At 46.7% G+C, this 234,710-nt stretch overlaps 4 protein-coding genes across 11 annotated transcripts; 2 read left to right on the top strand and 2 right to left on the bottom strand.

The window, feature by feature from the left end:
• Positions 1-765: 765 nt before the first annotated feature.
• LOC109883161 (WD repeat-containing protein 93) lies at positions 766-52,724 on the top strand. 6 transcript variants are annotated; one of them, XM_031812463.1, is made up of 15 exons: positions 774-1,026; positions 1,477-1,741; positions 1,890-2,118; positions 2,584-2,648; positions 13,484-13,562; positions 15,873-16,022; positions 19,097-19,283; positions 20,391-20,461; positions 26,226-26,315; positions 26,857-26,988; positions 35,832-36,057; positions 38,592-38,652; positions 42,288-42,444; positions 45,422-45,620; positions 51,604-52,724. In XM_031812463.1, the coding sequence occupies exons 1-15, from the start codon at positions 938-940 to the stop codon at positions 51,692-51,694; spliced, it is 2,091 nt and encodes a 696-aa protein (XP_031668323.1). In that variant the 5' UTR covers positions 774-937; the 3' UTR covers positions 51,695-52,724. The 6 variants fall into 6 exon arrangements, with proteins under 6 accessions (XP_031668328.1, XP_031668329.1, XP_031668323.1 ...); XM_031812464.1 differs by having other exon boundaries at positions 995-1,140; XM_031812465.1 differs by having other exon boundaries at positions 1,010-1,140; positions 1,480-1,741.
• Positions 52,725-60,642: 7,918 nt separating this feature from the next.
• Positions 60,643-105,633, top strand: LOC116359599 (zinc finger protein 710). 3 transcript variants are annotated; one of them, XM_031812479.1, is made up of 5 exons: positions 60,643-61,067; positions 85,846-87,387; positions 91,853-92,044; positions 102,723-102,894; positions 105,095-105,633. In XM_031812479.1, exons 1-5 carry the CDS (start codon positions 60,810-60,812, stop codon positions 105,283-105,285), a joined length of 2,355 nt encoding a protein of 784 aa, XP_031668339.1. In that variant the 5' UTR covers positions 60,643-60,809; the 3' UTR covers positions 105,286-105,633. The 3 variants fall into 3 exon arrangements, with proteins under 3 accessions (XP_031668339.1, XP_031668340.1, XP_031668342.1); XM_031812482.1 differs by lacking the exon at positions 60,643-61,067 and adding an exon at positions 82,706-82,825; XM_031812480.1 differs by lacking the exon at positions 91,853-92,044.
• A 10,912-nt stretch (positions 105,634-116,545) lies between these two features.
• Positions 116,546-207,752, bottom strand: LOC109877235 (isocitrate dehydrogenase [NADP], mitochondrial). Its single transcript, XM_031812565.1, has 11 exons — positions 207,456-207,752; positions 205,780-205,871; positions 181,189-181,354; positions 178,672-178,832; positions 178,422-178,565; positions 176,872-177,008; positions 171,343-171,494; positions 167,183-167,295; positions 164,334-164,431; positions 161,171-161,263; positions 116,546-116,917 (listed from the first exon to the last, which is right to left on the bottom strand). The coding sequence occupies exons 1-11, from the start codon at positions 207,571-207,573 to the stop codon at positions 116,833-116,835; spliced, it is 1,359 nt and encodes a 452-aa protein (XP_031668425.1). The 5' UTR covers positions 207,574-207,752; the 3' UTR covers positions 116,546-116,832.
• Positions 207,753-211,441: 3,689 nt separating this feature from the next.
• LOC109877305 (transmembrane emp24 domain-containing protein 3) lies at positions 211,442-219,255 on the bottom strand. The gene is made up of 4 exons (XM_031812566.1): positions 218,920-219,255; positions 218,316-218,561; positions 212,615-212,848; positions 211,442-212,548 (listed from the first exon to the last, which is right to left on the bottom strand). Exons 1-3 carry the CDS (start codon positions 219,061-219,063, stop codon positions 212,615-212,617), a joined length of 624 nt encoding a protein of 207 aa, XP_031668426.1. The 5' UTR covers positions 219,064-219,255; the 3' UTR covers positions 211,442-212,548.
• Positions 219,256-234,710: the final 15,455 nt, after the last annotated feature.

Here is a 234,710-nt window from a genome sequence, read left to right as displayed (position 1 = left end):
GCATTAGTTTCGCTTCCCCACCCGCCATTTTTAAAAAGACCCGACAGGGCTCATTGCCTGCTTGAATTATGCAGAAACGGGCAGAGTTTAGGTCATGTAATTGATTTTGTTGGAAAGGGGAAAAATTGTGCTTTACAATGGTATTGACATTACAGTTGATCTGGAAGTATTACGTTTTGGGGCGCTAAAATAAGGGCAATTGTACGGACCAAGGCGATGTACGAGTTTACGTTACAACAATATAGAAGATACATGACAAGAGGTTATGCAATATGGGTACATTCCACTGCATGCTTCTTAGGTGTGCAATTGACAAGACCAAGGGGCTTTTGCAAATTTGAAACTATGAAAAATGTATGTTACACCTCGTGATTTTACAGTACACAAACAAGAGTGTGCAAAATAGAAGGGTAGTCAGCGGACATTAGGTCACATGACCAAGGAGCTATGCAATGCATGTAAACCCCTGTGAGATGAAAATGGACAAACTTAAGGGTGTGCAATGTGTGTCTATGCCATCGGGTTAGCTACAACCAGTTTTGAAAGTGTTTGGAGTAATGGTTAAAGAGCTATTGAAATTTGAAAAATGTGATTTGTCACTATGTTGACGGTCCCTAACTGCTGTTGGTGGACGTAAGGAAAACTACAGGCGAATATCCTTCGAATATCCAACCTGAAACTGTCTTTACCTCGGTCTCTCAACACCTGTTGAATAAGGCCGGTGTCAGTAAACGTTGGCAAAACATACATTGTTGCCAGCATCACAGTTGCAGTCACCTACGCTCTGGATAACATGAAACCAGCCTAACCAGCTCTGCTAGGGCGAGTAAAATGGTCAGTGAACGGTTGTCTCACGGTAGCCAGTTATCTCTCTCTGTAGCCAGTTATCTCTCTCGGTAGCCAGTTACCTCTCTCGGTAGCCAGTTCGCTTGAGCGCATGACGGTTGGTTCCAAGCAGCAGAGTAAAGGGAGGCGTTGTTGTCATGACGACGCTACACAACTCACCGGAAGGAAATGTGTTGCAAGGTCAGTGCTTTACGGGATCATTTTCAACTACAACTGGGGATGTCCCAAAGATCCAAATTAGCAAGGATCATATGTTAAGGACGGGCTTTGGTTAGCCAATTTCTGACGTAAAAGGTAATAGTAACTTCAAAGTGAACAATGAAGCCAAATGTAATTTTCTTTTGTGTCGACAGTATATTAACTAGCAAGTACTTCTGTGTCTCTTGTCAGAAGAGTTTTGAGAAAAGTCTGTGTGTAAAGCTTCACAATGTTTGTTTCCAATGCCACTGATGCTAACGTAACGTTAGCTAATAAGGAGACAAACGACACGAGCTAGCAACTCGGGTAAGAAAACTTTCCAATCAGTGTTAAGGCAGAACACTCTTGATTGGTTGATCGATCAAAAGGGGTATGATGACATCAGTATTTAACCTTCCCAGGTATTGACATTACGACATACCGCTTTCTCAGCAGGATGCCAGTATACATCAGAAAAGGGCCTGCAGATATCCCCGAGCCCCCCGACAGCGGCCACGGTGATGACGAGGAGGAGTTGTTCCTGAGTGACCCTGATCAACTCCAGGACCAGCTCCCCCAGCCGTTCAGAATGATAGACAAGGTCCTGGACAGACTTGTAGACAGGGCATGGGACTTCATCTCACAGAGAGAAACTGTCAGGGTCACAGAGCAAGCTATTCAAACTATACCCATTATGCAGGTCTCAGGGGACGTAAAGGTACAAACCCATATATTTTCTCATTTATCTTCTTTTAGCCTTATAAACTTCTGTTATGTTATTGACATGATGAAACTTGATGCATAAAACCCAGTCTAATTGTGTTCACCACATGATAGTCCAACACATATCCTGTGTTTGTTCCCAGCTCCCTGTGAGGACCAACTGCGTGGCCTGCTCTGAGGATGGCAGGTACATCTTCCTGGGTCACCCCCACGGCCTGTCTGTTATGGCTCAGCCCCAGGGTATCACCACCTCCTCCTCTTCCTCTCCCTACTGTGTGCCAGTATGGCAGGAGGACCATGTAGAGATCACCTCTCTTCACATCACCTGTCTGGGGGAGATGGTCTACCTGCTGGCATCCCTGGATGATATGGGTAACACCACACATTTAAACAGAACACTATTATATCATATGACTATGGTAACACCACACATTTAAACAGAACACTATTATATCATATGTCTATGGGTAACACCACAAAATTACACTATTATCATATGTCTATGGTAACACCACAAAATTACACTATTATATCATATGACTATGGTAACACCACAGAATTACACTATTATATCATATGACTATGGTAACACCACAGAATTACACTATTATATTGTATGTCTATGGATAACACCAAAACTATTCTAGTTGTTCTTTCTATCTCCTCACCCACCTCCTCCTCTCCCTCATCCACCTCCTCTCCCTCCTCTTTTACCAACTCCTCACCCACCTCCTCCTCTCCCTTATCCTCCTCCTCTCCCTCATCCACCTCCTCTTCCTCCAACTCCTTACCTCCTTCCTCTACTTCTTCCTCTTACACCTCCTCATCTGACTGTAGGTGTTGCCAGACTGTTTGCTTATTACTCAGAAACCAGCCACCTGATAAAAGTCATGAATGAAACAGTAAGTTTGGTCTTTATTTTTCCATTGGCTCATTCATCCCCCCCTCCCTCTATCCTCTCCCCTGTAAATGTTCCCCAGGTCGTTGCTGGAGTGTGTTCTCAGTCAACTGATCTGGTAAAATAAGGGTTAAGTGAAAAATAAATCATAATTTAATTACCATTTTGATTCAGTTTTGTTTTTATCACAATATGTTATTGTTAGGAATTCAGTTAGTCAGTTTTCCATTATAACATCCCACCATTAGGGGGCAGCATTCAGAAGGTACTTTGAGCACCAGCAAGGCTGGATAAAGGAGTATGTAGCTCATAGGTGTGAGTGAGGTTAGTGCTATCCGGAATCCTTGGGACTAGGGCTGTGGCAGTCATTACATTTTGTCAGCCGGTAACTGTCATGCAAATGACTGCCGGTCTTACGGTAATGAACCTTTAATTAACATAAACACATGTAGCATCTCCAGGCCGCTGATGTGCACCTTTTTTACGAAAAGTCTAAATCCATTTAATATACACCATCACAATACATCTCTAATTTATTTTAGACAGGTCTAAAGAAACATTATGATCTGAAGGAAATGTATTTTTTAAATGTAATATGCATCAGCTTGGGCTCATGTATAGGCCGAGGAGTACTCATCAGCTTGGGCTCATGTATAGGCCGAGGAGTACTCATCAGCTTGGGCTCATGTATAGGCCGAGGGGTACTCATCAGCTTGGGCTCATGTATAGGCCGAGGAGTACTCATCAGCTTGGGCTCATGTATAGGCCGAGGAGTACTCATCAGCTTGGGCTCATGTATAGGCCGAGGGGTACTCATCAGCTTGGGCTCATGTATAGGCCGAGGGGTACTCATCAGCTTGGGCTCATGTATAGGCGAGGGGTACTCATCAGCTTGGGCTCATGTATAGGCCGAGGGGTACTCATCAGCTTGGGCTCATGTATAGGCCGAGGGGTACTCATCAGCTTGGGCTCATGTATAGGCCGAGGAGTACTCATCAGCTTGGGCTCATGTATAGGCAGAGGAGTACGCATCAGCTTGGGCTCATGTATAGGCCGAGGAGTACTCATCAGCTTGGGCTCATGTATAGGCCGAGGAGTACTCATCAGCTTGGGCTCATGTATAGGCCGAGGAGTACTCATCAGCTTGGGCTCATGTATAGGCCGAGGGGTACTCATCAGCTTGGGCTCATGTATAGGCCGAGGGGTACTCATCAGCTTGGGCTCATGTATAGGCCGAGGGGTACTCATCAGCTTGGGCTCATGTATAGGCCGAGGAGTACTCATCAGCTTGGGCTCATGTATAGGCCGAGGAGTACGCATCAGCTTGGGCTCATGTATAGGCCGAGGAGTACTCATCAGCTTGGGCTCATGTATAGGCCGAGGGGTACTCATCAGCTTGGGCTCATGTATAGGCCGAGGGGTACTCATCAGCTTGGGCTCATGTATAGGCCGAGGGGTACTCATCAGCTTGGGCTCATGTATAGGCCGAGGGGTACTCATCAGCTTGGGCTCATGTATAGGCCGAGGGGTACTCATCAGCTTGGGCTCATGTATAGGCCGAGGGGTACTCATCAGCTTGGGCTCATGTATAGGCCGAGGGGTACTCATCAGCTTGGGCTCATGTATAGGCCGAGGGGTACTCATCAGCTTGGGCTCATGTATAGGCCGAGGAGTACTCATCAGCTTGGGCTCATGTATAGGCCGAGGAGTACGCATCAGCTTGGGCTCATGTATAGGCCGAGGAGTACGCATCAGCTTGGGCTCATGTATAGGCCGAGGAGTACGCATCAGCTTGGGCTCATGTATAGGCCGAGGAGTACGCATCAGCTTGGGCTCATGTATAGGCCGAGGGGTACTCATCAGCTTGGGCTCATGTATAGGCCGAGGGGTACTCATCAGCTTGGGCTCATGTATAGGCCGAGGGGTACTCATCAGCTTGGGCTCATGTATAGGCCGAGGGGTACTCATCAGCTTGGGCTCATGTATAGGCCGAGGGTACTCATCAGCTTGGGCTCATGTATAGGCCGAGGGGTACTCATCAGCTTGGGCTCATGTATAGGCCGAGGACTACTCATCAGCTTGGGCTCATGTATAGGCCGAGGAGTACTCATCAGCTTGGGCTCATGTATAGGCCGAGGAGTACTCATCAGCTTGGGCTCATGTATAGGCCGAGGAGTACTCATCAGCTTGGGCTCATGTATAGGCCGAGGAGTACTCATCAGCTTGGGCTCATGTATAGGCCGAGGAGTACTCATCAGCTTGGGCTCATGTATAGGCCGAGGAGTACTCATCAGCTTGGGCTCATGTATAGGCCGAGGAGTACTCATCAGCTTGGGCTCATGTATAGGCCGAGGAGTACTCATCAGCTTGGGCTCATGTATAGGCCGAGGAGTACTCATCAGCTTGGGCTCATGTATAGGCCGAGGAGTACTCATCAGCTTGGGCTCATGTATAGGCCGAGGAGTACTCATCAGCTTGGGCTCATGTATAGGCCGAGGAGTACTCATCAGCTTGGGCTCATGTATAGGCCGAGGAGTACTCATCAGCTTGGGCTCATGTATAGGCCGAGGAGTACTCATCAGCTTGGGCTCATGTATAGGCCGAGGAGTACTCATCAGCTTGGGCTCATGTATAGGCCGAGGAGTACTCATCAGCTTGGGCTCATGTATAGGCCGAGGAGTACTCATCAGCTTGGGCTCATGTATAGGCCGAGGAGTACTCATCAGCTTGGGCTCATGTATAGGCCGAGGAGTACTCATCAGCTTGGGCTCATGTATAGGCCGAGGAGTACTCATCAGCTTGGGCTCATGTATAGGCCGAGGAGTACTCATCAGCTTGGGCTCATGTATAGGCCGAGGAGTACTCATCAGCTTGGGCTCATGTATAGGCCGAGGAGTACTCATCAGCTTGGGCTCATGTATAGGCCGAGGAGTACTCATCAGCTTGGGCTCATGTATAGGCCGAGGAGTACTCATCAGCTTGGGCTCATGTATAGGCCGAGGAGTACTCATCAGCTTGGGCTCATGTATAGGCCGAGGAGTACTCATCAGCTTGGGCTCATGTATAGGCCGAGGAGTACTCATCAGCTTGGGCTCATGTATAGGCCGAGGAGTACTCATCAGCTTGGGCTCATGTATAGGCCGAGGAGTACTCATCAGCTTGGGCTCATGTATAGGCCGAGGAGTACTCATCAGCTTGGGCTCATGTATAGGCCGAGGAGTACTCATCAGCTTGGGCTCATGTATAGGCCGAGGAGTACTCATCAGCTTGGGCTCATGTATAGGCCGAGGAGTACTCATCAGCTTGGGCTCATGTATAGGCCGAGGAGTACTCATCAGCTTGGGCTCATGTATAGGCCGAGGAGTACTCATCAGCTTGGGCTCATGTATAGGCCGAGGAGTACTCATCAGCTTGGGCTCATGTATAGGCCGAGGAGTACTCATCAGCTTGGGCTCATGTATAGGCCGAGGAGTACTCATCAGCTTGGGCTCATGTATAGGCCGAGGAGTACTCATCAGCTTGGGCTCATGTATAGGCCGAGGAGTACTCATCAGCTTGGGCTCATGTATAGGCCGAGGAGTACTCATCAGCTTGGGCTCATGTATAGGCCGAGGAGTACTCATCAGCTTGGGCTCATGTATAGGCCGAGGAGTACTCATCAGCTTGGGCTCATGTATAGGCCGAGGAGTACTCATCAGCTTGGGCTCATGTATAGGCCGAGGAGTACTCATCAGCTTGGGCTCATGTATAGGCCGAGGAGTACTCATCAGCTTGGGCTCATGTATAGGCCGAGGAGTACTCATCAGCTTGGGCTCATGTATAGGCCGAGGAGTACTCATCAGCTTGGGCTCATGTATAGGCCGAGGAGTACTCATCAGCTTGGGCTCATGTATAGGCCGAGGAGTACTCATCAGCTTGGGCTCATGTATAGGCCGAGGAGTACTCATCAGCTTGGGCTCATGTATAGGCCGAGGAGTACTCATCAGCTTGGGCTCATGTATAGGCCGAGGAGTACTCATCAGCTTGGGCTCATGTATAGGCCGAGGAGTACTCATCAGCTTGGGCTCATGTATAGGCCGAGGAGTACTCATCAGCTTGGGCTCATGTATAGGCCGAGGAGTACTCATCAGCTTGGGCTCATGTATAGGCCGAGGAGTACTCATCAGCTTGGGCTCATGTATAGGCCGAGGAGTACTCATCAGCTTGGGCTCATGTATAGGCCGAGGAGTACTCATCAGCTTGGGCTCATGTATAGGCCGAGGAGTACGCATCAGCTTGGGCTCATGTATAGGCCGAGGAGTACGCATCAGCTTGGGCTCATGTATAGGCCGAGGGGTACTCATCAGCTTGGGCTCATGTATAGGCCGAGGGGTACTCATCAGCTTGGGCTCATGTATAGGCCGAGGGGTACTCATCAGCTTGGGCTCATGTATAGGCCGAGGGGTACTCATCAGCTTGGGCTCATGTATAGGCCGAGGGGTACTCATCAGCTTGGGCTCATGTATAGGCCGAGGGGTACTCATCAGCTTGGGCTCATGTATAGGCCGAGGGGTACTCATCAGCTTGGGCTCATGTATAGGCCGAGGGGTACTCATCAGCTTGGGCTCATGTATAGGCCGAGGGGTACTCATCAGCTTGGGCTCATGTATAGGCCGAGGGGTACTCATCAGCTTGGGCTCATGTATAGGCCGAGGACTACTCATCAGCTTGGGCTCATGTATAGGCCGAGGGGTACTCATCAGCTTGGGCTCATGTATAGGCCGAGGGGTACTCATCAGCTTGGGCTCATGTATAGGCCGAGGGGTACTCATCAGCTTGGGCTCATGTATAGGCCGAGGAGTACTCATCAGCTTGGGCTCATGTATAGGCCGAGGAGTACTCATCAGCTTGGGCTCATGTATAGGCCGAGGAGTACTCATCAGCTTGGGCTCATGTATAGGCCGAGGAGTACTCATCAGCTTGGGCTCATGTATAGGCCGAGGAGTACTCATCAGCTTGGGCTCATGTATAGGCCGAGGAGTACTCATCAGCTTGGGCTCATGTATAGGCCGAGGAGTACTCATCAGCTTGGGCTCATGTATAGGCCGAGGAGTACTCATCAGCTTGGGCTCATGTATAGGCCGAGGAGTACTCATCAGCTTGGGCTCATGTATAGGCCGAGGAGTACTCATCAGCTTGGGCTCATGTATAGGCCGAGGAGTACTCATCAGCTTGGGCTCATGTATAGGCCGAGGAGTACTCATCAGCTTGGGCTCATGTATAGGCCGAGGAGTACTCATCAGCTTGGGCTCATGTATAGGCCGAGGAGTACTCATCAGCTTGGGCTCATGTATAGGCCGAGGAGTACTCATCAGCTTGGGCTCATGTATAGGCCGAGGAGTACTCATCAGCTTGGGCTCATGTATAGGCCGAGGAGTACTCATCAGCTTGGGCTCATGTATAGGCCGAGGAGTACTCATCAGCTTGGGCTCATGTATAGGCCGAGGAGTACTCATCAGCTTGGGCTCATGTATAGGCCGAGGAGTACTCATCAGCTTGGGCTCATGTATAGGCCGAGGAGTACTCATCAGCTTGGGCTCATGTATAGGCCGAGGAGTACTCATCAGCTTGGGCTCATGTATAGGCCGAGGAGTACTCATCAGCTTGGGCTCATGTATAGGCCGAGGAGTACTCATCAGCTTGGGCTCATGTATAGGCCGAGGAGTACTCATCAGCTTGGGCTCATGTATAGGCCGAGGAGTACTCATCAGCTTGGGCTCATGTATAGGCCGAGGAGTACTCATCAGCTTGGGCTCATGTATAGGCCGAGGAGTACTCATCAGCTTGGGCTCATGTATAGGCCGAGGAGTACTCATCAGCTTGGGCTCATGTATAGGCCGAGGAGTACTCATCAGCTTGGGCTCATGTATAGGCCGAGGAGTACTCATCAGCTTGGGCTCATGTATAGGCCGAGGAGTACTCATCAGCTTGGGCTCATGTATAGGCCGAGGAGTACTCATCAGCTTGGGCTCATGTATAGGCCGAGGAGTACTCATCAGCTTGGGCTCATGTATAGGCCGAGGAGTACTCATCAGCTTGGGCTCATGTATAGGCCGAGGAGTACTCATCAGCTTGGGCTCATGTATAGGCCGAGGAGTACTCATCAGCTTGGGCTCATGTATAGGCCGAGGAGTACTCATCAGCTTGGGCTCATGTATAGGCCGAGGAGTACTCATCAGCTTGGGCTCATGTATAGGCCGAGGAGTACTCATCAGCTTGGGCTCATGTATAGGCCGAGGGTACTCATCAGCTTGGGCTCATGTATAGGCCGAGGGGTACTCATCAGCTTGGGCTCATGTATAGGCCGAGGGGTACTCATCAGCTTGGGCTCATGTATAGGCCGAGGGGTACTCATCAGCTTGGGCTCATGTATAGGCCGAGGGGTACTCATCAGCTTGGGCTCATGTATAGGCCGAGGGTACTCATCAGCTTGGGCTCATGTATAGGCCGAGGGGTACTCATCAGCTTGGGCTCATGTATAGGCCGAGGGGTACTCATCAGCTTGGGCTCATGTATAGGCCGAGGGTACTCATCAGCTTGGGCTCATGTATAGGCCGAGGGGTACTCATCAGCTTGGGCTCATGTATAGGCCGAGGGGTACTCATCAGCTTGGGCTCATGTATAGGCCGAGGGGTACTCATCAGCTTGGGCTCATGTATAGGCCGAGGGGTACTCATCAGCTTGGGCTCATGTATAGGCCGAGGGGTACTCATCAGCTTGGGCTCATGTATAGGCCGAGGGGTACTCATCAGCTTGGGCTCATGTATAGGCCGAGGGGTACTCATCAGCTTGGGCTCATGTATAGGCCGAGGGGTACTCATCAGCTTGGGCTCATGTATAGGCCGAGGGGTACTCATCAGCTTGGGCTCATGTATAGGCCGAGGGGTACTCATCAGCTTGGGCTCATGTATAGGCCGAGGGGTACTCATCAGCTTGGGCTCATGTATAGGCCGAGGGGTACTCATCAGCTTGGGCTCATGTATAGGCCGAGGGGTACTCATCAGCTTGGGCTCATGTATAGGCCGAGGGGTACTCATCAGCTTGGGCTCATGTATAGGCCGAGGGGTACTCATCAGCTTGGGCTCATGTATAGGCCGAGGGGTACTCATCAGCTTGGGCTCATGTATAGGCCGAGGGGTACTCATCAGCTTGGGCTCATGTATAGGCCGAGGGGTACTCATCAGCTTGGGCTCATGTATAGGCCGAGGGGTACTCATCAGCTTGGGCTCATGTATAGGCCGAGGGGTACTCATCAGCTTGGGCTCATGTATAGGCCGAGGGGTACTCATCAGCTTGGGCTCATGTATAGGCCGAGGGGTACTCATCAGCTTGGGCTCATGTATAGGCCGAGGGGTACTCATCAGCTTGGGCTCATGTATAGGCCGAGGGGTACTCATCAGCTTGGGCTCATGTATAGGCCGAGGGGTACTCATCAGCTTGGGCTCATGTATAGGCCGAGGGGTACTCATCAGCTTGGGCTCATGTATAGGCCGAGGGGTACTCATCAGCTTGGGCTCATGTATAGGCCGAGGGGTACTCATCAGCTTGGGCTCATGTATAGGCCGAGGGGTACTCATCAGCTTGGGCTCATGTATAGGCCGAGGGGTACTCATCAGCTTGGGCTCATGTATAGGCCGAGGGGTACTCATCAGCTTGGGCTCATGTATAGGCCGAGGGGTACTCATCAGCTTGGGCTCATGTATAGGCCGAGGGTACTCATCAGCTTGGGCTCATGTATAGGCCGAGGGGTACTCATCAGCTTGGGCTCATGTATAGGCGAGGGGTACTCATCAGCTTGGGCTCATGTATAGGCCGAGGGGTACTCATCAGCTTGGGCTCATGTATAGGCCGAGGGGTACTCATCAGCTTGGGCTCATGTATAGGCCGAGGGGTACTCATCAGCTTGGGCTCATGTATAGGCCGAGGGGTACTCATCAGCTTGGGCTCATGTATAGGCCGAGGGGTACTCATCAGCTTGGGCTCATGTATAGGCCGAGGGGTACTCATCAGCTTGGGCTCATGTATAGGCCGAGGGGTACTCATCAGCTTGGGCTCATGTATAGGCCGAGGGGTACTCATCAGCTTGGGCTCATGTATAGGCCGAGGGGTACTCATCAGCTTGGGCTCATGTATAGGCCGAGGGGTACTCATCACTTGGCTCGAAGTGGGCTCATGTATAGGCCGAGGGGTACTCATCAGCTTGGGCTCATGTATAGGCCGAGGGGTACTCATCAGCTTGGGCTCATGTATAGGCCGAGGGGTACTCATCAGCTTGGGCTCATGTATAGGCCGAGGGGTACTCATCAGCTTGGGCTCATGTATAGGCCGAGGGGTACTCATCAGCTTGGGCTCATGTATAGGCCGAGGGGTACTCATCAGCTTGGGCTCATGTATAGGCCGAGGGGTACTCATCAGCTTGGGCTCATGTATAGGCCGAGGGGTACTCATCAGCTTGGGCTCATGTATAGGCCGAGGGGTACTCATCAGCTTGGGCTCATGTATAGGCCGAGGGGTACTCATCAGCTTGGGCTCATGTATAGGCCGAGGGGTACTCATCAGCTTGGGCTCATGTATAGGCCGAGGGGTACTCATCAGCTTGGGCTCATGTATAGGCCGAGGGGTACTCATCAGCTTGGGCTCATGTATAGGCCGAGGGGTACTCATCAGCTTGGGCTCATGTATAGGCCGAGGGGTACTCATCAGCTTGGGCTCATGTATAGGCCGAGGGGTACTCATCAGCTTGGGCTCATGTATAGGCCGAGGGGTACTCATCAGCTTGGCTCATGTATAGGCCGAGGGGTACTCATCAGCTTGGGCTCATGTATAGGCCGAGGGGTACTCATCAGCTTGGGCTCATGTATAGGCCGAGGGGTACTCATCAGCTTGGGCTCATGTATAGGCCGAGGGGTACTCATCAGCTTGGGCTCATGTATAGGCCGAGGGGTACTCATCAGCTTGGGCTCATGTATAGGCCGAGGGGTACTCATCAGCTTGGGCTCATGTATAGGCCGAGGGGTACTCATCAGCTTGGGCTCATGTATAGGCCGAGGGGTACTCATCAGCTTGGGCTCATGTATAGGCCGAGGGGTACTCATCAGCTTGGGCTCATGTATAGGCCGAGGGGTACTCATCAGCTTGGGCTCATGTATAGGCCGAGGGGTACTCATCAGCTTGGGCTCATGTATAGGCCGAGGGGTACTCATCAGCTTGGGCTCATGTATAGGCCGAGGGGTACTCATCAGCTGGCATGATAGGCCGAGGGGTACTCATCAGCTTGGGCTCATGTATAGGCCGAGGGGTACTCATCAGCTTGGGCTCATGTATAGGCCGAGGGGTACTCATCAGCTTGGGCTCATGTATAGGCCGAGGGGTACTTATCAGGTCTAATATGCAGATTGGTGTTCTACATGCAGCATCTTACATGCTTTGAATGAATCATCACCTTAGAAAGGCTGTCCATTTAGTTGTTTGCCTTTGAAACAACATCCAATGACCATGTTTTCCACTCAGTTTCAACCTGTTGAAGTTATTTCATCAAATTGATCAATCACCTTTATCAATCACAGTGAGGTCAAACAATGTAGCCTAATTGAATTTGAAAAGTATGATACTGTTTTGATGACAAGGGTTTGATGCAATTTTTCGAATGCATTTGAATTGATGTCAGAGTGATTACTGGGACAATAGAGCCCTGAGTACCAGGCCATTAGGACCTGATGGAGGGACAATAGAGCCCTGAGTACCAGGCCATTAGCACCTGATGGAGGGACAATAGAGCCCTGAGTACCAGGCCATTAGGACCTGATGGAGGGACAATAGAGCCCTGAGTACCAGGCCATTAGGACCTGATGGAGGGACAATAGAGCCCTGGGTACCAGGCCGTTAGGACCTGATGGAGGGACAATAGAGCCCTGAGTACCAGGCCATTAGGACCTGATGGAGGGACAATAGAGCCCTGAGTACCAGGCCGTTAGGACCTGATGGAGGGATGATAGAGCCCTGAGTACCGGGCCATTAGGACCGGATGGAGGGACAATAGAGCCCTGAGTACCAGGCCATTAGCACCTGATGGAGGGACAATAGAGCCCTGGGTACCAGGCCGTTAGGACCTGTTGGAGGGACAATAGAGCTCTGAGTACCAGGCCATTAGGACCTGATGGAGGGACGAGAGAGCCCTGAGTACCAGACCATTAGGGACCTGATGGAGGGACAATATAGCCCTGAGTACCAGGCCATTAGGTCCTGTCATTAGCAAGTTGGGTACTACCAATGCATCAGCGCCATTCATTTACAGAGCGCGTAGGAGGAATTACGGTGACTCAGCAGTCATGTGAAATTTGACTGTGGTCCTGACTCATGACTGCCGGTGTGGCTGTAATAGTCACCACAACAGCCCAACTTGGGACGCCCCTACCCTAATCCCTAACCCTTACCTAACCCTAACCATGTTACATTTAAACGGGGGTGGCAGGTAGCCTAGAGGTTCAGAGCGTTGGGACAGTAACTGAAACGTTGCTGGTTGGAACTCCCAAGCTGACTAGTTGAAGAAAGAAAAGATGTCATTGACCCAAAATAATCTTGGAAGCAGCTCAGGATAAGAGCGTCTGCTAAATGGGGTAAATGTAAACTTCAATGGGGATGTCCCAAGAATCCCAGATAGCAAGATCCCTGTCAGTGATTGGTGGGTGATTGCAGAGTCTGAGGTGGAAGGCAATGGACATAGTTTGTCTAGTTGGTTTCATCCCAGTTATCATTAGATTATATCATTATATCTTACCATGCACCTTTTAATGTGACCAGGATGACCTCAACCAGAGAAGTGTCTGTGTGAAGTTTGAACTGTCCAGAGGAGGAGACTACGGAGCTGCTACCATCAGCTGTAAGGTTTATTACACAACACAGATCATGGTCACATCTCATCTGCATAATGATGAATACATCATCCTGAATATTAAATTACACAGATCATGGTCACATCTCATCTGTATAATGATGAATACATCATCCTGAATATTAAATTACACAGATCATGGTCACATCTCATCTGCATAATGATGAATACATCATCCTGAATATTAAATTACACAGATCATGGTCACATCTCATCTGTATAATGATGAATACATCATCCTGAATATTAAATTACACAACACAGATCATGGTCACATCTCATATGCATAATGATGAATACATCATCCTGAATATTAAATTACACAACACAGATCATGGTCACATCTCATCTGCATAATGAGGAATACATAATCCTGAATATTAAACTGACTTAAAATGTCAGTGGTTCACTATAACAATTAGACAACACAGTAATTTATTGATTATCTGTGGTATGTGTATAAACAATATTGTTTCTAGTGGAGGTTAGTTACATGTCAAGTGTCCTGGCACCTGGCTTCACAACAGAGTCCTGGCACCTGGCTTCACAACAGTGTCCTGGCACAACAGTGTCCTGGCACCTGGCTTCACAACAGTGTCCTGGCACCTGGTTTCACAACAGTGTCCTGGCACCTGGTTTCACAACAGTGTCCTGGCACAACAGTGTCCTGGCACCTGGCTTCACAACAGTGTCCTGGCACCTGGTTTCACAACAGTGTCCTGGCACAACAGTGTCCTGGCACCTGGTTTCACAACAGTGTCCTGGCACAACAGTGTCCTGGCACCTGGCTTCACAACAGTGTCCTGGCACAACAGTGTCCTGGCACCTGGCTTCACAACAGTGTCCTGGCACCTGGTTTCACAACAGTGTCCTGGCACAACAGTGTCCTGGCACCTGGCTTCACAACAGTGTCCTGGCACCTGGCTTCACAACAGTGTCCTGGCACAACAGTGTCCTGGCACCTGGCTTCACAACAGTGTCCTGGCACAACAGTGTCCTGGCACCTGGCTTCACAACAGTGTCCTGCCACAACAGTGTCCTGGCACCTGGCTTCACAACAGTGTCCTGGCACCTGGTTTCACAACAGTGTCCTGGCACAACAGTGTCCTGGCACCTGGCTTCACATCAGTGTTCTGGCACCTGGCTTCACAACAGTGTCCTGGCACAACAGTGTCCTGGCACCTGGCTTCACAACAGTGTCCTGGCACCTGGCTTCACAACAGTGTCCTGGCACCTGGCAGATCAGCTCAATCAGACCACCTAACTGAAATGAGAGGATTCCTAATGAGAGGATTGCAAAACAAAAGGACCCCTTTCATCTGTTTAGTCCAGTCCTATGTACAGTATGCAGGCCTTTTCATCTGTTTAGTCCAGTCCCATGTACAGTATGCAGGCCTTTTCATCTGTTTAGTCCAGTCCTATGTACAGTATGCAGGCCTTTTCATCTGTTTAGTCCAGTCCTAAGTACAGTATGCAGGCCTTTTCATCTGTTTAGTCCAGTCCTAAGTACAGTATGCAGGCCTTTTCATCTGTTTAGTCCAGTCCTAAGTATGCAGGCCTTTTCATCTGTTTAGTCCAGTCCTAAGTACAGTATGCAGGCCTTTTCATCTGTTTAGTCCAGTCCCATGTACAGTATGCAGGCCTTTCCATCTGTTTAGTCCAGTCCTAAGTACAGTATGCAGGCCTTTCCATCTGTTTAGTCCAGTCCTAAGTATGCAGGCCTTTCCATCTGTTTAGTCCAGTCCTAAGTACAGTATGCAGGCCTTTTCATCTGTTTAGTCCAGTCCTATGTACAGTATGCAGGCCTTTCCATCTGTTTAGTCCAGTCCTAAGTATGCAGGCCTTTTCATCTGTTTAGTCCAGTCCTAAGTACAGTATGCAGGCCTTTTCATCTGTTTAGTCCAGTCCTATGTACAGTATGCAGGCCTTTCCATCTGTTTAGTCCAGTCCTAAGTACAGTATGCAGGCCTTTTCATCTGTTTAGTCCAGTCCTAAGTACAGTATGCAGGCCTTTTCATCTGTTTAGTCCAGTCCTAAGTACAGTATGCAGGCCTTTTCATCTGTTTAGTCCAGTCCTATGTACAGTATGCAGGCCTTTTCATCTGTTTAGTCCAGTCCTAAGTACAGTATGCAGGCCTTTTCATCTGTTTAGTCCAGTCCTAAGTACAGTATGCAGGCCTTTTCATCTGTTTAGTCCAGTCCTAAGTATGCAGGCCTTTTCATCTGTTTAGTCCAGTCCTAAGTATGCATCTAGAATATTTCATTCAATCCTCATATTATTTTCATGTCTCCCACCAGGTAATGGTTGTCAGTGTTTAGAGGTGTACAGATTCCCTAAAGACTCCTGGCTGAAAGAGCTGTCCCAGCATGCACCTGGAGTAGGAGATACAGGCAAACTGTCTCCTGTCGCCATGCTGATGAAGATCAAACCACCTAAACCTCACACAGGTACTTCCCATGACATACTGTCCTACCAAACTTTAACAGATCACGGTAGTGTCGTTCCATGTCATTTCAGCAAGAGTTTCTGTTGTAGAAACAGATAAGTTCAGCATTCCTGAATCATTATTTTGTTTAAATATAATTTAATCTCTAAGAAATTAAACTTATTGATTTTATTTTCATTTATAGGATTCATATAATATTCAATAAATATATTACCTAACATCCAATTTGGACCCAACTTTATTTCGAACAATGAGTCCGACATGAGAAATCTAAATAAATGGTCAAAATCCATCCACGGACCGCCCCCCACGACGGCCCCCCACGACGGCCCCCCATGACGGCCCCCATGACCGCCCCCCATTACCGACTGCCCCCCACACCAATCCCACCCCAACAACGAGTATATAGCATCAGTTGTTGGTGGTCCAGGGAGGTGGTGGTCCAGGGAGAGGAGGAGGAGGGGGTCCAGGGAGAGGAGGAGGAGGAGGTCCAGGGAGAGGAGGAGGAGGGGGTCAAGGGAGAAGAGGAGGTCCAGGGAGAGGAGGAGGAGGTCCAGGGGGAGGAGGAGGAGGAGGTCCAGGGAAAGGAGGAGGTCTAGGGAGAGGAGGAAGAGGAGGTCCAGGGAGAGGAGGAGGTCCAGTTGGAGGAGGAGGGACAGGGAGGAGGAGGAGGTCCAGGGAGAGGAGGAGGAGGTCCAGGGAGAGGAGGAGGAGGTCCAGGGAGAGGAGGAGGAGGTGCAGGGAGAGGAGGAGGTCCAGGGAGAGGAGGAGGTCCAGGGAGAGGTGGAGGAGGTCTAGGGAGAGGAGGAGGAGGTCCAGGGAGAGGAGGAGGAGGTCTAGGGAGAGGAGGAGGAGGTCCAGGGAGAGGAGGCGGAGGAGGTGGTCCAGGGAGAGGAAGGATGAGGAGGTGGAGGTGGTCCAGGTCCAGGGAGGAGGAGGAGGAGGTCCAGGGAGGAGGAGGTCCAGGGAGAGGAGAAGGAGGTCCAGGGAGAGGAGGAGGAGTTCTAGGGAGAGGAGGAGGAGGAGGAGGTCCAGGGAGGAGGAGGAGGTCCAGGGAGAGGAGGAGGAGGAGGTTCAGGGAGAGGAGGAGGAGGTCCAGGGAGGAGGAGGAGGTCCAGGGAGAGGAGGAGGAGGTCCAGGGAGAGGAGGAGGAGGAGGAGGAGGAGGAGGTCTAGGGAGAGGAGGCGGTCCAGGGAGAGGAGGAGGTCCAGTGAGGAGGAGGAGGAGGTCCAGGGAGAGGAGGAGGAGGTGGTCCAGGGAGAGGAGTAGGAGGAGGTCCAGGGAGAGGAGGAGGAAGTCCAGGGAGAGGTGGGGGAGGTCCAGGTAGAGGAGGAGGTCCAGGGAGGAGCAGGAGGTCCAGGGAGAGGAAGAGGAGGAGGAGGAGGAGGAGGTCCAGGGAGAGGAGGAGGAGGAGGTCCAGGGAGAGGAGGAGGAGGTCTAGGGAGAGGAGGAGGAGGTCTAGGGAGAGGAGTAGGAGGAGGTCCAGGGAGAGGAGGAGGAAGTCCAGGGAGAGGTGGGGGAGGTCCAGGGAGAGGAGTAGGAGGAGGTCCAGGGGGGGGGAGGAAGTCCAGGGAGAGGTGGGGGAGGTCCAGGTAGAGGTGGAGGTCCAGGGAGGAGCAGGAGGTCCAGGGAGAGGAAGAGGTCCAGGAAGAGGAGGAGGAGGAGGGCCAGGGAGAGGAGGCGGAGGTCCAGGGAGAGGAGGAGGAGGAGGTCCAGGGAGAGGAGGGGGAGGTCTAGGGAGAGGAGGAGGTGGTCCAGGGAGAGGAGGATAGGTATGATGGCAACCCTTGCTTTGGTTTTGTTTACCTGGCCACTGTTTCAAATACTAGGGTTAAATCTGTTTAATCTTCGTTGAGAGAGACTTTCTGTTTTTTATTTGATATTGTTCTTGATTTAAGCTGCTGTGGTAGAACCTAAAATATTGTATTGCAAAACCCAGTTGTGAGTCTGGGTGTTTTAGCATTTGTGGCACAAATCCCATGCGAGTCAACGGTACATATATTAGCCTTTTTGTGCTTTGTATCTAAGTAAGATAATACAGTTACACAATCCATTTTTTGATACTTTAGGATGATTTGTATTTATTATGGATCCCCATTACTCTTCCTGGGGTCTGGCAAAATGAAGGTAGTTATAGAACTTTTAAAACATTACAATATTCATTACAGAATTCACAACACACTGTGTGTGCCCTCAGGCCCATACTCTACTAACACATATCGACAGTCCATAGTCTGTTCTGGACTTGGGGACTGTGAAGAGACCTCTTGTGGACCTCTTGTCTCACGGTTTGTAAAACATGGCTGCCTTCCAAATGGCACCCTATTACCTATATACTGTTCTGATGAACATGAAGCATGAAAATGCTACTATACGTACCATTGACTTGCATTGAATTTGTGCCACAAATGCTAAGAAGTTAGCACTTGAGACAGTGGCTGAAAAACCCAAGCATGGGTTGCTGTCACACCTTGCTGTCAGTAGACAACCAATGTCATTTTGCAATTTAGGTGAACAATCCCTTTAACATTGGGGGGGGTCTTCAAACTTTCCCACCTAATAGCATGAACAGCACCATCTAGTGGTCAGAACCTGTATTGTTGTTGTTGGGGTGTTGTGAGTCTGGGTGGCTACTGACCATTCCTTTGGATTCCTCATGTCGGACTCATTGGTAGAAAAAGTTTGGTCCAAATTGGATGTTAGGTACTATATTTATTGAATATTATTTGAATCCTATAAATTAAAAATGCCAATTTGGCTGCAATCAATTAGCTTAATTTCTCAGATGTCAAATTATATTTCAACAAAAAATTTTTGCAGGAATGCTAATCTCATCTGTTTCTGACAACAGAAATGATTTCAGATCAATCTGAGATGGTGGGTGTCAAAATCCTCTTTGTGCTTTTTGAGGTGGAATGACCTGGTAACCAAACAGTAGTTTAAAAAAATATATTGTAAAGACATTGTATCAAGATGAGAATAACAGGAAGACATTGTATCAACATGAGAATAACAGATATACATTGTATCAACATGAGAATTACAGGAAGGCAATATGTCTGTCATATTTGATAGGCTCTACCATGAAGAGTCCATTTGAGGTGTTGCAGAAGACCGAGGATGGCAATGTGATTGGCTCAGGACAGAACCACCTGATCAGCAGTCGCCAATGGGAGGACCAGGACGCTGTGTTTAAGTCTGTATACAGGAAGTACATGGTTACTAACCCCAGCAACACTACAGACCCAGAAGACAGACCCAGGTAAACACTACAGTTGAATGAGAGTGGTTAGTCTTAAAATCCTCAGATTGTAATGATAACAGAAAATAAGACCTGACAGGGCCCTGTGTCCTCAGTCTGAATCAGACTATACCCAGACAGCTACTGATGATCTGTTAGGGCCCTGTGTCCTCAGTTTGAATCAGACTATACCCAGACAGCTACTGATGATCTGTTAGGGCCCTGTGTCCTCAGTCTGAATCAGACTATACCCAGACAGCTACTGATCATCAGTTGAATCATCTAGTCTGTTGAATCATGATTTCCTAGTGAGCCTCTTGTTTTTCCAGCCTCTCGTATCAGTGAGGTATCCAGGGGGTTGGGAAAAAGGAAAGCTTCCGTTTCAAAATTGGACAATAAGGAAGTTGTTGATTGATAATGAGAGGATTCATCTGGCCTGGGCGGCCGTGTAAGGAAGTTGTTGATTGCTAATAAAAGGATTAATCTGGCCTGGGCGGCCCTGTCAGGAAGTTGTTGATTGATAATGAGAGGATTAATCTGGCCTGGGCGACCGTGTAAGGAAGTTGTTGATTGATAATGAGAGGATTAATCTGGCCTGGGCGACCGTGTAAGCGTGTTTTGTACCTGGTGAAGTTGATTCGTTTTGGAACCAGGCTGCCTCCCGGGTGGGAGCCAGGTGCCCTGCTCTGTCCCACAGCGGAGTCAGATCAAAACACAAGTGATGTAATTAACCACAGTAGTTATTAGTATGATTCTGTGTTTTCACATTACAAAAGTTATTTATTTTGATAAAAACACTTTATCTGCCTTCCCACTGAAAACTAGTTCTAAAATCCAAACATGTATTTTATGCAAAAGAGATGTATGTTTCTGGATGATGCACCATGCTGCCTTGTTGACAACATGACCGAGTGATGCAGATTACTGTTCCATTTGAGAAGGGCCACCGACCGGTGCGCCTCGGCTCAGCATAATGGAATCCGCCCATTGCTTGCCTTTGGACTTCAATCACTCCATCATGAGCTCATGTTGACATCGACTTTAGACTTGGAAATGAAAGGTGCACTAGTGTTGTAACCGTGGAGATGACATGTTAGTGTTGTAACCATGGAGATTCTGTGTTTGAAGCTGTGTGACCAGTCACTTCCTGCTTCCTGGAGGTCTGTTTCCTGTCCTGGGAGGAGTTAAGCCTCAGACAGGTGGGTTAAGACAATTTAACAAATGTTTTTTCATTACATTTTAATATCATGAATTTGTTTTTAAATATTTTATTGATGCCATCAGTTCTGTATTTAAATCTTGAATTGATGCCATGGGTTCTGTATTTAAATCTTGAATTGATGCCATGGGTTCTGTTGCAGATTGAGATCGACAACACATAAAATATCAATTTTATCCACTCTTAAATCAAATGTTTTTATCTTACTCTCTTCTTAGAAGCATCCCTTCTATTTGTAGTAAAATACATCCCCTTTATCAAATTAAAATCAAATGTATTTATAAATCACTTTTTACATCAGCAGATGTCACTAAGTGCTATACAGAAACCCTGCCTAAAACAACAAGTAATGCAGATGTAGAAGCACTGTGGCTAGGAAAAACTTCCTAGAAAGGCAGGAACCTAGGAAGAAACCTAGAGAGGAACCAGGCTCTGAGGTGTGGCCAGTCCTCTTCTGGCTGTGCCGGGTGGAGATTTTAAGAGTACATGGCCATTAAGGTCAGATTGTTCTTCAAGATGTTCAAACATTCATAGATGACCAGCAGGGTCAAATAATAATCGCAGTGGTTGTAGAGTGTTCAACATGTCAGTACCTCAGGAGTAAATGTGAGTTGGCTTTTCATAGCCGAACATTCAGAGGTTGAGACAGCAGGTCTGGAACAAGGTAACACACCTGGTGAACAGGTCAGGGTTCCATAGCCGCAGGCAGAACAGTTGAAACTGGAGCAGCAGCATGGCCAGATGGACTGGGGACAGCCAGGAGTCATCAGGCCAGGTAGTCCATGCTAGCACTAGCGTAATATGATCACATTTTCTGGTTCTAGTGAAGATTCTAGCAGCCGTGTTTAGCAATAACTGAAGTTTATTTAGTGATTTATCTGGGTAGCAGGAGAGTAGAGCATTGCAGTAGTCTAATCTAGAAATGACAAAAGCATGAATTAGCTGCATCATTTTTGGAGAAAAAAAATCTGAATTTTGCCCTCCCGGGTGGCGCAGTGGTCTAAGGCACTACATCGCAGTGCTAGCTGTGCCACCAGAGATTCTGGGTTCAAGCCCATTGGGCGGTGCACAATTGGCCCAGCGTTGTCTGAGTTAGGGAGGGTTTGGCTGGCAGGAATATCCTTGTCTCATCGCGCACTAGCGACTCCTGTGGCGGGCCGGGCGCAGTGCACGCTGACCAGGTCGCCAACTATTTTGTCCAAGTTTAAAAGTAAAACATTTGCCGCCATCCACTTCCTTATGTCTGAAACACAGGCTTCCAGGGTAGGCAATTTTGGTGCTTAACCATGTTTCATCGAAATGTCCAGCTGTGTGTCATCCGTATAGCAGTAAAAGTTGACATTGTGTTTCTGAATGACATCACCAAGAGGTAGAATATATAGTGAAAACAATAGTAGTCCTAAAATGTAACCTTGAGGAACACCGAAACTTACCATTGATTTGTCAGAGGACAAACCATCCACAGCGACGAACTGATAACATCTAAACCAGGCAAGAATTTGTCCCTGCAGATCAATTAGGCTTTCCAAAAGAATGTGGTGATCGATGGTGTCAAAAGCAGCACTGAGGTCTAGGAGCATGAGGACAGATGCAGAGCCTGGGTCTGACGGCATTTAAAAGTCAATTTACTCAGTACAGAGTTCAGTGTGTCAAATTGGAGGGCCTGTTGTCCGGACTTCTGGCAGTCTATATGGGGGTGCCACAGGTTTCAATTCTCGGGCCGACTCTTTTCTCTGTATACATCAATGATGTCGCTCTTGCTGCTGGTGATTCTCTGATCCACCTCTACGCAGACGATACCATTCTGTATACTTCTGTCCCTTCTTTGGACACTATGTTAACTAACCTCCAAATGAGCTTCAATGCCATACAACTCTCCTTCCGTGGCCTCCAACTGCTTTTAAATGCAAGTAAAACAAAATGCATGCTCTTCAACCGATCGCTACCAGCACCTGCCCGCCGGTCCAGCATCACTACTCTGGAGGGTTCTGACTTAGAATATGTGGACATCTACAAATACCTAGGTGTCTGGTTAGACTGTAAACTCTCCTTCCAGACTCACATTAAGCATCTCCAATCCAAAATTAAATCTAGGATCGGCATCCTATTTCGCAACAAAGCATCCTTCACTCATACTGCCACACACACCCTCGTAAAACGGGCTATCCACCGATCCTAGACTTCGGCGATGTCATTTACAAAATAGCCTCCAACACTCTACTCAGCAAATTGGATGCAGTCTATCACAGTGCCACCCGTTTTGTCACCAAGGCCCCATATACTACTGTTGTGTCTTTGGCTATGCCGGATTAAGTGATATGAAATGCTATTCTATAAGATATTTTCTCTGTAATTAATATTACCTGATTGAGCTAATCATGTAAATGTAATTAACTAGAAAGTCGGGGCACCACAAAATAATATTTATAGAGCTGTTATCTTCCGAATAAACTCTTAAAGACCTAGTAATATTTTACATCAATAGCAGTCAATATAAATCGTCACCTTATTTCAGTCTCATCTGAAAGTTCATGAACCCTGGCTAACAAGTTGAATCAGCAATACAAAATTGGGTTTATTTGTTAACTATTTACTAAATAGGGGTGGCAGGGTAGCCTAGTGGTTAGAGCGTTGGACTAGTAGAAGTACTCCAGATATAACAAACTGACCCTAGCCCCCCGACACATAAACTACTGCAGCATAAATACTGGAGGCTGAGACAGGACAACATGATGCTGCCATCCCCGTGCTTCACGGTTGGGATGGTGTTCTTCGGCTTGCAAGCCTCTCCCTTTTTCCTCCAAACATACCGATGGTCATTATGGCCAAACAGTTCTATTTTTGTTTCATCAGACCAGAGGACATTTCTCCAAAAAGTACAATCCTTTCGCGCCCAGGCTCTGTCGTAACCAGCCGCGACCGGGAGGTCCGTGGGGCGACGCACAATTGGCCTAGCGTCGTCCGGGTTAGGGAGGGCTTGGTCGGTAGGGATGTCCTTGTCTCATCGCGCACCAGCGACTCCTGTGTTTCCTCCGACACATTGGTGCGGCTGGCTTCCGGGTTGGATGCGCGCTGTGTTAAGAAGCAGTGCAGCTTGGTTGGGTTGTGTATTGGAGGATGCGTGACTTTCAACCTTCGTCTCTCCCGAGCCCGTACGGGAGTTGTAGCGATGAGACAAGATAGTAGCTACTAAAAACAATTGAATACAAAGAAATTGGGGAGGAAAAGGGGTAAAAAAAAAAAGAAAATGTGCAGTTGCTAACCGTAGTCTAGCTTTTTTTATGGCGGTTTTGAAGCAGCGGCTTCTTCCTTGCTGAGCAGCCTTTCAGGTTATGTCGATATAGGACTTGTTTTACTGTGGATATAGATACTTTTGTACTTTTGTACCTGTTTCCTCCAGCATCTTCACAAGGTCCTTTGCTGTTGTTCTGGGATTGATTTGCACTTTTTGCACAAAGTACGTTCATCTCTAGGAGACAGAACGCCTCTCCTTCCTGAGTGGTATGACGGCTGCGTGGTCCCATGGTGTTTATACTTGCGTACTATTGTTTGTACTTATGAACGTGGTACCTTCAGGCGTTTGGAAATTGCTCCCAAGGATGAACCAGACTTGTGGAGGTCTACAATAGTTTTTTCTGAGGTCTTGGCTGATTTATGATTTCTTTTGATTTTCCCATGATGTCAAGCAAAGAGGCACTGAGTTTGAAGGTAGGCCTTGAAATATATCCACAGGTACACCTCCAATTGACTCAAATTATGTCAATTAGCCTATCAGAAGCTTCTACAGCCATGACATCATTTTCTGGAATTTTCCAAGCTTTTTAAAGGCATAGTCAACTTAGTGTATGTAACTTCTGACCCACTGGAATTGTGATACAGTGAAATAATCTGTCTATAAACAATTGTTGTGTAACGATTCTCGTCCTCTTCTGAGGAGACGTAGTAAGAAGGATCGGAGGACCAATGAGCAGCGTGGTCAGTGTCCATATTGTATTTATTATATGAACACAAAACAAAAACGAGAACGAAACGAAACAGTCCTGAACGGTGAAATACAAAACACAGAGCAGAAAATAATCAAACACGAAACACAGGTGAAAAAAGGCTACCAAAGTATGATTCTCAATCAGAGACAACTAACGACACTAGAAACTAGAAAACCAAACATAGACAACCCACCCAACTCACGCCCTGACCATACTAAAACAAAGACATAATAAAAGAACTAAGGTCAGAACGTGACATGTTGGAAAAATTACTTGTGTCATACACAAGTAGATGTCCTAACCGACTTGCCAAAACTATAGTTTGTTAACAAGACATTTGTGGTGGATGAAAAACGAGTTTTAATGATTCCAACCTAAGTGTATGTAAACTTCCAACGTATTATTTGCCTCGAAGCGAGCAAGCGAGCATAGAAGTAGTTTTCCCTTTGTAGTCTGTAATGGTTTGCATGCCCTGCCACATCCGACGAGCGTCAGAGCCGGTGTCGTACGATTCAATCTTAGTCCTATATTGACGCTTTGCTGGTTGTCGGAGGGCATATTGGGATTTGTTATCAGCTTCCGGGTTAGAGTCCCGCTTCTTGAAAGCGGCAGCTCAAGCCTTTAGCTCAGTGCGGATGTTGCCTGTAATCTATGGCTTCTGGTTGGGGTATGTACGTACTGTCACTGTGGGGACGACGTCATCAATGCACTTATTGATAAAGCCAATGTCTGTGGTGGTATACTCCTCAATGCCATCGGAGGAATCCCGGAACATATTCCTGTCTGTACTAGCAAAACATTCCTGTAGCTTAGCATCTGCTTCATCTGACCACTTTTTTATAGACCGAGTCACTGGTGCTTCCTGCTTTAATTCTTATATTATTATGCGTAGGTCATCGATTTTATTTTTCTCTGCCTTCTCGTCATGCAAATGACGGATCTGGGCCTGTTCCCGGGAAAACAGTATGTCATTCACGTCAGGCTCGTTAAAGGAAAGGTATTCTGCCAGTTCGTGGTCAATAATCGCAGTTCTGATGTCCAGAAGTTATTTTTGGTTATAAGAAATGGTAGCAGCAACATTATGTACAAAATAAGTTTAAAAAATAAATGACAAACAACGCAAAGAAAGAAACAAAAAAACACAATTGGATAGGAACATGTAAAATGTGTCTTCACTATTATTGTTCAATGTAGTAAAAATAAAGGCAAACCTTGAATGAGTAGGTGTGTCAACCTTTGACTGGTACTGTAGGCCGATAGTTAAAACAAATCCAGGTAAAAGTTAGACTTTTTCAAGAGAGGCTTTATTACCGCCACTTTTTAGTGAGTTTGGTTCACATCCGACAGTTAGGGAGCCATTTATTATGTTCAACAGAGGAGGGCCAAGCACAGGAAGCAGCTCTTTCACTAGTTTAGTTTAGGGTCCACAATGCAGCTAGAAGGTATGACTATTTTCATGAATTGGTCAAGAGATACTATTGTTCCTTGGTCCAGGCAGTTTATTTTTATTTCACTAGGCAAGTCAGTTAAGATCACATTCTTATTTACAGTGACAGCCTAGGAGCAGTGGGTTAACTGCCTTGTTCAGGGGCAGAACGACAGAGTTTTACCTTTCGGTTACTGGCCCAATGCTCTAACCACTAGGCTACCTGCCACCCCAGTTCAGTGATACTATTAAACTATTGGTCCTAGGTCCTGGCAGTTCAGATCAGACTCAGGACAACTGATTCCATGTCGCCTGTCTGTCTCTCTCTCCAGGAGGAGTGGCTGTAGCTGTGTGTCTGTGGTGGAGCGGCAGACACAATCTGCTGCAGTACTTACTGTGTAAAGCTCCCAGAGACAAACCAGGTAGGTTGGGGGTCATTTAGTCACATGTACTATGCGATAACAATAGGATCTGTGATGTTAAAAAAGATCCTGAGTTTGTATTCAAGTGTCTGATCTAGGATCAGTTTTATCATTGAGATTATTACAAATATAATTACATGGACAGGGGGGAACTGATCCTAGACTCTGAAAGGCTTTATGAATACAGGCCCTTCTACTGTATGTCAGTATATTACCAGAATGTTCTGGGTGTAGTATATGTTCATGACCAGCAGGAGGCCAGCAGTGTTGCAGCTTTAAAAATGTTTATGAAAAAAAATGTTTTTACCTTTATTTAACTAGACAAGTCAGTTAATAAGAACACATTCTTATTTACAATGACGGCCTACCAGGGAACAGTGGGTTTATTGCCTTGTTCAGGGGCAGAACGACAGAACGATTTTTACCTTGTCAGCTCGGGGATTCAACCCAGCAACCTTTCAGTTACTGGCCCAACGCTCTAACCGCTAAGCTACCTGCCGCCCCAAAAGTAGCTTCTCATCATGTTGTCTCTTTGTTCCAGACCCGGAGCCCAAGCCTGATGCGTTGTGGCCTAATGCCCAGGAGATCCTGTGTTCTGCTGTTAGCAGCTGTACTAGACACATAACTCTGGGACTGGTTACTGGACTGGTCACTGTCTGGGACAGACACTTAGGTGAGTTCACTGTGCACACAGTTACCTAAATGTTACACTAAATATCTGTGTGGCCCTTTCTGAAAAGACTGCGCATGCACAATAATGTTGAGATTGATGAAGTGTCCAGTTCTAAATCAGACCTTTGGTAAACCTGTGTACGCGTGAACGAGCATTAAAACTCTGCTTGGAAAACAATAACACCCTCATTTGCTGTGTGCTTTGGAAGTATTGGAATTAGGCCAAGACAGTATCTAAGGAAATATCAATTGATGGTGAACTTGATCATGTCTTTGGAGGGGTTGGCATGTTTCCTTTTGCACTGACATTTATTTTGCACTGACATTTGCTGTAGCCTATCTGTCTGTTTCTGAAAGACTAAAATAATTGCACTGTCACGCCTTGGTCATTGTATTTTGTGTTTTCGTTATATATTTGGTCAGGCCAGGGTGTGACAGGGGTTTATGTTATTGTATTTCGTATTGGGGTTTGTAGTATTTGGGATCGCGGCTGATTAGGGGTGTTGTATAGGCTTGGCTGCCTGAGGCGGTTCTCAATCAGCAGTCAGGTGATTCTCGTTGCCTCTGATTGGGAACCGTATTTAGGTAGCCTGAGTTTCGCTTTGTATTTCGTGGGTGATTGTTCCTGTCTCTGTGTAGTGTTCACCAGATAGGCTGTATTAGGTTGGTGGGTGATTGTTCCTGTCTCTGTGTAGTGTTCACCAGATAGGCTGTATTAGGTTGGTGGGTGATTGTTCCTGTCTCTGTGTAGTATCACCAGATAGGCTGTATTAGGTTGGTGGGTGATTGTTCCTGTCTCTGTGTAGTGTTCACCAGATAGGCTGTATTAGGTTGGTGGGTGATTGTTCCTGTCTCTGTGTAGTGTTCACCAGATAGGCTGTATTAGGTTGGTGGGTGATTGTTCCTGTCTCTGTGTAGTGTTCACCAGATAGGCTGTATTAGGTTGGTGGGTGATTGTTCCTGTCTCTGTGTAGTGTTCACCAGATAGGCTGTATTAGGTTGGTGGGTGATTGTTCCTGTCTCTGTGTAGTGTTCACCAGATAGGCTGTATTAGGTTGGTGGGTGATTGTTCCTGTCTCTGTGTAGTGTTCACCAGATAGGCTGTATTAGGTTGGTGGGTGATTGTTCCTGTCTCTGTGTAGTGTTCACCAGATAGGCTGTATTAGGTTGGTGGGTGATTGTTCCTGTCTCTGTGTAGTGTTCACCAGATAGGCTGTATTAGGTTGGTGGGTGATTGTTCCTGTCTCTGTGTAGTATCACCAGATAGGCTGTATTAGGTTGGTGGGTGATTGTTCCTGTCTCTGTGTAGTGTTCACAAATACAGTTTGAATTCAAGAATGTTTTGTCTCGGCCTTAGGCCTATACATCACGGTGGCAAGGCATATGAACTAACAGGTTATAGAGCAAACAACGCAACACAGGTTGGAATATGGCTTTTATTTCTGTCTTGGCTTCCCCAGTGATTTTACCCAGGCATCGCTACTGGTTCCACCTGATGGCGAAACTGGAGTTGCATCGCATCTGCTTCATGCACAAATTCATGTTGTTTCCATGACCAGAGAAAGGGTAGTGGTGCATGGGTAAATTACAACCTATGTTTTGTGATGAATTTTGTTTGCTCTGTAATCTGTTTGTTCATATGCCACCGTGGTATATAGGCCTAAGGCGGAGACAATAAGAAGACATAGTGGCTGAATAAAGAGAGCAACCTCTGTCCGGTGGAGTCCACAAAGCATATTGCATGTAACAAACAGTTACATGACCTACAACACGGTCAAGCAAGTTAATGTTACCGCAAGTCACAAAGAAAACAGGAGCTGCCTCCGGCACCTACTGGTAGAGAAACGCCAACGCCAATCCTCCTCTCTTTCATGTTGACGAAACGGTCTATGACTCTGTCATACAGTACACACTTTTATTTTGTTGTCCAAGGTTACCTGGCTAAAATGCTTGCTCGCTAGCCTAACTTCCTTTCATGGGCAAGTTAGCTAGTTTAATGAAAAGCATGAACTGGTGCACACCCAGAGAAAATGATTTAGTGTAGAGGTGCTGATTAACGGAGAATAACCTGGAAGCTATGAAAACAAAGACAGTTGCACACTCCATATACAGTGGGGAGAACAAGTATTTGATACACTGCAGATTGCAGGTTTATAGGTAATGAGTGGAGAACAGGAGGGCTTCTTAAAGAAAAACTAACAGGTCTGTGAGAGCCGTAATTCTTACTGGTTGGTAGGTGATCAAATACTTATGTCATGCAATAAAATGCAAATGAATTACTTAAAAATCCTAATGTGATTTTCTGGATTTTTGTTTTAGATTCCATCTCTCACAGTTGAAGTGTACCTCTGATAAAAATTACAGACCTCTACATGCTTTGTAAGTAGGAAAACCTGCAAAATGGGCAGTGTATCAAATATTTGTTCTCCCCACTGTATATATAAAACCTCCCAGTAACTTTTTGGGTAAAAAACAACCAACGTAGGGCCTCCAGAGTGACGCAGTGCACGCTGTCACGGTTGCCAGGTGCACGGTGTTTCCTCCGACACATTGGTGCGGCTGGCTTCCGGGTTAAGTTGGCATTGTGTCAAGAAGCAGTGCGGCCTGGTTTGGTTGTATTTCGGAGGATGCACGGCTCTCGACCTTTGCCTCTCCTGAGCCGTATGGGAGTTGCAGCGATGAGACACGACTGTAACTTCCAATTGGGTACCATGAAAAAGGGGTTAAAATAAAATAGATGGGGCCTCCCGGGTGGTCTAGGGGACTGCATCACAGCGCTAGCTGTGCCACCAGAGAATCTGGGTTCAGCCCAGGCTCTGTCGCAGCCGGCCGCGACCGGGAGGTCCGTGGGGACTGCATCACAGCGCTAGCTGTGCCACCAGAGACTCTGGGTTCAGCCCAGGCTCTGTCGCAGCCGGCCGCGACACAATTGGCCTAGCATCGTCCGGGTTAGGGAGGGCTTGGCCGGTAGGGATATCCTTGTCTCATCGTGCACCAGTGACTCCTGTGGCGGGCCAGGCGCAGTGCATGCTAACTAAGGTCGCCAGGTGCACTGTGTTTCCTCTGACACATTGGTGTGGCTGGCTTCCAGGTTGGATGCGCGCTGTGTTAACCTCTAGCGTCGAGCAATCCCGTATCCGGGAGCGTAATCATAGCCTCAAGCTCATTACCATAACGCAACGTTTCCTATTCATGAAAATCGCAAATGAAATAAATATATTCAAACACAAGCTTAGCCTTTTGTTAACAACACTGTCATCTCAGATTTTCAAAATATGCTTTAACCAAAGCTACACAAGCATTTGTGTAAGAGTATTGATAGCCTAGCATAGCATTAAGCCTAGCATTCAGCAGGCAACATTTTCACAAAAACAAGAAAAGCATTCAAATAAAATCATTTACCTTTGAAGAACTTCGGATGTTTTCAATGACGAGACTCTCAGTTAGATAGCAAATGTTCAGTTTTTCCAAAAAGATTATTTGTGTGAGAGAAATAGCTCCGTTTTGTTCATCACGTTTGGCTAAGAAAAAAAATGAAAATGCAGTCACTTACAACGCCAAACTTTTTTTCCAAATGAGCTCCATAATATTGACAGAAACATGGCAAACGTTGTTTAGAATCAATCCTCAAGGTGTTTTTCACATATCTATTCGATAATCTATCAGTGGTGGCAGCTGGCTTCTCATCAGAAGACAACGGAAAAATACTGCAGCTGGAGATTACGCAATAATTGCGACGGAGGACACCAAGCGACCACCTGGTAAATGTAGTCTCTTATGGTCAATCTTCCAATGATATGCCTACAAATACGTTACAATGCTGCAGACACTTTGGGGAAAACGTGGAAAAGGTAAGCTGACTCCTAGCTCCTCCACAGCCATATAAGGAGTCATTGCCATGAGGCGGTTTGAAAAAATGCGGCACTTCCTGATTGTATTTTTATCTGTTTTTTTTCTGGAACATCAGTTCTGTGGCACTCACAGACAATATCTTTGCAGTTTTGGAAACGTCAGAGTGTTTTCTTTCCAAAGCTGTCAATTATATGCATAGTCGAGCATCTTTTCGTGACAAAATATCTTGTTTAAAACGGGAACGTTTTTCATCCAAAAATTAAAAGAGCGCCCCCTATATCGAAGAAGTTAAGAAGCAGTGCGGCTTGGTTGGGTTGTGTTTCGGAGGACGCATGGCTTTCGACCTTCGTCTCTCCCGAAGGTTTATTTAAAAATAAAAATGTTTCGGCATCACTGCTTTCTTCAGGGTCAGAAGAAGTCACAGTGATGCTGAAACAACATTGGTGTTTTTTTTACCCAATAAATTACTGGGAGGTTATATAGAGTGTGCAACTCTTTGTTTTGATAGCCAACGTTAGCTAGTTAACATTAGCCTTCTGCATATTCAACTTCCATCCTCTCAGTCCAGGGGCAAAAACAATGTATGAATTAATAGTTGGATCTGAATCGTCCTTATAATCATTGGCCAGTACGGAAAATTAAGTAAAACCACAAGTCCAAATCGCTATCGCCATCCATTGCTAATTTAGGAAAGGGACAATTTTTGCTAGCTAGTGTTGGATTCGAAATTTTTAACATTGAGCTATTAAAGACATGATAGATCAGACGCATAGTATATTAAGAAGTGAGATCTGTAGAAAAACAGAGTGGCTGTGGGAATGTACTGGGTGGACGGGAGGAGATCAAAGGATTGCTATAGGGGAGACAGAAGGAGGGGTTGAGGTCAGGAGGTGGGGTCAGATCCCCTGAAGGGAGTAATAAGGGTTTAGTATCCTGTTACCCTCTTCCTGTGGAACCATAAGGATTGGAGAGAAGGAGGAGTGTCTTAAGGGGAATATATATATATATATACCTGCGATGGGAGAAATGTTGGGTTGTCTGAATTACAGCTGTAAAGACACTCTGGGAAGAATTAAACTTGGTTAAGCTTCTCTAGTGTCCGTGAGTTATTTACTCTGAAAAATAAGAACCAAACACTAGCCACCGGAGGACAACAAGGCAACGAGATACAACAATTCAAGTTGTTTCTGTCAATGACGTATTGCTCTCGATGTGATGTAATTGGAGTGAAGCCAAAACCAAACTGGCTTCCCTTGAAACTTTTCTCTATATATTTTTTTGGTGTGCCAGGACCATTCACAGTTCAGCTCAACGCTGATTGGCTATTATTATTGTAATGGAGACGCAGGGAGTCAGGAAGCAGGTGCAGTTGGTGTGTTTAAAAGGAACGCATCTAAACATGAAAAAAGGAAACAATACTCCCTAATGGGTGATACAGCAGAGTACTAGATAAAGAGGAAGTAATCATTGTGTGATGAAGTCCAGGTATGCCTCATGATGGGTCGCAGTTGTGCGTAATGATTGTTGCCAGGGCCGGGGGTTAGGAGACAGGCAACGCCGAGCACTGGAGCAGAAGTATGTAAACTGCCGACCAACTGTACTCTGCCCAGGGAACTGGGCCACTACCCCTGTCGGTCCTGTCAGTGACTCCTCAGGAACCTCCCCAGCTCCTGATTGGTCCTCTCCACCTGCTCTTTGGACTGAAGCCAGTACGTTGACTGTGACCCCCAACTTCTCCATGAAGGCTCTCCATACGTACTCCTTATGTACTCCAGGTTCCAATGGTCAATGAGGATGAGAAACGGGTCCGTGGTTCCCTCCAGCCAGTGTCTCCACTCGTCTAATGCAACTTCCCCACCAGGAGCTCCCTGTCACCGACGTCATAGTTCCTTTCTGCAGGAGACAGTTTTTTAGAGTAGTATGCACATGGATAAAATTTTTGTGGATTACCTTGATGGTGTGACAGGACAGCCCCCACTCCCACTTCTGAGGTGTCCACCTCCACCACGAAGGGCAACGTAGGATCTGGGGGTTTCAGCAACGGGGCAGAGGTGAAACGCCCCTTCAGTAGGCGTAAGGCCTCATCAGCAGCAGAACTCCACACCAACTTCCGGAGGACCACCTTTAAGGAGAGAGTTGAGAGCAGAGGTGATGGAGCTTCCTGATGAAGCGGTGGTGGAAGTTGGCAAACCCCCAACATTTATGTAGTCCCTTTATGGTGGTTGGGACTGGCCATGACCTGACTGCATCGACCTTCCTCTCCTCCAGAACCACTCCCTGCGGGCTGATCCGATATCCCAAGAAGGAACTGGCACTTCTCCGCTTTGATATACTGATGGTTCTCCAGGAGGCGTTCCAGGACATCTTGGATGTGGGCGACGTGATCATCCAAGTTGGCTGAGTAGATCAGGATGTCATCGATATACACAACCACCTGATGCCCAGGCATGTCCCAGAACACCTCGTTAACAAATGCCTGGAACACCGACGGAGTGCCCAGACATCATGCTGAAGGCCGTCTTCCATTCATCCCCCTCCCGGATGAGGATGAAATTGTAGGCCTCCGCAGGTCCAACTTAATAAAAAAATGAGCCCCACGGAGCAGTTTGGTCGGCCGGCAAAAACAGGAGGGGCTAACGGTACTTGGTGGTGATGGCATTGAGACCTCTGTAGACAATACACAGAGAAAGACCCCCCTCCTTCTTGGCCACGAAGAAGAAATCTGCCGACACAGGGCAGGTGGATGGGCTGATGAAACCCTGTTGGAGGGCCTCCATAGCCTTGGTTTGAGCCCCTGACAGGGGGTTGATGCGGCTGCGCAGAGTCTGTAAGCAGGTTGATGGAACAGTCCCAGATGCGATGAGGAGGGAGACAGGTGGTGCGGGTCTTGGACAAAACCTCCCTGAGATCCTGGTAAACTGGTAAAACTCACATCTCAACTGACGTGGAACCACAAGGTCTTCTGTCATCCGGGTGCCCAGGCAGTGATCTCCTTTCTTGACCAGGAGATGGTGGGGTCGTGGTGTTAGAGCTACCGGAGGCCGTTGTGTGTAATGATGGGTTGCCTGGGACGATGGTTAGATCGGCGACGTTGAGCGCCAGAGTGGGAGTAGACGTGACAATTATATACTTTTTTTTTTTATCAATGGAGGCCAAGTGCTTGCTGGCTTCCTTTGCAATGCTATCGGCGGCAACAATGTCATACTTTTTGACCAGACCGCAACAGATAGTTGGCCTACACATAAAGAGACAGAAGGGCGCTGTTTCGCTCGCTTGGATGCTTTTTCCGGTGAGATACATTCAGCCTCATGCGAATTGAAGGAGAATTATGAAACAGAGAGAGAAAAAAGATCATTGTTTTTTTTTCTTGGTACATTTTTGGGGAAGCTTGGCTTCCCTTGGCTTCCATGAATACACACCACTGGTTGTAAATAATAGTACAAATGCAGGGTTATCGATACACTTTTGCTATTCATTCGTTGCAGCTGCAGCAAGAGTGGAAGTAGAGAAGCACATTTTATGTTTTGTAATAAAGTTGAATAAAAACAGTGTTGACAGTAATGAATAAAAACAGTGTTGACAGTGGTGAATAAAAACAGTGTTGACAGTGGTGAATAAAAACAGTGTTGACAGTGGTGAATAAAAACAGTGTTGACAGTGGTGAATAAAAACAGTGTTGACAGTAGTGAATTAAAACAGTGTTGACAGTGGTGAATAAAAACAGTGCTGACAGTGGAGAATAAAAACAGTGTTGACAGTAATGAAAAAAACTTAAACATGAATTCACTCATAAAAACAGCAGCACTTTACTGTAGTCTTTCTCTGATCATGGTTTAAAAGTTATGAGATCTTATGTAGGCTAGTATCAAACTTTGCTGTGGCAGGGATCGTGGAAGCTGTAGGCTAGTATCAAACCTTGCTGTGGCCGGGATCGTGGAAACTTTAGGCTAGTATCAAACCTTGCTGTGGCCGGGATCGTGGAAGCTGTAGGCTAGTATCAAACCTTGCTGTGGCCGGGATCGTGGAAGCTGTAGGCTAGTATCAAACCTTGCTGTGGCCGGGATCGTGGAAGCTTTAGGCTAGTATCAAACCTTGCTATGGCCGGGATCGTGGAAGCTGTAGGCTAGTATCAGACTTTGCTGTGGCCGGGATCGTGGAAGCTGTAGGCTAGTATCAAACCTTGCTGTGGCCGGGATCGTGGAAGCTGTAGGCACGGTGATTTGAGCTATCCGATTGGCCAGCGTCACTCAATTTAGCTACAGACCTTCCGGGTAGGCGGAGTTTGTCTTTTCAGACAAATTAAAGGGTTAAAATGGGAACACTGTCTACCCAGAGCGCAGGGCTTCTGAATCAAGTGCACCTACCGCCAACATGGCTTCTGAATCAAGTGCACCTATCGTCAACAGGGCTTTTGAATCAAGTGCACCTATCGTCAACAGGGCTTTTGAATCAAGTGCACCTACCGTCAACAGGGCTTCTGAATCAAGTGCACCTATAGGAATAAAAACAAAAAGGAGTGCAAGTCTTTATCGTTGGCTTTTCTACCGAAATGTTTGGTGGTCGACTAGGAATGAAGATCGGCCAGTCGATTGACCGGTTGGTGACCATTGGTCTAAAGTTTGCGTGAGGATAAGCACATTCTCATATTTTATATTTTATTTAACTGTTATTTAATATCAAGTTCAGTTTTTATGAATGCCAACTTCTGCCTGAACCAGTGCATGTTTTGGGATATATTTTGATGCATATGCAACGTTTCTAAATGAGGGCCTTGGTAAAAAGCACACAACCATAATATTTCAAAGTAATGTTTTCTTATTTCTTTGTTTGGTTTACCTCAGTTGTAAGTTTCCATTTCATATGTACAGACCCTGGAGCCTATTTCTTATCTGTGTAAGGACCTAGCTGGGCTGTAGGGATTTATTTCCTAATTGGATTAAGTGAATATGACTATGTGCAGTAAGTCTCTCATCTCTCTCCTCCATTATGTAGGTCTTCCTCTGTCTGTTGTCTCAGTGGAAGCAGACAGTGTGTTCAGCAGCATAATATTTGTGGATTACTGGTCTAGTACGGCTACTGAGGATGCCCTACACAGCCAGGGTCCGAACCACAGCAGCACACAGGTCCATCTACTGGTCACCTGTAAGAGTGGAGCATGTCATCGAGTCGACGCAGGAAGAGGACTGGACTCTCATAATGTCACACAACTATCAGAAAGGTTTACAGTATTCTGTTCTACACAAGGTTAACTTGAATAACCCATACCAAGTTACATTACATAAGCATTGATAGAAACATGATGCAGAGCTCTATAACTTCCTGTCTCCTATCTGTCAGACCATCAGATCCAGACTGTTTCCCCTCCCTCTATAACTTCCTGTCTACTATCTTTCAGACCATCAGATCCAGGGTGTTTCCCCTCCCTCTATAACTTCCTGTCTACTATCTTTCAGACCATCAGATCCAGGCTGTTTCCCCTCCCTCTATAACTTCCTGTCTCTCCTGTCAGACCATCAGATCCAGGCTGTTTCCCCTCCCTCTATAACTTCCTGTCTACTATCTTTCAGACCATCAGATCCAGGCTGTTTCCTCTCCCTCTATAACTTCCTGTCTACTATCTTTCAGACCATCAGATCCAGGCTGTTTCCCCTCCCTCTATAACTTCCTGTCTCTCCTGTCAGACCATCAGATCCAGGCTGTTTCCCCTCCCTCTATAACTTCCTGTCTCTCCTGTCAGACCATCACATCCAGGCTGTTTCCTCTCCCTCTATAACTTCCTGTCTACTATATTTCAGACCATCAGATCCAGGCTGTTTCCCCTCCCTCTATAACTTCCTGTATATTATCTTTCAGACCATCAGATCCAGGCTGTTTCCCCTCCCTCTATAACTTCCTGTCTACTATCTTTCAGACCATCAGATCCAGGCTGTTTCCCCTCCCTCTATAACTTCCTGTCTACTATCTTTCAGACCATCAGATCCAGGCTGTTTCCCCTCCCTCTATAACTTCCTGTCTACTATCTTTCAGACCATCAGATCCAGGCTGTTTCCCCTCCCTCTATAACTTCCTGTCTACTATCTTTCAGACCATCAGATCCAGGCTGTTTCCCCTCCCTCTATAACTTCCTGTCTACTATCTTTCAGACCATCAGATCCAGGCTGTTTCCTCTCCCTCTATAACTTCCTGTGTACTATCTGTCTACTATCTGTCAGACCATAAGATCCAGGCTGTTTCCCCTCCCTCTATAACTTCCTGTCTACTATCTTTCAGACCATCAGATCCAGGCTGTTTCCCCTCCCTCTATAACTTCCTGTCTCTCCTGTCAGACCATCAGATCCAGGCTGTTTCCCCTCCCTCTATAACTTCCTGTCTACTATCTTTCAGACCATCAGATCCAGGCTGTTTCTCCTCCCTCTATAACTTCCTGTCTCTCCTGTCAGACCATCAGATCCAGGCTGTTTCCCCTCCCTCTATAACTTCCTGTCTACTATCTTTCAGACCATCAGATCCAGGCTGTTTCCCCTCCCTCTATAACTTCCTGTCTACTATCATTCAGACCATCAGATCCAGGCTGTTTCCCCTCCCTCTATAACTTCCTGTCTCTCCTGTCAGACCATCAGATCCAGGCTGTTTCCCCTCCCTCTATAACTTCCTGTCTACTATCTGTCAGACCATCAGATCCAGGCTGATTCCCCTCCCTCTATAACTTCCTGTCTCTCCTGTCAGACCATCAGATCCAGGCTGTTTCCCCTCCCTCTATAACTTCCTGTCTACTATCTTTCAGACCATCAGATCCAGGGTGTTTCCCCTCCCTCTATAACTTCCTGTCTCTCCTGTCAGACCATCAGATCCAGGCTGTTTCCCCTCCCTCTATAACTTCCTGTCTACTATCTTTCAGACCATCAGATCCAGGCTGTTTCTCCTCCCTCTAACTTCCTGTCTCTCCTGTCAGACCATCAGATCCAGGCTGTTTCCCCTCCCTCTATAACTTCCTGTCTACTATCTTTCAGACCATCAGATCCAGGCTGTTTCTCCTCCCTCTAACTTCCTGTCTCTCCTGTCAGACCATCAGATCCAGGCTGTTTCCCCTCCCTCTATAACTTCCTGTCTACTATCTTTCAGACCATCAGATCCAGGCTGTTTCCCCTCCCTCTATAACTTCCTGTCTACTATCTTTCAGACCAGCAGATCCAGGCTGTTTCCCCTCCCTCTATAACTTCCTGTCTCTCCTGTCAGACCATCAGATCCAGGCTGTTTCCCCTCCCTCTATAACTTCCTGTCTACTATCTTTCAGACCATCAGATCCAGGCTGTTTCTCCTCCCTCTATAACTTCCTGTCTCTCCTGTCAGACCATCAGATCCAGGCTGTTTCCCCTCCCTCTATAACTTCCTGTCTACTATCTGTCAGACCATCAGATCCAGGCTGATTCCCCTCCCTCTATAACTTCCTGTCTCTCCTGTCAGACCATCAGATCCAGGCTGTTTCCCCTCCCTCTATAACTTCCTGTCTACTATCTTTCAGACCATCAGAACCAGGGTGTTTCCCCTCCCTCTATAACTTCCTGTCTCTCCTGTCAGACCATCAGATCCAGGCTGTTTCCCCTCCCTCTATAACTTCCTGTCTACTATGTTTCAGACCATCAGATCCAGGCTGTTTCCCCTCCCTCTATAACTTCCTGTCTACTATCTTTCAGACCATCAGATCCAGGCTGTTTCCCCTCCCTCTATAACTTCCTGTCTACTATGTTTCAGACCATCAGATCCAGGCTGTTTCCCTGTGGTGACTGCTGCTGTTCCGTTCCTCCAGCGCCTGGTAAACCAGCTTTATAATGTTGACTCTCTCTGGCCACCAGGTCCATCTCTCAGTCTCATTAGATGTTGTGATGCTGGACTAGTGTGTTTCTCTGTTTCACTGTCGTCTATCCATGACAGACCATCACTACTCCTATCTTCTCTTACTACTCCTATCTTAGTTATCTTATCGTACGACTCCTATCTTAGGAGAATTCAACCTTACAGTGACATGCTTACTTACAAGCCCTTAACCAACAATGCAGTTTTAAGAAATATACAAGAAAAAAGTATGAAATAAAAGTAACAAATTAAAGAGCAGCAGTAAAATAACAAAAGCGAGGCTATATACAGGGTGGGGGGGGGGGGGTTGGCAGTACAGAGTCAATGTGGAGGCTATATACAGGGGGTACCAGTACAGAGTCAATGTGGAGGCTATATACAGGGGGTACCGGTACAGAGTCAATGTGGAGGCTATATACAGGGTGGGGGGGGGGGGGGTTGGCAGTACAGAGTCAATGTGGAGGCTATATACAGGGGGTACCGGTACAGAGTCAATGTGGAGGCTATATACAGGGGGTACCGGTACAGAGTCAATGTGGAGGCTATATACAGGGTGGGGGGGGGGGGTTGGCAGTACAGAGTCAATGTGGAGGCTATATACAGGGTGGGGGGGGGGGGTTGGCAGTACAGAGTCAATGTGGAGGCTATATACAGGGGGTACCAGTACAGAGTCAATGTGGAGGCTATATACAGGGTGGGGGGGGGGGGGTTGGCAGTACAGAGTCAATGTGGAGGCTATATACAGGGGGTACCAGTACAGAGTCAATGTGGAGGCTATATACAGGGTGGGGGGGGGGGGGTTGGCAGTACAGAGTCAATGTGGAGGCTATATACAGGGGGTACCAGTACAGAGTCAATGTGGAGGCTATATACAGGGGGTACCGGTACAGAGTCAATGTGGAGGCTATATACAGGGTGGGGGGGGGGGGGTTGGCAGTACAGAGTCAATGTGGAGGCTATATACAGGGGGTACCGGTACAGAGTCAATGTGGAGGCTATATACAGGGGGTACCGGTACAGAGTCAATGTGGAGGCTATATACAGGGTGGGGGGGGGGGGTTGGCAGTACAGAGTCAATGTGGAGGCTATATACAGGGTGGGGGGGGGGGGTTGGCAGTACAGAGTCAATGTGGAGGCTATATACAGGGGGTACCAGTACAGAGTCAATGTGGAGGCTATATACAGGGGGTACCGGTACAGAGTCAATGTGGAGGCTATATACAGGGTGGGGGGGGGGGGGTTGGCAGTACAGAGTCAATGTGGAGGCTATATACAGGGGGTACCGGTACAGAGTCAATGTGGAGGCTATATACAGGGGGTACCGGTACAGAGTCAATGTGGAGGCTATATACAGGGTGGGGGGGGGGGGTTGGCAGTACAGAGTCAATGTGGAGGCTATATACAGGGGGTACCGGTACAGAGTCAATGTGGAGGCTATATACAGGGGGTACCGGTACAGAGTCATTGTGGATGCTATATACAGGGGGTACCGGTACAGAGTCAATGTGGAGGCTATATACAGGGGGTACCAGTACAGAGTCAATGTGGAGGCTATATACAGGGTGGGGGGGGGTTGGCAGTACAGAGTCAATGTGGAGGCTATATACAGGGTGGGGGGGGGGGGTGGCAGTACAGAGTCAATGTGGAGGCTATATACAGGGGGTACCAGTACAGAGTCAATGTGGAGGCTATATACAGGGTGGGGGGGGGGGGGTTGGCAGTACAGAGTCAATGTGGAGGCTATATACAGGGTGGGGGGGGGGTGGCAGTACAGAGTCAATGTGGAGGCTATATACAGGGGGTACCAGTACAGAGTCAATGTGGAGGCTATATACAGGGGGTACCGGTACAGAGTCAATGTGGAGGCTATATACAGGGGGTACCGGCGCAGAGTCATTGTGGATGCTATATACAGGGGGTACCGTTACGGAGTCAATGTGGAGACTATATACAGGGGGTACCAGTACAGAGTCAATGTGGAGGCTATATACAGGGGGTACCGGTACAGAGTCAATGTGGAGGCTATATACAGGGGGTACCGGTACAGAGTCAATGTGGAGGCTATATACAGGGGGTACCGGTACAGAGTCATTGTGGATGCTATATACAGGGGGTACCGTTACGGAGTCAATGTGGAGACTATATACAGGGGGTACCAGTACAGAGTCAATGTGGAGGCTATATACAGGGGGTACCGGTACAGAGTCAGTGTGGAGGCTATATACAGGGGGTCCCAGGACAGAGTCAATGTGGAGGCTATATACAGGGGGTCCCAGGACAGAGTCAATGTGGAGGCTATATACAGGGGGTACCGGTACAGAGTCAAGGTGGAGGCTATATACAGGGGGTACCGGTACAGAGTCAAGGTGGAGGCTATATACAAGGTGTACTGGTACAGAGTCAATGTGGAGGCTATATACAGGGTGTACCGGTACAGAGTCAATGTGGAGACTATATACAGGGGATACCGGTACAGAGTCAATGTGGAGGCTATATACAGGGGGTACTGTTACGGAGTCAATGTGGAGGCTATATACAGGGGGTACCGGTACAGAGTCAATGTGGAGGCTATATACAGGGTGTACCGGTACAGAGTCATTGTGGATGCTATATACAGGGGGTACCGTTACGGAGTCAATGTGGAGACTATATACAGGGGGTACCGGTACAGAGTCAATGTGGAGGCTATATACAGGGGGTACCGGTACAGAGTCAATGTGGAGGCTATATACAGGGGGTACCGTCACGGAGTCAATGTGGAGGCTATATACAGGGGGTACCGGTACAGAGTCAATGTGGAGGCTATATACAGGGGGTACCGGTACAGAGTCAATGTGGAGGCTATATACAGGGGGTACCGGTACAGAGTCAATGTGGAGGCTATATACAGGGGGTACCGTCACGGAGTCAATGTGGAGGCTATATACAGGGGGTACCGGTACAGAGTCAATGTGGAGGCTATATACAGGGGGTACCGGTACAGAGTCAATGTGGAGACTACAGTGGAGAGAACAAGTATTTGATACGCTGACGATTTTGCAGGTTTTCCTACTTACAAAGCATGTAGAGGTCTGTAATTTTTATCATAGGTACACTTCATCTGTCAGAGACGGAATCTAAAACAAAAATGCAGAAAATCACATTGTATGATTTTTAAGTAATTAAGTTGCATTTCCACAATGTGGATACAAAACATCTGGGGTTTGGATCATTGTGGAGTGACACTTAAATACATTTCTCTAACTCTCCTATTTTATCTGACATGATCTGACTCTGCTGTTGTTTCTGATGGTCCCTGGGAAACAGGCTCTGATCATGTTTCTGATGGTCCCTGGTAAACAGGCTCTGCTGATGTTTCTGATGGTCCCTGGTTAACAGGCTCTGATCATGTTTCTGATGGTCCCTGGTTAACAGGCTCTGATCATGTTTCTGATGGTCCCTGGTAAACAGGCTCTGCTGATGTTTCTGATGGTCCCTGGTTAACAGGCTCTGATCATGTTTCTGATGGTCCCTGGTTAACAGGCTCTGATCATGTTTCTGATGGTCCCTGGTTAACAGGCTCTGATCATGTTTCTGATGGTCCCTGGTTAACAGGCTCTGATCATGCAGAGGAATGGGAAGATCCTCCTCCAAGACATGGTAGACAGGAGAGTAGTGTGCTGCTTCTCCCTCCCAGACACTCATCTCCTGGCCAATCCCTGGAATCCTGTGTTTCTACTGGACCCCACACAGCAGTCTCTGCTCATACCAGGTACTGGAACAATATAGTGTATCTTGAAAGCATATTTTATACATATTTTAATCTAGATTATTTCTGGATTTAGTTTAGTGCTGAGTTGAGGATGACAACGTTTAAGACAACAGGATTCTAATATCCCAGAACTCTTTGCAACAATATGATCAGTTATGGTAGTAAGTAATGTTGCTGGTAGATAGTAATGTTGCTAGTAGATAGTAATGTTGCTGGTAGATAGTAATGTTGCTGGTAGTTAGTAATGTGGCTGGTAGTTAGTAATGTTCCTGGTTGTTAGTAATGTTGCTGGTAGATAGTAATGTTGCTGGTAGATAGTAATGTTGCTGGTAGATAGTAATGTGGCTGGTAGTTAGTAATGTTGCTGGTAGTTAGTAATGTCGCTGGTAGTTAGTAATGTTGCTGGTAGATAGTAATGTTGCTGGTAGATATAAATGTTGCTGGTAGTTAGTAATGTTGCTGGTAGTTAGTAGCGGCTCTGTAGTTAGTAATGTTGCTGGTAGTTAGTTGTGGCTCTGTAGTTAGTAATGTTGCTGGTAGTTAGTAGTGGCTCTGTAGTTAGTAATGTTGCTGCTAGTTAGTAATGTTGCTGGTAGTTAGTAGTGGCTCTGTAGATAGTAATGTTGCTGGTAGTTAGCAATGTTGGTGGTAGTTAGTATTGTTGCTGGTAGATAGTAATGTTGCTGGTAGTTAGTAATGTTGCTGGTAGATAGTACCGGCTCTGGTAGATAGTAATGTTGCAAGTAGTTAGTAAAGTTGCAGGTAGATAGTAACTGCTCTGGTAGTTAGTAATGTTGCTGGTAGATAGTAATGCTGCTGGGTGATAGTAATGTTGCTGGTAGTTAGCAATGTTGGTGGTAGATAGTACCGGCTCTGGTAGATAGTAATGTTGCAAGTAGTTAGTAAAGTTGCTGGTTGTTAGTAAAGTTGCTGGTACACCTGCATTGCTTGCTGTTTGGGGTTTTAGGCTGGGTTTCTGTACAGCACTTTGAGATATCAGCTGATGTACGAAGGGCTATATAAATAAATTTGATTTGATTTGATTTGGTACATAGTAATGTTGCTGGTAGATAGTAAAGGCTCTGGTAGATAGTAACGGCTCTGGTAGATAGTAATGTTGCTAGTAGTTAGTAAAGTTGCTGGTAGATAGTAAAGTTACTGGTAGTTAGTAATGTTGCTGGTAGTTAGTAATGTTGCTAGTAGTTAGTAATGTTGCAGGTAGTTAGTAATGTTGCTGGTAGTTAGTAATGTTGCTGGTACATAGTACTGTTGCTGGTAGATAGTAATGTTGCTGGTAGTTAGTAAAGCTACTGGTACATAGTAATGTTGCTGGTAGATAGTAAAGGCTCTGGTAGATAGTAACGGCTCTGGTAGATAGTAATGTTGCTAGTAGTTAGTAATGTTGCAGGTAGTTAGTAAAGTTGCTGGTAGATAGTGAAGTTGCTGGTAGTTAGTAATGTTGCTGGTAGTTAGTAATGTTGCTAGTAGTTAGTAATGTTGCAGGTAGTTAGTAATGTTGCTGGTACATAGTACTGTTGCTGGTAGATAGTAATGTTGCAGGTAGTTAGTAATGTTGCAGGTAGTTAGTAATGTTGCAGGTAGTTAGTAATGTTGCTGGTAGTTAGTAATGTTGCTGGTAGTTAGTAAAGTTGCTGGTACATAGTAATGTTGCTGGTAGTTAGTAAAGCTACTGGTACATAGTAATGTTGCTGGTAGATAGTAACAGCTCTGGTAGATAGTAATGTTGCTGGTAGTTAGTAAAGTTGCTGGTACATAGTAATGTTGCTGGTAGTTAGTAATGTTGCTAGTAGTTAGTAATGTTGCTGCTAGTTAGTCAAGTTGCTGGTACATAGTAATGTTGCTAGTAGTTAGTAATGTTGCAGGTAGTTAGTAATGTTGCTGGTAGTTAGTAATGTTGCTGGTAGTTAGTAATGTTGCAGGTAGTTAGTAATGTTGCTGGTAGTTAGTAATGTTGCTGGTAGTTAATAAAGTTGCTGGTACATAGTACTGTTGCTGGTAGATAGTAACGGCTCTGGTAGATAGTAATGTTTCTGGTAGTTAGTAAAGTTGCTGGTAGTTAGTAAAGTTGCTGGTAGTTAGTAATGTTGCTGGTAGATAGTAACGGCCCTGGTAGTTAGTAATGTTGCTGGTAGATAGTAATGTTGCTGGTAGATAGTAATGTTGCTGGTAGATAGTAACGGCTCTGGTAGATAGTAACGGCTCTGGTAGATAGTCATGTTGCTGGTAGATAGTAATGTTGCTGGTACATAGTAATGTTGCTGGTAGATAGTAACGGCTCTGGTAGATAGTAACGGCGCTGGCCCAGCTACTAGGAGTGCTTGGGTTTTGTTCTTACTTTACCTCACGTCTTCTTTACCTCATGGTTCTAAAGCAACACACCTGATGTCATGTCATGAAAAACCATCTGGCCTTAATGGTGTTATATGCTCTTAAATCTCCACCGGTACAGAAGAGGACTGGCCCTCTGAGCCCGGTTCCTCTCTACCAGGTACAGCCAAGAGAGGACTGGACCTCTGAGCCCGGTTCCTCTCTACCAGGTACAGCCAAGAGAGGACTGGCCCTCTGAGCCCGGTTACTCTCTACCAGGTACAGCCAGGAGAGGACTGGCCCTCTGAGCCTGGTTCCCCTTTGCCAGGTACAGCCAAGAGAGGACTGGCCCTCTGAGCCCGGTTCCTCTCTACCAGGTACAGCCAGGAGAGGACTGGCCCTCTGAGCCCGGTTCCTCTCTACCAGGTACAACCAGGAGAGGACTGGCCCTCTGAACGTGGTTCCAGGCTTTTCTACCTCCGGTGACCAGCAACTGATCCCCTCTTTATGGTCTAATATATTTTAAATGGAAAATATCGTTAGTTTACATTTACTGACCTACAGGATATCAACATAGCCTTTAACTATTATATAAAATAACTCAATTCAGTTTTAATGGTGAGATATTAAGCAATTCCTTCTCCCCCAGGTGATCAGCGTCCCGGTCCTGACAGTGGGGAGGAGGGGGAGGACAGAGGGAGTCGACTCTTTGTGTTCCGTCTCCGAGATGCTGCTGTCGTCAAGCCGTACAGACACGAATATGTCGGCAGAGCATCATCACCCCAGGGCCAATCAGGGACAGGCACCTCTAACTTGGAGGAAACATGCAACCTCTATTTCCAACAAAGGTTTGTTTACAGGCTCAGCTCTGTTTAAGAACTGATTTATTTAGCCTTTCTAGGTGCAGGAACAACTGTCAGTCCAACTGCTATTACTGTACCTACAGCTAAACGCCATTATCACAATAATATGTTGTCTTTCCAGATCAGTTTGGACTCATCCAGACACGCGTCAAAATGAATCTCTGATTGTTTGTTCCTGTTAAACACTGAAACAGAGTTGATGACATCAGAGTGTGAAACAACCGGTATTTAATACTGTGTTTGTTTATTTAGAACCTGAGTACAAACTAACGGTAGGAAAAGCTCAAACCAAATGTATTCACCCAATGGGTCAGACAGCTGAACAGACAAAAACGTATTTAAACAAGCACTGGAATTTACCCTTCCTCCTATGCTGAGTCTCCTCCTTGCACATCTGGACAGCCAAAACATCTCTGTTGCTGGACAGGACTTTAGTGATGCCTGTTCTTTCTCACTTCATCTGACCTCGGCCCAAATCCCTCACTCCTCCCCAACTCACGGCCGTCCTGTTGACTCGTCCCAGACTGAGGCCCTTCTCCTTTCCATAGGATACCTGGTGTCTAACAATAACATGTTATGTCAGAATGTAAATGTTCTGCATCCCCCCCTCTCTCTCCCCCAGTAACATGTGTTTTGAAGTCAGAACCCATCAACAGTATGTCAGTGGTCTAGTTATAACATGGTGACGTCATATGGCATGGAATTGGTCTGATATAACATGAAACTAGGAAAAGCTGTGGCACATCTGAATGGGCTTGTTGCAGGTGCCTGGGGGAATAATCAGAAACTCTAATGAAAAGAGAGCCACACACACTGCTTTTACCAGTATGACTTGGGTCAGTGTTTTTCAAAGCTCCTCGGGGACCCCCAGACATTTCACAATGTTGTTGTAGACCTGAACTAGCTCAATGATTGACCTAGTCAAGGGCTTGACGATTAGTTAACAAGTTAACTCAATGATTGACCTAGTCAAGGGCTTGATGATTAGTTGACAAGTTAACTCAATGATTGACCTAGTCAATGGCTTGATGATTAATTGACAAGTTAACTCAATGATTGACCTAGTCAAGGGCTTGATGATTAATTGACAAGTTAACTCAATGATTGACCTAGTCAAGGGCTTGATGATTAGTTGACAAGTTAACTCAATGATTGACCTAGTCAAGGGCTTGACGATTAGTTAACAAGTTAACTCAATGATTGACCTAGTCAAGGGCTTGATGATTAGTTGACAAGTTAACTCAATGATTGACCTAGTCAATGGCTTGATGATTAATTGACAAGTTAACTCAATGATTGACCTAGTCAAGGGCTTGATGATTAATTGACAAGTTAACTCAATGATTGACCTAGTCAAGGGCTTGATGATTAGTTGACAAGTTAACTCAATGATTGACCTAGTCAAGGGCTTGACGATTAGTTAACAAGTTAACTCAATGATTGACCTAGTCAATGGCTTGATGATTAATTGACAAGTTAACTCAATGATTGACCTAGTCAAGGGCTTGACGATTAGTTAACAAGTTAACTCAATGATTGACCTAGTCAAGGGCTTGACGATTAGTTAACAAGTTAACTCAATGATTGACCTAGTCAAGGGCTTGGTGATTAGTTGACAAGTTAACTCAATGATTGACCTAGTCAAGGGCTTGGTGATTAGTTGACAAGTTAACTCAATGATTGACCTAGTCAAGGGCTTGACGATTAGTTAACAAGTTAACTCAATGATTGACCTAGTCAAGGGCTTGATGATTAGTTGACAAGTTAACTCAATGATTGACCTAGTCAATGGCTTGATGATTAATTGACAAGTTAACTCAATGATTGACCTAGTCAAGGGCTTGATGATTAGTTGACAAGTTAACTCAATGATTGACCTAGTCAATGGCTTGATGATTAATTGACAAGTTAACTCAATTATTGACCTAGTCAAGGGCTTGATGATTAGTTGACAAGTTAACTCAATGATTGACCTAGTAAAGGGCTTGATGATTAGTTGGCAAGTTAACTCAATGATTGACCTAGTCAAGGGCTTGATGATTAGTTGGCAAGTTAACTCAATGATTGACCTAGTCAAGGGCTTGACGATTAGTTAACAAGTTAACTCAATGATTGACCTAGTCAAGGGCTTGACGATTAGTTAACAAGTTAACTCAATGATTGACCTAGTCAATGGCTTGATGATTAATTGACAAGTTAACTCAATGATTGACCTAGTCAAGGGCTTGACGATTAGTTAACAAGTTAACTCAATGATTGACCTAGTCAAGGGCTTGATGATTAGTTGACAAGTTAACTCAATGATTGACCTAGTCAATGGCTTGATGATTAATTGACAAGTTAACTCAATGATTGACCTAGTCAAGGGCTTGATGATTAGTTGACAAGTTAACTCAATGATTGACCTAGTCAAGGGCTTGATGATTAATTGACAAGTTAACTCAATGATTGACCTAGTCAAGGGCTTGATGATTAGTTGACAAGTTAACTCAATGATTGACCTAGTCAATGGCTTGATAATTAATTGACAAGTTAACTCAATGATTGACCTAGTCAAGGGCTTGATGATTAGTTGACAAGTTAACTCAATGATTGACCTAGTCAAGGGCTTGACGATTAGTTAACAAGTTAACTCAATGATTGACCTAGTCAAGGGCTTGACGATTAGTTAACAAGTTAACTCAATGATTGACCTAGTCAATGGCTTGATGATTAATTGACAAGTTACCTCAATGATAGACCTAGTCAAGGGCTTGACGATTAGTTAACAAGTTAACTCAATGATTGACCTAGTCAAGGGCTTGATGATTAGTTGACAAGTTAACTCAATGATTGACCTAGTCAATGGCTTGATGATTAATTGACAAGTTAACTCAATGATTGACCTAGTCAAGGGCTTGATGATTAGTTGACAAGTTAACTCAATGATTGACCTAGTCAAGGGCTTGATGATTAGTTGACAAGTTAACTCAATGATTGACCTAGTCAATGGCTTGATGATTAATTGACAAGTTAACTCAATGATTGACCTAGTCAAGGGCTTGATGATTAGTTGACAAGTTAACTCAATGATTGACCTAGTCAATGGCTTGATGATTAATTGACAAGTTAACTCAATGATTGACCTAGTCAAGGGCTTGACGATTAGTTGACAAGTTAACTCAATGATTGACCTAGTCAAGGCCTTGACGATTAGTTAACAAGTTAACTCAATGATTGACCTAGTCAAGGGCTTGACGATTAGTTAACAAGTTAACTCAATGATTGACCTAGACAAGGGCTTGATGATTAGTTGACAAGTTAACTCAATGATTGACCTAGTCAAGGGCTTGATGATTAGTTGACAAGTTAACTCAATGATTGACCTAGTCAATGGCTTGATGATTAATTGACAAGTTAACTCAATGATTGACCTAGTCAAGGGCTTGATGATTAGTTGACAAGTTAACTCAATGATTGACCTAGTCAATGGCTTGATGATTAATTGACAAGTTAACTCAATGATTGACCTAGTCAAGGGCTTGATGATTAATTGACACGTTAACTCAATAATTGACCTAGTCAAGGGCTTGATGATTAGTTGACAAGTTAACTCAATGATTGACCTAGTCAAGGGCTTGATGATTAGTTTACAAGTTAACTTATTGAGTCTCAAGGAGAGGTTTAAAACATGTTGGCCTGTTGTATTGGGTCCCAAGGAGAGGTTTAATACGTGTTGGCCTTGGCCTGTTGTATTGGGTCCCAAGGAGAGGTTTAATACGTGTTGGCCTGTTGTATTGGGTCCCAAGGAGAGGTTTAATACGTGTTGGCCTTGGCCTGTTGTATTGGGTCTCAAGGAGAGGTTTAATACGTGTTGGCCTGTTGTATTGGGTCCCAAGGAGAGGTTTAATACGTGTTGGCCTGTTGTATTGGGTCCCAAGGAGAGGTTTAATACGTGTTGGCCTTGGCCTGTTGTATTGGGTCTCAAGGAGAGGTTTAATACGTGTTGGCCTGTTGTATTGGGTCCCAAGGAGAGGTTTAATACGTGGTTTTAACACAGGGTTTTCTACAGTAGTCTGTTGTATTGTGTGTAATAGTCCTGGGGGTTTTTCTACAGTAGTCTGTTGTATTGTGTGTAATATTCCTGGGGGTTTTCTACCGTAGTCTGTTGTATTGTGTGTAATAGTCCTGGGGTTTTTTCTACAGTAGTCTGTTTTATTGTGTGTAATAGTCCTGGGGTTTTTTCTACAGTAGTCTGTTGTATTGTGTGTAATAGTCCTGGGGGTTTTCTACCGTAGTCTATTGTTGCCCTAACCCATCTGGACAAGAGGAATACCTATGTGAGAATGCTGTTCATCGACTACAGCTCGGCATTCAACACCATAGTACCCTCCAAGCTCGTCATCAAGCTCGAGACCCTGGGTCTCGACCCCGCCCTGTGCAACTGGGTACTGGACTTCCTGACGGGCCGCCCCCAGGTGGTGAGGGTAGGCAACAACATCTCCTCCCCGCTGATCCTCAACACTGGGGCCCCACAAGGGTGCGTTCTGAGCCCTCTCCTGTACTCCCTGTTCACCCACGACTGCGTGGCCACGCACGCCTCCAACTCAATCATCAAGTTTGCGGACGACACAACAGTGGTAGGCTTGATTACCAACAACGACGAGACGGCCTACAGGGAGGAGGTGAGGGCCCTCGGAGTGTGGTGTCAGGAAAATAACCTCACACTCAACGTCAACAAAACTAAGGAGATGATTGTGGACTTCAGGAAACAGCAGAGGGAACACCCCCCCATCCACATCGATGGAACAGTAGTGGAGAGGGTAGCAAGTTTTAAGTTCCTCGGCATACACATCACAGACAAACTGAATTGGTCCACTCACACAGACAGCATCGTGAAGAAGGCGCAGCAGCGCCTCTTCAACCTCAGGAGGCTGAAGAAATTCGGCTTGTCACCAAAAGCACTCACAAACTTCTACAGATGCACAATCGAGAGCATCCTGGCGGGCTGTATCACCGCCTGGTATGGCAACTGCACCGCCCTCAACCGTAAGGCTCTCCAGAGGGTAGTGAGGTCTGCACAACGCATCACCGGGGGCAAACTACCTGCCCTCCAGGACACCTACACCACCCGATGCTACAGGAAGGCCATAAAGATCATCAAGGACATCAACCACCCGAGCCACTGCCTGTTCACCCCGCTGTCATCCAGAAGGCGAGGTCAGTACAGGTGCATCAAAGCTGGGACCGAGAGACTGAAAAACAGCTTCTATCTCAAGGCCATCAGACTGTTAAACAGCCACCACTAACATTGAGTGGCTCCTGCCAACACACTGTCAATGCCACTGACTCTACTCCAGCCACTTTAATCATGGGAATTGATGGGAAATGATGTAAATATATCACTAGCCACTTTAAACAATGCTACCTTATATAATGTTACTTACCCTACATTATTCATCTCATATGCATACGTAGATACTGTACTCTATATCATCGACTGCATCCTTATGTAATACATGTATCACTAGCCACTTTAACTATGCCACTTTGTTTACATACTCATCTCATATGTATATACTGTACTCGATATCATCTACTGTATCTTGCCTATGCTGCTCTGTACCATCACTCATTTATATATCCTTATGTACATATTCTTTATCCCCTTACACTGTGTATAAGACAGTAGTTTTTTTTTGGAATTGTTAGTTAGATTACTTGTTCGTTATTACTGCATTGTCGGAACTAGAAGCACAAGCATTTCGCTACACTCACATTAACATCTGCTAACCATGTGTATGTGACAAATAAATTTGATTTGATTTGTTTTGTGTGTAATAGTCCTGGGGGTTTTCTACAGTAGTCTGTTGCGTACAACTGTCCTGGTTGTGTGTCTGTGTATTGTGTAATTGGTGATTTCTACAGTATTCTATTGTATATACTGTAATTGTTCTGGCTTTGTGTGTTTGTCTGTATTGTGTTTCAGAGTTCCATCTGTGGAGGAGAGAAACAAAGTCATGACTGAGACATGGAACCAGCTCCAAGAGCATGCCGCCATGGTGCTCTTACAGAACTGACAACAAGTTGTTACCATCTAACAGAACTGACAACAAGCTGTTACCATCTAACAGAACTGACAACAAGCTGTTAGCCTCTTACAGAACCAACACCCTGTTACCATTTTACAGAACCAACACCCTGTTACCCTCTTACAGAACCAACACCCTGTTTCCATTTTACAGAACCAACAGCCTGTTACCATCTAACAGAACCAACACCCTGTTACCCTCTTACTGAACCAACACCCTGTTACTATTTTACAGAACCAACACCCTGTTCCCCTCTTACAGAACCAACACCCTGTTCCCCTCTTACAGAACCAACACCCTGTTCCCGTCTTACAGAACCAACACCCTGTTACCATTTTACAGAACCAACACCCTGTTACTCTCTTACAGAACCAACAGCCTGTTACCATCTTACAGAACCAACACCCTGTTACCCTCTTACAGAACCAACACCCTGTTACCATCTTACAGAACCAACACCCTGTTCCCCTCTTACAGAACCAACACCCTGTTACCCTCTTACTGGACCAACACCCTCTTACTATTTTACAGAACCAACACCCTGTTCCCCTCTTACAGAACCAACACCCTGTTACCCTCTTACTGAACCAACACCCTTTTACTATTTTACAGAACCAACACCCTGTTCCCCTCTTACAGAACCAACACCCTGTTCCCCTCTTACAGAACCAACACCCTGTTCCCGTCTTACAGAACCAACACCCTGTTCCCCTCTTACAGAACCACCACAAGCAGGACATTACCACGTCCACATGTCTTCCGTCACTACATAGACTGACACATGAAAACCTACAGGATATATTGATTGAATACTACATCTCCCTCAGCGTAACCTGTGTTCTTCCAGGTTGGCATCTTGACTTTTAGGAAAAGCGGTAATGGAAGGTTTTACATTATTAGGTTTGATGTTAGCATATGTTACAGGCAATAATGTATGGGTTCTTACATCTGCTTTCTTAGATCCACTGAAGAATGGACCATGCTTTGATAGGGCTTTGAATAAATTGGGAGATTAAGACTAAATTGTAAATACACAACCAAGTGTCTCACACCAAACAAACGTTCCTTATATTGACAGGGTGTTCTGTCTTAGCCTAACATCTACATCCTTCTGAGGTATCATGCCTCAGAAGTCTCCAATATGACTATTTATTTATGAGAAAACCTAACCCTGTCTTCGCCCCTAATCGAAGGTAATGCCACAGTCCGCTCTGCTGAGCATGACACTTTGTGTCCAAGGAAAAAACAGATTTTCAGTTTATCCCTCTACTCTTCTCACATTCACTTAGCTATGGAACGTCATCTTTCTCTGACAACCATGTTTCTGTAAAATAATCCATTATATTGTGTCCTAAATGTGACCGACCGCCTTGAATCGGCCTAGGGGACACGCAGCCCGCGTACAGCAGTTGGGCAGAGGGAGATTCCAGCTCAAAGCACTCTACTTGTACGGCTCCGGTTACCTTGGATAAAGAAGGACTTGTGTTTTAAAGAACAGTTTTCTTTAATATTTCTTAGACAAGAAGATACAACAGAGATCCAGAGGAAACTAGAATTGCCCGTATATAGATGCCTTGTTCAAAACAACTGGGAACTCTGGAAAAAGTAGGAGTTGGATGACCAATGTTCCATTAGATTTTTCCCAGTTTGAGTTTTTTTGAGTTCCCAGTTGATTTGAACGCGGCAAGAGTTGCGATCTGGTCTCGAAACTCGATGATCAACTCTTCTTAGCCACACAGTTTATATTCTACACATACACGTAATTTACAGTCCAGCAAATGGTCACAGCTGTCTGCCATTCCTGGGTTGGCCATTAACTGCAGCTCAAACCAGCTCAGAATCAGTTACCCATTCTAACTTCAAAACCAGCTCAGAATCAGTTACCCATTCTAACTTCAAAACCAGCTCAGAATCAGTTATCCATTCTAACTTCAAAACCAGCTCAGAATCAGTTACCCATTCTAACTTCCAAGCTCAGTCCCCTCCCCCTCGCGCTTGCTATTGATGGAAACAGACTGAACTCTTGCTCTGCCCAATCAAACTGCCCCGTTTGTGCCATCTGCCTAGGCATTGACTGGTAGCGGTAAAGGGCCTGGGCTAAACCAATACAAATGTTCAGACTTTTGAACTCTGTATCGTTGGGAAAGGGCTCGTAAGGAAGCATTTCAAGTCTACACCTGTTGTATTCAGCTCATGTGACAAATAATATTAGATTGTTGATTAGACCAGATCTTTCATGCACATTGCTAGATATTTGACTCAAATTATTTCTGGCATGTTTCACAGGCTCTGACTGCTCTATGCTCTATATCAGCATTCATATTGGGCCAGAATAACACTGCTTATGCACGTAATTTGGACTTTTCAATCCCTAGATGGCCCTCATGTACAGTGGCAAGAAAAAGTACCTCTTGGAATGTACTGGATTTCTGCATAATTTGGTCATAAAATTAGATCTGATCTTCATCTAAGTCACAACAACAGACAAACAAACAGTCTGCTAAAACTAATAACACACAAATTGTATTTTTCTTGTCTATATTGAATACATCATTTAAACATTCAGTGTAGGTTGGAAAAAGTATGTGAACCCCTAGGCTAATGACTTCTACAAAAGATAATTGGAGTCAGCTAACCTAGAGTCCAATCATTGAGACGAGATTGGAGATGTTGGTTGGAGCTGCCTTGCCCTATAAAAAATAAAAAAAACATTTTAGTTTGCTATTTGCAAGAAGCATTGCCTGATGTGAACTATGTCTCGAACAAAAGAGATTTCAGAAGACCCAAGTTCAAGAATTGTTGACTTGCATAGAGCTGGAAAGGGTTACAAAAGTATCCCTAAAAGCCTTGATGTTCATCAGTCCACGGTAAGGCAAATTGTCTATAAATGGAGAAAGTTCAGCACTGTTGCTACTCTTCCTAGGACTGGCCATCCTGCAAAGAGGACTGCAAGAGCAAAGAGCAGAATGCTCAATGAGGTTAAGAAGAATCCTAGTGTCAGCTAAAGACTTAAAGAAGTCTCTGGAACATGCTAACAACTCTGTTGACGAGTCTACAATACGTAAAACACTAAACAAGAATGGTGTTCATGGGAGGACACCACGGAAGAAGCCACTGCAGTGCAAAAAACCATTGCTGTATGTCTGAAGTTCGCAAAAGAGCACCTGAATGTTCCACACCGCTTCTGGCAAAATATTCAGATGAAACAGTTTAGTTGTTTGGAAGGAACAAACAACACTATGTGTGGAGAAAAAAAGGCACAGCACACCAACATCAAAACCTCATCCCAACTGTAAAGTATGGTGGAGGGAACATCATGGTTTGGGTCTGATTTGCTGCCTCACGGCCTGGACAGCTTGCTATCGTCGCCGGAAAAATGAATTCCCAAGTTTATCAAGATATTTTGTAGGAGAATATTAGGCTATCTGTCTGCCAATTGAAACTCAACAGAAGTTGGGTGATGCAACAGGACAACGACCCAAAACACAGAAATACATCAACAACAAAATGGCTTCAACAGAAGAAAATACGCCTTCTGCGGAGACACAGTCCTGATCTCAACCCGATTGAGATGCTGTGGCATGACCACAAGAGAACAGTTCACACTAGACATCCCAAGAATATTGCTGAACTGAAACAGTTTTGTAAAGAGGAATGGTCCAAAATCCCTCCTGACCGTTGTGCAGGTCTGATCCGTTTAGTTGAGGTTATTTCTGCAGAAATCCAGGTCATTCCAAACGGTTCACATACGTTTTCTTGCCACAGTATTTTGATCAGCATGTTTTTATGTAACACACTTGGTATCAGAATTCTTGAACCTTAAACAGAATTCCATCAAGCAGATGGCTCATCCTGTATTGACCATAAGGGTATAGCTTGTACACACCACCCGCATGTTATGGCTTAAATCACCTTTTGCAAACACTCATATTTTGCAGTAGCAGGTGAAATAACTGCCCACATTTCATCTGAGACAGGGCAACTCTTTCTGATAAGGTTTCCATGTATGGTCTCGTCCTGCTCCTATATTTGGTTTGGTTCTGAGCTGTCAAAAGCTCTGGACAATGTGTCTGCCAAAACAATTCTTTCCCTAGCCTGTACTCGAGTTGCAAGTAATATTTCTGAAGTTTTAGAAACAGTCTCTGTACCCTTGGTGGTGTATATGTGAGACCCTTCTTTACAATATTAACCAAAGGTTTATGATGTGTTTCACCACATAAACACATGGGATTTCTCACATGCCTCTTTCACAATCTGAGCATAGTTACACTCAGAAGTTGTCAGAGCCCTGGAGGCATATGCAACTGGGCACCAACTATTGCCATACTGCTGTAACAACATTGCACCTTTTCTTAACTAGGTAAGTCAGTTATTAAGAACAAATTCTTATTTACAATGACGGCCATCCCGGCCAAACCCGGACGACGCTGGGCCAGTTGTGCCGTGCCCTATGGGACTCCCAATCACAGCCAGATGTGATACAGCCTGGATTTGTACCAGGGACTGTAGTGACACCTCTTGCACTGAGATGCAGTGCCTTAGACCGCTGCGCCACTCGGGAGATATAAAGTAACTTACCCTGGTATCATTAATACAGTATGTTCTATAGAATAACATAAAGTAACCTACCCTGGTATCATTAATACAGTATGGTCTATAGAATAACATAAAGTAACCTACCCTGGTATCATTAATACAGTATGGTCTATAGACTAACATAAAGTAACCTACCCTGGTATCATTAATACAGTATGGTCTATAGAATAACATAAAGTAACCTACCCTGGTATCATTAATACAGTATGGTCTATAGACTAACATAAAGTAACCTACCCTGGTATCATTAATACAGTATGGTCTATAGACTAACATAAAGTAACCTACCCTGGTATCATTAATACAGTATGGTCTATAGACTAACATAAAGTAACCTACCCTGGTATCATTAATACAGTATGGTCTATAGACTAACATAAAGTAACCTACCCTGGTATCATTAATACAGTATGGTCTATAGACTAACATAAAGTAACCTACCCTGGTATCATTAATACAGTATGGTCTATAGACTAACATAAAGTAACCTACCCTGGTATCATTAATACAGTATGGTCTATAGACTAACATAAAGTAACCTACCCTGGTATCATTAATACAGTATGGTCTATAGAATAACATAAAGTAACATAAACATAAAGTAACCTACCCTGTGCAACTGGGTACTGGACTTCCTGACGGGCCACCCCCAGGTGGTGAGGGTAGGTAACAACATCTCCACCCCGCTGATCCTCAACACTGGGGCCCCACAAGGGTGCGTTCTGAGCCCTCTCCTGTACTCCCTGTTCACCCACAACTGCGTGGCCACGCACGCCTCCAACTCAATCGTCAAGTTTGCGGACGATACAACAGTGGTAGGCTTGATTACCAACAACGACGAGACGGCCTACAGGGAGGAGGTGAGGGCCCTTGGAGTGTGGTGTCAGGAAAATAACCTCACACTCAACGTCAACAAAACTAAGGAGATGATTGTGGACTTCAGGAAACAGCAGAGGGAACACCCCCCTATCCACATCGGGACAGTAGTGGAGAGGGTAGTAAGTTTTAAGTTCCTCGGCGTACACATCACAGACAAACTGAATTGGTCCACCCACACAGACAGCATCGTGAAGAAGGCGCAGCAGCGCCTCTTCAACCTCAGGAGGCTGAAGAAATTCGGCTTGTCACCAAAAGCACTCACAAACTTCTACAGATGCACAATCGAGAGCATCCTGTCGGGCTGTATCACCGCCTGGTACGGCAACTGCTCCGCCCACAACCGTAAGGCGGGTAGTGGTGAGTGGGTAGTGAGGTCTGCACAACGCATCACCGGGGGCAAACTACCTGCCCTCCAGGACACCTACACCACCCGATGTCACAGGAAGGAAATAAAGATCATCAAGGACAACAACCACCCGAGCCACTGCCTTTTCACCCCGCTATCATCCAGAAGGCGAGGTCAGTACAGGTGCATCAAAGCTGGGACCGAGAGACTGAAAAAAAACTTCTATCTCAAGGCCATCAGACTGTTAAACAGCCACCACTAACATTGAGTGGCTGCTGCCAACACACTGACTCAACTCCAGCCACTTTAATAATGGGAATTGATGTAAAATATATCACTAGCCACAATGCTACTTAATATAATGTTTACATACCCTACATTATTCATCTCATATGTATACGTATATACTGTACTCTATATCACCTACTGCATCTTCATGTAATACATGTATCACTAGCCACTTTAACTATGCCACTTTGTTTACATACTCATCTCATATGTATATACTGTACTCGATACCATCTACTGCATCTTGCCTATGCCGCTCTGTACCATCACTCATTCATATATCTTTATGTACATATTCTTTATCCCTTTACACTTGTGTGTGTATAAGGTAGTAACTTTGGAATTGTTAGTTAGATTACTCGTTGGTTATTACTGCATTGTCGGAACTAGAAGCACAAGCATTTCGCTACCCTCGCATTAACATCTGCTAACCATGTGTATGTGACAAATACATTTGATTTGATTTGGATTTGAATACAGTATGGTCTATAGACTAACGTAAAGCAACCTACCCTGGTATCATTAATACAGTATGGTCTATAGACTAACATAAAGTAACCTACCCTGGTATCATTAATACAGTATGGTCTATAGAATAACATAATAACATATTTTAACCTGCATGTCATGATCGCATTTGGTGTAGGGGGACAAAGTAAATGTATGCATGATGGCGCACGCGCGCAGCCGGTTTGGGTTCCGTGTATGTGCTGTTATTGTGAAGTGGAAACGTCTATGAGCAACAACGGCTCTGCCGAGAAGTGGTAGGCCATACAAGCTCACAGAACGGGACCTCCAAGTGCTGAAGCGTGTACAGCATAAAAATCATCTGTCCTCGGTTGCAACACTCACTACCGAGTTCCAAACTGCCTCTGGAAGCAACGTCAGCACAATAACTGTTTGTCAGGGGATTTGTCAAATGCGTTTCAATGGCCAAGCAGCCACACACAAGCCTAAGATCACCATGCGCAATGCCAAGCGTCGGCTAGAGTGGTGTAAAGCGCGCCGCCATTGGACTCTGGAGCAGTGGAAGCAGCCACTACTCTTGTCCCATGAATTACCCCCCTTTTGTTAACCAAGGCCTACTACACAAGCTTCCAACTTACCTAACTTCATTGCTAATGTATAAAAGAATGAGCTACGAAACCTGCTCGCAGGATTGGTTAACTCTTGAGGTCCCTCTGGTCTCAACATAATTAGGTAATTCATCCATTAGTTTTAGTGCCGCCCTTAGTTGGAATAACCTACAAAATTCCTTGCATCTTGATTCAAATAAAATGTTATTGGTCACATAACGTGTTTAGCAGATGTTATTGTGGGTGTAGCGAAATGACTGGCTCGCAGTCGGCATTCCAATTCATCCCAAAGGTGTTCGATTCGGTTGAGGTCAAGGCTCTGTGCAGGCCAGTCAAGTTATTCCACACCGATTTCAACAAATGTTTCCCTGGTACCACAAGGGCAGTTTAGGACTCTGGTGTTTGTTCTCAGAGCACCATTGGGAATGAGACCCTGGTCTCAATTGGGCTACCTTGAATAAATAAATGTTTTTTAAAAATTAAATCAAGTTCATTATAGAATGGCCTTTAGACTACTGTATGCACATCAAGAGTTCAGTGTTCAGTCACACCAATCATAGCTGCTGAATATCTAAAGAATTCTAATAGATCTATCATAACTGAATCCAACTGAACCTTAAACATGAAGGAATTACTCTCCTTCAAAAATACAAGGCAGGTCTGGGCCTGCGCCATAGAGATAGATAGAGGACTCATCTTTATATCTGTTGCCATTATAGCATCAAATCAAATCAAATCTCTCCCATTATAGCATAACAGCATGGGCAGCGCCATTGAGGCAATCTCCATATTGAAGTAGTAATTTTTCTTCATGATTGGCTGATCCAGATAGGACATGACTCCAACAGGGTTATCGGGATGGATCAGCCAATAAAGTTGGAAGTCCCACCCAGTTAACTATATTAAATAGAACCTATATTAATAGAACCTTTTGGCGACTAGGGGCCTCTATTATTCTCTATGGTCTGCACCAAGCCTGTCTGCAGGGTATATTGTGCTAGAGCGCCCTCGGGTGGCTCAACGCCCAATAAGGACTTAATGAGATATTATTCATTATTAGTATCAGTTATAAATAGAGAGTAATGAGAAGAAAATGTTAATAATTAATGCCAATATTGGTTGCAGACCTTGCGGACCAAACTCCACTCCATGGTAATGGAAGTTTACGAAATTCACCAACAGAGTGGAGAAGAGACCAGGCTTTGCGGAATCTAGCCCCGACTACATCGATTATTATTATTATCAGTTATAAATAGAGAGTAATGAGAAGAACATTTGAATAATTATTGCCTCTATTGGTTGCATGTGGCAGACCTTGGGACCAAAGTCCACTCCATGGTTAGAGACCTTTGTAACAACAGTTGCTTTCCTTTCTTTGCTTGCTGAAATCCATACATTTTCAATAAACGTGAATACAACCACCGGTTTCCGTTTCTCGAAGGTGGCAACTCAGCACACGTGTCAATGTAAATCCGATGAAGTGTGTAAATGAAACCTATAATAAAATTATTGTAATATGTAAAAAAATAAATATATATATGATTTCTCTCTCTTATTTCTCAGTATCTCTAGAGTCTGGACAGAAATGTGCCAAGTCAATAAAGTTATGGAACAAATGTATTGTTTACTGGCGCCTGTAATGATGTACATTTGAATGGTTGTCACCAGCTGTTAGAGCGTGTGATTTGATTGGACACAAAGGCACACGTCATGTCATCCCTTTACTTATTGACCTTGAGCGAATCGATGAAGTCGGAGCGAGATTCCGCAAAGCCTGGTCTCTGCTCCACTCTGTTGGTGAAGTTCACCATAAACTTCCTTCACCATGGAATGAGTTTTAGTCCGCTAGGGGCAGACCTTGAGTTGGAGCCTATTGGCCTACCGTGTTCTATGACTAAAAAGAAAGTAAAGGTGATAAATGTATTATATCTTAGTAAAAATGGCAATACTAACGAGGTGTCTATTCTCTATGTCAGTTTATCAGCACTTCTCTCCTGTCTGCCAGCGAGGAGGAGGTCTCTGTTGTTTCTTCATTTACGTCACCCCTCTTTCAATCCCTTCCTCCTTCCGTCCTGCTCTACATACAACGTCAACGGGGGACACCACGTTCAAACTGGTTTCTCATATTAACACCCACCACAATCACTTCGCCACCATAAACCTCTTTTGGAACCAGGTGAGTTGAATATCTGTTAATTGGTGAAATAAAGGAAGGAAACAACAGAGCGAATAGAGTAGACCGGCCGGAGAGGCGACAGTGTTTCTAGTCTAGCGTCATTTATCTCATTCCTTTTCACTCGGTTTGGAAATGGCTCTCTGTGTATCGCGAGTGTGTAATGTGCTTGTTTACGCGGTTGTCTCTTTATGGCGGTTAACATCGGCTTGTAAACAAAAAGCACGTCTACGTCAGCCACTATGTAGCCAAAATGTCGTCTTTTATTTGACTTCCACATTCTATGACCCATGCCACAAACCGATGGCGTCGTGAGGGGGGGATGGAGGGAGTGTGAAAGAGACCCATAAACGAGTAGCGAGGCCACACTAGGTATTCCCATCTCAGAGCTGAGCGCTCCATGCCACTAGCGGGTCTGGCCGGACCTATCTTTAGTAGGCCCGTCCAGAACCTGTCTTTCTTCAACTTAGTTTTCCTGTTATCGGCCCATTTAAGTTATCGGCCCATTTAAAGATACAGCGCGTGTTCAGAGGCTAATAATGACCAACCAATTGAAACAAGTCCCGATGTTTTTTTTGTGCTGGTGGATACATTTGGTACGACCATGGAGGAATGGTTAGGCTACTTTGAAACTGATAATGTAGGTCTGCCAGGTCTGAGTTGGTGAAGATACGTTGTTGCAGACACTCCATTGCATCAACATGCAATAGACTCGAGGCTGATGCTTCTTGTTCCAAATGAATGGATTTCTGACCCAATCTCTAGTCTTTTGTGAAGCATCAGCATTAGCCTCAACTACAGTTATAATCTAGTCCAGGGGAACACAGATCTGGCCCTAGGAGGTCTGGAGTACTGCTGCTTTTCTGTTCTACCTGATAATGAATTGCACCCACAATACAGTCAGTGACAGATATTTAGGCAACACAGTGATATGGATTATTGTTCTGCATTACAGGTACGCCCAATGTAATAGATCATTAATAGTAGTCAGATCTTGGTGAATAAACACTGTCGCAGGTAGTGCACTGCATACCAGGTGCTACTGAACATCTGGTTTATGAGTTGATAGTCTGGTACTGGAGATTACAGTAATGTCATGGAGTTGGTACAGTAGATTATAGTAATGTCATGGAGGTGGTACAGTAGGTTATAGTAATAGTAATGTCATGGAGGTGGTACAGTAGGTTATAGTAATGTCATGGAGGTGGTATAGTAGGTTATAGTATTGTCATGGAGGTGGTACAGTAGATTATAGTAATGTCATGGAGGTGGTACAGTAGGTTATAGTAATAGTAATGTCATGGAGGTGGTACAGTAGGTTATAGTAATGTCATGGAGGTGGTATAGTAGGTTATAGTATTGTGATGGAGGTGGTACAGTAGATTATAGTAATGTCATGGAAGTGGTACAGTAGATTATAGTAATAGTATTGTCATGGAGGTGGTACAGTAGGTTATAGTAATAGTAATGTCATGGAGGTGGTACAGTAGATTATAGTAATGTCATGGAGGTGGTATAGTAGATTACAGTAATGTCATGGAGTTGGTACAGTAGATTATAGTATTGTCATGGAGGTGGTATAGTAGATTATAGTAATAGTATTGTCATGGAGGTGGTACAGTAGATTATAGTAATAGTAATGTCATGGAGGTGGTACAGTAGATTATAGTAATGTCATGGAGGTGGTACAGTAGGTTATAGTAATAGTAATGTCATGGAGGTGGTACAGTAGATTATAGTAATGTCATGGAGGTGGTACAGTAGATTATAGTATTGTCATGGAGGTGGTACAGTAGGTTATAGTAATAGTAATGTCATGGAGGTGGTACAGTAGGTTATAGTAATGTCATGGAGGTGGTACAGTAGATTATAGTATTGTCATGGAGGTGGTACAGTAGATTATAGTATTGTCATGGAGGTGGTACAGTAGATTATAGTAATGTCATGGAGGTGGTACAGTAGATTATAGTATTGTCATGGAGGTGGTACAGTAGATTATAGTAATAGTAATGTCATGGAGGTGGTACAGTAGATTATAGTAATGTCATGGAGGTGGTATAGTAGATTATAATAATGTCATGGAGGTGGTACAGTAGATTATAGTAATGTCATGGAGGTGGTACAGTAGATTATAGTAATGTCATGGAGGTGGTACAGTAGATTATAGTAATAGTAATGTCATGGAGGTGGTCATGTTGATTATAGTAACAGTAATGTCATGGAGGTGGTCATGTTGATTATAGTAACAGTAATGTCATGGAGGTGGTCATGTTGATTATAGTAACAGTAATGTCATGGAGCTGGTACAGTAGATTATAGTAATAGTAATGTCATGGTGGGACAGTAGATAATAGTAATGTCATGGAGGTAGTATAGTAGATTATAGTAATGTCATGGAGGTGGTACAGTAGATTATAATAATGTCATGGAGGTGGTATAGTAGATTATAGTAATGGCATGGAGCTGTGCATTATCATGCTGAAACATGAGGTGATGGATTGGACAGGACAAACAAGCTGTGCATTATCAAACTGAAACATGAGGTGATGGATTGGACAGGACAAACAAGCTGTGCATTATCAAACTGAAACATGAGGTGATGGATTGGACAGGACAAACAAGTTGTGCATTATCAAACTGAAACATGAGGTGATGGATTGGACAGGACAGACAGAACACTATACGAACCCTGTGATGGACAGGACAGACAGGCTGTGCATTATCATGCTGAACCATGAGGTGATGGACTGGACAGGACAAACAAGCTGTGCATTATCATGCTGAAACATGAGGTGATGGACTGGACTACAGGTCGACCGAATAATCGGAATGGCCGATTAATTAGGGCCTATTTCAAGTTTTCATAACAATCGGAAATCGGTATTTTTGGGTGCCGTTTTTTAGTTATTTTTACACCTTTTATTTAATCTTTATTTAACTTGGCAAGTCAGTTAAGAACACATTCATATTTTCAATGACGGCCTAGAAACGGTGGGTTAACTGCCTCGTTCAGGGGCAGAACAACAGATTTTCACCTTGTCAGCTCGGGGGATCCAATCTTGCAACCTTACAGTTAACTAGTCCAACGCAATAACGACCTCTCTCTCGTTGCACTCCACAAGGAGACTGACTGTTACACAAATGCAGTAAGCCAAGGTAAGTTGCTAGCTAGCATTAAACTTATCTTATAAAAAGCAATCCATCATAATCACTAGTTAACTACACATGGTTGATGATATTACTAGATATTATCTAGCGTGTCCTGTGTTGCATATAATCTGACGGAGCATACAAGCATCTATGTATCTGACTGAGCGGTGGTAGGCAGAAGCAGGTGCATAAACATTCATTCAAACAGCACTGTCGTGCGTTTTGCCAGCAGCTCTTCATTGTGCGTCAAGCATTGCGCTGTTTATGACTTCAAGCCTATCAACTCCCGAGATGAGACTGGTGTGACCGAAGTGAAATGGCTACCTAGTTAGCGCGCGCTAATAGCCTTTCAAACTTCACTCGCTCTGAGCCTTGGAGTGGTTGTTTCCTTTGCTCTGCATGGGTAACACTGCTTCGTTGTGTTGCTGATTCGAGCCCAGGGAGGAGCGAGGAGAGGGGCGGAAGCTATACTGTTACACTGGCAATACTAAAGTGACTATAAGAACATCCAATATTCAAAGGTTAATGAAATACAAATGGTACAGAGAGAAATAGTCCTATAATTCCTATAGTAACTACAGCCTAAAACTTCTTACCTGGGAATATTGAAGACTCATGTTAAAAGGAACCACCAGCTTTCATATGTTCTCATGTTCTGAGCAAGGAACTGAAACGTTAGTTTCTTAAATAGCACATATTGCACTTTTACTTTCTTCTCCAACACTTTGTTTTTGCATTATTTAAACCAAATTGAACATGTTTCATTATTTACTTGAGGCTAAATTGATTTTATTGATGCATTATATTAAGTAAAAATAAGTGTTCATTCAGTATTGTTGTAATTGTCATTAGTACAAATATATATATATATATATATATATATATATATATATATATATATATATATATATATATATATATATATATATATATATTTTTTAATCGGCCGATTAATCGGTATCGGCTTTTTTGGTCCTCCAATAATCGGTATCAGTATTGGCGTTGAAAAATCATAATCAGTCGACCTCTAGACTGGACAGGACAAACAAGCTGTACATTATCATACTGAAACATGAGGTGATGGACTGGACAGGACAAACAGGCTGTACATTATCATGCTGAAACATGAGGTGATGGACTGGACAGGACAAACAGGCTGTACATTATCATACTGAAACATGAGGTGATGGACTGGACAGGACAAACAGGCTGTACATTATCATACTGAAACATAAGGTGATCGTGGCGGATGAATATCACGACAATGGGCCTCAGGATCTCGTCACGGTATCTCTGTGCATTCAAATTGCCATCGATAAAATGCATACCATACCCATACCATAACCCCACCATGGGGCACTCTGTTCACAACGTTGACATCAGCAAACCGCTTGCCCACAAAAGCCATACACGTGGTCTGCGGTTGTGAGGCCAGGTGGATGTACTGCAAAATTAATTATCTAAAACAATGTAAAGAAATTAACATGAAATTCTCTGGCAACAGCTCTGGTGGAAATTTCTGCAGTCAGCATGCCAATTGCACGCTTCCTCAAAACTTGAGACATCTGTGGCATTGTGTTGTGTGACAAAACTGCACATTTTACAGTGGCCTTTTTATTGTCCCCAGCACAAGGTGCACCTGTGTAATGGTCAGGCTGTTTAATCAGCTTTTTGATAAAACACACCTGTGAGGTGGATAGAATATCTTGGCAAAGGAGAAATGCTCACTAACAGATATGTAAACAAATCCGTCCACAATATTTTTGAGAAATAAGCTTTTTGTGCGTATGGAACATTTCTGTGATATATATTTTTTCAGCTCATGAAACATGGGACCAACACTTGCATCATGTTGCATTTATATTTTTGTTCAGCATGGTTTAGGTCAGAGACTCTATAAAATGTTGGCAATGCGCTGCTTAGAATGGAGTTACTGTAGCATTCTGAATGCGATTTCACATGTACTTGTTAGTATTGCTAACCTTCGGATTACAGAGGCTCAGTGGGGTTCCAACATAGCGGCCCTGGTGTTCAGTGCTGGTATTACCGAATGTCCCTGGATGGCACAAGGTCGGTATGAAGGTATGATAATCTTTATATCACCCAAACCTACCAGGCTGTGATAGACTGACAGGATGCTCTCAATGGTGCATCTGTAGGCGGTCTTAGGGGGCCAACCTCCTGATATTGAAGAGATGCTGTTACACCATTTTCACTCAACTCTGTAACTGTTTTAAAGTTACAGTTGGCCTTGTGAAATCCCTGAACAGTTTCCTTTCTCTCTGACAACTGAGTTAGGAAGGACGTCTGTATCTTTGTAGTGACTGGGTATAATGATACGCCATCCAAATTGTAATGAATAACTTCACCATGTGCAAAGGGATATTCAATGTTCAATATCCATCTACCAATAGGTGCCCTTCTTTACGAGGCATTGGAAAACGTCCCTGGTCAAAATGTGGAAAAAGTCAAGAGGTGTGAATACTTTCTGAAGGTACTGTAGGTCCTTAGTGATGTGGACACCGAGGAGCCTAAAGCTCTCAACCCGCTCCACTACAGCCCTGTCGATGTGAATGGGGGCGTGCTTGGTTCTCCGTTTCCTGTAGTCCACCATCAACCAGTTTTCATAGTAAAGTGGAAAGTGCAAGAACAAAATTAAGTTTGGATTCTTGCGAGGGCATAGTGTACTGTCGTCTTGTTATAGTCTTGTGTTCAGCCCACTGACTCTCTCTTAATTAATGAACTCAACAGTTGTTATCATCACTCTAATCATAAAAATGAAATGTGAGGTGTTGGCTTTGGGGATGACCAGTGAGATATACCTGCTGGAGCGTGTGCTACGGGTGGGTGTTGTTATCGTGACCAGTGAGCTGAGATAAGGCGGAGCTTTACCTAGCATAGATTTATAGATGACCTGGAGCCAGTGGGTCTGGCGCCGAATATGTAGCGAGGGCCAGCCGACTAGAGCATACAGGTCGCAGTGGTGGGTAGTATAAGGGATTAGATCTCTACTGTCCATAATCTATTAGATCTCTACTGTCTATAATCTATTAGATCTCTACTGTCTATAGTCTATTAGATATCTACTGTCTATAGTCTATTAGATCTCTACTGTCTATAATCTATTAGATCTCTACTGTCTATAGTCTATTAGATCTCTACTGTCTATAGTCTATTAGATCTCTACTGTCTATAATCTATTAGATCTCTACTGTCTATAGTCTATTAGATCTCTACTGTCTATAGTCTGTCTATAGTCTATTAGATCTCTACTGTCTATAGTCTATTAGATCTCTACTGTCTATAGTCTATTAGATCTATACTGTATATAACCTATTAGATCTCTACTGTCAATAATCTATTAGATCTCTACTGTCCATAATCTATTAGATCTCTACTGTCTAATCTATTAGATCTATACTATCTATAGCCTATTAGATCTCTACTGTCTATAACCTATTGGATCTCTACTGTCTATACTCTATTAGATCTCTGCTGTCCATAATCTATTAGATCTCTACTGTCTATACTCTATTAGATCTCTACTGTCTATACTCTATTAGATCTCTACTGTCTATACTCTATTAATCTCTACTGTCTAATCTATTAGATCTCTACTATCCATAATTTATTAGATCTCTACTGTCTATAACCTATTAGATCTCTACTGTCTACAACCTATTGGATCTCTACGGTCTAGAACCTATTAGAGCTCTACTGTCTGTAATCTACTGTATTAGATTTCTGTCAATAACCTATTAGATCTCTACTGTCTATAATCTATTAGAGCTCTACTGTCTATAACCTATTAGATCTCTACTGTCTATAACCTATTATGTTACACTGTCATCATTAGAACCTGCTGGGCCCATTGGTGAGAGGAGGAAGGTGCAGTAGAACTGTAGTCTATGGAACCAATACATAGAACACATTTTAATGGTCCAGTAAAACTATGTTGAATGTTTAACCTGGTAGACTACCTCCTACCCTACAGCAGGTGAATGTTTAACCTGGTAGACTACCTCCTACCTTACAGCAGGTGAATGTTTAACCTAGTAGACTACCTCCTACCTTACAGCAGGTGAATGTTTAACCTGGTAGACTACTTCATACCTTATAGCAGGTGAATGTTTAACTTGGTAGAATACCTCCTACCTTACAGCAGGTGTGTTGAATGTTTAACCTGGTAATCTACCTCCTACCTTACAGCAGGTGAATGTTTAACCTGGTAGAATACCTCCTACCTTACAGCAGGTGTGTTGAATGTTTAACCTGGTAGTCTACCTCCTACATTACAGCAGGTGAATGTTTAACCTGGTAGTCTTCCTCCTACCTTACAGCAGGTGAATGTTTAACCTGGTAGTCTACCTTCTACCTTACAGCAGGTGTGTTGAATGTTTAACCTGGTAGTCTACCTCCTACCTTACAGCAGGTGTGTTGAATGTTTAACCTGGTAGTCTACCTCCTACCTTACAGCAGGTGTGTTGAATGTTTAACCTGGTAATCTACCTCCTACATTACAGCAGGTGAATGTTTAACCTGGTAGACTCCCTCCTACCTTTCAGCAGGTGAATGTTTAACCTGGTAGAATACCTCCTACCTTACAGCAGGTGTGTTGAATGTTTAACCTGGTAGTCTACCTCCTACATTACAGCAGGTGAATGTTTAACCTGGTAGTCTTCCTCCTACCTTACAGCAGGTGAATGTTTAACCTGGTAGTCTACCTTCTACCTTACAGCAGGTGTGTTGAATGTTTAACCTGGAAGTCTACCTCCTAGCTTACAGCAGGTGTGTTGAATGTTTAACCTGGTAGTCTACCTCCTACCTTACAGCAGGTGTGTTGAATGTTTAACCTGGTAATCTACCTCCTACATTACAGCAGGTGAATGTTTAACCTGGTAGACTCCCTCCTACCTTTCAGCGGGTGAATGTTTAACCTGGTAGTCTACCTCCTACCTTACAGCAGGTGAATGTTTAACCTGGTAGACTACCTCCTACCTTACAGCAGGTGAATGTTTAACCTGGTAGAATACCTCCTACCTTACAGCAGGTGAATGTTTAACCTGGTAGTCTACCTCCTACCTTACAGCAGGTGTGTTAAATGTTTAACCTGGTAGACTACTTCCTACCTTACAGCAGGTGAATGTTTAACCTGGTAGTCTACGTCCTACCTTACAGCAGGTGAATGTTTAACCTGGTAGTCTACCATCCTACCTTACAGCAGGTGTGTTGATTGTTTAACCTGGTAGACTACCTCATACCTTACAGCAGGTGAATGTTTAACCTGGTAGACTACCTCCTACCTTACAGCAGGTGTGTTGAATGTTCAACCTGGTAGTCTACCTCCTACCTTACAGCAGGTGTGTTGAATGTTTAACCTGGTAGTCTACTTCCTACCTTACAGCAGGTGAAGGTTTAACCTGGTAGAATACCTCCTACCTTACAGCAGGTGAATGTTTAACCTAGTAGACTACCTCCTACCTTACAGCAGGTGAATGTTTAACCTAGTAGACTACCTCCTACCTTACAGCAGGTGTGTTGAATGTTTATCCTAGTAGACTACCTCCTACCTTACAGCAGGTGAATGTTTAACCTGGTAGAATACCTCCTACCTTACAGCAGGTGTGTTGAATGTTTAACCTGGTAATCTACCTCCTACCTTACAGCAGGTGAATGTTTAACCTGGTAGAATACCTCCTACCTTACAGCAGGTGTGTTGAATGTTTAACCTGGTAGTCTACCTCCTACATTACAGCAGGTGAATGTTTAACCTGGTAGTCTTCCTCCTACCTTACAGCAGGTGAATGTTTAACCTGGTAGTCTACCTTCTACCTTACAGCAGGTGTGTTGAATGTTTAACCTGGTAGTCTACCTCCTACCTTACAGCAGGTGTGTTGAATGTTTAACCTGGTAGACTCCCTCCTACCTTTCAGCAGGTGAATGTTTAACCTGGTAGAATACCTCCTACCTTACAGCAGGTGTGTTGAATGTTTAACCTGGTAGAATACCTCCTACCTTACAGCAGGTGAATGTCTAACCTGGTATTCTATCCCCTACCCTACAGCAGGTGAATGTTTAACCTGGTAGACTACCTCCTACCTTACAGCAGGTGAATGTTTATCCTAGTAGACTACCTCCTACCTTACAGCAGGTGTGTTGAATGTTTATCCTAGTAGACTACCTCCTACCTTACAGCAGGTGAATGTTTAACCTGGTAGTCTACCTCCTACCTTACAGCAGGTGTGTTGAATGTTTAACCTGGTAGTTTACTTCCTACCTTACAGCAGGTGAATGTTTAACCTGGTAGAATACCTCCTACCTTACAGCAGGTGTGTTGAATGTTTAACCTGGTAATCTACCTCCTACCTTACAGCAGGTGAATGTTTAACCTGGTAGAATACCTCCTACCTTACAGCAGGTGTGTTGAATGTTTAACCTGGTAGTCTACCTCCTACATTACAGCAGGTGAATGTTTAACCTGGTAGTCTTCCTCCTACCTTACAGCAGGTGAATGTTTATCCTGGTAGACTACCTCCTACTTTACAGCAAGGGGGGGTTGATTGTTTAACCTGGTAGTCTACTTCCTGCCTTACAGCAGGTGAATGTTTAACCTGGTAGTCTACTTCCTACCTTACAGCAGGTGAATGTTTAACCTGGTAGTCTACTTCCTGCCTTACAGCAGGTGAATGTTTAACCTGGTATTCTACCTCCTACCTTACAGCAGGTGTGTTGAATGTTTACCCTGGTAGACTACCTCCTACCTTACAGCAGGTGAATGTTTAACCTGGTAGTCTACCTCCTACCTTACAGCAGGTGAATGTTTACCCTGGTAGACTACCTCCTACCTTACAGCAGGTGTGTTGATTGTTTAACCTGGTAGACTACCTCATACCTTACAGCAGGTGAATGTTTACCCTGGTAGACTACCTCCTACCTTACAACAGGTGTGTTGAATGTTTAACCTGGTAGTATACCCCGTACCTTACAGCAGGTGTGTTGAATGTTTAACCTGGTAGTCTACCTCCTACCTTACAGCAGGTGTGTTGAATGTTTAACCTGGTAGAATACCTCCTACCTTACAGCAGGTGAATGTTTCACCTGGTAGACTACCTCCTACCTTACAGCAGGTGAATGTTTATCCTAGTAGACTACCTCCTACCGTACAGCAGGTGAATGTTTATCCTAGTAGACTACCTCCTACCTTACAGCAGGTGAATGTCTAACCTGGTATTCTACCTCCTACCCTACAGCAGGTGAATGTTTAACCTGGTAGACTACCTCCTACCCTACAGCAGGTGAATGTTTAACCTGGTAGACTACCTCCTACCTTACAGCAGGTGAATGTTTATCCTAGTAGACTACCTCCTACCTTACAGCAGGTGTGTTGAATGTTTATCCTAGTAGACTACCTCCTACCTTACAGCAGGTGAATGTTTAACCTGGTAGACTCCGTCCTACCTTACAGCAGGTGTGTTGAATGTTTAACCTGGTAGACTACCTCCTACTTTGCAGCAGGTGAATGTTTAACCTGGTAGTCTACCTCCTACCTTACAGCAGGTAAATGTTTAACCTGGTAGTCTACTTCCTGCCTTACAGCAGGTGAATGTTTAACCTGGTCGCCTACTTCCTACCTTACAGCAGGTGAATGTTTATCCTGGTAGACTACCTCCTACCTTACAGCAGGTGTGTTGAATGTTTATCCTGGTAGACTACCTCCTACCTTACAGCAGGTGAATGTTTAACCTGGTAGTCTACCTCCTACCTTACAGCAGGTGTGTTGAATGTTTAACCTGGTAGTCTACCTCCTACCTTACAGCAGGTGAATGTTTAACCTGGTAGACTACTTCCTACCTTACAGCAGGTGAATGTTTAACCTGGTAGTCTACCTCCTACCTTACAGCAGGTGTGTTGAATGTTTAACCTGGTAGTCTACCTCCTACCTTACAGCAGGTGAATGTTTAACCTGGTAGTCTACCTCCTACCTTACAGCAGGTGAATGTTTAACCTGGTAGTCTACCTCCTACCTTACAGCAGGTGAATGTTTAACCTGGTAGTCTACCTCCTACCTTACAGCAGGTGTGTTGAATGTTTAACCTGGTAGTCTACCTCCTACCTTACAGCAGGTGAATGTTTAACCTGGTAGTCTACCTCCTACCTTACAGCAGGTGAATGTTTAACCTGATAGACTACCTCCTACCTTACAGCAGGTGAATGTTTAACCTGATAGACTACCTCCTACCTTACAGCAGGTGAATGTTTAACCTGGTAGAATACCTCCTACCTTACAGCAGGTGTGTTGAATGTTTAACCTGGTAATCTACCTCCTACCTTACAGCAGGTGAATGTTTAACCTGGTAGAATACCTCCTACCTTACAGCAGGTGTGTTGAATGTTTAACCTGGTAGTCTACCTCCTACATTACAGCAGGTGAATGTTTAACCTGGTAGTCTTCCTCCTACCTTACAGCAGGTGAATGTTTAACCTGGTAGTCTACCTTCTACCTTACAGCAGGTGTGTTGAATGTTTAACCTGGTAGTCTACCTCCTACCTTACAGCAGGTGTGTTGAATGTTTAACCTGGTAGACTCCCTCCTACCTTTCAGCAGGTGAATGTTTAACCTGGTAGAATACCTCCTACCTTACAGCAGGTGTGTTGAATGTTTAACCTGGTAGAATACCTCCTACCTTACAGCAGGTGAATGTCTAACCTGGTATTCTATCCCCTACCCTACAGCAGGTGAATGTTTAACCTGGTAGACTACCTCCTACCTTACAGCAGGTGAATGTTTATCCTAGTAGACTACCTCCTACCTTACAGCAGGTGTGTTGAATGTTTATCCTAGTAGACTACCTCCTACCTTACAGCAGGTGAATGTTTAACCTGGTAGTCTACCTCCTACCTTACAGCAGGTGTGTTGAATGTTTAACCTGGTAGTTTACTTCCTACCTTACAGCAGGTGAATGTTTAACCTGGTAGAATACCTCCTACCTTACAGCAGGTGTGTTGAATGTTTAACCTGGTAATCTACCTCCTACCTTACAGCAGGTGAATGTTTAACCTGGTAGAATACCTCCTACCTTACAGCAGGTGTGTTGAATGTTTAACCTGGTAGTCTACCTCCTACATTACAGCAGGTGAATGTTTAACCTGGTAGTCTTCCTCCTACCTTACAGCAGGTGAATGTTTATCCTGGTAGACTACCTCCTACTTTACAGCAAGGGGGGGTTGATTGTTTAACCTGGTAGTCTACTTCCTGCCTTACAGCAGGTGAATGTTTAACCTGGTAGTCTACTTCCTACCTTACAGCAGGTGAATGTTTAACCTGGTAGTCTACTTCCTGCCTTACAGCAGGTGAATGTTTAACCTGGTATTCTACCTCCTACCTTACAGCAGGTGTGTTGAATGTTTACCCTGGTAGACTACCTCCTACCTTACAGCAGGTGAATGTTTAACCTGGTAGTCTACCTCCTACCTTACAGCAGGTGAATGTTTACCCTGGTAGACTACCTCCTACCTTACAGCAGGTGTGTTGATTGTTTAACCTGGTAGACTACCTCATACCTTACAGCAGGTGAATGTTTACCCTGGTAGACTACCTCCTACCTTACAACAGGTGTGTTGAATGTTTAACCTGGTAGTATACCCCGTACCTTACAGCAGGTGTGTTGAATGTTTAACCTGGTAGTCTACCTCCTACCTTACAGCAGGTGTGTTGAATGTTTAACCTGGTAGAATACCTCCTACCTTACAGCAGGTGAATGTTTCACCTGGTAGACTACCTCCTACCTTACAGCAGGTGAATGTTTATCCTAGTAGACTACCTCCTACCGTACAGCAGGTGAATGTTTATCCTAGTAGACTACCTCCTACCTTACAGCAGGTGAATGTCTAACCTGGTATTCTACCTCCTACCCTACAGCAGGTGAATGTTTAACCTGGTAGACTACCTCCTACCCTACAGCAGGTGAATGTTTAACCTGGTAGACTACCTCCTACCTTACAGCAGGTGAATGTTTATCCTAGTAGACTACCTCCTACCTTACAGCAGGTGTGTTGAATGTTTATCCTAGTAGACTACCTCCTACCTTACAGCAGGTGAATGTTTAACCTGGTAGACTCCGTCCTACCTTACAGCAGGTGTGTTGAATGTTTAACCTGGTAGACTACCTCCTACTTTGCAGCAGGTGAATGTTTAACCTGGTAGTCTACCTCCTACCTTACAGCAGGTAAATGTTTAACCTGGTAGTCTACTTCCTGCCTTACAGCAGGTGAATGTTTAACCTGGTCGCCTACTTCCTACCTTACAGCAGGTGAATGTTTATCCTGGTAGACTACCTCCTACCTTACAGCAGGTGTGTTGAATGTTTATCCTGGTAGACTACCTCCTACCTTACAGCAGGTGAATGTTTAACCTGGTAGTCTACCTCCTACCTTACAGCAGGTGTGTTGAATGTTTAACCTGGTAGTCTACCTCCTACCTTACAGCAGGTGAATGTTTAACCTGGTAGACTACTTCCTACCTTACAGCAGGTGAATGTTTAACCTGGTAGTCTACCTCCTACCTTACAGCAGGTGTGTTGAATGTTTAACCTGGTAGTCTACCTCCTACCTTACAGCAGGTGAATGTTTAACCTGGTAGTCTACCTCCTACCTTACAGCAGGTGAATGTTTAACCTGGTAGTCTACCTCCTACCTTACAGCAGGTGAATGTTTAACCTGGTAGTCTACCTCCTACCTTACAGCAGGTGTGTTGAATGTTTAACCTGGTAGTCTACCTCCTACCTTACAGCAGGTGAATGTTTAACCTGGTAGTCTACCTCCTACCTTACAGCAGGTGAATGTTTAACCTGATAGACTACCTCCTACCTTACAGCAGGTGAATGTTTAACCTGATAGACTACCTCCTACCTTACAGCAGGTGAATGTTTAACCTGGTAGTCTACCTCCTACCTTACAGCAGGTGAATGTTTAACCTGATAGACTACCTCCTACCTTACAGCAGGTGAATGTTTAACCTGGTAGAATACCTCCTACCTTACAGCAGGTGTGTTGAATGTTTAACCTGGTAATCTACCTCCTACCTTACAGCAGGTGAATGTTTAACCTGGTAGAATACCTCCTACCTTACAGCAGGTGTGTTGAATGTTTAACCTGGTAGTCTACCTCCTACATTACAGCAGGTGAATGTTTAACCTGGTAGTCTTCCTCCTACCTTACAGCAGGTGAATGTTTATCCTGGTAGACTACCTCCTACTTTACAGCAAGGGGGGGTTGATTGTTTAACCTGGTAGTCTACTTCCTGCCTTACAGCAGGTGAATGTTTAACCTGGTAGTCTACTTCCTACCTTACAGCAGGTGAATGTTTAACCTGGTAGTCTACTTCCTGCCTTACAGCAGGTGAATGTTTAACCTGGTATTCTACCTCCTACCTTACAGCAGGTGTGTTGAATGTTTACCCTGGTAGACTACCTCCTACCTTACAGCAGGTGAATGTTTAACCTGGTAGTCTACCTCCTACCTTACAGCAGGTGAATGTTTAACCTGGTAGTCTATCTCCTACCTTACAGCAGGTGTGTTGAATGTTTAACCTGGTATTCTACTTCCTACCTTACAGCAGGTGAATGTTTACCCTGGTAGACTGCCTCCTACCTTACAGCAGGTGTGTAGAATGTTTAAACTGGTAGTCTACTTCCTACCTTACAGCAGGTGAATGTTTACCCTGGTAGACTACCTCCTACCTTACAACAGGTGTGTTGAATGTTTAACCTGGTAGTATACCCCGTACCTTACAGCAGGTGTGTTGAATGTTTAACCTGGTAGTCTACCTCCTACCTTACAGCAGGTGTGTTGAATGTTTAACCTGGTAGAATACCTCCTACCTTACAGCAGGTGAATGTTTCACCTGGTAGACTACCTCCTACCTTACAGCAGGTGAATGTTTATCCTAGTAGACTACCTCCTACCGTACAGCAGGTGAATGTTTATCCTAGTAGACTACCTCCTACCTTACAGCAGGTGAATGTCTAACCTGGTATTCTACCTCCTACCCTACAGCAGGTGAATGTTTAACCTGGTAGACTACCTCCTACCCTACAGCAGGTGAATGTTTAACCTGGTAGACTACCTCCTACCTTACAGCAGGTGAATGTTTATCCTAGTAGACTACCTCCTACCTTACAGCAGGTGTGTTGAATGTTTATCCTAGTAGACTACCTCCTACCTTACAGCAGGTGAATGTTTAACCTGGTAGACTCCGTCCTACCTTACAGCAGGTGTGTTGAATGTTTAACCTGGTAGACTACCTCCTACTTTGCAGCAGGTGAATGTTTAACCTGGTAGTCTACCTCCTACCTTACAGCAGGTAAATGTTTAACCTGGTAGTCTACTTCCTGCCTTACAGCAGGTGAATGTTTAACCTGGTCGCCTACTTCCTACCTTACAGCAGGTGAATGTTTATCCTGGTAGACTACCTCCTACCTTACAGCAGGTGTGTTGAATGTTTATCCTGGTAGACTACCTCCTACCTTACAGCAGGTGAATGTTTAACCTGGTAGTCTACCTCCTACCTTACAGCAGGTGTGTTGAATGTTTAACCTGGTAGTCTACCTCCTACCTTACAGCAGGTGAATGTTTAACCTGGTAGACTACTTCCTACCTTACAGCAGGTGAATGTTTAACCTGGTAGTCTACCTCCTACCTTACAGCAGGTGTGTTGAATGTTTAACCTGGTAGTCTACCTCCTACCTTACAGCAGGTGAATGTTTAACCTGGTAGTCTACCTCCTACCTTACAGCAGGTGAATGTTTAACCTGGTAGTCTACCTCCTACCTTACAGCAGGTGAATGTTTAACCTGGTAGTCTACCTCCTACCTTACAGCAGGTGTGTTGAATGTTTAACCTGGTAGTCTACCTCCTACCTTACAGCAGGTGAATGTTTAACCTGGTAGTCTACCTCCTACCTTACAGCAGGTGAATGTTTAACCTGATAGACTACCTCCTACCTTACAGCAGGTGAATGTTTAACCTGATAGACTACCTCCTACCTTACAGCAGGTGAATGTTTAACCTGGTAGTCTACCTCCTACCTTACAGCAGGTGAATGTTTAACCTGATAGACTACCTCCTACCTTACAGCAGGTGAATGTTTAACCTGGTAGTCTACCTCCTACCTTACAGCAGGTGAATGTTTAACCTGGTAGTCTACCTCCTACAGGGTCTGTGCCTGGCTAGGGTACAGGGTGTGTGCCTGGCTAGGGTACAGGGTCTGTGCCTGGCTAGGGTACAGGGTGTGTGCCTGGCTAGGGTACAGGGTGTGTGCCTGGCTAGGGTACAGGGTGTGTGCCTGGCTAGGGTACAGGGTCTGTGCCTGGCTAGGGTACAGGGTGTGTGCCTGGCTAGGGTACAGGGTGTGTGCCTGGCTAGGGTACAGGGTGTGTGCCTGGCTAGGGTACAGGGTGTGTGCCTGGCTAGGGTACAGGGTCTGTGCCTGGCTAGGGTACAGGGTGTGTGCCTGGCTAGGGTACAGGGTCTGTGCCTGGCTAGGGTACAGGGTCTGTGCCTGGCTAGGGTACAGGGTCTGTGCCTGGCTAGGGTACAGGGTCTGTGCCTGGCTAGGGTACAGGGTCTGTGCCTGGCTAGGGTACAGGGTCTATGCCTGGCTAGGGTACAGGGTGTGTGCCTGGCTAGGGTACAGGGTCTGTGCCTGGCTAGGGTACAGGGTCTGTGCCTGGCTAGGGTACAGGGTCTGTGCCTTACTAGATGACCATAGGCTAACGTGGTTCGGACTCCATAACGTTTCGGCTCCCATGGGTATGAAGATACAGGGAGTATAGCTCCATGAACCTGTGTTCTTGAATTCATTGATCAAACTAATATTGTCAAGCTGTCTGTGTATTAAACTGTTTTGTGGTCGCCATGTTTGTGTAACAACACATCGTGGAGCAAGACTTTATCTCTCCTCTCTCTATATGTTTCTCTCTCTCTTTCCCTTCCCCCTCTCTCCCTTTCTGTTCCTCTGTCCTTCTCTCATTCTCCCCCACTCTCTGTCTCTGCCTCTCTCTCGCTCTTGTTTCTCTCTCTCTTTCCCTTTCCCTTCCCCCTCTCTCTCTTTCTGTTCCTCTTTGCTCTGTCCTTCTCTCATTCTCCCCCACTCTCTCTGTCTCTGCCTCTCTCGCTCTTGTTTTCTCTCTCTTTTGCTCTCGGTTTCCATCTCACTCACTCACTCCCTTCCTCCTCCCTCCCTCCTTCCGCTCTCTATTGCGCCCTCCCTCCCTCCCTCCCTCCCTCCCTCCCTCCCTCCCTCCCTCCCTCCGCATTCTCCCTCTCCCTCTCTCTCTCTCTCTCTCTCTCTCTCTCTCTCTCTCTCTCTCTCTCTTTCTCTCTCTCTCTCTCTCTCTCTGCATTCCCTCCCTCCCTCTCACGTTGCACCCTGCCCCTCCCGTTCTCTTTCTCTCTCACATTGCTCCCTGCCCCCATCTCCTCTCTTTCTCTCTTTCTCTCTCTACTATTCTCCCTTCCCCCACTGCTGCTGCCTCTTATTTTCCTTCTCCCTCACTCCACCATTTCACTCCCTCCCTCCCCTGTTCTCTTTATCTCCTCCCTTCCCTCCCCCCTCAATCCCTCTTTCATTCCATGCAATCATCTGTTCTAGCTCTCTCTCTCTGCTCTCTTTCTCTCTGCTCACTCTCTCTCCCTCTCTCCCTGTGCTTCCTCCATTACGCCCCCATTTTGTCCTCTCCTCTGAAAGCGTATCCTCCCTCTTCCCTCTTTCCACCATGTTCTCTCCATCTGTTTTCTCTCTCTCTCCTTCATATTCTCTCCATCATATTGTTCCCCCTCTTCCAGACCATGTATTATACCAACTTTACTGACTGATATTTGATTCAGAAATATGCTTTAAACAAACCTCTGTGAATCTGATCTACTTAAAGCTAGTGTTAGTTATCTCTAGAAGTGTCCCAGTGTGTTGTTGTCTAACCATTACTCATTAGAATCATGGTGTCTCACATACTGTCTATTACAACACCAGACCAGGGGACAGTGTTGATCCCAGTTTCCCCCAGTACTAGTGTAGTGTTGACCAGGGGACAGTGTTGATCCCAGTTTCCCCCAGTACTAGTGTAGTGTTGACCAGGGGACAGTGTTGATCCCAGTTTCCCCCAGTACTAGTGTAGTGTTGACCAGGGGACAGTGTTGATCCCAGTTTCCCCAAGTACTAGTGTAGTATTGACCAGGGGACAGTGTTGATCCCAGTTTCCCCCAGTACTAGTGTAGTGTTGACCAGGGGACAGTGTTGATCCCAGTTTCCCCCAGTACTAGTGTAGTGTTGACCAGGGGACAGTGTTGATCCCAGTATCCCCCAGTACTAGTGTAGTGTTGACCAGGGGACAGTGTTGATCCCAGTTTCCCCCAGTACTAGTGTAGTGTTGACCAGGGGACAGTGTTGATCCCAGTTTCCCCCAGTACTAGTGTAGTGTTGACCAGGGGACAGACCAGGGGACAGTGTTGATCCCAGTTTCCCCCAGTACTAGTGTAGTGTTGACCAGGGGACAGACCAGGGGACAGTGTTGATCCCAGTTCCCCCAGTACTAGTGTAGTGTTGACCAGGGGACAGTGTTGATCCCAGTTCCCCAGTACTAGTGTAGTGTTGACCAGGGGACAGTGTTGATCCCAGTTTCCCCCAGTACTAGTGTAGTGTTGACCAGGGGACAGTGTTGATCCCAGTTTCCCCCAGTACTAGTGTAGTGTTGACCAGGGGACAGTGTTGATCCCAGTTCCCCCAGTACTAGTGTAGTGTTGACCAGGGGACAGTGTTGATCCCAGTTTCCCCCAGTACTAGTGTAGTGTTGACCAGGGGACAGACCAGGGGACAGTGTTGATCCCAGTTTCCCCCAGTACTAGTGTAGTGTTGACCAGGGGACAGTGTTGATCCCAGTTTCCCCCAGTACTAGTGTAGTGTTGACCAGGGGACAGTGTTGAGCCCAGTTCCCCCAGTACTAGTGTAGTGTTGACCAGGGGACAGTGTTGATCCCAGTTCCCCCAGTACTAGTGTAGTGTTGACCAGGGGACAGACCAGGGGACAGTGTTGAGCTCAGTTCCCCCAGTACTAGTGTAGTGTTGACTAGGGGACAGACCAGGGGACAGTGTTGATCCCAGTTCCCCCAGTACTAGTGTAGTGTTGACCAGGGGACAGTGTTGATCCCAGTTTCCCCAGTACTAGTCTAGTGTTGACCAGGGGACAGTGTTGATCCCAGTTTCCCCCAGTACTAGTGTAGTGTTGACCAGGGGACAGTGTTGAGCCCAGTTTCCCCCAGTACTAGTGTAGTGTTGACCAGGGGACAGTGTTGTTCCCAGTTCCCCCAGTACTAGTGTAGTGTTGACCAGGGGACAGTGTTGATCCCAGTTTCCCCCAGTACTAGTGTAGTGTTGACCAGGGGACAGTGTTGATCCCAGTTTCCCCCAGTACTAGTGTAGTGTTGACCAGGGGACAGTGTTGATCCCAGTTTCCCCCAGTACTAGTGTAGTGTTGACCAGGGGACAGTGTTGATCCCAGTTTCCCCCAGTACTAGTGTAGTGTTGACCAGGGGACAGTCTATTTACATGGTGAAAAGCCCTATCAGTTTTTACCTAGACACTAGACCTTATTGGTTTAAGTCTATCAGCATGCATGCAGTTCAACATTATTTAACCTTTACTTAACTAGGCAAGTCAGTTAAGAATAAATTCTTATTTACAATGACGGCATACCCCGGAGATGCTTTGCCAATTGTGCACCGCCATATGGGACTCCCAATCACAGCCGGATGTGATCCCACCTGGATTCGAACCAGGGACTGTAGTGTCTTTGACAGCTGCACCACTCGGGAGCCCAAAATTCATGATTATTTGATTCAGTCAGTATTCTGTAACTATCAACCTGGTTGGTTTCATAACAGAAGATCTGAGGAAACTATACCGAACAAATATATAAACACAACATGCCAGAATTTCAAATATTCTACTGAGTTACAGTTCATAAGGAAATCAGTGTAATAAATTCATTAGGTCCTAATCTATGGATTTCACGTGACTGGGAATACAGCTATGCATTTGTTGGTCAAAGATAACAGTTTTAAACAGATAGGGGTGTGGATCAGAAAACCTGTCAGTCTCTGGTGTGACCACCGTTTGCCTCGTGCAGCGCGACACATCTCCTTCGCATAGAGTTGCTCAGGCTGTTGATTGGGACCTGTGGAATGTTGTGCTGCGCCTCTTCAATCCCAAACATGCTCAATGGGTGACATGTCTGGAGAGTATGCAGGCCATGGAAGAACTGGGACATTTTCAGCTTCCAGGAATTGTGTACAGACCCTTGCGACATGGGACCGTGCATAATAATACTCAAATATGAGGTGATGGCTGCGGCTAAATGGCACGACAATGGGCCTCAGGATCTCATCACAGTATCTCAGTGCATTCAACTTTCCATCGATAAAATGGAATTGTGTTCGTTGTCCGTAGCTTATGCCTGCCCATACCATCTGCCCGGTACAGTTGAAACCGAGATTCATCTGTGAAGGGCACACTTCTCCAGCGTGCCAGTGGTCATCGAAGGTGAGCATTTTCCCACTGAAATCGGTTACGACGCCAAACTGCAGTCATGTCAAGACCCTGGTGAGGACGACGAGCAGATGAGCTTCCCTGAGATGGTTTCTAACAGTTTGTGTATAAATTCTTTGGTTGTGTAAACTCAGTTTCATCAGCTGCCTGGGTGGCTGGTCTCAGACCATCCCACAGGTGAAGAAGCCCAATGTGGATGTCCTGGGCTGCCGTGGTTACACGGTTGTGAGGCCGGTGGGGGACCATTCTTGATCCACATGGGGAAAGTGTTGAGTGTGAAAGACCCAGCAGCGTTGCAGTTCTTGACTCAAACCTACTACCATAACCGTTCAAAGGCACTTTGCCCGTTCATCCTCTGTTTGGCAACAGACACAATCCATGTTTCAATTGTCTTAAGGCTTAAACATCCTTCTTTAGCCTGTCTCCTCCCCTTCATCTACACTGATTTAAGTGGATTGATCGAGAGCATCCTGACCTGTTGCATCCCCGCCTGGTATGGCAACTGCTCGGCATCTGACCGTAAGGCGCTACAGTGGGTACATGTACAAATGACCCCCGCACACTGACTTGGCCTCGTTATGGTTATTTTGTGTTACTTTTTCACATTTTTTACTTTAGTTTATTTGGTAAATATTTTCTTAACTCTTTCTTGAACTGCACTGTTGGTTAAGGGCTTGTAAGTCAGCATTTCACTGTAAGGTCTACAGTTGTTGTATTCGGCGCATGTGACAAAGTTTGATTTAACAAGTGACATCGATAAGGGATCATAGTTTTCACCTGGTCAGTCTGTCATGGAAAGAGCTGGCGCTCATAATGTTTTGTACTTGTGTGGAGAGAGAGAGAGACACACACACACACACACTGGTAGGGGGAGGAGCCAGAAGGCCCGCCTCCTTCTTCCTGAGTATAAATAGGAGCAGAACACTTCCTCTCTTCTGTCTCTGAGACACTCTGTCTCTGTCTGGAGAATGAGGTCCTTGAAGCACCTGAAACATCACAACAGGAAGAATGTGGTGAGTTCTGGGCTGGTAACCACAGGATTAAGGTTAACATTTACCTTTTGTGTTTGGGTAGTTTGGTTTAGTGGTGATTAGTTGGAACAGTCACAGTTTGAGAGTTGAGAAGGAAAATGTGATAGTTGTTGTTTAAAATGTTCTCCCTCCTTTTAGGTGAAACCTTTCTCCATATTTTGTCCCAACAGCCTCAAATGTCTGTTTAAAGCTCTTTCAACTCGCTCTTTTTCTTCATGATTTAATCTTTCATTTTGTCATCTCTCGCTCTCTGTCTCTCGCTCTCTGTCTCGCTTTCTTCATGATCTAATCTTTCATTTTGTCATCTCTCTGTCTCTCGCTCTCTCTCTCGCTCTCTCTCTCTGTCTCTCGCTCTCTCTCTGTCTCTCGCTCTCTCTCTCTGTCTCTCTGTCTCTCTCTCTCTGTCTCTCGCTCTCTGTCTCTCGCTCTCTCTCTCTGTCTCTCGCTCTCTCTCTTAGTCTCCCTCTCTACACGATTTAATCTTTCATTTTGTCTGCCTTTCATTTAGTCATTTCTATCTCTCCCTCTTGCTTGCTCACTCCCTCTCCCCTCCCTTTTCTCTCCCTCTCCCCTCCCTTTCCTCTCTTTTTTGTTTGCTCACTGCCTCCCTCTCCCCCTCCCGCCTCTTTCACCCTCTCACTCTCATTCTCTGCCCTCCCTTCCTCTTTTCTCTCCAGTGCCTCTCTTTTCATTCTCTCTCCCTCCCCCTCTCTTTCATTCTTTCTCCTTTCTTTCCTTCTCTTTCTCCCTCCCCCTTCTTTCTCCCTCCCTCTTTCCTTCTCTCTCCCTCCCTCTTTCCTTCTCTCTCTTTATCCCTCCCTCTCTTTCTTTCTCCCTCTCTTTCTCCCTTCCTCTCTTTCTCCCTTCCTCTCTTTCTCCCTTCCTCTTTCTCCCTTCCTCTCTTTCTCCCTTCCTCTTTCTCCCTTCCTCTCTTTCTCCCTTCCTCTTTCTCCCTTCCTCTCTTTCTCCCTTCCTCTCTTTCTCCATCCCTCTCTTTCCTTCTCTCTCTATTTCTCCCCCCCTCTCTCTTTCTCCCTTCCCCTTTCTCCCTCCCTCTCTCTTTTTCCTTCTCTCGCTCTTTCTTCCTCCCCCTCTCTTCCTCCCCCACTTTCATTCATCCTATTTCTCCCCTCCCCCTCTCCTCCATCACCCGCTTTCATTTTCCTCGCTCTCTCTCTCTCTCGCTCTCTCTCCTTGTGTCTGTTCTCTGTGTCCTCTCTCTCTCTCTCTGTGTCTGTTCTCTGTGTCCTCTCTCTCTCTCTCTCTCTCTCTCTCTCTGTGTCTGTTCTCTGTGTCCTCTCTCTCTGTGTCCTCTCTCTCTCTCTGTGTCTGTTCTCTGTGTCCTCTCTCTCTCTGTGTCTGTTCTCTGTGTCCTCTCTCTCTCTGTCTGTTCTCTGTGTCCTCTCTCTCTCTCTCTGTGTCCTCTCTCTCTCTCTGTGTCTGTTCTCTGTCTCTCTCTCTCTCTCTCTCTCTCGCTCTTGCTCTCGCTCTCTCTCTAACTGTTCTCAGACCAGATCTGTCACCATATCATATTATCATGTAAGAACAACAGTATGTTACCATGAAAGTGTAGCTGTAGTCTTCTTACTGTGTGTGTTTTGCAGCTGTGTGGATTCATTCAGTTAGCTACATGTTCAGATTATATTATGGATCGGTATAGAATCTAGATTAATCTAAAGTAAAGGATTGTGAATGGGGATTTGATTTGGTTGGTCCTCAACACACAGCTCCAACACTTCATTCAGCATAAATGACAGCCCTGAGACAGTGTGCCCCGGAGCAGGGTAGTTCTGAAGGTTTCTTTGCCATAGAAATTGGCTGACTAAAAGGTGAGCCTCTCATGTCACCTGTTATCCCGAGTTCAACTCAGTTGACCAACGTTAGATAGTTAACTCCTCTATCAAGATTCCTAATCCGCCTCTCTGTCATTTTACAGTTTAGTCATTTAGCAGACGCTCTTATCCACAATTAATTACAGGAGCAATTAGAGTGAAGTGCATTGCTCAAGGGCACGTCGACAGATTCTTCACCTAGTTGCCTCTGGGATTCGAACCAACAACCTTTCAGTTGCTGGCCCAATGCTCTTAACCGATAGGCTACCTCACTCGAGTTGCTGTTATTGGTATTATTGATTATGGTTGACCAGGGGCTGATAGGTGATATTATTGATGATGGTTGACCAGGGGCTGATGGGTGATATTATTGATGATGGTTGACCACGGGCTGATGGGTGATATTATTGATGATGGTTGACCAGGGGCTGATGGGTGATATTATTGATGATGGTTGACCAGGGGCTGATGGGCGATATTATTGATGATGGGTGATATTATTGATGATGGTTGACCAGGGGCTGATGGGTGATATTATTGATGATGGTTGATCAGGGGCTGATGGGTGATATTATTGATGATGGTTGATCAGGGGCTGATGGGTGCTTCTACACCTGCATTGCTTGCTGTTTGGGGTTTTAGGCTGGGTTTCTGTACAGCACTTTGAGATATCAGCTGATGTACGAAGGGCTATATAAATAGATTTGATTTGATTTGATGATGGGTGACCAGGGGCTGATGGGTGATATTATTGATGATGGTTGATATTATTGATAATGGTTGACCAGGGGCTGATGGGTGATATTATTGATGATGGTTGATCAGGGGCTGATGGGTGATATTGATGATGGTTGATCAGGGGCTGATGGGTGATATTATTGATGATGGTTGATCAGGGGCTGATGGGTGATATTATTGATGATGGTTGATCAGGGGCTGATGGGTGATATTATCGATGATGGTTGACCAGGGGCTGATGGGTGATATTATCAATGATGGTTGACCAGGGGCAATGGGTGATATTATTAATGATGCTTGACCAGGGGCTGATGGGTGATATTATTGATGAATTCTCTCCTCACTGACTCTGCTGCTATCTCTGATCAACATCATAGATAGTAAAGATGTGTTGACTGCATTACTAACCTTGTCTCCCTGTTTGTGTCTCAGGAGGAAGCCAGCAGGCGCCTGGTTAGATGTGAGCCCAGGGAGATGGCCAGACAGGTTGATTCTGGCACTCAGACTGATCCTGTGGTGGTTCTGTCTCTAGCCCAGGCTGCTGTTCTGGGGCTCATCTCTCAGAATGAGGTGTTTGGTGCTACCATCGCTCCTAATGGCTTCTACACAGGAGAACCTAAAGAGTCCCCTGCCCTGCCTGTAGAGGGGGTGGATTACGAATACGCTGATCAGCTGATAGGAGCTAACGGAGATTACCTGGGAGAAAACCTGCCTGAAGACGGACACATGCAGCCCAGCTGTAGCCAGAGGAGGTGGCACGGACCATCCCCCGAGGGGAAGATGGTAGGGCCCGAGCGCCATGCTGGAGTGCCTGTGGACGGGTCATCCCAAGTGAAAGGAGAAGGGGTTATCACTGGCCTGACGTCCTGTGTTCACATGCTGAACAACCTGGCTACTACTAGAGGGGGATTGGTCCAGGTTGACCCCGCCTCTCTCCGTGCCGCCGCCCAAAAAGGCTGTGCCGAGTGTGACAGAGACATGTCCAGCCAGCAGGCTAACACACACCCTCACACACACTCCCAGGCAGGGCACAGCCATAAAGGGGAGCCGGGGCATCGAGGCCTGCAGGGGCAGAGGGGGCATCAGGAGAGAGCAAGGGAGGAGGAGGAAGAGGGAGAGCAGGGAAACAGCCTGATGAAAGGAGGACAGGAGGAGACTATCAGCAGCTACTTCCAGTCCAGCGAGGTGGGGGGGTACGAGGGGGGGGAGATCTACCATGAGAACAGCCAGGGTATGATGTGGGGCAACCAGCTGGAGCAGGGGGTAGGGGGAAGAGGAGGAGCAGGAGCAGGAAGAGGAGGGACCCATCGTCACCACGGCCGGAGGGTTGACCGTCTAGACATCAACATCCAGATAGATGAGTCGTACTGCGTGGACATGGGGGAGGGGCTGAAGAGATGGAAGTGCCGTATGTGTGAAAAGTCTTACACTTCCAAGTACAACCTGGTAACTCACATCCTGGGTCACCAGGGCATCAAGCCCCACGCCTGCCCCCACTGTGGGAAGCTGTTTAAACAACCCAGCCACCTGCAGACCCACCTGCTCACCCACCAGGGAACTAGGCCTCATAAATGCACCGTGTGTAAGAAGGGCTTCACCCAGACCTCCCACCTGAAGAGACACATGCTGCAGCACACCGACGTCAAACCTTACAGCTGCCGCTTCTGTCGCCGTGGCTTCGCCTACCCCAGCGAGCTCCGCGCCCACGAGACCAAACACGAGCGCGGGCGCTGCCACGTGTGTTCCCAGTGTGGCATGGAGTTCCCCACCTACGCCCATCTGAAGCGCCACCAGACCAGCCACCAGGGACCAACTAGTTACCAGTGTACAGAGTGCAACAAGTCCTTCACCTACCGCAGCCAGCTGCAGAACCATCTACTGAAACACCAGAGTCCTCGGCCATACTCCTGTTCCCACTGTGGGCTGGAGTTTGTCCAGCTACACCACCTCCGCCAGCACGCCCTCACACACAAGGTACCTATCTCTGACCCCTGACCCCTACCCATAACCCTCAGCCAGCACGCCCTCACACACAAGGTACCTAACTCTGACCCCTAACCATAACCCTCCGCCAGCACGCCCTCACACACAAGGTACCTAACTCTGACCCCTACCCATAACCCTCCGCCAGCACGCCCTCACACACAAGGTACCTAACTCTGACCCCTGACCCCTACCCATAACCCTACGCCAACACGCCCTCACACACAAGGTACCTAACTCTGACCCCTACCCATAACCCTCCGCCAGCACGCTCTCACACACAAGGTACCTAACTCTGAACCCTAACCATAACCCTCAGCCAGCACACCCTCACACACAAGGTACCTAACTCTGACCCCTAATCATAACCCTCAGCCAGCACGCCCTCACACACAAGGTACCTAACTCTGACCCCTAACCATAACCCTCAGCCAGCACGCTCTCACACACAAGGTACCTAACTCTGACCCCTAACCATAACCCTCCACCAGCACGCCCTCACACACAAGGTACCTAACTCTGACCCCTAACCATAACCCTCAGCCAGCACGCCCTCACACACAAGGTACCTAACTCTGACCCCTAATCATAACCCTCAGCCAGCACGCCCTCACACACAAGGTACCTAGCTCTGACCCCTAACCATAACCCTCCGCCAACATGCCCTCACACACAAGGTACCTAACTCTGACCCCTGACCCCCACCCATAACCCTCAGCCAGCACGCCCTCACACAGAATGTCCCTAACTCTGACCCCTAACCTTAACCCTCCGCTAGCACGCCCTCACACACAAGGTACCTAAACTTAACCCTCCGCTAGCACGCCCTCACACACAAGGTACCTAACTCTGACCCCTACCCATAACACTCCGCCAGCATGCCCTCACACACAAGGTACCTAACTCTGACCCCTACCCATAACCCTCAGCCAGCACGCCCTCACACACAGGGTGCCTAACTCTGACCCCTACCCATAATCCTCCGCCAGCACGCCCTCACACACAAGGTACCTAACTCTGACCCCTAACCATAACCCTACGCCAACACGCCCTCACACACAAGGTACCTAACTCTGACCCCTACCCATAACCCTCCGCCAGCACGCCCTCACACACAAGGTACCTAACTCTGACCCCTGACCATAACCCTCCGCTAGCACGCCCTCACACACAAGGTACCTAACTCTGACCCCAACCCATAACCCTCAGCCAGCACGCCCTCACACACAAGGTACCTAACTCTGACCCCTAACCCCTACCCATAATCCTCCGCCAGCACGCCCTCACACACAAGGTACCTAACTCTGACCCCTAACCATAACCCTCCACCAACACGCCCTCACACACAAGGTACCAAACTCTGACCCCTAACCATAACCCTCCGCCAGCACGCCCTCACACACACGGTACCTAACTCTGACCCCTGACCCCTAACCATGGCCAAACGTATGTGTACACCCTTTCAAATGATTGGAATCAGCTATTTCAGCCACACCAGTTGCTGACAGGTGTATATAATTGAGCGCACAGCCATGCAATCTCCATAGACACACATTTGAAATGGAATTTCCTTACCTAAGAGCTCAGTGACTTTCAACGTGGCACCGTCATAGGATCCCACCTTTCCAACATGTCAGTTCATGACATTTCTGCCCTTGTAGAGCTGCCCCGGTCAACTGTAAGTGCTGTTATTGTGAAGTGGAAATGTCTAGGAGCAACAACGGCTCAGCCGCGAAGTGGTAGGGCACACAATCTCACAGAACGGGACCGCCGAGTGCTGAAGCGCGAAGGTCTGTTCTCGGTTGCAACACTCGATACAGAGTCCCAAACTGCCATTCATTTTTCCCCATGGTGGATTTTTAAAGACATTTCAAATAAGAGCTGTGATTTGTGTGGGCTTTGATGGCTGTGATAATCTCTCTAAGGTGCCTTTTATAAATATATTCACCAACCAAAACATGTTGGCACAAGAACTGTTCGTCTGAAGCCTCATGAAATGGGTTTCCATGGCCGAGCAGCCACACACAAGCCTAAGATCACCATGCGCAATGCCAAGCGCCGGCTGGAGTGGTGTAAGGCTCGCCGCCATTGCATCCTGGAACAGTAGAAACGCGTTCTCTGGAGTGATGAATCACGCTTCACCATCTGGCAGTCAGTCAAATCTGGGTTTGGTGGATGCCAGGTAACTCTACCTGCCCAAATGAATAGTGCCAACTGTAATGTTTGGTGGATGAGGAATAATGACCTGGGGCTGTTTTTCATGGTCTGGCCTAAGCCCCTTAGTTCCAGTGAAGGGAGATCTTAACGCTACAGCATGCATTCTAGGCTATTCTGTGCTTCCAACTTTGCAGCAACAGTTTGGGGGAAGGCCCTTTCCTGTTTCAGCATGACAATGTCCCCATGCACAAAGTGAGGTCCATACAGAAATGGTTTGCCGAGATCGGTATGGAAGAACTTGACTGGCCTGCACACAGCCCTGACCTCAATCCCATTGAACACCTTTGGGATTAATTAGAACGCCGACTGTGTCCCGACCTCACTAATGCTCTTGTGGCTGAATGGAAGAAAGTCCCTGCAGCAATGTTCCAACATCTAGTGGAAAGCCTTCCCAGAAGAGTGGAGACTGTTAAAGCAGCAAAGGGGGGGCCAAGTCCATATTAATGCCCATGATTTTGGAATGAGATGTTGGACGAGCAGGTGTCCACATACCTTTGGCCATGTAGCTAATCCTGACCTTTAACCCTAGCCCTCCGCCAGCATCCCTCACCCACAATATACCTAAACCCTAACTATAACCCCTGACCTTCAACCCTAGCCTTCTGCCAGCATACCTCACCCACAATATACCTGAACCATAACTCTAACCCCTGACCTTTAACCCTAGCCCTCCGCCAGCATTTCTCACCCACAATATACCTTAACCCTAACTCTAACCCCTGACCTTTAACCCTAGCCCTCCTCCAGCATCCCTCAATCACAAGGTACTGACCATCTGAGACCACTGGAACCCCTAGCTCTAACCATAACCCAGAAGGTTTCAAAGGTCATGGTAGACTGACTATGCTCTCAGTGGTTCAGTTTAGTTAGTCTTTATTAAAAGTAGTTATTTCCAGGAACTGTATATAGTCCTTGGTTCTGATTAGATGACCAACCTGAGAGATGTAGTCAGTGGTGTTGGTATAGATTAGATGACCAACCTGAGAAGTGTAGTCAGTGGTGTTGGTATAGATTAGATGACCAACCTGAGAGATGGAGACGGGCGGACTGACGCGGGGGGGGAGACGGACACACAGACGGGGGGGAGACGGACACACAGACGGGGGGGAGACGGACGCACAGACGGGGGGGGGGGGGGAGACGGACGCACAGACATACGAGGTGGGTTGAAGTTGGACAGACGGGGGGTGGAGACAGACGGACAGACGGGGGGTGGAGACAGACAGACAGACGGGGGGTGGAGACGGACAGTGAGACACGGTGGGTTGAGCCAGACGGTCAGACACGGTGGGTTGAGCCAGACGGTCAGACACGGTGGGTTGAGCCAGACGGTCAGACACGGTGGGTTGAGACAGACGGTCAGACACGGTGGGTTGAGACAGACTGGATTGACTGTGGGAAAGGGGATACCTTGTCAGTTCCACAACTGAATGCATTCAACTGAAATGTGTCTTCCACATTTAACCCATCTCTCTGAATCAGAGAGGTGCGGGGGGCTGCCTTAATTGACATCTACGTCCGAGGAGAAGCCAGAGGAGAAGTTGTTTGGGGTAACTGCCTTGCCCAAGGGCAGAACGGCAGACTTTTCAACCTTGCCAACTCGGGGATTCGAACTAGCGACCTTTCGGTTACTGGGCCAAAGCTCTTAACCGCTGGGCTGCCTGTGTCTGTGTCTGCTATCTAGAACAAAGAATACATGATCTTTCATGGCCTGGCTCGGATGCATATGAATCATATCAGTACTAGTGCTTGATTTAGTGTGCAATGGAATGGAATAATCCCAAACAGGCCAACCAAGTTAAGTACCTTTAGAAGTATTTGACCAAGCTAGGTCTGATCCCAGTATAACAGACCAACCAAGTTAAGTACCACCCAGCCTTTAGAAGTATTTGACCAAGCTAGGTCTGATCCCAGTATAACAGACCAACCAAGTTAAGTACCACCCAGCCTTTAGAAGTATTTGACCAAGCTAGGTCTGATCCCAGTATAACAGACCAACCAAGTTAAGTACCACCCAGCCTTTAGAAGTATTTGACCAAGCTAGGTCTGATCCCAGTATAACAGACCAACCAAGTTAAGTACCACCCAGCCTTTAGAAGTATTTGACCAAGCTAGGTCTGATCCCAGTATAGTCATGCTTTTCCTTCAGCTTCTTTACAGAATTTCAACTAACTTCATGTTCATTCATTCGGCTGCAATGGTCCTCATCTAACTGTCCTCCTGTGTTCTTATTGGTCAGGGAATGAAGGGTCATAAGTGTGAGGTGTGTTCCCGTGAGTTCACCTTGTCAGCCAACCTGAAGAGACACATGTTGATCCACAACAGCATCAGACCCTTCCAGTGTCACATCTGCTTCAAGAGCTTCATCCAGAAACAGACGCTCAAAACGCACATGATCGTCCACCTGCCCGTCAAACCCTTCAAATGCAAGGTGAGTTTATATCCAGGGTTGGAACAAGTTCAGGGAACACAACCGGAAAATAACAGCAAGGGAACCTGGAAGGAACGTGATCCATAACATAACTGTTATTTTAAAAGCATGGGAACTGGTTAATAACCTTATTTTATGTTCCAGGCATTTGTTTCTGGTCCTACAACAAAACGCCTGTACAAAGCCCCCACGCTGTCACTCAAACGTATTCTGACTGCCTGCCAGGTGAAAATCTTTACCTGTCTGTGTTTAGGCTACCTGCCCCTCCCCCCTCCGAAGCATAGGCTACTGTACTGAGTACCAGCTTGATTCAGAAGATAGGGAGACAGGTTTTTATTAGCTAGAGGAGAATGGATTCACTTTTTCAGACAGGCCTGGTATCACGTTTCATGTTGGCTTTACACTACATTACTAAAAGTATGTGGACATCTTCTCGTCAAACATCTCATTCCAAAATTATGGACATTAATATGGAGTTGGTCCCCCCTTTGCTGCTATAACAGCCTCCACTCTTCTGGGAAGGCTTTCCACTAGATGGAACATTGCTGCAGGTACTTGCTTCCATTCAGCCACAAGAGCATTAGTGAGGTCGGGCACTAATATTGGACAATTAGGTCTGTCTCGCAGTTGGCGTTCCAATTCATTCCATGGGTGTTCGGTGGGGTTGAGGTCAGGGCTGTGTGCAGGCCAGTCAAGTTGTGTGCAGGCCAGTCATACCGACCTCGACAACATTTCTGTATAGACCTCACTTTGTGCACAGGGGCATTGTCATGCTGAAACAGGAAAGGGCTTTCCCCAAACTGTTGCAACACAGTTGGAAGAACCGTATCGTCTAGAATGTCGTAGCGTTAAGATCTCCCTTCACTGGAACTAAGGGGCCTAGCCCGAACCATGAACAGCCCCAAACATTCCTCCTCCACTAAACTTAACAGTTGGCACTATTTATTCAGGCACGTAGCATTCTACTGGCATCTGCCAAACCCAAATTTGTCCGTCTGACTGCCATTTCCACTGCTCCAGAGTCCAATGGCAGCGAGCTTTACACGACTCCAGCCGACGCTTGGCATTGCACATGGTGATCTTAGGCTTGTGTGCGGCTGCTCGGCCATGGAAACCCATTTTATTACAAATTAAAAACAGAAATACCTTATTGACATAAATATTCAGACCCTTTGCTATGAGACTCCAAATTGAGCTCCAGTGCATCCTGTTTCCATCGATCATCCTTGACGTTTCTACAACTTGATTGGAGTCCACCTGTGGTAAATTCAATTGATCTGACATGATTTGGAAAATCACACACCTGTCTATATAAGAGCAAAAACCAAGCCATGAGGTCAAAGGAATTGTCCGTAGAGCTCCGAGAGGCACAGATCTGGGGAAGGGTGCCAAAAGTTGTCTGCAGCATTGAAGGTCCCCAAGAACACAGTGGCCTCAATTATTCTTAAATGGAAGAATTTGGAACCACCATCTCTTCCTAGAGCTGGCCGCCCAGCCAAACTGAGCCATCAAGGGAGAAGGCCCTTGGTTAGGGAGGTGACCAAGAACCCGATGGTCACTCTGACAGAGGTCTAGAGATCCTCTGTGGAGTTGGGAGAACCTTCCAGAAGGACAACCATCTATGCAGCACTCCACCAATCAGGCCTTTATGGTAGTGGCCAGACGGAAGCCACTCCTCAGTCAAAGACACCTGACGGCACGCTTGGAGTTTGTCAAAAGGCAAAGACTCTCAGACCATGAGAAACAAGATTCTCTGGTTTGATGAAACTAAGATTATTTTATTTTAATTTCACCTTTATTTAACCAGGTAGGCCAGTTGAGAACAAGTTCTCATTTACAACTGTGACCTGGCCAAGATAAAGCAATGCAATAGGCCACAGAGGTGAAATAATTACAATTTAGCATTAACACTGGAGTGATAGATGTGCAGATGATGGCCTGAATGCCAAGAGTCACGTCTGTAGGAAACCTGGTACCATCCCTATGGTGAAGCATGGTGGTGGTGGCAGCATCATGCTGTGGGCTCTGGCCCAGCCAGAGCCCGGACTTGAACCCAATCGAACATTTCTGGAGAGACCTGAAAATAGCTGTGCAGAAACGCTCCCCATCAACTGACCGCTTGAGAGAATCTGCAGAGAATGGGAGAAACACCCCAAATATAATTGTGCCAAGCTTATAGCTTCATAACCAAGAAGACTCGAGGCTGTAATCTCTGCAAAGGTGTTTCAACAAAGTACTGAGTAAAGGGTATGAATACTTATGTAATTATTATATTTTTTATATATATATGTGTATTTAAATGAACAAACATTTCTAAAAACCTGTTTTTGCTTTGTTATTATGGGGTATTGAGGTTATTTGATCAAGGGGGGAAAACAATTTTAATTCATTTTAGAATAAAGCTGTAACATAACAAAATTCCGAAGGCACTGTATTACATTATATATGACCTGGTGAGTTTATATATATATATATAAACAGTATATCACAGAAGTGAGTACACCCCTCACATTTTTGTAAATATTTGAATATACCTTTTCATGTGACAACACTGAAGAAATTACACTTTGCTACAGTGAGTGTACAGCTTGTATAACTTTTTTCTAATTGAGGGGACAGTGAATTTACACTGTTATACAAGCTGTACACTATTTACTTTACACTGTTATACAAGCTGTACACTATTTACTTTACACTGTTATACAAGCTGTACACTATTTACTTTACACTGTTATACAAGCTGTACACTATTTACTTTACACTGTTATACAAGCTGTACACTATTTACTTTACACTGTTATACAAGCTGTACACTATTTACTTTACACTGTTATACAAGCTGTACACTATTTACTTTACACTGTTATACAAGCTGTACACTATTTACTTTACACTGTTATACAAGCTGTACACTATTTACTTTACACTGTTATACAAGCTGTACACTATTTACTTTACACTGTTATACAAGCTGTACACTATTTACTTTACACTGTTATACAAGCTGTACACTATTTACTTTACACTGTTATACAAGCTGTACACTATTTACTTTACACTGTTATACAAGCTGTACACTATTTACTTTACACTGTTATACAAGCTGTACACTATTTACTTTACACTGTTATACAAGCTGTACACTATTTACTTTACACTGTTATACAAGCTGTACACTATTTACTTTACACTGTTATACAAGCTGTACACTATTTACTTTACACTGTTATACAAGCTGTACACTATTTACTTTACACTGTTATACAAGCTGTACACTATTTACTTTACACTGTTATACAAGCTGTACACTATTTACTTTACACTGTTATACAAGCTGTACACTATTTACTTTACACTGTTATACAAGCTGTACACTATTTACTTTACACTGTTATACAAGCTGTACACTATTTACTTTACATTGTAGCAAAGTGTCAATTCTTCAGTGTTGTCACATGAAAAGGTATACTCAAATATTTACAAAAATGTGAAGGGTGTACTCACTTCTATGATATACTGTGTGTATATGTATATATATATATATGACCTGGTGAGTTTATATGGTATATATGACCTGGTGAGTTTATATGGTGTATATATGACCTGGTGAGTTTATATGGTGTATATATGACCTGGTGAGTTTATATGGTGTATATATGACCTGGTGAGTTTATATGGTGTGTATATATGACCTGGTGAGTTTATATGGTGTGTATATATGACCTGGTGAGTTTATATGGTGTGTATATATGACCTGGTGAGTTTATATGGTGTGTATATATGACCTGGTGAGTTTATATGGTGTGTATATATGACCTGGTGAGTTTATATGGTGTGTATATATGACCTGGTGAGTTTATATGGTGTGTATATATGACCTGGTGAGTTTATATGGTGTGTATATATGACCTGGTGAGTTTATATGGTGTGTATATATGACCTGGTGAGTTTATATGGTGTGTATATATGACCTGGTGAGTTTATATGGTGTATATATGACCTGGTGAGTTTATATGGTGTATATATGACCTGGTGAGTTTATATGGTGTATATATTTATTTATTTTTTATTTTATTTCACCTTAATTTAACCAGGTAGGCTAGTTGAGAACAAGTTCTCATTTACAACTGCGACCTGGCCAAGATAAAGCATAGCAGTGTGAACAGACAACACAGAGTTACACATGGAGTAAACAATTAACAAGTCAATTACACAGTAGAAAAAAAGGGGAGTCTATATACATTGTGTGCAAAAGGCATGAGGTAGACGAATAATTACAATTTTGCAGATTAACACTGGAGTGATAAATGATCAGATGGTCATGTACAGGTAGAGATATTGGTGTGCAAAAGAGCAGAAAAGTAAATAAATAAAAACAGTATGGGGATGAGGTAGGTGAAAATGGGTGGGCTATTTACCAATAGACTATGTACAGCTGCAGCGATCGGTTAGCTGCTCAGATAGCAGATGTTTGAAGTTGGTGAGGGAGATAAAAGTCTCCAACTTCAGTGATTTTTGCAATTCGTTCCAGTCACAGGCAGCAGAGAACTGGAACGAAAGGCGGCCAAATGAGGTGTTGGCTTTAGGGATGATCAGTGAGATACACCTGCTGGAGCGCGTGCTACGGATGGGTGTTGCCATCGTGACCAGTGAACTGAGATAAGGCGGAGCTTTACCTAGCATGGACTTGTAGATGACCTGGAGCCAGTGGGTCTGGCGACGAATATGTAGCGAGGGCCAGCCGACTAGAGCATACAAGTCGCAGTGGTGGGTGGTATAAGGTGCTTTAGTGACAAAACAGATGGCACTGTGATAAACTGCATCCAGTTTGCTGAGGAGTGTTGGAAGCAATTTTGTAGATGACATCGCCGAAGTCGAGGATCGGTAGGATAGTCAGTTTTACTAGGGTAAGTTTGGCGGCGTGAGTGAAGGAAGCTTTGTTGCGGAATAGAAAGCCGACTCTTGATTTGATTTTCGATTGGAGATGTTTGATATGAGTCAGGAAGGAGAGTTTACAGTCTAGCCAGACACCTAGGTACTTATAGATGTCCACATATTCAAGGTCGGAACCATCCAGGGTGGTGATGCTGGTCAGGCGTGCGGGTGCAGGCAGCGAACGGTTGAAAAGCATGCATTTGGTTTTACTAGCGTTTAAGAGCAGTTGGAGACCACGGAAGGAGTGTTTTATGGCATTGAAGCTCGTTTGGAGGTTAGATAACACAGTGTCCAAGGACGGGCCGGAAGTATATAGAATGGTGTCGTCTGCGTAGAGGTGGATCACGGAATCGCCCGCAGCAAGAGCAACATCATTGATATATACAGAGAAAAGAGTCGGCCCGAGACTTGAACCCTGTGGCACCCCCATAGAGACTGCCAGAGGACCGGACAGCATGCCCTCCGATTTGACACACTGAACTCTGTCTGCAAAGTAATTGGTGAACCAGGCAAGGCAGTCATCCGAAAAACCGAGGCTACTGAGTCTGCTGATAAGAATATGGTGATTGACAGAGTCGAAAGCCTTGGCAAGGTCGATGAAGACGGCTGCACAGTACTGTCTTTTATCGATGGCGGTTATGATATCGTTTAGTACCTTGAGTGTGGCTGAGGTGCACCCGTGACCGGCTCGGAAACCAGATTGCACAGCGGAGAAGGTACGGTGGGATTCGAGATGGTCAGTGACCTGTTTGTTGACTTGGCTTTCGAAGACCTTAGATAGGCAGGATGGATATAGGTCTGTAACAGTTTGGGTCCAGGGTGTCTCCCCCTTTGAAGAGGGGGATAACTACGGCAGCTTTCCAATCCTTGGATCTCAGACGATATGAAAGAGAGGTTAAACAGGCTGGTAATAGGGGTTGCGACAATGGCGGCGGATAGTTTCAGAAATAGAGGGTTCAGATTGTCAAGCCCAGCTGATTTGTACGGGTCCAGGTTTTGCAGCTCTTTCAGAACATCTGCTGTCTGGATTTGGGTAAAGGAGAGCCTGGAGAGGCTTGGGCGAGTAGCTGCGGGGGGGGGGGGGCGGAGCTGTTGGTCGAGGTTGGAGTAGCCAGGCGGAAGGCATGGCCAGCCGTTGAGAAATGCTTGTTGAAGTTTTCGATAATCATGGATTTATCGGTGGTGACCGTGTTACCTAGCCTCAGTGCAGTGGGCAGCTGGGAGGAGGTGCTCTTGTTCTCCATGGACTTCACAGTGTCCCAGAACTTTTTGGAGTTGGAGCTACAGGATGCAAACTTCTGCCTGAAGAAGCTGGCCTTAGCTTTCCTGACTTCCCTGAACAGTTGCATATCGCGGGGACTATTTGATGCTATTGCAGTCCGCCACAGGATGTTTTTGTGCTGGTCGAGGGCAGTCAGGTCTGGAGTGAACCAAGGGCTATATCTGTTCTTAGTTTTGCATTTTTTGAACGGAGCATGCTTATCTAAAATGATGAGGAAGTTACTTTTAAAGAATGACCAGGCATCCTCAACTGACGGGATGAGGTCAATGTCCTTCCAGGATACCCGGGCCAGGTCGATTAGAAAGGCCTGCTCACAGAAGTGTTTTAGGGAGCTTTTGACAGTGATGAGGGGTGGTCGTTTGACTGCGGCTCTGTAGCGGATACAGGCAATGAGGCAGTGATCGCTGAGATCCTGGTTGAAGACAGGGGAGGTGTATTTGGAGGGCCAGTTGGTCAGGATGACGTCTATGAGGGTGCCCTTGTTTACAGAGTTAGGGTTGTACCTGGTGGGTTCCTTGATGATTTGTGTGAGATTGAGGGCATCTAGCTTAGATTGTAGGACTGCCGGGGTGTTAAGCATATCCCAGTTTAGGTCACCTAACAGAACAAACTCTGAAGCTAGATGGGGGGCGATCAATTCACAAATGGTGTCCAGGGCACAGCTGGGAGCTGAGGGGGATCGGTAGCAGGCGGCAACAGTGAGAGACTTATTTCTGGAGAGAGTAATTTTCAAAATTAGTAGCTAAAGGCTATCAAAACTGGTCGCCTAGAGCGTTGGGGACAGAGAATAAGAGGAGCAGGTTTCTGGGCATGGTAGAATATATTCAGGGCATAATGCGCAGACAGGGGTATGGTGGGGTGCGGGTACAGCGGAGGTAAGCCCAGGCACTGGGTGATGATGAGAGAGGTTGTATCTCTGGACATGCTGGTTGTAATGAGTGAGGTCACCGCATGTGTGGGAGGTGGGACAAAGGAGGTATCAGGGGTATGAAGAGTGGAACTAGGGGCTCCATTGTAAACTAAAACAATGATAACTAACCTGAACAACATATACAAGGCATATTGACATTTGAGAGAGACATACAGCGAGGCATACAGTAATCACAGGTGTTGAATTGGGAGAGCTAGCTAAAACAGTAGGTGAGACAACAACAGCTAATCAGCTAGCACAACAACAGCAGGTAAAATGGCGTTGACTAGGCAGAGGGAGGGTCGGATTAACTACACACAGAGCCTGAGTGCGGCTGGGGCCGACAGATAAAACATAAACAAGCAGAATGGAGTACCGTGATTAATGGACAGTCCAGCATGCATCAGCTATGTAGCCAAGTGATCAGTGTCCAGGGGGCAGCGGTGGATGGGGCAGGGAAGCTGGACTGGCGAGTGTTATCCAGGTTTTAAAAAACTAACAATGACTAAATAGCTTGTAGCTAGTTAGCTGGTTAGCTTCTGGAGGTTCTTGAGTGTGTTTTAAAAATAATAGCGATTCCGTATCACATTGGGTGAGGCAGGTTACCGGAAGGTATAAACAAATTAAAAATCGAAAAGAGATTGAAGTAAAAGTAAATATGGGTCCAGTGAGTGTTTGGGACGCGGCGATTCAGACGGTTAGCAGGCCTGTGCTAACAAGCTAACAGTTAGTAGGCCGGGGCTAAACAAGGTTGCAGTTAGCGGGCCGGGGCTAAACAAGCTAGCAGTTAGCAGGCCCAATTAGCAAGCAAGGAGATAGCAAGGGCTAGAGAGTTAGCCTTTGGGGGACGTCGCGATGGGGTGAGTCTGTTTATTCCTCTTCATGCGGTGACATCGATAGACCGGTCGTGGGTCTGGATATTGTAGCCCAGGAGTATGCTACGGTGGTAGCCCAGGAGTATGCTACGGTGGTAGCACAGGAGCTCTGGCCGGGCTAGCTTCAAGCTAAGTGGGTGGAAACGCTAGCCAGGAGTAATCATCCGGGGTTGCGGTTAGCTAGATAGCTAGTTGTGAAGATCCAGCTGAAAATTTTCCGTTTGCGGTGGGAATCCGGTGGGAATCCGGGGATAAAAAATTATTTAAAAAAAATAGGTCCGTTATGCTCTGGTTAGTCGCGTTGTTCGAACTGGCGAAAGCTTTCCGAGCTAAAGGTTAGCTGATGACCGGTTAGCTGAAGACCGCTAGCAATGTTTTGCTGGTAGTTAGCTGGCTAGCTTCATTTGAGGGGTTCCGGATCCGAAGTAAATATAAATACTTTAGGAAAAATAGCTACATTGGGTGAGGCGGGTTGCAGGAGAGCATTTAGAAGTTGAGGTTTAGCAAAATGTTTTAAAAGATATGCGGGGAAAAAAAAGAAAAAAAACTATATACACAAGGGACACGACAAGACGTCTTACTGCTACGCCATCTTGGATCCGTATGATGACCTGGTGAGTTTATATGGTGTATATATGACCTGGTGAGTTTATATGGTGTATATATGACAAGAACAAGTATATGAACCCTTTGAATTACCTGGAATTCTGCATAAATTGGTCATAAAATCAGTCACAACAATAGACAAACACAGTCTGCTAAAACTAATGACACACACATTATTGTATTTTTATTGTCTGGTGAGTTTATATTTATATGATATAATACCTGGTGAGATTCTATATGTACGTTTTATATATGACCTGGTGAGATTCTATATGTACGTTTTATATATGACCTGGTGAGATTCTATATGTACGTTTTATATATGACCTGGTGAGATTATATATGTACGTTTTATATATGACCTGGTGAGATTATATATTTATATGATATATTACCTGGAGTTTTTGGCCTGCCTGTCAAACCCTTCAAATGCAAGGTGAGGAAAGGATGTACGGATTACCTTTACAAACATCTGCATTAAAGGATCCTCAATTTCTGATTCCATCCAGTGGACATAACATTGGTGTTTGTCTACAGGGGAGGGTTTCGGACACTTCTTTGAATTCTGAAATAACCAACTTTCGTGTTGCAGGTTGGTTGCTGCCTCAAATAGGGACTTGTAGCAGGGACTACAGTTAGGTCTTGGGGGTTGGTTAATAGGGACTGGTAGCAGCCAGGGCCTACAGTTAGGTCTTGGGGGTTGGTTAATAGGGACTGGTAGCAGCCAGGGCCTACAGTTAGGTCTTGGGGGTTGGTTAATAGGGACTGGTAGCAGCCAGGGACTACAGTTAGGTCTTGGGGGTTGGTTAATAGGGACTGGTAGCAGCCAGGGACTACAGTTAGGTCTTGGGGGTTGGTTAATAGGAACTGGTAGCAGCCAGGGACTACAGTTAGGTCTTGGGGGTTGGTTAATAGGGACTGGTAGCAGCCAGGGACTACAGTTAGGTCTTGGGGGTTGGTTAATAGGGACTGGTAGCAGCCAGGGACTACGGTTAGGTCTTGGGGGTTGGTTAATAGGGACTGGTAGCAGCCGGGGACTACGGTTAGGTCTTGGGGGTTGGTTAATAGGGACTGGTAGCAGCCGAGGACTACGGTTAGGTCTTGGGGGTTGGTTAATAGGGACTGGTAGCAGCCGGGGACTACGGTTAGGTCTTGGGGGTTGGTTAATAGGGACTGGTAGCAGCCGGGGACTACAGTTAGGTCTTGGGGGTTGGTTAATAGGGACTGGTAGCAGCCGGGGACTACAGTTAGGTCTTGGGGGTTGGTTAATAGGGACTGGTAGCAGCCAGGGCCTACAGTTAGGTCTTGGGGGTTGGTTAATAGGGACTGGTAGCAGCCAGGGACTACAGTTAGGTCTTGGGGGTTGGTTAATAGGGACTGGTAGCAGCCGGGGACTACAGTTAGGTCTTGGGGGTTGGTTAATAGGGACTGGTAGCAGCCGGGGACTACGGTTAGGTCTTGGGTTGGTTAATAGGGACTGGTAGCAGCCAGGGACTATGGTTAGGTCTTGGGGGTTGGTTAATAGGGACTGGTAGCAGGGACTACAGTTAGGTCTTGGGGGTTGGTTAATAGGGACTGGTAGCAGGGACTACAGTTAGGTCTTGGGTTGGTTAATAGGGACTGGTAGCAAGGACTACAGTTAGGTCTTGGGGGTTGGTTAATAGGGACTGGTAGCAGCCGGGGACTACAGTTAGGTCTTGGGGGTTGGTTAATAGGGACTGGTAGCAGCCGGGGACTACGGTTAGGTCTTGGGTTGGTTAATAGGGACTGGTAGCAGCCGGGGACTACGGTTAGGTCTTGGGTTGGTTAATAGGGACTGGTAGCAGCCAGGGACTACGGTTAGGTCTTGGGGTTGGTTAATAGGGACTGGTAGCAGGGACTACAGTTAGGTCTTGGGGGTTGGTTAATAGGGACTGGTAGCAGGGACTACAGTTAGGTCTTGGGGGTTGGTTACTCACTCAGATAGGGACTTGTAGCAGGGACTACAGTTAATAGCCATGTCCTGATGTTGTCAAGCCAAACGATAACGATTATGAACATATAATGTTACTCGTGCTTTGATTTTTCCAGGTGTGCGGGAAGTCGTTCAACAGAATGTACAATCTGTTGGGTCACATGCACCTCCACGCCGGCTCCAAACCCTTCAAGTGTCCTTACTGCTCCTCCAAGTTTAACCTGAAGGGGAACCTCAGCCGACACATGAAGGTCAAACACGGCATGGACATCTCACCTGACGGACAAGGTAGGGCTTGACACCTAACCCTTTACCCTAACCATTTACCTTAACCCAAACCCTTTACCCTGAGACCAACCCCCTAACGCTTTACCCCTAACGCTTTACCCCTAACGCTTTACCCTTTACCCCTAACGCTTTACCCCTAACGCTTTACCCCTAACGCTTTACCCCTAACACTTTACGCTTTACCCCTAACGCTTTACCCTTTACCCCTAACGCTTTACCCCTCCCCTGACGGACAAGGTAGGGCTTTATCCCTAACCCTTTACCCTAACCCAGCATGGACATCTCCCCTGATGGACAAGGTAGGGCTTTACCCGTTTACCATAACCCTAACCCAGCATGGACATCTCCCCTGACGGACAAGGTAGGGCTTTACCCGTTTACCATAACCCTAACCCAGCATGAACATCTCCCCTGATGGACAAGGTAGGGCTTTATCCCTAACCCTTTACCCTAATCCAGCATGAACATCTCCCCTGATGGACAAGGTAGGGCTTTATCCCTAACCCTTTACCCTAACCCTAACCCAGCATGAACATCTCCCCTGATGGACAAGGTAGGGCTTTACTCTCCTTCCTCTCATCTCACAATCCATCACTTATTTATTCAGCCACCTAACTACCATTCCTGTAGCCTTCTTATTGTAGGCTTAGTGTTAGTAACAGTCAATGAGCAGCCTGACTTGGTGGTTGTATATCCTGTTTGTTAAAACTTTGTTTGTGATCCTGTTGGTTCTACCACTGTGTTCTGGGTTGGGGTTAGGGTTTGTTCTTGCACTGTGTTCTGGTTTGGGGTTTGTTCTACCACTGTGTTCTGAGTTAGGGTTGGTTCAACCACTGGGTTCTGGGTTGATTCAACCACTGGGTTCTGGGTTTGTTCAACCACTGGGTTCTGGGTTTGTTCAACTTCTGGGTTGGGGTTAGGGTTGGTCCTACCACTGTGTTCTGGGTTTGTTCAACCACTGGGTTCTGGATTGGGGTTGGGGTTGGTTCTACCACTGGGTTGGGGTTGGTCCTACCACTGTGTTCTATGTTTGTTCAACCTCTGGGTTTGGGTTAGGGTTGGTTCTACCACTGTGTTCTGGGTTTGTTCAACCACTGTTCTGGGTTGGGGTTAGGGTTGGTTCTACCACTGTGTTCTGGGTTGGGGTTTGTTCTACCACTGTTATGGTTTGGGGTTGGTTTGATCACTGTGTTCTGGGTTGTGGTTAGGGTTTGTTCTACAACTGTTCTGGGTTGGAGTTGGTTCTACCACTGTGTGTTGGGGTTGGTTCAACCACTGTGTTTTGGGGTTGGTTCAACCACTGTGTTCTGGGTTGGTGTTGGTTCTACCACTGTGTTCTGGGTTGGGGTTGGTTCTACCACTGTGTTCTGGGTTGGGGTTGGTTCAACCACTGTGTTCTGGGTTGGGGTTGGTCCAACCACTGTTCTGGGTTGGTTCTACCACTGTGTTCTGGGTCGGGTTCAACCACTGTGTTCTGGGGTGGGTTCAACCACTGTGTTCTGGGTTGGGGTTGGTTTGATCACTGTGTTCTGGGTTGTGGTTAGGGTTTGTTCTACAACTGTTCTGGGTTGGGGTTGGTTCTACCACTGTGTGTTGGGGTTGGTTCAACCACTGTGTTTTGGGGTTGGTTCAACCACTGTGTTCTGGGTTGGGGTTGGTTCAACCACTGTGTTCTGGGTTGGGGTTGGTTCTACCACTGTGTTCTGGGTTGGGGTTGGTTCAACCACTGTGTTCTGGGTTGGGGTTGGTTCAACCACTGTGTTCTGGGTTGGGGTTGGTTCAACCACTGTGTTCTGGGTTGGGGTTGGTTCAACCACTGTGTTCTGGGTTGGGGTTGGTTCAACCACTGTGTTCTGGGTTGGGGTTGGTTCAACCACTGTGTTCTGGGTTGGGGTTGGTTCAACCACTGTGTTCTGGGTTGGGGTTGGTTCAACCACTGTGTTCTGGGTTGGGGTTGGTTCAACCACTGTGTTCTGGGTTGGGGTTGGTTCAACCACTGTGTTCTGGGTTGGGGTTGGTTCAACCACTGTGTTCTGGGTTGGGGTTGGTCCAACCACTGTTCTGGGTCGGGTTCAACCACTGTGTTTTGGGGTGGGTTCAACCACTGTGTTCTGGGTTGGGGTTGGTTCTACCACTGTGTTCTGGGTTGGTTCAACCACTGTACTCTCCCTAACAGCCCTGTTTCTCTGTGTGTTCCCAGATGCTCTTCCCGGGATGGAGGGCCAGGGCCACTATGAGGAGGACAACTTTGACTTTGGGACCTCAGGGGCAAACAACAACATGGATAATGGAGGCTCCCAGAACCTCACCAAGCTCACCACGGCCAACATGGACGACATGGACAACTATTACAACTTTGGGAAGGATACAGCTAACTACAACACGTCTTGAGCAGCAGGAGAATAGTGTTAATGGACTACAGACCATTAGACACCATGGATTAATGGAGAAGAGACCATGGGTTAATGGTGGACTAACTGCAGACCATGGGTTAATGAGGAAGAGTCCATGTGTTAATGTAGAGGAGACCGTGGGTTATTGGTGGACTAACTACAGACCATGGGTTATTGGTGGACTAACTACAGACCATGGGTTATTGGTGGACTAACTACAGACCATGGGTTATTGGTGGACTAACTACAGACCATGGCTTATTGGTGGACTAACTACAGACCATGGTTTATTGGTGGACTAACTACAGACCATGGTTTATTGGTGGACTAACTACAGACCATGGGAAAACAGAAAGGAAAATGCCACACTGCTGCTCATGCTCCCAGCTGATATTTATTTATAACGTTTCCACCCTTAGGTCTTCATCAGGTATCCAGGACCTAATGGTGGAAACATTGTTATAAATACATATCTGGGAGCACGAGCAGCAGTGTGGCGTTTTCCTTTCTGTTTTCCATGAGTTTACCTAGAACTCCAGCACCTGTGGAAAGTACCTGGATGTGTGTATGTTCTTCAGCTTTTGTTAATGGAGAGGAGACCATGGGTGGGGAACAGACAACATGGCTGCCGTGCTGTGGCAGTGAGAGAGACTGGGTTAGGGCGTGCTGTGGCAGTGAGAGAGACTGGGTTAGGGCGTGCTGTGGCAGTGAGACTAGGTTAGGGCGTGCTGTGGCAGTGAGCGAGACTAGGTTAGGGCGTGCTGTGGCAGTGAGACACAGGGAGGGGGTTCATGGACTCTTTAAGAACCAGAACTGACCTGTCCTGATGGAGGGGCAGGACATGCACTTCAACAGCCAATTCGCTCCACCCGTCTCTGATAGAAGTGACTCTGAGACTGACGATTGGGTCTAGAAGTCCTTTGGTATATTCTACCAGACATGATTGGTCTAAAGTCCTTTGGGATATTCTACCAGACATGATTGGTCTAAAGTCCTTTGGGATAATCTACCAGACATGATTGGTCTAGAAGTCTTTGGGATATTCTACCAGACATGATTGCTCTAGAAGTCTTTGGGATATTCTACCAGACATGATTGGTCTAGAAGTCTTTGGGATATTCTACCAGACATGATTGCTCTAGAAGTCTTTGGGATATTCTACCAGATATCATTGGTCTAGAAGTCCTTTGGGATATTCTACCAGACATGATTGGTCTAGAAGTCCTTGGGCTATTCTATCAGACATATAGTGACAGATCTAAACTCTGATAAGTTGTGGTATGGAACTGTATCAGCACTCAGAAATCAGTTTTACACAGAAACATCTTACCTGCTATGGAATCATTCACCAATCAGTATGTTTTGACAGAAGGCCGTGCCAGATGCAGTATAACTCTGATCTTAGATCCAAACAGACACACTGTATACAGCGCCTTCAGAAAGTCTTCACACCCCTGGACTTTTTACACATGTTGTGTTACAGCCTGGATTTAAAATGGATTCAATGTCACTGGCCTACACACAATAATACCCCATAATGTCTAGGTGAATTTATGTTTGTAGAATTGTTTATGAGAAGCTAAAATGTCTTGAGTCAGTAAGTATTCAACCCCTTTATTATGGCCAGCCTAAATAAGTTCAGGAATAAAAATTTGCTTACCAAGTTGCATGGACTCAGTCTGTGTGCAATAATACTGTTTAGCATGTTTCTTGAATGACTACCTTATCTCTGTACCCCACACATACAGATAATTGTAAGGTCCCTCAGTCGAGCAGTGAATTTCAAACACAGATACAACCACAAAGACCAGAGAGGTTTTCCAATGCCTTGCAAAGAAGGGCACCTATTGGTAGATGGGTAAAATAAAAAAGCAGACATTGATTAGCTCTTTGAGCAGGGTGAAGTTTTTAATTACACTTTGGATAGCATATCAATATACCAAGTCACTACAAAGATGCAGGTGTCCTTCCTAACTCAGTTGCAGGAGAGGAAGGAAATCGCTCAGGGATTTCACCATGTGGCCAATGGTGACTTTAAAACAGTTAGAGTTTAATGGCTGTGATAGTAAACTGAGGATGGATCAACAACATTGTAGTTACTCCACAATACTAACTTGAATGACAGAGTGAAAAGAAGGACGCCTCTACAGAATACAAATATTCTAAAACATGCATCCTTTTGTAAGGCACTAAAGTAATACTACAAAAAATATGTCAAAGAAATTAACACTTTGTATTCAGGACATAAAGTTATGTTTGGGGCAGATCCAATACAACACATCACTGAGTACCACTCTCCATATTTTCAAGCATGGTGGTGGCTGCATCATGTTATGGGTGTGCTTTTCATCATTAAGGACTGGGGATGTTTTCAGGATAAAAAAGAACCGAATGGAGCTAAGCACAGACAAAATCCTAGAGGAAGACCTGGTTCAGTCTGCTTTCCAACAGACACTGGGAGATTAATTCACCTTTCAGCAGGACATAAACTTAAAATACAAGGCCAAATATACACTGAACAAAAATATAAAAGCAACATGCTACAATTTCAAAGATTCTACTGAGTTACAGGTCATAAGGAAATCAGTCAATTGAAATAAATTCATTAGACCCTAATCTATGGATTTCACATGACTTGAAATACAGATATGCATCTGTTGGCCACAGATACCTTAACAAAAAGGTATGTGCATGGATCAGAAAACCAGTCAGTATCTTTTTTTTACCCTTATTTAACTAGGCAAGTCAGTTAAGGACAAATTCTTATTTTCAATGACGGCCTAGGAACAGTGGGTTAACTGCCTGTTCAGGGGCAGAACGACAGATTTGTACCTTGTCAGCTCGGCGATTTGAACTTGCAACCTTTCGGTAACTAGTCCAACACTCTAACCACTAGGCTACCCTGCCACCCATTTGGTGTGACCCCCATTTGCCTCAAGCACCGCAACACATCTCCATCGCATAGAGTTGATAAGGCTGTTAATTGTGACCTGTGGAATGTTGTGCCACTCCTCTTCAATGGCTGTGTGCAGTTGCTGGATATTGGCAGGAACTGGAACACACTGTCATACACGTTGATACAGAGCATCCCAAACATGCTCAATTAGTGACATGTCTGGTGAGTATGCAGGCCATGGAAGAACTGGGACATTTTCAGCTTCCAGGAATTGTGTTCAGATCCATGTGACATGGGCCCGTGCATTATCATACTGAAACATGAGGTGATGGCGGTGGATGAATGGCACGACAATGGGCCTGAGATCCTGAGGCCTCAGGATCTCATCACGGTATCTCTGTGCATTCAAATTGCCATTGATAAAATGCAGTTGTGTTCATTATCCATAGTTTATGCCTGCCCATACCATAACCCCGCCGCCACCATGGGGTACTCTGTTCATCAGCAAACCTCTCGTACACTCGACGCCATACACACTGTCTGCCATCTGCCCGGGACAGTTGAAACTGGGATTAATCCATGAAGAGCACACTTCTCCAGCGTGCCAGTGACAATTGAAGGTGAGCATTTTCCCACTGAAGATGGTTACGATGCCGAACACGCAGATGAGCTTCCCTGAGACAGTTTTTGACAGTTTGTGCAGAAATTCTTCGGTTGTGCAAACCCACAGTTTCATCAGCTGTCCAGCTGGCTGGTCTCAGACAATCCCGCAGGTGAAGAAGCTGGTTATGGAGGTCCTGGGCTACAGTGGTTACACGTGGTCTGCGGTTCTGAGGCTGGTTGGACGTACTGCCAAATTCTCTAAAACTACGTCGAAGGCGGCTTATGGTAGAAATTAACATTAAATTATCAGGCAACAGCTCTGGCGGACATTCTTGCACGCTCCCTTAAAACTTGAGACTTCTTGGCATTGTGCTGTGTGACAAAACTGCACATTTGTGTGGCCTTTTATTGTCCCCAGCACAAGGGGTACCTGTGTAATGGTCATGCTGTTTAATCAGCTTCTTGATTTGCCACACTTGTCTGTTGGATGGATTATCTTGGCAAAGGATAAATGCTCACTAATGGATGTCAACAAATTAGTGCACAGCATTTGAGTGAAATAAGCTTTTTGTGTGTGAAACATTTCTGGGATCTTTTATTTCAGCTCATTAAACATGGGATCAACACGTATCTATTTTTGTACAGTATACATTTGAGTTGCTTACCAAGATGACATTGAATGTTCCTGTGTGGCCTAGTTACAGTTTTTACTTAAAACTACTTGAAAATCTATGGCAAGACCTTAAAATGGCAGTCTAGCAATGATCAACAACCAACTTGACAGAGCTTGAAGAATTAAAAAGCTCTTAGAGACTTAACCAGAAAGACACAGGTGTAATCGTTGCCAAAGGTGATTCTAACATGACTCAGGGGGTTGAATACTAATCTAATCACAATATATGTGTTTTATTGTTCTTTCTTTTTTACAGATGCTAGAATTTTTCTATCACTGTGACGTAGTATTTTGTGTAGATCGTTGACAAAAAAATGACAATTAAATCCATTTTAATCCCACTTTGTAAAACAACCAAATCTGGAAAGAGTCGAGTGGTACTTTCTATTAGACATTGATACATATAACAGGTTTGAATGATCTTCACAACATGTCTGTTCTGCAGCATGGAGGAGCACAGGAACAGTCTTCTATGAGCTGATCTGGAGTCAGGTCTATACTTTCTAAAGTGACTGCTGTCTGCTGTTTCTGCTGGCTAATACTACAACATGTTGCTGATGTGTAACCACTTACAGTACTGTCTCCTTACTCTACAAACAAACCTTTTTCCCCCACCTTGTTTCACTTGGTTTAGCTTGACATTCAGACCAGATCTGGACCGGACTACCTGAGACGGTATGACCAGATCTGGACCGGGCTACCTGAGACGGTACGACCAGATCTGGACCGGGCTACCTGAGACGGTACGACCAGATCTGGACCGGGCTACCTGAGACGGTACGACCAGATCTGGACCGGGCTACCTGAGACGGTATGACCAGATCTGGACCGGGCTACCTGAGACGGTATGACCAGATCTGGACCGGGCTACCTGAGACGGTACGACCAGATCTGGACCGGGCTACCTGAGATGGTACGACCAGATCTGGACCAGGCTACCTAAGATGGTACAAGCAAGACTTTTAACTACACACAGTGGTCAATACAAGCAGGACTCTGTAACATCACACAGTGGTCAATAACTGGCCCGGGCACATTTTTTTTAGACCATTCCATTGGTCCTAAAGTGTCCCGGAGCACTGGGCGAGTTAAAACTAATTCTCCCTCTCTCTCTGGTTCTGTTTTGGGGAACACCTGCCCCCCCCATCCTACTATGCAGGGAGCCTTGATTCACACTAAAACTAAAACCCTGGTATAGTTGTTTTTTGGAATGAAGAAAATCTAACTGAAACCTCACATTACTATTTAATAAAGGTTCTTTGGTTTCTGTTTTTCAGTCTTGTTTTAATCTGTCTGCATTCTGTAATTCCTCAAAACGGAACTTTTTGTTGTAATGACTAGGACAGTATGTTTCAACCTTGTAAGTTAGTACAGTATATAACCCTATTGTGCTCCCATATCATACAGTCAAAGAGTCCAACTGCTTCTGTGGTCTAATCATGTCTTTCTAACCCTAATCCTAACCCTGGAATTGTTTAGCCCAGCCTGTGATGTCATGTTTCAGTTGGAATCTACTTGTGCCTCCATGTCACCACCTGCTGTACAGACAACACAGTAGACAACACAGTAGGAACAGTGTTCTGAATCTTGCCTGTGAAAGAATCTGTGGCCCTCCATTAGTGGTACAGTGACTCCCGGACGTCAGAGGAATTTCACCTTTACCTTCCCTGGGCTGGAAGATCAGCCGCCTCTGTCCATTTGATAAATAGTTCAATAAAAAACTTGAATAGCCACCAATAAATATTCAAATGAAACTTGGTGTAGTGTGAACACCACAGTGTGGAGTCCAAAGGTGTTAAGGAGCACTGCCATCCCTCCCTGAGATGCTCATTGCTGTCAGCGTCCTACAGCGTGGAGATGTCAGCGTCCTACAGCGTGGAGACGTCAGCGTCCTACAGCGTGGAGATGTCAGCGTCCTACAGCGTGGAGACGTCAGCGTCCTACAGCGTAAAGACGTCAGCACAGCGTAGAGACAGTGACCATACATACATACCCCAACCAGAAGCCATGGATTACAGGCAACATCCACACTGAGCTAAAGGCTATAGCTGCCACTTTCAAGTAGCAGGACTCTAATCCTGGAGCTTATAAGAAATTCCAAAATCCCTGACGAACCATCAAACAGGCAAAGTGTAAATACAGGACTAAGATCGAACCGTACTACACCGGCTCTGACGCTTGTCGGATGTGGCAGGGCTTGCAAACCATTACAGACTACAAAGGGAAGCACAGCAAAGAGCTGCCCAGTGACACGAGCCTACCAGATGAGCTAAACTACTTCTACGCTCTCTTCGAGACAAATAAAATCATTCTAAAATATTTGAAAGCCAGGTTAACAAACAGATCACCGTACCTTCTCCACTATGCAATCTGGTTTCCGAGCTGGTCAAGGGTGCACCTCAGCCACGCTCAAGGTCCTAAACGATATCATTATCACCAACGATAAAAGACAGTACAGTGCAGCCGTCTTCATCGACCTGGCCAAGGCATTTGATTCTGTCAATCACCGCATTCTTATCGGTAGACTCAATAGCCTTGGTTTCTCAAATGACTGCCTCGCCTGGTTCACCAACTACTTCTCAGATAGAGTTCAGTGTGTCAAATCGGAGGGCCTGTTGTCCGGACCTCTGGCAGTCTCTATGGGGGTGCCACAGGGTTCAGTTCTTGGGCCGACTCTTTTCTCTGTATATATCAATGATGTCGCTCTTGCTGCTGGTGTGACGACACCATTCTGTATACATCTGGCCCTTCTTTGGACACTGCTAACAAACCTCCAAACGAGCTTCAATGCCATACAACCCTCCTTCCAAGGCCTCCAACTGCTTTTAAATGCAAGTAAAACTAAGTGCATGCTCTTCAACCGATTGCTGCTCGCACCCTCCCGCCCGACTAGCATCACTACTCCGGACGGTTCTGACTTAGAATATGTGGACAACTACACATACCTAGGTGTCTGGTTAGACTGTAAACTCAAATCAAATTTATTTATATAGCCCTTCGTACATCAGCTGATATCTCAAAGTGCTGTACAGAAACCCAGCCTAAAACCCCAAACAGCAAGCAATGCAGGTGTAGAAGCACTAAACTCTCCTTCCAGACTCACATTAAGAATCTCCAATCTAAAATTAAATCTAGAATCGGCTTCCTATTTCACAACAAAGCCTCCTTAACTCATGCCGCCGAACGTACCCTCGTAAAACTGACTATCCTGCCGATCATTGACTCCGGTGATGTCATTTATAAAATAGCCTCCAAAACTCTACTCAGCAAACTGGATGCAGTCTATCACAGTGCCATCTGTTTGGTCACCAAATCCCCATTCACCACCCACCACTGCGACCTGTATGCTCTCGTTGGCTGGCCCTCACTACATATTCGTCGCCAAACCCACTGGCTCCAGGTCATCTATAAGTCTATGCTAGGTAAAGCTCCACCTTATCTCAGCTCACTGGTCACCATAGCCACACCCACCCGTAGCACGCGCTCCAGCAGGTATATTTCACTGGTCATCCCCAAAGCCTATTCCTCCTTTGGCCGCCTTTCCTTCCAGTTCTCTGCTGCCAGTGACTGGAGCGAATTTCAAAAATCACTGAAGCTGGAGTCTTACATCTCCCTCTCTAACTTTAAGCATCACCTGTCAGAGCAGCTTGACGATCACTGTCCCTGTACACAGCCAATCTGTAAATAGCACACCCAACTACCCCCATATTGTTATTTATCCTCTTGCTCTTTTGCACCCCAGTATCTACTTGCCCATCATCATCTGCACATCTATCACTCCAGTATTAATGCTAAATTGTTTTTATTTTGCCTCTATGGCCTATTTATTGCCTTACCTCCCTACTCTTCTACATTTGCACACACTGTACATAGATTTTTCTATTGTGTTATTGACTGTACATTTGTTTATGTGCAACTCTGTGTTGTTGTTTTTGTCGCACTGCTTTGCTTTATCTTGGCCAGGTCGCAGTTGTAAATGAGAACTTGTTCTCAACTAGCCTACCTGGTTAAATAAAGGTGGGAAAAAAATAACATGCATGAGTGCACCAGCTGTTCCAGACGACTGTGTGATCACGCTCTCCGTAGCTGATGTGAGTAAAATTTTTAAACAGGTCAACTTTCACAAGGCCGCAGGGCCAGATGGATTGTCAAGACGTGTACTGCGAGCATGCGCTGACCGGCAAGTGTCTTCACTGTCATTTTCAACCTCTCCCTGTCCGAGTCTGTAATACCAACATGTTTTAAGCAGACCACCATAGTCCCTGTGCCCAAGAACACTAAGGTAATCTGCCTAAATGACTACCGACCCGTAGCACTCACGTCTGTAGCCATGAAGTGCTTTTAAAGGCAACACCATTATCACTTCAACACCATTATCCCAGAAACCCTCGAGCCACTCCAATTTGAATACCGCCAACAGATCCACAGATGACGCAATCTCTATTGCACTCCACACTGCCCTTTCCCACCTGGACAAAAGGAACACCTATGTGAGAATGCTATTCATTGACTACAGCTCAGCGTTCAACACCATTGTGCCCTCAAAGCTCATCAATAAGCTAAGGACCCTGGGACTAAACACCTCCCTCTGCAACTGGATCCTGGACTTCCTGACGGGCCTGCCCCCAGGTGGTAAGGGTAGGTAACAATACATTTGCCATGCTGATCCTCAACACAGGGGCCCCTCATGGGTGCGTACTCAGTCCCCTCTTGTACTCCCTGTTCACTCATGACTGCATGGCCAGGCTTGACTCCAACACCATCATTAAGTTTGCCGATGACACAATAGTGGTAGGCCTGATATCCGACAACAACGAGACAGCCTATAGGGAGGAGGTCCGAGACCTGGCCGTGTGGTGGTAGGACAACAACCTCTCCCTCAACGTGATCAAGACAAGGCAGAAGGAGGACCGAGCACGCCCCCATTCTCATCGACGGGGCTGTCCACATTCCTTGGTGTCCACATCACCAACAAACTAACATGACAGCACACCAAGACAATTGTGAAGAGGGCACGACAAAATCTAGACTGAAAAGATTTGTCATGGGTCCTCCGATCCTCAAAAGGTTCTACAGCTGCAAAATCGAGTTCATCCTGACTGGTTGCATCACTGCCTGGTATGGCAACTGCTCGGCCTCCGACCGCAAGGCATTTCAGAGGGTTGTGCATACGGCCCAGTACATCACTGGGGCCAAGCTTCCTGCCATCCAGGACCTCTATATCAGGCAGTGTCAGAGGAAGGCCCTAACAATTGTCAAAGACTCCAGCCACCCCAGTCATAGACTGTTCTCTCTGCAACCGCACAGCAAGCGGTACCGGAGCGCCAAGTCTAGGTCCAAGAGGCTTCTTAAAAGCTTCTACCCCCAAGCCATAAGACTCCTGAACAGCTAATCAAATGGCTACCCAAACTATTTGCACTGCCCCCCCCCCTTTTTCACATTGCTGGTACTCTGATATTATCTATGCATAGTCACTCTACCTACATGAACATATTACCTCGACTAACCGGTGCCCCCGCACATTGACTCTTTACCGGTACCACCTGTATATAGTCTCGCTATTGTTGTTTTACTGATGCTCTTTAATTACTGGTTCCTGTTATTTCTTATTGTTATCCATATTTTTTAAACTGCGTTGTTGGTTAGGGGCTTGTAAGTAAGCATTTCACTAAGGTCTACACCTGTTGTATTCGGCGCATACAATTTGATTTGAGACGTCAGTACAGCGTAGCGACGTCAGTAGCCTACAGTGTAGAAGTCTTTGATTTGAGTAGTCGGCACAGCGTGGAGACGTGGGCACAGCGTGGAGACGTGGGCACAGCGTGGAGACGTGGGCACAGCGTGGAGACGTCGGTGTCGGTAGCCTACAGTGTAGAAGTCTTTGATTTGAGTAGTCGGCACAGCGTGGAGACGTGGGCACAGCGTGGAGACGTGGGCACAGCGTGGAGACGTGGGCACAGCGTGGAGACATGGGCACAGCGTGGAGACGTCGGTGTCGGTAGCCTACAGTGTAAAAGTCTTTGATTTGAGTAGTCGGCACAGCGTGGAGACGTGGGCACAGCGTGGAGACGTGGGCACAGCGTGGAGACGTGGGCACAGCGTGGAGACGTGGGCACAGCGTGGAGACGTGGGCACAGCGTGGAGACGTGGGCACAGCGTGGAGACGTGGGCACAGCGTGGAGACGTCGGTGTCGGTAGCCTACAGTGTAAAAGTCTTTGATTTGAGTAGTCGGCACAGCGTGGAGACGTGGGCACAGCGTGGAGACGTGGGCACAGCGTGGAGACGTGGGCACAGCGTGGAGACGTGGGCACAGCGTGGAGACGTGGGCACAGCGTGGAGACGTGGGCACAGCGTGGAGACGTGGGCACAGCGTGGAGACGTGGGCACAGCGTGGAGACGTCGGTGTCGGTAGCCTACAGTGTAAAAGTCTTTGATTTGAGTAGTCGGCACAGCGTGGAGACGTCGGCACAGCGTGGAGACGTGGGCACAGCGTGGAGACGTCGGTGTCGGTAGCCTACAGTGTAAAAGTCTTTACATGGAAACTGATGACTGTACATACTAACCCTAACCCTAACCCTAACCCTAAACCCTAACCCTAACCCTAAACCCTAACCCTAACCCTAACCCCTAACCCTAACCCCTAACCCTAACCCTAACCCTAAACCCTAAACCCTAAACCCTAACCCTAACCCTAACCCTAACCCTAACCCTACATACTGCATTTGAGAATTATTTAGATTTTTTTTATACATCATTCAAGAGTAATCTACGCTTAATTGAAATGGTTGTTTTAAATTGATCCCTGGTATTGATCTCATTATATGAATAACAGGTTATTAATCATATGAATCCAGAATGTATTGGACCACAGACAAGAAAATAAAATGATTTGACAAGTCTCCCCTGTCAATGGGAAGGCAGAGAAACACACTATTAGTAACACATCTGATTGGCACAAAAAGTCCATAGCACAAACTGTCAGGAAAATATCAAACGTGTTCCCTTCAAACAGGATACACAGCTAATTGAAATATTGGGGTCAAAACAAGTTAGGTTAACGCTACATAAACAAGGTCAAAAACTTGTACGGATGCAATTTTTTTATTATTTCAAAGTTGTCTGTTTTGTACTAGGGTTAAGGTCATTTAAAATATATATATTTAAAGGCAAGTCAATTAAGAACAAACATAGAGACACCACAACACTACATAGAGAGAGACACCACAACACTACATAGAGAGAGACACCACAACACTACATAGAGAGAGACACCACAACACTACATAAAGAGAGACACCACAACATGGCAGCAACACAGATCTAATCTAAGGTAGTGTTAGTTTGTTTTGTGGTGGTGGTGTTGTCCTCCTCTTCACTTGCCCAGAGCCTTGTCTAGGTTGGTCCTGATGGCGTCCAGAAAGTCGGATGTGTTGACGTAATGTTCATTCAGCTTGCAGCTGCAAAATCACATGACAGGTTGGATTAGACACTTTAATGAACTAGGCAGGTGTGCACGACAACACTAAGGGCTCTATTCAATCTGATTGCGGGTTATAGGCATTGCGGCTTTTCAAGGCAATTTCCGATTGAGCCAACATATGCAATGTTTACCATGAATGGGTTTTTGGCAAACCTGGGAACATTGCCTTTAAAGCTGCATAAGGGGAAACAGTGCCACTGTTCACCCCAGCACATAGTTATTGTTTTCGTTTAGTAGATGAAATAGAGGAGAGGAGAGACCAGCATTGTGGTAATGATGATGAAACTGAGGAGAGGAGAGACCAGCATAACCCTAACGGAGGAGAGGAGAGACCAGCATAACCCTAACGGAGGAGAGGAGAGACCAGCATAACCCTAACGGAGGAGAGGAGAGACCTAACCCTAACGGAGGAGAGGAGAGACCTAACCCTAACGGAGGAGAGGAGAGACCTAACCCTAACGGAGGAGAGGAGAGACCTAACCCTAACGGAGGAGAGGAGAGACCTGGCCCTAACGGAGGAGAGGAGAGACCTAACCCCAACGGAGGAGAGGAGTGACCTAACCCCAACGGAAGAGAGGAGCGACCTAACCTAACCCTAACGGAGGAGAGACCTAACCCTAACGGAGGAGAGGAGCGACCTAACCGTGATGGAGGAGCAACCTAACCCTGACGGAGGAGTGACCTAACCTAACCCTAACTGAGGAGAGGAGAGACATAACCCTAACGGAGGAGAGGAGAGACATAACCCTAACGGAGGAGAGGAGAGACATAACCCTAACGGAGGAGAGGAGAGACATAACCCTAACGGAGGAGAGGAGAGTCATAACCATACCGGAGGACAGGAGAGACATAACCCTAACGGAGGAGCGACCTAACCCTAACGGAGGAGCGACCTAACCCTAACGGAGGAGCGACCTAACCCTAACGGAGGAGAGGAGCGACCTAACCCCAACGGAGGAGAGGAGCGACCTAACCCCAACGGAGGAGAGGAGCGACCTAACCCCAACGGAGGAGAGGAGCGACCTAACCCCAACGGAGGAGAGGAGCGACCTAACCCCAACGGAGGAGAGGAGAGACCAGCATAACCCTAACGGAGGAGAGGAGAGACCTAACCCTAACGGAGGAGAGGAGAGACCTAACCCTAACGGAGGAGAGGAGAGACCTAACCCTAACGGAGGAGAGGAGAGACCTAACCCTAACGGAGGAGAGGAGAGACCTGGCCCTAACGGAGGAGAGGAGAGACCTAACCCCAACGGAGGAGAGGAGTGACCTAACCCCAACGGAGGAGAGGAGCGACCTAACCTAACCCTAACGGAGGAGAGACCTAACCCTAACGGAGGAGAGGAGCGACCTAACCGTGATGGAGGAGCAACCTAACCCTGACGGAGGAGTGACCTAACCTAACCCTAACTGAGGAGAGGAGAGACATAACCCTAACGGAGGAGAGGAGAGACATAACCCTAACGGAGGAGAGGAGAGACATAACCCTAACGGAGGAGAGGAGAGTCATAACCATACCGGAGGACAGGAGAGACATAACCCTAACGGAGGAGCGACCTAACCCTAACGGAGGAGCGACCTAACCCTAACGGAGGAGCGACCTAACCCTAACGGAGGAGAGACCTAACCCTAACGGAGGAGAGGAGCGACCTAACCCCAACGGAGGAGAGGAGCGACCTAACCCCAACGGAGGAGAGGAGCGACCTAACCCCAACGGAGGAGAGGAGCGACCTAACCCCAACGGAGGAGAGGAGCGACCTAACCCCAACGGAGGAGAGGAGCGACCTAACCCCAACGGAGGAGAGGAGCGACCTAACCCCAACGGAGGAGAGGAGCGACCTAACCCCAACGGAGGAGAGGAGCGACCTAACCCCAACGGAGGAGAGGAGCGACCTAACCCCAACGGAGGAGAGGAGCGACCTAACCCCAACGGAGGAGAGGAGCGACCTAACCCCAACGGAGGAGAGGAGCGACCTAACCCCAACGGAGGAGAGGAGCGACCTAACCCCAACGGAGGAGAGGAGCGACCTAACCCCAACGGAGGAGAGGAGCGACCTAACCCCAACGGAGGAGAGGAGCGACCTAACCCCAACGGAGGAGAGGAGCGACCTAACCCCAACGGAGGAGAGGAGCGACCTAACCCCAACGGAGGAGAGGAGCGACCTAACCCCAACGGAGGAGAGGAGCGACCTAACCCCAACGGAGGAGAGGAGCGACCTAACCCCAACGGAGGAGAGGAGCGACCTAACCCCAACGGAGGAGAGGAGCGACCTAACCCCAACGGAGGAGAGGAGCGACCTAACCCCAACGGAGGAGAGGAGCGACCTAACCCCAACGGAGGAGAGGAGCGACCTAACCCCAACGGAGGAGAGGAGCGACCTAACCCCAACGGAGGAGAGGAGCGACCTAACCCCAACGGAGGAGAGGAGCGACCTAACCCCAACGGAGGAGAGGAGCGACCTAACCCCAACGGAGGAGAGGAGCGACCTAACCCCAACGGAGGAGAGGAGCGACCTAACCCCAACGGAGGAGAGGAGCGACCTAACCCCAACGGAGGAGAGGAGCGACCTAACCCCAACGGAGGAGAGGAGCGACCTAACCCCAACGGAGGAGAGGAGCGACCTAACCCCAACGGAGGAGAGAGCGACCTAACCCCAACGGAGGAGAGGAGCGACCTAACCCCAACGGAGGAGAGGAGCGACCCTAACCCCAACGGAGGAGAGGAGCGACCTAACCCCAACGGAGGAGAGGAGCGACCTAACCCCAACGGAGGAGAGGAGAGACCTAACCCCAACGGAGGAGAGGAGAGACCTAACCCTACCGGAGGAGAGCCCTAACCCTACCGGAGGAGAGCCCTAACCCTACCGGAGGAGAGCCCTAACCCTACCGGAGGAGAGCCCTAACCCTACCGGAGGAGAGCCCTAACCCTACCGGAGGAGAGGAGAGAACTAACCCTAACGGAGGAGGAGAGACCTAAGCCTAACGGAGGAGGAGAGACCTAAGCCTAACGGAGGAGGAGAGACCTAAGCCTAACGGAGGAGGAGAGACCTAAGCCTAACGGAGGAGAGGAGAGACCTAACCCCAACGGAGGAGGAGAGACCTAAGCCTAACGGAGGAGGAGAGACCTAAGCCTAACGGAGGAGGAGAGACCTAAGCCTAACGGAGGAGGAGAGACCTAAGCCTAACGGAGGAGGAGAGACCTAAGCCTAACGGAGGAGAGGAGAGACCTAACCCCAACGGAGGAGAGGAGAGACCTAACCCCAACGGAGGAGAGGAGAGACCTAACCCCAACGGAGGAGAGGAGAGACCTAACCCTAACGGAGGAGAGACCTAACCCTAACGGAGGAGAGACCTAACCCTAACGGAGGAGAGACCTAACCCTAACGGAGGAGAGACCTTACCCTAACGGAGGAGAGACCTTACCCTAACGGAGGAGAGACCTAACCCTAACGGAGGAGAGACCTAACCCTAACGGAGGAGAGACCTAACCCTAACGGAGGAGCGACCTAACCCTAACGGAGGAGAGGAGAGACCTAACCCTAACGGAGGAGAGGAGAGACCTGGCCCTAACGGAGGAGAGGAGAGACCTAACCCCAACGGAGGAGAGGAGTGACCTAACCCCAATGGAGGAGAGGAGCGACCTAACCTAACCCTAACGGAGGAGAGACCTAACCCTAACGGAGGAGAGGAGCGACCTAACCGTGATGGAGGAGCAACCTAACCCTGACGGAGGAGCGACCTAACCTAACCCTAACGGAGGAGAGGAGAGACATAACCCTAACGGAGGAGAGGAGAGACATAACCCTAACGGAGGAGAGGAGAGACATAACCCTAACGGAGGAGAGGAGAGTCATAACCATACCGGAGGACAGGAGAGACATAACCCTAACGGAGGAGCGACCTAACCCTAACGGAGGAGCGACCTAACCCTAACGGAGGAGCGACCTAACCCTAACGGAGGAGCGACCTAACCCTAACGGAGGAGCGACCTAACCCTAACGGAGGAGAGACCTAACCCTAACGGAGGAGAGACCTAACCCTAACGGAGGAGAGGAGAGACCTAACCCTAACGGAGGAGAGGAGCGACCTAACCCTAACGGAGGAGAGGAGCGACCTAACCCTAACGGAGGAGAGGAGCGACCTAACCCTAACGGAGGAGAGGAGCGACCTAACCCTAACGGAGGAGAGGAGCGACCTAACCCCAACGGAGGAGAGGAGCGACCTAACCCCAACGGAGGAGAGGAGCGACCTAACCCCAACGGAGGAGAGGAGCGACCTAACCCCAACGGAGGAGAGGAGCGACCTAACCCCAACGGAGGAGAGGAGCGACCTAACCCCAACGGAGGAGAGGAGCGACCTAACCCCAACGGAGGAGAGGAGCGACCTAACCCCAACGGAGGAGAGGAGCGACCTAACCCCAACGGAGGAGAGGAGCGACCTAACCCCAACGGAGGAGAGGAGCGACCTAACCCCAACGGAGGAGAGGAGCGACCTAACCCCAATGGAGGAGAGGAGAGACCTAACCCCAACGGAGGAGAGGAGAGACCTAACCCCAACGGAGGAGAGGAGAGACCTAACCCCAACGGAGGAGAGGAGAGACCTAACCCCAACGGAGGAGAGGTGAGACCTAACCCCAACGGAGGAGAGGAGAGACCTAACCCCAACGGAGGAGAGGAGAGACCTAACCCCAACGGAGGAGAGGAGAGACCTAACCCCAACGGAGGAGAGGAGAGACCTAACCCCAACGGAGGAGAGGAGAGACCTAACCCCAACGGAGGAGAGGAGAGACCTAACCCTAACGGAGGAGAGACCTAACCCTAACGGAGGAGAGACCTAACCCTAACGGAGGAGAGACCTAACCCTAACGGAGGAGAGACTTAACCCTAACGGAGGAGAGACCTAACCCTAACGGAGGAGAGACCTAACCCTAACGGAGGAGAGACCTAACCCTAACGGAGGAGCGACCTAACCCTAACGGAGGAGAGGAGAGACCTAACCCTAACGGAGGAGAGGAGAGACCTGGCCCTAACGGAGGAGAGGAGAGACCTAACCCCAACGGAGGAGAGGAGTGACCTAACCCCAATGGAGGAGAGGAGCGACCTAACCTAACCCTAACGGAGGAGAGACCTAACCCTAACGGAGGAGAGGAGCGACCTAACCGTGATGGAGGAGCAACCTAACCCTGACGGAGGAGCGACCTAACCTAACCCTAACTGAGGAGAGGAGAGACATAACCCTAACGGAGGAGAGGAGAGACATAACCCTAACGGAGGAGAGGAGAGACATAACCCTAACGGAGGAGAGGAGAGTCATAACCATACCGGAGGACAGGAGAGACATAACCCTAACGGAGGAGCGACCTAACCCTAACGGAGGAGCGACCTAACCCTAACGGAGGAGCGACCTAACCCTAACGGAGGAGCGACCTAACCCTAACGGAGGAGAGACCTAACCCTAACGGAGGAGAGACCTAACCCTAACGGAGGAGAGGAGAGACCTAACCCTAACGGAGGAGAGGAGCGACCTAACCCTAACGGAGGAGAGGAGCGACCTAACCCTAACGGAGGAGAGGAGCGACCTAACCCTAACGGAGGAGAGGAGCGACCTAACCCTAACGGAGGAGAGGAGCGACCTAACCCAAACGGAGGAGAGGAGCGACCTAACCCCAACGGAGGAGAGGAGCGACCTAACCCCAACGGAGGAGAGGAGCGACCTAACCCCAACGGAGGAGAGGAGCGACCTAACCCCAACGGAGGAGAGGAGCGACCTAACCCCAACGGAGGAGAGGAGCGACCTAACCCCAACGGAGGAGAGGAGCGACCTAACCCCAACGGAGGAGAGGAGCGACCTAACCCCAACGGAGGAGAGGAGAGACCTAACCCCAACGGAGGAGAGGAGAGACCTAACCCCAACGGAGGAGAGGAGAGACCTAACCCCAACGGAGGAGAGGAGAGACCTAACCCCAACGGAGGAGAGGAGAGACCTAACCCCAACGGAGGAGAGGAGAGACCTAACCCCAACGGAGGAGAGGAGAGACCTAACCCCAACGAGGAGAGGAGAGACCTAACCCCAACGGAGGAGAGGAGAGACCTAACCCCAACGGAGGAGAGGAGAGACCTAACCCCAACGGAGGAGAGGAGAGACCTAACCCCAACGGAGGAGAGACCTAACCCCAACGGAGGAGAGACCTAACCCCAACGGAGGAGAGACCTAACCCTAACGGAGGAGCGACCTAACCCTAACGAGGAGAGGAGCGACCTTAACCCTAACGGAGGAGAGGAGCGACTTAACCCTACGAGAGGAGAGACCTAACCCTAACGGAGGAGCGACCTGACCTAACCCTAACGGCGAGACCTAACCCTACCGGAGGAGAGCCCTAACCCTACCGGAGGAGAGCCCTAACCCTACCGGAGGAGAGCCCTAACCCTACCGGAGGAGAGCCCTAACCCTACCGGAGGAGAGCCCTAACCCTACCGGAGGAGAGGAGAGACCTAAGCCTAACGGAGGAGGAGAGACCTAAGCCTAACGGAGGAGGAGAGACCTAAGCCTAACGGAGGAGGAGAGACCTAAGCCTAACGGAGGAGGAGAGACCTAAGCCTAACGGAGGAGGAGAGACCTAAGCCTAACGGAGGAGGAGAGACCTAAGCCTAACGGAGGAGGAGAGACCTAAGCCTAACGGAGGAGGAGAGACCTAAGCCTAACGGAGGAGGAGAGACCTAAGCCTAACGGAGGAGGAGAGACCTAAGCCTAACGGAGGAGGAGAGACCTAAGCCCAACGGAGGAGAGGAGAGACCTAACCCCAACGGAGGAGAGGAGAGACCTAACCCCAACGGAGGAGAGGAGAGACCTAACCCCAACGGAGGAGAGGAGAGACCTAACCCCAACGGAGGAGAGGAGAGACCTAACCCCAACGGAGGAGAGGGGAGACCTAACCCCAACGGAGGAGAGGAGAGACCTAACCCCAACGGAGGAGAGGAGAGACCTAACCCCAACGGAGGAGAGGAGAGACCTAACCCCAACGGAGGAGAGGAGAGACCTAACCCCAACGGAGGAGAGGAGAGACCTAACCCCAACGGAGGAGAGGAGAGACCTAACCCCAACGGAGGAGAGGAGAGACCTAACCCCAACGGAGGAGAGGAGAGACCTAACCCCAACGGAGGAGAGGAGAGACCTAACCCCAACGGAGGAGAGGAGAGACCTAACCCCAACGGAGGAGAGGAGAGACCTAACCCCAACGGAGGAGAGGAGAGACCTAACCCCAACGGAGGAGAGGAGAGACCTAACCCCAACGGAGGAGAGACCTAACCCTAACGGAGGAGAGACCTAACCCTAACGGAGGAGAGACCTAACCCTAACGGAGGAGAGGAGAGACCTAACCCCAACGGAGGAGAGGAGAGACCTAACCCCAACGGAGGAGAGGAGAGACCTAACCCCAACGGAGGAGAGGGGAGACCTAACCCCAACGGAGGAGAGGAGAGACCTAACCCCAACGGAGGAGAGGAGAGACCTAACCCCAACGGAGGAGAGGAGAGACCTAACCCCAACGGAGGAGAGGAGAGACCTAACCCCAACGGAGGAGAGGAGAGACCTAACCCCAACGGAGGAGAGGAGAGACCTAACCCCAACGGAGGAGAGGAGAGACCTAACCCCAACGGAGGAGAGGAGAGACCTAACCCCAACGGAGGAGAGGAGAGACCTAACCCCAACGGAGGAGAGGAGAGACCTAACCCCAACGGAGGAGAGGAGAGACCTAACCCCAACGGAGGAGAGACCTAACCCTAACGGAGGAGAGACCTAACCCTAACGGAGGAGAGACCTAACCCTAACGGAGGAGAGACCTAACCCTAACGGAGGAGAGACCTAACCCTAACGGAGGAGAGACCTAACCCTAACGGAGGAGCGATCTAACCCTAACGGAGGAGAGGAGAGACCTAACCCTAACGGAGGAGCGACCTGACCTAACCCTAACGGCGTGACCTAACCCTACCGGAGGAGAGCCCTAACCCTAACGGAGGAGAGGAGAGACCTAAGCCTAACGGAGGAGGAGAGACCTAAGCCTAACGGAGGAGGAGAGACCTAAGCCTAACGGAGGAGGAAGCTAAGACCTAAGCCTAACGGAGGAGGAGAGACCTAAGCCTAACGGAGGAGGAGAGACCTAAGCCTAACGGAGGAGGAGAGACCTAAGCCTAACGGAGGAGGAGAGACCTAAGCCTAACGGAGGAGGAGAGACCTAAGCCTAACGGAGGAGGAGAGACCTAAGCCTAACGGAGGAGGAGAGACCTAAGCCTAACGAGGAGGAGAGACTAGCCTAACGGAGGAGGAGAGACCTAAGCCTAACGGAGGAGGAGAGACCTAAGCCTAACGGAGGAGGAGAGACCTAAGCCTAACGGAGGAGGAGAGACCTAAGCCTAACGGAGGAGGAGAGACCTAAGCCTAACGGAGGAGGAGAGACCTAAGCCTAACGGAGGAGGAGAGACCTAAGCCTAACGGAGGAGGAGAGACCTAAGCCTAACGGAGGAGGAGAGACCTAAGCCTAACGGAGGAGGAGAGACCTAAGCCTAACGGAGGAGGAGAGACCTAAGCCTAACGGAGGAGGAGAGACCTAAGCCTAACGGAGGAGGAGAGACCTAAGCCTAACGGAGGAGGAGAGACCTAAGCCTAACGGAGGAGAGGAGAGACCTAAGCCTAACGGAGGAGAGGAGAGACCTAAGCCTAACGGAGGAGAGGAGAGACCTAAGCCTAACGGAGGAGGAGAGACCTAAGCCTAACGGAGGAGGAGAGACCTAAGCCTAACGGAGGAGGAGAGACCTAAGCCTAACGGAGGAGGAGAGACCTAAGCCTAACGGAGGAGGAGAGACCTAAGCCTAACGGAGGAGAGGAGAGACCTAAGCCTAACGGAGGAGAGGAGAGACCTAAGCCTAACGGAGGAGAGGAGAGACCTAAGCCTAACGGAGGAGAGGAGAGACCTAAGCCTAACGGAGGAGAGGAGAGACCTAACCCTAACGGAGGAGAGGAGAGACCTAACCCTAACGGAGGAGAGGAGAGACCTAACCCTAACGGAGGAGCGACCTGACCTAACCCTAACGGCGAGACCTAACCCTAACAGAGGAGAGGAGAGACCTAACCCTACCGGAGGAGAGACCTAACCCTAACCCTAAATGTCCAAGATGGCGTAGCAGTAGGTCGTCCTGTCCTGTCGTGTCCCTGTATATATCGTTTATTTTTCGTTTTTTACATATTTTCTCCACATATCTCTTTGAAAACATTTTGCTAAACCCTAAGCTTCCAAATACTCTCCTGCAACCCGACTCACCCAATGTAGCTATTTTTCCTAAAGTATTTATATTTACTTCGGGACCCCTCAACTGAAGCTAGCCAGCTAACCAGCGGGTATGCTAGCGGTCTCCAGCTAACCGGTCATCAGCTAACCTGTAGTTCGGAAAGCTCTCGCCTGTTCGTACAACGCGACTTTAACCAGAGCACAACGGACCTATTTATTTTTCATCCCCGGATTAGCTATCTAGCTATCTAGCTAAACCGCAACCTCGGATTACTCCTGGCTAGCGTTTCCACCCACTTAGCTTGAAGCTAGCCCGGCCGTAGCACCTGTGCTACCACCGTAGCATACTCCTGAGCTACAATACCCGGGCCCACGACCGGTCTACCGATGTCATCGCATGAAGAGGAATAAACAGACTCACCCCATCGCGACGTCCCCCAAAGGCTAACTCTCTAGCCCTCGCTATCTCCCTGCTTGCTAATTCGGCCTGCTAACTGCTAGCTTGTCCAGCTCCGGCCCGCTAACTGCTATCTTGTCTAGCCCGGGCCTACAAACTGTTAGCTTGTTAGCACAGGCCTGCTTACCGCCTGAATCGCCGCGTCTCAAACGCTCACCGGACCCATATTTACTTTCTATCTCTTTTGACTTTTAATTTGTTTATACCTTCCGGAAACCTGCCTCACCCAATGTGATACGGAATCGCTATTATTTTTTATTTATTTTTAGAATACACTCAAGAACCTCCAGAAGCTAACCAGCTAACTAGCTACAAGCTATTTAGTCATTGTTAGTTTTTTTTAAACCTGGATAACACTCGCCAGGCCAGCTTCCCTGCCCCATCCACCGCTGCCCCCTGGACACTGATCTCTTGGCTACATAGCTGATGCACGCTGGACTGTCCATTAATCACGGTACTCCATTCTGCTTGTTTGTTCTATCTGTTGGCCCCGTTGCCTAGTCTACGCCATTTTACCTGCTGTTGTTGTGCTAGCTGATTAGCTGTTGTCTCACCTACTGTTTTAGCTAGCTTTCCCAATTCAACACCTGTGATTACTGTATGCCTCGCTGTATGTCTCTCTCAAATGTCAATATGCCTTGTATACTGTTGTTCAGGTTAGTTATCATTGTTTTAGTTCACAATGGAGCCCCTAGTTCCACTCTTCACGCCCCTGATAACTCCTATGTCCCACCTCCCACACATGCGGTGACCTCACCCATTACTACCAGCATGTCCAGAGATACAACCTCCCTCATCATCACCCAGTGCCTGGGCTTACCTCCGCTGTACCCGCACCCCACCATACCCCTGTCTGCGCATTATGCCCTGAATATATTCTACCATGCCCAGAAACCTGCTCCTCTTATTCTCTGTCCCCAACGCTCTAGGCGACCAGTTTTGATAGCCTTTAGCCGCACCCTCATACTACTCCTTCTCTGTTCCGCGGGTGATGTGGAGGTAAACCCAGGCCCTGCATGTCCCCAGGCACCCTCATTTGTTGACTTCTGTGATCGAAAAAGCCTTGGTTTCATGCATGTCAACATCAGAAGCCTCCTCCCTAAGTTTGTTTTACTCACTGCTTTAGCACACTCTGCTAACCCTGATGTCCTTGCTGTGTCTGAATCCTGGCTCAGGAAGGCCACCAAAAATTCAGAGATTTCCATACCCAACTATAACATCTTCCGTCAAGATAGAACTGCCAAAGGGGGCGGAGTTGCAGTTTACTGCAGAGATAGCCTGCAAAGTAATGTCATACTTTCCAGGTCCATACCCAAACAGTTCGAACTACTAATTTTGAAAATTACTCTCTCCAGAAATAAGTCTCTCACGGTTGCCGCCTGCTACCGACCCCCCTCAGCTCCCAGCTGTGCCCTGGACACCATTTGTGAATTGATCGCCCCCCATCTAGCTTCAGAGTTTGTTCTGTTAGGTGACCTAAACTGGGATATGCTTAACACCTCGCCAGTCCTACAATCTAAGCTAGATGCCCTCAATCTCACACAAATCATCAAGGAACCCACCAGGTACAACCCTAACTCTGTAAACAAGGGCACCCTCATAGACGTCATCCTGACCAACTGGCCCTCCAAATACACCTCCGCTGTCTTCAACCAGGATCTCAGCGATCACTGCCTCATTGCCTGTATCCGCTACGGAGCCGCAGTCAAACGACCACCCCTCATCACTGTCAAACGCTCCCTAAAACACTTCTGTGAGCAGGCCTTTCTAATCGACCTGGCCCGGGTATCCTGGAAGGACATTGACCTCATCCCGTCAGTTGAGGATGCCTGGTCATTCTTTAAAAGTAACTTCCTCACCATTTTAGATAAGCATGCTCCGTTCAAAAAATGCAGAACTAAGAACAGATACAGCCCTTGGTTCACCCCAGACCTGACTGCCCTCGACCAGCACAAAAACATCCTGTGGCGGACTGCAATAGCATCGAATAGTCCCCGTGATATGCAACTGTTCAGGGAAGTCCGGAACCAATACACGCAGTCAGTCAGGAAAGCTAAGGCCAGCTTCTTTAGGCAGAAGTTTGCATCCTGTAGCTCCAACTCCAAAAAGTTCTGGGACACCGTGAAGTCCATGGAGAACAAGAGCACCTCCTCCCAGCTGCCCACTGCACTGAGGCTAGGTAACACGGTCACCACTGATAAATCCATGATTATCGAAAACTTCAATAAGCATTTCTCAACGGCTGGCCATGCCTTCCGCCTGACTACTTCAACCTCGGCCAACAGCTCCGCCCCCCCCGCAGCTCCTTGCCCAAGCCTCTCCAGGTTCTCCTTTAACCAAATCCAGATAGCAGATGTTCTGAAAGAGCTGCAAAACCTGGACCCGTACAAATCAGCTGGGCTTGACAATCTGGACCCTCTATTTCTGAAACTATCTGCCACCATTGTCGCAACCCCTATTACCAGCCTGTTCAACCTCTCTTTCATATCGTCTGAGATCCCCAAGGATTGGAAAGCTGCCGCAGTCATCCCCCTCTTCAAAGGGGGAGACACCCTGGACCCAAACTGTTACAGACCTATATCCATCCTGCCCTGCCTATCTAAGGTCTTCGAAAGCCAAGTCAACAAACAGGTCACTGACCATCTCGAATCCCACCGCACCTTCTCCGCTGTGCAATCTGGTTTCCGAGCCGGTCATGGGTGCACCTCAGCCACACTCAAGGTACTCAACGATATCATAACCGCCATCGATAAAAGACAGTACTGTGCATCCGTCTTCATCGACCTTGCCAAGGCTTTCGACTCTGTCAATCACCATATTCTTATCGGCAGACTCAGGAGCCTCGGTTTTTCGGATGACTGCCTTGCCTGGTTCACCAATTACTTTGCAGACAGAGTTCAGTGCGTCAAATCGGAGGGCATGCTGTCTGGTCCTCTGGCAGTCTCTATGGGGGTGCCACAGGGTTCAATTCTCGGGCCGACTCTTTTCTCTGTGTATATCAATGATGTTGCTCTTGCTGCGGGCGATTCCCTGATCCACCTCTACGCAGACGACACCATTCTATATACCTTCGGCCCGTCTTTGGACACTGTGCTATCTAACCTCCAAACAAGCTTCAATGCCATACAACACTCCTTCCGTGGCCTCCAACTGCTCTTAAACGCTAGTAAAACCAAATGCATGCTTTTCAACCGGTCGCTGCCTGCACCCGCATGCCCGACTAGCATCACCACCCTGGATGGTTCCGACCTAGAATATGTGGACGTCTATAAGTACCTAGGTGTCTGGCTAGACTGCAAACTCTCCTTCCAGACTCATATCAAACATCTCCAATCGAAAATCAAATCAAGAGTCGGCTTTCTATTCCGCAACAAAGCCTCCTTCACTCACGCCGCCAAGCTTACCCTAGTAAAACTGACTATCATACCGATCCTCGACTTCGGCGATGTCATCTACAAAATGGCTTCCAACACTCTACTCAGCAAACTGGATGCAGTCTATCACAGTGCCATCCGTTTCGTCACTAAAGCACCTTATACCACCCACCACTGCGACTTGTATGCTCTAGTCGGCTGGCCCTCGCTACATATGCGTCGCCAGACCCACTGGCTCCAGGTCATCTACAAGTCCATGCTAGGTAAAGCTCCGCCTTATCTCAGCTCACTGGTCACGATGGCAACACCCATCCGTAGCACGCGCTCCAGCAGGTGTATCTCACTGATCATCCCTAAAGCCAACACCTCATTTGGCCGCCTTTCGTTCCAGTACTCTGCTGCCTGTGACTGGAACGAATTGCAAAAATCGCTGAAGTTGGAGACTTATCTCCCTCACCAACTTCAAACATCAGCTATCTGAGCAGCTAACCGATCGCTGCAGCTGTACATAGTCTATTGGTAAATAGCCCACCCTTTTTCACCTACCTCATCCCCATACTGTTTTTATTTATTTACTTTTCTGCTCTTTTGCACACCAATATCTCTACCTGTACATTACCATCTGATCATTCATCACTCCAGTGTTAATCTGCAAAATTGTAATTATTTGCCTACCTCCTCATGCCTTTTGCACACATTGTATAGAGACTCCCCCTTTGGTTTCTACTGTGTTATTGACTTGTTAATTGTTTACTCCATGTGTAACTCTTTGTTGTCTGCTCACACTGCTATGCTTTATCTTGGCCAGGTCGCAGTTGCAAATGAGAACTTGTTCTCAACTAGCCTACCTGGTTAAATAAAGGTGTTCTCAACTAGCCTACCTGGTTAAATAAAGGTGTTCTCAACTAGCCTACCTGGTTAAATAAAGGTGTTCTCAACTAGCCTACCTGGTTAAATAAAGGTGTTCTCAACTAGCCTACCTGGTTAAATAAAGGTGTTCTCAACTAGCCTACCTGGTTAAATAAAGGTGTTCTCAACTAGCCTACCTGGTTAAATAAAGGTGTTCTCAACTAGCCTACCTGGTTAAATAAAGGTGTTCTCAACTAGCCTACCTGGTTAAATAAAGGTGTTCTCAACTAGCCTACCTGGTTAAATAAAGGTGTTCTCAACTAGCCTACCTGGTTAAATAAAGGTGTTCTCAACTAGCCTACCTGGTTAAATAAAGGTGTTCTCAACTAGCCTGCCTGGTTAAATAAAGGTGTTCTCAACTAGCCTACCTGGTTAAATAAAGGTGAAATAAAAAATAAATAAAAATACAAAAATAACCCTACCGGAGGAGAGACCTAACCCTACCGGAGGAGAGACCTAACCCTACCGGAGGAGAGACCTAACCCTACCGGAGGAGAGAACCTAACCCTACCGGAGGAGAGACTTAACCCTACCGGAGGAGAGACCTAACCCTACCGGAGGAGAGACCTAACCCTACCGGAGGAGAGACCTAACCCTACCGGAGGAGAGACCCAACCCTACCGGAGGAGAGACCCAACCCTACCGGAGGAGAGACCTAACCCTACCGGAGGAGAGACCCAACCCTACCGGAGGAGAGACCCAACCCTACCGGAGGAGAGGAGAGACCCAACCCTACCGGAGGAGAGACCCAACCCTACCGGAGGAAAGACCCAACCCTACCGGAGGAGAGACCCAACCCTACCCGGAGGAGAGACCTAACCCTACCGGAGGAGAGACCTAACCCCATACCGGAGGAGAGACCTAACCCTACCGGAGGAGAGGAGAGACCTAACCCTACCGGAGGAGAGGAGAGACCTAACCCTACCGGAGGAGAGGAGAAGACCTAACCCTACCAGGAGGAGAGGAGGACCTAACCCTACCGGAGGAGAGGAGGACCTAACCCTACCGGAGGAGAGGAGAGACCTAACCCTAACGGAGGAGGAGAGACCTAACCCTACCGGAGGAGGAGAGACCTAACCCTACCGGAGGAGAGACCTAACCCTACCGGAGGAGAGACCTAACCCCAACGGAGGAAGGGAGGACCTAACCCCAACGGAGAGAGGAGAGACCTAACCCTAACGGAGCGACCTAACCCTAACGGAGGAGAGGAGCGACCTAACCCTAACGGAGGAGAGGAGCGACCTAACCCTAACGGAGGAGAGGAGCGACCTAACCCTAACGGAGGAGAGGAGCGACCTAACCCTAACGGAGGAGAGGAGCGACCTAACCCCAACGGAGGAGAGGACAGACCTAACCCTAACGGAGCGATCTAACCCCAACGGAGGAGAGGAGCGACCTAACCCCAACGGAGGAGAGGAGAGACCTAACCCCAACGGAGGAGAGGAGAGACCTAACCCCAACGGAGGAGAGGAGCGACCTAACCCCAACGGAGGAGAGGACAGACCTAACCCTAACGGAGCGATCTAACCCCAACGGAGGAGAGGAGCGACCTAACCCCAACGGAGGAGAGGAGAGACCTAACCCCAACGGAGGAGAGGAGAGACCTAACCCCAACGGAGGAGAGGAGAGACCTAACCCCAACGGAGGAGAGGAGAGACCTAACCCCAACGGAGGAGAGGAGAGACCTAACCCCAACGGAGGAGAGGAGAGACCTAACCCCAACGGAGGAGAGGAGTGACCTAACCCCAACGGAGAAGAGCGACCTAACCTAACCCTAACGGAGGAGAGACCTAACCCTAACGGAGGAGAGGAGCGACCTAACCGTGATGGAGGAGTAACCTAACCCTGACGGAGGAGCAACCTAACCTAACCCTAACTGAGGAGAGGAGAGACATAACCCTAACGGAGGAGAGGAGAGACATAACCCTAACTGAGGAGAGGAGAGACATAACCCTAACGGAGGAGAGGAGCGACCTAACCCTAACGGAGGAGCGGACCTAACCCTAACGGAGGAGCGACCTAACCCTAACGGAGGAGCGACCTAACCCTAACGGAGGAGAGGAGCGACCTAACCCTAACGGAAGAGCGACCTAACCCTAACGGAGGAGCGACCTAACCCTAACGGAGGAGCGACCTAACCCTAACGGAGGAGCGACCTAACCCTAACGGAGGAGCGACCTAACCCTAACGGAAGGAGCGACCTAACCCTAACGGAGGAGCGACCTAACCCTAACGGAGGAGAGACATAACCCTAACGGAGGAGAGACCTAACCCTACCGGAGGAGAGACCTAACCCTACCGGAGGAGAGACCTAACCCTACCGGAGAGAGACCTAACCCTACCGGAGGAGACCTAACCCTACCGGAGGAGAGACCTAACCCTACCGGAGGAGAGACCTAACCCTACCGGAGGAGAGACCTAACCCTACCGGAGGAGAGACCTAACCCTACCGGAGGAGAGACCTAACCCTACCGGAGGAGAGACCTAACCCTACCGGAGGAGAGACCTAACCCTACCGGAGGAGAGACCCAACCCTACCGGAGGAGAGACCCAACCCTACCGAGGAGAGACCTAACCCTACCGGAGGAGAGACCTAACCCTACCGGAGGAGAGGACCCAACCCTACCGGAGGAGAGACCCAACCCTACCGGAGGAGAGGAGAGACCCAACCCTACCGGAGGAGAGACCCAACCCTACCGGAGGAAAGACCCAACCCTACCGGAGGAGAGACCCAACCCTACCGGAGGAGGAGACCTAAACCCTACCGGAGGAGAGACCTAACCCTACCGGAGGGAGAGACCTAACCCCTACCGGAGGAGAGGAGAGACCTAACCCTACCGGAGGAGAGGAGAGACCTAACCCTACCGGAGGAGAGGAGAGACCTAACCCTACCGGAGGAGAGGAGAGACCTAACCCTACCGGAGGAGAGGAGAGACCTAACCCTACCGGAGGAGAGGAGAGACCTAACCCTAACGGAGGGAGGAGAGACCTAACCCTACCGGAGGAGAGACCTAACCCTACCGGAGGAGAGACCTAACCCCAACGGAGGAGAGGAGTGACCTAACCCCAACGGAGGAGAGGAGAGACCTAACCCTAACGGAGCGACCTAACCCTAACGGAGGAGAGGAGCGACCTAACCCTAACGGAGGAGAGGAGCGACCTAACCCTAACGGAGGAGAGGAGCGACCTAACCCTAACGGAGGAGAGGAGCGACCTAACCCTAACGGAGGAGAGGAGCGACCTAACCCCAACGGAGGAGAGGACAGACCTAACCCTAACGGAGCGATCTAACCCCAACGGAGGAGAGGAGCGACCTAACCCCAACGGAGGAGAGGAGAGACCTAACCCCAACGGAGGAGAGGAGAGACCTAACCCCAACGGAGGAGAGGAGAGACCTAACCCCAACGGAGGAGAGGAGAGACCTAACCCCAACGGAGGAGAGGAGAGACCTAACCCCAACGGAGGAGAGGAGAGACCTAACCCCAACGGAGGAGAGGAGTGACCTAACCCCAACGGAGAAGAGCGACCCTAACCTAACCCTAACGGAGGAGAGACCTAACCCTAACGGAGGAGAGGAGCGACCTAACCGTGATGGAGGAGTAACCTAACCCTGACGGAGGAGCAACCTAACCTAACCCTAACTGAGGAGAGGAGAGACATAACCCTAACGGAGGAGAGGAGAGACATAACCCTAACTGAGGAGAGGAGAGACATAACCCTAACGGAGGAGAGGAGCGACCCTAACCCTAACGGAGGAGCGACCTAACCCTAACGGAGGAGCGACCTAACCCTAACGGAGGAGCGACCTAACCCTAACGGAGGAGAGGAGCGACCTAACCCTAACGGAAGAGCGACCTAACCCTAACGGAGGAGCAACCTAACCCTAACGGAGGAGCGACCTAACCCTAACGGAGGAGCGACCTAACCCTAACGGAGGAGCGACCTAACCCTAACGGAGGAGCGACCTAACCCTAACGGAGGAGCGACCTAACCCTAACGGAGGAGAGACATAACCCTAACGGAGGAGAGGAGAGGCATAACCCTAACGGAGGAGAGGAGAGACATAACCCTAACGGAGGAGAGGAGAGACATAACCCTAACGGAGGAGAGGAGCGACCTAACCCTAACGGAGGAGAGACCTAACCCTAACGGAGGAGAGACCTAAGCCTAACGGAGGAGAGGAGAGACCTAACCCTAACGGAGGAGAGGAGAGACCTAACCCTAACGGAGGAGCGACCTAACCCTAACGGAGGAGAGGAGCGACCTAACCGTGACGGAGGAGCGACCCAACCCTAACGGAGGAGCGACCTAACTGTGATGGAGGAGCAACCTAACCGTGACGGAGGAGCAACCTAACCCTAACGGAGAAGCGACCTAACCCTAACGGAGGAGAGGAGCGACCTAACCGTGACGGAGGAGCAACCTAACCCTGACGGAGGAGCGACCTAACCTAACCCTAACGGAGGGGAGGAGCGACCTAACCTAACCCTAACGGAGGAGAGGAGAGACATAACCCTAACGGAGGAGAGGAGAGACCTAACCCTAACGGAGGAGAGGAGAGACATAACCCTAACGGAGGAGAGGAGAGACATAGCCCTAACGGAGGAGAGGAGAGACATAACCCTAACGGAGGAGAGGAGATACATAACCCTAACAGAGGAGAGGAGAGACCTAACCCTAACGGAGGAGCGACCTAACCCCAACGGAGGAGCGACCTAACCCTAACGGAGGAGAGGAGCGACCTAACCCTAACGGAGGAGAGGAGCGACCTAACCCTAACGGAGGAGAGGAGCGACCTAACCCTAACGGAGGAGAGGAGCGACCTAACCCTAACGGAGGAGAGGAGCGACCTAACCCTAACGGAGGAGAGGAGCGACCTAACCCTAACGGAGGAGAGGAGCGACCTAACCCTAACGGAGGAGAGGAGAGACATAACCCTAACGGAGGAGAGGAGAGACATAACCCTAACGGAGGAGAGGAGAGACATAACCCTAACGGAGGAGAGGAGAGACATAACCCTAACGGAGGAGAGGAGAGACATAACCCTAACGGAGGAGAGGAGAGACATAACCCTAACGGAGGAGAGACCTAACCCTAACGGAGGAGAGACCTACCCTAACGGAGGAGGACCTAACCCTAACGGAGGAGCGACCTAACCCTAACGGAGGAGCGACCTAACCCTAACGGAGGAGCGACCTAACCCTAACGGGAGGAGCGACCTAACCCTAACGGAGGAGAGGAGCGACCTAACCCTAACGGAGGAGAGGAGCGACCTAACCCTAACGGAGGAGAGGAGCGACTAACCCTAACGGAGGAGAGGACCTAACCCTAACGGAGGAGCGACCTAACCCTAACGGAGGAGCGAACCTAACCCTAACGGAGGAGCGACCTAACCCTAACGGAGGAGCGACCTAACCCTAACGGAGGAGCGACCTAACCCTAACGGAGGAGCGACCTAACCCTAACGGAGGAGCGACCTAACCCTAACGGAGAGCGACCTAACCCTAACGGAGGAGCGACCTAACCCTAACGGAGGAGCGACCTAACCCTAACGAGGAGCGACCTACCCTAACGGAGGAGCGACCTAACCCTAACGGAGGAGCGACCTAACCCTAACGGAGGAGCGACCTAACCCTAACGGAGGAGCGACCTAACCTTAACGGAGGAGCGACCTAACCCTAACGGAGGAGCGACCTAACCTAACCCTAACGGAGGAGCGACCTAACCTAACCCTAACGGAGGAGCGACCTAACCTAACCCTAACGGAGGAGCGACCTAACCTAACCCCTAACGGAGGAGAGACCTAACCCTAACGGAGGAGCGACCTAACCCTAACGGAGCGATCTAACCCCAACGGAGGAGAGGAGCGACCTAACCCCAACGGAGGAGAGGAGGAGACCTAACCCTAACGGAGCGACCTAACCCCAACGGAGGAGAGGAGTGACCTAACCCAACGGAGGAGAGGAGTGACCTAACCCCAACGGAGGAGAGGAGCGACCTAACCCCAACGGAGGAGAGGAGCGACCTAACCCCAACGGAGGAGAGGAGCGACCTAACCCCAACGGAGGAGAGGAGCGACCTAACCCCAACGGAGGAGAGGAGCGACCTAACCCCAACGGAGGAGAGGAGCGACCTAACCCCAACGGAGGAGAGGAGCGACCTAACCCCAACGGAGGAGAGGAGCGACCTAACCCCAACGGAGGAGAGGAGCGACCTAACCCCAACGGAGGAGAGGAGAGACCTAACCCCAACGGAGGAGAGGAGAGCCCTAACCCCAACGGAGGAGAGGAGAGACATAACCCCAACGGAGGAGAGGAGAGACATAACCCTAACGGAGGAGAGACCGAACCCTAACGGAGGAGAGACCGAACCCTAACGGAGGAGAGACCGAACCCTAACGGAGGAGAGACCTAACCCTAACGGAGGAGAGACCTAACCCTAACGGAGGAGAGACCTAACCCTAACGGAGGAGCGACCTAACCCTAACGGAGGAGAGGAGCGACTTAACCCTAACGGAGGAGAGGAGAGACCTAACCCTAACGGAGGAGCGACCTGACCTAACCCTAACGGCGAGACCTAACCCTAACAGAGGAGAGGAGCGACCTAACCCTACCGGAGGAGAGACCTAACCCTACCAGAGGAGAGACCTAACCCTAACGGAGGAGAGACCTAACCCTACCGGAGGAGAGCCCTAACCCTACCGGAGGAGAGCCCTAACCCTACCGGAGGAGAGCCCTAACCCTACCGCCCTAACCCTACCGGAGGAGAGCCCTAACCCTACCGGAGGAGGAGAGACCTAAGCCTACCGGAGGAGGAGAGACCTAAGCCTAACGGAGGAGGAGAGACCTAAGCCTAACGGAGGAGGAGAGACCTAAGCCTAACGGAGGAGGAGAGACCTAAGCCTAACGGAGGAGGAGAGACCTAAGCCTAACGGAGGAGGAGAGACCTAAGCCTAACGGAGGAGGAGAGACCTAAGCCTAACGGAGGAGGAGAGACCTAAGCCTAACGGAGGAGGAGAGACCTAAGCCTAACGGAGGAGGAGAGACCTAAGCCTAACGGAGGAGGAGAGACCTAAGCCTAACGGAGGAGGAGAGACCTAAGCCTAACGGAGGAGGAGAGACCTAAGCCTAACGGAGGAGGAGAGACCTAAGCCTAACGGAGGAGGAGAGACCTAAGCCTGACGGAGGAGAGGAGAGACATAACCCTAACGGAGGAGAGGAGAGACATAACCCTAACGGAGGAGAGGAGAGACATAACCCTAACGGAGGAGAGGAGAGACATAACCCTAACGGAGGAGGAGAGACCTAACCCCAACGGAGGAGAGGAGTGACCTAACCCCAACGGAGGAGAGGAGAGACCTAACCCTAACGGAGCGACCTAACCCTAACGGAGGAGAGGAGCGACCTAACCCTAACGGAGGAGAGGAGCGACCTAACCCTAACGGAGGAGAGGAGCGACCTAACCCTAACGGAGGAGAGGAGCGACCTAACCCTAACGGAGGAGAGGAGCGACCTAACCCCAACGGAGGAGAGGACAGACCTAACCCTAACGGAGCGATCTAACCCCAACGGAGGAGAGGAGCGACCTAACCCCAACGGAGGAGAGGAGAGACCTAACCCCAACGGAGGAGAGGAGAGACCTAACCCCAACGGAGGAGAGGAGAGACCTAACCCCAACGGAGGAGAGGAGAGACCTAACCCCAACGGAGGAGAGGAGAGACCTAACCCCAACGGAGGAGAGGAGAGACCTAACCCCAACGGAGGAGAGGAGTGACCTAACCCCAACGGAGAAGAGCGACCTAACCTAACCCTAACGGAGGAGAGACCTAACCCTAACGGAGGAGAGGAGCGACCTAACCGTGATGGAGGAGTAACCTAACCCTGACGGAGGAGCAACCTAACCTAACCCTAACTGAGGAGAGGAGAGACATAACCCTAACGGAGGAGAGGAGAGACATAACCCTAACTGAGGAGAGGAGAGACATAACCCTAACGGAGGAGAGGAGCGACCTAACCCTAACGGAGGAGCGACCTAACCCTAACGGAGGAGCGACCTAACCCTAACGGAGGAGCGACCTAACCCTAACGGAGGAGAGGAGCGACCTAACCCTAACGGAAAGAGCGACCTAACCCTAACGGAGGAGCAACCTAACCCTAACGGAGGAGCGACCTAACCCTAACGGAGGAGCGACCTAACCCTAACGGAGGAGCGACCTAACCCTAACGGAGGAGCGACCTAACCCTAACGGAGGAGCGACCTAACCCTAACGGAGGAGAGACATAACCCTAACGGAGGAGAGGAGAGGCATAACCCTAACGGAGGAGAGGAGAGACATAACCCTAACGGAGGAGAGGAGAGACATAACCCTAACGGAGGAGAGGAGCGACCTAACCCTAACGGAGGAGAGACCTAACCCTAACGGAGGAGAGACCTAAGCCTAACGGAGGAGAGGAGAGACCTAACCCTAACGGAGGAGAGGAGAGACCTAACCCTAACGGAGGAGCGACCTAACCCTAACGGAGGAGAGGAGCGACCTAACCGTGACGGAGGAGCGACCCAACCCTAACGGAGGAGCGACCTAACTGTGATGGAGGAGCAACCTAACCGTGACGGAGGAGCAACCTAACCCTAACGGAGAAGCGACCTAACCCTAACGGAGGAGAGGAGCGACCTAACCGTGACGGAGGAGCAACCTAACCCTGACGGAGGAGCGACCTAACCTAACCCTAACGGAGGGGAGGAGCGACCTAACCTAACCCTAACGGAGGAGAGGAGAGACATAACCCTAACGGAGGAGAGGAGAGACCTAACCCTAACGGAGGAGAGGAGAGACATAACCCTAACGGAGGAGAGGAGAGACATAGCCCTAACGGAGGAGAGGAGAGACATAACCCTAACGGAGGAGAGGAGATACATAACCCTAACAGAGGAGAGGAGAGACCTAACCCTAACGGAGGAGCGACCTAACCCCAACGGAGGAGCGACCTAACCCTAACGGAGGAGAGGAGCGACCTAACCCTAACGGAGGAGAGGAGCGACCCTAACCCTAACGGAGGAGAGGAGCGACCTAACCCTAACGGAGGAGAGGAGCGACCTAACCCTAACGGAGGAGAGGAGCGACCTAACCCTAACGGAGGAGAGGAGCGACCTAACCCTAACGGAGGAGAGGAGCGACCTAACCCTAACGGAGGAGAGGAGAGACATAACCCTAACGGAGGAGAGGAGAGACATAACCCTAACGGAGGAGAGGAGAGACATAACCCTAACGGAGGAGAGGAGAGACATAACCCTAACGGAGGAGAGGAGAGACATAACCCTAACGGAGGAGAGGAGAGACATAACCCTAACGGAGGAGAGGAGAGACATAACCCTAACGGAGGAGAGACCTAACCCTAACGGAGGTGAGACCTAACCCTAACGGAGGAGAGACCTAACCCTAACGGAGGAGCGACCTAACCCTAACGGAGGAGCGACCTAACCCTAACGGAGGAGCGACCTAACCCTAACGGAGGAGCGACCTAACCCTAACGGAGGAGAGGAGCGACCTAACCCTAACGGAGGAGAGGAGCGACCTAACCCTAACGGAGGAGAGGAGCGACCTAACCCTAACGGAGGAGAGACCTAACCCTAACGGAGGAGCGACCTAACCCTAACGGAGGAGCGACCTAACCCTAACGGAGGAGCGACCTAACCCTAACGGAGGAGCGACCTAACCCTAACGGAGGAGCGACCTAACCCTAACGGAGGAGCGACCTAACCCTAACGGAGGAGCGACCTAACCCTAACGGAGGAGCGACCTAACCCTAACGGAGGAGCGACCTAACCCTAACGGAGGAGCGACCTAACCCTAACGGAGGAGCGACCTAACCCTAACGGAGGAGCGACCTAACCCTAACGGAGGAGCGACCTAACCCTAACGGAGGAGCGACCTAACCTTAACGGAGGAGCGACCTAACCCTAACGGAGGAGCGACCTAACCTAACCCTAACGGAGGAGCGACCTAACCTAACCCTAACGGAGGAGCGACCTAACCTAACCCTAACGGAGGAGCGACCTAACCTAACCCTAACGGAGGAGAGACCTAACCCTAACGGAGGAGCGACCTAACCCTAACGGAGCGATCTAACCCCAACGGAGGAGAGGAGCGACCTAACCCCAACGGAGGAGAGGAGAGACCTAACCCTAACGGAGCGACCTAACCCCAACGGAGGAGAGGAGTGACCTAACCCCAACGGAGGAGAGGAGTGACCTAACCCCAACGGAGGAGAGGAGCGACCTAACCCCAACGGAGGAGAGGAGCGACCTAACCCCAACGGAGGAGAGGAGCGACCTAACCCCAACGGAGGAGAGGAGCGACCTAACCCCAACGGAGGAGAGGAGCGACCTAACCCCAACGGAGGAGAGGAGCGACCTAACCCCAACGGAGGAGAGGAGCGACCTAACCCCAACGGAGGAGAGGAGCGACCTAACCCCAACGGAGGAGAGGAGCGACCTAACCCCAACGGAGGAGAGGAGAGACCTAACCCCAACGGAGGAGAGGAGAGCCCTAACCCCAACGGAGGAGAGGAGAGACATAACCCCAACGGAGGAGAGGAGAGACATAACCCTAACGGAGGAGAGACCGAACCCTAACGGAGGAGAGACCGAACCCTAACGGAGGAGAGACCGAACCCTAACGGAGGAGAGACCTAACCCTAACGGAGGAGAGACCTAACCCTAACGGAGGAGAGACCTAACCCTAACGGAGGAGCGACCTAACCCTAACGGAGGAGAGGAGCGACTTAACCCTAACGGAGGAGAGGAGAGACCTAACCCTAACGGAGGAGCGACCTGACCTAACCCTAACGGCGAGACCTAACCCTAACAGAGGAGAGGAGCGACCTAACCCTACCGGAGGAGAGACCTAACCCTACCAGAGGAGAGACCTAACCCTAACGGAGGAGAGACCTAACCCTACCGGAGGAGAGCCCTAACCCTACCGGAGGAGAGCCCTAACCCTACCGGAGGAGAGCCCTAACCCTACCGCCCTAACCCTACCGGAGGAGAGCCCTAACCCTACCGGAGGAGGAGAGACCTAAGCCTACCGGAGGAGGAGAGACCTAAGCCTACCGGAGGAGGAGAGACCTAAGCCTAACGGAGGAGGAGAGACCTAAGCCTAACGGAGGAGGAGAGACCTAAGCCTAACGGAGGAGGAGAGACCTAAGCCTAACGGAGGAGGAGAGACCTAAGCCTAACGGAGGAGGAGAGACCTAAGCCTAACGGAGGAGGAGAGACCTAAGCCTAACGGAGGAGGAGAGACCTAAGCCTAACGGAGGAGGAGAGACCTAAGCCTAACGGAGGAGGAGAGACCTAAGCCTAACGGAGGAGGAGAGACCTAAGCCTAACGGAGGAGGAGAGACCTAAGCCTAACGGAGGAGGAGAGACCTAAGCCTAACGGAGGAGGAGAGACCTAAGCCTGACGGAGGAGAGGAGAGACATAACCCTAACGGAGGAGAGGAGAGACATAACCCTAACGGAGGAGAGGAGAGACATAACCCTAACGGAGGAGAGGAGAGACATAACCCTAACGGAGGAGGAGAGACCTAAGCCTAACGGAGGAGAGACCTAAGCCTAACGGAGGAGAGGAGAGACCCAAACCCTAACGGAGGAGAGACCTAACCCTAACGGAGGAGAGACCTAACCCTAACGGAGGAGAGACCTAACCCTAACGGAGGAGAGACCTAACCCTAACGGAGGAGAGGAGAGACCTAACCCTAACGGGGGAGCGACCTGACTTAACCCTAACGGCGAGACCTAACACTAACAGAGGAGAGGAGCGACCTAACCCTACCGGAGGAGAGACCTAACCCTACCGGAGGAGAGACCTAACCCTACCGGAGGAGAGACCTAACCCTACCGGAGGAGAGACCTAACCCTAACGGAGGAGAGGAGAGACCTAACCCTAACGGAGGAGAGGAGAGACCTAACCTTAACGGAGGAGAGGAGAGACCTAACCCTACCGGAGGAGAGACCTAACCCTAACGGAGGAGAGGAGAGACCTAACCCTAACGGAGGAGAGGAGAGACCTAAGCCTAGCGGAGGAGAGACCTAAGCCTAGCGGAGGAGAGACCTAAGCCTAACGGAGGAGAGACCTAAGCCTAACGGAGGAGAGGAGAGACCTAACGCTAACGGAGGAGAGGAGAGACATAACCCTAACGGAGGAGAGGAGAGACATAACCCTAACGGAAGAGAGGAGAGACATAACCCTAACAGAGGAGAGGAGAGACATAACCCTAACGGAGGAGAGGAGAGACCTAACCCTAACGGAGCGATCTAACCCTAACGGAGGAGAGGAGCGACCTAACCCCAACGGAGGAGAGGAGCGACCTAACCCCAACGGAGGAGAGGAGCGACCTAACCCCAACGGAGGAGAGGAGAGACCTAACCCTAACGGAGCGATCTAACCCTAACAGAGGAGCAGAGCGACCTAACCCCAACGGAGGAGAGGAGCGACCTAACCCCAACGGAGGAGAGGAGCGACCTAACCCCAACGGAGGAGAGGAGCGACCTAACCCCAACGGAGGAGAGGAGCGACCTAACCCCAACGGAGGAGAGGAGCGACCTAACCCCAACGGAGGAGAGGAGCGACCTAACCCCAACGGAGGAGAGGAGAGACCTAACCGCAACGGAGGAGAGGAGAGACCTAACCCCAACGGAGGAGAGGAGAGACCTAACCCCAACGGAGGAGAGGAGAGACCTAACCCCAACGGAGGAGAGGAGAGACCTAACCCCAACGGAGGAGAGGAGAGACCTAACCCCAACGGAGGAGAGGAGAGACCTAACCCTAACGGAGGAGAGACCTAACCCTAACGGAGGAGAGACCTAACCCTAACGGAGGAGAGACCTAACCCTAACGGAGGAGAGACCTAACCCTAACGGAGGAGAGACCTAACCCTAACGGAGGAGCGACCTAACCCTAACGGAGGAGAGGAGCGACTTAACCCTAACGGAGGAGAGGAGAGACCTAACCCTAACGGAGGAGCGACCTGACCTAACCCTAACGGCGAGACCTAACCCTAACAGAGGAGAGGAGCGACCTAACCCTACCGGAGGAGAGACCTAACCCTAACGGAGGAGAGACCTAACCCTAACGGAGGAGAGACCTAACCCTAACGGAGGAGAGCCCTAACCCTACCGGAGGAGAGCCCTAACCCTACCGGAGGAGAGCCCTAACCCTACCGGAGGAGAGCCCTAACCCTACCGGAGGAGAGGAGAGAACTAACCCTAACGGAGGAGAGGAGAGACATAACCCTAACGGAGGAGAGGAGCGACCTAACCCCAACGGAGGAGAGGAGAGACCTAACCCTAACGGAGCGATCTAACCCTAACGGAGGAGAGGATCGACCTAACCCTAACGGAGGAGAGGAGCGACCTAACCCTAACGGAGGAGAGGAGCGACATAACCCTAACGGAGGAGAGGAGAGACCTAACCCTAACGGAGGAGAGGAGAGGCCTAACCCTAACGGAGGAGAGGAGAGACATAACCCTAACAGAGGAGAGGAGAGACATAACCCTAACAGAGGAGAGGAGAGACCTAACCCTAATGGAGGAGAGACCTAAACCTAATGGAGGAGAGACCTAACCCTAACGGAGGAGAGACCTAACCCTAACGGAGGAGAGGAGAGACCTAACCCTACCGGAGGAGCGACCTAACCCTACCGGAGGAGAGACCTAACCCTACCGGAGGAGAGACCTAACCCTACCGGAGGAGAGACCTAACCCTACCGGAGGAGAGACCTAACCCTAACGGAGGAGAGGAGAGACCTAACCCTAACGGAGGAGAGGAGAGACCTAACCCTAACGGAGGAGAGGAGAGACCTAACCCTAACGGAGGAGAGGAGAGACCTAACCCTAACGGAGGAGAGGAGAGACCTAACCCTAACGGAGGAGAGGAGAGACATAACCCTAACGGAAGAGAGGAGAGACATAACCCTAACAGAGGAGAGGAGTGACCTAACCCTAACGGAGGAGCGACCTAACCCTAACGGAGGAGAGGAGAGACCTAACCCTAACGGAAGAGAGGAGAGACATAACCCTAACAGAGGAGAGGAGTGACCTAACCCTAACGGAGGAGCGACCTAACCCTAACGGAGGAGAGGAGAGACCTAACCCTAACGGAGGAGAGGAGCGACCTAACCCCAACGGAGGAGAGGAGCGACCTAACCCCAACGGAGGAGAGGAGAGACCTAACCCCAACAGAGGAGAGGAGAGGAGAGACCTAACCCCAACAGAGGAGAGGAGAGGAGAGACCTAACCACAACAGAGGAGAGGAGAGACCTAACCCCAACGGAGGAGAGGAGAGACCTAACCCCAACGGAGGAGAGGAGAGACCTAACCCCAACGGAGGAGAGGAGAGACCTAACCCCAACGGAGGAGAGGAGAGACCTAACCACAACGGAGGAGAGGAGAGACCTAACCACAACGGAGGAGAGGAGAGACATAACCCTAACGGAGGAGAGGAGCAGCGACCTAACCCTAACGGAGGAGAGGAGCAGCGACCTAACCCTAACGGAGGAGAGGAGCAGCGACCTAACCCTAAGGGAGCAGCGACCTAACCCTAAGGGAGCAGCGACCTAACCCTAACGGAGGAGCGACCTAACCCTAACGGAGGAGCGACCTAACCCTAACGGAGGAGCGACCTAACCCTAACGGAGGAGAGGAGCGACCTAACCCTAACGGAGGAGAGGAGCGACCTAACCCTAACGGAGGAGAGGAGCGACCTAACCCTAACGGAGGAGAGGAGAGACCTAACCCTAACGGAGGAGCGACCTGACCTAACCCTAACGGAGGGGAGGAGAGACCTAATCCTAACGGAGGAGAGGAGAGACCTAAGCCTAACGGAGGAGAGGAGAGACCTAACCCTAACGGATGAGAGGAGAGGAGAGACCTAACCCTAACGGAGGAGAGGAGAGGAGAGACATAACCCTAATGGAGGAGTGGAGAGACATAACCCCAACGGAGGAGAGGAGAGACCTAACCCCAACGGAGGAGAGGAGAGACCTAACCCTAACGGAGGAGAGACCTAACCCTAACGGAGGAGAGACCTAACCCTAACGGAGGAGAGACCTAACCCTAACGGAGGAGAGACCTAACCCTAACGGAGGAGAGACCTAACCCTAACGGAGGAGCGGCCTAACCCTAACGGAGGAGAGGAGCGACTTAACCCTAACGGAGGAGAGGAGAGACCTAACCCTAACGGAGGAGCGACCTGACCTAACCCTAACGGCGAGAGCTAACCCTAACAGAGGAGAGGAGCGACCTAACCCTACCGGAGGAGAGACCTAACCCTACCGTAGGAGAGACCTAACCCTACCGGAGGAGAGACCTAACCCTACCGGAGGAGAGACCTAACCCTACCGGAGGAGAGACCTAACCCTACCGGAGGAGGAGAGACCTAACCCTAACGGAGGAGGAGAGACCTAACCCTAACGGAGGAGAGGAGCAGCGACCTAACCCTAACGGAGGAGAGGAGCAGCGACCTAACCCTAAGGGAGCAGCGACCTAACCCTAAGGGAGCAGCGACCTAACCCTAACGGAGGAGCGACCTAACCCTAACGGAGGAGGAGAGAACTAACCCTAACGGAGGAGAGGAGAGACCTAACCCTAACGGAGGAGGAGAGACCTAACCCTAACGGAGGAGGAGAGACCTAACCCTAACGGAGGAGGAGAGACCTAACCCTAACGGAGGAGAGGAGCAGCGACCTAACCCTAACGGAGGAGAGGAGCAGCGACCTAACCCTAAGGGAGCAGCGACCTAACCCTAAGGGAGCAGCGACCTAACCCTAACGGAGGAGCGACCTAACCCTAACGGAGGAGCGACCTAACCCTAACGGAGGAGCGACCTAACCCTAACGGAGGAGAGGAGCGACCTAACCCTAACGGAGGAGAGGAGCGACCTAACCCTAACGGAGGAGAGGAGCGACCTAACCCTAACGGAGGAGAGGAGAGACCTAACCCTAACGGAGGAGCGACCTGACCTAACCCTAACGGAGGGGAGGAGAGACCTAATCCTAACGGAGGAGAGGAGAGACCTAAGCCTAACGGAGGAGAGGAGAGACATAACCCTAACGGAGGAGAGGAGAGGAGAGACATAACCCTAATGGAGGAGTGGAGAGACATAACCCCAACGGAGGAGAGGAGAGACCTAACCCCAACGGAGGAGAGGAGAGACCTAACCCTAACGGAGGAGAGACCTAACCCTAACGGAGGAGAGACCTAACCCTAACGGAGGAGAGACCTAACCCTAACGGAGGAGAGACCTAACCCTAACGGAGGAGAGACCTAACCCTAACGGAGGAGAGACCTAACCCTAACGGAGGAGCGGCCTAACCCTAACGGAGGAGAGGAGCGACTTAACCCTAACGGAGGAGAGGAGAGACCTAACCCTAACGGAGGAGCGACCTGACCTAACCCTAACGGCGAGACCTAACCCTAACAGAGGAGAGGAGCGACCTAACCCTACCGGAGGAGAGACCTAACCCTACCGTAGGAGAGACCTAACCCTACCGGAGGAGAGACCTAACCCTACCGGAGGAGAGACCTAACCCTACCGGAGGAGAGACCTAACCCTACCGGAGGAGAGGAGAGAACTAACCCTAACGGAGGAGAGGAGAGACCTAACCCTAACGGAGGAGGAGAGACCTAACCCTAACGGAGGAGGAGAGACCTAACCCTAACGGAGGAGAGGAGAGACATAACCCTAACGGAGGAGAGGAGAGACATAACCCTAACGGAAGAGAGGAGAGACATAACCCTAACAGAGGAGAGGAGCGACCTAACCCTAACGGAGGAGCGACCTAACCCTAACGGAGGATCGACCTAACCTAACCCTAACGGAGGAGCGACCTAACCTAACCCTAACGGAGGAGCGACCTAACCTAACCCTAACGGAGGAGAGGAGAGACCTAACCCTAACGGAGGAGAGGAGCGACCTAACCCCAACGGAGGAGAGGAGAGACCTAACCCTAACGGAGCGATCTAACCCTAACGGAGGAGAGGATCGACCTAACCCTAACGGAGGAGAGGAGCGACCTAACCCTAACGGAGGAGAGGAGCGACATAACCCTAACGGAGGAGAGGAGAGACCTAACCCTAACGGAGGAGAGGAGAGACCTAACCCTAACGGAGGAGAGGAGAGACATAACCCTAACGGAGGAGAGGAGAGACATAACCCTAACAGAGGAGAGGAGAGACATAACCCTAACAGAGGAGAGGAGAGACCTAACCCTAATGGAGGAGAGACCTAAACCTAATGGAGGAGAGACCTAACCCTAACGGAGGAGAGACCTAACCCTAACGGAGGAGAGGAGAGACCTAACCCTACCGGAGGAGCGACCTAACCCTACCGGAGGAGAGACCTAACCCTACCGGAGGAGAGACCTAACCCTACCGGAGGAGAGACCTAACCCTACCGGAGGAGAGACCTAACCCTAACGAAGGAGAGGAGAGACCTAACCCTAACGGAGGAGAGGAGAGACCTAACCCTAACGGAGGAGAGGAGAGACCTAACCCTAACGGAGGAGAGGAGAGACCTAACCCTAACGGAGGAGAGGAGAGACCTAACCCTAACGGAGGAGAGGAGAGACCTAACCCTAACGGAGGAGAGGAGAGACATAACCCTAACGGAAGAGAGGAGAGACATAACCCTAACAGAGGAGAGGAGTGACCTAACCCTAACGGAGGAGCGACCTAACCCTAACGGAGGAGAGGAGAGACCTAACCCTAACGGAGGAGAGGAGCGACCTAACCCCAACGGAGGAGAGGAGCGACCTAACCCCAACGGAGGAGAGGAGCGACCTAACCCCAACGGAGGAGAGGAGCGACCTAACCCCAACGGAGGAGAGGAGAGACCTAACCCCAACAGAGGAGAGGAGAGGAGAGACCTAACCCCAACAGAGGAGAGGAGAGGAGAGACCTAACCACAACAGAGGAGAGGAGAGACCTAACCACAACGGAGGAGAGGAGAGACCTAACCACAACGGAGGAGAGGAGAGACATAACCCTAACGGAGGAGAGGAGCAGCGACCTAACCCTAACGGAGGAGAGGAGCAGCGACCTAACCCTAACGGAGGAGAGGAGCAGCGACCTAACCCTAACGGAGGAGAGGAGCAGCGACCTAACCCTAAGGGAGCAGCGACCTAACCCTAAGGGAGCAGCGACCTAACCCTAACGGAGGAGCGACCTAACCCTAACGGAGGAGCGACCTAACCCTAACGGAGGAGCGACCTAACCCTAACGGAGGAGCGACCTAACCCTAACGGAGGAGCGACCTAACCCTAACGGAGGAGAGGAGCGACCTAACCCTAACGGAGGAGAGGAGCGACCTAACCCTAACGGAGGAGAGGAGCGACCTAACCCTAACGGAGGAGAGGAGAGACCTAACCCTAACGGAGGAGCGACCTGACCTAACCCTAACGGAGGGGAGGAGAGACCTAATCCTAACGGAGGAGAGGAGAGACCTAAGCCTAACGGAGGAGAGGAGAGACCTAACCCTAACGGATGAGAGGAGAGGAGAGACCTAACCCTAACGGAGGAGAGGAGAGGAGAGACATAACCCTAATGGAGGAGTGGAGAGACATAACCCCAACGGAGGAGAGGAGAGACCTAACCCCAACGGAGGAGAGGAGAGACCTAACCCTAACGGAGGAGAGACCTAACCCTAACGGAGGAGAGACCTAACCCTAACGGAGGAGAGACCTAACCCTAACGGAGGAGAGACCTAACCCTAACGGAGGAGAGACCTAACCCTAACGGAGGAGCGGCCTAACCCTAACGGAGGAGAGGAGCGACTTAACCCTAACGGAGGAGAGGAGAGACCTAACCCTAACGGAGGAGCGACCTGACCTAACCCTAACGGCGAGACCTAACCCTAACAGAGGAGAGGAGCGACCTAACCCTACCGGAGGAGAGACCTAACCCTACCGTAGGAGAGACCTAACCCTACCGGAGGAGAGACCTAACCCTACCGGAGGAGAGACCTAACCCTACCGGAGGAGAGGAGAGAACTAACCCTAACGGAGGAGAGGAGAGACCTAACCCTAACGGAGGAGGAGAGACCTAACCCTAACGGAGGAGGAGAGACCTAACCCTAACGGAGGAGAGGAGCAGCGACCTAACCCTAACGGAGGAGAGGAGCAGCGACCTAACCCTAAGGGAGCAGCGACCTAACCCTAAGGGAGCAGCGACCTAACCCTAACGGAGGAGCGACCTAACCCTAACGGAGGAGCGACCTAACCCTAACGGAGGAGCGACCTAACCCTAACGGAGGAGCGACCTAACCCTAACGGAGGAGCGACCTAACCCTAACGGAGGAGAGGAGCGACCTAACCCTAACGGAGGAGAGGAGCGACCTAACCCTAACGGAGGAGAGGAGCGACCTAACCCTAACGGAGGAGAGGAGAGACCTAACCCTAACGGAGGAGCGACCTGACCTAACCCTAACGGAGGGGAGGAGAGACCTAATCCTAACGGAGGAGAGGAGAGACCTAAGCCTAACGGAGGAGAGGAGAGACCTAACCCTAACGGATGAGAGGAGAGGAGAGACCTAACCCTAACGGAGGAGAGGAGAGGAGAGACATAACCCTAATGGAGGAGTGGAGAGACATAACCCCAACGGAGGAGAGGAGAGACCTAACCCCAACGGAGGAGAGGAGAGACCTAACCCTAACGGAGGAGAGACCTAACCCTAACGGAGGAGAGACCTAACCCTAACGGAGGAGAGACCTAACCCTAACGGAGGAGAGACCTAACCCTAACGGAGGAGAGACCTAACCCTAACGGAGGAGCGGCCTAACCCTAACGGAGGAGAGGAGCGACTTAACCCTAACGGAGGAGAGGAGAGACCTAACCCTAACGGAGGAGCGACCTGACCTAACCCTAACGGCGAGACCTAACCCTAACAGAGGAGAGGAGCGACCTAACCCTACCGGAGGAGAGACCTAACCCTACCGTAGGAGAGACCTAACCCTACCGGAGGAGAGACCTAACCCTACCGGAGGAGAGACCTAACCCTACCGGAGGAGAGACCTAACCCTACCGGAGGAGAGGAGAGAACTAACCCTAACGGAGGAGAGGAGAGACCTAACCCTAACGGAGGAGGAGAGACCTAACCCTAACGGAGGAGGAGAGACCTAACCCTAACGGAGGAGAGGAGAGACATAACCCTAACGGAGGAGAGGAGAGACATGACCCTAACGGAAGAGAGGAGAGACATAACCCTAACAGAGGAGAGGAGCGACCTAACCCTAACGGAGGAGCGACCTAACCCTAACGGAGGATCGACCTAACCCTAACGGATGATAGGAGAGACCTAACCCTAACAGATGATAGGAGAGACCTAACCCTAACGGAGGAGAGGAGAGACCTAACCCTAACGGAGGAGCGACATAACCTAACCCTAACGGAGGAGAGACCTAACCTAACCATAACGGAGGAGAGGAGCGACCTAACCCTAACGGAGGAGAGGAGCGACCTAACCCTAACGGAGCGATCTAACCCTAACGGAGGAGAGGAGCGACCTAACCCCAACGGAGGAGAGGAGAGACCTAACCCTAAGGGAGCGATCTAACCCTAACGGAGGAGAGGAGCGACCTAACCCCAACGGAGGAGAGGAGCGACCTAACCCCAGCGGAGGAGAGGAGCAACCTAACCCCAACGGAGGAGAGGAGAGACCTAACCCCAACAGAGGAGAGGAGAGACCTAACCCCAACAGAGGAGAGGAGAGACCTAACCCCAACGGAGGAGAGGAGAGACCTAACGCCAACGGAGGAGAGGAGAGACCTAACCCCAACGGAGGAGAGGAGAGACCTAACCCCAACGGAGGAGAGGAGAGACCTAACCCCAACGGAGGAGAGGAGAGACCTAACCCCAACGGAGGAGAGGAGAGACCTAACCACAACGGAGGAGAGGAGAGACCTAACCACAACGGAGGAGAGGAGAGACCTAACCACAACGGAGGAGAGGAGAGACCTAACCCTAACTGAGGAGAGGAGCAGCGACCTAACCCTAACGGAGGAGCGACCTAACCCTAACGGAGGAGCGACCTAACCCTAACGGAGGAGCGACCTAACCCTAACGGAGGAGCGACCTAACCCTAACGGAGGAGCGACCTAACCCTAACGGAGGAGCGACCTAACCCTAACGGAGGAGCGACCTAACCCTAACGGAGGAGCAACCTAACCCTAACGGAGGAGCGACCTAACCCTAACGGAGGATAGAGACCTAACCCTAACGGAGGAGAGGAGCGACCTAACCCTAACGGAGGAGAGGAGCGACCTAACCCTAACGGAGGAGAGGAGAGACCTAAGCCTAACGGAGGAGAGGAGAGACCTAAGCCTAACGGAGGAGAGGAGAGACCTAAGCCTAACGGAGGAGAGGAGAGACCTAACCCTAACGGAGGAGAGGAGAGACCTAACCCCAACGGAGGAGAGGAGAGACCTAACCCCAACGGAGGAGAGGAGAGACCTAACCCCAACGGAGGAGAGGAGAGACCTAACCCTAACGGAGGAGAGACCTAACCTAACCCTAACGGAGGAGAGACCTAACCTAACCATAACGGAGGAGAGGAGCGACCTAACCCTAACGGAGGAGAGGAGCGACCTAACCCTAACGGAGCGATCTAACCCTAACGGAGGAGAGGAGCGACCTAACCCCAACGGAGGAGAGGAGAGACCTAACCCTAAGGGAGCGATCTAACCCTAACGGAGGAGAGGAGCGACCTAACCCCAACGGAGGAGAGGAGCGACCTAACCCCAGCGGAGGAGAGGAGCAACCTAACCCCAACGGAGGAGAGGAGAGACCTAACCCCAACAGAGGAGAGGAGAGACCTAACCCCAACAGAGGAGAGGAGAGACCTAACCCCAACGGAGGAGAGGAGAGACCTAACGCCAACGGAGGAGAGGAGAGACCTAACCCCAACGGAGGAGAGGAGAGACCTAACCCCAACGGAGGAGAGGAGAGACCTAACCCCAACGGAGGAGAGGAGAGACCTAACCACAACGGAGGAGAGGAGAGACCTAACCACAACGGAGGAGAGGAGAGACCTAACCCTAACTGAGGAGAGGAGCAGCGACCTAACCCTAACGGAGGAGAGGAGCAGCGACCTAACCCTAACGGAGGAGCGACCTAACCCTAACGGAGGAGCGACCTAACCCTAACGGAGGAGCGACCTAACCCTAACGGAGGAGCGACCTAACCCTAACGGAGGAGCGACCTAACCCTAACGGAGGAGCGACCTAACCCTAACGGAGGAGCGACCTAACCCTAACGGAGGAGCAACCTAACCCTAACGGAGGAGCGACCTAACCCTAACGGAGGATAGAGACCTAACCCTAACGGAGGAGAGGAGCGACCTAACCCTAACGGAGGAGAGGAGCGACCTAACCCTAACGGAGGAGAGGAGAGACCTAAGCCTAACGGAGGAGAGGAGAGACCTAAGCCTAACGGAGGAGAGGAGAGACCTAAGCCTAACGGAGGAGAGGAGAGACCTAACCCTAACGGAGGAGAGGAGAGACCTAACCCCAACGGAGGAGAGGAGAGACCTAACCCCAACGGAGGAGAGGAGAGACCTAACCCCAACGGAGGAGAGGAGAGACCTAACCCTAACGGAGGAGAGACCTAACCCTAACGGAGGAGAGACCTAACCCTAACGGAGGAGAGACCTAACCCTAACGGAGGAGCAGCCTAACCCTAACGGAGGAGAGGAGCGACTTAACCCTAACGGAGGAGAGGAGAGACCTAACCCTAACGGAGGAGGAGAGACCTAACCCTAACGGAGGAGGAGAGACCTAACCCTAACGGAGGAGGAGAGACCTAACCGTAACGGAGGAGAGGAGAGACCTAACCCTACCGGAGGAGAGACCTAACCCTACCGTAGGAGAGACCTAACCCTACCGTAGGAGAGACCTAACCCTACCGGAGGAGAGACCTGACCCTACCGTAGGAGAGACCTAACCCTACCGTAGGAGAGACCTAACCCTACCGGAGGAGAGACCTAACCCTACCGGAGGAGAGACCTAACCCTACCGGAGGAGAGACCTAACCCTACCGGAGGAGAGACCTAACCCTACCGGAGGAGAGACCTAACCCTACCGGAGGAGAGGAGAGACCTAACCCTAACGGAGGAGAGGAGAGACCTAACCGTAACGGAGGAGAGGAGAGACCTAACCCTAACGGAGGAGAGGAGAGACCTAACCCTAACGGAGGAGAGGAGAGACATAACCCTAACAGAGGAGAGACCTAACCCTAACGGAGGAGAGACCTAACCCTAACGGAGGAGAGGAGAGACCTAACCCTAACGGAGGAGAGGAGAGACCTAACCCTAACGGAGGAGAGGAGAGACATAACCCTAACGGAGGAGAGGAGAGACATAACCCTAACGGAAGAGAGGAGAGACATAACCCTAACAGAGGAGAGGAGCGACCTAACCCTAACGGAGGAGCGACCTAACCCTAACGGAGGAGCGACCTAACCCTAACGGAGGATAGGAGAGACCTAACCCTAACGGAGGAGAGGAGAGACCTAACCCTAACGGAGGAGCGACATAACCTAACCCTAACGGAGGAGAGACCTAACCTAACCCTAACGGAGGAGAGGAGAGACCTAACCCTAACGGAGGAGAGGAGCGACCTAACCCTAACGGAGGAGCGACCTAATCCCAACGGAGGAGAGGAGAGACCTAACCCCAACGGAGGAGAGGAGCGACCTAACCCCAACGGAGGAGAGGAGAGACCTAACCCTAACGGAGCGATCTAACCCTAACGGAGGAGAGGAGCGACCTAACCCCAGCGGAGGAGAGGAGCGACCTAACCCCAACGGAGGAGAGGAGAGACCTAACCCCAACAGAGGAGAGGAGAGACCTAACCCCAACGGAGGAGAGGAGAGACCTAACCCCAACGGAGGAGAGGAGAGACCTAACCCCAACGGAGGAGAGGAGAGACCTAACCCCAACGGAGGAGAGGAGAGACCTAAACCTAACGGAGGAGAGGAGAGACCTAACCCTAACGGGAGAGGAGAGACATAACCCTAACGGAGGAGAGGAGAGACCTAACCCTAACGGAGGAGCGACCTAACCCTAACGGAGGAGCGACCTAACCCCAACGGAGGAGAGGAGAGACCTAACCCCAACGGAGGAGAGGAGAGACCTAACCCCAACGGAGGAGAGGAGAGACCTAACCACAACGGAGGAGAGGAGAGACATAACCCTAACGGAGGAGAGGAGCAGCGACCTAACCCTAACGGAGGAGAGGAGCAGCGACCTAACCCTAACGGAGGAGAGGAGCAGCGACCTAACCCTAAGGGAGCAGCGACCTAACCCTAAGGGAGCAGCGACCTAACCCTAACGGAGGAGCGACCTAACCCTAACGGAGGAGCGACCTAACCCTAACGGAGGAGCGACCTAACCCTAACGGAGGAGCGACCTAACCCTAACGGAGGAGAGGAGCGACCTAACCCTAACGGAGGAGAGGAGCGACCTAACCCTAACGGAGGAGAGGAGCGACCTAACCCTAACGGAGGAGAGGAGAGACCTAACCCTAACGGAGGAGCGACCTGACCTAACCCTAACGGAGGGGAGGAGAGACCTAATCCTAACGGAGGAGAGGAGAGACCTAAGCCTAACGGAGGAGAGGAGAGACCTAACCCTAACGGATGAGAGGAGAGGAGAGACCTAACCCTAACGGAGGAGAGGAGAGGGAGAGACATAACCCTAATGGAGGAGTGGAGAGACATAACCCCAACGGAGGAGAGGAGAGACCTAACCCCAACGGAGGAGAGGAGAGACCTAACCCTAACGGAGGAGAGACCTAACCCTAACGGAGGAGAGACCTAACCCTAACGGAGGAGAGACCTAACCCTAACGGAGGAGAGACCTAACCCTAACGGAGGAGATACCTAACCCTAACGGAGGAGCGGCCTAACCCTAACGGAGGAGAGGAGCGACTTAACCCTAACGGAGGAGAGGAGAGACCTAACCCTAACGGAGGAGCGACCTGACCTAACCCTAACGGCGAGACCTAACCCTAACAGAGGAGAGGAGCGACCTAACCCTACCGGAGGAGAGACCTAACCCTACCGTAGGAGAGACCTAACCCTACCGGAGGAGAGACCTAACCCTACCGGAGGAGAGACCTAACCCTACCGGAGGAGAGACCTAACCCTACCGGAGGAGAGGAGAGACCTAACCCTACCGGAGGAGAGGAGAGACCTAACCCTAACGGAGGAGAGGAGAGACCTAACCCTAACGGAGGAGGAGAGACCTAACCCTAACGGAGGAGAGGAGAGACATAACCCTAACGGAGGAGAGGAGAGACAACCCTAACGGAAGAGAGGAGAGACATAACCCTAACAGAGGAGAGGAGCGACCTAACCCTAACGGAGGAGCGACCTAACCCTAACGGAGGATCGACCTAACCCTAACGGATGATAGGAGAGACCTAACCCTAACAGATGATAGGAGAGACCTAACCCTAACGGAGGAGAGGAGAGACCTAACCCTAACGGAGGAGCGACATAACCTAACCCTAACGGAGGAGAGACCTAACCTAACCATAACGGAGGAGAGGAGCGACCTAACCCTAACGGAGGAGAGGAGCGACCTAACCCTAACGGAGCGATCTAACCCTAACGGAGGAGAGGAGCGACCTAACCCCAACGGAGGAGAGGAGAGACCTAACCCTAAGGGAGCGATCTAACCCTAACGGAGGAGAGGAGCGACCTAACCCCAACGGAGGAGAGGAGCGACCTAACCCCAGCGGAGGAGAGGAGCAACCTAACCCCAACGGAGGAGAGGAGAGACCTAACCCCAACAGAGGAGAGGAGAGACCTAACCCCAACAGAGGAGAGGAGAGACCTAACCCCAACGGAGGAGAGGAGAGACCTAACGCCAACGGAGGAGAGGAGAGACCTAACCCCAACGGAGGAGAGGAGAGACCTAACCCCAACGGAGGAGAGGAGAGACCTAACCCCAACGGAGGAGAGGAGAGACCTAACCACAACGGAGGAGAGGAGAGACCTAACCACAACGGAGGAGAGGAGAGACCTAACCCTAACTGAGGAGAGGAGCAGCGACCTAACCCTAACGGAGGAGAGGAGCAGCGACCTAACCCTAACGGAGGAGCGACCTAACCCTAACGGAGGAGCGACCTAACCCTAACGGAGGAGCGACCTAACCCTAACGGAGGAGCGACCTAACCCTAACGGAGGAGCGACCTAACCCTAACGGAGGAGCGACCTAACCCTAACGGAGGAGAGACCTAACCCTAACGGAGGATAGAGACCTAACCCTAACGGAGGAGAGGAGCGACCTAACCCTAACGGAGGAGAGGAGCGACCTAACCCTAACGGAGGAGAGGAGAGACCTAAGCCTAACGGAGGAGAGGAGAGACCTAAGCCTAACGGAGGAGAGGAGAGACCTAACCCTAACGGAGGAGAGGAGAGACCTAACCCTAACGGAGGAGAGGAGAGACCTAACCCCAACGGAGGAGAGGAGAGACCTAACCCCAACGGAGGAGAGGAGAGACCTAACCCTAACGGAGGAGAGACCTAACCCTAACGGAGGAGAGACCTAACCCTAACGGAGGAGAGACCTAACCCTAACGGAGGAGCAGCCTAACCCTAACGGAGGAGAGGAGCGACTTAACCCTAACGGAGGAGAGGAGAGACCTAACCCCAACAGAGGAGAGGAGAGACCTAACCCCAACGGAGGAGAGGAGAGACCTAACGCCAACGGAGGAGAGGAGAGACCTAACCCCAACGGAGGAGAGGAGAGACCTAACCCCAACGGAGGAGAGGAGAGACCTAACCCCAACGGAGGAGAGGAGAGACCTAACCACAACGGAGGAGAGGAGAGACCTAACCACAACGGAGGAGAGGAGAGACCTAACCCTAACTGAGGAGAGGAGCAGCGACCTAACCCTAACGGAGGAGAGGAGCAGCGACCTAACCCTAACGGAGGAGCGACCTAACCCTAACGGAGGAGCGACCTAACCCTAACGGAGGAGCGACCTAACCCTAACGGAGGAGCGACCTAACCCTAACGGAGGAGCGACCTAACCCTAACGGAGGAGCGACCTAACCCTAACGGAGGAGCGACCTAACCCTAACGGAGGATAGAGACCTAACCCTAACGGAGGAGAGGAGCGACCTAACCCTAACGGAGGAGAGGAGCGACCTAACCCTAACGGAGGAGAGGAGAGACCTAAGCCTAACGGAGGAGAGGAGAGACCTAAGCCTAACGGAGGAGAGGAGAGACCTAAGCCTAACGGAGGAGAGGAGAGACCTAACCCTAACGGAGGAGAGGAGAGACCTAACCCCAACGGAGGAGAGGAGAGACCTAACCCCAACGGAGGAGAGGAGAGACCTAACCCTAACGGAGGAGAGACCTAACCCTAACGGAGGAGAGACCTAACCCTAACGGAGGAGAGACCTAACCCTAACGGAGGAGCAGCCTAACCCTAACGGAGGAGAGGAGAGACCTAAGCCTAACGGAGGAGAGGAGAGACCTAACCCTAACGGAGGAGGAGAGACCTAACCCTAACGGAGGAGGAGAGACCTAACCCTAACGGAGGAGGAGAGACCTAACCGTAACGGAGGAGAGGAGAGACCTAACCCTACCGGAGGAGAGACCTAACCCTACCGTAGGAGAGACCTAACCCTACCGTAGGAGAGACCTAACCCTACCGTAGGAGAGACCTAACCCTACCGGAGGAGAGACCTGACCCTACCGTAGGAGAGACCTAACCCTACCGTAGGAGAGACCTAACCCTACCGGAGGAGAGACCTAACCCTACCGGAGGAGAGACCTAACCCTACCGGAGGAGAGACCTAACCCTACCGGAGGAGAGGAGAGACCTAACCCTAACGGAGGAGAGGAGAGACCTAACCGTAACGGAGGAGAGGAGAGACCTAACCCTAACGGAGGAGAGGAGAGACATAACCCTAACAGAGGAGAGACCTAACCCTAACGGAGGAGAGACCTAACCCTAACGGAGGAGAGGAGAGACCTAACCCTAACGGAGGAGAGGAGAGACCTAACCCTAACGGAGGAGAGGAGAGACCTAACCCTAACGGAGGAGAGGAGAGACATAACCCTAACGGAGGAGAGGAGAGACATAACCCTAACGGAAGAGAGGAGAGACATAACCCTAACAGAGGAGAGGAGCGACCTAACCCTAACAGAGGAGAGGAGCGACCTAACCCTAACGGAGGAGCGACCTAACCCTAACGGAGGATAGGAGAGACCTAACCCTAACGGAGGAGAGGAGAGACCTAACCCTAACGGAGGAGCGACATAACCTAACCCTAACGGAGGAGAGACCTAACCTAACCCTAACGGAGGAGAGGAGAGACCTAACCCTAACGGAGGAGAGGAGCGACCTAACCCTAACGGAGGAGAGGAGCGACCTAACCCTAACGGAGGAGAGGAGCGACCTAACCCTAACGGAGGAGCGACCTAATCCCAATGGAGGAGAGGAGAGACCTAACCCCAACGGAGGAGAGGAGCGACCTAACCCCAACGGAGGAGAGGAGAGACCTAACCCTAACGGAGCGATCTAACCCTAACGGAGGAGAGGAGCGACCTAACCCCAGCGGAGGAGAGGAGCGACCTAACCCCAACGGAGGAGAGGAGAGACCTAACCCCAACAGAGGAGAGGAGAGACCTAACCCCAACGGAGGAGAGGAGAGACCTAACCCCAACGGAGGAGAGGAGAGACCTAACCCCAACGGAGGAGAGGAGAGACCTAACCCCAACGGAGGAGAGGAGAGACCTAAACCTAACGGAGGAGAGGAGAGACCTAACCCTAACGGGAGAGGAGAGACATAACCCTAACGGAGGAGAGGAGAGACCTAACCCTAACGGAGGAGAGGAGAGACATAACCCTAACAGAGGAGAGACCTAACGACCAACGGAGGAGAGGAGAGACCTAACGCCAACGGAGGAGAGGAGAGACCTAACCCTAATGGAGGAGAGGAGAGACCTAACCCTAACGGAGGAGAGGAGAGACATAACCCTAACGGAGGAGAGGAGAGACATAACCCTAACGGAGGAGAGGAGAGACATAACCCTAACGGAAGAGAGGAGAGACATAACCCTAACAGAGGAGAGGAGCGACCTAACCCTAACGGAGGAGCGACCTAACCCTAACGGAGGAGCGACCTAACCCTAACGGAGGATAGGAGAGACCTAACCCTAACGGAGGAGAGGAGAGACCTAACCCTAACGGAGGAGCGACATAACCTAACCCTAACGGAGGAGAGACCTAACCTAACCCTAACGGAGGAGAGGAGAGACCTAACCCTAACGGAGGAGAGGAGCGACCTAACCCTAACGGAGGAGAGGAGCGACCTAACCCTAACGGAGCGATCTAACCCTAACGGAGGAGAGGAGCGACCTAACCCCAACGGAGGAGAGGAGCGACCTAACCCCAACGGAGGAGAGGAGAGACCTAACCCTAACGGAGCGATCTAACCCTAACGGAGGAGAGGAGCGACCTAACCCCAACGGAGGAGAGGAGCGACCTAACCCCAGCGGAGGAGAGGAGCGACCTAACCCCAACGGAGGAGAGGAGAGACCTAACCCCAACAGAGGAGAGGAGAGACCTAACCCCAACAGAGGAGAGGAGAGACCTAACCCCAACGGAGGAGAGGAGAGACCTAACCCCAACGGAGGAGAGGAGAGACCTAACCCCAACGGAGGAGAGGAGAGACCTAACCCCAACGGAGGAGAGGAGAGACCTAACCCCAACGGAGGAGAGGAGAGACCTAAACCTAACGGAGGAGAGGAGAGACATAACCCTAACTGAGCTCCGAGACTAAAAAAACAGTATTGGTTGTTTGAAGTAACTTCTTTGCTGTTGTAATATCGCAAACAGAAAAAAAGTTTCACCATTATGGATTCCAGCTTTAAAACTGGTTTATAACCCGCAATCTGATTGAGTCATAGGTTTAAATTGGCCGGGGTTATACTGTGGACATGAATGGATTGTACTGTCTAGTGTAGTCACTTGGCCAGGGTTATACTAAGGACATGACTGTACTGTACATTCTAGTGTAGTCACTTGGCCAGGGTTATACTAAGGACATGACTGTACTGTACTGTCTAGTGTAGTCACTTGGCCAGGGTTATACTAAGGACATGACTGTACTGTATAGTGTGGTATATATGCATGTAGTCACTTGGCCAGGCCGTGGATGCAGCCGGCCAGGTCCTTGGTCATCACACCACTCTCCACGATCTCCACACACACCCTCTCTAGAGTCTGGGAGAACCTACAGGTCAACAGGGGTTAGGGTTAGTTACCTACAGGAGTCAATGAGACAACAGCATGTTAAGTATATTACAGGTTTTAGTAGTTATTGATCAAATCAAATGTTATTTGTCACATGCGCCAAATACAACAGGTGAAATGCTTACTTACAAGCCCTTAACCAACAATGCAGTTTTAAGAAAAATAAGTGTTAAGTAAAAAATAGATTAAAAAAATAACAAATTCTTAAAGAGCAGCAGTAAAATAACAGTAGTGAGGTTAAATACTGGGGGTCCCGGTACAGAGTCAATGTGCAGTGGCACCGGTTAGTCGAGCCGCGTGAAAGGGGGGGTGGGGGAAACAATGCAAATAGTCTGGGTAGCCATTTGATTAGATGTTCTGGAGTGTTATGGCTTGGGGGTAGAAGCTGCTAAGAAGTATTTTGGACCTAGACTTGGTGCTCCGGTACCGCTTGTCGTGCAGTAGCAGAGAGAACAGTCTATGACTAGGATGGCTGGAGTCTTTGGCAGTTGTTAGGGCCTTCCTCTGACACCGCCTGGTATAGAGGTCCTGGATGGCAGGAAGCTTGGCCCCAGTGATGTACACACTAACCACTGTAGTGCTTTGCGGCCGGAGGCCGAGCAGTTGCCATACAAGGCAGTGATACTCTCGATGGTGCAGCTGTAGAACTTTTTGAGGATCTGGGGACCCATGCCAAATCTTTTTAGTCTCCTGAGGGAGAATAGGCTTTTTGTCGTGCCCCCTTCACAACTGTCTTGGTGTGTTTGGACCATGATAGTTCATTGGTGATGTGGACACCAAGGAACTTGAAGCTCTCAACCTGCTCCACTACAGCCCCGTCGATGAGAATGGGGGTGTGCTCGGTCCTCCTTTTTCTCTAGTCCACAATCATCTCCTTTGCCTTGATCACGTTAAGGGAGAGGTTTTTATCCTGGCACCACACGGACAGGTCTCTGACCTCCCAATAGGCTGTGTCATCATTGTCGGTGATCAGGCCTACCATTGCTGTGTCATCAGCAAATTGAATGATGGTGTTGGAGTCATGCCTAGCCGTGCGGTCATGAGTGAACAGGGAGTACAGGAGGGGACTAAGTATACACCCCTGACGGGCCCCCGTGTTGAGGATCAGCGTGGCAGATGTGTTGTTACCTACCCTTACCACGTGGGGACAGCCTGTCAGGAAGTCCAGGATCCAGTTGCAGAGGGATGTGTTGAGTCCCAGGGTCCTTAGCTTAGTGATGAGCTGTGAGGGCACTATGGTATTGAACGCTGAGTTGTAGTCAATGAATAGCATTCTCACGTAGGTGTTCCTTTTGTCCAGGTGGGAAAGGGCAGTGTGGAGATGAAATAGAGATTGCATCATCTGTGGATCTGTTGGGGCGGTATGAAAATTGGAGTGGGTCTAGGGTGTCTGGGATAATGGTGTTGATGTGACCATGACCAGCCTTTCCAAGCTACAGACGGAGTGCTACGGGTCGGTAGTCATTTAGGCAGGTTACCTGAGTGTTCTTGGGCAAAGGGACTATGGCCGTCTGCTTGAAACATGTTGGTATTACAGACTCAGTCAGGGACAGGTGGAAAATGTCAGTGAAGACACTTGCCAGTTGGTCAGTGCATGCTCGGAATACATGTCCTGGTAATGTGAATGTACACGTCCTGGCCTTGTGAATGATGAGAGCGTAGCTGATGTGATGTACAGTCATCCGGAACAGCTGATGCTTTCATGCATGCTTCAGTGTTGCTATTCTCGAAGCAAGCATAGAAGTAATTTAGCTCGTATGTATGTACGGTCACAACATCATCAATGCACTTATTGATGAAACCAGTGACTGATGTGGTGTATTCCTCAATGCCATTGGAAGAATCCCGGAACATATTCCTGTCTGTGCTAGCAAAACAGTCCTGTAGCGTAGCATCTACATCATCTTACCACATCCTTATTGACCGAGTCACTGGTGCTTCCTGCTTTAGTTTTTGCATTCAAGTCCCCGGCCACTAGCTAGCGCCACTTCTGGATGAGCGTTTTCCTGTTTGCTTATGGCCGTATACAGCTCATTGAGTGCGGACTTAGTGCCAGCATCGGTTTGTGGTGGTAAATATACAGCTAAGAAAAATATAGATAAACTCTCTTGGTAAATAGTGTGGTCTACAGCTTATCGTGAGATACTCTACCTCAGGCGAGCAAAACCTTGAGACATCCTTAATATTAGATTTCGTGCACCAGCTGTTGTTTACAAATATACACAGGCCCGCCACCCATTGTCTTACTGGAGGCAGCTGTTCTATCTTGCCGATGCAGTGTAAAACACACCAGCTGTATCTTATCCATGTCATCGTTCAGCCACGATTTGGTGAAACATAAGATGTTACAGTTTTTAATGTCCTGTTGGTAGCATATTCGCGATCGTAGCTTGTTTATTTTGTTATCCAATGATTGTACGTTGGCTAATAGGACTGATGGTAGCGGCAGATTACCCACTCGCCGTCAGTTCCTTACAAGGCACCCCAATATGTCGGCTTTCTCATGTTAATGACGTGGATTTGGGCCTTGTCGGGTGTCTGAATTAAATCCTTTGTGTCCGACTCATTAAAGAAAAAACTTTACTACGAGGTGAGTAATCGATGTCCTCCTATCCAGACAGTGGCAGAAACATTGTGTCCAAAATAACTTACAAATAACGCGAAAAAACACACAATAGCACAATTGGTTAGGAGGCCGTAAAACGGCAGCCATCTCTTCTGGCGTCACTTTTTCCACGAACATCAATAACTAATATAACAATATATTACAGGTCAGGGTTTTAGTAGTTATTGAGATATTACGGGTTTTAGTAGTTATTGAGATATTACATGGTTTTAGTAGTTATTTAGATATTACATGGTTTTAGTAGTTATTTAGATATTACATGGTTTTAGTAGTTATTGAGATATTACAGGGTTTTAGTAGTTATTGAGATATTACATGGTTTTAGTAGTTATTGAGATATTACAGGGTTTTAGTAGTTATTGAGATATTACATGGTTTTAGTAGTTATTGAGATATTACAGGTAAGCGTTTTAGTAGTTATTACCTGATGAGGTCTGGGTTTCCATCCAGTTTCCCTCGGTGTTCCAGCCCTCTGGTCCAGGCAAAGATACTGGCGATGGGGTTGGTGCTGGTGGGTCGGCCCTACAGGACGAGAGAGGACAGTGCCCTGTTTATCTGCCGCTAACATGCATCCTTCGTCCTGTCATGACTGTCCTGTGAGGATCCGACTGGATCAGATCAGCTTGGCAATGGATGACAGAAATCAGACCCTCTCACCCACAGAGGGGGGTGGGGGGGCTGCTGGGATTTTGACACCTCACGCCCAATTGTAAATTAAAGGAGAGAACATCCCTCTCCAAATTCACACAGGAATGTTCAACACAGAGACTTTTCCCACTGAAACTTTAACAAAGAATGTGGAGAATGGTCAGAGGTGAGCTATAGAAAACTAATGTGATATGGGTTATTTTGTGATGTCATAAAAAATACTGTAACTTCAAAAGTATATACACTTCATTTACGAAATCTCCATCCTTTACATTGTGAACAATGATGAAAGTATTTATGTTAAGATATTAATGTGATTTTAGGAGCCATAAGAGATCATTTGTCTCCTATAAACTGCACAGTAAGTAGCCACGCCCGAGTGAGGTCAGCGAGTGTGTCAGTCTGACGGAACTGTCCCTTTTGACCAGAAAGTACATAAAATTATTGGTAATGAAATGAACATTTAGACCAGAGAGGCGTGTAGTTGCAGCTCACGTCCAAAGTGGTTCGAACTCTGAATATCAACGAGGTAGAGGCGAGAGGAGGCGAGAAGCTCACGGATAATGACTGGTACGGCTGATTAGCTGTAAAGTAAAGTATCTAGAGAAGCACATTTAAGTGGGACCATTCTACTTCTCTTCAAACTGTCGTATTCTACTACTCTCATCACCCTTGTGAACCATCAACAAGGCTGGCTAGCCTATCTTCAAAGAAGCAGCTTCCAGAGCGAATGGAAGGAGAATAAACTCTGTATTTGTTCAGGACGACACGACAAGTCACTGGGCAGAAAATAGCAACAGTGGAAGAGACGGGTGAACCCTCTTGGACAATCAGAGCCTTACAAGCATGCCGCGGAAAGGCTCAACAACCTTCTTATGAAGGACCTGGTTCCGACAGAGATCCATGGCAAACTAAGGAATTTACACATAAAAACATGAATGCTTTCTTACTCCAAATGGGCGGCGGTTCATGTGCAAAGTATATGATTACTGTGAGAGTAGTTCCTCCAATGTATCAACGGGTTAGGGTTACTCTAACCCAAAGTATATGATTACTGTGAGAGTAGTTCCTCCAATGTATCAACGGGTTAGGGTTACTCTAACCCAAAGTATATGATTACTGTGAGAGTAGATCCTCCAATGTATCAACGGGTTAGGGTTAGGGTTACCCTAACCCAAAGTATATGATTACTGTGAGAGTAGTTCCTCCAATGTATCAACGGGTTAGGGTTAGGGTTACTCTAACCCAAAGTATATGATTACTGTGAGAGTAGTTCCTCCAATGTATCAACGGGTTAGGGTTAGGGTTACTCTAACCCAAAGTATATGATTACTGTGAGAGTAGATCCTCCAATGTATCAACGGGTTAGGGTTAGGGTTACCCTAACCCAAAGTATATGATTACTGTGAGAGTAGATCCTCCAATGTATCAACGGGTTAGGGTTAGGGTTACTCTAACCCAAAGTATATGATTACTGTGAGAGTAGTTCCTCCAATGTATCAACGATAAGTGTCTCTCTCTCTCTCTCCCTCTCCATCTCCTTTGTATCAAGTTGTGTCAGTACGCTAGGGACCTGTTCCTAATGTATTAAGTGTGTGTGTTTATCCTGTGTTATCATTTAGTTAGCTAGTAAATAAATGATTAAACCAATTTGTGTAGTACTGAATCATAAGTAAGGCTGTGCTTTTTGCAGATGCAGGTTACGACTGTTCAGAATGATGATATGACACGAGGTGATGATTAATACGTTGGTTTATGATAGGTAAACCCTTCAGATTTTAATTCGGGAGATGGTAACTATTTAAACAACCGCTTTCATGGTGCCTCAAATTCCTAATGAGTTAATTGTTACATGTTTAATTTATTCGGGTAACAATTAAACATAGTTGATTAGATAAATAACAGGCAATAGAATAATGAAAGTAAAGTCACGACAATCCTGATCCTGCCCATTTTACAATATAATAGAATAATATAATAGAATAATATATACAGTACCAGTCAAACGTTTGGACATCGACCCATTCAAGGGTTTTTCTTTATTTGTACAATTTTCTACATTGTAGAATAATAGTGAAGACATCAACACTATGAAATAACACATGGAATCATGTAGTGACCAGAAAAGTGATGAAGAAATCAAAATATATTTTGTATTTCAGATTCTTCAAAGTAGTCAACCTGTGCCTTATGTGTTATTTCATAGTTGTGATGTCTTCACTATTATTCTACAATGTAGAAAATAGTACAAATAAAGAAAAGCCTTGAATGAGTAGGTGTGTCCAAACTTTTGACTGGTACTGTATATATTCTTTTATCATCTAAAAATGTGGGTACAATCAGAAGGAGGACAAGATCAGGACAAACAATTCATGTTAGAACCAGGTATAAACATGCCTAGTGAAATGGTTCTGGTAGCTCTACCATACAGGAGGATAGTTTTAACAGTGACATGGTGGTCTACCCTACAAGAGGAGAGGATATTTGTAACAGTTACTGGCTATGCAGCAGCATTAGCATTAGCAATTAGACTGAATTTCCCACCAGCGTGGAAAGGTCCTAATGCTCAGTTGCTGGTTACCGTGGCGTGAGTCAGGGATAGAATTAGGGTTAGAGGTTCCTTACCCTCTGGTGTTGGCGGTAGTGCCGTGTCACAGTGCCGTGGGCTGCCTCTGCCTCAATGGTCTTCCCATCAGGACACACCAACACTGACGTCATTAGACCCAGGGAGCCAAAACCTATGCAACAACAACAAGAGGGTGTCTATGAGGACTGGCCACCCTTCATAGCCTGGTTCTTCTCTAGGTTCTGGCCTTTCTAGGGAGTTTTTCCTTACCACCTTCTACACCTGCATTGCTTGCTGTTTGGGGTTTTAGGCTGGGTTTGTGACATCACTTTGTGACATCAGCTGATGTAAGAAGGGCTTTATAAATAAATTTGATTTGATTTGATATACTATTACAGGCACCCGACCAGGCCCAGATCCCAGTGATTCGCTGGAAAAGGAAATGGAGGTTTGCGGAAAGAGATCAGGGTGCCTTGTGAGGATCAGGCGACGAGTGGCTAATCTGCCCTTGCCTTCCATCCTGCTAGCTAACGTTCAATCGCTGGGAAAATAAATCTAACAAACTGAAAACACGTACATCTTACCTACAGGACATTTATAACTGTAATATCTTATGTTTCACTGAGTCGTGGCTGAACTGCGATATTAAGAACATACAACTGGCGGGTTATACACTATCGTCAGGACAGAACAGCAGCCTCTGGTAAGACATTTGTAATTTGTAAACAACAGCTGGTGCACAATATCTAAGGAAGTCTCAAGGTTTTGCTCGCCTGAGGTAGAGTATCTCATGCATGATAAACTGTAGACCGCACTATCTACCTCTAGAGTTTTCATCTGTATTTTTCATAGCTGTTTACATACCACCACAGACCGAGGCTGGCACTAAAACCACACTAAATTAGCTGTATTCCACCATAAGCAAACAGAAAAGCGCTCATCCAGAGGCGGCGCTCCTAGTGGCCGGGGACTTTAATGCAGGGAAAATTAATTCAGTTTCCCTCATTTCTATCAGCATGTTAAATGTGCAACCAGAGGGAAAAAAATTCTAGACCACCTTTACTCCACACACAGAGCCACGTAAAAAGCTAAATGAATACTGACTCGTAGCACTCACGTCTGTAGCCATGAAATGCTTTAAAAAGCTACCCTTTGGGCATCGGTGTAAAAATACTTTAAAGTATGACTTAAGTCGTTTTTTGTGGTATCTGTACATTACTTTACTATTTATATTTTTGTCAACTTTTACTTCACTACATTCGTAAAGAAATATAATGTACTTTTTACTCCATACATTTTCCTTGACACCCAAAAGTACTCGTTACATTTTGACAGGAAAATTGTCCAATTCACACACTTATCAAGAGAACATCCCTGGTCATCCCTACTGCCACTGATCTGGAGGACTCACTAAACAGAGAACATCCCTGGTCATCCCTCCTGCCTCGGATCTGTGGGACTCACTAAACAGAGAACATCCCTGGTCATCCCTACTGCCTCTGATCTGGAGGACTCACTAAACAGAGAACATCCCTGGTCATCCCTACTGCCTCGGATCTGTGGGACTCACTAAACAGAGAACATCCCTGGTCATCCCTACTGCCTCTGATCTGGAGGACTCACTAAACAGATAACATCCCTGGTCATCCCTACTGCCTCTGATCTGGAGGACTCACTAAACAGAGAACATCCCTGGTCATCCCTACTGCCACTAGTGTGGCAGACTCACTAAACACAAATGCCTTGTTTGTAAATCATGTCTGAGTGATGGAGTGTGCCCCTGGCTATCCGTCAATAAAAGTACAAAAAAATACAATTGTGCCATCTGGTTTGCTTAATATAAGGAATTTGAAATAGTCTATATTTTTACTTTTACTTTTTATACTTAAGTACATTGTTCCCCTGGCTATCCGTCAATAAAAAATAAACTACAATTGTGCCGTCTGGCTTAATATAAGGAATTTGAAATGATTTATACTTTTACTCAAGTATGACAATTTAGTACTTTTTCCACCACTGGATGTGGCTGGGGGTTGTAGCATTTCATTCACATGACCCATCAATTTAGACCAGTGTGTCTGGGTAAGTGTCATCTAATATTTATAACATGTTTTTATCTGGACACTTTCTTTTTAACTGGAATTGTTCCTTGATGTAGGCTACTACCACTTTTAGTCTTCATCTTTACTACACTACTCACTGTGAACAATGTTGAATGGGTGAAGACAAAGGAGAGCTCTCCAGTAGGTACCAAAACATTCAAAGGCCCTTTTCTCAAAAGTGAGTTTACAAGTTAATCAACATTCAAAGCAGATGAAGTGTATGAAATACCATTTTGTAGCTCTGAGTATCTACTTTTATCCAATGTAAAAATACAAAATAAAGTAAAATGATTTTTTTTATGCTACATAACCCAGATTTGAGCTGGTCAGTCACATTTAAACTTTTCATTTTTTATTATTTTTTTTATATCTCAAAAAACATAATTCCACTTTGAATTACTTTGGGTATTGTGTGTTGGCCAGTGATACCAAATCGAAATTGTATTAATTTTAAATTCAGGCTGTAACTCTACAAAATGTGTAAAAAGTCAAGGGGTGTGAACACTGTCTGAAGGAACTGTACATCCAGACTTTCTGATGTGATTATACTTTAAGAGGACTCCTGCTAGCTACAAGGTGGACCTTTCTCAGCAATAAAAACATGAAACCCTTAGAAGTTAAGAGAAAATATGAGATTATATTGGACGATGATTGGAACATATGTATGTACAGTTAGACTGTGGTTTCACCTTGAGCCAGTATGTCAGACTGAACGTTTTCATAATAATAATAACTATATTACTGTATGTATAAACAGTATATTATATATTAGTGTTGGTCTCACATTGGGACAGTATGTCAGACTGAACAATTCCATTATGGTTTTATTATCATTATATATTATTACTGTATGTACAGTACCTGTCAAAAGTTTGCACACACCTACTCATTCAAGGGTTTTTCTTTATTTGTAAAAAAAAAAAAAACATTGTAAAATATTAGTGAAGACATTAAAACTGTGAAATTAAACATATGGAATCATGTAGTAACCAAAAAAGTGTTAAACAAATCAAAATAGATTCTTCAAAGTATCCACCCTTTGCCTCGATGACAGCTTTGCACACTCTTGGCATTGTCTGAAACAGCATCATGAGGAATGCTTTTCCAAGGAGTTCCCACATATGCTGAGCACTTGTTGGCTGCTTTTCCATCACTCTGCGGTCCAACTTATCCCAAACCATCTCAATTGGGTTGAGGTCAGATGATTGTGGAGGCCAGGTCATCTGATGCAGCACTTCAATACTCTCCTTGGTCAAATAACCCTTACACAGTGTGGAGCTGTGTTGGGTCACTGTCCTGTTAAAAAACAAATGATAGTCCCACTAAGCACAAACAAGATGGGATGGCGTATTGCTGCAGAATGCTGAGGTAGTCATGCTGGTTAAGTGTGCCTTGAATTTTTAATAAATCACTGACAGTGTCACAAGCAAAGCACCATCACACCTCCTCCATGCTTCACGGTGTGAACCACACATGTGGAGATTCTACGTTCACCTACTCTGCGTCTCACAAACACACGGCGGTTGGAACCAAAAATCTCAGATTTTGACTCATGAGACCAAAGGACAGATTTCCACCGGTCTAATGTCCAAATCTGTCCAATGTCCATTGCTCATGTTTCTTGGCCCAAGCAAGTCTCTTATTGGTGTCCTTTAGTAGTGATTTCATTGCAGCAATTTGACCATGAAGGCCTGATTCAAGCAGTCTCCTCTGAACAGTTGATGTTGAGATGTGTCTGTTACTTGAACTCTGTGAAGCATTTATGAACATGTCCTCTGCAGCAGGGGTAACTTTGGGTCTTCCATTCCTGTGGCGGTCCACATGAGAGCCAGTTTCATCATAGCGCTTGATGGTTTTGAGAATGCCAAGAGTGTGCAAAGCTGTCGTCAGGTCGTTAACTTTAAAGAATTTTAAATATAAAATATATTTAGATTTGTTTAACACTTTTTTGGTTACTACATGATTTCATATGTGTTATTTTATAGTTTTTATGTCTTCACTATTATTTTACAATGTAGAAAATCGTAAAAATCAAGAAAAACCCTTGAATGAGTAGGCGTCCAAACTTTTGACTGGTACTGTATATACAGTATATTATATATTAGTGTTGGTCTCACCTTGAGCCAATATGTCAGACTGAACGTCTCCATCGTAGTTCTTGCAGGCCCAGACGAAGGCTCCGGAGGACTTGAGGACTTGTGCCACCATGTCATCAATGAGGCGGTGCTCGTACCAGATCTTCAGCCTGTCAAACTCTGGCTTGTAGTTCCTGTAGAGAACACAGGGGAGCTTTTAAAGCAGGCCTAGATTAACTGTTAACACTGGGGAAGAATCAGCAAGGAATGATACTGTCTACCGTGGCAAGCCACTTTGGCATGTCAATAACTTTATATGGTTTTTATGTGATCTTTTTTATGGTGAATAGACTGTGGCCTCTATTCAATCTGTATCATGGAATTTCAGCATGGTACAGAATGATAAGAAAATGGCGCAAAATGACTGTTTTGCTAGCACAAACTGGAATATGTTCCATGATTCATCCAATGGAATTTAGCAGTATATCAAATCAGTCACCAGCTTCATCAAAAAGTGCATCGACGACGTCATGCGTCCATATCCCAACCAGAAGCCATGGATTAGAGGCATCATCCGCACCGAGCAAAAGGCTAGAGCTGCCGCATTCAAGGAGAGGGACACTAATCTGAATGCTTATAAGAAATCCGGCTATGCCCTCAGACGAACCATCAAACAGGCAAAGCGTCAATACAGGACTAAGATTGAATCCTACTCCACCAGCTCTGATGCTCGTCAGTTGGGGCAGGGCTTGCAAGCTATTACAGACTACAAAGGGAAACCCATCCGCGAGCTGCCAAGTGACGCCTTCCAGATGGGCTAAATGCTTTTCATGCTCGCTTCGAGGCAAGCAACACTGAAGCATGCATGAGAGCATCAGCTGTTTCAGATGACTGTGTGATCAGCCGACGTGAGCAAAACCTTTAAAACAGGTCAACATTCACAAGGTAGCGGGGTCAGATGGATTACCAGGACGTGTACTCAGAGTATGTGCGGACTAACTGGCAAGTGTCTGTAGTACAAGTCTGTAGTACCTACATGTTTCAAGCAGACCACCATAGTCCCTGTGGCCAAGAAAGCAAAGGTAACCTGCTTAAATGACTACTGCTGCTCTGTAGCATTCATGTCGGTAGCCATGAAGTACTTTGAAAGGCTGGTCATGGCTAACATCACCTCCATCATCCCGGAAACGCTAGACCCACTCCAATTCGCATATCGCCCCAACAGATGATGCAATCTCAATCGCACTCAACACTGCCCTTTACCACCTGGACACAAGGAACACCTATGTGAGAATGCTGTTCATTGACGAAAGCTCAACGCTCAACACCATAGCGCCCACAAAGCTCACCAATAAGCTAAGGACCCTGGGACTAAACACCTCCCTCTGCAACTGGATCCTGGACTTCCTGATGGGCCGCCCCCAGGTGGTAAGGGTAGGCAACAACACATATGCCACGTTGATCCTCAACACAGTGGCCCCTCAGGGGTGCGTGCTTAGTCCCCTCCTTAGTCCCGTTCACAAACGACTGCATGGCCAGGCACGACTCCAACACCATCATTAAGTTTGCTGATGACACAACGGTGGTAGGCCTGATCACCGACAACAATGAGACAGTCGGTCAGAGGCCGTAAGAGACCTGGCTGTGTGGTGCCAAGACAAAAACCTCTCCCTCAACGTGATCAAGTCAAAGGAGATGATCGTGGACTACAGGAAAAGGAGGACCCAGCACGCCCCCATTCACATCGACAGGGCTATAGTGGAACAGGTTGAGAGCTTCAAGTTCCTTGGCGTCCACATCACCAACAAACTATCATGGTCCAAACACTCAAAAACAGTCATGAAGAGGGCACGACAATGCCTTTTCCCCCTCAGGAGCTTGAAAAGATTTGGCATGGGTCTCCAGATCTTCAAAAAGTTCAGCTGCACCATTGAGAGCATCCTGACCAGTTGCATCACTACCTGGTATGGCATCACTACCTGGTATGGCAACTGCTCTGCATCCAACCGTAAGGTCCTACAGAGGGTAGTGCGTCCGGCCCAGTACATCACTGGGGCCAAGCTTCATGCTATCCAGGGCCTCCATATTAGGCCGTGTCAGACGAAGGCCCAAAAATGTGTCAAAGACTACAGTAACCCAAGTCATAGACTGTTCTCTCTGCTACCGCACTGTCATGGTCCACCTGTCACCAGAGGGTGTTAGAGACCATCCTAGAGACATTGATGACACTCAGGTGTGTCCAATTTACCCATTATGATTTCCCTGTTAAACGAAGTGATTTCTGTTGTCCTTTGCAGAAGCTTGAATTATTTACCGTGTGCGTTCGTTTCCTGGGTGTTGTTTTTTCAAGTATACTGTGATCCTGTGGCCACCATTTCTCAGTAAAGTATTATGTTTATCCTGAACCACTGATTCCTTGTCTGGACTCTTCTCTGCACCTGTCTCAAACCTTATCACATTACAGCAAGCTTCTGCCAAAACATTGACCCAGCAGAGATCACCCAGATCAAGAATGTTGTTACCCACCTGGACTCCATCCCCTTCCTGATTACCACCCCTATATCTGTCACTCCCTTTGGTTCTTTCCCCAGGCGTTATTGTTTCTGTTCCTTTGTTTTATGTCTGTACGCTACTCGTGTTTCTTGTTTTGTTCCATGTTCTATTAAATTCACTCTCTGTACTTCCTGATTATTAGCATACACGTTACACAGCCACCATCCTGCAGCTCCATATTTGGGGCGGCAGGGTAGCCTAGTGGTTAGAGCGGTAACCCGGAAGGTTGCAAGTTCAAATCCCCAAGCTGACAATGAAGGCTAATATTAATTTTACCTTTATTGAACTAGGCAAGTCAGTTAAGAACAAATTATTATTTTCAATGACGGCCTAGGAACAGTGGGTTAACTGTTCCTGTTCAGGGGCAGAACGACAGTTTTGTACCATGTCAGCTCGGGGGTTTGAACCTGCAACCTTCCAGTTACTAGTCCAACGGTCTAACCACTAGGCTACCCTGCCGTTCTGCCCCTGAACAGACAGTTAATCCACTGTTCCTAGGCCGTCATTGAAAATAAGAATTTGTTCTTAACTGGCTTGCCTAGTTAAATAAAGGTCAAATTAAAAATAAATATTAGCCTTCATTGCCGAGCTGCGACGAGTCTTCAACCACCCATTCAGCGGACAAGAAGCAGCCAGCCGACTGTTCAACTCCATCAAGGATGAACTGGCCTCTCGGGAACTGGAAGAGGACCTTGAGTCCCTGATAATTCTGGCAATCAGAATCGACAACTGCCTCCGAGAACACGTGAAACAGCACCTTTTTGACACCACCCCATTATCCTGGTTTATTGAGCACCCCAAGCTCCCCGAACCCATTATTGAGGAGCCCATGCAGCTGGGACGCACATGTCTGAGCCCACAAGGTGCATGTGCGAAGGCTTCTGCCTTTACTGCGGAGGTCTCGATTTTGATTTCAGCCTATCGCCCGGGATCCAAGAATCAGAAAGCAGACACCCTGTCCCGCCAACAGGATGTCCCTAACGAGGAGAGGGACTCCGAGCTCATCATCCCCAGCTCCCGCATTGTGGCCGCTGTGATATGGAGTATTGAGACCACGGTCGGACAAGCCCAGACCCGAGAACCTGACCCCGGTTAATCGGACTCTGGAGTTCCTGAGGAAGATATTCTGGTGGCTCAACATGATTGAGGTGAGATCCTTTGTTGTGCCCTGTTCCACCTGTGCCCAAAGCAAGTCCTTACGCCAGCAACCGGCTGGGTTGCTACAACTTCTGCCCATCCCCAGCGGGCCCTGGTCCCACCTGTCTGTAGACTTTATCAGAGGGTTACCTCCATCCCAAGGGCTTACCACTACCCTGGTGGTCGTTGATCGGTTCTCCAAGGCAGCCAATTTCATTGTCTTAGACAAGTTGCCTTCAGCGAAGAAGACCGATGATTACCCATCTCTTTCAACTACACCTGTCGTATTCCACGCATGTGACAACTACAATTTCTTTGATGATTATGATTGAAATTTAAAGGCAATGTTCCCGCGTTAGCAGAGACTGCATTCACGGTAAACACTGCAGATGTCGTCTCAATAGGAAATGACCTTTACATTTCCAGTGCTCTATCAGGCGATACAGATTGAATAGAGTTGTATGTCTAGTTAGGTATAATATGGTGAATAGACTATATATATAGTTATAAATATGGTGAATAGACTATATATAGTTATAAATATGGTGAATAGACTATATCTAGTTATAGATATGGTGAATAGACTATATCTAGTTATAAATATGGTGAATAGACTATATCTAGTTAATTATACATATGGTGAATAGACTATATATAGTTATAAATATGGTGAATAGACTATATCTAGTTATAAATATGGTGAATAGACTATATCTAGTAAAAATATGGTGAATAGACTATATATATAGTTATAAATATGGTGAATAGACTATATATCTAGTTATAGATATGGTGAATAGACTATATATATAGTTATAAATATGGTGAATAGACTATATCTAGTTAGTTATAGATATGGTGAATAGACTATATCTAGTTATAAATATGGTGAATAGACTATATATAGTTATAAATATGGTGAATAGACTATATATCTAGTTATAAATATGGTGAATAGACTATATCTAGTTATAAATATGGTGAATAGACTATATCTAGTTATAAATATGGTGAATAGACTATATATAGTTATAAATATGGTGAATAGACTATATCTAGTTAGTTATAGATATGGTGAATAGACTATATCTAGTTATAAATATGGTGAATAGACTATATCTAGTTATAAATATGGTGAATAGACTATATATCTAGTTATAAATATGGTGAATAGACTATATCTAGTTATAAATATGGTGAATAGACTATATATAGTTATAAATATGGTGAATAGACTATATCTAGTTATAAATATGGTGAATAGACTATATCTAGTTATAAATATGGTGAATAGACTATATATAGTTATAAATATGGTGAATAGACTATATCTAGTTATAAATATGGTGAATAGACTATATCTAGTTATAAATATGGTGAATAGACTTTATCTAGTTATAAATATGGTGAATAGACTATATCTAGTTATAAATATGGTGAATAGACTATATCTAGTTATAAATATGGTGAATAGACTATATCTAGTTATAAATATGGTGAATAGACTATATATAGTTATAAATATGGTGAATAGACTATATCTAGTTAGTTATAGATATGGTGAATAGACTATATCTAGTTATAAATATGGTGAATAGACTATATCTAGTTATAAATATGGTGAACAGACTATATCTAGTTATAAATATGGTGAATAGACTATATCTAGTTATAAATATGGTGAATAGACTATATATAGTTATAAATATGGTGAACAGACTATATATAGTTATAACTATGGTGAATAGACTATATCTAGTTAGTTATAGATATGGTGAATAGACTATATCTACAGTAGTTAGGTATAGTCTATATCTAGAATAGTATAAATGTGGAATGCAGTGCAACTCTATACTGTAGGCTGCCAGTTGAATGTCTTACTCCTCAAAGATCTCCTGGAAGATATCCTTGAAGCGTCCGTCGTAGTACTTAAGGATGGTGTTCTTAGTGCTCATGTATAGAGGCCACCTCTTATTGATGGCATACTGGAAACAGCTGTGGGCAAACCCTGTGATGGACTGGACAGGACAGACAGAACACTATTAGAACCCTGTGATGGACAGGACAGGACAAACAGGCTGTACATTATCATACTGAAACATGAGGAGATGGACAGGACAAACAGGCTGTACATTATCATGCTGAAACATGAGGTGATGGACAGGACAGACAGGTTGTACATTATCATACTGAAACATGAGGTGATGGACTGGACAAACAGGCTGTACATTATCATACTGAAACATGAGGTGATGGACTGGACAGGACAAACAGGCTGTACATTATCATACTGAAACATGAGGTGATGGACTGGACAGGACAAACAGGCTGTACATTATCATACTGAAAAATGAGGTGATGGACTGGAGAGGAAAGACAGGCTGTACATTATCATACTGAAACATAAGGTGATCGTGGAGGATGAATAACAAGACAATGGACCTCAGGATCTCGTCACGGTATCTCTGTGCATTCAAATTTCCATTGATAAAATGCAATTGTGTTCATTGTCCATAGCTTATGCCTGCCCATACCATAACCCCACCGCCACCATGGGGCATTCTGTTCACAACATTGACATCAGCAAACCGCTGGCCCACAAAACACTACCAGTTGCCTGGTACAGTTCAAACCGGGAATCATCCCTGAAGAGCACACTTCTCCAGCGTGCCAGTGGCCATCGAAGATGAGCATTTACCCACTGAAGTCGGTTATGACGCCGACCTGCAGTCAGGTCAAAACCCTGGTGAGGACGACGAGCACAAGATAAGCTTCCCTGAGACGTTTCTAACAGTTTGTGCAGAAATTCTTCAGTGGTGCTGTCCGTCTGGCTGGTCTCAGATGATCCAGCTGGTGATGAAGCCGGATGTGAAGGTCCTGGGCTGCCGTGGTTACACGTGGCCTGCGGTTATGAGGCCGGTTGGATGTACTGCCATATTCTCTAAACCGATGTTGGAGGAGGCTTATGGTAGAGAAATTAACATTAAATTCCCTGGCAACATTCCTGCAGTCAGCATGCGAATTGCACGCTCTGTGGCATTGTGTTGTGTGACAAAAGTGCACATTTTAAAGTGGCCTTTTATTGTCTCCAGCACAAGGTGCACCTGTGTAATGATTATGCCGTTTAATCAGCTTCTTTATTTTCCACACCTGTCAGGTAGATGGATTATCTTGGCAAAGGAGAAGTGCTCACTAACAGGGATGTAAACACATTTGTCCACCAAATTTGAGAGAAATAAGCTTTTTGTGCATAGAGAACATTTCTGAGATATTTTATTTCAGCTCATAAAACATGGGACCAACACTTTACATGTTGTGTTTATATTTTTGCTCAGTTTATGTTCTTTAATGTCAAAGGCAAATTTCATTCCTTGGATGGAAAATAAAGTGTGTAACTTAAAAAAAAAAAGAACCTGCCCCAGCCTGCTCACCTCATCAGTATTGTACATGCCCAACCCACAGCCTCCTGAGACGAAGTCAAAGACCTCCCACTCACTCCCCTTGCTGCCGTCAGCTGGGGTGAACACCATCTTAAACTTCCCTGGCTTGGTGATCACAAAGTCTGTGGCTCTGTACTGTGGAACAACACAACAACAAACATCAACAACAGAACATTCCTCACATGCTCTGTGATTGAATACAAATCTAATCTAAAACACGTATTGTATGTTACTTATCTACCTGGTCACCAAAGGCGTGTCTGCCGATCGTTATTGGCTGCGTCCAACCAGGGACCAGACGGGGAATGTTCTTGCAGATGATCGGCTCTCGGAAGACGGTTCCGCCCAGAATGTTCCTGATGCTTCCGTTGGGACTCTTCCACATCTTCTTCAGCTTGAACTCTGTTAGGGTTAGAGATGGAGGCCTGAGTTAACCTATTAGACCTAACCATAACTCTAACCCTGACCTTACTACATCTAGCCCAGATAACTATATATCTAACCCAACTACACCTAGCCCAGGTAACTAACTATCTATCTAACCCAACTACACCTAGCCCAGGTAACTAACTAACTAACTAACTAACTAACTATCTAACCATGACCTTACTACATCTAGCCCAGGTAACTAACTATCTATCTAACCCTGACCATACTACATCTAGCCCAGGTAACTAACTATCTATCTAACCCTGACCATACTACATCTAGCCCAGGTAACTAACTATCTATCTAACCCTGACCTTACTACATCTAGCCCAGGTAACTATACACTACAACTATACACTTCTGAGAAATGAAGGCTATTCCATGCGATAAATTGCCAAGAAACTGAAGATTTCGTACAATGCTGTGTACTACTCCCTTTACAGAACAGTGCAAACTGGCCCTAACCAGAATAGAAAGAGGAGCGAGAGGCCCCGGTGCACGACTGAGCAAGAGGACAAGTATATTAGAGTGTCTAGTTTGAGAAACAGACGACACACAAGTCCTCAACTGGCAGCTACATTAAATAGTACCCGCAAAACACTAGTCTCAACGTCAACAGTGAGGCGGTGACTCCGGGATGCTGGCCTTCTAGGCACAGTTGCAAAGAAAATGCTATATCTTAGAGTGGTCAATAAAAAGAAAAGATTAAGATGTGCAAAAGAACACAGACACTGGACAGAGGAACTCTTCCTAGAAGTCCAGCATCCCGGAGTCACCTCTTCACTGTTGACGTAGAGACTGGTGTTTTGCGGATACTATTTAATGAAGCTGCCAGTTTAGGACTTGTGTGTGATCTGTTTCTCAAACTAGACACTCTAATGTACTTGTCCTCTTGCTCAGTTGTGCACCGGGGCCTCCCACTCCTCTTTCTATTCTGGTTAGGGCCAGTTTGCGCTGTTCTGTGAAGGGAATAGTACACAGCATTGTACAACATCTTCAGTTCTTGGCAATTTCTCGCATGGAATAGCCTTTATTTCTGAGATCAAGAATAGACTGACGAGTTTCAGAAGAAAGTGCTTTGTTTCTGGCCATTTTGAGCCAGTAATCGAACCCACAAATGCTGATGCTCCAGATACTTGTCACGGGATACTAGGAGTGGTGGGTGGAATCAGGCGCAGAGAGCAGGGTTCAGTAGATCGTCAATTTATTCTCCGGTGCACAAAACGGTCACGCCAACATACAGGGCGCATACAATAGACCAGCCCAAACACAGGACCAAATAGTCCAGAGAATACACATACGAAAACCACCATACGACAGAGTAACAAAAAACAATCCCACACAAAACAAGGGTGGGACAACCTACTATATATAAGGACGCTAACTAAACTAAAATACACACAGGTGAAACTAATAAGACAAAACCAACAGACAAACGAAAAAGAGATCGGTAGTGGCTAGTAGGACGGTGACGACGACCGCCGAGCACCGCCCGAACAGGCAGGGGAGCCAACTTCGGCGGAAGTCGTGACAATACTCAACTAGTCTAAAGAAGGCCAATTTTATTGCTTCTTTAATCAAAACAACAGTTTCAGCTGTGCTAATGTAATTGGAAAAGGGTTTTCTAATGATCAATTAGCCTTTTAAAAGGATAAACTTGGATTAGCTAACACAACGTGCCATTGGAACACAGGAGTGATGGTTGCTGATAATGGGCCTCTGTGCGCCTATGTAGATATTCCATAAATAATCTGCCGTTTCCAGCTACAATAGTCATTTACAACATTAACAATGTCTAGACTGAATTTCTGATTTATTTGATGTTATTTCAATAGATTAAAAAAAGTGCTTTTCTTTAAAAAAAAACAAGGACATTTCTAAGTGACCCCAAACTTTTGAACAGTAGTGTATATCTAACCCTACTACACCTAGCCCAGGTAACTATCTACCTAACCCTGACCTTACTACACCTAGCCCAGGTAACTATCTACCTAACCCTGACCTTACTACACCTAGCCCAGGTAACTATCTACCTAACCCTGACCTTACTACATCTAGCCCAGGTAACTAACTAACTATCTATCTAACCCTGACTCTTCCACATCTTCAACTCTGAGGAGTAAGGGTCATGGATGAAGGCCTGACAGGAGTTAAGCTGTTAACTGTCAAACTGCAGTACTGATCTACCTCCTGACACTGAAACCATGGTCAAACAAATATTTATAGAAACACTTGAATAAGTCTTATCCCCTGGGATTCAAATATCCATCTTGTGGATGTATGATTTATTTCTAACCAGATAATGTATTTCTGTGATTAAAGTAGATACCATCGACTCTGGCTTCATCCGGGGTGATTGTGGCACACTTGACAGCCACGTTGTACTTCATGGTGGCGATGGCCGAGTCAATGGTGACCTGGTCGTCTGTCTGGTCGCGGCACGGCAAACCAAGGTCATAATACTTCAGCTCCACGTCCACGTTAGACAGGACCAGCTGGAACAATACAACACATTTAATGAGGATGGAGGAGAGGAGAGGAGTGGGTATATGTGTTTGGTTGGGGTGCCTGCAAAGTAAAATTAAATACAGTTGCCAAAATTATATAATTACTCCGGTCTATACAGAAATAAATAAAATCACTAAAAATAACACTACATGACCAAAAGTAATATGGAGTTGGTCCCCCCTTTGCAGCTATAACAGCCTCTACTCTTCTGGGAAGGCTTTAATATGGAGTTTGTCCCCCCTTTGCAGCTATAACAGCCTCTACTCTTCTGGGAAGGCTTTAATATGGAGTTGGTCCCCCCTTTGCAGCTATAACAGCCTCCACTCTTCTGGGAAGGCTTTAATATGGAGTTGGTCCCCCCTTTGCAGCTATAACAGCCTCCATTCTTCTGGGAAGGCTTTCCACTAGATGTTGGAACAATGCTGCAAGGACTTGCCACAAGTGAGGTCGGGCACTGATGTCGGGCAGTTAGGTCTGGCTCGCAGTTGGCGTTCCAATTCATCCTAAAGGTTTTCGATTGGGTTGACGTCAGGGCTCTGTGCAGGCCAGTCAAGTTCATCCACACAGATCTCCATAAACAATTTCTGTATGGATCTCGCTTTGTGCACGGGGCATTGTCATGCTGAAACAGGAAATGGCCTTCCTCAAACTGTTGCCAAAAATGGAAGCACAGAATTGTCTAGAATGTCGTTGTATTCTGTAGCGTTAAGATTTCCCTTTACTGGGGCCTCCCGAGTGGCGCAGCTACAGACCTGAGGCGTTACTACAGACCTGGGTTCTTCCGGCCGTGGACGGGAGTCCCATAGGACGGCACACAATTGGCCTAGCATCATCCAGGTTAGGGGAGGGTTTGGCCAGGGGGCTTTACTTGGCTAATCACGCTATAATGACTCCTTGTGGCGGGCTAGGCGCTTGCAGGCTCACCTCAGTCACCAGTTGAACGGAACGCATGACTCCACCTTCACCTCTGACACAAGATTGAAAAGGGGGGTAAAAATAAAAATATATCTTCCCTGGAACTAAGTGGCATAGCCCGAACCATGAAAAACAGCCCCAGACCATTATTCCTCCTCCACCAAACTTTACAGTTGACACGTTGCATTCGGGCAGGCAGCGTTCTCCTGACATCCGCCAAATCCAGATTCGTCCGTCGGACTGCCAGATGGTGCAGCGTGATTCATCACTCCAGAAAAAGCGTTTCCACTGCTAAAGAATCCAATGGCAGCGAGCTTTACACCACTCCAGCCGACGCTTGGCATTGCGCATGGTGATCTTAGGCTTGTGTGCAGCTGCTCATGAAGCTCCCGATTAACAGTTAATGTGCTTGACGTTGCTTCCAGAGGCAGTTTGGAACTCGGTAGTGAGTGTTGCAACAGAGGACAGACAATTTTTATGCGCTTCAGCACTCGGCGATCCCATTCTGTGAGCTTGTGTGGCCTACCACTTAATGGCTGAGGTGTTGTTGCTCCCAGATGTTTCCACTTCACAATAACAGCCCTTACAGTTGACCGGGGCAGCTCTAGCAGGGCAGAAATTTGACAAACTGACTTGTTGGAAAGGTTGCATCCTATGATGGTGCTATGTTGAAAGTCACTGAGCTCTTCAGTAAGGCCATTCTACAGCCAATGTTTGTCTATGGAGATTGCATGACTGTGTGCTCGATTTTATAAACCTGTCAGCAGCAGGTGTGGCTGAAATAGCCGATTCCCCTCATTTGAAGAGGTGTCCACATACTTTTGTATATATAGTGTACTTCACCAGAGAGCATGATGTAGCCACAGAGGATCATCAGCTTCTTTTAAAGCTCAGAGCATGACATTTGTCTCTTTCACACCGAGGCCTGGTGATTATTTGAGGGGAGAGTGTTAGAACAATTTTTCAAATACTGCGAGGAACTATTATCATTCATAATGGATAAAAAATAAACAGACTTCATTGACTTTGTGAGGTAAATAAAAAATGCCTGAGAACCTCAGCATGTTCGTGGTGGTGAGTAAAGACAATCAAAAAGCAGACATCCAGTTAGCCTATGCATGCTAATGCGCGTGCTCTCTCAACAGAGCAGAGAAACCAGACACATGCTCATTGTTCACATGGAGTGCTCCTAGCAAAAAAACAAGGGAAAAATTGACCACATTCATAAACTATGGTATGAAATAAACCAAAACTTGTTTCTCACAAGTGTAGCAGGTTATGAACTCTGCAAACATCATTTCCACTCCAACTTCACAGTCAACATCACAGTAAATGACTGTAGGCCTAATTAATTCATGCATTAACAGAAATGTATGTAACCAAATTACAGGGATTAAGGGTACATTTACTACTGGTGACATATGTAATGGGGAATTGATCAAAATAAACAATCAAAGGGCAAACAATTAACACAATAAAACAATGAATGCGCAAGAATTAGGGGGAGACAGCTCAATGCATTCTGGTGATATGAGCACATTCTGGAGATATGAGCACATTCTGGAGATATGAATGCATTCTGGAGATATGAACACATTCTGGAGATATGAGCACATTCTGGAGATATGAACACATTCTGGAGATATGAATGCATTCTGGAGATATGAACACATTCTGGAGATATGAACACATTCTGGAGATATGAACACATTCTGGAGATATGAACACATTCTGGAGATATGAGCACATTCTGGAGATATGAACGCATTCTGGAGATATGAACACATTCTGGAGATATGAGCACATTCTGGAGATATGAACACATTCTGGAGATATGAGCACATTCTGGAGATATGAGCACATTCTGGAGATATGAGCACATTCTGGAGATATGAACACATTCTGGAGAGAGAAGCACCAATATGTTCGCTTACAACCCTCCTCTTCTTCTCATCTCAACATTTCAAATGATACTGAAGGCATATCATCTTCATTCATATTTTAGATGCATTGCTTTTCACAGACAGCTGCATCTCAATAATCAGCGAGGCCTATTGCCACGCACACTGCCCATGTCGCAGGCTTGGTATATGGACCTACAGGCTTGGTATATAGACCTACAGGCTTGGTATATAGACCTACAGGCTTGGTATATAGACCTACAGGCTTGGTATATAGACCTACAGGTTTGGTATATAGACCCTACGGGCTTGGTATATGGACCTACAGGCTTGGTATATGGACCTACAGGCTTGGTATATAGACCTACAGGCTTAGTATATAGACCTACAGGCTTGGTATATAGACCTACAGGCTTAGTATATAGACCTACAGGCTCGGTATATAGACCTACAGGCTTGGTATATAGACCCTACAGGCTTGGTATATGGACCTACAGGCTTGGTATATAGACCCTACGGGCTTGGTATATGGACCTACAGGCTTGGTATATAGACCTACAGGCTTGGTATATAGACCTACAGGCTTGGTATATAGACCTACAGGCTGGGTATATAGACCTACAGGCTTGGTATATAGACCTACAGGCTTGGTATATGGACCTACAGGCTTGGTATATAGACCTACAGGCTTGGTATATAGACCTACAGGCTTGGTATATGGACCTACAGGCTTGGTATATAGACATACAGGCTTGGTATATAGACCTACAGGCTTGTGATTTGAAACAATCCACAGTATCCAATATATCGAGTGGAACGTCATAAAATACCTCAACATTTCCTTTTGCACAAAAACAGCTGTCTGTCCAGAGCTCACTGGTGGGAAACTCTGAGGGCTCTGAATAGGCTAGTTGATACATTGTTGCAAGTTTGCAAGCAACATCTTTGGCCAGAGCTTCATATATACAGTCATTGGGCAAGACCCAGTTGATTGATTTGATAGGCTACCATGTTACACTTCACTAGTGATAGCTCAAGTCAAGACAGATAGAAAGGGAGGGAGGCAGACAGGCGGTGTAGAGATTAATGCAATTGAAAGAACCTGCATTTTCATCAGGATATTTTGTCGGATTTATGTATTTTTACTTAGTTGACAATGGGCCTACTGCTACATTGGCCATCTCTCATTTCTTTAGCCGCCAATGGCTCACGGTGAATCAATGTGTCCATAATATTTATTATGACAGAGGCTGTTGGTCTCGAATGGGTGGAATTTCCATTTTTAGATTTTTATCATTTTAATCCTGATTTGTATTATTAACCACATGAGAAATTAATACGTTATAATTTAAATTAAATTGTTTCACTGATATGTGCATATGAAAATCAAAACTGGCAAACAGATCGGTAGAAATGGTAGGATAACTTGTAGCTTCCCCCAACTTGAAATTCATGCATCCTAGGAATAGACTGTTGTTAAGAGAGCGCACGTTTCTGTATATTATGTTACAAATGTGCTAAATTTACACTATCTGACCAAAAGTATGTGGACACACCTTCAAATGAGTGGATTCAGCTATTTCAGCCACACCTGTTGCTAAAAGTCACTGAACACTTCAGTACGGGCCATTCTACTACCAATGAGTGTCTATGGAGATTGCATGGCTGTGTGCTCGATTTTATACACCTGTCAGCAAGTGTACGTTCACCAAATTCGGAACATATTGTACGAATTACAATTCGTAACATCCTGTATGATTTGAATTCCATTTAGGTGGCTAATTTTCACTAACTGGCTAACGTTAGCTGGGGTTAGGGGTTAAGGTTACATTTAGGAGTTAGGTTAAAAGGTTAAAAGTAGTTCAAAAATAGCTAAAAAAAAAAGTTTCTAATTAGCTAAAATGCTAAAGTTGTCCATGATGAGATTCCAACTCGTAACCTTTGGGTTGCTAGGAGTTCGCGTTATATGAGTTACAGTTCAAATAAGGAAATGGATTTAACATGACTGGGAATACAGATATGTATATGTTGGTCACAGATAGCTTTTTAATAAAAGTAGAGGCGTGGATCAGAAAACCAGTCAGTATCTGGTGTGACCACCATTTGCCTCATGCAGAAAGACACATCCCCTTGCATAGAGTTAATCCGGCTGTTGATTGTGGCCTGTGGAATGTTGTGCCACTCCTCTTCAATGGTTGTGCGAAGTTGCTGGATATTGGCGGGAACTGGAACACGCTGTCATACACGTCACTCGATTCACAACGTTGATATCTGCAAACCACTTGCCCACACGACGCCATACAGACCGTCTGCCATCTGCCCGGTACAGTTGAAAAAGTTGATTAAGTTAATTCATTTGTGAAGAGCACACTTCTCCAGCGTGCCAGTGGCCATCGAAGGTGAGCATTTCCCCACTGAAGTCGGTTACTACAGTCAGGTTAAGACACTGGTGAGGACAACGAGCACACAGATGAGCTTCCCTGAGACGTTTCTGACAGTTAGTGCAGAAATTCTTCAGTTGTCTAAACCCAGAGTTTATTCAGCTGTTCGGGTGGTTAGTCTCAGACGATCCAGCAGGTAAAGAAGCCGGATGTGGAGGTCTTGGACTGGCGTGGTTACACGTGGTCTGCGTTGTTTTTAGGCCGGTTAAATGTATTGCCAAATTGTCTAAAACAACGTTGGAGGCAGCTTATGGTAGAGAAATGGCCATTCAATTCTCTGACAACAGCTCTGGTGGACATTCCTGCAGTTAGCATGCCAATTGCACGCTACCTCAAAACTTGAGACATTTGTGGCATTGTGTTGTGTGAAAGAACTGCACATTTTAGAATGGCCTTTTATTGTCTCCAGCACAAGGTGCACCTGTGTAATGATCATGCTGTTTAATCAGCTTCTTGATATGCCACAGCTGTCATGTGGATGGATTATCTTGGCAAAGGTGAAATGCTCACTAACAGCAATGTAAGCAAATTTGAGAGAAATAAGCATTTTGTGAGTATGGAACATTTCTGGGATCTTTTATTTCAGCTCATAAAACATGGGAGTGAAGTGGAGTGGATACTTTCTGTCCATAATTAATCCATCGTTTCCTCAGACATTACAAGACCTGGTCAGGACAGTGGTCCATGGTGTACAGTACTGTTAGAGTGGTCAGGACAGTGGTCCATGGTATACAGTACTGTTAGTGGTCAGGACAGTGGTCCATGGTGTACAGTACTGTTAGAGTGGTCAGGACAGTGGTCCATGGTGTACAGTACTGTTAGTGGTCAGGACACTGGTACATGGTGTATATTACTGTTAGAGTGGTCAGGACAGTGGTCCATGGTGTACAGTACTGTTAGAGTGGTCAGGACAGTGGTCCACTGTAAACTCTCCTTCCAGACCCATATCAAACATCTCCAATCCAAAGTTAAATCTAGAATTGGCTTCCTATTTCGCAACAAAGCATCCTTCACTCATGCTGCCAAACATACCCTTGTAAAACTGACCATCCTACCAATCCTCGACTTTGGCGATGTCATTTACAAAATAGCCTCCAATACCCTACTCAACAAATTGGATGCAGTCTATCACAGTGCAATCCGTTTTATCACCAAAGCCCCATATACTACCCACCATTGCGACCTGTACGCTCTCGTTGGCTGGCCCTCGCTTCATACTCATCGCCAAACCCACTGTCTCCATGTCATCTACAAGACCCTGCTAGGTAAAGTCCCCCCTTATCTCAGCTCGCTGGTCACCATAGCATCTCCCACCTGTAGCACACGCTCCAGCAGGTATATCTCTCTAGTCACCCCCAAAACCAATTCTTTCTTTGGCCGCCTCTCCTTCCAGTTCTCTGCTGCCAATGACTGGAACGAACTACAAAAATCTCTGAAACTGGAAACACTTATCTCCCTCACTAGCTTTAAGCACCAACTGTCAGAGCAGCTCACAGATTACTGCACCTGTACATAGCCCACCTATAATTTAGCCCAAACAACTACCTCTTTCCCAACTGTATTTAATTTTAATTTATTTATTTTGCTCCTTTGCACCCCATTATTTTTATTTCTACTTTGCACATTCTTCCATTGCAAAACTACCATTCCAGTGTTTTACTTGCTATATTGTATTTACTTTGCCACCATGGCCTTTTTTGCCTTTACCTCCCTTCTCACCTCATTTGCTCACATTGTATATAGACTTGTTTATACTGTATTATTGACTGTATGTTTGTTTTACTCCATGTGTAACTCTGTGTCGTTGTATCTGTCGAACTGCTTTGCTTTATCTTGGCCAGGTCGCAATTGTAAATGAGAACTTGTTCTCAACTAGCCTACCTGGTTAAATAAAGGTGTTCTCAACTAGCCTACCTGGTTAAATAAAGGTGTTCTCAACTAGCCTACCTGGTTAAATAAAGGTAAAATAAAATAAAGGTAAAAAAAAGTGGTCAGGACAGTGGTCCATGGTGTACAGTACTGTTAGAGTGGTCAGGACAGTGGTCTATGGTGTACAGTACTGTTAGAGTGGTCAGGACAGTGGTCCATGGTGTACAGTACTGTTAGAGTGGTCAGGACAGTGGTCCATGGTGTACAGTACTGTTAAAGTGGTCAGGACAGTGGTCCATGGTGTACAGTACTGTTAGAGTGGTCAGGACAGTGGTCCATGGTGTACAGTACTGTTAGAGTGGTCAGGACAGTGGTCCATGGTGTACAGTACTGTTAAAGTGGTCAGGACAGTGGTCCATGGTATACAGTACTGTTAGTGGTCAGGACAGTGGTCTATGGTGTACAGTACTGTTAGAGTGGTCAGGACAGTGGTCCATGGTGTACAGTACTGTTAGTGGTCAGGACAGTGGTCCATGGTGTACAGTACTGTTAGAGTGGTCAGGACAGTGGTCCATGGTGTACAGTACTGTTAGAGTGGTCAGGACAGTGGTCCATGGTGTACAGTACTGTTAGAGTGGTCAGGACAGTGGTCCATGGTGTACAGTACTGTTAGAGTGGTCAGGACAGTGGTCCATGGTGTACAGTACTGTTAGAGTGGTCAGGACAGTGGTCCATGGTGTACAGTACTGTTAGTGGTCAGGACAGTGGTCCATGGTGTACAGTACTGTTAGAGTGGTCAGGACAGTGGTCCATGGTGTACAGTACTGTTAGAGTGGTCAGGACAGTGGTCCATGGTGTACAGTACTGTTAGAGTGGTCAGGACAGTGGTCTATGGTGTATAGTACTGTTAGTGGTCAGGACAGTGGTCCATGGTGTACAGTACTGTTAGTGGTCAGGACAGTGGTCCATGGTGTACAGTACTGTTAGAGTGGTCAGGACAGTGGTCCATGGTGTATAGTACTGTTAGAGTGGTCAGGACAGTGGTCTATGGTGTACAGTACTGTTAGTGGTCAGGACAGTGGTCCATGGTGTACAGTACTGTTAGTGGTCAGGACAGTGATCTATGGTGTATAGTACTGTTAGAGTGGTCAGGACAGTGGTCCATGGTGTACAGTACTGTTAGAGTGGTCAGGACAGTGGTCTATGGTGTATAGTACTGTTAGTGGTCAGGACAGTGGTCCATGGTGTACAGTACTGTTAGTGGTCAGGACAGTGGTCCATGGTGTACAGTACTGTTAGAGTGGTCAGGACAGTGGTCCATGGTGTATAGTACTGTTAGAGTGGTCAGGACAGTGGTCTATGGTGTATAGTACTGTTAGTGGTCAGGACAGTGGTCCATGGTGTACAGTACTGTTAGAGTGGTCAGGACAGTGGTCTATGGTGTTTAGTACTGTTAGAGTGGTCAGGACAGTGGTCTATGGTGTATAGTACTGTTAGAGTGGTCAGGACAGTGGTCTATGGTGTATAGTACTGTTAGAGTGGTCAGGACAGTGGTCTATGGTGTACAGTACTGTTAGAGTGGTCAGGACAGTGGTCTATGGTGTATAGTACTGTTAGAGTGGTCAGGACAGTGGTCCATGGTGTACAGTACTGTTAGAGTGGTCAGGACAGTGGTCTATGGTGTATAGTATTGTTAGAGTGGTCAGGACAGTGGTCCATGGTGTACAGTACTGTTAGAGTGGTCAGGACAGTGGTCCATGGTGTATAGTACTGTTAGAGTGGTCAGGACAGTGGTCCATGGTGTACAGTACTGTTAGAGTGGTCAGGACAGTGGTCCATGGTGTACAGTACTGTTAGAGTGGTCAGGACAGTGGTCCATGGTGTACAGTACTGTTAGTGGTCAGGATAGTGGTCCATGGTGTACAGTACTGTTAAAGTGGTCAGGACAGTGGTCCATGGTGTACAGTACTGTTAGTGGTCAGGACAGTGGTCCATGGTGTACAGTACTGTTAGAGTGGTCAGGACAGTGGTCCATGGTGTACAGTACTGTTAGTGGTCAGGACAGTGGTCCATGGTGTACAGTACTGTTAGTGGTCAGGACAGTGGTCCATGGTGTACAGTACTGTTAGTGGTCAGGACAGTGGTCTATGGTGTACAGTAATGTTAGAGTGGTCAGGACAGTGGTCCATGGTGTACAGTACTGTTAGAGTGGTCAGGACAGTGGTCCATGGTGTACAGTACTGTTAGAGTGGTCAGGACAGTGGTCCATGGTGTACAGTACTGTTAGTGGTCAGGACAGTGGTCCATGGTGTACAGTACTGTTAGTGGTCAGGACAGTGGTCCATGGTGTACAGTACTGTTAGAGTGGTCAGGACAGTGGTCCATGGTGTACAGTACTGTTAGTGGTCAGGACAGTGGTCCATGGTGTACAGTACTGTTAGAGTGGTCAGGACAGTGGTCCATGGTGTACAGTACTGTTAGTGGTCAGGACAGTGGTCCATGGTGTACAGTACTGTTAGTGGTCAGGACAGTGGTCCATGGTGTACAGTACTGTTAGTGGTCAGGACAGTGGTCTATGGTGTACAGTAATGTTAGAGTGGTCAGGACAGTGGTCCATGGTGTACAGTACTGTTAGAGTGGTCAGGACAGTGGTCCATGGTGTACAGTACTGTTAGAGTGGTCAGGACAGTGGTCCATGGTGTACAGTACTGTTAGTGGTCAGGACAGTGGTCCATGGTGTACAGTACTGTTAGTGGTCAGGACAGTGGTCCATGGTGTACAGTACTGTTAGAGTGGTCAGGACAGTGGTCCATGGTGTACAGTACTGTTAGTGGTCAGGACAGTGGTCCATGGTGTACAGTACTGTTAGAGTGGTCAGGACAGTGGTCTATGGTGTACAGTACTGTTAGAGTGGTCAGGACAGTGGTCCATGGTGTACAGTACTGTTAGAGTGGTCAGGACAGTGGTCCATGGTGTACAGTACTGTTAAAGTGGTCAGGACAGTGGTCCATGGTGTACAGTACTGTTAGAGTGGTCAGGACAGTGGTCCATGGTGTACAGTACTGTTAGAGTGGTCAGGACAGTGGTCCATGGTGTACAGTACTGTTAAAGTGGTCAGGACAGTGGTCCATGGTATACAGTACTGTTAGTGGTCAGGACAGTGGTCTATGGTGTACAGTACTGTTAGAGTGGTCAGGACAGTGGTCCATGGTGTACAGTACTGTTAGTGGTCAGGACAGTGGTCCATGGTGTACAGTACTGTTAGAGTGGTCAGGACAGTGGTCCATGGTGTACAGTACTGTTAGAGTGGTCAGGACAGTGGTCCATGGTGTACAGTACTGTTAGAGTGGTCAGGACAGTGGTCCATGGTGTACAGTACTGTTAGAGTGGTCAGGACAGTGGTCCATGGTGTACAGTACTGTTAGAGTGGTCAGGACAGTGGTCCATGGTGTACAGTACTGTTAGTGGTCAGGACAGTGGTCCATGGTGTACAGTACTGTTAGAGTGGTCAGGACAGTGGTCCATGGTGTACAGTACTGTTAGAGTGGTCAGGACAGTGGTCCATGGTGTACAGTACTGTTAGAGTGGTCAGGACAGTGGTCTATGGTGTATAGTACTGTTAGTGGTCAGGACAGTGGTCCATGGTGTACAGTACTGTTAGTGGTCAGGACAGTGGTCCATGGTGTACAGTACTGTTAGAGTGGTCAGGACAGTGGTCCATGGTGTATAGTACTGTTAGAGTGGTCAGGACAGTGGTCTATGGTGTACAGTACTGTTAGTGGTCAGGACAGTGGTCCATGGTGTACAGTACTGTTAGTGGTCAGGACAGTGATCTATGGTGTATAGTACTGTTAGAGTGGTCAGGACAGTGGTCCATGGTGTACAGTACTGTTAGAGTGGTCAGGACAGTGGTCTATGGTGTATAGTACTGTTAGTGGTCAGGACAGTGGTCCATGGTGTACAGTACTGTTAGTGGTCAGGACAGTGGTCCATGGTGTACAGTACTGTTAGAGTGGTCAGGACAGTGGTCCATGGTGTATAGTACTGTTAGAGTGGTCAGGACAGTGGTCTATGGTGTATAGTACTGTTAGTGGTCAGGACAGTGGTCCATGGTGTACAGTACTGTTAGAGTGGTCAGGACAGTGGTCTATGGTGTTTAGTACTGTTAGAGTGGTCAGGACAGTGGTCTATGGTGTATAGTACTGTTAGAGTGGTCAGGACAGTGGTCTATGGTGTATAGTACTGTTAGAGTGGTCAGGACAGTGGTCTATGGTGTACAGTACTGTTAGAGTGGTCAGGACAGTGGTCTATGGTGTATAGTACTGTTAGAGTGGTCAGGACAGTGGTCCATGGTGTACAGTACTGTTAGAGTGGTCAGGACAGTGGTCTATGGTGTATAGTATTGTTAGAGTGGTCAGGACAGTGGTCCATGGTGTACAGTACTGTTAGAGTGGTCAGGACAGTGGTCCATGGTGTATAGTACTGTTAGAGTGGTCAGGACAGTGGTCCATGGTGTACAGTACTGTTAGAGTGGTCAGGACAGTGGTCCATGGTGTACAGTACTGTTAGAGTGGTCAGGACAGTGGTCCATGGTGTACAGTACTGTTAGTGGTCAGGATAGTGGTCCATGGTGTACAGTACTGTTAAAGTGGTCAGGACAGTGGTCCATGGTGTACAGTACTGTTAGTGGTCAGGACAGTGGTCCATGGTGTACAGTACTGTTAGAGTGGTCAGGACAGTGGTCCATGGTGTACAGTACTGTTAGTGGTCAGGACAGTGGTCCATGGTGTACAGTACTGTTAGTGGTCAGGACAGTGGTCCATGGTGTACAGTACTGTTAGTGGTCAGGACAGTGGTCTATGGTGTACAGTAATGTTAGAGTGGTCAGGACAGTGGTCCATGGTGTACAGTACTGTTAGAGTGGTCAGGACAGTGGTCCATGGTGTACAGTACTGTTAGAGTGGTCAGGACAGTGGTCCATGGTGTACAGTACTGTTAGTGGTCAGGACAGTGGTCCATGGTGTACAGTACTGTTAGTGGTCAGGACAGTGGTCCATGGTGTACAGTACTGTTAGAGTGGTCAGGACAGTGGTCCATGGTGTACAGTACTGTTAGTGGTCAGGACAGTGGTCCATGGTGTACAGTACTGTTAGAGTGGTCAGGACAGTGGTCCATGGTGTACAGTACTGTTAGTGGTCAGGACAGTGGTCCATGGTGTACAGTACTGTTAGTGGTCAGGACAGTGGTCCATGGTGTACAGTACTGTTAGTGGTCAGGACAGTGGTCTATGGTGTACAGTAATGTTAGAGTGGTCAGGACAGTGGTCCATGGTGTACAGTACTGTTAGAGTGGTCAGGACAGTGGTCCATGGTGTACAGTACTGTTAGAGTGGTCAGGACAGTGGTCCATGGTGTACAGTACTGTTAGTGGTCAGGACAGTGGTCCATGGTGTACAGTACTGTTAGTGGTCAGGACAGTGGTCCATGGTGTACAGTACTGTTAGAGTGGTCAGGACAGTGGTCCATGGTGTACAGTACTGTTAGTGGTCAGGACAGTGGTCCATGGTGTACAGTACTGTTAGAGTGGTCAGGACAGTGGTCCATGGTGTACAGTACTGTTAGTGGTCAGGACAGTGACTTATCAATGGCTCCTGGACTCATAGGAAGTCCACTATGTGCAACTCACCCTGCACTATCAGCTCCAATATAAATAACATGAGGAAGTCTACTTCTGATAAGCTTCCCAGTAAAAGCATTAAAATCAATCAAACCCAGAAAGGTGCAAAAAAATAGCCCATATTAACATAAACAGCCTGAGAAACAAGTTTCATGAAGTCAATAACAGATGACATTCATATTCTGACTATCTCTGAAACTCACTTAGATAATACCTTTGATGATACAGTGGTAGCAATACATGGTTATAAGATCTACAGAAAATGCCATTGGGGGCGGTGTTGCGGTCTATATTAATTCCTGTAAAGCTTAGAGAGGATCTCATCTTGAATACAGTAATATGTCTACAGGTTAATCTGCCTCACCTAAAGCCCATTCTGGTGGGAAGCTGCTATAGACCACCAAGTGGTCACCACTAACAGTGTGTGAAATGCTTGATGTTTTTTATTTGATTTATTGAACCTTTATTTAACCAGGTAGTTGAGAACAAGTTCACAACTGTGACCTGGCCAAGATAAAACATAGCAAAGCAGTGTGACACAGACAACAACACAGAGTTACACATGGAATAAACAATAAACAAGCCAATAACACAATAAACAAGTCAATGACACAGTAGAGAAAAGAAAGTCTATATACAGTGTGTGTAAAAGGCATGAGGAGGTAGACAATAAATAGGCCATAGGAGCGAATGATTACAATTTAGCAGATTAACACTGGAGTGATAAATGAGCAGATGATGATGTGCAAGTAGAGATACTGGTGTGCAAAAGAGCAGAAAAGTAAATAAAAACAGTATGGGGATGAGGTAGGTAGATTGGGTGGGCTATTTACAGATGGACTATGTACAGCTGCAGCGATCAGTTAGCTGCTCAGATAGTTGATGTTTAAAGTTGGTGAGGGAAATAAAAGTCATCAGCGATTTTTGCATTCAAACTGTAAACTGTGTAACGCTGACACTACACATCCAAGTATATGTGATCAAATTATGAAAGACAACCATTGTACTTTTAAATTCCGTAAAGTGAGTGTGGAAGAGGTGAAAAATTATTGTTGTCCATCAACAATGAAAAGCCGAGGAGACAAAATGGCGCCGTAGAGAGAACACGGTGTTTCAGTGAGCTCTCGTGGCATTCGTAAATTTATATTTTTACATGAATCTCCTAGCTTGAAAAAGTGGTAGAATTGGCTAAATAAGTTACCATATAATGAGTCTTGACGGCTATTTCGCAAAAATCTCCAACAACATGCCCAATAAAACTACTAAGAAGTCGACCAAAACCACTGTGGATGTGCATGAGGAGCTAGCTAACGTTAGCGAAGCTAACACCATTGTTCCAAAGTTCCACAACTTCACCGACAAGCAGCGCGTCATGGACGCGGCTAGAAACATCGGCTCTGATGGTAGTCAACGTAAAAGTCCAAAGGTCTCATTCTTCAATGATTATTCCACTGCGGTTGTACGATGACGCAAAGCGTTTGATGAGGCGAAGGCTCGACTCAGGAGAATGAAGATGGACTACGCACTGTTGTACCCAGCCACATTGAAGATTATGGTCAACGGATCACCTAAAAAGCTCTACACACCTGAAGAGGCTGCTGCGTTTATTGACTCTCTCGGGTAAATAACTTTAAGCTGCACCTCCACAGCATTGGATAACTTTGTTTATTTTTGGTTGAATCTGATCATGAAACAGTGGTGTGAGTCCTCACATACTCCGGCTCAGTAATATTCGTATCTTTATTATTTTTCTTGCTAAAGTAATAGCCACTATAGCTCAGGCTGAGATATGTGTGAATCCATAGTGGTGCCCAGGCTTGGTTTTAGGTGGTTTTAGGTGGAAGAGCCTCAATCTTCTTCTATTGATTTCCTTTTCCATACATATAAAGGATGAGGCTATTGAGCGGCAATGCGGACTTAAGAGTCTACATTGGAGAGTTGAAATCCCCTGCATGTTAGCTAGTGGGAAAACCCCCTTTTGGATCTTTACATGTTTCATTTTTGGGTTTAGTATAGTTCGACTTCAGGGTTCATATCGTTTGTTTATGCTCGGTGAGATAGAGGAGAGTTCAACACATGGAAAAAGGTACCACCCCACTTTTACAGTAGGATCCAGTCTGGATATTGAATGGTCAAGATACAATGGCAGGTAACGGACTGCGTGTATGTACATGGAACATTAGAGGGAGCCATAACCCCATTAAAAGGAAGAAGGTACTGTCTTTTTTGAAAAAAGAAAATATTGATATTGCCCTGTTGCAAGAAATTCATTTGGATGATAAGGAGCACCTGAAATTACAACAAGGAGGGTTTGGTCAAGTGTTTTTCTCATCATTTACATCCAGAAGTAGCGGTGTAGCAATTCTGGTGAAAAAGAACTTACCACTTAAGGTCTTGAATTGTGTGAAAGATAAATTTGGTCGCTTTGTTATAATTAATGGTACTTTACAAGGGCAGAACATTTCCATAATGGATATTTACTTCCCCCCTGCTCACCCCCTGATTTCCTCACTAAGGTATTTCTAGACTTTTCCGAATTAAACTCGGACACTACAGTGGTTGGAGGAGATTTTAACTGCTTGTTGAACCCCCTTATTGATAAGTTTCCCAGAGGTAAAGCTTCACTCTCTCCTCAAACTAAGTCACTTAAAGCTTTTTGTGATGATCTGGGGTATGCGGATGTCTGGAGAGCTTTTCATCCCTCCAACAGAGAGTTCACTTTTTTCTCTGCACCTCATGGATGTCAGACTAGAATAGATTATTTTTTTATGCCCAGGACGTCTTTGCAGTCTGTTTTATCCGCTAGGATAGGAAGCATAGTCATATCTGATCATGCTGAGGTGATCCTGGACATAAAACTCAACGGGGCATTCAATCGGTCAAGACATTGGAGGTTGAACACAACCATTCTTAAAGACCATACATTCACATCATATTTTATTACAGAGTTTAAAGCATTTTTCTCTATTAACTCTCAATCAACAGATAACCCCTCGCTCCTTTGGGAGACCTGTAAATCGTATGCCAGGGGTCTGATTATGTCATACACAGCTACTAAGAGACGGAAAAAGCGTGAAAAGCAAAAAATGTTAGAGGGTGAATTAGGAACTAAAGAGAAGGACTACATTAAAACGCCCACTCCTGCCCTATTAAAGGAAACATCAGTCATTAGATCAACGTTAGGCTCTCTCCTAACACAGGACGCTGAAAAGAAAATGAGATTTGTCAGGCAAAAGCTATATGAACATGGAGATAAACCAGGAAAGTATTTGGCATATCTAGCTAAAAAGAGAGCTGACTCTCAGTCAATTGCTACTATTACTGATTCTGATGGTAATCATTTATATGAAAATAAATTGATAAGTGACTCATTTAAGAAATTTTATACAAACTTTTATGCCTCAGAACTGCCAAAGGATGCACCCAAATTAATGGAGAACTTATTTTGTAAGATTGAGCTCCCTACTATCTCCGAAGAGCAGAGGTCCCTCCTTAATGCCCCTATTACCAAGGAAGAGATAATGTTCGCAATTAAGAATCTGCAAAATGGTAAGGCCCCAGGACCAGACAGGTTTTGTAGTGAGTTCTATAAAGAGTTCCATGGCCTGATCCTTGAGCCATTGCGTGATATGTTTAACCACTCATTTTCAAATGACCAACTCCCTCAAACGCTGAGAGAAGCCAACATTTCACTTATTCTCAAAAAGGGAAAATGTCCAGAGTCTTGTTCCTCGTACAGACCAATTTCCCATCTGAATGTGGATAGAAATTTGCTTTCTAAAATTCTAGCCACAAAATTAGAGGACTCACTGCCACTAATTGTGAAAGGAGACCAAACTGGCTTCATTAAGGGCCGTAAGTCATGCAACAATGTCAGGCAGCTTCTTAATGTAATTCAAGCCTACCAACAAAGTGCTGTGGATGGTCTTGTGCTCTCCCTAGATGCTGAGAAAGCATTTGATCGTGTGGAGTGGTCTTACCTATTATTTGCTCTAAATAAATTTGGTCTGGGGGACAACTTTATAAAATGGTTGAAAGTTTTATATGATGATCTTCAGGCTGCTGTCCTTACTAATGGGCTAAGGTCCAATAGCTTCTCTATTGGGGCGGCAGGGTAGCCTAGTGGTTAGAGCGTTAGACTAGTAACCGAAAGGTTGCAAGTTCAAATCCCCGAGCTGACAAGGTACAAATCTGTTGTTCTGCCCCTGAACAGGCAGTTAACCCACTGTTCCTAGGCCATCATTGAAAATAAGAATTTGTTCTTAACTGACTTGCCTAGTTAAATAAAGGTAAAAAAATAAATATATATACACAGAGGTACCAGGGCTGTCCTTTATCCCCCCTCCTCTTTGCACTTTGGTTATGGAACCACTGGCCGAGGCCATCAGGGTAACGGCTGCTCATTGGGGATGTTCACCATAAAATAAGCTTGTATGCTGATGATGTCCTGATATTCATCTCTAGTCCCGAGACTTCAATTACATCTCTTATTAATATTATTGAATTATTCAGCGAATTCTCAGGCTACAAGATTAACCTTACTAAGTCAGAGGCTATGCCACTTGGTAGCCTACACTCTGTACCTAATACTTCTCCCCCCTTCCCTTTTAAATGGTCTCCCTCAGGTTTCATGTATCTGGGTATATTTGTAACTCCTAAATCCCAGCAAATGTACAAAGCCAATTTTGTTCCCTTGTTTGATACAATAAGACAGGATCTGGAGCGCTGGAACTCTCTCCCGATTTCTTGGTTGGGTAGAATATCCCTCTTGAAAATGAACATTTTACCTAGACTACTTTACCCAATCCAAATGATCCCAGTATTACTCTCCAATAAGGTAATGAAGGAGATTCTTTTCTGCTGTCAACACACAGAGGGTGAAACAAGTGTGGGAGAAAGAATTGTCTGTTACTATTGACGAAGAGATGTGGGAGGACATTTGGAGATATGCAAAAACAATATCTATATGTAATCGTACTAGAGCAATCCAATTAAGAATAATACACAGATTGCATATATCCCCAAATCGCAGACATGCTTTTAGCCCCACTTCTTCTTCCTCTCAGTGTCTTAAATGCAAAACTGATACAGGCACCCTAACACATTGTTTATGGTCATGTACCAAAATACAAAGATACTGGTCTGGTGTTCTGCAAGAAATTGAAAAGATCCTATGGGTTGATCTAGAGTTGGACCCAGTTTCTTTACTGTTAGGTCTCCCTAGTAGGCATGTTACTTCTGTGGGTAAAGGGAGGCTTTACAACATCCTTCCCATGCAGTGAGGAAAAACATCCTTTTACAGTGGATTAGTGATAAGGTTCCTTCTATTAAAGATTGGCATAAGATACTATTTGAATGGGTGCCTCTGGAATATCTGACATGTACATTGCATTCTAAAACAGACCAGTTCTACAAAGTATGGGAACCTTATCTAAATGACCTAGAACCTGAGGTATCAGCTATTATGCTGCAAGGATTCTCTTAAAATGGCGGTGATCTATGTATTTCAGAACTACACTGTACGTTCCATGTGTGGAACCTAACCTCTTGTTTTAAACTGAGCTTTTTTGTTTAATTTCTGTTTGTAAGTTTGTTTAAAATGTATGTATTGAGAGACGCAGTGATGGTGATGGGGTGAGAGAAGCACCGAGCGGGAAGAGGAAAATGGTGCACGTATGTATGGGTGTGTATGTGTGTGTGTGCGTGCGAGTATGTATGCGTATGTGTGTGTATATGCATGGGTATATGTATGTGTGTGTATGTATGGGTATGTATGAATGTATATATATATGCGCATAGATATGTGTAAGTGGGTGCTGTTTTTCTTGTTTTTTTCTGCGTGCTTTGTATCTGTGGTTGTATCTCTTAATATGGGTGAAAATTGTGAAATTCCAATAAAAATACTGTTACAAAACAATGAAAAGCCACCTTGGGTCTGACAACCTGAATGAAAAATTACTGAAGATAATAGTGGACGATATTGTCACTCCTATTTGCCATTTTTTCAATATAAGCCTACTAGAAAGTGTGTGCCCTCAGGCCTAGAGGGAAGCTAAAGTCATTCCGCTACCTAAGAATATTAAAGCCCCCTTTACTGGCTCAAATAGCCGACCAATCAGCCTGTCACCAACCCTTAGTAAACTTTTGGAAAAAATTGTGTTTGACCAGACACAATGCTATTTCACAGTAAACAAATTGACAACAGACTTTCAGCACGCTTATAGGGAAGGACCTTCAACAAGCACAGCACTTACACAAATTACTGATGATTGGCTGAGAGAAATGTATAATGAATAAATTGTGGGGGCTGTTTTGTTAGACTTTTGACATTATCGATCATAGTCTGCTGCTGGAAAAACGGATGTGTTATGGCTTTACACCCCCTGCTATATTGCGGATAAAGAGTTACTTGTCTAATAGAGCACAGAGGGTGCTCTTTAACCTCGCCAAACAAAATCCAGGTAGAATCGGGAATTCCCCAGGGCAGCTGTTTAGGCCCCTTTCATTTTCAATCTTTAGTAATGGCATGCCACTGGCTTTAAGTAAATGTATGTCTATGCATGCGGCTGACTCAACACTATACACGTCAGCTACTACAGTGACTGAAATGACTGGAACACGTTTTATTTTATATTATTTAACTACGCAAATCAGAACACATTCTTATTTTACAATGACGGATTACCCCGGCCAAACCATCCACTGACACGGACGACGCTGGGCCAATTGTGCGCCGCCCTATGACACTCCCAATCACGGCCGGGTTGAGATACAGCCCGGGATCGAACCAGGGTCTGTAGTGATGCCTCTAGTACTGAGATGCAGTACCTTACACCGCTGCGCCACTCGGGAGCCCCAACACTTAACAAAGAGCTGCAGTTAGTTTCAGAATGGGTGGCAGGGAATAAGTTAGTCCTAAATATTTCCAAAACTAAAAGCATTGTATTTTGGACAAACATTTCAATAAACCCTAAACCTCAACTAAATCTTGTAATGAATAATGTGGAAATTGAGCAAGTTGAGGTAACGAAACTGGTTGGAGTAACGCTGGATTGTAAACTGTCAAAACATATTGATACAACAGTAGTTAGGATGGGGAGAAGTCTGTCCATAATAAAGCGCTGCTCTGCCTTCTTAACAACACTATCAACAAGGCAGGTCCTACAGGCCCTAGTTTTGTCACACCTGGACTACTTTTCAGTCATGTGATCAGGTGCCACAAAGAGGGACTTTACAGTTGGTTCAGAACAGGGCAGCATGGCTGGCCCTTAAAAGTACACGGGGAGCTAATGATATGCATGTCAATCTCTCATGGCTCAAAGTGGAGGAGAGATTGACCTCATCACTACTTGTTTTTGTAAGAAGTATTGACATGCTGAATGCACCGAGCTGTCTGTTTAAACTATTAGCACACAGCTCTGACATTCATGCATGCCCCACAAGACATGCCACCAGAGGTCTCTTCACAAGTTCAGAACAGACTATGGGAGGCGCACAGTACAACATAGAGCCATGACTACATGGAACTCTATTCCACATCAGGTAACTGATCCAAGCAGTAGAATCAGATGTTTTTTTAAAGGTAAAAATAGACCTTATGGAGAAGCAGGGACTGTGAAAAGAGACACACACAAAGATACAGACATGCATACAAGCGCTAGCACACAAACTCTACACACAGGTAAATTGTAATATTGTTGTATGGCGGTATTATACATTTTGTAATGTAGATATGTAGTGTTAGAGTTAGGGGTTAGAGGTCCATGGTGTACAGTAGAGTTAGGGCTTAGAGGTCCATGGTGTACAGTAGAGTTAGGGCTTAGAGGTCCATGGTGTACAGTAGAGTTAGGGGTTAAAGGTCCATGGTGTATAGTAGAGTTAGGGGTTAGAGGTCCATGGTGTACAGTATAGTTAGAGGTCCATGGTGTACAGTAGAGTTAGATGTCCATGGTGTAGAGTTAGGGGTTAAAGGTCCATGGTGAACAGTAGAGTTAGGGGTTAGAGGTCCATGGTGAACAGTAGAGTTAGGGGTTAGAGGTCCATGGTGTACAGTAGAGTTAGGGCTTAGAGGTCCATGGTGTACAGTAGAGTTAGGGGTTAGAGGTCCATGGTGTACAGTAGAGTTAGGGGTTAGAGGTCCATGGTGTACAGTAGAGTTAGGGGTTAGAGGTCCATGGTGTACAGTAGAGTTAGGGCTTAGAGGTCCATGGTGTACAGTAGAGTTAGGGGTTAGAGGTCCATGGTGTACAGTAGAGTTAGGGGTTAGAGGTCCATGGTGTACAGTAGAGTTAGGGGTTAGAGGTCCATGGTGTACAGTAGAGTTAGGGGTTAGAGGTCCATGGTGTACAGTAGAGTTAGGGGTTAGAGGTCCATGTTGTACAGTAGAGTTAGGGGTTAGAGGTCCATGTTGTACAGTAGAGTTAGGGGTTAGAGGTCCATGGTGTACAGTAGAGTTAGGGGTTAGAGGTCCATGGTGTACAGTAGAGTTAGAGGTCCATGGTGTACAGTAGAGTTAGGGGTTAGAGGTCCATGGTGTACAGTAGAGTTAGGGGTTAGAGGTCCATGTTGTACAGTAGAGTTAGGGGTTAGAGGTCCATGGTGTACAGTAGAGTTAGAGGTCCATGGTGTACAGTAGAGTTAGGGGTTAGAGGTCCATGGTGTAGAGTTAGGGGATAGAGGTCCATGGTATACAGTAGAGTTAGGGGTTTCAGGTCCATGGTGTACAGTAGAGTTAGGGGTTAGAGATCCATGGTGTACAGTAGAGTTAGGGGTTAGAGGCCCATGGTGTAGAGTTAGGGGTTAGAGGTCCACGGTGTACAGTAGAGTTAGGGGTTAAAGGTCCATGGTGTACAGTAGAGTTAGGGGTTAGAGGTCCATGGTGTACAGTAGAGTTAGGGGTTAGAGGTCCATGGTGTACAGTAGAGTTAGGGGTTAGAGGTCCATGGTGTACAGTAGAGTTAGGGGTTAGAGGTCCATGGTGTAGAGTTAGGGGATAGAGGTCCATGGTATACAGTAGAGTTAGGGGTTAGAGGTCCATGGTGTACAGTAGAGTTAGGGGTTAGAGGTCCATGGTGTACAGTAGAGTTAGGGGTTAGAGGTCCATGGTGTACAGTAGAGTTAGAGGTCCATGGTGTACAGTAGAGTTAGGGGTTAGAGGTCCATGGTGTACAGTAGAGTTAGGGGTTAGAGGTCCATGGTGTACAGTAGAGTTAGGGGATAGAGGTCCATGGTGTACAGTAGAGTTAGGGGTTAGAGGTCCATGGTGTACAGTAGAGTTAGGGGTTAGAGGTCCATGGTGTACAGTAGAGTTAGGGGTTAGAGGTCCATGGTGTACAGTAGAGTTAGGATTAGAGGTCCATGGTGTAGAGTTAGGGGTTAGAGGTCCATGGTGTACAGTAGAGTTAGATGTCCATGGTATAGAGTTAGGGGTTAGGTGTCCATGGTGAACAGTAGAGTTAGGGGTTAGAGGTCCATGGTGTACAGTATAGTTAGGGGTTAGAGGTCCATGGTGTAGAGTTAGGGGATAGAGGTCCATGGTATACAGTAGAGTTAGGGGTTTCAGGTCCATGGTGTACAGTAGAGTTAGGGGTTAGAGGCCCATGGTGTAGAGTTAGGGGTTAGAGGTCCACGGTGTACAGTAGAGTTAGGGGTTAGAGGTCCATGGTGTAGAGTTAGGGGTTAGAGGTCCATGGTATACAGTAGAGTTAGGGGTTAGAGGTCCATGGTGTACAGTAGAGTTAGGATTAGAGGTCCATGGTGTAGAGTTAGGGGTTAGAGGTCCATGGTGTACAGTAGAGTTAGATGTCCATGGTATAGAGTTAGGGGTTAGGTGTCCATGGTGAACAGTAGAGTTAGGGGTTAGAGGTCCATGGTGTACAGTATAGTTAGGGGTTAGAGGTCCATGGTGTAGAGTTAGGGGTTAAAGGTCCATGGTGTACAGTAGAGGTAGGGGTTAGAGGTCCATGGTGTACAGTAGAGTTAGGGGTTAGAGGTCCATGGTGTACAGTAGAGTTAGGGGTTAGAGGTCCATGGTGTAGAGTTAGGGGATAGAGGTCCATGGTATACAGTAGAGTTAGGGGTTAGAGGTCCATGGTGTACAGTAGAGTTAGGGGTTAGAGGCCCATGGTGTAGAGTTAGGGGTTAGAGGTCCACGGTGTACAGTAGAGTTAGGGGTTAAGGTCCATGGTGTACAGTAGAGATAGGGGTTAGAGGTCCATGGTGTACAGTAGAGTTAGGGGTTAGAGGTCCATGGTGTACAGTAGAGTTAGGGGTTAGAGGTCCATGGTGTAGAGTTAGGGGATAGAGGTCCATGGTGTACAGTAGAGTTAGGGGTTAGAGGTCCATGGTGTACAGTAGAGTTAGGGGATAGAGGTCCATGGTGTACAGTAGAGTTAGGGGTTAGAGGTCCATGGTGTACAGTAGAGTTGGGGGTTAGAGGTCCATGGTGTACAGTAGAGTTAGGGGTTAGAGGTCCATGGTGTAGAGTTAGGGGTTAGAGGTCCATGGTGTACAGTAGAGTTAGATGTCCATGGTATAGAGTTAGGGGTTAGGTGTCCATGGTGAACAGTAGAGTTAGGGGTTAGAGGTCCATGGTGTACAGTATAGTTAGGGGTTAGAGGTCCATGGTGTAGAGTTAGGGGATAGAGGTCCATGGTATACAGTAGAGTTAGGGGTTTCAGGTCCATGGTGTACAGTAGAGTTAGGGGTTAGAGGCCCATGGTGTAGAGTTAGGGGTTAGAGGTCCACGGTGTACAGTAGAGTTAGGGGTTAGAGGTCCATGGTGTAGAGTTAGGGGTTAGAGGTCCATGGTATACAGTAGAGTTAGGGGTTAGAGGTCCATGGTGTACAGTAGAGTTAGGATTAGAGGTCCATGGTGTAGAGTTAGGGGTTAGAGGTTAGAGGTCCATGGTGTACAGTAGAGTTAGATGTCCATGGTATAGAGTTAGGGGTTAGGTGTCCATGGTGAACAGTAGAGTTAGGGGTTAGAGGTCCATGGTGTACAGTATAGTTAGGGGTTAGAGGTCCATGGTGTAGAGTTAGGGGTTAAAGGTCCATGGTGTACAGTAGAGGTAGGGGTTAGAGGTCCATGGTGTACAGTAGAGTTAGGGGTTAGAGGTCCATGGTGTACAGTAGAGTTAGGGGTTAGAGGTCCATGGTGTAGAGTTAGGGGATAGAGGTCCATGGTATACAGTAGAGTTAGGGGTTAGAGGTCCATGGTGTACAGTAGAGTTAGGGGTTAGAGGCCCATGGTGTAGAGTTAGGGGTTAGAGGTCCACGGTGTACAGTAGAGTTAGGGGTTAAGGTCCATGGTGTACAGTAGAGATAGGGGTTAGAGGTCCATGGTGTACAGTAGAGTTAGGGGTTAGAGGTCCATGGTGTACAGTAGAGTTAGGGGTTAGAGGTCCATGGTGTAGAGTTAGGGGATAGAGGTCCATGGTGTACAGTAGAGTTAGGGGTTAGAGGTCCATGGTGTACAGTAGAGTTAGGGGTTAGAGGTCCATGGTGTACAGTAGAGTTAGGGGTTAGAGGCCCATGGTGTAGAGTTAGGGGTTAGAGGTCCATGCTGTACAGTAGAGTTAGGGGTTAGAGGTCCATGGTGTACTACAGTACCTTCTCCTTGATGAACTCCCAGATTATCCTTGTCATCTCATCTCCATCCATCTCCACCACCGGCTGGTTCACCTTGATACGCTTAACTGCATCTAAAACCATTAAACATTAAACCATTTTTACATTTTTACCATTAAACACATGATTACAGTAACATCTGAAACCATTCAACTTTAAACATATTACAGTAACGTTTGAAAACACTAAACACATTACAGTAACATCTGAAACTATTAAACACATGATTACAGTGACATCTGAAACTATTAAACACATGATTACAGTGACATCTGAAACTATTAAACACATGATTACAGTGACATCTGAAACTATTAAACACATGATTACAGTAACATCTGAAACCATTAAACATGAAACACATGATTACAGTAAAATCTGATACCATTAAACATGTAACACATGATTACAGTAACATCTGAAACTATTAAACACATGATTACAGTGACATCTGAAACGATTAAACACATGATTACAGTGACATCTGAAACGATTAAACACATGATTACAGTGACATCTAAAACCATTAAACACATGATTACAGTAACATCTGAAACCATTAAACATGAAACACATGATTACAGTGACATCTAAAACCATTAAACACATGATTACAGTAACATCTGAAACCATTAAACATGAAACACATGATTACAGTAACATCTGAAACCAATAAACATGTTATTACAGTGACTCACCATCTGGTCCACCTTGATATGTTTAGCTGCATCTGGAAACACCAGGTGAAACCATTGAACAAACACATTTTTACAGCAACATGTTATTACAGTAACACATCAAAAACCATTAAACACATTTTTACAGTAACATGTTATTACAGTAACACATCTGAAACCATTAAACATGTAACACATCATTACAGTAACATCTGAAACCATTAAACATGTAACACATCATTAAAGTAACATCTGAAACCATAAACACATTACAGTAACATCTGAAACCATTAAACAATAAACACATGATTACAGTAACACATTATTACAGTAACATGTTATTACAGTAATATCTGAAACCATTAAACACATCATTACAGTAACATGTTATTACAGTAACACACTGTCTGGTCCACCTTGATGTGTTTAGATGCATCTGGAAAGAGCAGGTCATATTAAACATTAAAAACATACATTATTACTACAGTATAGTAACACATGACACCATGTCAGATTCAGAACAGACAACCCCCCCCCAAAATGTATCCAACAGCATTCATATACTGTCTGGACTTTGGCACCTGGCATAAATTATGCCAGTACATTATACCGTTGTTGAATTGTAATTGTATGTATTGAGGTCGCCTACAATGTGTGATGTGACAATGTTACTTCTGTTTTTTTAACATTCTACATTCAACACAGTTTGTCAACTTTTACAATATTCCAAATCCCCATAATTTCACAGTTCCCACCATATGTTCTGAAGCCACGACATCGCATTGTTGTGACACAAACATAACAAATCAAAGGTCACTCCTGCACATCCACTACTTTGTAGCAAAGCCAAAACTTTGAATATAAAATACATTGGCAATGTATACTCTGAACAGATGAATCTATTCCATGCGAGGACGACTGTGCAGTGAAACCAGGCTACCTTAGCAGCTAGAGGAGTTTTGGTTCAGTTTAAAGACTCACAGTTTCTGTGTCGCAGACTCTGGCACACGGCGGCAGCAGGCGCAAGCATAGCAGGGTTTTCGGTAAACGTCGCTCCATACCTCGAGACGGAGGACAGAACCCTCAGGTATCCCGTCATGGTTCACCGGAGAGACGGTTATGACCACGAGGACAGGCCTTATATGAATGAATACCCGACGGCCGGTAAATAAATTAGGCTATGTATATTTTATGGGCGTCCGTCCGGTTATATTCAACACACTTAAGCGTCACCAATCAAGTTTCCATCCAACCATTTCATGCAGATGAATGACCTGACCTATGAAAAAAGTCATGACAGGGCTGATGTAAACATGAAATGCCGGTATTTTTTTTTATTTTAATGCTGACAGATATATTGTTCATTCGACATGGTGGGATCTTTTTGTGTCTGTAAAATGTATTATGCGAGAAATGGAGGTAGATACGCAAATATTGATTTAATAAACTTGGAGTCACACAATGATACGTTGTGTGGTCCTACCACTAGGACTCTGGAAAGCATGCAATTTATTAGGCTACAGATAAAATAAATGAGGAACTTCACAGGTTGGTGAATGTGGAAGGTGATGAGCTTGATGCACCTTTCCAATAAATATCGAGGGTCTTATTCTGGTGACATGATGAGCGATGCTTGGCTGCCGATTGACAAATACAAATAATTTCGCTCTTCTCCATAATAAACTCATAATGTAGATAGCCTACCCGCTCTATATCTGTGAGCTGTTAATTAACTACTAATAAACTCATAATGTAGGTAGCCTACCCGCACTGTATCTGCGAGCTGTTGACTAGAGCTCATGCGCCAAGACCAGAGCGGGAACATTTGCTTTATAACGCAACAGTTGGTGTTACAAAACCATCAGTACATTTAAAGATGATGGAAACCCATTTAACTTGTCTAACCTCTTACGATCTATGATACCGAGGTTACTACTGCAGCCTACTTACTCTATCTCCATTTACAGTTGAATTCAATTATATTAGCTAGGTTGAAATTAAATGTACAGGTCTACTTGGCAACTAGAATAGAATATAGACTGTATTCCTCCTAAACTGAGCACAGCTCTCATTTGGGGCAAAGGACACCACCAGAATACCAGAAGGGGGTACTGTACTGTAGACTATACCGTAGCACCTGTTTCATAGCATAATAAAAGCTGGGTTTGATTCTTGGAGTCCACCATGCAGGTACTGCCATCTGCTGCCTAGATAATGAAACTACACTGAGGGTTGACAGTTGAAGTCGGAGGTTTACATACACTTAGGTTGGAGTCATTAAAACTAGTTTTTCAACCATTCCACAAATTTCTTGTCAACAAACTACAGTTGTGGCAAGTCGGTTAGGACATCTACTTTGTGCATGACAAGTCATTTTTCCAACATTTTTTTACAGACAGATTATTTCACTGTATCACAATTCCAGTGGGTCAGAAGTTTACATACACTAAATTGACTGCCTTTAAACAGCTTGGAAAATTCCCCAAAATTATGCCATGGCTTTAGAAGCTTCTGATAGGCTAACTGACATAATTTTAGTCAATTGGAGGTGTACCTGTGGAGGTATTTCAAGGCCTACCTTCAAACTATGTGCCACTTTCCTTGACATCATGGGTAAATCAAAATAAATCACCCAAGACCTCCGAAAAATAATTGTAGACCTCCACAAGTCTAGTTTATCCTAATTTCCAAACACCTGAAGGAACCACGTTCATCTGTACAAACAATAGTACACAAGTATAAACACCATGGGACCACGCAGCCGTCATACCGCTGTCTCCTAGAGATGAACGTACTTTGGTATGAAAAGTGCAAATCAATCCCAGAACAACAGCAAAGGACCTTGTGAAGATGCTGGAAGAAACAGGTACAAAAGTATCTATATCCACAGTAAAACGAGTCCTATATCGACATAACCTGAAAGGCCGCTCAGCAAGGAAGTAGCCACTGCTCCAAAAATGCCATAAAAAAGCCAGACTACGGTTTGCAACTGCACATGGGGACAAAGATAGTACTTTTTGGAGAAATGTCCTCTGGTCTGATGAAACAAAAATAGAACTGTTTGGTCATTATGTTTGGAGGGAAAAGGGGGAGGCTTGCAAGCCGAAGAACACCATCCCAACCGTGAAGCAGAGGGGTGGAAGCATCATGTTGTTGGGGTGCTTATCTGCAGGAGGGACTGGTGCACTTCACAAAATAGATGACATCATGAGGCAGGAAAATTATGTGGATATATAGAAGCAACATCTCAAGACATCAGTCAGGAAGTTAAAGCTGGACAATGACCCCAAGCATACTTCCAAAGTTGTGGCAAAATGACTTAAGGACAACAAAGTCAAGGTATTGGAGTGGCCATCAGAGCCCTGACCTCAAACCTATAGAACATTTCTGGGCAGAATTGAAAAAGCGTGTGCAAGCAAGGAGGCCTACAAACCTGACTTACTTACACCAGCTCTGTCAGGAGGAATGGGCTGAAATTAACCACATTTATTGTGGGAAGCTTGTGGAAGGCTACCCAAAAAGTTTGACCCAAGTTAAACAATTTATAGGCAATACTACCAAATACTAATTGAGTGTATGTAAACTTCTGACCCACTGGGAATGTGATGAAATAAATCATTCTCTCTACTATTATTCTGACATTTCACGTTCTTAAAATAAAGTGGCAATCCTAACTCACCTAAAACAGGGAATTTTTACCAGGATTAAATGTCAGGAATTGTGAAAAACTGAGTTTAAACGTATTTGCCTAAGGCGTATGTAAACTTCCGACTTCAACTGTACATGAGCTGTGTCTAAAACAATGGATCCAATGGAACAGTCCCAAAAGCACAAACTCCAAGCTAAATCAATGTATCAAAACATTTTCCCCAGGTGATGTCCAATACACTGTTTATTTACACTGACAAAGGGATTCTGAGTTGTACAATCCATCCCCTCACCACCACTTCATCATCTTTACTGTTATTTACACTGACAACGTTATTCTGTAGCTACATGTTGAAATGGTTACTACTCTATAGACCAGAGAGCTGTACTGTAGCTACATGTTGAAATGGTTACTACTCTATAGACCAGAGAGCTGTACTGTAGCTACATGTTGAAATGGTTACTACTCTATAGACCAGAGAGCTGTACTGTAGCTACATGTTGAAATGGTTACTACTCTATAGACCAGAGAGCTGTACTGTAGCTACATGTTGAAATGGTTACTACTCTATAGACCAGAGAGCTCTAAGAAATCTACAAAACCGAATACTACTACACAGGAACATTCAGTCTGCAGCTGTTTAAATACTTTAGTCTGGTAAACGTGACCGAGAACCACCGGGTGGTACTCTGAAAGATCCATTCTGGAGAACATTTCCCTATCGAACGACCATTGGTATACCTGACGTACCCATTATAACAGACCTACAACTACAAAAGACTGATCTCTGGTGGACAAAACAAGAGACTTTCTGTCGACTGACTCTCCAGCAGACGGACAGAGACATACAGGCGTAAATATATAAATTGTAATTCCTTCCGAATGAGCGACTGTTCATGTGCAAAGTATTAGCATTTACATGAGCATAGTTAAACTGTGTGTAGTGGGTCCATTCTGTCTTTCCCGCTCTTTCTGTCCCCACCCCTTTCCATTGTCTACCAAGCCGTCATATCGGGCTAAGTCCACTAGGGACTTTTCATTGCATTAGTAACCAATAACCATTTTGTTTATGTAATTATTTAATTACTAAATAAATAAGCCAATTTGTATATAGCGGATTCATAATTTATGGTTCAAGCAGATATTCAGAATATGACTGATGAGGTATTAATACATTAATAAAGTGACTAATCGATAAGATATTAAAATATCTGAAGAGTTAAATCCGGGAAATAGTAACTCTTTAAACAACATTTTCCCGTGGTGTCCCGACTTTCTAGTTAAAGTTTAATCACATAATAATTACACAGAGAATTGATAATGTAACATTATTGACTTTAATGATAGTCAAGACACGCCCCTATCTTCAAGTGGGCCAGGAATTGCCAAAAGTCCTCACAAGGATAGTAAAACAAGGAAAATCCTCCCTCGTGGGAACATTTACCACATCCCCACAAGGACAAAGGCTTAGGGGTTGGGGTTAAGGAAAGGGAAAATAGGATTTGAAATGGAAATCAAATTGTGGGGTTATGGTGTGTGTGACTGTGTACAAGAGAGAGGGCGAGACAGACCAACAAAACGTTTTACACACACAATAAATTAATGTCATAGCACAAATTAATGATGTACACTGAGACAAAAACAAATAAAGGCTTGGTGTACCACAGGTGTGTTAGGTTGCACCTATTTTGATTGAAATCACTAAACAGCTGTTGCAACCACAGTATTTCATTTTCAGAGGCTAGAGTCCACAAGCTAGTGTCTTAATACCAGACAGATTTAATAGTTCCTGAAGTCCTTTAATATAACTGTATAGGACTACAGTTTGTTGTGGGGTATGAAGGTAGGTTACAGTCTAGTTGCAGATGACCTATAATACAATATCTTGTGTTGAATGAAACACTAACCCAGTATTATAGAATGTATCATATATATAATAATGGTGGGATCTATGGGTTGGCTGCAACACTAACCCAGTATTATAGAATGTATCATATATATAATAATGGTGGGATCTATGGGTTGGCTGCAACACTAACCCAGTATTATAGAATGTATCATATATATATATAATAATGGTGGGATCTATGGGTTGGCTGCAACACTAACCCAGTATTATAGAATGTATCATATATATATATAATAATGGTGGGATCTATGTGTTGGCTGAAACACTAACCCAGTATTATAGAATGTATCATATATATATATAATAATGGTGGGATCTATGGGTTGGCTGCAACACTAACCCAGTATTATAGAATGTATCATATATATATAATAATGGTGGGATCTATGGGTTGGCTGCAACACTAACCCAGTATTATAGAATGTATCATATATATAATAATGGTGGGATCTATGGGTTGGCTGCAACACTAACCCAGTATTATAGAATGTATCATATATATAATAATGGTGGGATCTATGGGTTGGCTGCAACACTAACCCAGTATTATAGAATGTATCATATATATAATAATGGTGGGATCTATGTGTTGGCTGAAACACTGCCCTTCTTGTCACTGAAGAAGCTCCTGAGAATGAGAACCTGTCCAATGCTGACAGTGAAAAGGATTATAGTTTCTCCTATCGACCAATAGGACACACGCTCATGGAGGTCCTCTGCTCGGATGCGGTCATGAGCCTCCCGTAACCGATACCAGGTCTGAGAGTCAGACACTACCTTCAGGATCTCATGGATGGACAGACAGGCCGACTCCATCTGGAGAAGAGACAAGATTAATATTAATACATCCTTAGAGGGGCAATCTGCAGTTTAAACAACATTGTGTTGGGGCCCTATCTAGAAACAACCTCTAGTGGCTCTGGTGGAGATTTGAAAGGATTGGGTATGTATCAGCATACAGAGATCTACTACCATGTTGCTTATACCCATGGAATTAGTTCACATCTACATATGTCAAGTGCCTAGGGGGTGGAGTTAGTCATATATAGCTCTAGGAGTAAGGGATGCTTTCTGGATGGGCCTAGCTGCAAAGGTACCTAGAGGTTAGCTGCGCTTAGCAACACAGATCTAGTGACATACACTAGTGCTGCCTTCAATTGGATTGGACAAAAACAATTAGCTGGGAAGCCAGAAGTTAAATACAATTATTTTTCTACTTACTGACCCACTTCCTCCCTGCTTACCGCGTCAAAATAAAAGTCCTGCACAATATGTGGGAAAAAAAAATAATAATAACTTGTGGGTGGCTTTTATCATACAGTCCTGTGGACCGTTTTGGTTCAACCCATTCTAATTGAATGCAGCGCTAGTGTATGTCAATAGACCCACGTCGTTAAGAGCAGCGAACCTCTATGTACCTTTCCAGCTAGGTCTTCTGTGATCTACTGTACCGGTGTCAGTGATCTTTATTAGTTCTATAAAATGGCATAGATATCTACATTATTAGATACACATGCTGAACAAATAGAAATCCAATCATTTCAAAGCTTGTACTGCGTTACAGTTCATAAACATGAAATCTGTTAATTCATTAGGCCTTAATCTATGGATTTCACATGATTGGGCATAGGCCCACCCACTGGGGAACAAGGCCCACCCACTGGGGAACAAGGCCCACCCACTGGGGAACAAGGCCCACCCACTGGGGAACAAGGCCCACCCACTGGGGAACAAGGCCCACCCACTGGGGAACAAGGCCCACCCACTGGGGAACAAGGCCCACCCACTGGGGAACAAGGCCCACCCACTGGGGAACAAGGCCCAATCCAAATGAGTTCTTCCCCACAAAAGGGTTTTATTACAGACAGAAATACTCCTCAGGAAATACTCCCCCCCCCCCCAGATGATCCTGCAGGTGAAGAAGCCGGATGTGGGGGTTCTGGACTGGCATGGTTACATGTGGTCTGTGGTTGAGGCCGGTTGGACGATGTTGGTGGCGGCTTATGGTAGCGAAATGAACATTCAATTCTCTGGCAACAGCTCTGGTGAACATTCCTGCAGTCAGCATGCCAATTGCACACAAAACATCTGTGGCATGATGTTGTGTGACTAAACTGCACTTTTTAGTCACACAACATCATGCCACAGATATTTTGTGTGCAATTGGCATGCTGACTGCAGGAATGTTCACCAGACCTTTTATTGTCCCTAGCAGAAGGTGCACCTGTGTAATGATCATGCAGTTTAGTCAGCTTCTTGAGTGCCACACCTGTCAGGTGGATGGATTATCTTGGCAAAGGAGAAATGCTAACTAACAGGGATGTAAACTAATATTTTGCTCAAATTTTGTGCGCACAAGCTTTTTGTGCGTATGGAACATTTCTGGGATTTATATTTCAGCTCATGCAACATGGGACCAAGACTTGTTGCGTTTATATTGTATTTTTATATACAGTGCATTCGGAAAGTATTCAGACCCCTTCCCCACATTTTGCGATGTTACCTTATTCTAAAATTGCTAAAATTGCATTTTTTTTCCTCAATCGACACACAATACCCCAAAATGACAAAGCAATAACAGGTTACAAGTTTGTTCAAATGTATTAAAAATTCAAACAGAAATACCTTATTTACATAAGTATTCAGACCCCTTAAATACCTTATTTACATAAGTATTCAGACCCCTTAAATACCTTATTTACATAAGTATTCAGACCCTTTAAATACCTTATTTACATAAGTATTCAGACCCTTTAAATACCTTATTTACATACATTTTTGGACCCTTTGCTATGAGACTCAAATTTGAGCTGATGCATCCTGTTTCCATTGATCATCCTTGAGATGTTTCTACAACTTGATTGGTTCACCTGAGGTAAATACAATTGATTGGACATGATTTGGAAAGGCAAACACCTGTCTGTATAAGGTCCCACAGTTGATGGTGCATGGAAGGGTACAAAAAAAATGTCTCCAGCATTGAAGGTTCCCTAAGCAAATAGTGGCCTCCAATCATTCTTTAATGGAAGAAGTTTGAAACCACCAAGACTCTTCCTAGAGCTGGCCGCCCATCAGGGTAGTGACCAAGAACCCAACGGTCACTCTGACAGAGGGCCAGAGTTCCTCTGTGGAGATTAGAAAACCTTCAAGAAAGACAACCATCTCTGCAGCACACCACCAATCAGGCCTTTATGGTAGTGGCCAGACGGAAGCCACTCCTCAGTAAAAAGCACATGACAGCCCGCTTGGAGTTTGCTGAAAGGCACCTAAAGGACTCTGACCATGAGAAACAAAATTCTCTGGTATGATGACTAAGATCTCGTACCAGAGATTGAACTCTTTGGCCTGAATGCCAAGCGTCACATCCTGGAACCATTCCTACAGTGACACATGGTGGTGGTAGCATCATGCTGTGGGGATGTTTTTCAGTGGCAGGGACTGGGAAGACTAGTCAGGATCGAGGGAAAGATGAACGGAGCAAAGTACAGAGAGATCCTTGATGAAAACCTGCTCCAGAGCACCCAGGTCTTCAGGATGGGGCGAAGGTTCAACTTCCAACAGGACAACAACCCTGAGCATGGCAGAAACTCCCAAAATACAGGTGTGCCAAGCTTGTAGCATACCCAAGAAGACTCGAGGCTGTAATCGCTGCCAAAGGTGCTTCGACAAAGTACTGAGTAAAGGGCCTGAATACTTAAGTAAATGTGACTCACCACCTGGATTCGGTCTTATGTAGCAACATTTGTATTTGTTTTTTTACATTGGATAAAAGTAGAGACTCCGAGTTACAAAATGGTATATCATACACTGCATTTGAGGAAGCAATGGGAAAGTAATTCTGCTTTGAAAGTCGGTAAACTTGTAAACTCCCTTTTGAGAAAACCATCTGTCAATGTTTTGGTATCTGGTGAAGAGCTCTTACTATTGGAGAGCCCTTCTTTGTCTACACCCATTCAGGATTGTTCACACCCTCTTAAGCCTTAGCCCAACCTCTCTCTTTAAGGGTTGATCTGAGTGTTCTGTACTAACTTGCCAGCTACTTCCAGACATCTAAGAGAGAGAACATCTCACTGAACATTACTCACCCTAGCAGAGCTGGTTAGGCTGTTACAGTATGTTATCCAGAGCATTGGTGACTGCAATTGTGCTGTCAGATTGTCCATTTGTAAATTCAGAGCGTTTCGCGTTCAGAGTGCACAATGGAGGCTCTGGCCAATTGCCTAACATTGGCTAGCTACTTTGATACATAATGAGAGAACACCCCACTCTGAACATTTTACTCCCCCTAGCAGAGCTGGTTAGGCAGTTTGTTATCCAGAGCGTTGGAGACTGTCGTGGCAGAATCAGAATTCTTTAGGTAACATTTATAAATAAAATGTTTTATTTATTGCATGCTTATGTGAGATATTTGTCATTAGAATGTCTTCTTTTGGATAATACTGTTGGCCGTTTGCAGTTCTCTGTTCTCTGTCAGGGTTCAGTTACTTCTCATCAGAATGTATCTTGTTGTACTATAGTGGTGGCCGTTTGCAGTTATCTGTTCTCTGTCAGGGTTCAGTTACTTCTCATCAGAATGTATCTTGTTGTACTATAGTGGTGGCCGTTTGCAGTTCTCTGTTCTCTGTCAGGGTTCAGTTACTTCTCATCAGAATGTATCTTGTTGTACTATAGTGGTGGCCGTTTGCAGTTATCTGTTCTCTGTCAGGGTTCAGTTACTTCTCATCAGAATGTATCTTGTTGTACTATAGTGGTGGCCGTTTGCAGTTATCTGTTCTCTGTCAGGGTTCAGTTACTTGGGCCACAGAAAGGGGAGGGGTCAAGCTGGTCTTAATATGTAAACATATATTTTAAACCATGTGAAGGGATGATTGAGGGGGAACCAATTATCTCTTGGCTCCACAGTGTCTGTGTGCCAGTCACTGTCTCTCTGATCTTGTCCAGGAGGGGGTGTATTTGATATATGCTAGTGGATGAGGTTTTGTTTTTGGTCCCGAATGGTACCAAGAGCGAGATAAGAACATAGTTTAGGAGACAAAGCTGAACGATAATTTATAGCCAATGCTGTCTGGCTATGTGTGTCTTTGCTATAAAGGATGTCAGTTGCAATGTGTAAGCACTCTCAGAATTCATTTATAGACACTGAATTGATCTGAGAGTCACAGGGTTGTGATAGAGCTCATAATAATTAAAGATGGACTTTATGATAACTCTGACTTGTGTGGTGGTTTGGTCTCATGATTTGGTAAATACAGGAAATTTCCACTACAAGACCAACTGTGCCACAATTGAATTACACTTTGTTGCCAACGTTTACTGACAACGAACATATTCAACGGGTGTTGAGCGTTCAAAAATGCATCACTTATTCTGCGCTCTGGCACACTAAGACGAGAGTCTTGTTAAGAAATGTAGCTAGATAGCTAGGTAAACAATGAATCCCAACGCATGACGTAATGTTAGTTAGCATGCCAGCCATGGTTAGCTAGCTAGCTAGCTAGCTAGCGGTACAATAGCGTGAAATTAAAATACTTTGTCAAAAAGTATTTTGTTAAGACATATAGCTAGCTAAACAATGGACCATAAACTCAACTCATGACGTTACTACCCTGCTTGAATCTGCAGGTAGCTAACCCCCCCCAAAAAAGCAGCACTTGACACGATTACCTAGACATACTGACCAGCTCCAATAGACAGACGCGTGCTATATGGCAGACCAATCCAAACACATCTCTCGGCATGTCCAGCCCACTCATTATCTCAGCCAATCATGGCTAGCGGGAAGGTTGCTGACTTTTTCTGAGCTAAACCAACTAGGCTCGTAATTTAACCATTTTATTTGTATTTACAGATGGCATACAAGTTTGATATTAAGGCACATGAAAGTTCACATGTTCAAGAAGGCATTTCTGCCCCAAAAATACATTTTGATAGAATGTAAAAAATAATTTAACAGCCTCCTGTGAAGTCGAGACTTGCGACATACGCCTAGTTAGTGATAAGTGATAGTTTTTTTATTTAGAATAAATTTGCAACATTTTTTTTTTTAAACAGCTTTTGGTTTGTCATGATGGGGTATTGTGTAGATTGAGGGGGGGGGGGGGACGAGTCAGTTTTAGAATAAGGCTGTAACAAAATGTGGAAAAAGTCAAGGGGTCTGAATACTTTGAATACACTGTATATAGTATTATATTATGATCTTACATGGGTTAGGGTTGATCTTACCTGTGTCAGTCAAATGTATATGTAATATAATTAGTCTAATATAATTATAACATTGTTTCACCTGTGTTAAGGCTGTGTCTCTGTTCATGTCAGGCAGTAGGGGTCTCTCCTCTCCGGACCTGAAGTCCAGGTAGACGGTCTTGTGGGAGAAGGTAGAGAACTCGTTGCTGAAGCAGACCTTGTAGGTTCCTTTCATAGTGGTGGTGTGAGAGAAGCTATCATACTGCTTCTTCCTCTCCTGATACAGGACATTGTTCACTGGATCTGTTACAAAGCAGTCCACATCGTAGTTCCCTCCTGCAATCACCTAGTATATACACAACATGGAGAGATTAGGATGATGGTAAGGAAACACAGACTAATTCAGCCCTTACGAAAAAAGACTGCAGTCAGAGTGCAGTACAACTGCAGTATGCTGCAAATACTGCTTCCAAAATACATTTGAATTAATGCAGTAATTTTGCAGTGTAACTGCAGTTAGAGTGCTGTATAACCACAGTTACTGCAGTTTTGAAACCTCGGTAAAAGTGCAATATTTTTTTGCATTCTTCCAGTGAGTGTGAAGGGACAATTAGAGCATGAGATCAGATAAAGCAGTTCAATGCACTAACTAACTCAACCATATGGGGAAATGGCATTATAACTCCACATATTGAATCACTTACTTGAAAGTCTAGGTCAAACTTCACTCCATTCTGGAGCTCTTCATAGAAACATTGCTTGTCGTTATCAGGTAACTCAAACGTCAACTCCGTGGAACAAACAACGATCACAAGAAACATCAAACTACACAGTCCAAGGGAACGCATTCTGTAGGATAAATGCTGTGAACATGTGGTTATAAATGAAAGCTACAACAACAAACAGTTGAAGTCGCAGCCAGTCACTTCTTCATCAATGTTTCTGTGATGACAGGGTGATACAAAAAAAGTTTGGAAATCTCCCAGCCATAGAGAATGATAGAGAACGCATCCCTATATTGGTCCTATATGGCGTTTCAGCGCACGGAAAGCACCATTGAGGCGATCTAAATTTTAAATAGTATTTTTGTTTCTTCACGATTGGCCGATCTCTCCTAATGACGCTATTGGATATGATAGGGTCATTAGGCGGGATCAGACAATCAAGTTGGAAGTTAGTAAAATGGTGTAAAATGGTGGAAGCCATGGCGCTGTCTATGTTTATGTCTATGTCAACATGACATTTTGGCTACTAGAGGCCTCTATCTTATTTATTTTTTATTTTTTATTTTTTTATTTTTTTATTAACAACAAATCAATACATAAAGCACATGAGGGAACACAAGCATACATAGATTACAAATAATAGACAATCGAGCTAGGGGGTACAATATCACATTACAATTACACAAGGACCTTAAGGGACATGCATATACTTACAATTCTAACAGCTTTTTTGTTAGTAGAGCATTTAACCGTCTTACTAGAGGCCTCTATCATTCTCTATGCTCCCACCATAACCGACGTGGCATCAAAACGAAACACTTCCGGGTTACGATTATTTTGTACTAAATATTTTATATTATACCATTTGGACCATGTTCAGCGATTTGGAAACTGTTGAGCTTGAAATCACTTGTTTTCCGTTCTACGGATATTAGTTATAGTAGTGCAACATTTTTACACGTGATGATTACGCTCCACTGGGTGGAATCGATTATGCTGAGCCGCGGGGCACAGGTTTATGGCCCGTGACGCGAAGGGCAAAAACGGTGAGGGAGGAGCACCCTTTTCAAATCGAAATGTAACAGGCAGTATGGTGAATCGTCCAGAAAGATACAACATCTATTTTCCATATGTTTGAATTTTATAACTAGTTTTCATTGGGAAGGCAGATAAGCATTCACTTGTACATGTGAAAACAGAATCCTACTCATTACCCCTTGTGCTTAATTACTTATATTTTGTTTTGAGCCGACTTCTCCGTGGGCTCACGCCCGGAAGATAACCATGCTTCCCAAACGAATGCAATCAACTGTCACCCAGGTCAAAACACGCCTATTTGGGCGCAAGGGCCAGGTTAATGGAATCCCCTCATTGTAGTGGCAGTTGTGACACGTAAACAATACCGATACGGGGAACCTGAATCTGCTACAATATTACGTCACTGTCAACACTTTAGGACATTTCAGTGGCTACAGGCTTTTTATGTTAAATTACTCGAAGGAAAAAAACATTCTACTGTCATTTGCTCCGGAGTGGTGCAGCGATCTAAGGCACGGCATCTCATTGCAAGAGGTGTCACTACATCACATCCGGCCGTGATTGGGAGTCCCATAGGGCGGCGCACAATTGCCGGGGTAGGCCGTCATGTTCTTAACTGATTTGCCTAGTTAAATAAAGGTTCAATTTAATATATATATATTATCAGTAATGCTGCCACAGATGCTTCCACGTTTGTTTTTTGTTTTTTAAACTTTTGTTTTTATTGAGGAACACAAAGAAGTACAAATAAAGTAAAATAACAACAAAAAAGATCTGGCAGTACAAACCCCATTTTCTCCAGTATTCCTGACCTCTTTCCTCTTGACTTCTTAAAGCAAAGGTCATACGCTCCATGTGGTGTATTTCTTTAATAATATCTATCCATTGTTTCACAGTGGGAGGGTCTTTTTGTAGCCATTTCCCAGTGATAGCCTTTTTACTGGCTGCCAGTAGGACCTTCAAGAGGTACTTTTCTCAATTGTGTAAGTCAGCAGGTATTTCACCCAAGTACAAAGAAATGAATGTTTGTTCTATGTCAAATCCCATTATTTGTCCAATGTTAGATCTTATTTCTCCCCAGTAAGTTTAGATTGTGGGCAGGACCAAAAGATATGAGAGTGATCCACCCTTGATAGCCCGCATTCTCTACAACAAGGGTGTAGTGAGCCAGTCTGTTTTGATTTAATTTTAGGTGTTATGAAGAAACGTATAACATTCTTCCAACAGAATTCTCTCCATGACTTTGTGTTGGTGGAGCTTCGTAGAGTCTCAAATATGTTCAACCATGTTTAATCAGTTATTTCAATGTTAATTTCCTCCTCCCATTTCTGTTTAGCATAGTTTGTAAATTGTTTCTTTGAGGATTGAATACCCAAGTAAAGATTTGAAATAGTGTTTTTGTTACTCCCCAAGTTGTATGCGTTAGTGAATACTTGGATACATTTTTGAGGTGCTCGAGGGTCAATCACTTTTATCTCCCTTAAGAAATAGTGTAGAACTTGTAGGAATCTGTAAAAATCTTGTTTATCCAAGCCATGTTTTTTTACTTAGGTCCTGGAAGTTATCTAGGTTCCCATTCCTTATAATTGTGCTGAATGATGTGATGCCTTTCTGCGTCCATTGTTTAAATCTGCTGTCCTGAGTTGCAGGGATGAAGCTGGGGTCGTATGCGGGCCAACTCAGCAGTTTGACCTCTCTGTCTAAATGATTTTGCTTAACTACCCTAAACCATGTCTTAAGAGAGAAATTAATCCACTGATTTTGTCTATTGTATATTTCTATTACCATGTCCCTATTTCTCCAAACTGACTGTATGGGTATCTCTGTCAAAGTAGTCTCGATGTCTTTCCATTTGGATTCGTATTCTGAATTGCACCAACACACCAGAGGTCTCAATTGGGCTGACACAAAATAATATTTTAGGTTTGGTAAGGCCATACCCCCACAGTGTTTTGGTAATTGTAATGTTGTATATCTAATTCTTGGTCTCTTACTGTTCCATAAAAACCTTGATATCCGTTTATCCCATTTCCTAAACTGTTTAGATGGAATTTCTATGGGCAATGATTGGAACAAATACAGAAAACCTCGGCAGGATGTTCATTTTTGATTGTTTCAATTCTACTACTAAGATCCAAGGGAAGTGAATTCCACCTGTCCAGGTCATCATATATTTTCTTGTAATTCATGTCATAAAGTTTGTGTCTTTTGGTAGATATACTCCAAGATATTGAAAGTTCTACCTACTCTTCAGCTCTTCCTGTGGGGTATAATTATATACTAGGGTTTGGGTCTTGTGTGTTTTGGTAGATATACTCCAAGATATTGAAAGTTCTACCTACTCTTCAGCTCTTCCTGTGGGGTATAATTATATACTAGGGTTTGGGTCTTGTGTGTTTTGGTAGATATACTCCAAGATATTGAAAGTTCTACCTACTCTTCAGCTCTTCCTGTGGGGTATAATTATATACTAGGGTTTGGGTCTTGTGTGTTTTGGTAGATATACTCCAAGATATTGAAAGTTCTACCTACTCTTCAGCTCTTCCTGTGGGGTATAATTATATACTAGGGTTTGGGTCTTGTGTGTTTTGGTAGATATACTCCAAGATATTGAAAGTTCTACCTACTCTTCAGCTCTTCCTGTGGGGTATAATTATATACTAGGGTTTGGGTCTTGTGTGTTTTGGTAGATATACTCCAAGATATTGAAAGTTCTACCTACTCTTCAGCTCTTCCTGTGGGGTATAATTATATACTAGGGTTTGGGTCTTGTGTGTTTTGGTAGATATACTCCAAGATATTGCAAGTTCTACCTACTCTTCAGCTCTTCCTGTGGAGTATAATTATATACTAGGGTTTGGGTCTTGTGTGTTTTGGTAGATATACTCCAAGATATTGAAAGTTCTACCTACTCTTCAGCTCTTCCTGTGGGGTATAATTATATACTAGGGTTTGGGTCTTGTGTGTTTTGGTAGATATACTCCAAGATATTGAAAGTTCTACCTACTCTTCAGCTCTTCCTGTGGGGTATAATTATATACTAGGGTTTGGGTCTTGTGTGTTTTGGTAGATATACTCCAAGATATTGAAAGTTCTACCTACTCTTCAGCTCTTCCTGTGGGGTATAATTATATACTAGGGTTTGGGTCTTGTGTGTTTTGGTAGATATACTCCAAGATATTGAAAGTTCTACCTACTCTTCAGCTCTTCCTGTGGGGTATAATTATATACTAGGGTTTGGGTCTTGTGTGTTTTGGTAGATATACTCCAAGATATTGAAAGTTCTACCTACTCTTCAGCTCTTCCTGTGGGGTATAATTATATACTAGGGTTTGGGTCTTGTGTGTTTTGGTAGATATACTCCAAGATATTGAAAGTTCTACCTACTCTTCAGCTCTTCCTGTGGGGTATAATTATATACTAGGGTTTGGGTCTTGTGTGTTTTGGTAGATATACTCCAAGATATTGAAAGTTCTACCTACTCTTCAGCTCTTCCTGTGGGGTATAATTATATACTAGGGTTTGGGTCTTGTGTGTTTTGGTAGATATACTCCAAGATATTGAAAGTTCTACCTACTCTTCAGCTCTTCCTGTGGGGTATAATTATATACTAGGGTTTGGGTCTTGTGTGTTTTGGTAGATATACTCCAAGATATTGAAAGTTCTACCTACTCTTCAGCTCTTCCTGTGGGGTATAATTATATACTAGGGCTTGGGTCTTGTGTGTTTTGGTAGATATACTCCAAGATATTGAAAGTTCTACCTACTCTTCAGCTCTTCCTGTGGGGTATAATTATATACTAGGGTTTGGGTCTTGTGTGTTTTGGTAGATATACTCCAAGATATTGAAAGTTCTACCTACTCTTCAGCTCTTCCTGTGGGGTATAATTATATACTAGGGCTTGGGTCTTGTGTGTTTTGGTAGATATACTCCAAGATATTGAAAGTTCTACCTACTCTTCAGCTCTTCCTGTGGGGTATAATTATATACTAGGGTTTGGGTCTTGTGTGTTTTGGTAGATATACTCCAAGATATTGAAAGTTCTACCTACTCTTCAGCTCTTCCTGTGGGGTATAATTATATACTAGGGTTTGGGTCTTGTGTGTTTTGGTAGATATACTCCAAGATATTGAAAGTTCTACCTACTCTTCAGCTCTTCCTGTGGGGTATAATTATATACTAGGGTTTGGGTCCTGTGTGTTTTGGTAGATATACTCCAAGATATTGAAAGTTCTACCTACTCTTCAGCTCTTCCTGTGGGGTATAATTATATACTAGGGTTTGGGTCTTGTGTGTTTTGGTAGATATACTCCAAGATATTGAAAGTTCTACCTACTCTTCAGCTCTTCCTGTGGGGTATAATTATATACTAGGGTTTGGGTCTTGTGTGTTTTGGTAGATATACTCCAAGATATTGAAAGTTCTACCTACTCTTCAGCTCTTCCTGTGGGGTATAATTATATACTAGGGTTTGGGTCTTGTGTGTTTTGGTAGATATACTCCAAGATATTGAAAGTTCTACCTACTCTTCAGCTCTTCCTGTGGGGTATAATTATATACTAGGGTTTGGGTCCTGTGTGTTTTGGTAGATATACTCCAAGATATTGAAAGTTCTACCTACTCTTCAGCTCTTCCTGTGGGGTATAATTATATACTAGGGTTTGGGTCTTGTGTGTTTTGGTAGATATACTCCAAGATATTGAAAGTTCTACCTACTCTTCAGCTCTTCCTGTGGGGTATAATTATATACTAGGGTTTGGGTCTTGTGTGTTTTGGTAGATATACTCCAAGATATTGAAAGTTCTACCTACTCTTCAGCTCTTCCTGTGGGGTATAATTATATACTAGGGTTTGGGTCTTGTGTGTTTTGGTAGATATACTCCAAGATATTGAAAGTTCTACCTACTCTTCAGCTCTTCCTGTGGGGTATAATTATATACTAGGGTTTGGGTCTTGTGTGTTTTGGTAGATATACTCCAAGATATTGAAAGTTCTACCTACTCTTCAGCTCTTCCTGTGGGGTATAATTATATACTAGGGTTTGGGTCTTGTGTGTTTTGGTAGATATACTCCAAGATATTGAAAGTTCTACCTACTCTTCAGCTCTTCCTGTGGGGTATAATTATATACTAGGGTTTGGGTCTTGTGTGTTTTGGTAGATATACTCCAAGATATTGAAAGTTCTACCTACTCTTCAGCTCTTCCTGTGGGGTATAATTATATACTAGGGTTTGGGTCTTGTGTGTTTTGGTAGATATACTCCAAGATATTGAAAGTTCTACCTACTCTTCAGCTCTTCCTGTGGGGTATAATTATATACTAGGGTTTGGGTCTTGTGTGTTTTGGTAGATATACTCCAAGATATTGAAAGTTCTACCTACTCTTCAGCTCTTCCTGTGGGGTATAATTATATACTAGGGTTTGGGTCTTGTGTGTTTTGGTAGATATACTCCAAGATATTGAAAGTTCTACCTACTCTTCAGCTCTTCCTGTGGGGTATAATTATATACTAGGGTTTGGGTCTTGTGTGTTTTGGTAGATATACTCCAAGATATTGAAAGTTCTACCTACTCTTCAGCTCTTCCTGTGGGGTATAATTATATACTAGGGTTTGGGTCTTGTGTGTTTTGGTAGATATACTCCAAGATATTGAAAGTTCTACCTACTCTTCAGCTCTTCCTGTGGGGTATAATTATATACTAGGGTTTGGGTCTTGTGTGTTTTGGTAGATATACTCCAAGATATTGAAAGTTCTACCTACTCTTCAGCTCTTCCTGTGGGGTATAATTATATACTAGGGTTTGGGTCTTGTGTGTTTTGGTAGATATACTCCAAGATATTGAAAGTTCTACCTACTCTTCAGCTCTTCCTGTGGGGTATAATTATATACTAGGGTTTGGGTCTTGTGTGTTTTGGTAGATATACTCCAAGATATTGAAAGTTCTACCTACTCTTCAGCTCTTCCTGTGGGGTATAATTATATACTAGGGTTTGGGTCTTGTGTGTTTTGGTAGATATACTCCAAGATATTGAAAGTTCTACCTACTCTTCAGCTCTTCCTGTGGGGTATAATTATATACTAGGGTTTGGGTCTTGTGTGTTTTGGTAGATATACTCCAAGATATTGAAAGTTCTACCTACTCTTCAGCTCTTCCTGTGGGGTATAATTATATACTAGGGTTTGGGTCTTGTGTGTTTTGGTAGATATACTCCAAGATATTGAAAGTTCTACCTACTCTTCAGCTCTTCCTGTGGGGTATAATTATATACTAGGGTTTGGGTCTTGTGTGTTTTGGTAGATATACTCCAAGATATTGAAAGTTCTACCTACTCTTCAGCTCTTCCTGTGGGGTATAATTATATACTAGGGTTTGGGTCTTGTGTGTTTTGGTAGATATACTCCAAGATATTGAAAGTTCTACCTACTCTTCAGCTCTTCCTGTGGGGTATAATTATATACTAGGGTTTGGGTCTTGTGTGTTTTGGTAGATATACTCCAAGATATTGAAAGTTCTACCTACTCTTCAGCTCTTCCTGTGGGGTATAATTATATACTAGGGTTTGGGTCTTGTGTGTTTTGGTAGATATACTCCAAGATATTGAAAGTTCTACCTACTCTTCAGCTCTTCCTGTGGGGTATAATTATATACTAGGGTTTGGGTCTTGTGTGTTTTGGTAGATATACTCCAAGATATTGAAAGTTCTACCTACTCTTCAGCTCTTCCTGTGGGGTATAATTATATACTAGGGTTTGGGTCTTGTGTGTTTTGGTAGATATACTCCAAGATATTGAAAGTTCTACCTACTCTTCAGCTCTTCCTGTGGGGTATAATTATATACTAGGGTTTGGGTCTTGTGTGTTTTGGTAGATATACTCCAAGATATTGAAAGTTCTACCTACTCTTCAGCTCTTCCTGTGGGGTATAATTATATACTAGGGGTTTGGGTCTTGTGTGTTTTGGTAGATATACTCCAAGATATTGAAAGTTCTACCTACTCTTCAGCTCTTCCTGTGGGGTATAATTATATACTAGGGTTTGGGTCTTGTGTGTTTTGGTAGATATACTCCAAGATATTGAAAGTTCTACCTACTCTTCAGCTCTTCCTGTGGGGTATAATTATATACTAGGGTTTGGGTCTTGTGTGTTTTTTATATGTCTTTTTTTATTTTTCCTTTATTTAACGAGGCACGTCAGTTAAGAATAAATTCTTATTTACAATGACGTCCTACACCAGCCAAACCCAGAAGACGCTGGGACAATTGTGCGCCGCCCTTTGGGACTCCCAATCACAGCCGGTTGTGATACAGCCTGGATTCAAACCAAGGTGTCTGTAGTCACGCCTCTAGCACTGAGATGCAGTGCCTTAGACCGCTGCGCCACTCAGGAGCCCAAATGTGTGTTGCCTGACCGGGAATTGAACCCGGGCCGCGGCGGAGAGAGCACTGAATCCTAACCACTACGTTAAGCACACACAAACATTTGGAACATATTCAGGGTAAAACATCCATCAATCTTGGTACACTTGAGCCTGGGTCTTTAAGGAATAACAAAATGTCATCAGCATACATGCATATCTTATGTTCACTGCCTCTTATTGTTATTCCCTCTAAAGATGGGTCCTGTCTTATTGCCTGTGCTAATGGCTCGATGTACAAAAATCTGTTTCCATGATGGCGTAGCAGTCAGGCGTCGTTTGTCTTCGTCTTGTCGTGTCCCGTGTATATCTTTTTACATCTTTTTTCTTCAAATATATTTTAGATATTTTTCTTAGCCCCAACTTCAACATATTCTCCTGCAACCCGCCTCACCCAATGTGGTGTGAATCTGCTATTTTCTTTACTTTTTAAAAAACTTTCTTTACTAGCTAGAAGTCAGCTAGCCACTGCTAGCGGTCATCCGCTAACCTTTAGCCCAGACAACTCCTGCCAGTCTGCACAACGCGATTCAACCCAGAACGTATCGGACTTCTTATTCTCCATATCCCCGGATTCCTACTGCAAGCTCTGAACCTCTTCACCTGGATCATCGCAGCTTGCTAGCTGCTATTCGATTGACTTCTCCTGGCTAATGTCTCTGTCCCGAAGCAAGCACCAATTAGTCTGGAGCTAGCCTATGCTAGGTCCATCTCCCAGCTAAAGCACCTTATACTACCCACCACTGCGACTTGTATGCTCTAGTCGGCTGGCCCTCGCTACATATTCGTCGCCAGACCCACTGGCTCCAGGTCATCTACAAGTCTATGCTAGGTAAAGCTCCGCCTTATCTCAGCTCACTGGTCACGATGGCAACACCCATCCGTAGCACGCGCTCCAGCAGGTGTATCTCACTGATCATCCCTAAAGCCAACACCTCATTTGGCCGCCTTTCGTTCCAGTACTCTGCTGCCTGTGACTGGAACGAATTGCAAAAATCGCTGAAGTTGGAGACTTTCATCTCCCTCACCAACTTCAAACATCAGCTATCTGAGCAGCTAACCGATCGCTGCAGCTGTACATAGTCTATTGGTAAATAGCCCACCCTTTTCACCTACCTCATCCCCGTACTGTTTTTTATTTATTTACTTTTCTGCTCTTCTGCACACCAATATCTCTACCTGTACATGACCATCTGATCATTCATCACTCCAGTGTTAATCTGCAAAATTGTAATTATTTGCCTACCTCCTCATGCCTTTTGCACACATTGTATATAGACCCCCCCTTCGTTTTCTACTGTGTTATTGACTTGTTAATTGTTTACTCCATGTGTAACTCTTTGTTGTATGCTCACACTGCTATGCTTTATCTTGGCCAGGTCGCAGTTGCAAATGAGAACTTGTTCTCAACTAGCCTACCTGGTTAAATAAAGGTGAAATAAAATAAAATAAAAAAGCCGAAGAGGTCCATCAGCCACTCCTTGAGCTACAATACCTATTTTGCCAATTGGCCTGGACCCCTTTTATTGCCGATACTGAGCCCCGCCGATCCATCACGACTGGACTACCGACGTAATCCGCCCGAGGGTTTTTTCAACTGGCTCCCCCGTCGCGACGTCCCCTGAATGCCCATCTGCTAGCCTGCTAGCCGCGGCCCGCTAGCTGTCTAGAGCACACCGGACTGTTAGCTTTTTTTTATGGCTACTATACCTATTTTGCCAATTGGCCCGGACCCTTTTACTACACGGACCCCTGCTGATCCACCATGACTGGTCTGCTGACGTAACCGCACGAGGGTTCTACAACAGACATCTTCTGTTGCAACGTCCTGCTAAGGCCCTTCTGCTAGCCCCGGCCCGCTAGCTGTCTGAATCGCCGTGTCTCCAGCTCGCCCAGCTACTCACTGGACACAATGATGACTCGGCTATGCATGCCTCTCCCTAATGTCAATATGCCTTGTCCATTGCTGTTTTGGTTAGTAATTATTGCCTTATTTCACTGTAGAGCCTCCAGCCCTCCTCAATACGCCTTAGCTAGCCCTTTAGTTCCACCTCCCACACATGCGGTGACCTCACCTGGTTTAAATGATGTTTCTCGAGACAATATCTCTCTCATCGTCACTCAATGCATAGGTTTACCTCCACTGTATTCACATCCTACCATACCTTTGTCTGTACATTATGCCTTGAATCTATTCTATCGTGCCCAGAAACCTGCTCCTTTTACTCTCTGTTCTGAATGTAGGGTTAGGGTTAGGGTTAGGGGTTAGGGGTTAAGGGTTAGGGTTAGGGGTTAGGGTTAGGGTTAGGGTTAGGGTTAGGGTTAGGGTTAGGGGTTAGGGTTAGGGTTAGGTGTTTGTTTGAGCAAACAGAGAGACACGGAGGAAGGCAGGAGAGAGAAGCTATGAGTAGCAGACCAAGACGCGACTGTGGACTTTGTTGTAAACAGAATATAGTGCGGCTAGATCGACATTTGAAGTCTGTACATGCACTTAAGTTCGGTACTATGGAATGGACGAATGCTATGCAATTTAGCCGGTTTTCGACTGAGAGACAGCAGCCCGAATCAGTGCTTGAACCGCGGCCGGAGGACCCTGTGATTTTGCAGCAGCTGGTGGACGAGGGTGAGCAGCAGCTAGTGGACGAGGGTGAGCAGCAGCTGGTGGCCGAGGGGGATCAGACGGCAGGTTCTTCGGCGGCGGTGCAGCCAACCAGTCAGGTCCGTAGTGAACTGTGCTCGGAACCGAGGGAGCAAGGCTGCGTCGTGGCGACTTCTACTGAGAGCGAGAGTGATGAAGACGGCGGTGTGCCATCCCGAATTCAGGTTTGGAGTAATGCAATTTTGACTCAGTATGAACACTATATTGTGGGTACAGCCCCTTCAGTTAAACGAATTGACAATAGTCGCACCAGTATGTCCCGAGTACGGGAATTCCTCCGCATTATGTCGGAGGACAAGGCCGATGAAGGACTGTGTTTTCTGGATAACTACAGACGTGTGTCTGTGTGGTATGCTCAATGTGACGGCCGTGGTTTGGCACCATCCACCTTAAAAATGTACCGAGCTGATGTTAGAGGTTTCCTCAATTATCTTATTCAGTTCCGGCCAAATGGTATGCAAGCTAAGGTCGTTGCAATTCGAAAGATGTTACTGTGCTTGGCGAAGATGGACAGGGACTCGCGGCAGAGCCAGGCAACGCATAGGGCAAAATTCCGCCAACGCTGCAGGGACGATGTGCTCAGCGCTGCGGAGTTAAAACGCTTTGTTGAGCTAAGCAATCAAGCCATTCCTTCAGTTCTCAGTAGGCTGGAGGAACGTGCCACATGCTCTGACAGGCGTAGGTTTGCAGCTCTCATGTCCAGCCGGTTGGCCATATTTAATGGCACTCGACGATCCCCAGTCACAATGTTTAGTGTGAGTGATTTCAGTGAAATAACCCCTGAAGGTGGGGGTTATCAGATGTCTATAGCTTCCCACAAAACTAACTATAGCTTCGGGGAGTGCAGAATTGTTCTATGTCAGGAGGAATACACTTGGCTTCAACGATTCCATAAAATCAGGCCTCATCTGAGTGGATTGACCTCAGACACAGAACTGTTCTTTTTCACATCCTGCGGTCAACCCTACGGTAATCTGTGTGAGTATGTGGGGCAAATCTTTGAAGAGTTTGGCATTGGAAGTAAAGTGACCTTTGGTACAATTCGACGCAGTGTTGCCACGTTGAACTTTAACCAAGGCTCAGTTACAGACCGGGGAACTGTTGCTGACCATATGTGTCACTCTCTGGAAACCCAGGCACGTCACTACAGGTACCATAATCTGCCCAAAAATGCCAGCCGGGCCCGGGCACTGATTGAGGGTCAAATCAATCCATGATTAACTGATTAAATCAAGCATATTTGTTTGAAATTCACCCTTGTATTTGTGTCATTATGCATTAAAATGATTAAAAATGTGTTTAATCCGCATCCACAAAAATATGTGAAAGTGTCCATAAATAATTTAATTTTTGGGTTACCGGGTGCACAACAATCAGTATCCATCGTGATATTTTAAAGTGTCCATAATGCACTCAGGTCGCCCCCGACAGAGAGAGGGCCGTAGTAGGGTGTTTCCATAGCGGGCATTAATATCAGAATGACCCTTAAATGCATTTAGGACCATATTAGAATTTTTGGGTTACCAGATGCACGGGTCTATTTTGGGTTACCAGATGCACGTTTTCAATCACCAGGTGCACGGGTCTATTTCCTCCTCCAGCACTTGGCTAACAGTCCATAAAGCACCCAGGACGGCCCTGAGTGAAAGAGGGCCGTAGTAGGGTGCTCCTATAGCGGGCATTAAAATCAGAATGACCATTAAATGCATTTAGGACCATCTTTTAATTTTTGGGTTACCAGATGCACAACAATGCGTATCCATCGTGATATTTTAAACAGCCCATAAAGCACTCATGACGGGCGCCCATGGATAGAGGGCCCCAGTATGATAGTCCTATAGCGGGCATTAATATCAGCATGACCGACAAGTGCATTTAGGACAGTATTTTTATTATTAGGTTACCAGGTGCCTACCTTCAAACACCTTACGAGGTGACTACTTTAAATTATGAGTTCGTTTTTAGGTTACCAGATGCACGGCTATTTATTTTTTCCTGCCAAAATCGGTAATTTTCATAAAATGATTAAAAATACTTCCCGAGGGGCTAGAGGTCCCAAATTTCGTCTCATACCCTCTCTCTCAATGGGCAACAAGTAGATCATGTCAAAAACAAATTGCCCTAACAGGCACCTATGTTTCCGGTAACATTCACTATTTTCCAAAAACTTAAAACGCGATTTTCTATTAAAATGTTCTATACAAAAACGGTTCTAATTAAATGTAAATTATCGTCTATTTGTGCCCTTTCGTTTTAAAAAAAAAACCCATCCAGATTGGATATGTACTTTTTGATTTATTCACGTTTTGGTGTACCGGCATATAGCCCAAGATGGCGGCCTACACAGTAACCGGACAGTATTTTAATATTTAGGTTCCCAGGTGCACATTTTCAATCACCAGGTGCACGGAGGTATAGGGTCCCCCATGGATAAAGGTCCGTATTAGGGTGGTCCCAAGCGGGCATGAATTTTTTGTAACACCGCTAATGTAATTTTTGGGTTACCAGATGCACGTTTTCAATCACCGGGTGCACGGCTGTGAAAAGTGTGGACTCTGCCATTTTTCCGACCAATTTCTGTAATTTTCAAAAAATGATTAAAAATACTTCCCGAAGAGCTAGAGGTCCCAAATTTCGTCTCATACCCTCTCTCGTGATGGGCAACAATTGCAGCATATCAAAAACATTTCGCATCCACAGGCACCTATGTTTCCTGTAACATTCACTTTTTTTCCAAAACTTAAAACACGATTTTCTATTCAAATGTTTTATACAAAAACGGTTTTAATTCAATGTAAATGCTCGTCTATATGTGCCCTTTCGTTTAAAAAAAACCATCCAGATTGGATGTGTACTTTTTGATTTATTCACGTTTTGTGTTTAACAGAATTTTACCCCCAATTGTGGGATACACATAAACCCAGTGCGGTTCCGAGATTATATCGATAAATTGGCCTGAACGTCAATGACACACTTGGGGGTGGGTCGACCAGACAGGTACCTGCGCGAAATCAGAAACCTGGTTTTTGACAACAAGACTTCCATGTCCTAGAGAGACGGGGGTGGTGTCAAACTGATCAGCCCGAATAGAAAATGAGTACTGGGTACTTTTGAGGGATGTGAGCCCCTCGGAACCATGGTAATTTGGACATTTTCCGCCGGCGTCCGATTTAGTGGTTTGAACAGACCCTTCGGCGTCCGATTTGTCCTAACTTTTGATCCACGTTTCCCAGCTTGGTGATGGGAGGATATTGAGCTCTGTCCTGGGCAGTTGCTCTATCCCATCTATTACCTTGTGGGTTTGGTTCATCAATGACCATGGTTCTGGTCCAATGAAGGTGCCCGTCCCTTCGGCGACCGATTGGTGGTTGTTTAGTCCCGGTGAGGGCTAGCTCTCCAGTCCAGTCCCATACTTGTTTCCCGGTCCGTCTCCATGGTTGTCCTCTGTTGTCCAGGGAGTTTAATTTCCTCTGACTGATTTTCATTCATTTTCCACCTGGGAGGGACTCTATCGGCCGGCCTTTGGCTGGTGTTCTGATGGATGTTCCCTCCCGACCCAAGTGGATTTGCCTCTATCGGGGGAGCCCCTTTCGGAAACGTTTGTCCCCTAATTTCGATACGATCCAGCCGCGCAACGTTAGTGCGATTTCGAGCCGAACTGTCTGACCAAGTGGCCCTCCATTGGTGTTCCGGTGCGGGGAGTGGCACACTCAGGCTGCGAAGCATGTGGTGATGGTCATCCCGTAACGCATCGGCACCAAAAACACGTATTCTCAAACCCTGTCTTCAAATGTGGACCTACCCGGTTGACCCAAGCGGTCTGTCCGAGGCCGGGCAGCGTCCGGGAAACCAAAGTATTTGGGTTCCGGGGAGTATGGTTGCAAAGCTGAAACTTAAAGGAATTGACGGAAGGGCACCACCAGGAGTGGAGCCTGCGGCTTAATTTGACTCAACACGGGAAACCTCACCCGGCCCGGACAGGATTGACAGATTGAAAGCGGATCACACACTGAGCGGATCAGCGTGTGTCTACCCTTCACCGAGAGGAATTCCCAGTAAGCGCGGGTCATAAGCTCAGGTCCCTGCCCTTTGTACACACCGCCCGTCACTACTACCGATTGGAGAGGTCCTCGGATCGGCCCCGCTGAGGTCGGTCACGGCCCTGGCGGAGCGCCGAGAAGACGATCAATCTTGACTATCTAGAGGAAGTAAAAGTCTTAACAAGGTTTCCGTAGGTGAACCTGCGGAAGGATCATTAACGGGTTGCCAGCTGCCGGCATGGGGCTGAGCGCCGAAAATCCAGCTATGCTGCGGGTTGGGTAGGGTAGGGGGCTCACGCCTCCCGCCTCTCCCTTCTCCCGGCGCGGGTGTCATCGGCCCTAGCCCGCTTCCCCGCATTCCCCCCTTTGCCTGGGATGTGCAGCCTTCGTCCCCCTAAGTTCAGACCAGGACGGCTCGGTGGGTAGCGTTGAGGATGAGCTTTGGCTCTACCTCCCTTCCCCCGTGCGCTCTTCCTTTACCTTCTCGCTCCGGCGAGAGGCGCCCACGTTCCCCGCATGGTCTGGCGCGGCTGCCGGTGGACTTTTGTCTCTCCGTGCTGCCCGTGTAACGCATGTGGTTCTCGGGGTAGCGCTCGGGGTTAGGTTAGGGCTGCGG

The sequence above is a fragment of the Oncorhynchus kisutch genome, unplaced genomic scaffold, assembly GCF_002021735.2.
Source record: "Oncorhynchus kisutch isolate 150728-3 unplaced genomic scaffold, Okis_V2 Okis03b-Okis08b_hom, whole genome shotgun sequence".
NCBI classification, from domain to species: domain Eukaryota; kingdom Metazoa; phylum Chordata; class Actinopteri; order Salmoniformes; family Salmonidae; genus Oncorhynchus; species Oncorhynchus kisutch.
This window is presented reverse-complemented; position numbering and strand designations above follow the sequence as displayed.

Coding starts and splice junctions, on each gene's coding strand:
- LOC116359599 (XM_031812479.1), top strand. CDS start 60,810: ATGTATTATATCTTAGTAAAAATGGCAATACTAACGAGGTGTCTATTC. Junction 87,388..91,852: donor AGCACGCCCTCACACACAAG/GTACCTATCTCT, acceptor CTTATTGGTCAG/GGAATGAAGGGTCATAAGTG. Junction 102,895..105,094: donor CATCTCACCTGACGGACAAG/GTAGGGCTTGAC, acceptor GTGTGTTCCCAG/ATGCTCTTCCCGGGATGGAG.
- LOC109877305 (XM_031812566.1), bottom strand. CDS start 219,063: ATGCGTTCCCTTGGACTGTGTAGTTTGATGTTTCTTGTGATCGTTGTT. Junction 218,562..218,919: donor AGTTTGACCTAGACTTTCAA/GTAAGTGATTCA, acceptor TGTATATACTAG/GTGATTGCAGGAGGGAACTA. Junction 212,849..218,315: donor GAGACACAGCCTTAACACAG/GTGAAACAATGT, acceptor TCTCTTCTCCAG/ATGGAGTCGGCCTGTCTGTC.
- LOC109883161 (XM_031812463.1), top strand. CDS start 938: ATGACGGTTGGTTCCAAGCAGCAGAGTAAAGGGAGGCGTTGTTGTCAT. Junction 1,742..1,889: donor AGGTCTCAGGGGACGTAAAG/GTACAAACCCAT, acceptor GTTTGTTCCCAG/CTCCCTGTGAGGACCAACTG. Junction 36,058..38,591: donor GTCACACAACTATCAGAAAG/GTTTACAGTATT, acceptor ACTATGTTTCAG/ACCATCAGATCCAGGCTGTT.
- LOC109877235 (XM_031812565.1), bottom strand. CDS start 207,573: ATGACGGGATACCTGAGGGTTCTGTCCTCCGTCTCGAGGTATGGAGCG. Junction 164,432..167,182: donor ACTACCGCCAACACCAGAGG/GTAAGGAACCTC, acceptor CTCGTCCTGTAG/GGCCGACCCACCAGCACCAA. Junction 161,264..164,333: donor GGAAACCCAGACCTCATCAG/GTAATAACTACT, acceptor GTTGACCTGTAG/GTTCTCCCAGACTCTAGAGA.